This window comes from Pocillopora verrucosa, chromosome 11 (genome assembly GCF_036669915.1).
Source record: "Pocillopora verrucosa isolate sample1 chromosome 11, ASM3666991v2, whole genome shotgun sequence".
Lineage (NCBI taxonomy): Eukaryota > Metazoa > Cnidaria > Anthozoa > Scleractinia > Pocilloporidae > Pocillopora > Pocillopora verrucosa.
This window is the reverse complement of record NC_089322.1, coordinates 17492898-17777070: the sequence shown is the minus strand read 5'-3', so window position 1 is coordinate 17777070 and position 284173 is coordinate 17492898. Positions and strand designations below refer to the sequence as shown.

Genomic DNA, 284173 nt, shown 5'->3' with positions numbered 1-284173 from the left:
TCAAGAGGTGTTGCCAATCAATCAGATCGACCGAAACCAGGTTGACAACTTACGAACCAGCCAAACATTTCGTTAACAGCGCCATCAAAGTATCATTACAGTCCAACAAAGGACCTGTTTTTCTGTTCAAATCTGGCAGAAACTGGCTCAGACGCACTACGCGAACTTCCTGACACTCGAGTACACTGTGAGTACGCGTCAACAAGAAAAAGCGGAAGTCACATTGTAAACTGCGGATACTCATACAAGATGCCGCTGATATGTCGTGGGCTCATCTGGTTTAGGACGATGTTCTACAGTTCCCGGCGCCATATTGGATTAGTAACCGCTCATACACGATAACGAGGCTGGGGTTGACCCGGCGGTTCTTTCAAACAGCTGATATGCTGACATTTCACTTTCTAATGCACTTTTCAATGCGATTTCTCGCTTCAAAATGGTTCTTTAATACAACAGTATGGAAATTTCGTCGTTAGATGACATCCAGAAACTCGAAGCAAAAGATCTCAGGGAGATTTTAAAATCTAATTCAAAATCGAGAGCCGACTTAGTGTCGAAAGTTCATGTTTTGTTGATGTGACACGTCTTTCCATCAAGTAGTGGAGAAAACCGAGAACTTTTTACAGATATCCAGGACCTAGTGTGGTACTTGTTGTTGTACCATATTCTTCAGTTAAAGTTGTTCCCATTTTGTTTACCAAGATGTATTTTAGTTTGTACATTGTATCTTATGGGAAACTATACAATAGAGCCTGTACAGCCACTTGATTATAACCTTCTTTCTATCAGCCCATGAGGGAAACTGTAACTAACAGATGTCATAATATTTTGAAACCCATCTGGTCCAGGACAACTTATGCTCGTGATACATTGAAAACCATTTGAGTTCGCGACTCATGATAATTTATTAGGTGGCAAGACACCATTGAAAGAATCAGACCAAAATATTAGACAATTTAAAAACTCCCAAAAGTGACTGATTCAGGTAACTTCTCCCTATAATATCCAAAGAATATCCAGCAAACAGATAATGATATTACTGAAACTTATCAGGCAAAAGTTATCTTGATCTTACATCAAATTCTCATAACTTATTTACATGTAAGTGTGTAGCAACTAGAAGGGAGAATTAACAATCAGATCTTGGGTATTTAAGGGTTAAAGGAAGAGAGCAGAAATGCTTCCTCTCAGCTACTGATCTCAGCAATGTTAGTCCTTCACACACATTTAAGTTTCTGTCAGTGATAAACATTCAGTGAATTGATATTCCCATTCTTAGCACTCAGAGGCCTTCTGACACAAAGGTTTGCTATACTAGTTCTTATTGCCTTGTGTTAACCAATGTTATGATAATAAAATTTTGAGATACTTAAAAGATTGAGAAATATATCCAAATCAAGATATTTATTTTATACTGTTACAGTTACCATGAGATTTGTTTGAAAGAGAATCTTTCAGACCAGTATGAGAAATTATTTTTTGCAAGACTTCTATCAAACTTCTTATTATGAGGACAATTTTGTGAATTATGAAATTTAGTGTCAGTTCATCTTTGTGTTGAGAACTCTTTTAGTTGGTGAAACTCACTTTTTCTTTTTTCCAATTTGAAGCATCAAATTGATTGATACATAAAGCACACAAAATATTTTGTGAGAGTTCCATGTGGCATCCATAGTGGATTACTATGCTATCATGAAAAACAAAAACAACAACTACTGAAAACTGCTTTTGTCACAATTGCTACCAAACTTGTGTCAGTTTTCTGGGTCTGCCATAATAAGTGAAAACTCTGAAGATACAGTGTCTTGGTTATTTTATTAAAAGCAATTACTTTCCAAGAGTTTCTCTGCTAGGAGTGTTTTAGGCAAGCCATGTTGTAAACAGGTGAGCAGTACTGAACTTATTGACTTACTGCCGGAATAAAAAACACTCTATTGAACTTAAAACAATTCAGGTACCTAATTGAAAATTTGTACTAATTTTACAACAATCGTTACCCTCATCCACAATTCACAGAGAATAAGATAAGTATAGAACGATTAATACTTAGCAAAAATACATGCCTTCGTGCATAAACTTGCACCAAACATTTTGATTTGAGCAGTTCTTTAACGGCAAGCTGTGTAGCAAGATACATGATTTGTTGAGTGTGCCGATTATATTTTTCTGGATTAGTTTGCTCAGTGCTCTCTCAGGATGAATGTCGCTTTAAAATTAACTATAGACGATTCTGTGTATGTTTTCGATGCCTAGAGAAAGTGATCTTGTGGAGTCGTTTGTGTTTGGCCAAGGACGAATTCAGATACTATCGGTATCTGGAATGACTGATTTACGCAGGTAAGTTAAAATGATGTGACCTATCAACGTCGAAAATACATCAAGTCGAAGAAACAGTTTTGGTCTCGATCCTCATTTTTGTCCATAAAATAAACACCGCTTGAAATGATGATAACATGGACCACGTGCTAAGCTGTCAATTGTTTCTCGAATGTTGCGCGTGTGAAATATTCAATAGTGACATCTCGTTTACATCTACATTTTCATCTACTTTTATTACGTTGGTAAAATCTGTACAGACATCACACCAACCAACCCGCGCGCAAAGTGAGGAGACTATCTGAATGTTTGAAATTATATTACGATCGATTTTCATCAAGAAATGGGCCAGGAATATTCCACAATAGTGCAAATAATCGTGAAGGCTGATTGCGGAAAAGCGATTGCGTGACGCTCGGTAAGTTGTATGATGACATGTCATCACGAACCAGACGAAAAAACTCTTTAGATTCTCAGTCTGCATTTTATACCCTCTCTGCCGTTTGCGGTCAAAATTTTGTACCTAGTCTACAATTTTTATCCGGTCTGCAGTCTGCATTTTGTACTAACAGGCATCCGTGGCACCAATAAAGTTTATTTTTGGTTACAGTTATTCGCACGACACACCCAATCTTCTACAAAATACCTGTGTGTGAGTTAATTCGACATTTTCGTTATTTCCGCGTAAATACTCTTCTTTCCTTTTGTAAGAAGTTAGACATCACTTACAATGTTTCAAGTAATCCACCCACCCCTCAGTAGTAACTATTGCATGCAAAGTATGCCTGTGTTTGTTCTTTGGTTTGGGAGGTGTTCAAATTTTAACGAAGTAATGGGGGATTCGGAGAGGGCGGTTCGTAAAGTGAAATCATCTTTTAGAATGAGAAATGTTGGCTTTTCAATGTTTTTACCTTGTATTTTACCGCGCTTTATGAGAAATGCGATACTACTGAACAGATGGAAGATATCAGATTACTTATAGTAAACGTGTTACTCATGGTGTGAAAATGGTGGATAGTTGTTTGAGAGAAAATGGAGTTCTGTGCACTGTAGCACGATCATGGTTATTGTTCCTTCACGACGAGAGTGAGTGGAACAATTTTGAATCAAATATTGCTTGAGTTGTTGATGAGTTACGCCAAACATTTTGATTTTAGCAGTTCTTTAACGGCAAGCGGTGTTGCAAGATTCATGGTTGAGTGTGCTGATTATATTTTTCTGAATTGGTTTGCTCGGTGCTATCTCTAGATGAATGTCTGATTAAATTAACTATGGACGATTTTGTGTACGTTTTCGATGCCTGGAGAAAGTGATCTTATGGAGTCGTTTGTGTTTGGCCAGGGACGAATTTAGACACCATCGTTAGCATGTTTATTTGATTTTGTTATCTGGAATGAATGATTTAGGGAGGTAAGCTAATATGACGTGATCTACTAACGTCGAAAATATATCAAGTCGAAGGAACAGTTTTGGTCTCGGTCCGCATTTTTGTCCACAATGTAAACACATACTGTTGATGTATTAGGGAGATTACGAGTACGCCCGCATTGCATGCCTACATATACGCAATCAACCATGCAGCTTTAGTTCTACCATGTGCTCGGTGTAAGATGACGACCGTTGGTTATTAATTTATTTTTCGGTGCTCACTCGTCGCCTCCTGATTTCCCGTTTTTCGAAGCAAATCAACACGTACCGCTTAAAAAGATGATAAAACGGACCACGTGCAAAGCTATCAATTGTTTCTCGAATGTTGCGCTTGTTAAATACTCAATAGTGATATCTCATTTACATTTACATCTACATCTTCTTTTATTACTTTGCTAAAATCTATACAGACATTGTAACCATATGGATTTAATCGCCAATTCATTTCCGATCTATGTTACGTCACAAAAACCATGGTAACCGAGAGACCATGCTTTCCGGTTTTCGCGCTTTTTGACTTATGTGTGTGTGCGTTGAATAAACAACACAGTCGTAAACTGTTTCTGCCTTCTTGTTCTGCATCCGAACAACATTACATGATGTCAGAAGTGGCGAAATCCTCAACTCTACTGGTATTTCTTCCCAAAAAATCATCTTGAGTTGTCTTTCGCCGTAACCACGAACCTCGCGAAACATGCTTGACGAACTGACGGTGTCACAGCGGATATGGACCCCCCCGGTCCAAATCCGCCAGCGGATATGGACCCCCCTTCGCAGATTTGGACCCCCCCTACCAAACTTTCCTTTAAAGCATCCTTTGTATCATATTTGGTAACTAATTATATTTGCGAGCTTTTTGTCGATGTTCTTTTCAATGGCAACACAACATTTCTCAATAAAGGTAAAAAAAAACCCAGCCATTTCGTTCCAAGTCTACCGCATTTGTTATAGTGAGTCGTACCGTATACGCAAGAAATAGATGTGAACAAACTACTGCATTCGAACTTTTAAAATTGTTACAATAAATCTTTGCTTCTTCTTATGCGAATAAACATTGATACGAAACGTCATAACAATAGTGGAGACTATTGCGTCCACTCACAAGAATAACTCAGTTAGATTTTCTAAAATAATAACATTAAACAGTTTCTGAACAAGAACGAAGAAACTACTCCTACTACAAGTCGTTCGTAAAGCCTATGATAAGTAAAAATGTTTCTATTCAGAACTGTTGGAACTCTCAGCTTATTTTCAGATGCAAATCAACATTAATGTTAACGTCTTAACAAAAGTGGAGACTATTAAATCGAACTCAATCTTATTTTCTAATTTTAACGATTATTAACTGTTGAGGGATCCGAAATAACACCTTAACAATCACGAAGACGTCTAGAGTCTGGCGATCTACAGATAATGCAGAGCCACTCGCCCTCCAGGGCAGTCTAAAATCCCTCGCGGCTCATGTGTAACCATTCCTCGCACAACTCGCACTGTACCATGTCGTCCCAACACTCGGGTATTGAACAATGACAAAATAAATTAGTGTCACAAGTTTTTCTCTTATTGAATCTAGCGGTGTTCGACTATCGCGGAAAAGGTTCAAAACAACCTCTCTCCAGACATCGAAATAATTTCTTGCCCATATTCCCTTGGTCAAAAGAAACATCCGACGGGATGCCAGTTCGTATGCATTCACGATACGCATGTTTTGAATTAAAAACATACTTTAGTAAGCACTGGAACGTAAAGTATCATCCATTTTTACTAGAACGCTGAGGATGATGTTTTCACTTAGTTTTGTTGGGGGGTCCAAATCTGCTGAGACACCGGCACCACAACCTTAAATGGCAACCCCTCAAATAATTTATGTTGGCTTGAATTTACCATTGCGACAGCCTCTACAGCTTAGAGGAAACACTGCCGTCAACTGGAAACGCTTTCGGCAAGCGTGAAATAACTACGAAATCGCTTCATGTTCCAAGACTCAGGATAAAGAATTTCGCACGGCCACGCTTCTGACTTGTATTGGGCAAGACGCTCTTGAAATATATGATGGCCTGGCATTCGACAATGACGACCAAAGGAAAGACATTGACCTCGTTATTCAAAAACTCGAAGAGTTTTGCGTTGGCACCACCAATGAAATCTACCAACGCTACGTATTCAACAAACGAGATCAAGGAGTCGGCGAATCCATCGGTACGTACGTCGCTTCACTGCGTTCACTTGCGAAAACATGTAATTATGGCGCTCTTTCTGATAATCTGATTAGAGATCGTACGGTTGTGGGTATTCTGGATAAAGGAATCCGAAACAAGCTTCTTCAAGAAAGTAAGCTAACCCTTTAAAGGTGCATTGATATTTGTTGGGCAAACGAGTGTACGAAGCAGCAGTTGCAAACAATGGATGGGTGTCTGGAAAGCTAAGACCTAAGACCTAAGACCCTGGTTTTTTTAGGGGAAATCATCAAATTTCAGCTTCCTTTACCTTTAAGTGGTAAAATCAATAAAATAAATGCACTCACACTTAAAAAATAACAATTTAGTTGTGTTTCTTTTCCGGTATGGCTAGGCTATGGTTTGGCTATGGTTGCCCGAGGAAAAAACAACGGACAACCCAGCCAAAAGTAGGAAATAAATTAATCATAAACTGCACCCGACTTACATGACGATTTTGTAATGTCAATGTCCGATAGTGTGAAGTTGATAATGATTAATTTGCCACAGCTAAGCATTTCCCTGTGTTCTAGATATATGTCAATTTTACAAAACATTGCCCGGTACGAAAATGTTAGAGACAAACAAAAAGTTGTATGTCTGGTGGGGATCAAGATCAAAGACGCCATTTTGAATATGCCATAACTCAAACCCAGACTTCCGCGAAAACCAATGATCCGTTTTAACACAGATGCCACCTGTAAAATTGATATACTCAGAAGCGTCTCAACGGCATCATATGTACAACTATTTCATTCACACAAAACTATGTCCAATGAATAAAGTAGTTGAGCTGTGTTCTTTTTTTAATTATGTTCTTTAATCCGGCTTAATTTTTAAATCTTTATGCGCATTCAAATTCGGCACTTGAGTCAAGATGTCTGAAAACTCAAAAAAAGTAAAACATCACATATTAGTATCACTATCCTTAATAAACTAAGAGTAAAGTGCCTGTACAGTTCGAGCCACGCTTATTTTGTGCAGCAGAAAGTAAAGGCAAAGTTAACATATAATTAAGAGCACCATGAAGACAAAAATGGATCAGCCAGAAGAGGTCCATGTTGTTGATAGGAAGAAACCGAAAGTTGATCAGAGAAATGCTAAGGGCGATCCATGAAGAGGAGAAGGAAAAATGTCCAGCGTGGGGAAAAACGTGTGACAAATGTGGCGCAAAAAATAACTCTGCTGTAGTTTTGGTAAACAGCGACCGCCGCTGAATTGAAAGAAATCTAAAGACAAGCCTTGGGATCAACATCCAAAATCGAAAGTAAATATGGTTTGTCAGGACGAAGAAAGCGACAGTGATGACTACTGTTTAGTGGTCGAAACCATTAATTCTGTCTACCAGAAAGAGTCTCCGAAGAAGATTTTCGCTACTATGGTGTTAAAGGAAACTTCAGTAAAATTCCAACTTGATAGCGGGGCAACTGTGAACATCTTACCAGTTGAACTCTACCAACAAGTCCAAAGGGATCCGGAACTGAAGTAATTGAAGAAAACAGGAACTACCCTGGTTATGTTTAACAACTCCGAGCTGAAACCTTTGAGAACTGTCGAGTTCCAGACACGCAACCCCAAGAATGATGAATGTTACTTAATAGAGTACAAAATGGTATCAAAGGGATTCAAGGCACTTCTGGGTGCTCAAGCTGTACAGCAGTTCCGCCTTATGTCAGTCAATATTGACAACATCATGTCTGTATCTGGTGACTCTTCCGATATTTCAAGTGTACTTGTAGACTACAAAGATGTCTTCAAAGGAGAGGACAGGCTAGAATAGATGCTGCACCTGACTTTAGACAAGACTGTGTTGCCTGTGATTTTGCCTGTGAGGAAGGTAACTCTTGCTGTCAAGGAGACTCTTAAGAAAGAAATTGACTGCCTTGTAAGTCAAGGAATTCTCAAGCCAGTTGATATTGCGACGGACTGGGTGTCATCAATGGTAGTTGTAATGAAGAGTAATGGGAAAATACGCCATTGTATAGATCCCAAGCCTCTGAACCAGGCCCTCAAGCGCAACCATTATCCGCTGCCTTTTATTGACAACTTGTTACCAGAGTTGTCCAAAGCGAAAGTCTTTAGCGTAGTAGACACTAAGAACGGTTTTTGGTATGTCCAGTTGGACACTGAGAGGAGCTTCCTCACAACCTTTGGCACCCCATGGGGCCGATACCGTTGGACCAGAATGCCATTCGGTATTTCACCTGCGACAGAAGAGTTTCAACGACGCTTCGACACTGCCTTGGGAGGACTTCAGGGCATTGTACCTATCTTCGATGACATCTTGGTCTTCGGAGTTGGAGAAACCAAAGCAGAAGCCATCGAAAAGCATGGCCAGCGACTCCTAGCTCTGTTAGAACGATGCAGCAACAAAGGAATCAAACTAAACAAAGAGAAATGCAAATTCCACCTGTCTGAATTATCGTTTATGGGCCATGTCATATCTGAAGACGGCTTGAAGGCTGATCCAGCCAAGATCTAAGGAGTTCAAGAGATGCCTACCCCACAGAATAAGCATGATGTGAAGAGACTCCTTGGTATGCTAAATTATCTCCAGAAGTTTGCTCCAAATCTTTCTGAAGTCACCGTCCCGATGAGAGAGCTCCTTAGAGAGGAAAACCATTTCCTGGGGGATCAAGAATTTCAAGGTCGAAGTTTTGAGAGGGTCAAACAACTCATCTCAGAATCTCCTGTATTAAAGTACTTTGATCCCAAGGCAGTCACTGAACTCCAGCGTGATGCATCAGACATGGGTCTGGGTGCATGCCTCATTCAATAGGGTCAGCCAGTTGGATACGCATCAAGGGCCATGACCAAAGCAGAAGTTAACTACGCACAAATTGAAAAAGAACTTCTCGCTATTGTATTTGGACTTGAACGATTCGAACAGTATGTCGAAGGAAAACCAGTCAAGATCGAAACAGATCATAGGCCTCCGAAACGTCTGCAACGTATGATGCTGCGACTCCGAAAGTATGATCTCAAAGTCATGTATAAGAAGGGATCTGAGATGTATCTTGCAGATACGCTAAGCAGAGCATTTGTCCAATCGTCCAATTCAGAGGATTCTAGAGGAGATGTAGAGAAGGATACGGAGAGTATCAACATGGTTCAGTACCTTCCGGTGTCTGAGACGACACAGAGTATCATTCGCCCAGCTACAGAAGCAGACCCAGTCATGAAAGAACTGAAGACCTCCAAAAGAGAGGGTTGGCCAGAAGATAAAGACCGCCTTCCAGTAGAAGTCAGAGATTACTTCCCGTTTCGAGAAGAAATGACACACCAGAATGGATTGGTTTTTAAAGGTGAGCGGTTAGTTGTACCTGAAAGTGCCAGAGAAGAGATGAAGGCTAAGATTCATGCTAGCCATATAGGCATTCAGGGCTGTCTACGCAGAGCACGAGAAGTGCTGTACTGGCCAGGAATGAACAAAGACATCGAGAACTGCATCGCCCAACGTGTTGTCTGTAACAACCAGCCAGTGGAACAAACCAAAGAACCAATTATCTGTCATGAGATACCAAATCAGATCGTGGGAGAAGATTGCAGTAGACCTGTTTGAGCTAAATGGTAGAGACTACATGATCACTCTTGATTACTTCTCTAGCTTCTTTGAAGTCGATAGTCTCACTACCAAGACAGCTGATGAAGTCATCAGGAAGCTCAAAGCTCATCTAGCCAGACATAGCATACCAGGCCAACTTGTATCCGACAACGGATAGCCATTTGCGTTAGACCAGTGAGTTTGCTCGCACTTACAGCTTTGAACACGTGACAAGCTCCCCTACATATGCCCAGTCAAATGGGAAAGGAGAAAACACCGTCAAGACTGCTAAGTCTCTCCTCGAGAAGGCAGCCAAGTCCAGACGGGACCCATATCTAGCCCTGCTAGATAGGGGAAACACCCCAACAGAAACCCTCAACTCTTCACCAGCTCAGCGTCTGTTCGGGAGAAGAACCAAGACTCTTCTATCCACCTCTAACCAGCTACTGAAGCCAAAAATCCGAAAAATGTTGAGGAGAAGTTAGACTAACGAAGTCTTAGCAGTCTATTTATTAGAACAGAGGTTCTAAGGAACTGAATGAGTTACACCCAGGAGACAGAGTCCGCATTCAGTCGCAACGCTCTCAGCTAGGAAAGAAAAAGGAGTGGACTCCTGCAAAAGTTGAAGGAAAAGTTGACATCCGATCGTACCAGGTCCGAACAGAGGATGAACGAGTGTACAGAAGAAACAGGAGACATCTTAGGCGCACACATGAAGCCGTGTGCGACAGAAAGTCTGATGCCACCCTTACGAGCCGAGCCTGGCCGTCCAAATCACTCAAATAACGAAGTACCGAGGAAAAGTGCCACTCCCAGTGCAGGCGAGAGTCAGGAAGTACACCCCAAAGTTCCAGTGCAGAAATCACCAGTGAAACATCAAGAACCAGCTTCACTATCCCCACGGGTAGTGACGACACGGAGGGGACGAGTAGTCAAACCCCCGGCGCGTTTTGCGGACTACTAGTCATGAACAGTGTGCGGTCGAAAGTCAACGGACAGAACTAATCATAAACAGTGCGCGGTCAAGTGTAAACGAACAGTACTAGTCGCTTCTTTAGTTAATTCTATCTTTATTTTTCAGGAGAGTCGAAGCAAATAATTTTTATCGCAAGAAGGGGAGATGTGACAATATGGATGTGATCGTTTATTCATTCCGGTCTTATGTTACGTCACTAATGCCATGGTAATGCCAGGGCAATGCCATGGTAATGCCGTGGTAATGCAAACTATAGAGTCGAAGCAAATAATTTTTATCGCAAGAAGGGGAGATGTAACAATATGGATGTGATCGTTAATTCATTTCCGGTCTATGTTACGTCACTAATGCCATGGTAATGCCATGGTAATGCCATGGTAATGCAAACTATCGCATGCATAGCATGCATATGTTTGTTAACAATGTGACCAGGATTTAACTGCAATATAATTTAGGTATGAACTTGAAACCTGATTGGATATTAGGAAAATTCAGGTGCTGTTATTTTGATGACTACAGGTGTACTTGAAAAAAACTTATCTAGACAAAACATCTTGAGACTTGAATGAAAGTGAACATCGCAGTAATGTGCACTACTTAGGCAGTAGTGAAAATAAGGCTTGACAAAAAAACAAAACAAAAAAACAAAAATTCAGGCCGTACAGGCCTTATTTTCACTACTGCCTAAGTAGTGCACATTACTGCGAGGTTCACTTTCATTCACGTCTTTATCCGCAGTTCAAGTATATGACTTTCATATATTCTTAACCATTTATTCATCACTTCACGGGTTTATTTAGAACCAACTTCATGACCAGCTCCCAGTTGGCTTGTTAGCTCAGTTGGTAGAGCGCTGCACCGGTATCGCAGAGGTCATGGGTTCAAATCCCGTACAGGCCTGAATTTCACTTTCATTCACGTCTTTATCCGCAGTTCAAGTATATGACTTTCATATATTCTTAACCACATCTTAAGACTGAGACTTAAGAGTCAACACTTGTAAAAAAACACTGTAAAAATCAAGCTAATTTCACGAAAGTTTGCTGTCTCTGATAAAGTCAAACTGATGATATTCTACAATCTACAATTTGTGATCCTTTTGTCATTTTTTATGAATCTCAAAATAATTATTTCCTTTCTGATGAGGTCCAATATTTGTGGCCTAGATATGTAAAAACTATATTGTTGAGATATGTTATCTCTATCACAAAGCGATAAAATTCCTATTTAAAAACAACTTGACGTCAATGCTATTCATAATACATAGACATCGCTTTTAAATATGTCCCGGTGCAGCTTCTGGTAGACGGAAAGCATTTAAGTCATCAGATCCAGTTGATACACTTTGCAACCCACTGCAGAGACCTTCCACGGCGGCATTTCTGTATTTTTCATTTCCCAAAACTTCTTTCACTAGCTCCTTCACCTTGTTTTTGTATGTAAACTCTAAATCCTTTGCTAAAATCACAAATCCTTCCTTTTTGCTGACTTTATGTATTGAAACTGTTACTTCACCATCAGTTTGACTGACTGTGATAATGAAAACAACAGATAATTATCACTGTAATATACCTACACTTTCACTCAACAAAACGAGCACTGTGATTGGTTGATTCTTGGTCACGTACCCCTGATCAAATTCAAATGTATCCCGACTGAGATACAATTGTGCAGTTGTTGCCTTCGGGTCCTGACGTTTCTCTCTACTTCGTCTCGGGGAAACATCAGGACTCTCGGGAAAACAAAACGAACTGTTCCCCTCGGGACCATATATTAAGTGTCTTATGGTTCATATCACTCCAAAAGATCAGATGCAAAAATTAAATTAACAGCATCAACAATCATGACCTCAAGTGAGGAGAGGGACTTGAAAAATGTATTTACAAGATGTATCCCGCTTTGCACAACTTTCTGTGACAACTTTTTCCTACAACGACCTCACTCTTGTTATTATGCACTAAATCTAAAAATCATGAGCGTCGTGTCCTGATCCGCTAAAGGACTATGAGGGAACTGCCGCCTTGTGCTTTACCTCAATGTAATGTGATAGCTTACATTCGCTATAAAATTTCTCGCGCTTGGTATCTGGCGCACTGGCTTAAATAAAACTCTAGTATACTAACCAGTAGGATGCTGACTGAGAAATCCAAAACTCCTACGTAATCACAACTACCGACGGAAATTGGGTTTGATTTTTTCTGTCATTCACAGTTTCGTTCGTCACGTTTTCACATTTTTCCTAAATAAAAACGTCTTTCATCCTTGAAAGGTTTCTTTGCCTTGCTGACACAATGTCGTGAAAAAATTGACACAGTACCCTAACTGCAGAAGTCAAGATACCGAATAAGAGAAATAATACACATAACAAACTTACTTGGATTACGACCAAACAAGGTGAAAGGGTTTATTACTGTAAGTTCAACTGCTTTTTTACCAAGAAAATCAGCGAAATATGATGCAACATCATATGGCAGCGGATAAAGGAGATTAACTGTGAATTCTATCTGTTCCTAGGGGAAAAAAATGAATAAAAGAAAAAATTGAACATTAATAGACTTAACCATCATTGTTAACCATCATACACTTCATTAAAATAATACAAAATAGTAATGAGAAGGATCATAATATGATAACAATTTAAGTCTAACATTACCTCTGTGTATGCCCAAGCAGGACTCATAAACACACGAAGATGCTTATATGAATCTATACATGGCACAAAAAAATTATAGAGAAACTATTTAGATAAAGATTAATGTAAAATACATCATTTTGTGAGAACCGTTTTAGGGCAAAGAATTAATAATCATTGACCAAAGTGGAGGTATCTATCCATCATTTTCATCCACAAAGCATTTAATAATTGTTTTAGTATAAACCAAAGAGAAACCAAAAAATTAGTCTATCTCTGTCAGTATATAGAAAATGGTCGGAAAGTAAATTTTTGAGGCGCTATTTGATCTCTTCGGTTTCTCGAAAGGTTGATGCTGCTTGTCAATCATCTCCGAGCCAGTCAATCAGCACGCATGAAAAGCTCTATTTACCAATGTGGTATATACTAAGAAAGGATAACAAGTAAAGGTTTGTCACACTTAAAAGTACGTGTCAAAAAAAAAAACCAGAAAACAAATGCATAGTGTAATCTCACACCAAAGCTTGTAAATTAGCGTCAGCAAGTCAATTGTGTGAGCGAGCTACATAATCCCATTTTGCAAACTTACGGGGTGTAGTTATGTCCTTGTCAATTCTTTCTACCTCAAGAAGGTGTTCTCGGAATTGGTCACTTAATCGTCATCCTGTTTCACCAATGTATAACTTTTTGCAATAAGTGCAAGTTATGATTTAGATGACATTGGCGGAGGTGCACGTGAAGTGATTAGTAATCTTAATGGATCTCCTGGGTCTTGACATTTTCTCTACGTTATGGTTGAAAGGACACGCTTTATATCGTGCGCGAGAGCCTTTGAAAAAAAAAAAAGTTGCCTATGTTTTTGTCGCGTTTGAATCAAATTAGTGAAGGTCGGGAAGAGATATCGCCAGTCTCTGAATCATTTTGAAGTAATGTACAGTTTTTAAGAAAATGTGCCGTTTGTAGTGCTGACTGTCGGTCAATTTGTTGGGCGCGGTGATGGCCCGCTTGAACGAAAGAAACAGGATAGCCACGTTTACCGAAGACCTGACACGTTGCCTCTGATTTGTCGCAAAAATCAGATTCGTTTCTACATAAAAGACTGAGAAACTGCTAAAACAGAATGGAATTCTTGACATTTATTATCTATTAAAAAGGTAAATTGAAAGCATCCCTATCATTCTAAAAAAGCTAGCTACGACACAAAATTAATATGAGCTAATCAAAAGAGTAATCATCCTTGTATCGAGTAATTGACAATGAAGTTGCACCACGCCAACAAGCCCTACAGTGTTGCGAATAGGTTGGCGATGAGCTGCTTGTTCAATCGCGGCCTGAAACTCATCGGACAAAATTCTTGCGGCTGAGAGCACTCGTAATGACTAGTTTAGCGCTCTTGCAATACTCTCTCAGATCGTAGGTTGATTTAAATGAACATTGTCTATGTTGGTTCGATGTCTTGCTAAAAGTTTGAAACGGGTTGCATTTACAGTGACATTTCACTTTTGAAGGATTGGTAACGTAAGTAAATACACCATAATGGTGTTTCGATAGATTGGTACCTTCAGCGATTTGTAAAAATATGCTTTTTGGGTATTCTTACCAGTGATAAAAAAATCACGCGACTTGACATACTATTTTGGGCGACTTGACTTATTATTTCGGGCGACATTACTAAAATTTTGGGTGACATGACTCGGGTTCCGGGTGACTTCATCGTTTACCAAAACATCATGTTTTCTGGGAAAATGGAAGTGAACCAAGCTCTTTCATTTTCTTGTGTTAATGATATTAAAATTAAAGATTTTCATTTTGTTTCACAAATTACAGTAAGCGACATCAATTCGTGAACATTAACTTTTAATGAAAACCAAAGATAGCAAATATAATAGCTAGCTGTCTTTGTAAGGGTGCTTATACGTGTACAGTTTCCTCTGCGTTTTGCAACTTAAAAATAAGTAATTTCACCACAGATAAAACCATAGGTTCGTGGAGGTTACATCATGCTCACCTTTAGAAAATCCCCAATCATTTGCACACTCTTTGAAAAAACAGGCTGATGTACATAAGCCTTTGCAACTTTTTAAATACTTACCGTGAGACTTATACACCCTATAATTGGTCGATGAGTCAACACCCAATACGTCATCTGTACTTGAGTCAAATCCAGAGTCTGTCTACACAATTGAAGAAAGATCAATTGAACTTAAGTATGAAATAGATCAAAAAAACTTTGGAGATATCTTACTTAAAGGAGAACTGAAGTCCAAATTCATGTAATTTTTTTCACCGTGTATCGTACATTTATGTATGATGGAACAAATTTCCGTCATTTTTTTTCCCTCTAACGACAGTTTTCATCCAGAAAACGAAGGGTTTTTAGTGATAATTGGCTCGACATTTGACTGTGGTACGTCGGCTCAGAACACGAATGTCAGCGGTTCTTTTTGTAGCGTGTGACGTAGGTTATGGGGATGAAGGTAAACACAGCAAGAAACAGGCAAGTTGAATTCAGAACTGCGGCTTGCTCGTGGGAAAGAATTTGTGGTTTTCCAGGAGTAAAGATTGTGCAAGGTGAAGCAAAAAATGATTCAATCGCCTCTCATATAAGAAAATTGGTCTTCTGTCCAGGGATTGTGTAAGAGAAAAATATTTTGGCTTTCGTAACCCTGTGTCTCTGAAACGTAGTTACGTGTCCAGATCATGTGCGGCGCATCTTTTATACTTGGATTGACCTCGATGTTTTCGGAATAGGGTCTCCACTTTAATTTTTCTTACATACTGGTAATTTAAGATATTTCATCTTCCATTCTGTTTCCCATATTTTGTTATTTACCTTTTTTAACATTAGTTTGCAACGCGTTTGTAGTCTGGATTTTGCAATGGCATGTACGATAACGCACGCTGTTAACAATGTCGCAAGAAGTCCAAAACGAAATAAAATTTTGAAATTCGTGTTGAACTTTGGTTTATAAGTTTTCTATAATGGGTTAAATTCTTGGCTTACGCAAGAAAGGATGTACAAATACGGAAGCCCGAGTTGTTTGAGTTTATTCTTCTATCTGTTCTTGGCGGTTGAGTAGCCCTCGTTGCTATATTTACTTCGATTACTTTCGAGCTAAAAAATGGTATACTGCGCGGCGTTCGATTGTAACAACGACTCGAGGTACACAACTGGTATATCCTACCATTGCTTTCCGAGGGATGAAGCTCTACGATCACAGTGGCTGGCAAAGATCTCACGAGCGGATCTGGTCGTTTCGAAAAACTCCAGGCTGTGCTCAGAACATTTTACACCTGACTGCTACGAACGAGACTTGAAAGCAGAAATTCTTGGTTTGAAACCCAGATCTACGCTAAAACCAGGTGCAATACCCACGGTTTTTTCGCATCGGAGACCATCAAAAAGACCTCGACTTTCATCGGAGAAACGTTCAGAAGAGAAAGTCAGAAAAGAAGTAAGTGAATCGCGAATTACTCTCTTGTATCTGGGTTGGGTTGTTGCAAAGCTTGGGTTGTTGCAAACTCTTGAAGCTGCTCATCATTTATGCATGAAAAGTATTTCTTCTCCTTAAGCAAAACAATATCCTGCCATGGAATTCCTTCTAGTTTCATGTTTTTTTTTTCTGAGTCATCTTTGTACTTCATCTCTCCTGAAAATGTTTGACCAGTAGGTAAACAAAATTAAATTGTTTCAGAATAAAGTGATTATTCTTTAATTCTAGGAACATTATACCTGTCCCTTGTTAACTAGCAGGTGAATAAAATTAGTACAAATAGACTATATGTAAGTTGTGGATATTATTCTTTAAATAATGAATTCTTTTAACCTTCTTTACCTCTATGTGAATAAAAACTTAATACAACTGGAAATTCTAAGTTAAAACCAGTGCAGGCTTTCAACCAAAGGAGGGCAGGGTCAGGTGTTATATTTTCCAAGAAAATCCCATTGAATCATTGTGTAACCATATAGTAGCATAGTTTATCCCTCATACCCACATTTTTCATTCTCTCAAAGGGTCACTAACCCATACCATAACAGAGTTAATATTTTTTCTGTTATAGTATATAGCCTCTATCACTGCACAACCTAGTTGTGGAATCGAAGAACATGCAGCTTCAGCTTTAGAACAGCCTGCACCTGTTGATGTAGTGAATTGTGGAGCAAGTACATCAACCTCAGACAGCCCATCATATCCATTCCCACATGATTTAGGGCCTAAAAGCACGTTGGTTGAGTCACAAGCAGTGCAAGTGAATTTGCCAAACAAGGGTGTGGATTTTGGGATCCAAGTCAATCTTCGTGGTCTTCATTTAATGATGAAATCTACTGACACCCAAGTCGAGGTTGATGTTTCAGAAAGCAGCACCCAGACTGAAGAGGTATTCCTTCCTGAAATTGAAGATAACAAGGGAGAAGCAACTGAAGCTGCTGCTTCCCCAGAAGTCTCTCCAAGAAAAGATGGCATCTACCTTCCCACAAAACAGGAAGATTCAGATGATTCGAACTTGTCAGGATCAGACAACGAACACCAAGGGGAAACAAAATGCGAAAAGCCACAGGATGATACCAAATACATTGTATTTAAACAAGAGCTATTTAAATTGTTTAAGTACTGTCCTGAGTGTGGTGCAGTTGTGATTAAGAGGAACCAATCCACACAAGGAAGCCAACTATTTGTCACCCTAGAATGTATGAATAATCATAAGTACTCCTGGCAAAGCCAGCCAATGCTTGAGGGGATGGCAGCTGGAAATTTGTTGCTGTCATCATCTATTTTGCTCAGTGGCTCTACCTTTACAAAAGTAGCATCTTTGGCAGATATCTTAAATTTGAAAATTTTCAGTGAGAAAACATTTTATAATATTCAAAACAAGTACTTATTACCCGTAATCAATGAGTTCTGGCTTAAAGAACAAAATTCCACTTTTTCTGAGGTAGGGGGGCGAGATCTGTGGCTTTCAGGGGATGGGCGTTGTGACAGTCCTGGCCATAATGCAAAATATGGGACATATACCATGATTGATCAGAAAACTGATAAGATTGTTGACTTCAAGGTTGTTCAGGTCAGTGAAGTAAATAATAGCAATGCCATGGAAAGAGAGGGTTTTAAACGCTGTATGGAAAACATCTATGAAAAAGGGGGGAAAATTATGGTTGTTGCAACTGACCGTCATGTGGGCATTAGGGCTGACATGAAAAGAAATTTCCCTGAAGTTGATCATCAATTTGATGTGTGGCACCTTTCCAAGAGTATAACTAAAAAGTTAACTGAAAAAGCAAAGAAGAGAGAATGTGCTGATCTCTCTCTCTGGATCAGATCCATCTCAAACCACCTTTGGTGGTGTGCCAAAACATGTGGGGGAGACAAGGAGATGTTGAGAGAGAAGTGGATATCCATTGTCTATCACACTGCCAATATCCACTCCTGGGATTCAGCTGACCTGTATGAGGAATGTGCCCACCAACCAATCCCTCCAGCTATCGCAAGAACTAAAAGGTGGCTTAGGCCTGGCTCCTCTGCTCATAATGCATTGAAGGAGGTTGTATTCGATAAAAATCTGTTGAAGGACATTCAGCAACTAACACTAAGTTGTCATACTGGCAATTTAGAGGTGTACCATAGTGTGCAGACCAAATATGCACCCAAACGGCAGCACTTCTCTTATAATGGCATGGTTGCTCGAACTCAGTTGGCAGCCCTAGACCATAATGCCAACACTGGTAGACAACAAGCCACTGTATCCAGGGGTGCCAACCAAGGGGAGCTGCAATATAAGGTGGTGTTTCCGAAAAATACAAAAGAATGGGTGGCGAAGCCCATATTTGAGAAGACAACCAATTATCATCTCAAGCCAATGCTTAATGCCATTGTAGAGAGAAAATGCTTAAAACCACAAGAGAGGAGTGCAACAGTCACAGCACCACACATTCCTGTAAACATTGCCAGCAAACCCCGCCCTCCTAAAGCAGATGTCATTGCTAATCATACTTCGAGATTTTTGAATAATTAAATACAACAACTTTGTCAATAACACAATCAAATGAAAATAAAAGCAATCATCGTAGCAAAAAGCAATCAAAGTTAGGTTTGAGGTTTATTTCATTCAGGCCACGCAGCTATCCCTGGCAATGTGGATAATTGAATAACTGCAGTAGGGATGACATTCGTTTGGCTCTGCATGGCTTTTGACTGAATCACTATGCAGAAATGTGTTAGTAATTCATATCCTCGATAAGTAATTGTATATTTCACGCAAATTTTAGAAAGAAACCGTAACATAAGGAAAGAAGAGCCTCTGGTGTTATACACGCAAAGGATATGTTACTAATCATTATTAAAGGACATTACGGATAAAGTTCAAAGTTCCAGATCTGCTTCTCGAAACCCCACGTAATTACCACTCTCTTCTGGAAATGTTTTACGTATGGCCGTGACGACGCATGCTGGCACGATTCTCCGCCGGTTTTTTCCTAATACCCCATGTGCCCACCAAGTAAATTGTCTGTAGGCTGCCAAACGCCAAGTTCTAGAGAACAAGAGGAGATAAAGTCACAAAAGCGATTGACTTAATTACGCGTACAAAATAAGAAAGAAAAAGACAGTTTACCTGTTGACGATAGGGTCGGGAATTGGATTGAGCCGCGCATTGTGGATTGCAACCAATGCCGTGCTCAAAACATCCGTGTCCAGGCATACAATACCAAATTTCGGATGTTCTGTTATACATCTAACACCTATCAAGAAGAAAAAAGTCTTAACATTTTATTTCCCTCACTGTTTCAATAATTTTCATCCATCAGACCTTGTAATTGCAATTACAACTAAGATCGAGTTTGCAATTGTCCACCTTTTGTCACTCTTAGCAAAGAAGCGGTCGCTTCAAACAAAATACTCGTGAGAATAATCACATAATAAGTACAAACCTGAATTGTCGAACTTTTGATTAAGCTCCTCTAGTTCTTGGCAGCAGTAACATTCATTTGCCACCGGCATAAGCGCACAAGCGCCGCACAAACACCATTCGGTGTTTCCCATCCTCGAAGTATTGTCTTCTTCGTGGGCTTCTACCTCCTGTCCTACACTCTCTTCCTGAGGTGGTTCTTCTCCAGGCTGATATACTGGTTCGAACTGAAATAGTTCTATTCCGCTCATAACGAAGGGTCGACGAAGACGCAATTTGTATTAAAACTTAGCTGAACGATAACACGTTCTAAAGTGATCCCCATAACATACGTCACAGGCTCATTTGGAAGACCGCTGATTTAAAATTGGTGCCCACGGTTTGAAAGCCGAAACAGCGCGAAAATACAAACTTTAAAGAAATATTTCTCCAAGGTAAGACACATTTAGCACAAATAACGCTTGAAATCGAGAATTTCGTCACTTTGGCTATCGAAAGAAATTAACTCAATTTTTGGCTTCAGTTCTCCTTTAAGTATGTTCATGAAAACATTCCGCAAACACCTTAACCTGCTTTTTTTATTAACAGTTATAAGTTCGCTTAAGACTACACTTCAATATCAAATGCTAAGCAGGCAAGTACGGGTGTGAGCTTTTTTCAGTTTCTTTACCATTTTTCTTTATGATGATATATACTTGAAACATACATCAGGGTTTTTATAAAGATATTTGAGGAAAGTGTCCAGTTGCAAAAAGGCCACTGTGATGGCATGTGAAACAGAGGTAATTAAGTATTGAAAGAGATTTTCCCCACTATATGGGCCTGAAAGGCTCTGAATAATTTTGAAATTAAAAGGCCAAACTGGTACGTTTTAATCCCTGCTGAACATTTTGATTCCTTGTATTTCAGCTTCTATAATTCAAAATTTTTGTTACTTGAAATTTTGCACTTAGATTTATGCAAGTTATTGTAAGTTAAGTTGCTATGGACACTGAGTTTCAATTGTCATTTAAAAAGAAATGACTCTTAAAATGGGTTGCCAAATATTTCATATTCTGTGCATACAGGCATGAACTCAAAATAAATTTGCAAACTTTTTTACACATAATGGAAGAAGAATTGAAATATTGAAAGAAATGGCTATGGCCAACAAATTGCTTAGCACATTTCAGGAAATGTGTATAAACTTATACAAGACATTAAATCAAATTGTCTTTTGTTAAGAATACTCAGTATGGTATGCATACAAAGTGTTTCTTAAACAGTAGTGTACTGTGTAGGTATCGAGTACAAATAAAGTAGCAATCAATTAAGTTATGCAGGTGTGTTGGGTATTGATGATGGCACTGCAAATCATGATATGTTTAATTTGTAATTTCAGCAATAAAATCTCCTTACATCTTCAAAAGTGGAAAATTGGGCCCAGAAAATCTTATTTCCACTAAGAAGGCAGCAATTAACCCACAATTAATCTTGTCATCTTTGACACAGAGATATAGGTACATTTTGTACAGTTAATGTATTATATTGTAACAGTTATGTATCATGATACAATACCTGCCACTGAACACTTGATTCTCCTGGGGGCATCTTCAAAGGAACTCTTCCTGCTCTTTGTTCCAACACTCCCTGAGAACTTCCTGCTGTTGCCTGTGATGGAATACCTTGTGGAACCACAATTTGATACTGTCCTTGCACAGAACCTTCAGGTGGCTGACTCTGCTTCAAATGTTCTATTGTTAGTTGTGGTAGTTGGCCTGGACTCACAGTTCTTCGCATTGAGGTTTGTGTTGCTGGAAAATACACAAGCTGTATTGGAGCTGAAGCTGGAGCTGAAGCTGGAGCTGGAGCTGGAATTGTTACTTTAGTCCCTTGATTTTGAAGTGCAGCCTGATTTATTGCAAGACCATAGTTCCCCTTTTTACGCTTTACTAGGGGTGAAACAACTGGCTGTACCATAGGTAATCCCTGCTGTGCATCTTGATCATTCTTTCTTTCTTTGAGCATACTTTTTTTATTTGAACACAATGTGAACATTGGTATCTGCAAAGATGTTGATAGATGTTTGAAATCTTCCCCCTCTCTACATGAATCCAGAGATATAACCTATTGGTCTATACTATAAATTATGGAACCTAGTTTTTTCCACTTGGATTTCTGACCTGTGTACTTCACACTTGGGCTAAAAATCCAAGCAGAAAAAACTTGGTCTTTAAATTAATTTGCACTAAGGACCTCAAAATCGGATATCACCTACTTTTCAATAAAAATAACCTAATCTTTGAAAATATTCTATTTTTGCAGCTAGCTACTATTTGTAGTAATGCAAATGAATTGCTGCCTTCACCAAGGTGGAGTACCACAGTTATTATTAAGGGCAGATCTACCAGCAAACATACTTTCATTGTCACTTTTTTAAAAATTTATTACCTGCTGACTTGACCATTCATCAGTTGGCTCTTGTAATGCTTTTGACAAATCATCAGCTGTCATCTGTAAAAGATACACCCATTGTAAATAATTTAGCAGCATAAAATAATGTTGTGTCTTCTTAATGTGAAAAACAATTCCTTTGAGAGTGATCCTTAAAATTAAACATGCAAACAATCGAAGTGTATTCTTGATGACTGTGAAATAAAATCTGTGTTACTCACAATGGAGTAAAAGTAACATTACACCAGCTGCTATATTACTAAGGAGGCAATTACAATGGAAGCCTCTATAAGTGGGTTCCCGCAAGGTACAAAAAAAAGTTATTTGTAACCAGAGCTGATGGCTTCTGAGAATGGCTTTGGGTATATGTTAACCAAAAAACTGCAGGATGCATGTAATTACTAGCCTTTATAGGTCTGGGCTGATAATAAGTGATAGGAAAAGGGCTACTGATAGGAGTTATCAAGTCAACAAGAAGTAATTATTGATGGGCCGATTTAAGATATAATTATGACCCCTTTTGAGGCCGTGATGATGGTGAAACAAACAATGCAATAAGGCACTTCTCGAAGAAAAACAAAAAAAACAACACTTGTTGTAACATGATTGTAACATGATTAAACACTGTAAAAGGTTAAGTTTACTTTGATTTGAGCAAGAGTTTTGATGTTCAGATCTACTTAAGACCTTACCTTGACCACTACTATCCAAACATTTTTCATTATTGTAGTGAAAGTAATTTAAGTAATACAGGTCTACTAGTCCACTGACTTTCTCACATAAACTTTTTCCACTGTAATTTTCACCAACCCCAGTTGAGATGTATAAAACTGAATTTCCTCAAATTGTCTTTTGTTAAGAATACTCAGTATGGTATGCATACAAAGTGTTTATTAAACAGTAGTGTACTGTGTACGTGTCAAGTACTAATAGAGTAGCAATCAATTAAGTTATACAGGTGTGTTGGGTATTGATGATGGCACTGCAAGTCATGTTACGTTTAATTTGTAATTTCAGCAATAAAATCTCCTTACATCTTCAAAAGTGGAAAATTGGGCCTAGAAAATCTTATTTCCACTAAGGAGGCAGCAATTAACCCACAATTAATCTTGCCATCTTTCACACAGGGCTACAGGTACATTTTGTACAGTTAATGTATTATATTGTATCACAGTTATGTATCATGATATAATACCTGCCACTGAACACTTGATTCTCCTGGGGGCATTTCCAAAGGAACTCTTCCTGCTCTTTGTACCAACACTCCCTGGGAACTTCCTGCTGTTGCTGGAGATGGCATATCTTGTGGAACTACAATTTCATGCTGTCCTTGTGCAGGACCTTCAGGTGGTTGATTCTGCTGCAAATGTAAAAGTGTTGGAAATGGTAGTTGGCCTGGACTGACAGTTCTTTGCATTGAGGTTTGTGCTCTCAGTAATAACTTCTCCTTACATCTTCAAAAGAGGAAAATTGGGCTCTCTTAATGTGGAAAATAATTCCTTTAAGAGTGGTCTGTAAAACCTAGCAAGCAAACGCTTAATGTGTATTCTTGATGACTGTGAAATAAAATCTGTATCACTCACAATAAAGTGAAAGTAACATTAAACCAACAGCTATGTTATTGAGGAGAAAATTACAATGGAAGCCTTTATAAGTAGGTTCCTACAGGGTATAAAAGTTATTTGTAACCAGAGCTGGCAGTTTCCAATAATGCCTTTGCTCTTACAGGCCTGGGTTAATTATAAGTAATAGAAACAGGGTTACTGATTAGAGTTGTTTAGTTAACTTGACCACTTCTATCCAAAAATTTTTCATTATTGTTAGTAGTGAAAGTAATTTAGGTAATACAGGTCTACTAGTCCACTGACTTTTTTTACATAAACTTTTCCCGCTATAATTTTCTCAAACCTGGGTTAGGATGTATAAAGCTGAATTTCCTTTTATCGTTCTTTTAATAAACATTCCATTCCAAATTCTCGGCGAACCATGAAACTCAAGCCTTTGATGATTGTCAACTGCAGAAGCACACCAGAAACTGGATATAGAGATGAATAAAATTTATGGTTAAAATTGAAATTAAAATCATGTTAATTCATTAAAAATACACAAAAAACATATATTCACAGTACATGTTTACATACAGTCAGATAATATATTTTGTATTAACATTTAAACTCTTGCATAAGAGACCTCCTTTTGTCTGCTGTCAGTTAAATAGAGATCAGAACTTTATTGTTTCTTTTAAAACATTTATGAGGGGGGACATTGAAGGATCCTAAACACCATAATACTACTAAAAGAATTCAGCCAATATCACAAGGAAAAAAAACGATGAATACTGCAATACTCTGATACACTGTTGTAGCCTGATGTATAGAGCAAAATTAATGACAAGGAAATGGCAAGTAAGAATTTGTAAATGAATGCTATGTATGTTAGGTTGTTTTCAATTCAGGCAAAATCAACAAAATAAGCAACATCCATTTAGGTGTTGGCTAATAAACAACAAAAAATCATGAATGGATTAGACAACTGTCAAGTTGTTCAAAGTTGTTTTTCAGCCTATTTACAAAACAATTGGAAACAAGAAAAGGTTTGGAAAACGGTGGAGGACTTGAAGGATAATTTTTAATACCATCCATAATGCTTTTAAAAAAAACTGCACCTGCAGGCTAGAAGAAAACCGAAATTCGAGATTAAAATTACCACATATTGCAAAAAAATTGTCCAATACCATAGACCCTAATGTCTCCCTCCTTAATATGGAACAAAATATTAGTTGGATGACATGAAATATTCTTAATGTACATGTAAAAAGGAGAGACTGACATACATACATACATACAGAAGAGTGAAGCGATTCACAAAACAGGCTTGTCGGGAAAATGTAGTTGCATCCTTTTTTCCTCTTAAAATATTTATTCCGCTCTGCTTCAAGGTATTGAGCACTGTTCTACGCAAAAATCGACTTACAGACTCCCTACATATATGTATATATATATAAAGTGTTTGACTTTCATAAAACAGTGCTCAATACATAGGAGTAGAGCAATGTATATATTGTGGGAGGAAAAAGACAAATCAACTATAAGTTCATCCCTACATGCCTGTTTTGTGGTTGCCCACTCATCAGTAATATATATATTACGTAAAGACAAAATATATTTTTGTTTGATAAGAATACATTAAATTACAGTATACATGTACATGGAAAAAATGTTGTTTGAAAACTTCCCCCCTTTTTTCATAGGAACAAAAGAAAAGTCTGTTTAAATTAATTTCAACAGTGTAACACATCAAAATATTCAACAGCTAACTTATGATTAAGAAAAATCAAGTTGGTGGTGTAGGTAAATCCATAGCCCCCAATCAAACAGAAACTTTTAATCAGCTACACCTTTAAATTGTTTTTGACCTCTTTGTCTGATGAGCATCAACAGCTAGCAGAGCTCTCAACTCTCACAAACTAAGCACGACACAAACCCAAACAAATTCAATCTTATGCTCTCATGCTGTAACTATTCTTTCTTGTGGATTTAAGGTTTCTGATTACCAATAAAATGTGGATTTTAAGATAGCAAACCACTGCTTTAGTAAAGTACCTAAAAAGTATAGAATTGATTATCCTTCTAAATACAATTTACACCAATTTTTCTAGTTTCGACGAATCACAGCTTTCTCTTGTCAATCTAGGTATCTTCTATACAAACCATATCTTAGGTTAATAAAATGTTCTTTATGCAAGGTGGAGGAGAAGTTTAAGTTTGCTCTTTCTTTTTGGATTTCTGAAATCTTACTGAAGTGGTAAATTTATGTCATACTGACAATTGACTAAAGTTTGCCAATGAATGGGGGATTGCGACACCCTTCACCATCCTTTGCCTGATGAATATCAAATTAACTGAAAAGATAGTACCCTTCTATGTACCTTCACCCAAAAAGAAACCAAGCTCTTTAACCAGTCTACTCAGCTAAGAAAACATATCATCTCTGCTCCAAATCAAGCTGCTAGAATGATGCTTATTGGAGCAGTCATCAAGGGTATACTGAAATAAAAGCTAGGCTACCAACTCTCTCAATACAAATAAAAACAAACCTCACTCTTAATATGTACACCTGAGACTTGGAAAAGGCAGCCCTTTTAGCCCATGCCTTCCTGCACAGACTATTACAGGAAGAATCCTGACCCCATACTTAACCTTTTAACTCCCAGAAGTCACTAACATAACTACTCCATAAAATCTCCACACTTTCCAGCAAACAGTTAATAAGAATACTCAAACTCATCAGGTAGAAGTTGTTACCTCAATCTTTCACCAAATTCTTGTCACTAATTTACAAGGAATTGTGTGGCAGCAAGAGGAGAGAATTAACAATCAGATCCCAGGAGTTAAAGGGTTAATATCATCAATCATGCATACCTCTGATCTTTTAAGTATGGAAAATGGGAAATTATTTCTCTCCTCACATCCTCTTCTGTCATCTCCTTAGTAAATAGCACATTGTCGTTAAACTGTCCTTTCTCTTTCTTCCTTAGGGCTTTCTGCGCTGAGAAGTTTGGCAAATAAACCATCCCATGGCTTTTGTCAACATCAGAGGATAGCAGCACAACAACACTTTTCCCTTGCTTACTTCCAGAGTTTGATTGTGTCACTTTTGACAGACTGGCCTCCATACTCACACTAATTCTGGTTGAAAGATGGATATCAAAAATATGATAAAAATTTAAGGCAGTGTTAGTTTAGTGTTAATTTTAAGTATTTAATTAGCATTTGCATATATAAGAGGTTTGGTTCAACTGCTCCACTGCTGAACCAAATTAACAACAAAAGATACCTTAAAATTTATCCTTTAATTTGACTCCTTACTGACTAGCTTCTAATTTCAGAAAAAATTTCCACACAGCCTCATACTACTGTAAAACAAATCTGTTTTCCTGATGGCAATGAATTGTTTTTTTCATCATTTTCTCTATCCAAGAACTGAATGCATAATGTAGTATGGAGCTGTGTGAAAAATTTTATCCTAATTTCTCCCCACAACATCAGTCCAGAATCAAACATTAAGGTTATGAGAAAAAAAGAAAAGATCACCAACGAAAGAAGCTGTTCTGTTGAAAAAATCATCCTTGCCTCCTTCCACCTCAGGAAATGTATAGAGAACAGTATGGAGAATACGCAAACTGATGTTAAGGTGTAAAGGGTTTACACGCATATTTATTATTACGCTTTGTTTCATCCGCTGCCGAGCCTAACGATCCACTAAATGTAGAAACCTGAAACCTATAGATTATGTGTAGATTATTCCTCGTCATTTTATCCACTGCAGGGCCAAACAAGCCAAACGAGCCACTAGATATATGCTCCTTCAAAAGTGGCCATGTATTTTGTAGTTGCTTCTAAGATTACGACAGTATTAGACGAGGTTGCGAGACAAGTAACGTCAACAGAAGGAATTACAACTTAGAGAAATTTGTAGACAGAGATAGGAAGAGTACGGAGGATAGAAAATCGAACAGTCCGCACATTCGATTCTACCTCGGTGATATGTGTACATTTACAGACACGAAGCAAAAAAGAAAAAGATCCATCTCTCTCTCACTGTAACTTTCCGCAAACAACAAAAGTAACATTTTTATTTGAAAGGATATTTCAATAAGATCACAAAAAAACTATAAAAATTGGCAGCTTAAATGTTTGAGTGTGCAAGGGTTTACATACTAACCTCTTCTCAGAAACTTGAGGAACACACAACGAGGATTACGAAAATTATGCTCTTTGGTTGGAACCGTAGACGATTCACAAGCTTCTCTGCGAAATTAACCCTCCTCTATGGAAGAGACATAGCTCACGCATCCCCTCATTGGGAATGTCTAGAAGTCACGGTTGAATAAGGAACTGATAACGGAAACCCTTGTAAGGAATACAGCTAAGAACCTGCGCACACGCAAAAACGGAACTGGCTTTTCGCACAGATCATTCAGTCTGAAGATAAAAAAAGCAAGACATTGAAAGCAAAATTTTTCTCTCGAAGGTTTTTTGCTTAGCATATGTAAAAAAAAAACCATGAAAAAACAAATTGGGTAAAAACCCCACTTTTCTGGAGTCTTAAAGAGATCTTATTTTGATTTTGAAGTAGTAATTTTGTTCGTAGACTGGGAACGAGTTATCCGGTGATGACGTAGCTAAACGGAAGTTGTGGTGTAACAGAGTGTAACAGACTGTATTGTCCTCTCATTGCAGATATGTCCTCTGACGTAATGTGATAGAGTGGCCAATCATATCCTGTGATCTATCGAGCGACACGCGGCTTGGGACTGGTTAAGAGACTCCGTTGTAGTTATGTCTTCAAGCAAAAGTACTTATTCGAGGGGGTCGGGATAAGTGGAAAATTTGACCAGTATTTTCCGGTAACTGATCTCAGGAAAACATGCTGTTCGCATGATCACTGCGAACCGGATCATTGGCCTCTCACATTATTTTCTTTGAAGTTCTATCGTTCCTTCGTTAGCGCCGTGTGATCGCATCTTGTTATAGCCTAAACGTGGAAGAATAACTTGCTACGTAAATAACAAAGCGACTTTCGACCAAAGGATACCTTATTGTTCACGCTTTATTTGCAGTCTTGCTTTATTTACTGTCCTCATTGTTCGACTTGCGACTCCATTGACAACATTTTACACACAAGCTAAGACAAAAGCACAATGTGGCGTCATATCACAATTGTTTTATTTTATATATTAAAGTTCACACGGCAACCAGGTGGACAATCAGACATAGTTTGAAGCTACACTGGTTTGCAGATTTAATGAATGTAACCGAAGAAGTTACAATTCATAGACCCAACGTTTAGACAGGAGTGTCGAAACGTTGGGTCTATGAATTGTAACTTCTTCGGTTACATTCATTAAATCTGTAAACCAGTGTAGCTTCAAACTATGTCTGATTGTTTTATTTTGTTTAATAGTTGAAGATCATAGATTATGGTTCGTCGGCATGAAATTATATATTTTTGACGCTTCGCTGATCTGCTGGAGGTGAGATCGACTGAGAGGTCAAAGTTGTGATAATTTGTCTGCGTCGCGTCACGAAGTCTTCCTTGAATCACAGAAGTTTGGCCTTTGGTTGTTTGTTTTAAATATTGTAGGTTTTTGCTGTATCGCACTAAGCCCTCCGTAAAAATTTGAAGTAGTAGATTGTGATGTGATTTTATTGCGGTCCCGCTGATTTTAGCTGTTCTTTTTTTAGTACTGTTTCTAGATCATTGTTGGATTTATTGCACCTTTGGGTGGATTTGTCATAATTTACCCCGTTTATGACAAATTCACACAATGATCCAATCGAAAATCGGGGTAAAGTTGGCTATGGCAAGTCAGTAGGATATATTCCACCTAAAGAATGAATTTCACAGAATTTTCCCCGTTTTTCTAGAATTCGCTGATCAAATGGAAAATCTGAGTAAAGATGGCATATGGGAACTTAGCGTGTTGGCCACTTGCGGATGAATTCGTAGAATTTATCCCGTTTTTCTAGAATTCGTTGAAAAAAATGGAAAATCGGGTTAAAGATTGGATATGGTAACTTGGGATCCTTTTTATTTGGAGGATGAATTCTCAGATTTTACCCCGTTTTTTGCCAAATTCACTGAAAAAAAATGGAAATTCGGGGTAAAGATAGCATATGGGAACTTCGGGTATTATTCACTTGTAACATGAATGCTCAGAATTTACCCCGTTTTTCTCGAGTTCACTGATCAAATGGTAAATCGGGGTAAAGATGGCATATGGGAACTTAACGTGTTAGCCACTTGCCGATGAATTCGCAGAATTAATCCCGTTTCTCTAGAATTCATAAAAAAAAATGGAGAATCGGATTGAAGATTGAATATGGCAACTTGGGATCTATTCAATTTGGATGATGCATTCTTAGATTTTACCCTGTTTTTCTAGAATTTGTTGAAAAAAATGGAAAATCGGGGTAAAGACTTTTTTTTTAAATCTGACTGTCACAATATTTTTATTTATTTTTTTATAAATTTTTTAATTTATTTTTTAATACAAAAACAACTATATTACTTTAATTACAGCTATATTACTTATATCACGGCTACAGAAAATAACTTACAGTACAGTTACATCTATAGCTTACGTTTTTTGTTTTTTACAAATACGTACGTTACAGTGCAATACAATATTTAAAACAATACTGGTTGAAGAGCGACTAAACAAATAACTATATATTAAAAGAAAAGAAAAGAAAAAAACAAAAAAGCGTTTATAGCCAGAGTGCACTACTCACAATTTATAGAAAAGAAGGTAGTTTAAAAGAAAACAAAAAAGTGCAGGAAAAAAGGATACAAACATCAAATTATATGTAAACAGAATTAAAGAAAACACTAAGTTAATGCGTGTTGTCCTTGTTTTAAGCATGGTTTTTCTTTATAATAATGATTTATGCATTATAATGTGAGAAGAAGAGGGGGAAGTTTTTATTTCCGGAGAGATGTTGCGCATTCTGCATATCCATACAAAATATCTAGCGACCACAAAAAGGAAGTTTAGTTTCTTGTTTTTGTGTGGCTTAAGCCCTAGTACTATAAATGGCGATAGATTGAAAATTTCCGCGAAAGGTTCTCCAAGGTTAATTATCCATTGTTTAAGACTTTGCCAGAAACGGTTGGATATATCACAAGTCCGAAATAGGTGGATGAGAGTCTCTTTATCACTTTTACAAAAAGTGCACTGCTAATTGTCCCTGAGGTTTACCTTGGTAAGAAAAGAGTTGGTGGCTAATCTTCTGTGCAGTAGCTTAAATTGAAAAACAATCAATTTTGTGATTTTTGTGCACAGAAAAGGAGTTCTATAAACTGCCTTCCAGTCGACATTATCTGGTGTTTCGAGCATGCATTCTGTTGCTCGTCAGAATTTTATATGTTAGTCTTTTTGGTTTTGTCGTCTTTAGGAAGGTGTCGAAGGTAGTTTCGTATGCAGTATTACAGCTGTTGAAGTTAGCTTCATTGCTTTTTTGTAAGGCCTTAACAGCTGATGAGATGCCTTGAAAAGTAAGGAAGTTTGTTTTAATGTCGTAAAGCTCTTTAAAATCAGAGAAAGATAGGAAACTATTCGCATCATTCATCAAATGGCCCACTGTTTTAACTCCCTTTACAGACCATGAACGATAGTATACAGGTTTGTTACCGACACGTATAAGAGAGTTATGCCATAGACTTTGTGCCTTTAGCTGATCAATGGAGGAGACATTAGTTTCAAGTGAGATTTCTGACCAGATGTGGAGTATTTCTGAAGTAAAGGCCTCTGCAGTTTTTATAGTTTTTAACAGATCTTGTTTATTAAGGTTGGTACGAAAAAATTCGACACCACCTAGATTTTGTAATTCATAGTCAAACAAAAGTTTCCATTTTCCTTGATTTTCCGGATCTAGATATTTTTTTACCCAACTTGATTTAAGAGCTTTGTTGAACATTTTGATATCAATCATCCTTAACCCTCCGTTCTCGTAGTCGTTGATCATTATGTTTTGCTTTACCTTGTCTCCCTTGCCATCCCATACAAAATTGAAGAACATATTATTTATTTCTGTTAGAGCGCTGTGGTTGGACGGCAGAGGGGACAGGATGTAAACCGGTCGAGAGGCAATAATGCTTTTTAAAACTGTAATTTTTCCTAATAAGGTTAAACGGTGCAGTTCCCAGCAGCTTAAGCTGTTTCTGATTTTGGTTAGTTTTTCGTTGTAATTAGCTTCTATAGTGGTTTTGGGGTTGGTGGAGAGCCATACGCCTAGAGCCTTAACCTTATCTTTTACCTATTTAAAATCTTTGTCGGATCTGAGATGTGTTTCGTTTCGAATATTCGCACCGATCCACAAAGCTTCAGTTTTCTTGCTATTCAATCGGAGACCAGAAATCTCGCTGAAAAAGTCTAATATTTGTAAGGAGGTTGTTAGAGAGGCGGGCGATCGATCTAAAATAAGGGTAGTATCATCCGCGTATTGACTGATTTTTACTTCTTGTTCGTTTATTTTTATGCCCTTAATGTTTTTATTTTGCCGTATTGTTTTGGCTAGTATTTCTAAACAGAGAATAAAGAGATACGGAGAGAGAGGGCAGCCTTGCCTTACCCCCCTTTCAAGTTTGAAGAAGTTGCTAGACCAACCGTTGTTAAGAATGCAGCTTTCGGTGTTATGGTAAAAGAGCTTCCAGTTGATAGCAGATTGCCCAAAATTGTAACACTGTAAAGTTTTTGGAAGAAAAGACCATTCTACCGTGTCGAAGGCCTTTTCAAAGTCGAGAAAAAGTAGAATGAATCACAAATCGGGGTAAAGATAGCGTATGGGTAATTCGGCTATTATCCACTTGTAGTATGAATGCTCAGAATTTACCTCGTTTTTCTAAAATTCACCGATCAAATGGAAAATCGGGGCGAATATGGCATATGGGAACTGAGGGTATTAGCCACTTGGGGGACGAATTCTTAAAATTCATACCGTTTTTCTGGAATTCATTGAAAAAAAAAATGGAAAATCGGGTTAAAGATTGGATTTGGCACCCTAGGATCAATTCCACTTGAAGGAAGAATTCTCAGAATTTACCCCGCTTTTCTAGAATTCACTAAGAACATAAACTTTTTTTTAAAAATTTGTAATTTTTTCTATCTTTCATTTTTAACTAAGACTAGCGAGCCGCACAAAGAAACACTTTTTGTAGTTGTAAGCTTCTCGTTTATTTCGGACGCATTTCGTCTCTAATTGAGACTTCATTGGGGAATAACTACAATTAAAGAGGAAGAATATATTATATAGCACGTTGTTGTGCCTAAGTTTTGAATTTCTATGGACGTTAATAATAACTGAAAGTGGGCGTTATAAAAAACTCCTAATTACAATTAAGTTATTGCGTATCGCTTTATTTTGGGGGGCTAACGATTAGCGCTAATCGTAGAATTTCACCGCTGAAAAAAGTCATGGAAAATAGGGGTAAAGATGGCATATGGGAACTTAGGGTATTATCCAGTTCTAGCGTGAATTCTCAGAATGTACCCCGTTTTTCTAGAATTTACTGAAAAAAAAAATGGAAAATCGGGTAAAGATAGGATATGGCAAGTCAGTAGGATAAACATGATAAATTCCACTTGGTGGAAGCATTTTCAGAATGTGCCCCGTTTTTCTATAATTCATCCAAAAAAAAAAATGGAAAATCGGGGTAAAGTAAATTAGATGTGGCAGGTCAATAGAATATATTCCACTTGGAGGATGAGTTACTAGAATTCACCCCGTTTTTCTATAATTCCTTGAAAAAAAAATTGCAAAACCAGAGTAAAGATGGCATAAGGGAACTACGGGAATTATCCGCTATTAGCATAAATTCAGAGTTTACCCCGTTTTTGTATAATTAATTCATTAAAAAAAAGGAAAATCAGGGAAGATTTGACAAGACAACGTACAGGTTGCATTCCACTTGCGGGATGAACTCTAAGAATTTACCCTTGTTCTCTAGAATTCACTAAAAAAAAATGGAAAATCGGAGCAAAGATGGTATTTGGGAAGTTGTAGCATGGATTCTCAGAGTTTACCCTCTTTTTCTTGAATTAATTCATTAAAAAAAGGAAAATCGGGGTCAAGATAAGATATGACAACTTAGGATATACTCCACTTACGCTATAAATTCTTATAACTTACCCCGTTTTTCTGGAATTCATTGAAATAAAAATAGAAGACCGGGTTGAAGATTGGATATGGAAACTTAAAATGTATTCCACTTACGGGACGAATTCTCAGAATTAACCCCCTTTTTCTGGAATTAATTAGAAAAAAAAAATGGAAAATTAGGGATGTCCCGAGTTATAATTTATATCAGTTTAAAGATGAATGGACACAATTTAGCCCGTTTTCAGAATTCATTGAAAAATTCATTCGGCACGTTAGAATACATTCTTTTATGAGATGAATTGTTTTTTTAGAATTCTCTGAAAATAATGGAAAATCGGGTAAAGATTACACATAACAAGTTGGGATATGTTTCACTTGTAGGATGAATTGTCCTTTTTTTACCCCATTGTGTACAGAATTCTTGGAAAAAAAGCAAAAAACCGGGACAAAGATTGAATGTGACATGTTAGGATGTATTCCACTTAAAGGATGAATACTCAGATTTTACCCCATTTTTCCAGAATTTACTCAAGAAACGGAAAATCGGGGTGAAGATTGACTATGAAAAGCTATGATGTATCCTACATGTGGGATTAATTGTAAGATTTAACCTTATTTGTCTCTAATAAACGAAAAAAAAAATGGAAAATAAGGGTAAAGATTTGATATGGCAAAATTGGAAACTCGGAGTGAAGGATGGCATATGGGAGCTAAGGGTATTATGAACTCTCAGAGTTTACCCTGTTTTTCTAGAACTAATTCATTAAAACAAAGAAAATTGGGGTAAAGATTTGACATGACAACTAAGGTTATATTCCACTTGCGTGATGAATTGTCAGAACTTATCCCGTTTTTCTAGAATTCATTGAACAAATGGAAAATCAGGGGTAAAGATTGAATATTGCAAGTTATGATATTAACCACTCGAATTGTCGCGATTTACCCCGTTTTTCTAACGTTAATTGAACAAATCGGGGTAAAGATTGGATATAGAAAAGTTGTGATATTATCTACTTGTAGGATGAATTGTCACAATTAACCACGTGTTTCTAGAGTTGATTGAGAAAATGGAAAATTGGGGTCAAGATTGGATTTGGTATGTTAAGATATATTCTACTCGCTGGATAAATTGTCAGAATTTGTTTCATTTTTTGAGAATCTCCACATTCAATGAAAGCTTACCCTCGGGTGAGGTCAATAATTTTAGCCGGTACACTGTAGAATCCCCTGCACAAAGCCTGGGGATTATTCGACAAATATCACTGAGTCTGAGGAGATTATTTTGCTGGAAAAGAGAATGTAGCCTTCCCTATAAAATATCAGTTTATCAGTCTGCAAGTTTTGGTGTTATGTTTTACCACTGTGATGTTCTGATTGTTGAAAAGGTCTGCATATTCCTCACACCCTTGGAATTTAAGTCAGTTTAGCGTTAAAAATGTTTTCAGGCAATGAGAAATTTCCCCAGAAGTCTCTGTATACACAGATGCATGTGCATACATTGACGGCAAACTATTGATTTATCTTTGCGTTATAAGCAAAGTGAACATCTACGTAGAGGCCCACGGGTACTATTCACCGTAACAGAATAATTAAAGGGTTGAGTGCATGGTGTCTGTTTACTTGTGGAACCAATGGAGAACTTGACATGACATCAAGAGTCACTTAGTAGGGCGTAACAAAAGAAAAATCTATGTAAGCAAAGGACAAGTTTTAAGTTTCTCTTCCAAATATTTAATGTCTTTCGATCACGTAAAAATAAAAAAAGAAACAATATACATTAAATTTACAATACTGATATTGATTAATTGATTATTAGTATTAAAGTATAAAATAAACCTATTGGCAAAGTAAGATAACTGACTAAACTTAATAGTGAAATCTTACATTGTCAAGAGAGGCGTGAAAATGATAATTATTCACTATCACTTCTTTTCCTTGATCTTGATCTAGGTGGGGCACAACCGGGCCGCGTCTCGTTGGGCATTCGGCACGTACGTGGCCAAACCCTCGACACTTGTGACACCGAACTGGAATAAAAATATAAACGAGAAAATTATAGACAAGCACAATGTTGTTGCAGTCCAAATAAGAGGGAAGGGAAGTTTTCCAGAAAAATGTCCTCTAACTTTAACCTCTCTGAGTAGAGCCGGAAAAAACACAGAGTCCCAATTAAAAGTCCTGCCTCAGGTGAGCATCATCTGGCCTCACCTTAGACTCAAACGATAAAACCTTTTGGGTCAGGGTTAGACAAAAGGGAATCTTTTGGCACCAGACACACCAACAGTCGTGTATAAATTTATTATTCGTCTTCATGAAATACCTGTATCAGAATTTTGACCGTTCCTACAATGCTTTCTCCTCCTATCTTTCACAAGATTTTGATGTTGCCATAGCTATCAAATTAAAACTGTAAGATTTGTCTCCTTCAACCAAAGTGTTTCCTCTAGATATTTGAGCGCGATAGATATGATTAAACACAACACTTCATCTACACATTCACTACAATCGTGTGCTGTGTGTAATCTTATCATTTAAGGGTCACTTGGAAAGAAGCCCCAAGCGACTTGTTAGACATGCCACTGAAATGGGACCTTTTACAGTCAGTCAACACTTGCTTAATGCTTGGTTTTACACTTACCTCTTCTCTTATCTCTTCCTCTGTTAATATCATCCCGGGTCCTTTCTTTTGCCGTTACGCCCACTCTTCCTCTCTCTAACTCCGCGCCTCTCATCTCTTGACGTCTCTCTCTTTTTCTTCCTAACCTTTTTACCCTCTCCTGTTGCGCTTTCCATTCCCTTTCTCTTTTTCTTCGTTCTTCTCTTTTTCTTCGTTCTTCTCTCTTTCTTTGTTCTTCTCTCTTTATTTGTTCCTCTCTTTCCGTTTGCTCTTCACCTTTTCTTTTTTCTTCTCTTCCTCTTTCCAGTTCCTCTTCCATAACTATTTCCCTTTCAAGCCAGTCCATGTTAATGACATGCTCTTCAAACATAAGAAATGTATCACTCAGTAATATCAATATACAACAACATTTTACGAAGCTGTTTAGCCCTGGGCCTCTGTGGTTTAATCTTTCCTTCAAAACCCGTAAACATGACCGTTCAATGATGGCCTTTGTCAAAAATATCACCACCAATGTTCACACTAGAGATACAATAAAGCTCACCCTGGAATATGCACATGAACCATTAAAGAGAGTACCTCTTTCCGTGCCAATATTCTTTGATATGCATGACATATAAGTCATCGATTATTAATTTTTAAGTAATGTTAAAAGTGACAAAACAGTAGTTTGATTGCTTCTCAGGGATGAAATGCACCAGTACTTCACTACACCAGAAACCCTCATCTGGATTTGTGTGTAATTCATAACAGCCTTGTTCACTGCTTTTAATTCATGATAGGCGATAAACCTCCAAGCAATTTCAAGGACTCCCTTAGAACATTTAATTTAAAAGTGAAGATTTCCTGTTGAGTTGTTAGGGTAGCCAGAATTCTGTTCTATTCTGAAAGTATAGGAAACCTTCTCAGGACAGCAGAGAAGAAAATTAGTTTATCTCACCACGTGATCCTCCATCTCGGGCCATGGTAGCCAACTCAGCAAAAATTGATCAACAATTCTATTTTAAAGAGAACGAGAGAATATGGGTAGTTATCAGTTTGCTCGGCTCCCAGGCATATAAAGAAAAACATAAGAGGATATATCAGAGTATTCACTTCGATATATAAAAGTCATGTATAATTTTTGTGTTTAGGGCCGATATATACGGTACGACTTAATCGCATGCGACAAGCTTAAGGTTACTTCCCTTCGCGGGTGTCCTTCGGGAAAAAATTCGTTCGCGCACCAGTTTCACTACAATCCTAGCAAACGATATATCAGAAGAAAGCTTCATAAATGCAGTTTGCGATAAAAATAGACTTCAAGCAACTTTTCTTTTAAGGAAGTGTCAGGATCCGATAAGGCGTGAAACGACCGAAGGGTCTTCTATTTTTAAATTTATCGCGTATGGGATGCTGCAGCACGAACTAATTGGCTGCACAGTCCTATTCACAAGGCGTCAGTCAACAAAAGTGTAATAGCCTTTTTTGATATTCTAATTGGTTGTCTAGATATTGGCATCTAAAGTTGGAATAACTAAAAATGTGCAAGTCGTGTTGCGTAAATGGAAGCCACGGGATAAATATTTCAAATATCAAACCTTCCCATGACACTTTTGTTTGACATTATTCCTAGGATGTTTTGGCGAAATTTGACGAAAATCGGTCAAATCTGTACACCCCATAAATTCGCTCAAAGTGGTTGTACTCCTCCCAAAATCAAATGCGAGATTTTAGTTCATAAAGGTTCGCGAACAACCGCGTCACGCCAGGTGATTATCCGCTTGCCTCCTGAAACCGCAAACCAATAGGACAACGGAACCTCCTGGCGTCAATGACGATGATCAAGATTAACCAAGAAAAGTAACCCATTGCAGGCACGTTTCTTTTTTTGCTTATCTCGATCGCTGAGTGAAGCGTTGAGGAGGACGACACATTAATGTGCAAAGTTGCGAAGGGCAAAGAAAAAACCCGCGGCAAAAATGGAAAAACCGCAAAATGTGCTGAGGAGCAAGACAACGAATCGACATACAGCTTTCAAAATTGCGATTCGAGGCAATTGTTAATGTCTTTGTAACAAGGCTGGTACTTGCGTAACGAAAAGGAAACCTCGTTTTAACATCATTTATGGCAAATTTTGGGGTAAAATTTCCGCACATTATGCATTCAGTTTTTGGATAGAGAAGACAATAACAAAAACAATAGATTGCCATTGGGAAAACAGATTTACTTTACAATAGTATGGGGCTGTGCGGAAATTTTACCAATTTTAGTTTGACGGCGACTTCTTAGATCGAAATCTGGACGCCAGCGTGGAGCTCCGCCATTACCAGTCGCTTTCACGAAATCAAATATATTTCCATAAACAAAGAGCTTTCCATGAGTGAATTTTGTCAAATGCGCGCTGTAAACAAAATATGGAAATAACATTAAAATCGAACCTCAACATGAGCGGTTGCCGCGAAAATTTCCCCAGGTTCCAAGATTATGACAGCTTCCTGATTTATCAACTTTTTTTTTGAAAATGCGTTTTTCTTAATAACTCGGGTGCTTTTAAAGATTTCGGAATTTTTGTTAAAGGAAACGTTAGGTTGAAAGTTTGAATTCAGTTTAGTCTAGTAAAAGGAAAATCGATCTTTTCAGTCTCTGAAGGTGAGAAGTAACCTTAAGACAGGCTAGGACCAATTACACGCGCACGACATTTTATTTACTCCCTGCAAAAATCGCTTACAATTTCAAATGCCATTTTGTCTGGCATTCGTCTTAAAATGGTCCTCATGACGGCTATTTTAAAAAGTTGTGCTCGATTGTGTATTGTCGACATTTTGACGCAAGAAAACTTCGCCTTCCTCTCCTCCCCCTAGAAATTTGTGACAATATATTAAGTAATTTCTGTCGAATTCGGTTACGATTGTCGCAGCGTTTTAGAAAATGTTTTCAAAGCCTACGACATTTTTTGTGTCACATGTGAAAGTCGTAAGCGATCGCGAGTTTTTGGTTTGATTCACACGACACAAGTCTGTAGTTGGCCTGTCGTAAGCTTGTCGCATGCGAGAAACTCTGACGTACCGTGTAAATAGGCCCTTAAGCATCCGGAGATAGAGAATCCACAATCTGTGAAAAAGTGTTGGAACACAGTTCTCAAGATAGGACTAACCTTCCCCTCGTACCTTGCGGTGTTAGTGCGGTAAACTAACATGGAGTCTCACTTACATTGTGTTAGGCAACATTGCAAGGGGCAGGAAGCCGGAAGGGTTCGAAGTGTTTCAAAGACTTTTGTCAGAGATTGTAGCCCATTAAATGAATGACTGTTTACCACTGATTCATTTCTTTCAAGGATCCTGCAAATCATCTGAAATATCATCAGCGAGGATACCCGAACAACGCTTATACTCGTGGAAATTCAAACGGCTAATGACAACAGCGGCTAGCGGACAATGTAATAAACTGAAACTTAGATTGCCGTGCTTTCGTCGATCAAACTCTTTACCGTATTCAACAAAGGATGAGTTTTGAAAAGTTCGCGATTTAACTAGTCAGCTACAATATTATTTTCCTTATTTTAAGAATAAAAGTAATAACCTCTAGAACTAAATTGTTTTCGCAATAGTCGTTTTGTCATAAAAAGTAATAATACGATGTATCGTATTCCAGGCTGTTACAAAGTTCTCCATGGGAGAGATTTCCAGCTACAAAACCTTTAGGTTTCGTATAATGGGGTACGATCACCGTTGCGTGATCATAGAAGTTAAATAGAAAATGTTTCTTACCTGAAAAAAAAAAACAGGCGAGCAGAACAGCAGTTGTTCAATTCAATCAATCCTTTATTTAAACACGTGACACCTAGGAGTACAGAAGTTCTCGTTAAAACGTGTACGTGTATGTACAATTAGAAATAAAGCATAATTTCTGTAAGAATACAAATAGTAAGTAAATCTATTAAAAAGCTAAAAACAGGATCGAGAATCATGGACAAGAGCTATCAATTAGAAGTTACAATATTAACAACAATAACGATATTTACAATCACTACCATTAAGCCATGTGGGCTTTAAGAGAACGCTTAAATGAAGCAATATCTTGAGATTCTCTGAGTCTAGGGGGTAGCGCATTCCAAAGTTTACTAGCTAAAAATGAAAAAGACCGATGTAAAAACTCAAGATTAAAAGGAGGTAAATCTAGCCTTGTACTGAGCCCGCGTAAACTATACGGTACATTTCTAAAATGAAAAAAATCACTTATATAAGGAGCCCCCTTATCATACAAGCACTTATATAACATAACCAACGATTGGAATTGCCTACGATTCTCCAAAGACTTAATGTCGGCCAACTTGAGGAGGAAGTCGTATGACACAGACTTCGAGAAGCCTAATATAGTTCTTAATATAAAGTAATTAGTTGTCTCTATTTTTGTAGTCTCCGCGTTACCTACTCCCAGTAAAAGGGGACTGCAGTACTCCAGATGAGGGAGGACATAGGCCTTATATAAACGAACTAACACGTCCTTTGAAATAAACTTACGTATTCTCCGCAAAGCCGAAGCCTTTGCGCATCCCTTATTCAGCTGTTGCTTTATGTGCGCTTTAAATGTTAATTTGCTATCTAGGACCACCCCAAGGATTTTGAGTGTGTCCTTTGTATGGACATTAGAATCATTAAGATTTGGTTTCTACTAAAAGGCCATTTACGCTTCTTGACTTCCGATGTTTCGAGAGGAGGATGACCTACATTCCTAACAAAGGCATATGGTCTAACATCACCCACGTGAAATTTTTCAGCCTTAGATTCTGTGTCAAAGTAAGTAACTTTGCACCGTTGAAGGATATGGTCCGACTGATAAGCCTGGACATTTATTGTACGAATATAAGTGGAGAAGAACTCTGCGAATTCATTCCGATGGGACTGATCGGTATTAACCTTGGTTATTGCGAGCGACTGACATCCTCCAAACTACTCCAGGAATTTTTGCACCAGAGATGCAGTCTGGAAATGGTGAGACTTTCTGTCCTTAATCAAGCTGTTAACGATGAGGTTAGTACCAAACGGGAGTTTTGGAGCTTAGCCTATTATTGCGTTCGTTTGCGGTTGCCTGTGGTCTGAACGCTTTCCAATAATCTTTGATTACTTCTAATATATCTTGTTACTAAGATATAACAAGCTTGGAACACTGCCCATAGAAAAATATATAATTCTACCGAAAAAAGTTTTTGCCACACTGTGAATATTATCGGTAAAAAGGAAAATGTTTTGCATCATGGAAGTTTAATGTAAATAGCTTATCTGTTAAAATATATTAAAGTTCAGGTGGACAATCAGACATGGTTTGATGCTACTCTGGTTTACAGATGTAATGAATGTAACCGAAGACGTTAGAATCCATAGACCCAACGTTTCGACACTCCTGTCTAGTGCCTTCATCAAAGGTGATCTAAACGATGCAACAAGAGGTCGTTTTATATGATCACTAATTAGCGGCCTTTTTTTCTGACGAGGTGTAAATAGCCGTCAGGAAGCAAACCGCCATCGTCAGGATCCTTGGGTTTGGCGAAAATATGCCCCAAAGTCTGAAAAGGTTTTTGAGCAACTTTAACGTTGTGGCTATTCAAACTAGACAGGAGTGTCGAAACGTTAGGTCTATGAATTGTAACTTCTTCGGTTACACTCATTAAATCTCTAAACCAGAGTAGCATCAAACCATGTTAGCTTATCTGTTATTATATAAGTTATATAAATTTTACGGACATTGAAGCTGTCACGCAACAGACCCGAGACCACAGTCGAAACAGTTGCACATATAAAAATCGCTCTACTTGCTAGCAATAAACAAGGAAATTCCACGGGAAATTAATTCACGCTAGACTTAAATATCCTTATTTATAACAGCAAAAGCGCGGATATCAACAACGCGAACGCCACAAATGCAGTAAAGCAGACGTTAAAATTTGTCAATTTCAGGCATGAATATAAATGAATTGAAAAGTAATTTGAATTTGGGCATCTAACGCTCTCTCATAATCTTTGATTACTTCTATTATATCTTGTTTATTTTTGTTTCTTTTGTCTCTCGATCAGGCCACCTTATTCGCCATGAAATATAGCATAGAACATCACATCTTCCCCTCCCTCCTCCCCTTATTAACGTCTGGTCACAAGGTGACACCATCTTGTGATAATTCGAATCTCGAATTTATAAACTATCTTGGCCCTGCCTTTTGATTGCGTTGTCTGTCTTTTTTTTAGGTGTTGGAATCACTTTCATGTTACGATTTGAAATATTTGGACATCAGTGACTGTAACAATGTTACATCTGTACAAGTGGCAAAGCTCCTCGCTCGACAACCCAAAGTCGAAGAGTTATCGCTGCAAGGTACTTGCCACATGGCTGCCATTTTAAATGTCTTGGCATCAAACCGGCAATGTCTGGAGAATCTGAGATATACAATTGAACTTATTTGCTTCTATCATCCCGATTGGATAGGGGTTGAAATTTTAGATGACAAACAAAGCGTCAAGGCTAAAAATACGCGCGAAAAGTAAGAAAATACGGTAAATAATGGTACGACAAATGAATTTTAACGCCTTCAAAAGTTATACACCATCACGTCATCTTATATAAGTTCCCGTTTCGCCAATTGTTTACTGCATTGATTGAATCGAGTTTCAGGCACGTGACTGAGCGCGTGATTAAGAGAAAACAATCGCTTGAGAGTCGTAGTGCTCCCAGAAACAAAGAGTTGTTGAAAACAAAATTGTTCCTTACAGTTGATTTTGTTTATCATCCCCTAAAAATCGCTCTGGTCATCCGATGGAATAAACTTTTACACAAACGTTTACACAAACGTTTCGGCCTTTACCGGCTATATGTTATGGCGCTTTATGAATATCTTGCACATGTTTGGTTGTTTACGCGATCGGCGCAATTCGTCTGGCACTGAGTTACATTTTGTGCTTCAACATACTACAAATATCATCAAAAGTAACCACTCCACATAAAAAAAAAAAAGTAATTGAAGTGTCTGCCTTGAATCCTTGCAACTCGTTCGCGGCCAAATGTTTCAACTTTGTTTTTTATGATATAAACACCGATGGGAGGTTCGGTTTTTACCGTAAGAATGAGAGTACATTGACTGTGTAATGACTAAGCGTTAGGTTCAGTTAACATGCGTGCTGCACACCGGGTTACACGCTACTATGCTGTGCCCGCTATTACGCTAGCTTTTGTATTCGAAGGTTAACACGCTTTTCGTGTTTGCCTGCTCGCGCTTCATTGTTCAACGGCGCAAGCTTTATTTTTTGTAGAGTGTTATAAGAAATAAAAGCATGAGCAAAGTGTGTTTTAGCATGCTCAGCAAGCGTTATAGCCAGTTTCTTTTGTTTTCGATTGGAAGCGTGTTGTGAGCGTGCTATCACCTTCGTCCCTAAAATCATATGGAATGGTATAACTCTGACTCCTTAAATGATTCTCTGTCTTAAGGCCTATTTACACGGCACGACTTTGTCGCATGCGACAAGCTTACGACAGGCCTACGACATGACTTAAGAGTCGTAAGCGAGTTGTAGGTTTGATTTACACGAAACAATTCGTGTCGTAAGCCTGTCGTAAGCTTGTCGCATGCGACAAAGTCGTACCGTGTAAATAGGCCCTTAGCGAAACGAACGACTCAAACACGAGAAAACGTAGATCTTCTCTATTTACTTTCAGGGGGTTGTAATCACTTGACAATAATCTCAATGCAAGTTAATAATTTATTCATACATTTTTCCCTATGTTCTTAAGGCCTATTTACACGGCACGACTTTGTCGCATGCGACAAGCTTACGACAGGCCTACGACATGACTTAAGAGTCGTAAGCGAGTTGTAGGTTTGATTTACACGAAACAATTCGTGTCGTAAGCCTGTCGTAAGCTTGTCGCATGCGACAAAGTCGTACCGTGTAAATAGGCCCTTAGGGTTCTGGAAATTGGAGGAAATGTACATACCCTCAATCAAGAAAATGTTGATTCTGCACTGGAAGTTCTACCAGTGTGTGAGAATTTGAAGGTTCTCTCTATTTTTAATTGCAACCTTGAACGAAACTCAAAAGACTACTTTAAAAATTTTTTGAACCTAGAAAAATTGAACCTATGGCAGTGTCACCCACGTTTGTTTAAGTGTGCTAAAAATTCTTTGAATTTGGATTTCAAATGTGAATTAAACCCACTGTCCCCTTTGAGAGACATAATATATGCCTCAAAAGAAAAGCAAGGAACTGCTTTGGATTGAGCAATTTTCAATTGAGTGTCAAAAGTAATCCAAGATTGTGATGGTTTTGCCTAAGTATGCTCTGTGATTGGCCCAGAAATCTTGCGCCACCCTCTCAACCAATCAGATGCAAACCCAAAATCAATCATAACTTTGTTCCTCGCATTTTCTGCACTTCAGGTCATTTGCATGTATTTACTTTGAGTCCTGATTGGTTCCATGTGATATTTCCCTTTTTCTGACTGGCCATTGCAGTTACTTTGGTTTTGGTTTCACAGTAATCAATTGAAAAGCACTCTGAGTAATACTGCAATTAAACTGGTTCACAGAGACTTTGTCGCCTTAATATTAGACTTGGTGTGGTTTTTGTTGTTGTATTTTTTGGCCTTTCCAATTAAGATGAAAATGGAAAAAAATAAATTTCATTCCAGAGAGACATCTGCCCAAAAAGTGAGATGCCTATATGAGGAAATAAAGAAAACCAACCCTAAGTAATTCAGATTTAATCAAATTTTTAACAGATGACAATATAAACAGGTATTACTTTCTCCTCATCAATTACATGCCTCACTAAAGAAGACAATTGAGCAATATAATTCATGCTCATGCTAAGGCAAAGCTCTGTCATAATTTATTTCTCGACAAGATATTGTAGATGAACATAGAGTGATTTTATCCAACCAATGAAATTGATCATAGACTACTATGCGTTACAAAAATTTTTGGCTTATGTCATGTTTTCCACACACAACATGGGGGTGATCCAACAATCAAACATGCCGCTGGTGTCATACAGGTTTGTTTACATACTGTTTCATGGGTTAAGTAAAATAACGCTAGTTGTTCCTTTTTTAATGTTTCATACAAATTTTGGTTACCTTTTTCCTGCTATGATGTCCTTTGTTGACAAAATTCTCTTGATAAATAGGATACACTGTAAGTGTTTGCAACAAATAAACACTTGTGCACACAACATGTGCAATCCATAATTAATCTAACTAAAAATTCAAGCTGAAATTGCTCATTTAACGAACACAAATGGATAGTTAAAAAAAAAAACTGCTCCAGTTGTACTTGAACATGCAACACTTCTATGGAAATAAACATCTTCACTACAAATAATTCAAGCAAATAACTTCAGGTGAAATAGCTTTTTGGAATTTGTGAAATTTAAAGTGGACCATAGTGCACTAATATACCATAAATCCATTCTACCTTCATACTTACTTGCAACTGTTTGGCTCTAATTATTCAATATTATTTCACAGATCACAGTAAGTAACTCTCCAATTTACCCTTATATACTTTTGAATAAAATAAAGCAGTTGACACCAGATTGAGGAGTCAAGGCTATTTTATTCCCTAATTCATTCATAATTGTTGGTAAGATTTCTTTTTATGTGGGTTGCTGTAAACATAAAGGTTTTAAATAAATTCTTTGCAATTTAAATGTTTGTGTCAATTTTTTTAAATTCTACTGCTCTGGAAATGCACTAGATGTGAAACTCTGGAACTCAACAATTCCAAAGGAAGTTTTGTGGACAAATTCATAGGTCTGATGCGAACATGCTTAAGAGGTCACATTCTCTGTTGATGTTCTCTGGCCATGTCTAAGTACAATTCACAATGTGGAGCAAGGGAATTTTGGATATGACTTGAATTAAGCATGCTTCAAAACCCAATTGAAACTGTTAGAATGAACACATGACCCATTAAGTGTTTAACCCTTAAACTCCCAAGATCTCATTAGTATTTCTCCTTACTGTCTGCCATATAGTTCTTGTGATGTTAGTTTTGAGAATTTGGTATTGGATCAACTAATAATCCCCTTATCAATAATTTTCTTTATTCTCATCACTTGTCTGCTTGATATTGTATTGATAGTGTAAAGAGAAATTCTGACTTGGTCACACATGGGAGTTCAAGGGTTAATTATTAGTATTACACTGTGCCAAATAGCTTGCCTTATTGATTTTATTTAAAATTACAAAAGGTCTTTCTCCTCAAGTTGCCTCCATTTCCAGTCTCTCCACATTTCATAGTGATACTGTTTTGTGATGTTCAATAAGACCCATCCATCACTATCAACTCGCTCTAAGATACTTGCCACATCTATCAACTCTTCTGTGGTCTCCTTGGTCCAAACTTCGAAGGCTCTATCCCACCTGTAATGGAAAAATCTTTGTCTCGACTTCCCCTTCCTTACCTGCCTCCAGTAATCAAAATCTACCATTTCTTCTGTTGTCATCACTGCATGGTAACACCCTCTTGGAACATTTATCCCTTTCTCCTTCCTTAGTTTAAAAAGATATTGCTCAGTGATGGGGTTAAGGCCTTGGAATACCTTCCTTTCTTCTTTAGAATAGAGCATCTGTAGGGTTGGAAGCTGTGAAGAAAATCAGTCTCCATTAGGAAAGAAAATCTGATGACACTTGGCTTTTGAAAGACTGTCTTCACCAAATTCGTATTAAAATGCACATTTGGCTTAATTTCATCGGGTAAGTACCACTTACCAAGTATCAGTATGTTAATGATGATATGCTATAAATTAACTCAAGGGACAATGAAAACAACCGCATCGTTATGTTAACCCAACAAACAAATTTAGCAATTAAAGGACTATTAATCATTAGATGTATTTATAATAATTTAACTTAAAATTCATTGCAGACACAAGGCAATAAAAAACATCCAAAACTAGTCATCAAAGGGAAACAAAACACAAAAGTAATAGTTCTAAAATAATAATAATAATAATTTAATAATAAGAACAATAATGATATTCCCCTAAACTACTTGACATGTTAACAAGAACATCTCTGCATAATATAAAATGATTATAATAATAGTAATAATAATAAAGATATTCCCCTAAACTACTGGGCATGTTACAAGAACATCTCTGCATAGTATACAACAACAACAACAACAACAACAACAACAACAGCAGTAAAAATAATAATAATGATAATGACGATGATGATGATAATAATAATAATAATAATAATAATAATAATAATAATAATAATAATGTAAGAGAAAACCCAAGCAGAAGAAAACCACAGATCACTCACAAATTCTGCATACCTCGTGAGAAGCATCATAAGGAGGCTTGAGGAGCTCATACAAGACCAAATCTTCATCATCTGGTTCACTGGCTGTAAAAAGGCACAACAATGCTTTCTCTAGCAAATAACAAAAAAACAAGGTTTATAGAGATGAATAATTATGGAACAATATAGGAAAAAATTCATATCACAAAAACAAAGAGACAAAGAGTGAAAATGGTCAACATATTAATTACCTTGAATATTGTTTTCATTTGACAACTCTGTGTCTTTGTCCCGTAGTTGAATGTCTAATGGCAGAAGAGGAGGGGGGACAACAAATGGATCATCTTCCATATCTTCATAATCCTTCTCAAAATCCCCTAATTCATACTTACCAGGAAAAGCAACACCAAAACCAACAGAAACCTCTTCCATGGTTTTGTCAGGACTAAATGGACTCACTCCTGTTCTGCATTTTTTAATTCCATCTTCACCTATTCTTGCACTGCTGTTTTCACCAGCACAATGTATAAGTCCTGTACCACTTACTCCAGATTCTTTGTCACTGCAAATATTCTCTTGACCCCTACATCTCATAGATTCAATGGTAGAGCAACCAACTAGCCCAAGGACACTTCCATATTGACCCCTACATCTCATAGATTCAATGGTAGAGCAACCAACTAGCCCAAGGACACTTCCATGGCCACCTTCTTCACAAGCTGGATGACAACTTTCTTGGGTACTGGGACAATTTTTAATGTCACATACTGGTTGCCCATTCATGATAATTTTCGCAAATGAATTCCGCAGGAATGGCATATCCCTTAAGCTGAAATTCATTTCCAAGTTGTTGACAAATGCACTGATAAAACCCAACACAAAGACACCACAGTCAAAAACATTCTGTCCTTGAGAAGGCAACTTTTCTCTTTCCTCCTGACTTAACCTTCGAAATGAAGAAATATCAATATTTGCAGTTTTGAATTCCCTGCACAAGACCTGAAAAACATAATCACTCCTTCGATCTTTACAAAGGGAGTCAAATTCCCCATACAACTTCATTGGCCTGTCTATTAAGACACACCACCAGTGACCAGGGCAATGAACAGGAAATACAAACTTTTCATACTTGTGAAAATCACACCTAAGCATTTCCTTAAGACCCAGCTCTTGGCTGCAGTGATTTAGCCAAAAGGTGCTTGCCACATACACATCCTTTTTCTGACTCATTAAGAATGGACCAATGTAGTTGATCACGACATCATTTATTTGGTTACCTGGCTTGAGGGTACAAACATCTTTTGCTTTGACTTGTCCATGGAGTGTGGCAATGATGGTATCATCACTTATAGTACTGCTTAAATCCCACACCTCATCCAGTGTGCAATGAAAATTTGTGTGCAGCTTAACTTCTGGCAAGTCATTCACTCTCACAGGATTGCCATAAGTTCCAGGCCCTTGAAGGTTTACAGCAGCAAAATCTGGGTTCTGATATGCTTCTCTCTGAATGTAACCTAGGCCATCTTTAAGGGACAGTGGAAGAGCAGATGTCCTGCGACTATCAAGAAGTACAATTGCATCTGCTTTAAAGAGCAGAGTAACAAAGTGATATTCCTTTGTCCTCACAATGAGTGATGGTCTCTCATCTGCCTGGAACAATCCCAGAAGAAGGGAATAAAATTCCTGGAGACTGCTGGGATCAAGGGAATTAATTGCAGCACCATCCACAAGTGCCCTCAAGGGTAAATCTAGTCTTTGAAATGTACAGTTCTTCCTAATTGCTGCCTCCTCCATTGCTAAAATACTGTAGTCACCATCAAGACCCCGCATAGGCTCTAAAGGTACAGAAAATCCACAGCCAACTTCACAAACCTGTTTTAACCAAATGATGTCTGCTGCCAAATCTAGGTCAAACAAATTGAACATAGTAGGTCCTTTCCTGGAACAACCTATTGCATTGTTCATTGCACAAAGTCCACAGAATGAGCTGTACCCTTGAACTTGCATACACTCCTGACTGCCATTGTTGCTACTTAGGCGCACTTGGCTCTGTACATCTTTATTTGCATGCTTGTCAATAATCTTTAAAAAGTACCTCAAGTTACTTCTTTCTGTGGCATTATCTTGAGAAGGATTTATGGCTGCAAGAAAGCCCTTCAAGGGCATTACAAACTTGGCCAGTTCACTGCAATAAGGATCAATGTTCTCTAGATGTTGCTGACACTTTTCCTTCAACTCAGCTGGCTTCCATGGCATTCCTTGATTGCTTCCTGGCATGAACAGCAATGATGTGGATGGCTCACCAAGGGTGACTTCATGGGTTTTCAGACTTCCTTGGGGTGTACTGCATCTGTTGGATCCAACATCAACATTTACATCATTTGTATGGTCAAGCAGATCATCCTTATTGAACACTGGCTTATCAACACCGACTTGGGTGCTAGGTCTTTTGATACTGTCTTTATCATGGCATGAAGTACTAGCCTCAGTTGTATGGCTACTTTACAGAGGGGTTCCCTTTGGAGCTGTCTGAGATGTTTTCATTATACTATCATCAGATGGTAGAATGCAACCATCTATTGTTACACAGAAGAGCCCACAGTTAACAGCCATCTGAAGCACAAGATTCTGGCAGCAGGGATGAAAGCATGGAGTTTCTTTTTGCTCTCCAACGCATGACAAGCAGTCAGAGTGTTCCTCGTAACTGGTGAGATGACTTAGAATTGACTTTCCCAGGTTTTGCTTTCTGTCTCTCTCCCAAAAGATTGTACCATAGAGAAAGTACTGAAAACCCGAAGCCTGTAAAGTTTGAAGGCCAGTTACAAACTTCTGGTGAAACACAGCTTCTTCTTCCTCTCTGTCAGAAAACGACGATACCATGGCAAGGAGTCCATAATCCAGAACCTGACAATAACTCTTCAATAAATCATCAATACTTCTATGGTGAGCCACTTTCCTCAACCTTAGACTTCGATTATACATCTCCTTATGCACAGTTAGGCCAAACTCTGAAATGAAATTGTGCATATTCAGCAAAGATAACTTGGGGGGTGTTTCACAAAGGGGAAGTTCACACTGCTTTTCCTTGAACAAAACCATCTGGCCACCAAAAATGGATTTAACTACCAATTGCTCTCCACATTCTATCTCCACCTTGAACATTCCTCCAGGACGCACCTCTTTGATGACCCCCAGAACATTCAAGGGCTGAAAGGGATCTGGCTTTGAAAAATGCAATCCTTCTGAACGTGGATTTTGGAAGAGAACTTTGTCTCCCACCTTAAATTCCCGCTCTTTAGCCCTCTTAAGAGCCCGTTTGTGATTCTTTTGAATGGTGTGTTCTGTTGCTTCAAGGACATCCACCATCTTAGATTTGTATTCTTCACTCAAGTTGAAGAGGTATTTCGTGATGCTCTCTACCTGGAATTCTGCCTCTGAATCCACTGATTGAAGTGGGATGTTGTTGTGACTGTGAGAAGGTGGAGAATGTGAATTTCCTTGCACTATCTTCTCAACAGCTGCTGACAGCTGCTTAGCTGAAACACCCAATGAGGACAATAATATGGTCTCAGAAGAAATTTGCAGGATGGCCTCTGTTATCTCTTCTAATTTAGATTTATCCATGGAAGTGCTTTCCTCATGTCTCTCAAGTTCAATGAAATCTTCTGATGAAAATTCATAATCCTCAAGGCAACCATCTTCAATACTTTCTGTCCACATACTATCATCTGGGATGATGTTGTCCACCAAGCAGGAAGGCTCACGGTTCTTATATATTCGAAAAGGCACATCATTAATTGTGCTGTGCCACTTGCAATTCAAAAGGTCTGCAATAGTAGAGAGTAGTAAAGGCCAGACATTGGCCTGAAGATCTCTAGGCAACTGTTGTAAAAACCTTGCAAGTAACCTTTTGACTTGCTTGTTGAGATTTTCTATCTGGCCTTGAGACTGTGGGTTTGTGTGGCCTACCATGAACCATGCAAACTTCAAATTCTTTGCAAAGTTTTTGCACTACCTCTCCAATGAATTCACCACCATTATCTGACTGAATTACAGTAGGTGACCCTTCCTTGATGAACAAGGCCTTCAGAACGGCATACACTTCTTCTGCAGACTTCGTTTTTAACGGGAACAGCCGACAAAACTTCGAGAAACAGCACTTGACTGTTAGAATGTAACGGTAGCTCCAACAATTATTCTGCATAAAACTACGGTGCTTCTTTGGGGCCATGTCAATAAGGTCACACTATTGTCTGGAATGGGGGCGAAAAGATCTAATGGGGACAGGAGGGGGAAGCACTCGCATTGGCAAGGGGTTGTTGACCTGACATGTTGAGCATCGAGCCAAGAAGGCCCTAATAAGGTTGAAAATACCCTTAAATACATATTTTTGATTGAATAGCCTACTCAAGGCATTCACCCCTCCAGGGAGGCAAGTATCCTCTCCAAGGACACCTTTAATGTCGTGTAAACTGCTTAATACACCATCTATAGCCTCTCTGTAGAGAAGTTGCTTTGTAGTCTTAAGCTCTCCTTGAACATAACTGTTGACCAAAACAACAAGGATGCCATTTTTGTCACGGACAATCTTACCTTCTTGGTCAAGTTTTAGTGTGTAGACTGGTCTTTTCAGGCTACGTCGTTCAAAAAATCGTCTTTTATACTGATTAAAGAAAGCATTTAAGTTTTCATTCTTCTCTGAAGAAATACCATCTTTTGGGAAAGATGTATATCCTGGAGTACAATACAAAAATGTATCTGCCAGTTTTTCATAAAAATATTTCTGGCATCCATTGAAGCTACAATCTGCTAAATAAAATATAGTATTTGTGAATAAGTAATAGTTATTGAAGATTGCTACCTTTAACATACATTTATTGATTAACCCTTTACACCCTAACATCAGTATGCATATTCTCCATACTGTTCTCTATACATTTCCTGAAGCCCTGACAAAGAGAGTTTTTATAAAAATCAAGAGATTTATAAATTGTTGGTCATTTCCTTTATTCTCATGAACTCAATGTTTGATTCAGGGGAAATATTGTAAGGAGAAATTAGAAGCTGGTCACTTTTAGGGGTTAAAGGGTTAAGATTTTTTCTTCCATAACGGGTAAAACAGATCCTATTTAATGGTTCAGAGATGACCTTTCTACAAGTAACTGGAATTGAGGCAATGGAAGATATTACTGCATGCTCAGTATATTGTTGCACAAAAGTATTTAAAAGTTTCCTGTTTCTGAATTTCAGTAGTGGATAACTGTTGTATTCCAGCACTGTTATTTTCCAGCCCCTCTCAGCTGTTCTCAGTTTCTCAGCAGGAGTTAACTATTGTATTCCAGCACTGTTAATTTCCAGCCCCACACAGCTGTTCTCAGTTTATCAGCAGGATTTACTGTTGTATTCCAGCACTGTTAATTTCCAGCTCCACACAGCTGTTCTGAGATTACTAGCAAGGAATAAATATTCTTTTCCAGTCCTTACTTGTATTTTCAGTTGCATACTATTCTTCCCACATTTCTTAATAAATGAACCTATATTTGGTGGACACTTCTATATCACAGACACTGGAGAAGGTTCTCAGAGAAGTTACCTTTGATACTTTTATAACTATAAAAGTAATAGCTTTCACTGCAATTTAAAGTGATTTAATTTTTGAAATACAGTTAACTTCTCCACTAACCCCACAACACCTGTGCAAAGCATGTCAATTACAAATAACAAATATGGAGAGTTGCAAATTACTTTCAATACTTTATAGTGCAAGCAATGTATTCCTTACCGTCATTTTTCAGTGTTTTCTTTCCATTTACAGACTCAAGTGGCTGTAATGAAAAAAACAAATTCAAACAATTTTACCTCACTTCTTAAAGCAAGAAGTCACAAGACTAAACAACAAGTGTAGAAACTTAGACATACTTAGGCTAAAACTCTGATTCAAAAATAAAAAAATGACCCCCCTGCAAAAAAAAATTGTACCACTGTCTTTGATACCATCCTGTCACTCTCCTATTTTTTTTCACTTTTCTTTACTTCTAATTTGTAAACACATATAATGCTTCTTCTCAATGGGAAGTGTCTTCAAGAAAACCCACATAACGAAACAGTATTGGCAAGATAGCCAAATGAACAGTAGTATCGAATTAGAGCTTAGAGCAATTAAACGACATGAATGGCTGCTACACCCCATTCTTTTTTCCCAGGTCTACATGAACTAGATTTTGAGCACAGAATGCAATACCTCACCAAACATCTGCTATGATGACTCACTTAAAAGTGTGCATGATTATCACCTCTTGCTGAGATAGCACACTTCACTTCAATGTTTTTATTACTACACATATGGGGGCTTTGGTAAGATTGTGTAAAGGAGGGACAACGTTTGAGCAGCTGGGAGGGACCAAAATGACAGTGTGACAGCCATTTATTCCCACTTGGATGGCAAAGTCTGGGGAACCTTCCCCTGGAAATTTAAAAGTTCAGATGTCCAAAAGGGTCCATTTTAGGCCACTATTTCCCAAGTTGGCTAAAAATTATAGCTGCTACAAGGGTGAGTATTGACACTGAATTAATGAATAGAGTACCTTTTATGTAACTAACTATATAAACATTATACATAGCAATGTTGTCTCTCTGATGATGTCTGTGTGGTCTTGTTTGATTTTTACTTTTGCCTTGCTCAAAAAATGAGATTGTGCTGAGGACGACATTAGATTTTGGGGTACAGTGCTGTGATTTCTAACACAGTATCTTTAATGCAATTACTGATGGCAAAGGAGTTAATCAGTACTTCAATGATAAATGTAGAGCATGGCAATTAATGAAACGATCAATGTCTAATCATGAACTAGCTCTTTGTCAGTGACAAGTTCACAAAATTAATATTGGTGAAGGTTACTTCATACAACAATTACTGTAAACCACCATACCAAAAAACATGGTGACTGGTACATTCAACCAGAACTCTTTGTACAAGAAAATACTGAAACCACTCATAAAAACAAGCAGTAAAGGTCTGAAAAATTTAAACCTTGCATACATAATGTTGTTGTTTTGTGAAATATTGCTTTCTACGAGTGCCTTAGCCTCAGAGTAATAGTAAAATGCACAGGTGCCATATTTGTCTGTGAGTGGATTGAATCTATTGGGTGAACACCAGAAAAAATAGTAATATTGATACAAATAGGCTGAGGGTTTAGTATAGGTATGCTGTGGTTTAGTATAGGTATGCTGTGGTTTAGTTTTATCCTTAGTTTAATTCTTTTACTTTTAATAGAGGCCAAATTGATAGTGACACATCATCTCATCATAACTTAGGCTAGGAGCTAAATTTTATCTTTCTTTACACAAAATGCATTTTTCATTCATATCATTAACAAAACCAAAGGAAAATGATGTTTATACCAAGGACAAAAATTAAGCACAACATATACCTTTTTATAACTAGTGCATAATTCACCAAGAAAATGTTTAGAATACAGCTTACCACCTCATCAGCACTTTTGTTTTCTTTGCTTTGCTGCTGGTTCTCATCCATGCCTGTATGAATGATATTTAGTAAGGGTGAAAGGATTGGTATTTTCTTAGCAAAGATAGTTGCAGAGAGTTTCTCCACTAATATACAGGTCGCCAAATGCTCACAATGAATGCCAACAATACCAAGTTCTTGCTAACACATGTAGGAGCAATAATTGCTAATAGCAGGCAATAGTCTGTATTGAATTAAGTATTCATTTCTGCATGAATTAGTGTTTATTTCATTTTAATGTTTGTGACACATAGTTGAAAAAGTATGGATAATGTGGTAACATATAACATACATATTATTATCATATTCCTTATAATTTGGTACAGGGGACTTTACTCTAAATTGATCAAAATAAAGAAAGTGGCATATGTCAGCCACTGATTTAAATAGCAAAGCACTAATTATTAAGTGTAGAGTAATTTTGCTGCAATTCTGTCCCTTCTGGGTGAGCAAAGAGAATGATTTAATATATTGTAACCCAACTGTTACTTGTTGGAGAGCATTGGGAGACAGCACCCTATCCTTTATGAAAGAGACCAGATCTTCATCATACGAGTTAGCAGTTTGTGAGTTAAACTCCCAGGATATGTGATATTTGACATCAACCATACCAGAGGTTGAATTTTTGCGTAGTCCCATACATTTACAATGAATACATGTCTTCCACTGTATCCATAATAGCCATCATTGTAGGCACAATGAGATGGAGAAAATCACACATTTTTGGGCATTGAAACACCGAGATCTGCCCTGTTTTTCAATTATGTAACATCTAGTTTTACATGTCCCACGCAAAATAAAAAAATCAGCCCTCGACACTGAAGGATTCAATGAATCCAAGTTAGTAGTTACTCGCACGCTTCGCCATGCTGTCACATGAAATCTACAGTATTAAGCCCAAAACTTGAACGTGGTCTTTGAAGAATGGTTGTAATATTTGAATTTAACAAAATACTAGCATAAAATGCAACCGAAACCTTACCTTCCTTTAGTAGTTCCGACAAAAAAGCACAACTTCGATCACCAGCGCACTCCAAACCAATAAGGGAAGCTACGAGGCAATGTCAAATTCTTGTCTTCCTAACCTTTCCAACGTATCGAAGAAATTTTCACTGATACTTCGCGCTTAAAAACGCAACAAGAATATTAATCTTTCAACAATCCGAAGTGTCCCAAAAGGCATCAAGGATAAGCCCATGAAACAAGAATAGCCCATGAAATTCTCAAACTTCGAGCGCGGAAAACTTAACGATAGTCTCACAATTTTGCATTGCATCCCTCCCCTAGTTGGGAAGTGACACGCAGAAGACACGTTCACAACGCACTTTGATTGGAAGAAATAAAACCGCATTCTATTGGTTATTAGGTGTGAGGACATAACTACAACGGAAGACACAACTGCAACGCTACAGATAAGTGCAACGGTCAGGCTGACTACGGTTGGCTACGACGGTTGGATCTGTCTTCGGTAGACTGGTTCGATTACCGTTTAAACACGAAGGCGCGCTATAAAAGGAGAGGTGCCTTAGGTACCTTTGGATCATTTGTCAATCAACCGTCGTGGCACACAGAACTCCAAAACAGCTTACGCTGCAGCCAATGCAAGGCACTGACCCGAGGCGCATTTCTCGGTAAATTTCTACGTTTTCATCACAATGGAAGAATTTGTTGAGGTTTGTATTACCTTCCTCCGATCGAAACTGTCTTCATTTGTAGCGGTAAATTTGAAATTCGAAGTGATTCGCTACGCCATCGCCTAAAATTGCCATGGCGTAATTTCATGTCTATTTCTCAATACTGGATGTAGATGACTGTAAGAATAAAAAGAAAAGATGAAGAAATGTTTAAGGTGCGAAAGTTTAACGTTTGTTGTCCTTTAAGATTTCGCCGACAGACTGAAAACGGTGGTTAACTTGCCCTTCGAAGATGTCTTTTGAAGATGTCAGAAACGCGCTAGTAGTGGCTTATGCCGATGATTCCCAAGATGATGAAGAGTTTTTGATTCTTTACGATTTTTATGAGTCCGTTAATCCACTATATAAATATTGGAATTTTGATCTATTTTGTTTCGATTCATTTGAGTGTCTCTTCGTCCAGCAGCCGATCAGGTTTCTAAAATACTCCGTGTCTGGCAATTAAATTTTTTCACAAACTACCCCTGGAAAGATCTTTCAAAATTCTAAGAATAACAGATGTTTGTTTAGAAATGTCAAGCAATTTCAGAAATTATTTAAGTTTTTAGTGGACCAATTTTCTGAGCTTGTGATTACACATACGATTTTATGATTTGCACAAGCTCGGGAAAATTTGTCCACTAAAAAAGCATCGTAAATTTGGAATCGTTCGGCATTTCTAAAAAAACCATCGAGCACATTCATTAGGTTTGTATTAGGTATTTTCAGAGAATTTGGAGAATATTTCTGACTACCGGCACGGTCTTAATAGACTAGGTCAGAAATGATTTGTTAGTGTCGAAAAGCTTGCGAGTTTACGGTATGCAGAAGCTTTGAAAATTCCTCCACTTAAAATCCTAATTAAGTTTTAAAATCGCTTGACATTTAAAATGAAACATCTTATACTCTTTACATATTTGAAAGAACATTTGAGGAGTGTTTCTGTAGAAATTCACTGCCGGACACGGAGTATTTTCAAAAACCTCTTCGGCTGCTGGACATGTAGACACAGAAACGTCTGCAAATCAACATTTCCGCCATAGTATATTCACCGTGAACTTTAAATGTTACGCTTTTGAAACAAAAATTAGGAAAAAAATTACTTACTTCTCAACAGAGGTTTCTTTCGCTGCCATGATCAACAAGCTGAATGAAATGACAAGACTCATGCTTTCTGCCAACATTACTGAAAATCAAATTTCCAACCTTGCTCGGGGTTTCCTTATAATTTCAACGTCAATTACTGAAAATTACAACAAATTTTGTTTTCGTCCAATTACTACCAGTGATATCTTTACCCATCTAAATAGATTGTCAAAACCTAAAGCTACAAGACTAGATAATATCTCGGTGTGCTGATATTGTTTCAGGCCCGTTATGCGATCTATATAAAAAATTCCTGATTTCCTGACGACTGGAGATGTGCTAGAGTGACTCCGTTGTTTAAACAAGGCGAGTCATTTGACTTAAATAACTATCGACCTATCTCAGTCATTTCCGTAGTCGCCAAAGTGTTCGAGAGGATTGTTTACGATCAGTTATACAACTTCTTAAATAGTGAAGAAATCATCTTTAAATAACAATCTGGTTTGTGGTCTCTACATTCAACTGTTACTTCACTTCTAGAAGCCACTGACAGTTGGGCGTTTACTATCGATCGTGGCTACGTCAATGCCGTGGTGTTCTCGACTTAAAAAAGGCATTTGACACTGTTGATCATGAGATATTACTAACTAAAATGAATCGGTGTGGAATTCAAAGGAAAACTCCGTAATTGGTTTAAATCGTATTTGACAAATCGTACACAACGGTGCTCAGTTAACGGTTGTCTCTCTTACTTCACCACTCTTAAATGTGGTGTGCCACAGGGAACGATCCTTGGCCCTCTTTTATTTCTAATTTATATCAACGATTTGCCTAACTGTCTTTCGTTCAGTATACCTAGAATGTAAGCTGATGACACCCACATTACTCATGCTGGTTCTGATTTGCATTTGATTCAGCCTAGTCTATCTCACGACCTTGAAAAGCTTAGCAAATGGCTTGTGTCTAACAGACTTACCTTGAACGCTACAAAAACTGAATTTATGTTGATCGGCTCCAAGTATAGATTTTAAAGTACTCTGCCTGATACACTGAACTCTCCATTGATAATATTCCGATTGAACAAGTTTCTACTGTTAAATCACTTGGAATATATATCCATGAAAATTTAACGTGGCATTCCCACACTGATAAACAGTGTTAAAAGATCGCTTCTACAATTCGAGCCATTAAGCGAGTCAAGCCATTTGTGCCGCAATCCACCCTACCCAATATATACAACTCACTAGTTCAATCTCACTTTGATTACTGCAGCCTAGTCTGGGGTAATTGTGCCAAAACATTATCTAACAAGCTACAAAAACTACAAAACCTAGTAATAACTTCATCAAACTATAACGTAGATGTCGATTCTTTGTTTCACAAACTCAGCTGGAAAGACTTGAAATCTCAACGTCAAATTCAGAACGCTTTAATGGTTTTCAAGTCTTAAAACGGGCTGGTTCCCGAATATCTCACGTCTAAATTTATAAAGCGAAATTAATCAAACTATTCTCTGAGGGACTCGGAAAGCAAACTTGTTGTCCCCTTTCCAAGAACTAATTACGTGAAAAATAGTTTTAGATACAACGGCGCGACCCTTTGGAACAGCTTGTCCTGTAGCATTAGAGAGTCTGGTTCATTAAATCAATTTAAACGCCTTCTCTATAAAAAATTTTAAGCATTCATGGAAATCAGGTTTTTTGTTTAAATAGCATATTGTAAGTTAATATAACGTTAGGATTAGGATTTTTAGGTTATAGGATGTATCATTGTATTAGAATTTATTGTACCTGATGAATTTTTTACCGTGTATAAATAAACGAATAAATAAATAAATCACTGGTGTTCCCTGTAATCTGATTGGCTCTAATTGGTGCGATTTACTCACAAATCGCACCATTTTTTGCGTTCCTTGCGTAAACCGTGGAAACTGGGGATGAGAGTCCAGCAACTTGTGTTATCATGTGCTCGCTCACGTAAAACTACTGAAATTGAAAGGAAACACATCATGAGAAAACACAGAAAAAAAACATATGTATGACAGCATGGAACCCGTTGCCAGTTGGTGTATTCAGTATTGTTTTCTGTATTGCCAGCTATTCAATCTTTTTTAGCCCAGCTGCTTGGCAAAGCAGTGGCCCTAACAATAATCATTGGAGATTTATCTCAACTTGAGCATCCCGTGAACAAAATAATAGAGAAACATGTTTTATATATTTGTACAAGGCCATACAGATCAATGAGTGGGATAACATCATGATTATTAATGACTGAAGAAAATAAACAAGTTTCTGGCTGAAACAGATTTTGGCAGTTGTGTTAATGTGTATGTACTGATGCCTTCAATGTCAATTATTTTGCAAATAAAGTAAAGAGGTTTTCTGTAAGTAGTTATTCTTTGTGGATATATGGGTACGAGTTATCCATAGGTATATACAAAGATCTTCATGAGAAATGCAGGGGTGTCTGTGGGTGTACAACAGTATTTATGACTGAAAAATAGTTTTTAACCCTTTAACTTGTGAGATCTGATGGTTAATTCTCCCCTCTAGCTGCTACACATTTCCTTGTAAATTAGTTGTGAGAATTTTGTGTAAGATCAAGGCAACAAATTCTACCTAATAAGTTTGAACATTCTCATAACATGTTTGCTGAAAAATATACAGATATTTTAGGGAAAAGTTGCATGTTAATCACTTTTGGGAGTTAAAGGGATAAGAACTTACAGAGAGTATTATTTATAGGGTGCACTTTATTGCCAAATAAGCGTGAATATTGTGGGATATGTGGATGCCTATATGATACCTTGACACGAATTATATACCCTTCTCCACCCAGATATAAATTTGCCTCCACTGGGGTGGGGAGGGGGGAAGGGAGGATTAAGGAGAGAATCATTACAGATAAAGGCTAATGACAAAGTCCTTTGAGCAATCTTTATTTAGAACTTATTTGCCAAAGGCATGTGCATTTTGTTTTATTGGAAAACTACTGTTTTATAAAGAAACAATAAATCCAAGCTTCAAATACAAGTATATTTTTTACTGAAATGCTACTTAGCCCTAATGAATGACCATACAGTATAACCATTTGCATAGCAATAAGGTTGCATCAACATTTATCCATGTAATTTAATTTTGTAGTTTTCACTCAGCTGGAAAAGGGAGAAGACACTACTCATGTGAAATTAGAGTTTAGCTTCAGACCACATTCCTTCAAATTGATAAAAACATCAGACTAAGAAGACAGTTGATACAAAAAAAAAACCCAAACTGTACGCAGATTCCATATCTGGTGCATAACCTGAGGTAATAAATTGTGGAAGAATTACCAAAATTTTAAGATATCAGTCTTGGATGATCCCAACTATAATTTCTTATTAATGAAGTGTGAGGGCAGTACTGGCCCAATATTGTAGAATTACAGCCAAAGGGCAGCAAGGTCCATACAAAAATGATTGAGGGCTAATTTTTCTACAGTACAGCTTGATCAAGCAAGGTTAGCAAGTAGCTTAACATAGTGTATATGGTACTTGCACCAATTGCCAGCATTTGCAAAAATAGATACACATCTCATGACCACATAAGATGGTTTGTGTGGCAAAATCTGGACCATGTAAGAACCAATTGGAACCCTCAGATTTACCTCAGGGCTGGGTTATTTAAAAGGGGGTAAATGTAAATCTAGGATTAAAAGTAAACATTGATTTCAATTTCTTGTGTAGAAGAGTACATATAAGAGTTAGGCTTCTATTGGGTTTTATCTCATTATGACTAAAAAATGATGGGGAAAAATTCAAACAAAAAATTCTTTTGCAGTGCTATAAAACCAAATTTAAAATTTACACCAACACTTTACTTTGAACAACCCAGCCCAGGACTACCTTACCATATATCAATATAACTTATCTTACCAAAGCTAACTCATTGCTCAGTTCAAAGGAGTGAATCTGGTTTAAATGTTGTTTTATTTCTTCTTGAGGAGTGGAAATCCTGAATCAGACACTGCTTTACAACTATCTTTGAACAGCACCTACAATTTTCTCTATGACTTAGTGAACAGCATTTTTATCTTTGTGTACCCACTATTGTTACAATAAGACTAAAACTCCTGCATCAGCATTGCTTTTTTCAAAGACTTCATCCATACAGCAAGGATTGAAAATTTTGGACTGTATATATTACACTGTAGCATAATATACAGTGTTACTGATGTGGTCTGTGGGAGAATTTAACAAAGTTCATGTAACCACACTTCTGAGCTCCAGTGGACAGGTACACTGGCAATGTTTCATCTACAATTTTCTCATTACACAAACATATTAAGTAGACATTCATATACACGACAAAGACAGAATTTGTCATGAGCATTTCATGATGGGTTAATTATATTTTGGACTAAAATACACTTTCCTTCTCAGCATGCAGACTTGGCAGGGTATTTGCTTGAGGCCTGTTTTGCTGAAATAATTTGCAACATGATTGTTGACTCTCAGCATCAGATCCATAAGATGCTCCCTTTCTGCATACTCTTTAAAAATTGCCACAACTGTTGAAATGAACCAAGAACCAAGCTCTGGCTGCCTGTAGCTTTGGTGATCAGGGGCAGAGGCAAAACAGATCAGAAAATCAGCATCAGCTGGAAGAGATGAGCTTGCACATGGAACAGGCTCACTGTCGCTCTCAATAGGTACCCTATCCTGTCTATTGCCACGGCAAGCTTGGATCAGAAATATTTTTGGTTTCCCCTCAAGAGAAGGACATGCATCTCGGCGAAAATTGGAAGTGATTGCTTCAATTGTAATCACCTCCTCATCAATTCCATGAATCCCATCTTTGAGACCATGGCTGAGGATTACACACAAGAAACAATCATATCTGCTGAAGTCTTTCTCTGCAGTTTCACTGAGTATTTCCACCATCTGACTTTGAGTCAAGTTATTTACAATTCGGGTTTTGAAGTTGAAATCATCAAAGAGGCTACAAAGATTTTTCACATCTTCCTCTGACCCATGGCGTACAGCCTCCTCCCTCTTCGGGAAGCTGTAGTTATGAATTACTAACACATAACCAGACTTTACTTTTAAATCAATATCATCCCCAGACTCTTGAAAAGGTGCATGAGCTAGAAAAAAAAAATAAGTGAAATGAATAAGTGAATTCAAATGACTAAGTTTCTGTTTGGATTGAAGGACTAAGCACAGAGTGGAAACATATGAGACAATTAAAAGATCTGATCTTACTTTTTTAACTCTTCAACTCCTAGAAGTGATTAACATGTAACTTCTCTTATAACATCCATACATATTCCAGCAAACAGGTTATGAGAAGACACAAACTTATCAGGTAAAAATGGTTACTTAATCAAATACCAAATTCTTGTAACTAATTTACAAGGAGATGTGTAGCAGCTAAAGGGGACAATTAACAATCAGATCTTGGGAGTTAAAGGCTTAAGACAGTAAAATTATGGAGTAGCTCCTTTAACCTTGTTGCTACCAACCATGACCATAAAGGAAATTCTCCTTACAGTCTCAACACAATTTTAAGCAAAAGAAAGATGAGAAGTCAGAAAAATTTAACCCAGATTTTAATTTGGAGAATAGTATTAAATTTCACCTTAATTTACATTATTGTAGCTGAAATATTTAGAAATGAATGGCAGACCGCCCAGAAAACAGACATTGGAAAAGGTAAACTTGATAAATAAACTCTACTTACCACTAGTTTTAGTTCTTGCTGCTTGCTCTGGGGTGTGCTCTTGGTTTAGTACTCCTAACAAAGTTACAAAGTCAGTCAATTATCTTTGTAATAATCTGTGGTTACTATCAGGTAGGCTTCCAACAATAACTTTCTAAATTTTCAATAAGCTTGGTTGTAGATAACAGAAATCACGCAACATGTAAGGCAATGCTTCATAATCCCTACTATGTTGAAAAAAAAACACAAAACACAATTTTCTGATGTATTTCACCTTATTGATCATAAAAATGACATCAACATTATTTAAAACTTTGAGGTGAAACCTCAGACTAGGCCTTGTGGTTTTCCATGCCACTTCGCTGATCAATAAGGTTTTAAGACCAAGACAGAATCTCTCCCTATAATATCAATACAATATCAAGAGTGACTAGCATCTAATTTCTTCTTACAGGATCACCATGAATAAAACATTAAGGTCATGAGAATAAGGGAAATGATCACCAACTAAAGAAGCTCTTGAATGTTAAACAAATTCTCTTTTCCAAAGCCTTAAAATAATTGTACAAAGATTTAAGTATGGAGAATAGCTATACTGATATGAGGGTGTAAAGGGCTAACTAGACAATGGAAAATTGTGGTCAATTTGTTCAAAGTCGGTTTACCTAAGCCTGAGATTTCAAAAGAAGGCGATTCGTGACGCAAATAAATGCAAATGCAACCGTCATGATTACTCTTTTACAAAGTTGTTGCTATTTTAGGAGTTGGAAAGGGGTTTTCTCATTTCATTTTCACTTAGGAGGTTTCTCTCAGTAATCAAGGATGTAAGTAAATCTTTGACCGGTATAACAGAAACCCATATGAAAAGAAAGGGCCAAAATGCAGAATAAAATGAGGTTATCATAAATGACACCGTATTAATTAATTCCTGGAGTATAACTCTTCAAGCTCCTTCCGATTTTTTCGAGTTGAAGTGAACGAATTAAAACTGTGTACTGCATCGTCGAGTTTTTAGTTTAGATGATGTGGTTCGAGCAGGAGAACAGGAAATGAAGTAATGTTTGAAAAATAACGTAGGCGGAAAAATTATGTGGAGAAAGAGGCAATTTGCCGTGATGTGGGCCGGTAACATGGCTGACTTGGCTAACAATTGATACTCAATCGATTTTCTTTGATTTTAAACTACATCAAATCAGGTTTGATATTGTTCCCACTATAACGTATTTAAATGAAAGATTATCATCATGTTTCGAACAAGCCACAAGTTATGAATTATTCTGATTCATGTGTCGAAGCACCGATCGAAAACTTCCCTTACAAACAGAGAAAGTTGCGTACCTTCTGATATCTTACCAGTCGGCCCAATATACAGTTTCGCATGATCACCAACCACGACAGCTCCTTTACACTGTTCTACATTTACATCGAATTTGGACATGCTAGAAGGTTTTCCAGTCAAAAACGGTGCGTAAAGACCAAAGTAACGACTCTCACGATAAACGACGGAGCGAAGCGGAAGTAAACGAAAGGATGGGATTGTGAGTGGTCAGCGGAAAACACCAAGTAAGAGTTATTCATTCGAAGTCTTCACGCTGAAATTTAGCATTTAGGAGGGATCGACCCCTGTTCTATTTAATTACTAGAGACCTTAAGCAAACCACGACGGCGACAGCAACGAGGACATGGAAAAACAAAAGATATGATGGGTAGAACAATAGCTCAGCACGTGCGTTTGTACATTTCTGAGCCGTCCTATGCAAAACAACAACGTGAAATCACCACAATTTGCGTCGTCTGCGAACCGAAACCGCGACGGCAAATTATTTTAATTTCTATTTGGAACTCAACGCTTTTTTGATACGTTATGCTGAAGTTGAGGTGTGGCGCTGTATGAGACGGTAAACACATGCAGCCATTTTTGAAATTCTAATTATAGGTAGAAATTTCATTTTTTAATAGAAGTCTTCCTTGGCGTTGCCGTCCTGACTGCTTAAGGTCCCTACTGATTGGAGGGAGAGGTGGCTATGCATAAGCAACCCTTTCCACATGCTAACGGGGGAAGCGCCCAGGGGAATAAAATGGGTTCTTTTTAGAGATGGAAAAAGGGTGCTCTCTACTTTCAGTTGCCCTTATAGGCCTCTCTTTTAAAGAAAAAATTATGACTATAACAAAGCGTCATTTGTGTGGTTATTTCGATTTTTCGAGGGTGGATAGTTTCGATTTCAGACTTTGGCAATCGACGGAAACTTATCATAGAGGGAAAAATCTGCGTCGCGTTTACTATGTATTTTTTCGCCAAATCTGGCTTAACTGATACGTTCACTTGGCAAATAGTGCAAATTTTCAAATGTTCTTAGGAGTGGGGATAATTCAGCAAAACTCAATAAACAATACTGTATATGAACTTAATTAGCAACAGGCGGCTGGTTAATAAATATTCTTACCTTCATGTGGTGCAACTTGCACGGTGGCATAATCGCTAGCAACAATCTGCGAACAATTTTCTACAATTATGTTGAACTTGGACATACCAGAAATAAGCTTCACTCAAAAATACTTCTGATGTGTACGAAATTGTCGAGGATGTTTCGTGATGTTGGAAAGAAGACGGGTAGCATCCGGAAGTAGTGGCAATGTTATTGTGGTCAGCGGGCTGCACCGACTGCAATCAGGCAGGTTTTGCGTCACACTCTTGCTTTTAAAATTTCTCACAAGTCATCTTTCTGTTTTGTTTATGTTTTCGATTCAAATCGTGATTACATGCAAAATTGCCGCGCTAGTTGATATCAGGTGAGAGATGGCCGTGGAAAAGATATGGGTGGAGGCTATGGGATCTAAATATGTCTACTCCTTTAATCCCAGAAAGAGTACTAATATTTGAGAAAATGACCGTGTCCTATGCTGGTGAAGGACCACCTTCTACCTCCCCATCCCCCAACCTCCCTCATGTCAGAGGTCAGAACTGCTTAATCTTAGCCAGGTTTATGGATACTGTTGGGAATACTCAGTGATATTCACATTATACGTTTATTGTTAAACTATTGAGGGATAATCAAGTAAATGCATATTAAGTAACTGTAAACATAATAATTTGGTATTAGTAACTGAGTTGATAACATAGATTGGTCACTGTAAAGAATTTCATGGCTGATATTTTGACCGTTTACCCTTCATCATTTGCTCTGACGAAGGGCTAATGCTCCGAACGTCAGATTTGAAACTCTTCATGGTGGCCAACCTACGTTATTAACTCAGTTGATAATAACTGTAAATATATGAAAATCATATATGTGCACTGCCGTTGAAAAAAAGGCCTGAACAAAAATTTTTTCAGGCCCTTTTCAGCTACTAGTTCATTAGTGTTCATAACTGCGAGGATCACTTCTATTTCCAGTCTAGTTGATAACAACACATTACCTCATTATATTCTCCCAGTGATGCAGCACCACAGTTTCATGAGCAACTTACTCCCCTCTGACTGTAATCATAGCCATTGGGGGAAGGGGGGTTCTTAATAATTTGCTTAAAGGGATGTGCTTCTGGATGTGGTCAAATTTTCTATTGCATGATTGCCTATAATGAGGTTGCATTTTCATTTAAGTGAATAGCATATGGTGGCATAGGTGTGGGAATGGGACATGAAAAATCTGGTAACTGGGGATTTAAAAATGGGATGATTCCAGTAAAAAGTAAACAATTGGGGTCTTCAATTGAGCAGAGAATAGACTAAAATAGGGTCCAGGCTCTGAGAGGCAAGCAGCACATACCCAGCAAAAGTTGACACAAGTGCCCCTCCCCTACCACCACCACATAATATAATTTTTCTGGTAGCAAGTTTGATATTGAAACTGATAAAACATGGCATGTGTTGTAATCCAGGAAACATTAAGCTAGGAATGTGTAAAGAATCTAGGACCCCAAGACAAAATTGTATAACAACTTTAATATCTTCATTGTACCTGAAAAGCCTCTGTGTGCAGGTACCCAGTTCACAAGATTATTATAAACTATCCAGCAATTCCCATATTACTTTTATTATAACAACTACAAATCACTTCATTCAAGTGACTGATCACCTGGACAAGTCTTTTTTGTTCAATTCTTCTTTCCTTATATAAATATCTTCATCTTTTCTACTTTGGATGTTTATTTTTTATGCAATAGAAGACATTTAAATAAAAAATTCAACCTAATAATTTAATTGTATTCAGCAAGCAGACTGTGTAGATTTTACATGCTATGGTATTTAATGAGCTCTCAAATACAAAGCTGAGTGAAAACCACTATCATGCCAAAAAAATGATACTTTATAAAAACTGTTGACAAATTCTCAGGGAAAATGATTTTTATACCTGGAATGAAAGATTGAATACAATCTGCTTGAAAGGACTGGTGACAGCTCAAAATTTCCTCAGTGGTTGGTATGATCAACTATGCATGTTTAGCAAACCTGGATCATTTGAAATCAGCTCATTGCAAAGATTACAAATTTATACACTGAGTAAACACACACAAATGCAAACTGCCTACTGTATTGCAATACATTATCATTCATTTTCTTTTCTATGAAAAACCCCTTCTCCAAAACTAAATTAATGATTTCCTTCTCTCTCTACCTTTTATTCCTTAACAAAAATATAATTCAGATGGTCTCATGACAACCACACATATGCAGTACACCCTATGACCCCATGACAGGGTAGAAGGGGGGAGGCCTGATGAAACCAAACCAGTGTGGAAGTGGAAGGGATGGGACCCTGTTACCCTTCACTAAAATACCCTCCCCCCCCAACCCCTAACCCTTTCACTCCCATAAGTGACCAATACAGAATTTCTCCTTACAATATCAATACCATATCAAGCAGAAAAGTGATCAGAGTAAAGAAAAATAATATCAGTTCTAGGCAATTATAAGTTGATCCAATACCAAATTATCCAAACTAACATCACAAGAACTGTATGGCAGACAGTAAGGAGAATTACTAATGAGATCTTGGGAGTTAAAGGGTCAAATAACTCCCACACCTGCTAACTTGAATCGGTTTTCATTTCCCTTCATGAAGTCAATTTTAATGCAATTTTACCCTCCATGACTTGAACAATACAACTTTCAATTTGTGGAAAGTCAAAACAAACTGTACTGTAGTTCAAAATATTGAATTTACAGAGAAACAAGAAATGGTTCTTTTCCTCATTTCTTCCTTTCACACTGAACAAAACAACTGTGAATCCAGTTATGTTTTGCAGACATAAGATTCATTAAACTACAATGCATTGTGCTTTCACAGAGCTCTCCTGCCTAGCTTAGCTGCTACTTCTGGATGTTCTATTTTTTACTAGACTCCTCTACACTGCGAGAAAATTTGATTGACGAGTACATTGACAATTTGACAATGTATGACTCGAACCTTTTTCAATTTTCCTTGATGCATTCAGTCAACAGAAGTGGACTGCCTAGTCTACCATCACAAAGCAAGAACTAGCTTTACCAGTAGTTTAAATTCTAATGATGTACTCAGATTTTTCCTTGTTCCAAACTTGTTTCAAATATTGAACAATTTTTTTCCAAATAACCTGAAACTCATTCACATGACAACATTTATTGCAAAGAGTTCATGGAGTGTTATGAGTAGGATTGAAAAACACTTTCCTTCTCAGCATACAGACTTGGCAAGGAATTTGCTTGAGGCTTGTTTGGCCCATTTGGCCTAAAAAATTAGCAACACGGTCATTGACCCTCAGCATCATATCCATGAGGTGCTCTCTTTCTGCATACTTTTTGAAGACTTTAACAATTGCTGAAATAAACCAAGAACCAATTTCTGGCTGCCTGTAGCTTTGATGATTGGGAGCAGAGGCAAAACAGATCAGAAAATCAGCATCAGCTGGCAGAGATGAGCTTGCACGTGGAATAGGCTCGCTGTCGCTCTCAATAGTTAGTATATCCTGTTGACTGCCACGGCAAGCTTGGATCAGAAATATTTTTGGTTTCCCTTCAAGAGATGGGCACTCTTTTCGGCGAAAACAGGAAGTGATTGCCTCAATGTTGATTGAAATATCATCAGTGCCATAGATTCCATCTTTAGAACCATGACTAAGGATTACACAAACAAAACAGTCATACCTGCCAAAGTCTTTCTCTGATGTATCTTGCAGTAATCTTTTGATTTCACTTTGTTCCAAGTTGTTATGAATCTTGGTAGTGAAATTAAAATCATCAAAGAGACTCTTGAGACCTTTCACATCTTCTCCTGACCAATGGCGTTCACCATCTGGCCTCTTGGGGAAGATGTAGTTATTAATTACCAGTACATAACCAGACTTTGCCTTGTAATCGATATCATCCCCAGTCTCTTGACAAGGTGAATGAACTGCTAAAGAAACAAATATAAATTTTATTTCAAGTTATTTGAGTCTCTATTTGTTCTGGTGTTGCTTAATGTACACTCCTCTCTTAGGGGAAAAAACTTTGTGCTCTTGGGCCATTCCTTCCTCAAGATAACAACTGGTACACAATTATCTCTACACTATGATTTTTTTTTTCCTGTACCACCATAATGGCTGCTTACAGCTTCAACATGATGACCAAAATGGTCCCTGCTTGGTGCACAGTCCAAGCTAAATTTTAGTAGATGAACAAAAAGTTGAGTAGCTCCCTTAACCCTTTAACTCCCAGGAGTGATTAAAATGTAACTTCTCTCTGTAATATCCATACATTATCCAGCAAAGAGATAATGAGAATTCTCAAACTTATCAGGTACAGATTGTTGTCTTGATCTAACACCAAACTCTCATAACTAAGTTACAAGGAAATGTTTATAGCAGCTAGAGGGGAGAATTAACAATCAGATCTTGGGAGTTGAAGGGTTAACTGTTTAGCTCCAAGGTGTGACCACAAATAAAGTGCGACAATGATGAGGAGAAATTAATCAAAATGTAAAGTAGGGGTTATTGTGGGATTTAAATCCAAATCAATAGAGCTAAAATTGTTAGTAGGAAATATATGAAAGATTGAGCAATGACCTAAATAAATACTAAAATCTTGGACATGAAAGGTATTTAAAAAACTAACTGTGGAACTCTACTCACCACCAGTTGTTGTTGTCGTTGTTGTTGTTGTTGTTTCCCTTGGGACATGCTGTTCCTGTGGTATTCCTGATAAAATTAAGAGCTATTTTAGTTACTTTAACCCTTTAACCCCAAAGAGTGACTAGCATCTAATTTCTCCTTACAATATCACCTCTGAACCACACATTAATGTCACGAGAATAAAGGAATTGATCTCCAACTAAAGAAACTCTTGACTATTAGATGAATTCTCCTTGTCAGAACCTTAGTAGATGTACAGAGAACAAAATGGAGAATATGAATACTGATGTTAGGATGTAAAGGATTAAAATAATCTATTTGCAATCTAAAGTAACTTATTATAGATTCTCAGCTGCTTCATGTGCTTTGATTGGTCAATTTAGCAGGGTATATTTCTCTGTACCACCTACTGGTAAGTTTGTTTGAGTTTAGGTCTTCTCCACCCAGAAATATTATTAATATATGACTAACCTAGTTTTCTAAGTCTGTACTTTAAGTTATGGAACCTTTTTTTTTTCCACTTGGATTTATGCCTTGTGCATTTAACACTTCTTGGGCTATGAATCCAACTGGAAAAAACCTGGTCTGTCACTTAACCCTTTCACTCCCAGAAGTGACCAAGACAGAATTTCTCCTTACAATATCAATACAATGTCAAGTAGACAAGTGATAAGTAGATAGAAAAATATCAGTTAGTGGATTATCATATGATTCAATACCAAATTCTCCAAACTAAAATTATAAGCAATGTACGGGAGACAGTAAGGAGAATTACTAAAAGGATCATGGGAGTGAAAGGGTTAAACTACAGACCTCAAACTCATTTAGCAAGAGGAATATATTATTTTGCCTTCTTAGCCTAAAGTCCCTGAATATGAGTAGACCCCAGAACAAACACATTCTGATGCAATCCCAAAATCGGAGTCAAACAGCTATGCATGTGTGAAAGTTGTAATGACTAAGTGGCATGCTATCAGGCTGTCAGAACCAAGTTGTCTTGTTTAAGTTATTAACAACGTTCACTCGATCCAGTAAGTCAGGGTGTTCTAAAAGCAAATAACTGTATTGATAAATCTAAAAACAGATAGGTAAACCAACAGGATACCTCTTCTTGAAAAAGCTCTGGGCTCAAAGAGTCTCAAATTTTTCCTATTTCCTACTTTTCTTTTCCCTCACAGATTTTAATGAACATTTAAATTTTCGTTCGCTTATGTTACCAGACAGTGGTTGTTTTTTTTATGTTTTTCTAAGAAATTTTTTCTGGGAAATTGGCGTGCTGGCACCCAAGATTGATCCCCTTGCCCATGCCTCAACTTTGACCCCAACGTGTGCAATCCCTATATATGTGAAATTAGTTGCTATTTCAAGAAATGTGAAAGGGGTTTTTTTCATTTCTCTTTCATGATTCCTCTTTTTCACCTGGTTTGTACTAATTATTTCGCTTGTTTAAGATTAAAGTGAAATTAAAGAATAAAACAAGCGTGATCAACAAAATGGAATAAACTTCACGCGGATTTAATAACTCAAAATTCCTTTGAACTTCTTCGACTTGAATTTACCCTGTTAAACCTGCATCGATGCATTTGCGAGGTTTGGTTCAAGTGATCTAGCTCGAGTAAGATAAATAGGAAGAAAAGTTGCCTATGAAAAATAACGTAAGTGGGAAAATTCAGTTAAAGTAAGGGCGAAAAGAAATATTGTAACGCCCCGGCGAAACGGTATAATGATTTCGTCCTACATCCTGTTAGGAAGAGCATGTCTGACTGATAAGCCGCCTTCTTCAAGGTAGCATTTAAATGGCTTTCCCATGTTAGACTTACATCACAAATTTTCTATAAAACCTTTCCTTCACGGGGGAACGTTCGATCGCGAAGCCAAACCGTATTGTATAAGACAAACTCGATGTAGAACGAAATGTTTGAGGTGACAAACCTTACCTTGGGTCGCCCCAATTGTCAAATTCGCACTATCCCCAATTACGACAGCGCCATCACATTTGCCTATTTTTATATTGAATTTGGACATGCTGGAAGGTATTCCAACCGAAAACTGCACGTAAAACTGAAATAACAAATCTAAAGACCATTCGACAGTTACAAGCGAACAGTACTTAAGCGGAAGCGAAAGCGAAAGTGAAGGGCATTAATAACTGGTCAGCAGAAAATGCCAAATTACAAAAATAACTTCAAAGTCTCATCACTGACATGTACTATTAACCTGTTCTCTGGAGCGGTTTAGTCTTCTGAGGGAGGGACCGCCCTACAGAACGAATTGCTTACTGAGCGGAGGGGGAGCCGGTTAACCAAGAGGCAACCTTTCCACGTCCAAATTAGCGAAGTGCACTGGAGAAAAGATTATTAAAGAAATGAAAAAAAAAAGGTGCTTTACTTTCAGTTGTTTTGAAGCCTTCCCTTATCAATAAAGGTGACAAAACTCAGGTATGATAAACACCTAAAATAAATTTTAAAGAAAAATTTATGACCGTAAAAAATCGTTCATTTAACAAACCCCTGATTATTTCAAATTTTTTTTGAGGGGGGCGATGGATAGTTTCGTTTTTAGACTTTGGCATTCGGCATAAGAAGTGTCATAGAGGAAAAACTCTGCGTTGCATCTATAATGTACTTTTGAATGTGACACGTTCATCTGCCAAATACAGCAAACTTAAGAAACAGTACCGTAAATGAACTTAATCAGCAACAGGCGGCTGGTTAATAAATATTTTCTTTACCTTCATTTGGCGCAATTTGCACGTTGGCATAATCGCTAGCAACAAGAGGCCAAAAATTTCCTACACTTTTGTGGAACTTGGACATACTAGAAATAAACTTCGCCCGAAAATACTTCTGATGCGTACGAAATTGTCGAGGATGCTTCGCAATATTAATGAAAAAAAGACGGGTAGCATCCGGAAGTAGTGGAAATGTTATTGTAGTCAGCGGGCTGCACCAACTGTAATCAGGCAGTTTTATTGCGTTACACTGTTGCCTTTAAAATTTCTCACAGCGAGTCGTCTTTCTATTTTGTTTATATTTTCGATTCAAATCGTAATGACACCAGATGCGAAATGCCGCGTTAGTTGATATCAGGTGAGAAATGGGAATGGCAAAGATATGGGTAGAGGCTATTGGATATGAATGTGCATACTCCTTTAATCCCAGAAAAAGTACTAACATCTAAAGAAAATGACAATTATACGGACCTCGTTCTACATCATCCCCTCCTCCCCCCCCCCCCCCCTCAGGTCTATCAAAGAGAGAAGTATTTTAGCTGCAATGTTCTACAGAAATGATCATGCACAAAATTAAAGAAAAACAATCTTGGAACTATTCAAGTTAAATTTTAGCCCTCAAATAATTTCTGCCAATGATCTCTGTTCAAATATCTTATTTACCAACAAATTGACTTAAATGAAAAATTGGTCACACAAAACAGATGGATGAACAGGTATTGATGCTCTCGCATTCCTCTAGAAGTGACTTGGATCTTATCTCTCCTTACAATATCACCCCTAAATCAAACATCAATGTCATGAGAATAAAGGAAATGATCAACTTGAGGAGCTTGATTGATAAATAAATTCTTCTCATCAGCACCTTAACCCTCTGACTCCCATGAGTGACCAAGGCAGAATTTCTCCTAACAATATCAATACAATATCAATCAGATAAGGGATGAGAATAAAGAAAAATATAACATTACATGCATTGTAATCCAGGTCATATTAAACTAGGAATGTATAAAGAATCTAAGACCCCAGACAAAACTGTATAACAACATTTAATAATATCTTAATTGTACATGGAAAATCTCTGTATGCATGTGCCTAAGTTATAATTTTTTAAATAAATTTTTAGGCAATTCCTTATTATTTTATAACAACTGTAAATCACTTCATTGAATTGACTGATCAGCTGCATAAACTTTCTTTGTTCAATTCTTCTTCCATAATATAAATATCTTCATTTTTTACTTTGTATGTTTACCGTAATTTCCGGTCGATTACCCGCGGGTAATCTGTTGATTTTGCATTAAATCCGCGCCACTGCGGGTAATAGGGAGGTGCGGGTTATGTGACAATTTTAAATTCTTCTGGAAGTTGAATTGAAAAAATTTCTCACCTACCTGCGTTTCCACCTCTCAAATGAATTTTATTGTATCAAAAGTGCCACAAAGCGGCACGAAAACATGATGCCAACTCGAGTTTATTTCACGCATAATTAGTTGCGTGACAAACAAATTTTTATCGGCACGCGTGAAAACAAAACCTTGATGGTGACAAAAATAATCCAAGGATATCCGGCGCATCAGTAACAAATTTCCAGTTTTCACTAGCTTGAGCTAAAGAGAATTTTCCCGTTTTAAGGGACTTGTTAGGCCCAGTAGAACAGGAGATATCGATTTTTTTGAGAAATTGCCGACAGTAATTTTAAATCCCAAATGCATCACCAGAATGTTGAAAATAATAGGTGCGAAACTTAACTAATTTCGCGCTGAAAAAGTATTTTAACGACAAATGAACAATGGATATTGCTCATTACGCTCCTACATGCTATAAAAAGGTAACTGACTGAATAAGAATTATAAACCTCGATCATTCGCGATAAGTGTATCCACGAGTCACCAATTAAGTTAAAATGCCTGCTGTGAAACGCCCACGTCACAGTTTTACGTTTGATTATAAGCTTAGAGTAATAACTCTTGCCGATGAAATCGGTAATAGAGCAGCAGCAATAATCAATCAATAAAGTATAAGCTAATATTGACACAGAATTGTGCACATGTCTGAATCGAAAGACTGAAATGTATCGCCTTAATGTCACGTTTTCGCCACCGAAAAAGTTGAATAACAACGTGCGGGTTATCCACCGGTGCGGGTAATCCGTTGACTTTTTTTTTCGCCGTATGCAATAATCGGCCGGTGCGGGTAATCGGCCGTGCGGGTAATCGACCGGAAATTACGGTAATCATTTTTTTATAAAATAGAAGACATTTAAATTAAAAAAAATGTGATGTAATTGTATTCAGCAAGCAGACTGTGTAGATTTTACATGCTATAGTATTTAATGAGCACTCAAAAAACAAAGCTGAGTGAAAACCACTATCATGCAAAACAATGATACTTCTTAAAAACTATTGACAAATTTTAGGGGAAAATGATTTTATGCCTGGAATGAAAGATTGAATACAGCCTGCTTGAAAGCACTGGTGAAAACTCAAAATTTCCTTAATGGTTGGTATGATCGACTGTACATGGTTAGCAAATCAAGATTATTGCAAACATTATTAATGTAAGCTCTGCGTAAACATGCACAAATGCATATTGCCTACTTTTCCCGAAACACTGATATAAACTGTATTATATACATTATCATTAATTTTATTTTCTATAAAACCCTCTTCCCTGAAACTAAATTAATGATTTCCCACCCTCTATACCTTTTTTCCTGTAACAAAAATATAATTTAGATGGTTACATGATAATCACACATATGCATTATACCCTACCACCCCATAAAAGGGCAGAAGAGGGGAGGCCTGGTGAAAAAAAACAGTGTGTGAGTGGAAGGGTTGGGACCCCATTACCCTTCAGTAGTACACTCCTCAACCCCCCTCCCATGACCCCATGATGAAAGGGCAGAAGGAGGGAGGCCTGGTGAAAAAAAAACCAGTGTGGGAGTGAAAGGGTTTTGACCCCTTTACCCTTCACTGGTACACCCTCCCCACCCCCCACTAGAAAGTAAGCTTTTTTTTTACCCACTCCATGATTTCTTACTTTTAAATTCTGACATGGTGGCTTCAACACTTCCTCAAAAAATAAGCACTCACTTTTAAAAAAATATGCTTGCTATACAGTCAGGCTACCCTTGATAAATCACTATGAAATTCTCCCACAAGATACAAGGAGGCTCTAACCAGTTGAAAAATCAAACATAGAGATCTTGATCAGTTATTCTACTTTATATGAGCTAACTTAACAACATCCTGATCTGCTCGCATTTTCTTTAGTGATCTTGTGACTTGTGAGTTCAATAAATCCTCCTTGATCAGTACTGGTGTTGTTCTGAGCAACTTTTTCTTCATTGTTTTTATAGCTGTCTAACAGTTCTGCTAATAAGTATCTGGAAAAATAATTCAAGTAGAAATTAATGGTTACATGACCCCTTCACTACACTGTACCTGAAGTGAAAACTTGTAACATCTCCTCAAATCATCAATTTCTTATCCAGTGAGAAGATGGAATAAACATGCAAGGGTAGCAAAAGTTTTTTAGGCAAAGCACGATTGAGTCCAAAATTAATTTCTGGCACATGAATTTTTCAATAAGGCAAGGCAAGGTGAGATTTGAAGTTTTCCCTTTAAAGTTGTGAGATGAAATTTCAAAAATAGATGTAACATTTAAATTTTATCTAAGCTTAACATTCATGCATGAATCAGGATCAGAACCCCCACCTCTTCCCTTCCATTGACAACACTCATATATCAGCTGAGTGGTTTATCTAGGAAGTATCCATGCCAAGATGCATTGAAGGCAAGAAGATTTTAACATAGAAGATGAAAAAAAAAAAAAAAAGGCAAGATCTTTCTTACTCCATTGTCTCTGATACATTGACATCTTCTTTGACTGACATCTCTGTCCAACCCAAGAAGCCATTTTCTTTACATAACCTATCAATTGCTTCTTTCTCGATGGGTCTTGTGCTTGATAAATCACTCTGAAGATTAAATGAAAAGAAAAATGGTGAAATTTGAAATATAGAATTTAACCAAAGAGATGTCGACAGAAAGCAGGAATAACCATATCTATAAATCATAATGGAGCAGTTATTGAGCTTTCACATCAGGCCCTAGTGAAGACAAATATTACAACTGGAAAACCTCTTACAGCAAGATGACATGGTATTACTCTAGCATATCACTAGTTAGTAGGAAAGTCACTTGTGCCTTGTGTCCCACTCTTTGTTCTCACCACATTACTGAAAAGATGCATGGCAAAATGGGATCTATTTCCTAAATTGATTATGTTGATTAGCTTATAACTCACCTTATTTCCTACTAATATACATGGGATTGTCTTTCCATTAGGAAGTGTACATTTGCTATCCAGGTCTCTCTTCCATTTTATTGTACTATTAAATGTCTGTTGACTGGTCAAATCAAACATTATGACACAAGCTGCAGCTCCCTTGTAATAGACTCTTGTCATTGTTGAAAATCTTTCCTGCCCTGAAAATTGTTGATGTTCACTAAGTCAGAATAATAATTAGTTTTCAACTCTTTGACCCTTAATTTTGACTTACATCTAATTTCTCCTTATAATATCACCCCTGAATCACACATTAAGGTCAGGAGAATAAAGGAAACGATCAACAATTAAATAGCCCTTAACTGTTGAAACATTTTCTCCTTGTGTCCACCTTAAGAAATATATTAAGAAAAGTGTGGAGAATATGCATACTGATGTTAGGGTGTAGAGAGTAAACAGTTTATGTCAAATAAGAGTTAACAGATACCTGTTATTTACATGTGGAGACCCTTACAAAACCTGCATGACTGACAGATCGAGAAAGGGGCAGGGCAGGGCAGGGTAGGGCAGGGGTGAGGTGTATAGGTTATCTCATGGGGGAGGGATAAAGGGATATAGAGAGAGGTGAGAGGTGAGAGGTAAGATGGTGAAGGGTACTTCTCTTACTGATTGCTAAAAGTATGGCAGATGATGTGAAATTGATAATTAAATCTTGGAGGTAAAAAGTTAAGTAAATTATCCTCTGCTCAAAAGTTCACTTTCTTCTAGTTAAAATGTGGAAAAAAAATTGTCAACTTACCAGCAATATCCCACAACTGTATAACCATGTAAGGATTCACATTCATGAATCATTCAAATTTTGGAAACAAAAAAAAAGGGAAAATTAGTGTGGAATAAAGCAAAATGAAGAGCAAAATGTACTTAAAAACAAAATAGATTAGGAGCAGTGCCTCCCTTTTGGCAAGGCCTATTGTGTAAGTCTGAAAAAATTAGCAAAAACATAAATGGGGTTGGCACACTGCACCTCTCTTCCAGAGCTTCATACAACATGTCAATCATAACTTTTTCGCTTATTTTTCCAACCAAACAATGGACTTTGCCAAATGGGGGGGGGAAGCTTGTAGTAAAAAAAAATTTAAAAATTATTTTAAACTATCCTTATTAACCCTTTACATCCCACTAATGACCAAGACAGAATTTCTCCTTACACCATCAGTTTAATATCAAGCAGACAAGTAGTGAGAATAAATCCCAATTGAGGGATTATTGGTTGATCCAATTCCAAATTCTCCTAACTAATATCATATGAATTGTATGGCAGACAGTAAGGAGAATTACTAATGTAATCTTAGAAGTTAAAGGGTTAAATTTGTAAATATTTAAAAAATTATCAGTTGGATAATTTGTTGCTAATTATAAAAATACTACCCACCTGAAGTCGTATTGTAGTATCATCTGAATATTTGATGACTTTCAAAGCAAAATCAACTGCAACAAAGATACATAAAAGATAACAAAAATACTTGGCGGAGATTACAGATTGAACTCGGAAGTGTGTAATAAGTGCTTGTTCTCCGTGGAGATACTTTATTTAGGACCAAAAAGGTACCCCTTCCACTTCGCATGACAAGGAACACTGCATTTTTATGGTATATTTAAACACTGTGTATCATGGGTTATAAACACAGAAAAACAAATACAGAAACATCTTGGTACCAATAAAAATTGTGGTGCCATCATCGCGAGACCACCCCAACCACCAACTAAACGTTTTCCATGACATCAATAGCTCAACTCGAAAAATTCGGACTCTTTCTATTATTAATAGCCTGGAAAATCAACATCTCTCCAGTTAACGCATAACAGGAAATGACCAAATGACCCCTCCACCGAAATGCACACAATACCTCAAAGAAGTTTCGTGAGGGAATTTTTTGTTCTTCAATTCAAGACATGTCAAATGTACAACTTAGAAATGTTTGCTGTACTTTCACCGACTTAAGTCCTTATTTTAGCGCACCAAAGAAGGGCAAGACAATCTCAGTTTAAAGCTATCATAGAAGTTTTTGACAGACAATTAATAAATCCGGCTCGTCTCAGAAAATAAAAAATTCCCAGAAAAATTGTAGACGTGATCAAGCACAACCTACCTCCTACAGTTGGTTTATACTCCCGTCCTGGTCCTGAATGGTTATTTACATAACGTTTGACAAAGCTTGTTTTTCCTACGGTAGCATCACCTATTATGATCACCTTAAAAAGTAGTTCTGACATTGTTAAAAACTGTATTTCCCTAAATAGACCTAGACCTAACTACGAACGCCATTCCTACCGATTCACGTGACTCTAAGATTCACCGGAAGTAAGAAGTGACTGCGAAAACAGGATACATTCTAGTTCTCAAGCCCTCTCGATTTGTTAGTTAGTTGCGTAATTTGGTTTATTCCGTCCACATTAAATGGTAGAGTACTTTGTTTGTTTGATTTTTTAAAATACATATATTTTTAACAGAAGTCTGAGGTATTTCCATGAGAAAATTATTCACAAAAACAATATTTAAAACAGAAGAAAGGCCTTTGCTGCAACACCTCAATTCCACAAAAGTTATTTTCAAATGTATGCTGAAAAAGTTTGTTTCAGTGAACATGTGAATTCTTGCTCATAGAAATTTTATAGCATTTGACTTCCCATCAGGATATTTTTTGTCAACAAAACTAACCACCCAACTATCTGTCAGCACCATGCTTTTAATCAGAAAATCAAATCAAAATGAGCCTTCATGCCAAACTCTTGGAAGTAAACTTCCATGTGAAAGACTTTGTACAAAGAACTTATGGAGAATTGACAGACCTCCTGCTGAGATAACTAAGAAAAGAGTGCAGTACCCTGAGAAAGGAGGTATCCTTTCAAGAGTTACTTGACACTTAAATACTGAGTGATCAAGACAGAATTTCTCCTTACAATATCAAGCAGACAAGTGATGAGAAAGAAAAATATCAATTAGGTGATTATCAGTTGACCTGATACCAAATTCTCCCCACCAACATCATAAGAATTGTATGGCAGAGTGTAAGGTGAATTACTAATGAGATCTTAAGAGTGAAAGGGTTACGAGTCAGGGGCTCAACAAAGTATGCATTCTATGCCTGTCTGTCGAAGAAGAGGTATATTTCTTTTGACAAGAACTGGTCATAGATAGTGTATAGCTTGTTCAGACCAGAAACATTTCAGGAAGTATGAATTACAATTCATATTTATGTGGGTATTCATTACAATTGTTGCTAATTAAAATTTAGAATGCTTAAAAGATCCTTTCTGCCCTTGACCTAAACAAGGTTAAAAAACAGAGGGCTTTGTCCCACACAGGGTACTTATTTATTTTTGTCTCTCTCCATGTTCTTGGTTCCAAACAGGGTCAGAGTTTTCACAAGTCATCACAGCACTCCTTCACCTAAAAACTGATTAACTAACCTCTCCTTCCCTAACCCAAGATGCCTGCTATCTCAAATTCCCATGAAAAAATTACTAGCAAAATGAATTTGAGATATGGTAATAAGCCAACAGGATGCAAACTGCATTTGGAGGAATCTTGAGAAATCTAAAGTTTGTGTTGCTGAAAGACCTCCACTATCTTACGAGTGTATAATTAATTACATGTTCTGCTTTTTTCAGAGGTGATTTCCATTTTGTGGGTGGTATTTTATCATCACTTTGAAGCTAAATACTTCCATTGGAAAGCTACACTAAATTTCCTTGCTGCAAATTTCAGAATCATGTCTTCTTCTCTCCAAGACTGAGCACAAGTTCCTTCAATGCTTTTCTTTTCTTCCTAATGTCTTCTGGAGTTAAGGTATCACTCAGAGATATTTTCACATTGTTCATAAAGTTGGTGCAGAGTTGTTCAGTGATGCAAACCACATATAGACCACAGTCATAGCCTGTTGAAATATGAAGCCACATTAGAAAGTTTCAAACCCTAAGGGTGACTAAGAGCTAATTTCAAACAGGGTCATAAGCATTAATTAACCCTTTACACCCTTGCAACAGTATGCAAATTCTCCATACTGTTCTTTATACATTTCCTAAGGTGCTGACAAGGAGAATTTGCCTACCAATCAAAAGCTTCTTTCATTGGTGATCATCTCCGTTATTCTCACAACCTCAATATGTGATTCAGGGGTGATATTGTAGGGAGAAATTAGATGCTAGTCACTCTTGGGGTTTAAAGGGTTAAAGAAATGACCACCAACTAAAAAAGTACTTGATTGTTACACACATTATTGCTGTCAGAAAACAGTATGGAGAATATGCATACTGATGTTGTGGTGTTAAGGGTTAACAGAGAGAAACACAATGGCTCAGAGATTAGCAAACTAGAATTCGGAATGAGAACTCCATGATCGAGCTCTGGCCAAGTCATAATGTTGAGTTTTGAGCCAAACCTCATCCCTTCAACAGTGACCTAATCTGCTCATGAGAAATAAAGGGTACCACAAACTGTCAGGGATTCATGACAAACTGCATAGAAATAGATTAGCATCTTGTAGAGAGGTTATGTAAAATTTTTGCACTATCCTCTGGGAAAAAGTGGAGGTTTGACATGCCTTTACATCATGGGGAGAGTTCAATTAATCCTTTAACTCTCAGATCAAATTTGTCATTCTCCTCACTTTCAACCAGACAATTCTTGTAATGTTGGTTCAGAGAATTTAGTATTAAATCAACTAATTATCCCCAAACTTATATTTTTCTTTATTCTCATCACTTATCTTGTTGATATTGTATCGATATTGTAAGGAGAAATTCTGTCTTGGTCACTATGGGAGTTAAAGGGTTAACCAGTATTGAGGTCAGTACTAGTTATAACTCTTAATTGTTCAGAGGCTAAATGAAAAATGGTGTTATATCAAAACACAACCATTTTGTTGTTGAGGGCATCTGTCCTCCTTGAAGCTTGGGTTTTGTCCTGCTGTTTAAAAAAACAAACAGAAAAACACTGTGCATAAGTGGGAGGAGAAAGTCTATGACAGAGAGTTGCGTGAAGTCTAAAGTGATCAAAATAACACTTACATCTACAGTGTAAAAAAGGTTCCACATTTTGTGCGAGAGATCTAGCAGCTGAAGTATTAAATGAACTGGATGAGTCACAATGATGAAAACTGTTTGTTTCTCGGTAGTATGCCAGCAAGCTCCTGGTAAACACACAAGTTTCTAGTTGTCAATAGAAGCATTAGATTAATAATCAAACATTATATAATAAGCTCAGTTATGCAAGCATTCTGATTGGTTCTCACTTATGATCTATTGGCAGACAGATATATAGATGACGTCATCATTAAAACTTTTTTTAAATTGTTTATTATATAAAACAAATAGATTCCAAGTTGCCGTGCGTCTGTTCAGCAATAGATCACAGATGACGTCAAAATGTGGTAAGAACATCAGTGACACACTCGGCTGCGCCTCGTGTGCCACTTGTTTGTTTTTACCACATTTTGACGTCATCTGTGATCTATTACCGAACAGACGCACGGCAACTTGGAATCTATATGTTAATTAGACACTCATGAAATACATAAGCTGTTTATATCAAACTCTATATAAAGAAATTTAATCTAGGCTTGTACAATCAGTGTCAAAATTAGTTGACACATCATGTTTGAAGAGTTCTATTTATATCTTGAATAACACTCCTGTTCCTTCCATGCTCTAAATCTTTGACAGGACCCCCCCTTCAACGTTGCCTGTATGTAGTTAAAAGTTGAAACAACATTGTTTTTTCTGGGGGGGGAGGCAGCAAATAGGTTAACTTAACAAGGGCAAAAGAGATAAGATTGAAGTAATGGGTGGTTGAAAAGGTCAATGTGTCAACAATTTTGTCACTGATTATAGATTCCTACACTACTTTTTATAACTTAGACATAAGTATTAGACTGAGGTAAAACAATTTGGAATGTGACAAAGGACTATTTGAAAAATGATACTACGCTACTACAATGTGAGGATTTCTTATAATGCAATAAGATACTACACATTCCAAGGTGCTTTAACCTTGTAGCTATTGAATACCACCTTGTTGTTTTTTTCATCATCAGTTACTCTCAATCTGCAACAGTCTTTTGAAAAAAGTTTGATTTTATTTTAGTTGGATAACTATTTTCTTCACCCTTTAACTCTCATAAATGACCAAAGAAGAATTTCTCCTAACAATATTGATACAATATCAAGTAGTATAGTGATGAGAATAGAGAAAATATCAATTTGGGGATTATAAGTTGATCCATAACCAAACTCTCAGAGCTGACATTATAAGAGTTGTATGGTAGATAGTAAGGAAAGTCAAATTCAGCTCAAAAGCTAGTTCAATGGCTCTCCGAGATACAACAAAATTCAAAACTAGTTTTTGATCAATAAACTGTTTCAGCTGAGGAAACACATTTATTAAAGGATGCTTATTGTATACCAGTGAGATCCCCCTGCTGAATGTCTGGAATCATTGTCATTCACAGCAAAAAATATCAGCTTTCGACTCGGAAGATCAAGTGGTTCCAGAAAAATACCAATTTCAAGGCCTGCAGCAAAAAAAAAACAATAATCAATAACATAAATGCTGTATTCCCTCATCACAAGGATATTTCAATGTAGATCTATGACAAAGATACAACCTTAAGACTGATGCAAAAAAATTTCAAAACTAAACACCCTACATGTAGTTGCATTACCATCCCACTTCTTCCAATCATTCGTTATGTCTCTCAGTTCGTACATGTACCATGATTGGTCAATTTAGCGTGCCGCATTTTAGTGTGCGGCCCGCTAATTCAAAAAATCGTTTGAATTGAAATCTTACCCCTCTAATTGAACCCAGAGATATAATAAAAATATCTCACTGACTCCGTTTTCTCGGTCTCGAGAAATCGTAACTTATTGAACCTCGTTTTTCCCGCCCGCTTCGCGCTTAGACCATAAATTCAGGTGGAAAAAACTCGCAACGTAACTTTACGTTACGGATCTGGAAAACGAAGTTAGCAAGACGTATGTCTTACCTTCCCCAAGCTTCAAGAACTGCGTGACATCAGGACTGATAAAGATCGCAATATCTGATATCTGTTTAAATTTGTTATGAGTAAAGTAACTGCAATCAAACAAGTTTTCTGGAGTTAGTTCAAAGTGAAAACTTCTCCCCCGATAAAATGCAACCTTGTAGATTGCATGTTGACGCTACGCAAGCGAAAATGTACGCTGCATCTGCGATCAGATTTCCCACAACTACAAAAAACTCACTCAAATACGAATCCTATCAGTCTATCATTCAGCCAACGACCTTCCTCGAGCAAGCTAAGGTCCGATTTTTTGAGAAGACTGTCATGGAAGCTCAACACAATTTCGTCCGCCATTTTTCAAACTTTCCCTCGCTGAGCATAAGATCCATTGGTATACCGCTGATATTTTAGACGCCCACAGCGCCCTTCCGTGGTTGGACAAAATGGCGGAATCAATTTGTCAAGACAAATTTACATGATTCACAACAGTGACGCCTAATTTGTGTAATGAGTTCGATCGGAAGAACAAGATAGTATTTATTTCAAGGTATATAAGGTAATATAGTAGCTATCTAAATTGTTTTTAGTTTGCTAAGAGGAAGTGGAAAATGGCCGTCAGTACGAACAATTCGTGTTTTTCTTTTGCCACTCCACAGCACTGGAGAGTTATTTTCCCCGTAGATTGCAACATTTTTCAATTGTATGGGTAGGGATTGCAAAATATAGTATATTTAAGCCTCAAGCATACCGGTCACTTGTCGAAAAGTGGTACAATTTGAGATTTATCACATCTTATGCACTTGACATTTTCAGGTCGGAAACCGTCGGTATTCTCCGAGACCTTACGTTTCATTCCGACAGTGACGTCACGGAATTGGTAGAAAGCAACATCGGAGCGGGAATGAGGTTGTAATGGCGAAAATTCACTGTCATTCTTTACTTTCTGGGAGCTCATGGAGTTCCTTCGAAGAAAATTCGCCTTTGGACGAACCCGAAGGTAGGTGTAGCTATCATGCCGTCGATCTGTATCCTCATTTGACTCTATAAACGCAAAGGAAACTTTTTTTAGGGGATTTACCGTGTATAATTTTTCCACGATAGCAATGGAAGTGGACGAAAACAATGGTTTGGGCTCTCCAGAAGCCACGCGATTGCACCAAGAAGGTAGGTAGCGTGACTTTTAAAGGCTATATTTACTCAGAAAAATCAGATATTGTTGCACAAAATACCAAGTAGTTTGTTCCGCCCTGGGCAAAAATTACTATAAGCGAACTGTTATGCACAGGTTGAAACTAAGCTTAATTAGCATGAGACATGTCGTGCTAACTGCATGCGTGCACCCCTTAAAAGAGCGCTGTCTTAAATAGAGTTAGCTGTTCATCTGAAACTTCAACAATGGAGGAAGTGAATACTTGGGTTTTCTCTAAACAAACAGCGCCAAATCAAACGTGCTTTAATTTTTTGGAGTGGCTTACGCGTTTATTAATAATGTAAGCGGTACATGATTAACTTTTTTTATATGCTTTATGCTTTGATCCTAGATATGACCCTTTTCGGGATTTGCCCAGAGCAAGAGGAAATCGTCCTTGTCGTTTGCAAAGAGTGTGGCAGGGTTGTGAAAGCGCCGGCATTTTTACGGCATTGTGGTTAGTGCATTCATAATAATATTACACCTTTATCGAGCTTAAGTGACAAAAGCTCTACAAATGTCATAACATCTGGCAGTTCCAATGAGTAAACCATTATAAACGCTGGGTTGATTCTATATTCTGGTAACGTTTTCCATCAAACTGAAACTTGACCGTTTATAAATAGTTTTTTACTCCACTTCATTTACAAAAAATGGAGTGTGATGTTGTTTTTGAAATTGAATCTATGTAAGCTTTTAATTTGAAATTATTCTCTCTGCTAATTATATTATTTTAATTTTCCTGGCCATATCTTGTGTGACCCATGATAAATTCAAGGAAGAATTCACTGCAAGGTTGTCATTGGGAAATTGAATCTTGACAGAATTCTCCACCTATAATGCAGAATTTCTGGTGTAAATTTTTTAGCTATAAATATTTTAAATTCAGACCTAGAAAGTTGTCTACTCCACTCTTCCCTTTTGCTATTTCTTAGCAAAATCCGTATCACTGCACCTTCTGAAACATGAAAAAATTGTTTCACCATATAGTTGATACCCAATTCATATACCATTGAGTCAGCCAATAACCAGGGATATCATTTAATGGAAGACTTTGTCAGCTTTTGTTTTGAGTCTACGGGAAAGAAATTTCTGTAATGACACTCATGGCAGACAAAGCTTTCCACAGTGTTTATGATTCTTAATTGTTACCCACATTGTTATAAATTAATTGAGTATATCCTTTCCATACTTAATTTATTGTTTTAATTTCCTTAGTAATAACTATTGTGACCATTGATATATTCAAACTGGAAATTATTGTGTTGAGTTACCCAAACATACTAGGGAACTTTCTTTTTTGTGTGTAATTATGAGGTAAATATTATCAATGGGGTGTAAGACCATTATATAGGGTTTATCAGCTAGGTTTCTTAAGGGATGAGTCCTCAATTATTATTTAACAGACAGCTATCAATCTTAATCTAGTTATAACTTTCCTTGTTTCTAAGTCATACCTTTTGTTTAAGAACAGGACTAAAGAAAGCTATTTTTTTAACTTTTTCATAACTGAGCAATTTTACTTGTATTTCTTTGCTGCATGATTTTGATTTAATAGAAAATCTGGTCCTTTATCAGTTGTAAGTGTTGTGGTTAATGAAGATATCAGGTTTAAGTGATTTCAAACTAGGTGTATGTTTTCTTTGTAATCCTTGCGATTTGATAATGTCTTTGGAACAGACAGAAAATCAAATTTAACTAGTTTGAAACCTTTTCGGCCAGAAAATCTTTCAAAACTTCAACAAATACTATTTGAAACATGTGTAGAATTATTCAGACTTTTGTAATTGTAATGAAATAAAAATTCTTTAAGATCCTGTTAATTATGCATAGCACCATTGAGTAATATAGGCAAACTAGAAGTATCTTCCATTATTATTTATTATTACTCTTTTCTGATTGGCTACGCAAGTGGGGAAGAGGGTGTAAGTTGTTTGAAGCCAGCTTGCCTAGTTCAGAACGTGTTGTGAAGAAACATGATTTTTGATAATCTTACTGGTTTTTGCTGCTTCAGTGTTTAAGGGAAATACCACAGGCATGTACTGAAACAAACCAAAACGAAGAAAAAATATATTGAGTTGCATCCATTTTCTTTGAAACTGACACAGGTTCTTTAATGTTATATTTTTGCTTTATATTGTATCTTTTATTCAACCAGCTTGTTTGTCAAGAAGGCTGGATTTGTTGTCTTATTTCAGTCTTTTGATGTTGGAAATTTAACCCAAATCCAACCATGTTAACCTTGGGTTTGATTTTAAGGGACAGAAAATAGTACCTGAATCCTTTAACTCTCAAGATCACATTAGTGATTCTCCTTACTGTCTGCCATACAGTTCTTGTGATGTTAGTTTGGAGAATTTGATATTGGATCAACTTGTAGTCCCCTAATTGATATTTTTCTTTATTCTCATCACTTGTTTGCTTGATATTGCCTTGATGCTGTAAGGAGAAATTCTGTCTTGGTCATTCATAGGAGTTGAAGGGTTAAAAAAACGTTGGTGTTGTTAACTGATCTTGAAATCTAGTTACCCTTGATCATGTGGTCTCTTGAGTTCTACATTTTGTTGATTTGTTCCTATTTTCTAAAGATCTAAAATCAGAGGATGGCCAGTGTAGGTTAGAGCTATCATTGTAAGTGTCAGAAAACTTAATTTTCCAGTCTTGGATTTTCAAACACTGGTGCTGGTGTCTTGGAAAGTGGTAGATTGTAGCATTTTTTCATCCTACAAATGAATTGTCCCTCTTTTACACTGCAATAAATCAATAGGCCATTTCCAAATTACTTTAGGCCTCTTTTTCAAAACGAGGCCTGGTGCTCAACCATTCCTATGAAGATGAGTATGATTTGTATGTGAATGAAAACTTTTAATCACATGAAAGAAAGAGCACTAGGACTTGCTTTTCAAACAAGGCCAAAGGTAATTCAGAAATGGGCTATTACAATGCTGGCCATATAACAACAAAGGCCTCAAGAAATATTTTAAGAAGTTAAGACTTATCATGATAAATTACTATTTTACTCTTCCATTCTTACAGAGCTACACCATCAGAAAGTTATTCCTGTTCCCACCCCATCCTCCCCTGACTTGGTGACAACGTCAAGCTCAATGGTGGAGACAATTTTACAGACAGGATCAAGAAAAGGAAAACCTCATGACTCAGTCATTACTAACCAAAAGATTGAACTAATGGATGTCACAGTGAAGATAGAAGAAATGCCTTTGACTGTTCCATGTCTGAATCATGGCTTCTCTTCCACTGCTGTTAAGACAGAAGCTCTGAATAATGTAATAGCAAAGAGAAGTCCAAATGAAAAAGTTACTAGCAATAAAAAATCTCCCAGGAAACAGGTTCCCACAAGAGGTAAGTTCCAGTATGGAATTATGGTGCCATCTGTGTTATAGTCCAAGGTGAAATGGATTTGAATCACAATAAGTGGTAAAAGTAGTTGGCACTCTTCTCTGTAGTAGGTGGTCTACTATCACTCATTCAATATAATAAACAGAAATCTTGCAATTAATCACTAATAAGTAACTTGAAAGTCCACTCTCCCCCCTTAACCCTTTAACTCCCAAGATCTGACTGTTAAATCTCCCCTCCAGCTGCTACAAATTTCCTTGTAAATTGGTTCTGAGAATTTGGTGTTCAATCAAGATAATAATTATCTTGTACCTGATAAGTCAGGTTAATCTCACTACCTGATTGCTGGATAATGTATGGTTATTATAGGGAGAAGTTACATGTTAATCACTTCTGGGAGTTAAAGGGTTAAGTTAATCACTGTTGATAGAAATGAGTGACCATTTTGTTAAAACCAGGCAAAATTGAAATGGGAGAGATAAATGAAAGTTAAAACAAATAATCAAGTAGTAGAATGTGCCAAGACTTGGGCTACTCATTGTAATTTGATTTTTGTTTTTATTGTGAAAGGATTATGGTTATATATCTGGAACAAAAATAAAAACAAAACCCAATTGCTGATAGTTAGAAACCATTTTTCACTAGAATATAGATGTAACTACCAGTTACATGTATATTAATTAAACTACTCAAATGGTTTGAGCCCGGAAGTAACTTTTAGTCGCAAAGTAGATTCTGTAGGTGAGCAGAGTCCACACAAGATAATCATTTGTGGCTGTGACTCATGTTTTGACAACTTAAATGGAGAGCATCATTGAAGTAAAGTTTGAAGTTTTCTCTCAGTTACGGTTTAGTCTGAACAAGATAACTTTTCTTGTTGATCGGCACTGCCCATTCACAACTGATTGCAAAACCCCTGACTTGGCCAAATGATACTTTTATGATTATTATAATTTATTACTGAAACACTGGTCTGTGGCATGGAGGAAAGGAAATTATCACTTAAAAGTAGAATTTTACTCTGTACACTGTACCTCCAACCTATTAAGATTCTTTCTTAAGTCTTGATTTGCTGGTCCCTTTTAAATCTTATTTAGAGTGAAGATGCTTTGTGACCAGTGTAAACTATTTGAGCTCATTGTTGACTCTTTGTATCTATAATGTTTTGTAGAACGAGAGTTTGATGCTGACAAGCATTGTGGAGTTTGGGTAGCTGAACACCAGAAAAGATGTACTCGTTCACTAACTTGCAAGGTAAAAAAATTCACGTATTTTTGCATTTGTTAGTTTTATTAATAATTACAAAGTTTGTAATCTACCATCCCCTCCTTGTGCATCAAAGGTGAAGTAAAACACACGTTATTTATTTTCCCTGAAATGCAATAAATACAAGTGTGTTTATGAACAAAGCTTGGTCAAGCATAGTCAATGCAACCTCTCATTCCTGGCAGTAATCAGTGTTTATATTAAATATGCTTTTTAGCTGAGGGGTAATGAAAAGTGGGAAATTATGTATTTCATGGTATGTTGTCTGATATAAACACATCTTTGGAATGTTTTGTCAAGATCTGCCATAAGATATGGGATGTGTAATTGTAGCTGAAGATGGGTCAGTGCCGATAGAGTATGCTGTCACTGATCCTAGTTTACTGTTCACTACCAAACCATGAAATCACCATTAGGTAACTCTAAGATATACTCATTTCAGACACATGCCTTGTCACTGAGACGTGCAGTTCCTGGACGACGGAAACCTTTTGATGAACTTCTGGCGGAGCATAAAGCACGAGTAAATTGTGAAAAGGAACAACAACAGAATCAGGCTCTTAAGCTGCAAGAGCAGGCGGCAAATCAGAAGACACTGGATGCTACTCTTAAAAGAGCATCAAGTACCTCTGACTCATCTGTTACTTCATCTACAAGCTCAAGGTTTGTGACATTTCTTTTTGAGACACATACCACCAGTAGTTTTGCCACAGTCCTCTGGTAAGAACATCACTTAAGTATTGATTTTTTTTTTCTTTTAGTACTAAAACGCACATTGGAAGGTCTCTCTCTGTAGAAGGTAGGTTTTGATTTTGTCTTTTTCACATTTTTAGCGTTTAACATATTCATGTTGATAGTAGTTTTAGCACAAAAAATCAAATTTGATGCTTAGAAGATATTGTTTATGGTGTATATTGTTTTGCCACTTGTTTTGAAAGAACAGCTCAAATCTTTGATCTGTGCTTTAACCCTTTAACTCTCAGATTAAATTTGTAATTCTCCTTACTGTCAACCATACAATTCTTATAATGTTAGTTCAGAGAATTTAGTATTGGATCGACTAATTATCCCCAAATTGACGTTTTTCTTTATTCTTGTCACTTATCTAGTTGATATTGTATTGACATTGTAAGGAGAAATTCTGTCTTGGTCACCCATGGGGTTAAAGGGTTAAAGGAGTTAAGATTGCATCTGGACTTTGGCAAGCAGTATTAACATTATGTATCTATCAAACTTCTTTTGATAACAATATTTCAGATGAAAACAACCTTGTGAATAAAGTTGTGAAAGGTTCTTCTGATGGCAGCACTGAAAATAGTGATAGCAGCACAAAATCATCTGGTTTGACAACCCTTAGTTGTCATCCTAAACCTATGGCGGTAAGCACAGTCACATCAATCTGTTTAGGTGCTTGGAATGACACTTTTCACTCTTATAACTGTAGTTTTAATAACTGAATGTTAGAGTTACCAACTGACTGATTGGAAACTTGATCAACTGATTTTTACTGCCTTTCATGAGGTAACAGTCAGGACTGACTATCTGACCAACTGACTAATTGACTTTGCTAACTTACTGGCTGAGTCACTGCTTGACTTATTGTCTCACAGAATGATACACTGACTGACTGGACCCCCCCCCCCCCCTTTCACAGACTGACTGACTTATTTGTTGAATTGACAGACTGACTGACCTGACTGACTGATTGGCTTTACTAACTTATTGGCTGAATGACTGCTTGATCTACTGGCTGACAGAATGATAGACTCACTGTCTGACTCACCTGTTGACTGACTGACTGACTTGTGTGTTAAATTTATTGAGTGAATGAGTGACTGACTATGTGAATCACTAACTGACTCACTTGACTGACTCACTGATTAATTGACTCTAATGATCTGAAAATGGAGGACTGATATACCCACTAACTGTTTACTAACTGCTCTAAAAAATCAACTGACTGACTTTTAGCTAAAAGTTTGACTTAATGCACTACCAACTAACAACTGACAACCTACAATTGTGCAAAGTAACTATTTTTATAGGCAGAAACACACCTTTGTCTTCCCAACTAGTGTCAAGCTTCTCCCTCTACAACTTGTCTTCCTAAATTAACCTACTTCACTTTGTTACAGTCTTGTCGCTTTGGCACAAGAGCAGTAGGGAAAGGAGGTTACGTCTTTAATCGCAGAAGTGACCATCTTCGATGTGCTGTTCTTTCCATGGTAGAGAGATATCTAAATCCTTCATTGCCAAGGTAGAGTACAAATGCAAATTGAGTTTGTGGGGTTTGCTTTTAGGTTTTTTAAGTTACATATAGGGTACTTACCCCTATCCTCTTATTAAATCTGCCACATCTCAGAAGTTTCTATTTTTTCACAGACTTATTTTTTTCATGTTACACAGGCAAAAATCTAACAGAGCAAGTGCTGCTATTCTCCAAAGACCAACTATGAAAACTGTGGGACAGTCATCAAATCAAGGTAACAAGACTGCTAAAGAAGTGCAAGTATTATTAAGCTTTACAATTACTGCATGTTGTGAGAATGGTCTTCTCTAGTTCTTATTACAATTAACAATTGATCACCAAAGTGGAGGTAAATATCCATCACTTTCACTAACACTGAGGGGAATAATTGTGTAAGTATATACCACACAGACATCAGAAAAATGAGTTTATTTCTTTCAATACATTGAAAATGGTCAGAAATTAAACTCTTGACTTGCAGTTTTGTCTTGTCACTTGCTTAGAGGTGAATGGTACTTGTTATTCACTTTCGAACTAGCCAATCAGTGGATTGGGACTGGGTGTTATATGCTAATTATTATTATCATTATCATTATTGTCATTATCATCATTATTAGTGGTGTTATTATTATTTGACAATAATGGAGGTTTTCTTTGATGTAATAATAGCATTGATGACCTTGTCATTCAATATCAATGACGCAAGGATTATCTTCAAATTTTCAGTAATTGGTACAGGCTGGGATTTTTAAAAAGAGAGCTGTAGACAGAGGGTTATCATGTAATTGTAATTGATATAATTTTTTGCTCAGAAACGGTTTGTACTAAGGAGCACTCATGGTAAAATGTTGATCACCTTTATAGGTTTCTCTTCAGTTCCAGAGAGGTATAAAAGCCACTCCAACAAATCAATGAACAATTTTCTCAAAGCTCCACCCTTTCCTAGAAATAAATCATTCAAACAAGGTAATTCAGGACAAGCAGTCAATCATATGGAGAATGGTTTAAATTCCTCAAGAAGTTCTGTATTCCAAGGATCTACGTTGCAAAGCAAGAGACCCTATTTAGACTCTATTGGTTCAGCGAATTCGAATAGCTTGGCATCAACCACATACATCAAACCTGATGCTAGTAGCCAAGCGATCAGTGATATGGGAAACATTGTCGCAAGCATTGAGACTAATGTGTCAGGTGGACACCCCCTTAGTCTTGGACACCCACTTGGAGTGGTGGTTACAAAATCATCAGTAGTCCCAGGACCAAGTTTAAGTGTCAGTGGTAATGTAAACCCAGACTCAAGTTTAAATCTGTGCTCAGCACTTGGGATAAATTCAGGTGCTGCACAGGGATCTATTTCAACAACACAGACTACTTTTGTTACAAGTAATGGTCTATCCATAATGTCTGCAGCTAGTGGAGCTCAGTTGTCTGGCATAAATACGGTGACTGGTCCACTACAGCCTGGGTTGACAAATGTGAAAGAAATTTTGCCAGCCCCCCTGGTGGGAGGGAAGGTTGCAGTTGGTACAGTGTCTTCGACATCAACATCATCGCCATTGTATAAAGCGGTAATAAATATGTTTTTCTCTTTCTACTTATGCCCCATTCACACCAAAGCTTAAACATGTTTAAAAGTTGTTTTGTTAAACACAGTTTAATTTTTTTTTTTCTTCATAGAAACTATTTAACCGAATATTTTTGACTTGAATGTAGCACATCGGAAATGCAAGTTAGCAAGTACTTGAATCCTATGGAAAATCAAGTTTTTCAGTTCTCTGTTTATAATTTTCATTCAATGAAAACCAGTTTAACAAAACATGTTTTGCTGGTGTGAATGGGGTATTACATTCTCAAAGCAGGGTTGGTATTAAAGTAATTTTTAAGATGTAACTGTCATGGCAAGGTAAAGTTTTTGTTTTTAGTTTACTTAGGATGAGTATTAACCTTTTAACTCTTAAGATCTGATTGTAAATTCTTCCCTTGACCTGCAACCCATCCCCTTGTAACTAACTTATAAGAATTTGGTGTTTGATCAAGATAGCAACTTCTTCCTGAAGTTAGAATAATTTACTCTCATTACTTGTTTGCTTGATTATGTATGGGAATTGTAAGGAGAAGTAACTTGTTGATCACTTCTGGGAGTTAAAAGGTAAACTGTGTCTCAAATAAGCAAACTGAGAGCACTTATCGGATTGTTTGTGGGATTTCAAAAAAAGACACTAATTTGGAAGAGCTTCATCAATTTTTTTTATAGTTCCTGCTGGTGTTTTCTGTATCTGATTGGCTGGTTAACCCTTTGGCTCCTAAGAGTGACTAGTATCGACTGTAACTTCTCCTTACAACATCACCTGCTGAATCACAATTTAAGGTCCTGGGAATAAAGGAAATGATTGCCAACTGAGGATGCTCTTGATTGTTGGAAATATTTTCCTTGTTAGCACCTTTGGAAATGTGTAGAGAGAATTATAGAGAATCTGCATACTGATGTTGGGGTGTAAAGGGTTATAAAAAAGGAGTTTGAAAATATTGATAGAATAAGTTTTTGGGCAAACTCAAGAATAAGCATTTTCCATTCACTGCAGAAAACTGTGTGATATTCTTTGCTACTACTAAAGAGAATGAGATTGCTATGCCAAGAAGTAATTTTACCATTTAGTTGCCAGGGGTTTTTAACATGTAATTTCTCTCTACGATATCTAAATGTTATTCAACTAAAAGGTGGTGAGAATATTAAAATTTATCAGTTGAAAGTTATAACTAATTTACAAGAAATGTGTAGCAGCTAAAGGGGAGAATGAGCAATCAGATCTTGGGAGTTAAAGAGTTAAAATGCTCATCTCTGGTTTTTTTTTTTTTTTGTGATATTAAAAAATTATTTCATGGATTGCCTCTGTTTTTCTTTAGATCACAGCACAAGTGGATCCCTCAATTGGTATGAACAGTACTTCATAGCTATCATACAGTTACAGCATTTACAAGTAGCCTGTGAATCAAGCTGAAGTATCCCAGATGTGTTACAAAATTATGATTGCAGTTTTGAGGAAAAAGTAGATTTACAATTTTCAATGGAATGTAATCATACCTGGGATGAAAAACCAGAAGAAAATTGAGAGCTGTTGTGTACTATTTTTTGTTTTCCAAATTCAATTCAGCAAAAAATAAAAATGAACTGTACTTTTGGAATAGTTAATCATGGCAGCTTTGAGGAGAGATATTTGGTTACTGACAGATTTTGTTATTACACAGGGCAAGTGACATCAAGCTCTGCTGGTCAGAGTGTCAGCCCAGTGTTCTTTAAACAGGTTAGTGTCATTATAGTCAGGATGAACGATAACACACAGGGCGAGTTGGTTGACCCTTTAAGTCCCAGGAGTGAGTTACCACTTCTTTCAAGTGTCTAGTCACCAGAGAGGTTTCACATTTTTGGCAGTCACTTGATAAACCAGCTGGATACAGACATCTATCAATTGGCATATCAATTATTCTTTAACAACAAAGAACTTTAATTTTTTGTTGGAAATATTTCTTTTGCAATGCACATTACAGATTGACAAACAACATAGGAAATCCCTGTATAAGGGCAATAGGCATTGCCATATGCTGGGTCAGAAGAAGCTACACAGCCAAGCATACATTGCCACAATTTAAGAAATGCAAGAATACAGGAAGAAAGTAAAAAAGTATTTCTCACAAAGTGAAATGCTTATTGACTTAGGTTGGGTTAGACAGGAAAGTATTTGATTAGAGGTCATGACCTGTGGACCTTGACTCACACTGTCTTTGTTACATGTTATAAAGCCATCTGGCTTTCCTTCTTTGTCAGCATGTCCATAGTATTGCTGCTCTTGTCCTACCAGATGCTAGTACATCTTATTTCTTACATTGTATTTGTTAACATATCTTTTAACAAATTCTTTCAGGGTTCGGCTGCTGTGAAAGTTACTTCCATGCCTAATGGCACAGGTCTCTCCCCACCACCTCCTGGTGGAACAGTCAAAGGCTACCCCTTGAATTTTGTCATTAAGGGTAATTCTGCAACTCAGGGCACATCTACATCAGTCACAGGAGTAACTGCAACACCTGCGAATATAAACAAAGGAAAAAATCTGATATTTAATAACATGGGATCCATGCATCAGTCACAGTTTATTGTGCAGCCATCTTCACCGATGAGTCCAAATATGCATCAGAGAGGTAAGTCCTTATAGCTTACTCTAAGCACTTCTAATAGTGCTTCCTTTCGTGACTCTCTCACTCCCAAGATCTCACTAGTAATTCTCCTTACCGTCTGCCATAATGATGATGTTAGTTTGGGGAATTTGGTATGGGATCAAGTAACAATCTCCTTATTGATATTATTTCTATTTCCCCCATTTTTCTACTTGATATTGTATTGAGATTGCAAGGAGAAATTCTGTCTTGGTCAATTATGGGAGTTAAAGGTTCAGTACTACCCCCAAAAAAGCACAAAAACAAGAAATGCTGTGGTGGTAAAAAAACTCAGTAAGTGCCACAACACTATTTATGACTTCCATATATTCACAACTGTTTATTCACCACGTCACAAGTTTATTTGGAACCAACACATTGACCAGCTCCCAGTTGGCTTGTTAGCTCAGTTGGTAGAGCACTGCACTGGTATCTCAGAGGTTCATTGGTCAAATCCCATACAGGCCTGAATTTTTTTCAGGCCTTTTTTTCACTACTTCTTAAGTAGTGTTCATTACTACGAAGATCGCTTTCATATTCACACTATTTCAACTATATACAACTGTATGACAGTGTTTTCTCAAAAGAAAAATAAATAAAAAATTCTGTATCTAGACTTCAGCTCTTATTCTGAATTATAAAGTTATGGAATGACCTTTGTTTAGGCCAGTGAACAAGTATGTGCATGTATACATGTTATTGTTATCTTGAAAAAGAAGACAATTTGTTCTTTGAAGCACGGCTGTTGTCACATTTATCATGTCTAAACAACTTGTTTCTCTTAGGTAAAGTTGCAAATGCTCGCTCAGGATCTATACATAAAGGAATCCAGAAAGTGCCATCTCCTTCATCACAGGCAAAAGTTGTGCAGTCACCTCCATCTCAACAGCCAATCCAAGCACAGCAACAAAAAACGGTGGTTGTTACAAGTCCACAGGGAAACCAAACCAAAGTTTTCATCAATCATAACAATATCACAAGTTCGCAACAACCAATTGTACAACTTACCCAACAGGTTCAACAACAACACCAACAACAACAACTTCAACAGATCACACTTCAGAAAAAATTACACCATCAACAACAGCAACAACAACAACAACAGCAGCAGCATCTTCAGCAACAAAAACCACATATCAACTCGCAATTCATCAAACAACATCCTATACAACCTCGCTTAGCGCCTGCACCACCATCACAGTCATTTATCTCACAACAGCCCTTAACAGGTCAGAACATCATTGTTAAAGTTACAGAACAACTCAAGAGTCCACCGAACACAGTGTTTGCAACAACAGAACCACATCAAAATATGCAACATGCAGTTTGCCAGAAACCACAGTCAAATGTTGTGTGATAAGTTAATTTATATTATATTATCTTGAAACTTGAAAGAAATGAATGTGAAAGGGTCATAAATTAATAACTTCTATTGGTAAGTGCATTACCTTTCTTGTTTGCTACTGCAGCCTCAGCCCATACCAGGCTTTGAATGGAGATGAATAAATGATCAGGTCAGAGAAAGTTGAGGGGAGTCTGAGGAGGAGTGACAAGGACCTTCCCTCCCTCTTCTCAGTCCTCCTCATTTTCTTTTATTTTTCCATCTGTTTGCTCTTCTTTTTTGTTTATCCTCATAATCTGGCTGCAAGCTGCTACAGCAAGGGTCCAGTACCCAAGAACCTTGGATTTTTTTAAGGGTGTTCTTGAAACAAAATCAGGTTATTTTACCAGGTGTTCTTTGTGTTGTGACTGAAGAACTGAGTAGTTGTTGGAATTCTGTGGTCATTGGTATAACCCTGTGATCTTTTCTTAGAAGATTCTATCAGTTTTTGCAAAAATTAGTTGTGGTTTAATGAAAAGAAACAAAGCATACATTCCAGAGTGCCAAAAAATGATATTTATAAAGTCAAGTGTTGTAACATAGTATGTTTCTCTGGGAAATGTGTTATTTAAAGAGTTTATTACATTACATTGTCAGCTAGGTAGGGTTAAATTCAAATTCATTAAGAAACGCTAGGTCAAGGTAATTTCTGGTAACAACCTTTCAAACTTAAATGAACTTGGTTTGACGATGTAGTCTCTAAAAATGCATAATTATTTACACCTCTTTCCAAAGCCATTTTTAACCATAGTAATGTTGATGATACTGAGCAATCTTAGTACACTAAAAAATGTAGTGGTTTGATTCTTCACTGTGCTAGACCATAAAGACAACTGCTACCAGTAAATTATTAGTATGAATTAATCATTAGTGGTGGTGAAAAGTTTAGTTGCACATCTCTGTGAACTGTAAGATCTTAAAAGCTTGCCCTAATTGTCATTGCATTGTTTGTTGCAGCTACTTTTTCCTTTCATTCTTCTGGAATTTCTGTTCAGCAATCTGACTTTATTTTTGTGTTTCTTGGTTTTTAAAATTATTTTTGGGGTTTTTTTCCTAGTCAAGGAAATGCACTAGCTGTCCTAAGCCAAGTAAACTTCACTTTTGCTACAAAGTCCATTTATTCTCAATTCATGAACAGCCATTTACTGAAGTGGAGGTGGCTGGTGGTGTATACTTACTGAGTCACAAAGTGGTGAGGTAAATATCCAGTGCTAGTGGCCAACAGTTGTTTTAGTACATACCAAATAGAGAGATAATATCACGAAAAAAGATGATTTTAACTCATTTATTCCTGCAGCAACTATAATATTTTTTGGTGCAAACCCTGGACAAGGTGCTCAGAGGTGAATAGCTAGGGATATTTAGAGTTTGAGAAGCCAATCAGAGAGCGCCTTCAATGCTATCCATTGTTTTAATATATACTAACACTTATTATCTCTCATGCGCAACCATTATTTTCAAAAATAATCTTGACCTCTTGTGAACTTAAGGTGCTAACCAGCATTTTCATGACTGTTACAATCACACAAATGGCCAGAGAGTTCCTCTCTTAAACTGAACTTCAAGTTACATTTTAACTAGAAATGTTAAATTTAAAGTTGCAAATCACTCGATCTGTTTTGAGTAGTTCACCATAGGCATGATATATTTGACTCAGAGTAATGAATTTCCCTAACTATTTTCTTTATTTTTTGTGGCTGTCTATTCATCAACTTCATGGCTAACAAACAGATATCTTTTGATTAAAACAGTTGAATTTTTTGTGTTTTCTAAACACATTTCCAAGTGCACTAAAACATCAGTGATTACCAAGCAATCTATATCTGTTTCGACTGTAATGAAAACATTCCTTTATCTTGGTGATGCTTGCTATTTGTAGTCAGGAGATTAATTTATTTTAGTTCAAAATTTCCAGATCTGCATTTTATATACTGTGAATTTGTACATGGACAGTAGAAAAAGTTATAAAGCAAAACTATATTTTGTGAGGAAATAAGAAGTTGTGTAGGTTATAATGCTAACAAATCATCCTTAAACACGAGAGGTTTCCTTATATGTAAAAATCCTCTGGTTTAGGGAAGATCTGGAGAGCTTAATCTCAGGAGTAAAATAGCATGGAAGATAACTTGAATTCAAGTTCAAAAACTTTGTACTTGTCATGTACTTGCAATTGTGAAGAATTCAAATAGCTTATGGTGACAACTTCTAAATTCTCACCACTGGTGCCTTTGATATTGCATTCTATGTAAAAATATTGGGTGTCAGTATCTGAGCAGCAGTACACTTACCCCTTCCTTAACCTAACATAAACCCACACTTATTATCAGTTGACTGTTGTTGGGTAAGGGTAGGGCAAGGCATGCTGTTGCTCAAATACTGATCAATACCCCTTATTCTCTCTGTTATTAAGATACTCACTGTGTTACTTAGCAAAATATCCTACGAGATATCAGGTAAATCTGATAGACTATTTTATAGAAAATCCCTATGGAAAGGTTACATGGCTTCGCCTTCTTTATGTACATGATTGTACTCTGTAGAGTTGGTATTTAATGCAAACTGTTTTTATCCCTTAGAAATGTCAAGTTTGTCTGGTACAAGCTTGACGTAGAGCAAACACTAAAAATCCAAAACAGTGTTCACAAATGTTTGTTTGTTTGTTTGTTTTTTTGCAATGTTACCATATTTTTTGAAGAGTAAGCTGGGATTTGAATACATTTTATGGTGTTTCCTGTCCAAAAAAAAATAAAAATGAAAGGCTAAGACATGCATCAACCACTTTATACAACATCAGCTTTAACCCTTGCAGTCCCAAGATGAAAATATAAATTCTCCCAGCCCATTGTAAGCATTTGTGGCATGTTAGTTATGAGAATTCAACAAGGTATCGATAAAATTGCTGTCAATGATTTTTTTTTATTCTCAGCACTTGCCAGCTTAAGAACTCAGGGTTCTCCTCAGGAGAAGTTAGCTATTCATGTCAATTGGGATTTCAAGGGTTAAATGAAGATTTTAAATGGTTCTTTAGTGGAATGAGAGTTGAGAATATAAATATATACATTCACGTGATGGTCTGTATGCTGTTCTAATTAATTATGAATTATTATTATAATTATGTGAAGTGAATGAGGCACATTTGTCTGAGACTTACACTAAATCAATTTTGTACCTAACTTTTGTAAATAAAGTATTTATATGTTCAGAGATCTATGCAAATTGCCTAAAGAGGTCTTGAGTGTAATGTAATTAACCCTTTAACTCTCAGAAGTGATTAACACATAACTTCTCCCCATAATATCCATACATTATCCAGCAAAAAGGTAATGAGAATATTCAGACTTATCAGGTTGAAGTTGTCATCTTGATCCAGTACCACATTCTCGTAACTTATTCACAAGGAAATGTGTAGCAGCTAGAGGGGAGAATTAACAATCAGATCTTGGGAGTTAAAGGATAAAGATGTTCTGGTACCATACCTTGTGGCATGCAGTACAGCCCACTGCAACAAGACTCACTTGTGTCTCTACCTCTGAGACCCAAACTAGAGGTGTTGCCCTGTTACAAGTCCACCCCCTGAGGATTTCCCCCATATAAAAACAAACTACTCAGCCTTAAATCAACCTTTAGCTCCCAGGAGTGATTAACAAGTAACTTTTCCCTATGAATCCTAAACATTATCCAGCAAACAGTTCATGAGAATATTCAAACTTATCTCGATCTGATACCAAATTCTCGTAACTTATTTACAAAGAAATGTGTGTCAGCTAGAGGGGAGAATTAACAATCAGATCTTGGGAGTTAGAGGGTAAATATGAAAGCTTGGTATCTCAGCTGTCGTGTTCTCATCACATTTGGTTCTCAGCCAAAACATTCCTAGAAACAAGTTTCATGAGGTAATTCTCTTACAGTCAGTTGGGTGGTCCTGAAACTTCAAATGTCCTGCATGAATATTTGATTTTGCATGGTGACGACCAAGTAGTTTAGCAGGATGTTACTCACTCTTTGGTCTGGTCTTGGAAAGTGGAAGGAGGGCTCTCCCTCGTTAGGCTTAAACGGGTGAGGACTGCTAGACGGGGTGTGATTTCAGGGGTCTTCATTCTTAATAGGGTAAGCAGTCAATAATGGTTATTCCCTGTGGAGAATACAACAAAAGCGGAGCGTTGTGACCCACATCGGAAGTGGCAACATCGTTTCTCGAGTATACAGTTTTTCCATTTAGCGTAATGAACAAGTTGTTCCCACAGTCCTTTACAGTCCGGATGCCTTGGGTAGGTTGTGAACTTGGAGTTGCCATAAGCAGCAACTTTTTTTAGCATAATCCTAAAAATAGGTCCTAATTTGTCATACGTGGCTCTTTGGTGACGATCTTCTATCAATTGTGCCATTTGCTATCCAAAACAGGATTGCTAAATGAATGGTTTTTTTTAAAGAGTTCCCCTTTCCTTAGTTCTTGTTCTCGGAGAGTCATGCTCCGCCAACCTCGTCCCTTGGCTTGTCTGTGAGGATGGAACTTAAGTGACATCACAGCTTACCCGTGGGTCTAGGGTCTTATACTCCTAAGGGAAATGCTTCCTGAAGTTTTGGAGCCGGAAATGGGGTGGAATAGTCTATCATGACTGAAAACTTTTCAATCCAGTCAACAAACTAACATCTTACAGGCTCTTTTAATTATGTTTTCCCTGATCTCAGAACCCAAGGAGGTATTCTAAGTCAAATAAAAAAAATCGAGTGACAAATGGTAATTATTCCTCGTTGAATAAACAGTTCACAAGACCTCGATGTTTCCTATTTCTGTGTGCAGCAAAAGCAAACAAGCAAACTGTTCTTCAATTCGAAGCAGACACCGGAGGAAATTGATGTTTCCGTGAAGAAAAACCTATGAACGCTGAAAATAACAAACTTTTAAGTCGTACACATTGAATTCAAGTTGTTCCTGAGCCTCTATCAACTTGTTAACTGCTGCAACCTATAAGCAAAGTAACGCTCCGCATCGTAGTCATGTCCGGCTTGTCACGCAACGCTCTCCTCAATCCGAAAGTTGCAATGCTCTGAACCGCAAAATAATAACCAAGGCTTCGATTATTTGATGAGATGTTTATTCTATCATTTATTTATACCTTTACATTCGCTATCACAAAGAAGAAGAAGAAGAAGACGAAGAAAATCGTTTGTTGACTGAATTAGTGCATCAAAGAAAAAAATATGTCAATATGTAAAATAAAAAAAAACGAATAAAAACCTAACACAAAATTAAATCTAGAATTTTCCTTTTATTGACTTTAAACAATAACATAGTTTATAATATATATTAAATTCTACTTTAATAGAAATCTAACTTTTTAGAGAGATCACATGTCTCAACCATATGTAGTAACTGAATTTGAATTTACATTACTCAGCGTTTTGTACTTGCGTTTTGATCGGTTCGTACTTCCGTTCCTCTGTCAAGTCAGTCAGTCCTTTCGTTCCTTCACTCGTTCTTTCGTTGAACAATCAAGCACTTGTTCTTTTTTTCAAACGCCTGTTTTTGGCATTTGTTGTTAGTTCCTTAGCATATCATTTCACGTCTTTAAACTACCTCCACGAATAACGCTGAAGAGAAAGCAGTCTGACAAGAATTCCAACTTAGGGCGACGATATATATGTATTATGCGCGCATCACACAGCGCTGAGCTGCTTATCTATCGTTGGTCAGGTGGAGAACAAGACTGTTTCTTTACCGTCTTTCATTTTGGAGAGAAACAGTATATATTTTTTATGTTTTACTCGAATTTATGTGAGTGAGCTTTAAGTTTTGCTTTCATTTCATCAAATTTATCTATGAGTGTGTCGATGGCCTGCCCAAAAGCTTCCTTTGTTTGCGCTGAGAACCCTTTCTCAACCAAATGACCGCCAAACATTCCGATTAGAGCTCCAACGAGGCCACCAACGACTGGAACAGGAATCAAAATTTGGCCTGCAATCATCCCAGCGATACTTCCGCCGCTACGAAAAAGCGCCAAAAGCACTTTGTCAACCACTTCCGCGATAAACTCCTTTCTTGTTTTAACTAATACTCCACTTCTCCATTTCTTGTACTCTTCGCGAATGTCCACAATTGCTATAATGGTCTCGACAACCACGGTCGTTACAACCCCAATGCTGATTCCAAGTTTCGAGAAGGCATTTCCCACAGCTCTTCCTGCTGCAGCCGCTGCAATGTCGTCCCAAATTTCGGCACCCACCTTCGGTAGCTGCTGAAGCCCATGCCAAAGTGTTCTTATTGTGGCACTACCTGTCTCACAAAAAGCTTTCCGCGTTTGAGTCACCTGCAAGCTAATGTTTAGGTCACACAAACACCACATAACGAATGATTCACAGTTGTTGTTTGTCAGATGGTAGTACTTCTCGTTCATCCTTGTAAGAGCTCTTGCAATCACCTCTTCTGTCGAGTATTGTCGCAGTTCGTCCGGCCAAACAACTCTTTCCACTTCGACTCTTAACAGGTCTGTCTCTGAATCGACATCATTCTTTGCGATCAAGTCTCCGTCGGGCAAAGTCGCCTGCTGAATTTCCCCCAACTGTTCGAGACATGAACCGGAACCGAGGGAGGTCGGAAACAACTGCTTCATGGCATTTCCCGGTGTGTTATAATAGTGAATGATCGTTGGCTTTCCGCTTATCTCGTCTATTCCGCTGCAGAGAAAATGGTGCGCGTACTCCAACGAACTACCTAGGTTTCTTGTCATCAAGAGGTGGTCGCCTGGTTTCATGTCAGAGAGTCGACGGATCGGCTCCCTTGCTTGAAGTTGCCATCGAAGAAGATGCTTTTGCTCTTCAGGTTTACGTTTCCTGATATCCTTCCAGATTTCTAAGGATTCCCTTGAAACCATTTTGATATCTACCGCATCCAGTGCATAGCAAGCTTTCAACTTCTCTACTGAAATTGAAAGCGTCACAAAAGGCCTTTATATATATTTCGCTTTCCACAACAAGGGATTTTTCCCTGCTTTCATTTTCTCAAAAATAGCTCAAAGGGACTTTCCCTTCTCGTGGTTTAATAGATACTTGCATCAGCTAACCTTATTTGGGTGTTCTCATTGGCTGCAGAAAAGACGTGACGTAAAATATTTAAACCAATTGAGCAAACCACGAGTGTGAGGGAAACAGTAGCGTGGTGAAACTGAAAAACTTACGTTCACAACAATGGCTCCATATGTACGTTTCAAAACTTTGCACAACAATGCAAGATCACCAAATTTTGCGCAGACTGATCGATTCGAAGAAAATTATTTATTTTTCTGTCTGGAACTCAAAGGAGCGTTCTAATGTGACACTTGAGTAAACTTCTGGCGCCGTTAGTTAGGGTAAACACATGTGCATCGAGCCATAAGTAAAAATCTTAAGATCTGTGAAAATTCACAATTCAATCAATGTTTTCTCGGCGTTGCTATCCTAACTGATCGAGGTCCCTGTATTGCAATCAACCGACCTGTGTATCCTAGGTTTGAGAGGATATAAGGAACGAACGATAACCGGAAGTTGGGTGCAGGTTCCATAATATGTCCGCTAAGAAGCATCCGGCGCTCACTTTGATATGTAATGGTAATAGGACTTATTAGAGTCCAATTCGGTCTGTAATCATTCGAGTGATTGACAAAATCGGACGACCGCGCTGCAGGAGTACGATTTGTTAATCACTCGTATGATTACAGACCGAATTGGACGAAAAGAAGTCTTTTTACCAATTAATCATAAAAATTACAATTTCCGAGAAAAGAAGAATAACAACTTACTGTCTCATAAATATCGTCATTGTTCAGGGGAAAAATTTCTCCATTTTAAAGAAAACCCCAATTTAGGAATCTGTATAGTATTTTCATGGTGATTGAAACCAAGATTGTGATGACTACAACTTTGAATGTGATTGGCTTATTAGACTGTACGATAACAAACTGTACGATAACAACTTAGCAAGTGAATAAGTGGAAAATAGGAGTCTTTTAAACCAATCACAATCGAGGAAATTGAAATTTTTTTTAAAGATTGCAATAAGGGAGAGGTGGTAGGTGCTTGTTAGAAAAGGGTGCTTGACCGGGGTGGGGAATGTAATGAATGATGCAGTTGTGTTTGTTCTCCCTCAAACTCTGATGCTAGTGTACTAATGTAGTCTTATAAGGCAAATCGTTGCTATTAAAGCGTTACTATAAAAGTGTGAAGAGGTTGAATCGAAGGCTTTTCTTAGGCGTTTTATTCTAGATGGTGGGCGTTTTTGCTGAAGGAAGAAAGAATAAAATGGTTGAGGGGGCCGCACTTAGGTTGATAAGGGATCTTCATATGCGCTTAGACTGGTTTTTGTAAACAACTCAAACGGTTGACACTGTGGTCAAGCTCTTAGTGAACATCATTTTGACCCGTCAGGCAACGTACCCTCTTCTCAGAGTTTCTTGCGTGACCAACTGTGACCACTGTTCGAAGGCAACGTATACGACCTCTTCAGCGACAGCACATTCAAATATGAGAGTAATAAAAAATCCGTCATGATCTCCAAGGTCTGAAAGATGATCCATGACAATATTCGCACTTTGCTAACACCTCTAAACAACAATGAATGAGTTGCTAGTAATCTTATTCTTGTGTTACGTGGAGATTTCTACGATCGCCACGAGGTAAACATTGTAAGTTGCAAAGTTGCTAGTTGGAATATATGGCGGAAGGTTGTTTTGACGCTCAGATAAACAATTTAGGAGATAGATCATCGCTTTTTCGCTGCTGTTTTATCAGAAATAGATTTGAGTTACAGTGATACAAGGAGAGCGAGAGTTTTTTTTTCAATTTTTTTTTCTACCGATAACCTTTTCTCGATGCGTAAAGTTTATTGTGAAATTGACTTCTCGCTTATTTATTCCGCAGAACAGCCGGATATCGAAGAATTCTTATTTGACAGTAAGGTCAAATCCTTTGTTGAACTACAACCAGGGACTTTTACCATATACTTTCATTTTTATGAAAACAGAACCAGGGACTTTTCCTTTTTATAACATAGTTTTTCATAACATTTTTAACACATTCTTGGGAAACCATGTCACTTCCTAAAATAATCTTACGTAAAAACAATAGTACATACATGTCTAACAATTAACTTGCGAGTTGTAGTTGATATGAAAGAAGCCTTAATCAACATCCACATACAGCTGATTATCTAATTGTTTTTGTGTAAAGCTACAAGATATTCATTAAAAACAAGACAGATTCATATCTTTATTGAATAATGATGCTAATTATAAAACCGGCGGCGCTCGTAGGTGCTAGGAAACGAATCCTTTGTTCTCATTAGCTACCCAAGCAGGCAAGATGGCCCCATCTTACCCGCTCAAGATTGCCCGCATTTATCCCGCGCAAGTAAAAAGAATTCGCGGAGTGGACCCTTAAAGTTCTTAACTTTTGGACAATGTCAGTGCTTGAGTCCCCAAAAGCAGCAGAAGACAGTCAAAACAAAGAAAACATAAACGACTCTCGTAGGTTCATTGTGCTATAAACACAGTTAGCTTTCTTCTCTGGCTTTCGAAATAAACAAGTAATTCTCGATCCATATTAGAGCAAAATCTTTGCGAACTAATAAATCCTTTATTTGCCAAGCTTGTTCGCTTAAGATGGCTAGATATTAGCCTCGTTTTTCCCCCCTTTTTTAAAAGCGCAGAAAGAGAACTCGGTCAATATCCAGCCATCTTGACCTCACGCTTGGTCACTAACGCATATATATAGGTCACGCCATGTGCGGGTAATTTGGTTGGTCTCTTCAGTCGCTATCTATAACGGAACAGACAGCAAGTGGCATAGCCAATCCGATTGCAGCAAGATTTATTCTAATACAGTATGGAGACCATTCAAAGTGCTAAAGCCTGTCAGAGGTTGCAACTGGGTCCCGGCATACGAACGTATATCCCTTGAATTGGCGTTAGGCGTTTAATTACAATTCTGGGGACAAAAAAGGCGGAGGGGGGGTTTGGCTACCGTTTGAGTTTTACTTCTAATGAAATGAATCGCTTTATTGTCCCATGGAAACTAATAGACAAGGAATGTTGTGACATGAACTTAACCCTTTGATGCCTAAGAGTGACCAACATCTAATTTCTCCTTCCAATATCGTTCCTGAATCACAAATTATTGTCACAGGAAGAAAGGATATGATCAACCACTTAAAATGCTCTTGATTGTTAAACAAATTCTCCTTCTCAGTAACCCAGGAAATGTGTAGAGAGTAGTATGGAGAATATGCATACTGATGTTAGAGTGTAAAGGGTCAAACTCGATTTTGCATGAATTAAAGGCCGGGGGAAGGAAACCTCGACAGCTCTATAGTTAAGGGGAAATACTTCTTCCACGTTCTTGAGATTTGGAAACAACCTCTCGCTGAATTTCCCACTACAAATTACAGCTACTTGTAGAGCCACACAAATCTATTCTTCTGAAGTCAAGCTAGCATCGCATTTCAAAGTAATTGCCATTGTTCTAAAGAGTAAGTCCTCAGTTATCAAGATCAGCCTTATCAAACGGGTGGCGTGTTTCTCTCGCTTTAGCACCTCAAGCTCTGAGAGACTTTTATCGCGTTATTTACACTCGCTATGAAAGGCGGAGCGACATAACTTACACATGCTTGTGGAGATAAAAAAAATCTGTCACTTAGGATAAAACAGTTCAGTGTCTTTTCCTTTATTCGGATAAATGCGAGGCCAAAGCAAAAGCAAAGGCCCAGATATCCCTCAATAGCTTCTCCACAGCTTCGCTATTACTCCAACTGTTGGGTAATCCAGCCTTGGTGACAACTTCCCATCGTGTCATAACTTTACTGAAGTCAGATACGTGTTTTGTGGGTCGAGAATACTCAGTAACTTCGTTCACACTGATACGAAGGGCTTTCCTAAACTCGCTTTGCATTGCTAAGTCTTCGCTCAGCTTGTATATCCGGGACTTTTTGTGTCGAATCAAGGCCACCTCCTTCCAAACTTCCGGTTTAACTACATAAGGACATCGGGAAGCCTGTGCGGAATGTTGAGGCTGCAAGGTATCACGGTACTGTTCATAAGCAGTTCCACGTATGTCCTCTGAGCGCAGTGCATGGCGGGTCTGTAATAAGAAACGGACATCAGTCTCGACTCCGTCTAGATCAGTGATGTCATGATCTTCGGGATTTTCCCGCCAAGACCTCTTCACATCTACCGCACACCAGCGCAGCTTGGGATACATGATTTCGAGAAAATTAAAAGCTCCATCTGTGAGAACACAGAATTCGTGATCCGTGTGTATTTCAACCAGGTAGGACTCTGAGCTTTTTTCCTCTAAAAACCCGCGCTGCATCAGAAAACCCATGATTTTCTCATGCGATGTAACGATTGTAAAGAAAGAGCTTCGAGAGGGTTTCCGGTTTGGTGCCTTTTTACCATCCTCCCCGACTTCGTTGTTCTTTCGCTTCTTAACTTTTCGACTTTTTAGAGTCTTGACGTACTTTTTGTCATTTCTAGGAGTGGTGGAGAGCACACTGGGTCGAGGTTTGTAACCACGTGACAGATTTGTTTGGAACACACTAACAGTTGGCGATTCTGTGTCCTCAGTAAATGATTTCGGAATATTTAAAACATAAATGCGTCCGAAGTGAACGGCGAACTCCATTTCACCGTGAATGGAAGGCACAAAATCCCTCTCTATCACCTGGAAAAATTGAAAAAAAAAGGAAGTGAAGGGAACAGTCTTAATTCATAGCCTACGAGGGGAAGGGGAGCTTAGAGAATTTTCTCTGTGTCACGATAAAAATTACCTGAAACCCCATAGGGCTCTAGAATAATTTTATGCGTTCCCCCTCCCCCATTGGCAGTTAATTGGCAGTCAATTTACTATATTTCCCCTTTATACTCTGTTAGCAACGACTGATCTCCCCCTATGTTGCCCCTGAAAACCATGTGAATCCCCAAAAATCCTCCAACTTCCCTCCCCCCCGACATCCCGCCAAATAACAATGACTGGTGTTGAATCTTTGAATCAAGGTCTTTAGGTTCAAAAATCAAATGTTCAACAGAAGGTGATGTAATGGAAAATGAGATGAAGAAAGGCCCAAAAACATTCAGGGAAATAATTATAATTTTTTATAATTTGTTTTTTAAAACAATGGCAAATATTTTATTCGTGGAATCATGCATTCGTAAAGCTCACAAGATTCGTCTCTGGTACGGAGATCTCCGTCGTTTCCCGGTATCAACCCGAGCCCCCAAAACTTTTAGATCACTGGCTAAAGCACTGCACGAAGATCTATAAAGTCTCTCGATATCAACCAGAGCGCCTTCAAAACTTTCAGATCAGTGTCCAAAGCACTGCACGAAGATCTGCGAAGTTTCCCGATATCAACCCGAGTGCCTTCAAAACTTTCAGAGCAACGTCTACAGCACTGTAACAGTCATCGTAATTCATACCTGAACTTGAGTGAGAAACTTCTCCTTAAAGCTTTGGAACTCATATCGGGTAAAGGCGGCTCCTATACGCCTAAGGTCAGATCTCGGATTTATCAGCATGGGCACGTACAAAGCCAGACTATCATGGGTGGGGTGGTGATTTCCGTAGTACGGCACCAAAGTGATGCGGTCATCGTCACTGAGAGAACCTTCTATCACCATCAGTTTGGCTTCCTTAACGAAGCAAACTGACATGATGGCAGCCCTATTACGCAAGGCTTGCGTTGCCATGGCATTCAGTGCTCGCTCTACTGACGCCACAGCAGACTCAGTACCAATAGCTTGAAGAACAAGACCAAATCCTGATCCGGGGAGACTGGGACGAATTGTTACTCTCGCACCAGTCTTTTTCGACAACTCATACGCGTTATGCCTTTCAGAGCCCGCCATGGCATATGACAGCTCCTCTGACAAGAAAATAACACGGTCGATTTCTGATGCACTGATTGTAAGAAGCACTTCAACGTCACCGTAAAGTGCCAACAGATGAAAAGCGCGTTGCATGTGCTCCTTGAGCAGGCGCAAGTGTTCTGCGTCCAGCAGTTCTGATAGTTTGGCCACGCCTAATAGTGACGCAAATGGTTGAGGAATTTCTGCTTCGAGGGTGGAGTTGTAAGCTTGGAAAAAAGTCAGCAGGATCTCACCGACTTCTTCATCACCGAGAGTGATTGGAACACTGGCCTCGTTTTCTGAGGATTCCAATGACGGTAAAGATGCAAGAACATCTCGCCACTCCTGGATAAGAACTATGTCGCTCACTTGTCCAGTTGAAATCTGTAAGCACCTTTCCCAAACACTTTCCATGTTGAAATTTTGCACCAAATTCTTGGAAGCGCAGAACATCAGCAACAAGAAAGTTAGCTCATTTGACTTAATCCCTGCCTCAACACCATGTCCTGCGAGCCCCGTCACATGACCCCAACTGAGGAGGAGACGGAGAACTGGCAAGAGACCTGGGTATGATCTTATGTAGCTGGATAACACAATAGCTTTGAGGAGACCTTCCCATGAGGCTGAGAGATCACCTGTTACTTTAACCAAGGGACCCCCATAATTGGACGGGTTCTGGCAAGAAATCACCTGAAGTCAAATACAGACAGCGTTATTAGACACAGTTATTTTCAGGGAGAGAATCTGGCAGAAAACTCTTAGCCATAGGGAAAAATTCTTAAAAAAGCGCTCATCTCGGAGTCTTCCACTGAGTTTCCATGTCATTTTCACGTAAACAAGCATTGTGGTCAATCTTTTTGTCTCCTTTTTTGAATGGAAGGGTAGCCTCTTTCCTTCTAGTAGATTATATACCAAGTTTTGGTGCAGAAAGGGAACATAGCAAAAGAAAAAAAAAGAAAAGTGGAATATGTGAATTCATTGAGTGCTCGAGAATTTAATCATTGATGATGATTGTATCGAGAATTTCCGCATGTATACAAGGTATCGCTACTCCGAGATGAGTTTGCTAGATCCTCAGATAAACGATATAGTTATAGGATGACAGAGGTCACAGCACACGCATTATTTAAGAGAAATAATCCACCTCCCTCAACTTCAAGACAGCACTTACCGGAACCTTAGCGGACTCCACCAGACGCGCATGCTTAAACAGCTTCTTCATGATTGGGTGTAATTTCGTCAATAAGGCGATCTGTTCCTCTCGATCCAATCCTTTTCGTCGCGCGATGCGCACAGAGTTTAGCACACAAAGATCAAGATCCGAATCTGTTCTGAAGAGAAGTGTCGCTGAAGAACCGAATAAAGCAAGACTCATTCCAGGAATTTCTCTAGCAATGAGATTCTTTTTCTGAAGTCTTTCTTCAAAACACGGCAAGAGAATTCTTCTGTCTTTCTCAAAGACCTTCAAAACGCTTTCATTAATCGACTCTACGATACTTGGAGACTCCTGTTCCTCAAATGCTCTTTCTGTTCTGATTGACAGCATAACGTCATCAACCAGCCACGGAAAGCTTAAGAACTGCTTTGAAGGGGTTCCATCCGGGCCATTTTCTGCTGCGTCGGTCGATTGCTTGTTGCTGTACGCCACGTAGTACCAGGCCGAGGCCTTTCTTCGCATTTCTTCGGAAATAACATCTTCGGCTCCTCGAATATCTTCGTTCACTTCGAACTCTCTGAAGAACCTTCTCCGAAAGCTTTCGCGTATTTTAGTGAGAATTTGCCCAACTAGGTCAGCAATCTCGACTTTTTCTCTTCCAAGACGAGAGTGTACTTTAAGAAAACAGCCTGAGAGCAGCTCGGCTTCTGTCTCAATTCCGTAGAGGTTCATCAGCGTTTGAAGCTGGTTGGAGTATTCCTCATACAGCTCCTTTGCTTCGTCTTGGTACCTCTGGAAATGGGGCACTAATAAAGCGGAGTCGATGTGTGGTTTCTTTCGTGGAACCTCTCTCCCTATACTGTCTTTAAATGCTCTGCACTCCCGATATAGCTTTCCCAAAACCTTGTCTGAAGGGTAGCTGGGTTTGTCGGATTTCATCATGAAATCAGGAAACTTTAAGACTTTCGCCTCTTTGGGCATTTCGGGCCATTCCCCCGTCTTTGGAGCGTCAACTGCTAATGAATGAAGCTCAGCTAATTTAAGACATAGTGACGATTCGACCCCTCCCTCGTCACAATCGGCATGTGCTTTATGTGCGTTGTCAATCACACCAAGCTGGTCAAACCGGATATACTCGGCTACAAATTCGGTCATGTGATGTATTTGAATTGGTCCGTGGACTATTTTTTTAGGGGGTGCTTCGTAATTCATTGGTGGAAAAAGTTTTCTCTTTGGCAAAAGCTCTTTATTCCAGCAGACAAAGTACAGGTCGCCATCGAGATCTCCACCTGACAAGAAGAAAGTAATGATTACAATTTGAAGACATCCTTACCGGTGGCATTAACGCTTTCAGCCCTAAGATCTCCACAGTAATTTTCCTCACCGTCTACCAGACAATTCTTATGATGTTAGTTCGGAGAATGTGTTATTAGATCAACGGATAATCCCCTAATGAATATTGTTCTTCATTATCGTCACTTTTCTCTTGATATTGTATTGATATTGTCATGAGGAATTCCGGCTTTGGTCACTCATGCGAATTAAAGGTTAAGCATGAAAGCGTGAGCTTACAGAGTCCAGAGAAAGAGCAGAGAAAGAGCGCCTTAATAAAGATCATTAATATAAACTACACACCCAGAAGTGAATAGAGCTTTTCCCGCATGCTGATTGGTTAGTTCTGAAGTAAATAGCAGGAACTTTTCACCGAAGGGTAGCCAAAGAGACAAAATCGCAAATCAAGCGTTTAATTTCCGACCATTGACTAGTCTGCCGCCGAAAAGAAGTAGACTAATAAAAGAACTTGATTGAATCCTTATGTGTTTTTTATATTCTACCCCTGAGTGGAGGTTAAGAGTACCTATTCAACCAAAAAAATTAAAGTTCCGTTTGACCTAAATCCTTTGGGTGCACTGCTGTATATCTCCTCACGCATGCTCATATTAAGAGAAAATTTGTAAACACAAAGACATCGTCATTCCATGCTCTGTTCATGCGCAATGGCGACAGCGGTATTGGTGGTGAGTCGTGCGTAAGTCAAGAAGGAGAAAAATTGTGAATGACCAGTTTTTTTTCGTCACTCTTTTGCCTTTGATGAAACCTGGTGATCAATACTAAAGGATCAGAAATAATTACTAACATCAGTAATACCTGCCATTTCACTCGATTGAGGGCGTGGTCCATGATTAGGAAACACGACGCAGTCCACCAAATGAACGAGTGGAGCCGCGTATACTGCGGTCAGCTGTCTGACATCTCCGGGATGGAGACAAGGATTTCTTGTTATCACTACTGGTCCTCTGAGGATATGCTTTTTTGATTTACTGAATTCTCCTTCGTGATCAGGGTCATTGGAAGTCGCTGAATACTGTGCAAATACCTGGAGAGATATTAGTTTGAGAAGAAATGTTAGAGTTCGTAGACAAACGTAACTTAAGCAGTAATGGCAAAAAAGAAAAAAATGGAAAAAATCCATTGAGCATCGAAAGGGATTCGGGACTACACTCGTTTCGCTTTACTTCGCAGTGTTATAGGTTTAGATAACTTGGTCACTCGCGTTTTTTCGCGCTTCAATAAATTTGTATGTTTTTTGCCATGAGCTCTAGATAGATAGATAAATTTGTTTATACACGATAAAATCCTTCAGGACAATCTAAGGGTACAAAATGTTTCATTCTGCCGACTAAACTAACTAATAATTGATACGGTATTAATATCGTTAATTAATTGATTAATAATTAACTAATAATTAATATAGTATTATAAGAATAAAAACCAATCATATCATTAAAGCCGCTTTTCTAGGATGCCGTGTCTCATTCAAAAGTTATAATGACGCACTTTCATTTTGAATTCGCGAAAGGAAACAGTCGATCAGAATCCATGGGAAAGGCTGTTCCAACTATTCTTCAACGAATCACCCTTATACGAAAAACTTATCCTCAAATAGTTGGTTTATTTCACTTTCTTCTGAATGGCCGTTGTAATTAGGATGGTTTTGGTCTTACGACAAACAATTTATTTACACTGAACATTAACAAAAAGTAACAACAGCGGAAATAATCACAGATCAAACTATTCATCTTCTAACCTCGCCTGGCTTTAAGGTCCCCGTCTCATCCATGACACCTATCATAAGTCGAGCCTCCGCTGGTGGAAGGAGAATGCGGGCTCGACTAAGCAGATTTTGCATTCGCTCTTTGTACAGTGCTACCAACAAAGACTTAAAAAAGGGTTCAGTAGTCAGTTGTATTCCAGCTTGAGACAGGCTCGTGTAAGCGATGCCAGTTTTGGCCCCCGAAGTCATCTGCTGAGAAGCCAGCTGTTCGTTTACAAGCATTCCTTAAAATCAAATATAATCAGGTTACTCACAACAAAGAGGCTAGAACAGAGAGTCTGGTAATTAGTCTTTCCCAGGTTCTTTGCTTCTCAAGTTTCAGAGGTGATGCTACCTCGGCTCCGCAGAATTGCTTTGGTAAGTGCTGAATTAGAGGAAAACTGGGTCTAGTACACAAAGTCGAGGCTAATCATTAACTTCTTGGAGAAAAAAAAAGATAAAAAAGCGAAATATTTAATGTTCAAACATTTCTTTTGTAATTAAGTCCCATTGCACAATTAGGAACCATTTTTAGCAGGAAGAAAAGCCAAACAATGCAAGTTAAAACACAAAAGAAACTAAGTATGCTTCATGATGATTCAGATTTCGGCCTCGACCTGCTGTGCTCGACCCAGTTTCCCAAAATTTCCTCACGTTCACACATGGCGACGTCTATTGAAACAGATCGATTATTTACGTTCTCACCTGCCAATCGGTCCAACATATCACGCTGTAATTTCATGAATACATCATCCGGGATACCGAGATTCGACAAAAGAATAATCAACTGGTGATTCAAGAAAACGGCCTGGGGACGAGAGGTCTGTAGCACTTCAATCCGTCGATGGGAGCTTTCAAACTTGTGCATGCTCGGGCGGAAGACCGCTATGTTGTCTGGAAGCCTGGGATCAAGTGTTAGAACTCCTTTACATCCAGCAAAGCGAACTTGGATTGCGGAAGGCAAAAAGGTCTTGGCTATCTTCTTGGCGACCTGCCAAGGAGAAGAAGTGCAAAGGTTATCAAGCGTGGAGAGACTAAATCAATGTTAATGACGCTGAGAAAACACACAATTGATGGCAAGCTCAAGGAAAAAGGCCCTGTTAAGCGTAAAGTTGGTTCAGGCAGGAGCCCATTACTATGTAATGGTCATTCTTTAGTGTTGATTAGTGCAGCCTTACACAACATGAGTTCACTCGCGATCGACACGCGTGCGCAATACAGTGGAGTGACTTCTCGTCTACATAAACATGATGACAGTAGCAGAAATCACTGGTTCTCAAAATGATATTTCTGACATTCTTGTTATAAATCGAAATAACTATACCTAAAGCGACCGCATTAGTTTCAAGTCTTTTTACCTCTAACAACCACTGCAACTACTGATAGTGATTCTGTTCTCTGAGTTCACATCCTTACCTGGCGAGCAAGAGATTCCGAAATTCTTCCCACACCATCGGAGAAGCAGTAGCTACCATCCAGTGTTTTAATGTCGTTATCCATTTCCCAATCGGTCCCTTCACTGAGGTCGATACCAACTGCGTCCATGGATGTCGAAAAGCACTGACCCATTCGCGCCATGAATGTGGCAACACAGCTAAGGATAGATGGGAAACTTGTTGAGAATTTAAAGGTAAATGATTGGCGCTCACTCGCCACGTGAGTTATCACGCAATAGCCTATCCCGTTTTCGGATCAATGTTAGTATCTAAGCAACTGTGTACCTACCCCTCCCCTGGCACAACTACAGTCAACCAGTAACAAGTTAGGGTCAATGCTGGGTTAGGGGAAAGGCAGGTGCGCAGCTACTGAAATTGATCCCCGTTTTCCATGGCATGCACGAACTTCTCACTAGGAGTAACACTGCTATTTTTAGATCTAAATGCTCCATTACGAGTAACCTCCCCCCCCCCCCCCCAACCCTTTGGCATTAAGTCAGGTTTTCCTGATTTCGATCGTTTTTAGATGTCCATCAAAACCTCACATGTCCATAAACATTTTTTCGATCTTAGTACCTTATTCTAGAAAAGTCTCCCATCCAATTTCTTATCTCCTCTGGCTGAGGACTGGGACGAACAAACCAGCAGCCGTGATTGCGCAACTGACTATTGGAAGATCCCAAAAAAAGGAATCTATCCCCGCCTGCGATCACTCCGCTGTCCAAGATCCGCCTCAAACGTTCTAAAATGTTATCAATGGCTCCAGCTGCGGATGAGAGCCTCGAGAAGTCTTCATCACGAAAGTTCACACACAAAAACTGGTCTGTGTTGTAATTGCGAAGGACACGATTTTTGGACATGATCTCTGGTGTGTAGTAAAGGAGCCTTGTGGGTGTAATCACCATCCGTTTTATCATGGCGCACTGATCGGGTAGCAGTTGCTTTGGGAATCCCCCTAGATTCAAATTTGTTTCGTTCAGCAAGGCTTCGAGTCGGGCCTCTGGATCGCAGAATAAATTCCGATGGAGAGCCGTGCCAAGTCTTTCCAAGGCAGACAATGTTGTTTTTTCAGGTTTGCTTCCAAGCAAAGTGGCGAACTTGGTCGTGATTCTACCCCTGGCGAATGGGAAGGAACTCAGAACACATTGTGCGGCGTATTTGACGACAAAAGGTAACTCCTTGGAAATGTTCACCTCTGGTAATCGTCTCACAGATTTGCGCATAGAAACAAAGAACGACTTCTTGTCATATCTAGCAATGCTTTTAAGTACCTCTTTGACATGTTGCCATTCACTCGCCTTAAAGGTAAAGTTGTAGGCGAAGCACAAACCAAAAGCTTCCCCGCTGTCTCCGATTTCTGTAACACGCTCCCAATTCACCACGTCGTCAATTCGCGCGAGATCCGAACTCGTCAAAAGAGCTTCGGTATCATCTTCGGACTTCACTTGAGTACTTTCGGCACTACTGCGGTTGACTCCGGAAGTCGTTTGATCATCTTCGGAATCGCTCGAGTACTCGCTGGAGAAGCCACGATCGTCATCAAAATCAAAGTCGTAGTCGTTCTCATCGAAGTACCAATCTTCAAAGTCGTTTTCTTCGTCATCCTGCTCTTTCTTGATTAAATTCTTCGCTCTATAGATGCGTGGAGGATGCCTCAGGGAGATTATTACCTCTTGAGACGAAGATGAGCTCCGTTTGTCCACCAATACAAATTCTCTCAGTTCGCTGTAACGTATTTGCAGCTTGTACAGATCTGCCTTCCATTTACTGAATGGATTAGCCATTGTAAAACAGATCAACAATGTTCGCAGATCATGCTGAAACGCAACGCGAATGTTTTCCATCCGTCTGGTGGAGTTGAAAGGCCAGTGAATACAGAAATGCGCTCGATTCCAAAAGTACCCCAGATTGATGGCTTCTGCTTTGATGACAAGCACCTGTTTGGAATACTTTTGACTCTGTGAGGGCTCATCTCGACATAACCAGTGCTTCTCCGTTTCAGATCGATACGCTTTGGGACGCGAACACCACGACTGAACGATATGAGTGAAGAATTTTTCTTTTTTGCGGAAAATTTGGTCTTCACAAGGCTCTAACTGTAGGCGAAGAATGACTGAGTGACTTTGGTCCCAAGTGCTCTCCTCCTCGCCTGCTGAACTCTCAGAATCTTTAACAACTTCAGAGGTTTCTGGCGCCAAGGACTTCAAATCAAAATATCTCTCGAAGTATTCTGTCAGTTGGCTAACTTCCTTGTTGTTGTTTCTATCTGTGACAACATTGAAAATAGCGATACGTACATTTGGAACACGCTTCTTTCTTCTCTTTCTGGGTCCTCCTGATGCGAGACTTTCTCCTCGTTCATGGATGGTCATTGCTTCGACACTGTATTCATTTTCCACGTCATCATCCTCTTCCTCAGCTTGTGGTTCCTCTTCTGTGCATGCCATGCTCGGTGGTTCAACTAGATGTGACCGTTGGCTCAAGTCTGGTTTCTTCATCTCACAACCGAATGACTCTGCCTGTAATCGTGCTGTGAAATATTGTTGCAACCTCATTGCGCGTTCCATGTTGTTTTCCATTTCGATAGCATCGAACGCGTTCGTTTGCTCTTTGCAATCACTGCAGATGACGACAAACCGGCTGTCGGGTCTGCGAGATGCTCGCCCGCGACTCTGCACTATTCCCCGTACAGTCAGTGCGCTGTCAAAGCGGATGACCAGGTTACACACTGGTACGTCCAGTCCCTCCTCTAAAACGCTCGTGCTGACAAGTAATTTAACTTCCCCAGATCGTAACTTCTTGAGGATTTCCTCTTGTTCTCCTCTCCAGTCCATTCCATCGCTTCCCCGCCCATGACCGACAAGGAAGGCTGGGTTCAATTTTTCGCAAATTTCAGTTTCTTTCCGTAGCCGTTCACAGAGCTTGTGGGCAGTCCTCCTCATTTTGACAAAAATGATCCCTCTGGAAGTTTCGTCTTTTTCAACTCGAAGAATAAAATTTTCAAGTTCCTTGGTGAGGTGTTGATACCTGTCGCTGAGTGCGAAAAAGCTTGAAACTCGTCTGAGGTCTTTGATCGACGATTCTAGAACCTTTAGCGCATTTAAGGAACCAACGAGCTTCTTCTTGAGCCGTTCCAAAGGGGATGTGGCCATTCGAAGCTGTTTAATGCACTCTTCAAGACACTCCACAGCATACTCGTTCCCCAAGATGTTGTTCACTTCAATCACACTGAGCATGTGCATGGCATGTTCCCCAAGCGCCAAGCCCTTTACGCGGCTCTTGTCACCATAGCAACGTTCAATCAACTTACGCAAAGCACCGCGGTAGTTGTGTTTTAGAACTTGCAACTTGTCAAGCGCTCGCGGACATTTGGCTTCACATTCGATAAGCTCTTTCAAGGAGTTGAGGTACAACTCCACGTTTGATTCAAATACTGTTTGCTTGGTGTTAAGAGGAACCATCTGATATTCTGTATCCGGTCGGTTCCAGTACACCTCTAGGTCTGTAGACCGAGAAGGCATGCGCCCACATGCGGATAGGTTCGACAGAAGTTCCTCCAACTTTTTCGACGTAGCCTGGAGTGTATCGGCACCTGCTGGAGAGGCAGTCAGCGCCAGCACTAGAGGCTTAAACCTGTTACTTGTGACCCTGTAGAAATCTCTCATGACCTGATTGTAGCAATGATTTCCAAGGCAATGATGGGCCTCGTCGAAAACGAGAACAGAAATATCAGACATGCGCACCACCACAGGATCACTGGCCATAAGGTTTAACAAAATCTGGTGGGTCAAAACCAGGAGATCGATTTTATTCTCTGCCAGCGCCTGAACGGTGGCTATCCAACGCGACTTATCGCCCGGGAAACGTCCAACATCTCCCGCTAATATCTCCACTCTGAGATCTGGAACTTGGGACTTGATGTAGTCACTCTGTTGGTACACAAGTGGTATGCGGTCCACCAAGAACACCATCAATTTGTTTGGGTTTAGTTTCTTCATACAGCTCAGCACCATGGCTGCAATTAAAGTCTTGCCCGAGCCCGTGGGAAGGTAGACCAGCGTGTTTCCGCGCAAGGCTTTCAGAAACATTTCTTGTTGATATCCGCGCGGGATCTGCTTCGTAAAAGACAAGACTTGCTCCGTAGTTAGGCCGTTCCGTACATCGCAATAAATCAACGGCTCTGAAGGAGTTTCATTCTGTTCAATAGCATCTGGAAGTTGTAGCTGAGAAATATTAACAACCTCAAGGCCATACCGCAAAAGTTTGTCTTTAATGTGCTTCAATCTTTTCCCTCTGATTTCCTCATACCCCTTTTTGAAATATACGTTTTCAATCTTGAAACAAATCAGGGTGTTTTCGTGTACAATGCTGACTGTACCCACGTAATCATTGCACTGTTTGCAAAGAATTTTGTAAGGAGAAAAAGAGGCTTTTTTAGCGTCAGGGTTTGGAATCTTTCTAAGTGTTTTGTAGGCTTCTTCTTCCTTCTCTTTCTTAATGGCCATATGCGTCGCTGATGGAGGAACTGTAGCTAACATTAAAATATCCACGGTAGCCAGCCCTGTGTTGCAGTGACCGCAGTACAGGGTAAGGCAACCCCTGTAAGCCATTGAATAAGTGGCACACGTCAAAGAAATTTCTGCGAAAGTTTCAAAAATTGTAAATGAGTTTGACTTACTGCTAGCTTTAAAAGTCCAGTCATTATTTATTGCTGGGGAGAGGGGGGGGGGAAGATCCAAAGGAGTTTGGTTTTATTATGACAAAATTTACCCGACCCCCTTCCCCATAAGGCTCTCTTACATTCTTTTGAGTTCGGTCACTAGCAGGTACTTGGGGGTCAACTTTCTATGGTCACCTCTTCACACTCTGTTGGTGACGACTGTACTCTCCCCATTACCCCTGAATACCATGTTATCCCTCCTAAAATCTCTCAACTCCCCCCCCCCCCAATTTCTCAGGCGATGGTGGATGACTGATCCCTTATCCCAGGATAATACAAAGTAAGGCAAAACTGAGGTCAATGAGGTCTACCACCTGGGAGAGGGGTGGGTGGGGGATGGGGTGTACTTGCGTCAATTTTTGCCGGGTTCCTATTATATTCAATACAATACGGTCATGAAAATGCGACCCCATTCAGTGTCACATCCCCATTAAACTATCACTGAGAAGTACCCCCCCCATTCCCCCGCCCCCCAGTCTAACGACAAGACAAGTGGTAACCAAAAATTGACAAGGCACATTTTTTAATACCTGAAACTGAGCAGAGACCGATTTTCAAGAAGGCGTGTTTACGATGAAGATCGCAAAGGATATCGAGATCGAAGATAAATACAAAAATTAATTTTGAAATGACCAAAATTGGAAAAAATAAGAAATACCATGCTCCCTTCCTGAAGCAAACTCTAGGACAAAATTGAAATATTTTTGTTAGAATATTTTATCAAGTAGAGCTGTCTTTCAAAAAGGTCATATGAATGAGAAAAAAGGTCCTAACAAAAGAGCCAACAAGTTGTTTATTGAGTTTATGAGAGGGTTGGTACGACTAGAGAGACGAAGGTCGAGCTCTGCTAAAAAATATTCTCCTTACGTAAGCTTCACGTTTCATATCTTGCATCAGCTGCATACCTCATACCTGTCTCCAAGCTTAATTTTACCTGAGAGCTATAAAGCTTTGCTGAATCGTTTATTATTTATTCCTGATTGAAATTCGTTAATTGGCTGGCTTCCTTCGATTCGTCAAATTTACTTTAAGTGTAGGTCATGTAAGTAAGTAAGTAATTAATTAAGTAACGACTTTATTTAGAGAAGCTAACACATGACATTATAACTGATAAACTAGTGGCCCTCTGAGCTGAAATATCAACCGAGTAATCATAAAATAGCTAAGAGTAGCAAAAAGTATTAATGTCAATCGCTCTATAAAATAACTAAGAATAATCCAAAGAATGAATATTAATCACAAAAACATCTATCGTCTGCAGTTAAAAATATACACAAAAACGAATTCAAAACATCTAGATATCACTATTTACAACACTATGCTAAGAAATGTATTGTTTTGAAAACCGCAAACGGGAGGACCGCTTGTCACTTCTTATTCAAAATTTGATAATTTGTATTAGCTAAGTTTCTTCGATTCGTTAAATTTAACAAAATGTCAGGACTGCCGGTCACCCCTGACCGACTGACCATAAAGCGTATGTTAGCTCGGCGTATTTTTAAGTCTAATTCTCGGGAAGAGTAAAACAAGTCTTTGCTCGAAAACCATTTCATTTTGTCTTACTTCCTGATATATGTTTATTCTGATATTCATTGTATGAAACTCAACACCATCAAGTTTTCGATCGTCCATGCAAATGCCGTAAATAATATTCAGCTTTTAAGGAACCGAATGTTTTGCTGTACTGGGTCGTTATAGAAACGAATCTCTGATCGACTCGGTTGCTTATAACTGTGCCTGATCACGTTCTCGTTTATTAAAGTTATCGATGTGTTCCGGTGGGAAAGTGAGTTACAGTGCTCGTGCATGCATTAATATGAAACTCTAAATCCACATAATCTCTGTTGGTTACGGTTTTTGCTCCTGGAAAAGTTTATAAATTTATCCTAAAAGTTTCAAATCGTTCTTTTTAACTATTTTCATCCACCCTTAGGCATCCCTGTTCAGTATTGGGTTTACGTGGCCCATTTTGCTTTGTTTGTGTCTAAGCAAGCTATTACGCTATCGATCGTTTCCTCCGAGGCAAAACTCTCTTGATCGCGTTAATATTCCCCAACTCTAAGAAAATTTCCCCGGATTAAAATCTACTGTATTACTGATATACTTAGCTTCCACTTGCAGATTGGACAAGAAATCGAAATCAACTTTGTTGCTAACAACAACTAACTGCTTAATGATTTAAGAACGCCGAGAAATACCGAGTGTATTTCACCAAGCATGTGCAAATCCTACCTTGAATTTGCTCGCAACTTTTTGTCTTGCTTAAACACCGCGCCAGTTTCTCCCAGACATCTCGACAGTCCTTACACCAGTCCAACTTTCACATGGTGTCTTGGATCAAAGCTTGGAGAGGAATCGATGTTACAAATTTTAAAGGAAACCGATCAAATTCCTTTTAAAACTTTCCGAGAAAACGAAAATGCTCGGATTTCTCTTCCGGGAAAAATCGCATAAATTAGCATAAGGGCTTCCCGAAGGTACTGGGAAGGAAAAAAAAGCTCGAAAATTTAAGCAGAATAAAACATTATTTCAAGTTCATTTTACCAATATCTTTAAGTTGATTTTAAAAAAAAAAATTTGTCAATATTGTTTAAAAACACTATGGAACAGTCACTACTATCGTTCACTGCCTATGGGAGGAGGGGTGGGGGTTCGGCGGACAAAGCTTTTAGGATAGAACAGGGAGGGGATCAGCCATCGCTGAAAGGGGAGGGTATAGAAAATTGACTGCCAATGAGGGGGGGGGGGGGGGCTGGGGTCAGTAGAGTACTACAGCGCCGCATGGGAAGATCAGGCGAATTTCCTTCTGACACAACTAAAACACTCCGTCCCCCCCCCCCCTCAGACTTTGATAAATCTTTTCTTTTTCAATGAAAATTGTTGTATGAATTCATTAAAATTAGTGTATTTTGAATTCAGAACCAGAGGATTGCTGGTCGCCTAGAGAAGACTTATTTTTTTTTTTAAATAGATTATTAGTATAGGTAATCACATGAGGCCAAGTACTATTAAGGATTAATTGCACGAGAGTTTTCAAAATTTTCCAAAATTGGGTTTCGCGACTCGGGCAATTTGGAAAATTTTGAAAACTCAAGTGCAATTAATCCTTAATAGTGCGAGGTCTCATGGGATTACTTGTTTATCAATAAAGGGCAAAATTTATACGAAGGAAAATCACGCGCGCAGTCTATTTTTATCTGGGAAGCAACGGATTAGCAATGCAACGGATTAGCCAATCATTAACAGGTAATCAAGCCCTCTCTTGATTACTAAAAATGCCCTCGATTAAGAAAAAAATGCCCTCTCTCTCAACCAATCAGCGCTCAGTAATTTTGCCCTTTATTGATAAAGTATATAATGACGATAATAATTTTTAACCAATCTCACCGCAGACTGTAAACTTTAAATGTTTCATCATTTGTTTTCTCAAGTTGGCATAATTCTCATGATATATCTGTAGGAAATCAGATTTTATTCTTAACAGAATGAAACAGAATATGAATACTGATGAACACTGCGATGGAGAAAAAGGCTTTTTTGTTTGAAAGCTGTGCGTAGTAACTCGTGATGCATAATTAATGAATGTCTATAATTATCTGTTATAAACTGAAACTTGGAAAATAACTGTAAAAATACTGGGTGATGTAAAAGTACTGTTACCAAGTAGAATAATTGCACAAGGATATAGATAGTTGATCAACGGATAAAGTAAAATATAAGTAAAACAAAAGCAGAGCGGGTGTCATTTGTCTTAACTAGCAAATAGATCACGACCGTGTATTTGCTAAATTTTTCTTCTTATCCTAAACTGGGTGCGCCTGCTTTGATGAAGAGTTCAAAATTTTTTTCAATTTTCTGGACAGAATATTTCATGTTTCCAATTCATTTCCATTTCTGTTTTTTGGTTTTTTCGCAGTTTGTCCGCTAGATGGTGTGCGAAACTGAAACACTGACTTTATGTGCCTTGCGTCTTGTCACGTAACCTGGTCACGCGAAGGGAGATCGAAAGTTCCCTTCTATAAGAAAATCTCAAGTTAAATAATACTTTTTCGAAACATTGCCTTTCAAGAATTTGTAGGAAAGGGGTAAATTGTTTTTTTAGAATACCGCACTCTTCAGATCGTCTTGACCCGCGTCTAGTTCGAGAGGCTTTTCAGTAACCGCGCCTTTAAACAACTAAGATGGCGGCCTCAGCACCTCCAGCATACCACGATGTTGTCTCTCCCGAAGAGGCTGGCTCATTCAGAAGTTCTGTGCCAGCAACACAAGTTGAACTGCATATTTCTTGCAGGTAAAACTTCACAGAAGCTCAGTAACTTTTTACCGGACACCAAACAACATGAATTGTTAGCTTGCATGCTCTGCTGCACGAGCATTCGAAGTCAACCTTTTTCACAACACCTGGAAAATTTTCGAGTTTTTATTGTTTTTATTTTGTTCTATTCAGGAATCTCGCTGATATGGACGTTTTTTCAAAGTCGGACCCAAGTAAGTTTGTTGTATTTGTGAAGAAATAGTTCATAATCGTAGAATGATTATCACGTGCCTGGAATTCATTTTCTGATATTTACAACAATCCGTTCTGTTGCAATTCCACAAAAATTGAATTCATGTAAAACTGCCCTCATATGTCGTTGAACAGAATTTCAGGTCAAAAACACGGGTAAAATTTCCGCACAGCCCCATACTATTGTAAAACAAATCTGTTTTCCCAATGGCAATGTATTGTTTTAGTCATTGTTTTCTCTATTCAAGAACTGAATGCATGTTGTGCGGAAATTTTACCAAAACACGTTTAAATCTGTACTAGATTGGAGTAGATTTTCTCGTGTCCCAGGTGCTTTAATCCTCCAACGACAACAAAAATACGATTTAGATCGATTAATTAGGTTTGAATGTGTTCTCTTGAAGTCTCAAGGATCCACATAACTTTAAGATTAAATATAAAATATCTCTCATATGTTTGCGATTTTCATACTTATGAAAAAGCTGTTCCCTGTGCTATTGAATGTATATGTTGTGGTTCAATTTTATCCTTGGTTCAAATTTGATTTTCCTTTGTTTCAAACTCATTATCATACATTACAATACCCAAAAAACAAAAGAAAGCAAAATTTGAACCAAGGATAAAACTGAACCACAACATATGCAACGATTGTGCAATTATTTAGTCTGATCTACATTCTCCTGAGTTCCAGTTGTAATCCACCAAAAAGAAAGGAAAATTCACCTTAGAGTCGTTAGATTCATTTTTAAATGCAAACATCGCTGTATACTTGATAAGGGCTGATTGAGGAAATGTTCAATGTTCACGTCAAAAATTATATATATGAATTGAACTTTTTGAATGCCAGGGTTTAATATGATTTTCCAGCAAATTTTCTTCATAACTAGAAATTAAAACACTATGCAGATGAATAACATAAACAATTGTTTGCTTTTATATTGAACCACAGCTGAATTTTAGTAGGAAACTGAAGCAATGCAATGTTAATCTCTGACAAAAATATGGTTAAACCACCAGCTTGCTGTGGAGATGAAATTTTAATAGCTGAAATCTCTTCCTCAAATGACTACATTATATTTCAGTGTTTTTGGTTTTTAATGTGTATTTTCATGATTTTAAGTAAAGCTATATAATAGTAACAACAACTTATAGAATGTAGGTTATATTTTTTTAATATGATTGCAAAATAAAGGGATTTTCAGGGCTCTAAGGTCAAATCTTTATAGTTACCATTTGTAGACCTTAGATCATTACATGGTCACTAAAATTAGATTTTTGTCACCTGGCTTTGCTACCCCCCCTCCTTAGAAAAAAGGAAAGATGAAAACAAAACAGAAAATAGGAAATGGAAAGAGGATTCTTTAACATTGACTGGCAATGGGTTTTGGAGTTCCAAGCGACACATCTCAAGACCTCATAATTAGAAATCTGAGGAAACAGAGGCAACTTTATGATTAATAATATTAAAAACAATTCATCATCGATTATGTTGAAATAAATGGTTACCTCACTTCAACTTCAGATCATAGCATTACTTTTTTATTTAAAATTGCTTAAATAAGTGATATATTTTAGATGTAATGGTAGGCCATTCCACAGCTTTGGTGCACAAACAGATTGAAATGATATTGTCTTTTCTGCTGGGAAATTATAATTGTGAAATACCACTTGTTGAAATACTTTACATCATGTCTTTCTCACAGTGGTTGTGATGTACACGCAAGGAATGGGAAGTAAAGAATGGAGAGAGGTAAAGAGGTGTCATGTAAATCTTTTGAAGGGTTTATATCAAATGTCAATTTTCAGGAGTTGGCTTTTGTTACGTAATAAGTTGCATTAGATTTTATGGGTCCTTGTCCAAGGGTGATGATAAGACTGCACCTAAGCTTTGTGGCCTATGCCATTGGAGCATGATCTGGTTTCCTTAACATTCATAAAGAGATTATTTATTTTGGAACTCTCCCTGGACTAGACACTTGCCATAGTGGACTAACCTCTAGCATTTCCTCAGACCTCAGTGACAGATCACCTTGTACTTTTTTTACATTCCTCATTGCAAAGAGGCATTATATATAACAGTGAATTAATTGCAATGTTAGCAACTGATTATTTGCTGGATAAATTATCAAAATCTATTGAAATTTGAAGTGGAGGGTACATGTAAATCATATTATATATGACAGCTGTTTACTGTTTTTTCTAACATAAGTTGTTTCTTATCTTTCAGTTTGGGAGAACAGAGCACATAATGAATACACTTAATCCAGACTTTGTCAAGACATTTACCATCCACTATTTCTTTGAGGAAATGCAGAAGTTACGGTTTGAAGTGTAAGTTGAAGAATATACTTACTAATTGGAAGAAACTTTTATATCTATAGAGACTCTTTATCTACAATCTTTGTTTCCTCTAAATTTTGAAAACATATTTAAAGAAGTTGATTTTACAGCTTAGTAAATTGTTAAAATGTCTTGTTTTTATAGGTATGATCTGGATAAAAATTCTGCCAAGTTATCAGACCATGTGAGTATCAGGCACTTACCCCTCTATGTTATTAACCCTTTACAACCTAATATCAGTATGCATATTCTCCATACTGTTCTCTATTCATTTCCTATGGTACTGACAAAGAGAATTTGTTTAACAATCAAGAGTTTCTTTAGTTGGTGATCATTTCCTTTATTCTCATGACCTTCATGTGTGACTTAGGGGTGAAATTGTAGGGAGAAATTAGATGCAAGTTATTCTTAGGGGCTAAAGGGTTAATAGTTTTAAAGGGTTAATAGTTTTAACCCTTTAACTCTCAGATCAAATTTGTAATTCTCCTTACTGTCAACCATACAATTCTCATAATGGAAGGTCAGAGAATTTAGAATTGGATCAACTAATTATCCCCAACTTGATATATTTCTTAATTCTCATCACTTGTCTGGTTAATACTGTAATGATATTGTAAGGAGAAATTCTGTCTTGGTCACTCCTGGGAGTTAAAGGGTTAAAAGTGCATTTGGCCCTCTTAAGTCCCAGCTGAATGCACTCAACAATTCAATGCAACGTCTTGCAACACTATTGTGCACAACATGTTGCATACATTTGGCCACCTTATGGTCATTTGTTGCAATATGTTGGATGGTGTCGAGTCAAGTATGAAAATAGTCAGTTTTTGTTACAGCAGTTTTTGATGTTGCAGAAATATTAATGAACACCCCCCCTTGAATAAATGCAGCATCATCATGTAGCATTTATTTGAATGATATATTAAAAAAGCACATAGCAATTATAGCTATGATCACAGCTGGAGATTTTGAGTGAACCAGACACAAATGCTAATTTGAATGTAACAGTTCTGATGTCGGGAAAGCGTATCTGACATAATTAAGATCTTTATTAACTTTATGTATTGCAGTAGTAAATATAACATGCAAATTGTGAAATTGAGAACAATATAAAAAATATTGTTTTAGAGAAGCACTGAAACATGTTTCTGTTTTCCAAAATTAATTAAAAATGGCCAGTTACAATTACTATTGTTTGGATTTTAAATAAACAATATCAATATAATATCAAGCAGACAAGTGATATGAATAGAGAGAAATATCAATTGAGGGATTATAAGTTGATCCAATACCAAATTCTCCAAACTAACATCACAAAAACTGTATGGCAGACAGTAAGGAGAATTACTAATATGATCTTGGGAGTTAAAGGGTGAAGCCCTGATATGAAGAATCTCATGGTCTAATTATATTCACTTCTATATTTTAAGGATTTCATTGGAGCAGCTGAGTGTACACTTGGATCTATTGTGGGAGAATTTGGTGGAAGGCTTCAAAAACAATTAGTGTAAGATCTCAGTGAAATGAAATAAATAATATTTTAATCTGTGACTAACATTCAAGTATAGATATAATAATGATACTTTCAGGTAAGCTGCTAGGAAAGAAATTGCAGAAAACAAGCAGTAAAATATTCAGACTCCAGGTCAAGTTTCTTTTCTGCAGTTGCTTAAATTGTAACTCAACTGCAAAGATCATTTCTTATCTTGAATATGTGTAAATGTTCTTACTCAGCATGGTTATCAATGTGGCTAATTTATCTCAAAATAAATGCAGATTGTGAACAAGCAACAAAAGGTGTTGAATTATAGATGGCAATGACCTTATGTGGCCTAAATTATTATCAAATGTATTGTGTGACATAAGAAGTCATGCTGTCACGCTTATCAGTCTCGTATTCATGTAATTTGTGTGTAGTAGGGGGATCTTTGGGTTACACATCTGAGTTTAGATATATTGTCAGTAAATAAATTTCTGTTGAGTTTTTGTCATGTCTCACTCGTATTTTGGACATGGAATGACACCATACACTACACCAAAGATTTCACTTACTTATATCAAATGAGCTATTTTACATAATACTTTTACTTTTAAGGTTTCTCAGTTTTTTATTGTTAGTTATTATTCTGAGTACGTTCACATTTATTTTTTTTCCAGAAATCCAAAAGTGAAAAAACCTGGAACAATTATTGGTATGTAAATAAAATTGATGTACAAAATAACAACATATAAGCCTAAGGTTACAAAATGAAATACTTGATCAATTTAAAACTTCGTAATCAAAGCTGTAGTACTTAGAACAAGAAATTTCATGCCTCTTTATCCAAAATGTATTGCTATTTTCTTCCTCTTATAGTAAGTGCAGAGGAACTGAGTGACTGCAAGGTTAGTAATTTTGTAGAGTGGATAAAAGATAAATGTTTGCATCCTTCAATACCCTCTCCAATAGGCCCCCTTCTCTGATAAGTCCCCTCTCTACTGAGTCCTCCTCTCTAAAGAGCTCCATTCTCTGATAAGCCCCTAACCTAACAAACCCCCCTTTCTAATAAGCCCCCCTCTCTAAAGAGCTCCACTCTGTAATAAGTCCCTATTCTAACAAAGTCCCCTTTCTAATATTAGCACCCCTCTGCAAAGAGCTCCCCTCTGTAATAAGTCCCTATTCTAATAAACCCCCTTTCCAATAAGCCCCCCACTCTAATAAGACCCCTCTCTAATAAGTCCCTATTCTAATAAAGCCCCCTTTCTGAAAAGTACCCCTCTCTAATAAGCCCTCCTCTCCAAAGAGCTCCCCTCTCTAATAAGTGTCTACTTTATATGCCCCCCTTTCTAATAAGCCTTCCTCTCTAAAGAGCTCTCCTCTCTGATAAGCCCCTTCTCAGTCAGGTTTCCCCTTTCTAATGAGCCCCCAACTCTTGTTAAGCCTCAACCAGCTCTATTGGAGCCTCAAGTTTCTATTACAATTTTTCTTCAATACACTCCTATTCTTGATCCTATCATCCTAATACCTCCCCTGTCTAATGAGCCCCCAGAAGCCGTTAAGAGATGGTTACAATTATTGACAGTCATGGACTGAAAAGTTATGAATGAAAACTTCACTGCAAAATCATTAATTCTTACCTGGCATATTTATAGGATGTGGTAACACTTCAGTTTAAAGGACACAAGCTTGACAAGAAAGACTTCTTTGGAAAGTCGGATCCTTTCTTGGTATTTTACAGATGTAATGAGGACAACAGGTTAGTTTAACCCTTTTCACACAATTATCAGTACTTAAAGTCTTCTTAAAATATTTTAATATTGACAATGTATTAAAATACATTGTCAAACAGGTGTGTATTTAGAATTGAGAAATAGTTGCAGGAGAGAGGTTGTTTTGATGTAATGACAAACTCTCAGGAATGGCAAACATAAAAAAATCTGTATCTGTTGGAAGAATTTACCTTTTTTTTGTTGAACATTTGAAAGTGTTGACAAAAATGTTAGCTGGCACTCCCATGTGTTACAAAATAGATATCTCATGGTGACTTCAAATGCTATTAAGGGGTGTGTATTAAGTAGGAAAAAATGACGTTTAGCTATTAGAACTTGAGTGTTTTATTTTGAGAAATGACTCATTTGGGGGAGGGGGGATGGTGCAGTGGTAAGAGCACTCACCTTCCATCACTGTGGCCTGGGTTCAATTCTAGGACCTGGCATCAAATGTGGATTGAGTTTCTTTTTGGTTCTTGTCCTTGCTCCAAGGGTTTTTCTGTGGGTCCTCTGGTTTTTCTTCCTCCACAAAAACCAACATTTCAAATTCCAATTTGACCTGGAAACAGTGGACAGAAAGAGTCACCTCATGGATCGTGAACTGCTAAATTATTATTATTATCATCATCATCATTATTATTATCAGTATCATATTTAGTACTTTTTGTGTTATTTCCAGCTACACAGCAGTTCATAGGACAGAGGTTATTAAGAACACGCTGAATCCAACTTGGAAGCCATTTACTATCCATGCCAGAGCACTTTGCAATGGAGATTATGATCGGTAAATATAATGTTCTCTGACTATTTATACAGTCAAACCTTGATTATCCAGATTTATTGATTATATGGACCTGCTTCTCTGGGCTTATATTTCAAGAGTATTATTTAGTCACATTGGAGATCAGTATCAACTTTTTCCCCTTCAAACAAACATTAGACTAGTATTGATGCAATTTTAGTAATGCAGCTTCTGAGAATGATAGAATTAGAGATGTAGTAGCTTAAAACAAATTGATCTATTTCAGCATGTTAGGTCTTAAAACATTGTTATTTATAAAATAATTCAAATAGTACGCGCACTCTGATTGGCCATAAAACCATTTTACATGAGCATATGTAAACACGGTTTTTGTTCCTCTTTCATTAGTTATTTTATAAAAGAAATGTAAAATGGTTTCCGTGTTTTCATAGCCTGATGTAAACACTTGGGAGGTTGGGAGACCACTCAATAAGCTGGAAACCACGATGCGAAGCGGAGTGGTTTCCAGCTTATCGAGTGTTCTCCCAACCTCCCGCGAGTTTACATCAGACTATATTATGTAAACACGGAAACCATTAAGTACATTTCTTCAATATCGAACACTTTTACTCCCAAGAACAATATATCAATTCCTCATAACATACTTAATATATTTTGTATAACTTTGGCTCTGTAAATTTGGTGTGAATTCAACAAATATCCCCAAATATATGTTTTCCTTTCTTCTCCTCACCTTTTTAGTTAAAAGTGCATTGATATTGTAAGGAGAAATTTCCCTTTGGTCACTCCCAGGAGTGAAAGAATTTATTTAACATCTGGTTTTTTTGTATTTTGCTTCTCAGGTCCATAAGAGTTGAATGTTATGACTGGGACAGGGATGGCGGGTAAGATTTAAACAACTCTAGACCTGTAGATATTTTTCATCTCTTAACAGGCAACTTGTTTGTCCAAATAGGTGACAAGTATGTTCATCAACACTCACTATTTCTTGCCTGCATAGGGTTGCTTTTACAGATTTTTCCTGTGAGCAACAACCTCTAAAAATATTCACACACCATTTATTAATTAATATACTAAATTTACTGAGTGCAGCTGGTGAAAAAAAATTTATTATAAGTGTCTGGAAATCTTCTTGATGAGGGATTCTCTTGTTTTAGACATGATCTGATTGGAATATTTTCCACAACTATCAATGAACTTAATAGAACTCCAGGATTAAGTTTTGAGGTGAGCAAGATTTAATGCAGGAATAGTACTGAGAATGACAAGCCTTGTAATGATGATGAGGAGTCCATTATGACTGAAATACAGACAAAAGTTACACAATATTAGTCACCCAAATCACTTGTTGCTACCAAGTAGCAGAGGTCACACTCATGACCACTAACAATCTCAGGAAAAGACAACCAGTAACACCTAGGCATGTAACAACAGGAATATGTGCCCTACAAATAATAATAATAATAATAATATTTAATATATAGCACTATTTCAGGCTATATCTATCCAATAGTACTTTGCAATGACTGAAATAAACATAAAGTGCTTGAAAATCCCAATTGGCAGGAGGCAGACTAGTTGGCTATTTGCACAGCACAGCCGAGGAGTTAAACTTGGGGGGATGAGAACAAATCAAGTGAATGGCAGGGTGGAGGACTTGAACCTGGAACCACCAGATTACAAGTCCAGCACTCTAACCATTTGGCCATGCCACTTCCTGACTATCTATTACCTTTGATTAGGCATACATTGTGTAAATGCTAAAAGTAGTTAGTGGTATGTGTATATAACATTTTTGGATAGTGTGGGCTTTTGAAGCTTGCGTTTTATCCTTGTAATTCAGTTTTTTTTTCAACTGCAATGGTGATTAATAAACAGTAAAAAAGAAACTTTAGAATAATTATTGTTACTATGTGAGAGAGGTGGTGGCCTCATGGAAAGTGTGGTGGACTCTGGGTCAAGAAGTCTGGGTTTGAGATGTGGCTGTGGGTTATAGCAGTGTAATAGTGGAATTATATTCAGGGGTAATCCCACAATGGACTGATATCTTTCCCAGTAGAAGAAGGAATCTTTTTGTTGTTCCACATTGCAGAAACTGGGATATGCTCTTAAAACTATACATTACAAGTCATTCTTGTATTTAGATATGTTTTTTAATATCTTTACCCAATGTCTTTTCCAGTGCATGAATCCAAAGAAACAAGCAAAAAAAAAAGGTTACAAGAACTCTGGCACGGTTAGTGTAGTAAACTGAAAATAAATGAGAACTAAACTTAATAAGTGTAAAATTTTGCTACATGTGTTGAATAGCTAATTAATTAGAGGCTGATGTTTTATTCTTTTATTCTGGGTAATACTCTTATTGCATTTTTTTTCAACCAGATTTCCCTTATGCAGTGCAAACTAGAGCAGCAACCTTCATTCTTAGACTACATCAGAGGAGGGTAAGACACAACTCTTACTAATTAAGTTCAAAATCCATACTGTAAATTAAAGACCAGGGTTTTTTCTACTCTGATTTATGGACTAATTAAGCAAGAAGCAGAGCGTGCAGGCTGCAAATTTAGGTGGAAAAAGAGGTTCTGTAAATTACAAAAAATACTGAGAAACAAGGTTATAGCAAGATGTTTATAATATCTCTGGATTCTAATGGAGCAGGAATATTTCAATTCAAATATATAAACTTTTTAATTTTTTAGCAGGTCATACAGCGAAATATGGTGGGCTAAATTGACAAATCATAGCACAAGTTCTAAATGAGAGATGGAATCTTATTATCTGCTCATTGCTATTCATCATGTGGTCCCAACTTTCTGTTTGGAATAGTTCTCCAAAGTTTAAGGCTGTGTCCTATATACCTGCTCTGTAGTGGTCCAACTAATAAAGTATTGGTTCTCAGAATAACTACCTACTGTAAACTTGGATGTGGGTTTACTAAGTATATAATGAAATAATTTGGGCAGTGAGTTGCATGTCATTAGTTAGACATTGAACATGATCCATGATTTGAATATATAATGGAGAACTTTCCATTAGTATTATAATTTAATGCATGCTTCACTCAGACTAGTATAAACTAGATTTCAGTTTTATAGTTGGCACAGAACCTATTATTACTTATGCTGCATGTACCCTGATGTAGTTATGGGATGCATACCTGATATCGCTTTAGCATCTAGGCTGCAAGTGCGGTTGACAATTTGTGTAGAGCTTGCCATTTACCATCTACAGCAGATGGTCCAGAACTTACAGTGAAACTGTTTTAAAAATGGCTTGAAAAATTGCAGTTGACAGTGATTCTTGTCCTTGAGAAACTGTCTTTCTTTCAAAGTTGTAAGCTAGGCTGTTTCAGACACTGATCTTGTTGCTTTGCAGAACTCAGATAAGTTTCACTGTAGCCATTGACTTCACTGCATCAAATGGTAAGGTAGCCATTGTAATACTGTGATCATCATGAGTACTTGACCCTGTAACTCTTAAGATCTGGTTGTTAATTCTCCCCTCTGGCTGCTACACATTTCCTTGTAAGTTATCCACAAGAATTTGGTGTTAAATCAAGATAGCTTCTATCAGATAAGTCAGAGTATTCTCATTACCTGTTTGTGGATATTCTGGGAGAAGTTACATGTCAATCACTTCAGGGAGCTAATGGATTGAGGATTGCTCACTACAGCAATTGCAATGGCAATAGTTAGTGCACATGGTAGCTCTAGTGTGATACAACACAATGTCAGTACTTGCTTGCATTTGGCTAACTTTCTCAAAGATTAGTGACTGTTGATAAACAACTTAATTTGGTATAGTTGTTTGAATTGTGGTTGTGGTTAACCTTGTATTGAATGCAATTTTGATTGCAAGTTCATAATTGCCTTTGATTTCAATATGCCAACTTTAATTCAAAATGAAAAATGACTCATTTATTTGATTCAAGGTGATCCATGGAATGCCAACTCCCTGCACTACATTAACCCATATGAACAAAATCAGTATGTCAAGGCACTGACTGCTGTTGGTAGAATCTGCCAGGACTATGACACGTAAGTGTTGTTTGTCTGAAGTCAGACAAAGCAACTTTTTTTTGTCTTTTTACTTGGAGAATTTTTTTTACTGTGCAATAATAGTGGAGCATGCAGAGTGTAGCCCCATAATTATACAAAATAGTAGTAACCCATCAAGCAATACAATTGGATGTACAACTGTACGACCGTATGACCATATGACTGTACAACCGCACAAGGTGCTACTTTTAACATGTGTGGTCAACTGTACCGCAGGCACACCAAGGCCACAGCTTCGTCCAGTAGTCCAGTGGTCAATGCACTGGGCTCCAAGTTGGATGACCTGGGTTCTAGTCTTGGCCAGGGCAAGGCGTTGTGCATGTGTGAAGACTTGCATGAAAAAAAAATGCAAGCTCCGCCTTTAGGCTTGGCTAAATCTATATATTAGAGATGATGGTGATTTTAAGTTGACTTGCCTTGATTTCTTCTCCAGAGATAAACTCTTTCCTGCCTTTGGTTTTGGAGCTCGCCTTCCTCCAACCTGGCAAGTTTCCCATGAGTTTCCTCTGGTGAGTGCTGCCAGCGACCACACCATCCTTGTTTTAGTGCTTGGGCATGAGCATTTCTTTACCCATGCAAAAGTGTGAGGTCTTAAGTAACACAAGCTGTTGATAAGTTTGCTATGGTCTAGCAATGATAATTGTTAGTGCCAGATCCCCAGAAAACCTCTCCCTGACTCATCTTAAATATTCCTTCCAATGGGAAATTGTGCATCCTGCACGGCTTAGAATGAGGGCCTGCTCTCAGGTGAACCTTTTAACCCCTAAGGGTGACAATATCACCCCTGAATCACATATGAAGGTCATCAGAATAGATGAAACAATCACCAACTAAGGAAGCTCTTGATTGTAAAACAAATTCTCCTTGTCAGCACTTTAGGTAATGTACAAAGAACAGTGCAGAGAATGTGTGTACTGATGTAAGGGTGTAGAGATAAGAAAATTTGTTTTAAATTTGACTAAGAGTTCTATTAATCAATGCTTCATTATTACTGTTTTGAAAGAAAAAACACCATTTATTACTGGCATAATTATTTCTTTCTAGAATGGTAATCCCCAAAATCCAATGTGTGAAGGGATAGATGGAGTTTTAGCTTCCTACTACCACAGTATACAGCGAGTGCAACTCTATGGTAACCTCCTGTAGAAGTGTATTGCAGATGTTTTTTTTTTAATCTTTCTTTGCCCTTCCTATTTGATAACTTTCTGAAGAAACCACCTCATCTAGTGAAAAGCATAATTTTTTTGGAGAACCTTAATCTACTATCTATCTATTTATCTATCAGTACTTGCAAAACGAGCCTTCAAAATTTATAGGTCCTCTGTTCTTGCCATCATTAAACTGGTTGCTCTAGATCTTACAGTGCTTCCTTGAGATTCTGTTGCAGCTCTCAGCACTTTCTTGTTGAAAAAATGTACTTAAAAAACAAGCTATTCTAAACAGACAAGTTATCTGTTCTTGTCTTTATTAACCTTGTTGCTCTTGATCTTACACTCAGTGATTTACAGTGTAATGATATCCTTGTGTTTTACATTTTAGGTCCTACCAACTTTGCACCAATAATAAATCAAATCACTAGGTTAGTTGGAAATAATTTTTTCCCTCAAACACTTCCTCATCTTTGTCCAAATTGTAATAGTTAACATTTACGTGTTAATTTATTTCTGTCAATATGTCAAAAATGGTTGGAAATCTAATTGCTGACACAATATTTTGTCTCTTTGGCTGCGTGGAGGTGAATAGCACTTGCTTGTCACTCCTAACCAGCCAATTATTGTGCACAAAAAGTACTATTCACCTGTGTGGTATTTACTAATAAAAGCCATGCAGTGGATGACCAGGTTTATTGTCATTTTTCTCTTTATGTTACAGACTAACCATAGAATAAAGCAAGCACTACTTAAATTCTGATTATTTCTCATATTTAGCAGACACTAAAATGATGTTAGTTTTCTATTTTTTCTAGAATAGCAAGTGCAGCACAAAGGGAGAGTCCTGGGAATGAGTAAGAACTTATAAAAAATTCCTGTAACCTCAAAAAGGCTGTGCTCAAACATCTCATTCCCATGCTTACAAATCTAATTCTCTTTCTAGATATTTTGTGCTACTGATGTTGACAGATGGAATTATTTCAGACATGGCTCAGACAAAAGAAGCCATTGTAAATGTAAGTTTGTTTCAAATTAAACTGTATTTTGACAATCCTGCCACCAGCTTGCATTGTTAGCCATGCAGTCGTGCATGTTATTTTTATTTATATTACCTCATGGCTCTTGGCAGTGTTGTAATGCAATAAGCCAATTTTTTGATAAGAGTACAGACAATGCTGCTCATGTCAACCTGATATGATCTTGATCATGCACCGAAAGAAATATTTTACTTGATGTCAATATTGTGGATAAAAAACAAATCAAGTGGTTTACTGTGCTCCGTACTCTTATCAATAATAACATTTGTCATCACAGTGCTCAAAATTTGTTACAGACTCACTCACTGCACCTCATGAGTCCACAACATTTTGACTACTGTGATGACAAATATCATTGCAGTTAAGAGTAGAGACCACACTAAACCACAGTTGATTTGATACATTCTCTATATAGATGCACAAGATAAATGTAGTGGACATGCCCAATTATTAGCCAGTTGTAATGGGTTCCAAAAAGGTATCAGGCTCAGTCAAATACCAGCACAATTTTTTTGCTACTAATACCAACTTTGAGAAAGTTGCTAGAGATCATTTGCATTCTTTATTTGTGAATTTTAGATTAGATCTTTTACGCAATACTTCTGTTTCTTCAAACCGGGATAAAAATCTGAATCATTCTTTTTTTCAAGTTGAAAAAATCTGGTTTGCACTTGACCAGCTATGGTATGATCCTGGTAAATTGTTCAAGTGTGACCAACCCCTGCCTGATGAACTTGACTCAAGTTAAAGCTATAAATTAAATTTTCCCTTGCAGGCAGCTTCTCTTCCTATCTCTATTATTATTGTGGGTGTTGGAGCAGCAGAATTTGATGGTATGTACATAATTACAAGTTTACGTGCATATCTACTAATGGGTGATTTGATATTTGATACTTATAAGTGTGAAGGAAACATGATGTGCTATCCACTGGGTAGAGATTTTTAACTAGCCTGCAAGGCTGGCATAATTTTGGCGATTGAGTGCTCTGCATTTTCTTAATGAAACATATAATGGTCATCTTTGATTTCAATGGCAGCAGAAGGCTGGGGAGAGAAAGAAATTTGTTCCAAGGGGGTGGTTGACAGTCAAAAAATGAGGAGAGGGGTGCCATCCACTCCAACTTCAAAACAAACATGGTCAGCCAGATGAATGATCACTTACAGCATTAGTTCACCCTAATAAGATGCCAGCACTGCAGGCTAATTTTTAACCGTTGGATAGCGTTATCACCCTTGGAACAACCTGGGCCCAGTGGTCAGAGTAGGACTTAAACCCAAGACCTCAGGATTGAGTACCAAATGTGCTCTCCCCTTAACTATGCTGCCTTTGCAGCATGAAACTGAGTAACAATACTCCAAGTCACTTCATATTGTGAAGACCAGGTTAAGTTCCTGTGGTACAGCTGCATTGTTTGTGTGGGATATGTGTTCTTTCTTGAGAGAAATTGCTCCATATATGGGCCACTAGATAATTTAAACTCATTGTGAAAGTATACCATTAATTTATCATATCCTACACTTTCATTGTTTCTCATTACAGCCATGGAAGAGCTTGATGGTGATACAGTCCGTCTTTCATCACGCGGGAGAACTGCAGAGAGGGATATTGTGCAGGTAAGGACAGCGTATATATGCTGACAAAGAACAGTGTTAAACCTCTTACTCCTGTGATCTAGATCTAAATTTCAATTCTCTACACTTCCTACTATATTATTCATAGTGGTAATAGGACTGAAAGGAGTTCAATTAAGTTTGTAATCATACAATTGATGAATAAAAATGGACGTAACTGGAGTCTCAATTGTTAAGTGTGATTACAGACAGAATTGGGCAACACAAAGTCCCATTACCAGTTAATCTAAACTACATCAAAGTTTGAGAAAGAAATTAGAAATTGGTTATACATTTTCGTTAAGAAAAACCAGTTAACTTGGCAAAATGCGTGACAACAGTACATGTGCATGAGGCTACTGTCTACATACATAGGCATGACATGTCAACTGTCCTATTTCACTGTCCAATTACAAGCATGATGCATTCACTGGCCTCTTCTAATGCTTAAATTGGGCTGGTGATAACCAATCCAATCCAAGAATTTTGCTGCAGTTTTGATTAATGAAATTTAGCTCTGAGAAGTCAGAGGTAGACCAGAAAATATCTTCTAATTGATATGTTTCTTTTTTTTCAACACTCTTCTACTTGAAATTGTATCGGGCCGTAAGGAGAAATTCTGTAAGGAGAAACTCTGTTTTGTGCACAACTCTCCTCTTACAAATTTAAAAAAGTGAAGATCAAGTATTACCATTTTTTGATTTTATAGGCTGCACCACCTTGAAGTTTATCTTGAACAAAGTGGTTTCAATTATTAATAACATACCTTTAGCAGTTAGTTGTTGAACTTCTTTCCTGAGCAAATGGTGAGCTTTTTCACTCTTCTCCATGGGACTAGGTAACATCATGCCAGAGATCCGATCACTTTCAAAACATTGACCAACACAAACTCTTAATTGTGAATTTAGATGGTTGATAGTAAAGTGTTATGGTTAAATAATGTAAACATCTACGATGTACACATAGCTTTTATTCTGTAGCATTTGAGCACTGCCATTGTCTCTCTCCTCAGTCAACCCTTTTTTCTTCGGCTCCTTCCTTTTCATCCATCTCCTCATTGATCCAAATATTTCTCTCAATTCATCTATCTGATGTGTCAGTCCATTGGTTGATATGTTTGTTTGCTTTGTAGTGATGATTGTTCATTCTGTTCACCTATTCATTTCTCTGTCTTCTCTTCACGTAGTCAATATCTGCACTCATCACTTTTTTTGGAACTTTCATTCAAAAATTCTTCTTTTCTTGGGGAAAATGTAGACATTGGTCATTTGAGTGATCAAAAATAAATTTTTTTTAGCTGTGATTGGTTTGGAAAGGTTTTATGCTTTCACCTTAAAAATTTGATTCCCCTTGTTTTCACAGTTTGTCCCATTCCGAGATTTCCAAACACATGGCATACTAGCTTCAGATTTGCTCTCAAAAGAGGTGTTGGCAGAGGTGCCAGATCAACTCTTATCCTACATGACAAAAAATACCATAAGGCCGAAGCCACCTCTGCCAATTTCAGTTGACAACATCACTCCAATCCTGCCACATTCGGCAAATCAAGATGCATCATACCCAGCCAGTCAGAGTGCACCATATCCAGTGAATCCAAGCGCCCCTCCATTTCCAGCTAATCACAGCATTCTTAATGCAGCTAATCAGGGGGCTCCGTATCCAACCAATTAGGTAGTGAAGTCAGAAGTTTCTATCAATAAGTATTTATATAATTTATCTACAAAACACAATAATATTGGCAATCTGGAATATCATGATTGATAGTAATAATGCAACTCCCTGATATGTAGATCTCACTGCTAACAAGTACAACAGATACCTTGCTTCAATTCTTTTAAGTGTAATTTGTTGTGTTGGAATTACTGCTCTTGCACATATTTCTTGAATATCATTAAAATACTTCTGAAGCAGATATACCTTGATATTTTCTTCAATGTTAATATTTATGATAATTCTAATATTAAGAGCTCTTTTTTATATACTTCATAATATATATATAATATAAGTCTTTAAATTTTAATAAGTAACTTGGTATCTTCAGTCTAACTTGTATTCCATTATTACAGTTTGTTAAAATTCATGGTTTAATTGTTTACTTAAAATTATCTTTGCTAATAGTCATCCCTTGTTCTAAAAGCATAGTCTAGATTTCACATCTTGGCTCGCTTTTGTTACAAATTTCATTCAAATCCATGGTTTAATTGTTTACTCACACTTATTTATGCTAATATTCAGCCCTCATTCTAAAAGCATAGTTTAGATTTCAAATCATGGTTCGCCTTTGTTGCGAATTACATTTCACTTCTTTTTCAGTGTTCCTCGTCAAGATTTCCAAACACATGGAGTATTAGCTCAAGATTTGCTCACTAAAGGAGTTTTAGCTGAACTGCTAGATCAACTTCTCTCCTTTATGACAAAACATATGATTTAACCAAAACCTCCTCAACCTATTACAGTTGAAGACATCTCACCAATCATAACTCTATCAACCAATCAAACTATTCCACATTCATCCAATCAGCATGCCTCAAACCCTGTCAATCAAAGCACACCTCCCTATTTACTTAGTTAGAGAACCCAGGGCCCTCCCTTCCCAACCAGTTATATTTGGCTTTATTAACTTGTTAAAATAACGTTTCTTTGCAAATCTTAGTTTGTCCCTTTTCGCGACTACATTGGACAAGCTGGGAATGTCATAAGTGGTGCACGATTGGCCAAAGACGTGCTTGAAGAACTTCCAGATCAGTTTATTGAGTACATGAAAAAGCGACACTACAGACCTAGGCCTCCACAATACAACATTTCTACTTTGACAGGAATTTAAAGGGGTTACTGGAGAAGAGATGTTAGCAGGTTTTGCTGTTAAACTGCTGCTGATATCGCAACTAAGGTCTCACTAGTAACCGATCTTTTTTGCACGTGCAGAAGCGAACAAATAAGTATTATTCACCATTGGTTATACACCAAATGCAGAATGAATGAAAAAAGGTGGCTGACAATACTGTCTCAATTTCATCACAATGATACATAGAGGCATGTTTTTGAGTTTTTCTAGTTAATGTTACAGTATGTAACAGTGTATTTGTACCACTTCATTTGGAATGCCTTACATTTATGAGTAATTTCCATCTGTTTAAAATGGTTTATAAAATGCTAAATTTCATTCATATTATATTTAAAATGAGAGAGACCAGAGCGTGAGACTTGAATAGTGTGAAGTTTCGGAACCTAGCAGACATGTCAGTCTCATTTCTGACAAAAGACTGTTCATTTTTTATTAAAATATTTAACATTCTATTCATATATACAACTCTGTGTTGATAAATATTCAGTGCATCAGTCTACAATTAAACTGAGAATACTATTGTAGGTTTTATATAATTGGTGCAAAAGTAAAAATAAATTTCTAGTTAGCTTGTGGCCAACAGTGAGTAGTGAGCAAAATTAATGTCCTCTTTAATGAAAAGCTGCCAGTAATTTCATAACTTTTGCCATACATTGTAGAAGATACAAGGTACTTTTTTTGTTAAAAGTACACCTTTGATTTTCTATTTTTTAAAATCTTTTAGACTCAATGGTTGTGTAGTAACTTAATAAGTCTAAGCTAGATTCTATTACTAGGCAACTGCTCATTAAACTGATAAATGGGTAGTGTAAGAGAGAAACTTTATACCACAATTTGCCCATGGTAAAAGCAATCCTCTTACAGGCTTAAATTTGCAAAAATGTACCTTTGATATGTAACATAGTTATTAGTACCTGCTCTATCCTCAACCACATATTTAGAAATTTGTTTGATTGTAGAGTGAAAATTTAGACTGTATAGTTCTTTGTGTTAAAAATAAAGCTTGCAATTCAAGGAGTTACTAGCTAAATTTCAATTATAAATACAGCTTTTAATGACCTTCCATGGGAGATCTAAAAGTAGTCAACTTTTTTTCACCTTGAATTAGATTCTGCTTGATTGATTCCTAGAATTGTCACATAGTTCTTGGCAATGTGGTCTTACAATTTGTGGTAATTCTGTCACAGTATTTTTTGCCCATATTTAGGCTGACAGGAACACCAATAGGCGATAAACTTACAGTAATGGTTAGAAATGTTTTCCATTACTGTCTGGGCCAATAGATATTGGTAGCTGTGTTCTCTGTCGCATACTGTTGTCATTGGAGTACTTGAGAACTGCCTTTGGTATTTGCATTGCCCTTGGAACTTTTGGTTGCATCTCGGTTGCAATGTCAACATCAGCTGAATAACGAGATTTACTTCTTTTAATGAGTCCTTTAAACTTCCCTTCATCTGTTGTGCAAAAGGTTGTTGCTATGGGAATGGCCTGTGCAGCACACATGCAACCAGTTGCCCATGAACCTTCAGGTTTCCTTTTTGTTTCACCCTGACTTTTGGTGTTCAATGTCTCCAAAGCCTCACCTGAAAGATTTGCAATGACATTTCGTGCCTCTTTGGGGCGAGATAAAGTTGAAATCTTAGTATTATTGCCTTCTGGAGACGTCTGTTTGTGCTGGGAGACAATTGCAGCCTTGGTTTCTGTAGAGAGATCCTTGGTTTTGGAGATTGGTACAACTCTGGGAGATGTCAGCTCATTATGCTTCTTTACATTTGCTGTTGGCTTACGTATTCCCTGTCCTTCTACTGCCATGTTCATGCCAATGTACGGAGGAGCTGACACTTGGGGCTGATGAAAGACAAATGGATATAAAATTATGGGCAGTTCTTTGGATTTCAAGGTAAGAATAGAGAGATTAATGATGAAACGTTTCTGCAAACAGGTCTAGGCAGTAAAGGTTACTTGTTAACCTTTTTACTCCCAAGATCTGAGTGTTAATTATCCTCTCTAACTGCTACACATTTCCATGTAAATATGAAATTGTTGTTAGTTCTACCTAACAACTTCTAATTGAGTTTGACTATTCTCGTCACTTGTTTTCTGTAAAATGTAAGGATATTACAGGAAGGAGTGATATGTAAGTCACTTATGGGAGTTGAAGGGTTAAATGGTAAACTAGTGAGCAGTACTGCACCAACTGAAGTAGTAAAAACTTCTTTTAATCTTCTAAGTGTTTCCTCTGAAAATAAAAGCCTTTATCAGGGAGTTTTTTCAAATTGGGTAAATAAGTTTGCTTATGTACAAACTGTAAATACAATATGTGTATATATCTAGGACAATGTGCAATCTGTATTTAACCCAAACCTTTCACTTTTGATATACTTAACAAGCACTTTCTGTCTCTTCTATGCAGATAATGATAACAATGTATGGTTGAGTCCTAAGCATGTTTTATAGTTATGGGAGGTGAAGCTGATTTGGGAAATTTATAATTACCTGCTTAAATGCCAATTCATATCTCCCTGTGTCACAGTTCTTGTCCTCACGTCGGTCAAGTACGACTGAAAAGTTGCATATTACCAAGGTTAAAACACGGTTACAATTTTAGATACCTCCATCAATTATAAACAAATCCTACATCAGCACAAAGATGGGACCTGCATGTGCCTTGATGGATCAATAATCCAAGGACAAACTGTTGTGATGTGTTATTTCTTCTTTGTCTCACAGTGCCTTTCTCCATGGAGGCAACCTCACATGTAGCTGGTTGGAATGAGGGAAGGGAGACCAATAATGATTCAGCCTCCCATCTAGGGGGGGGGGGGGGGGGGGAGCAGTACTCTCTAGGTACAGTAGTTACTTCAAATCACAGGCCTTAAACCACAGCTACCTGCTCTGGATCTATTACCTGCTCTGGATCCAGGAAGCACACATAAAATTATTAGTCAGATGTCTCTGACTCAACAAGACAAATTATGTTACCTCTCATAGTATCTTCCAGAACCTGTGCACACAGCTTTCTTGTAACTGCTGTACTCGGTCCCATGGTAGGACTGCAGTTTATTTCCAGCTGAAGATGCAAACAGTGCCAATTAATAAAAGAAGGAATGTTTACTGAGTGAAATGTTATAGTCACACAAACAATGAGTGGGTTATTACTTATTAAGAAGAAAGCTATTCCACAGATATTTCAAAACCCTGAGTTACAACATGATCATATGAATATGATTATACTTACCAACCATGGCTTGTAGTCTTCACCAATAATGAAGTCAGCGCCATATAACTCAAATGAATTCTAAACAAAGCAAAAATCTTAAACTTATGTTGTCTAAGAGACTGGTCAAGCAAGAAGTACTATTCACCCATTACACCCTAATATTAATATTCATATTCTCCACACTGATCTCTATAAATTTCCTGTTCTAATGACAAGGAGAATTTGTGTGGCAATCAGGTGCTTCTTAAATTGGTGATCATTCTTCTATTCTTATGACTACATTTAATTCAAGGGTGAAACTGAAAGGAGTAATTAGAAGCAAAACATCATTTAAATGATGTTTTTTAGTCTTGCAGTAAGTGCAATATTTGCAAACAGAGCATTAGCAAAGTCATCATTGCTAACTTGTTGATGACCTGGGTGGTAAAGTCTCTGTTGTTACAGGCAAGGTCACAAGTGATTGCAAGTGGAATGGAATCAAAGAACCAGGGAATGTGGAAAAAGGTGTGGTCATTGTAATGGCTAGTTTACCATAGAGTTCTCTGACGTTCATGCAGTGGTGGAGCACCGGAGTAAATTCTACAAAGGTCTCAGTTATATCATGTTTAGTCCAGATTAACAGTGTTGTTGCTTACTATGTTTGTGTTATAACAAACATCACTTTACCTTTCGATATTCCACTATCTCCTGACAGGACTGCACAGCAGAAATAACAGCTTTCTTCATTCCAGGATAAATTGATTCTTCCCACATTTCACCAACACCACGCTTCCTATGATGACAGCGTGGATAAATTTGTAAGTACTCTACGACTTTTTTAGTTGGAACATCAAACAGATTATGATGGACTCTAATCAAACACAATAATAATCATAACATGGCTGGAAAATTTATTGAATCAAATTCAGTTGCATGCATATATATGCTGCCTGATGAGGCATGTGTACCAATGGAAAAGAAACAGGGAATTCCTCTGCTTGAAAATGTAATTAATCTCTAAAAGTAATTTGCTCTAACATTGGTATGTATATTCTCCATACTGTTCTCTAAACATTTCCTAAGGTGCTGACAAGGAGAATTTGTTTAGCAATCATTAGTTTCTATGGTTGCTGATCGTTTCCTAAATATTCTTGTGACCTTATTGTGATTCAGCAGTATTACTGTAAGGAGAAATTAGCTGCTGCAGGCTGTGAAATTTTGCCTAATGCAGGTGCCAATGCAACTAAATTTTTCACTTTGGTGACTAAATCCTTAAAATTAGTTGCCAAATTGGTGACTAGAATGCTTCTTCATAACCTTACCTTGAGATATAGTGAATTGAAAAGATTACCAAAGATAAATCCGAGGCAAACTTCCTCGTTAAGTTTATATCCAAAACGCAGCATACGCATCTCGATCAATAACTAGATGCAATCTTTGCTTTCTTTGCTTTAGGTGAGCTTGAACATTGTATATCATATATCATACATATATCCTAGTGTCCACTTTGTAGCACGTAAAAGATCTTTTCCCTAACTTAATTTGGAGGGTCTATCTAGAACGCTGACAGCATAACAAAAGGTTTTGTTTGTCTTTGAAAATGGCGACCAATTTTTTTTTTTAATTGGCAACCACTTTGAAGAATTTAGGAGCCAAGTGACTATCAGAAAAAAAAAATTAATTTCACGCCTTGTGCTGGTCACTCTTATGGTTTAAAAGGTTATTATGTCAATCAGTGATTGGTTCACATATCAGCTATGAAATCATTAAGATATGAAACAGCTGAGAAGTTTGAAGAGCACTCAAGAGACTGTAATTGCTCTCAGTTACACCTCAAGCAATTCCTTCTTCACCTTTCATGCTGTCAAACCTTTGCACATACACTGTACTTCATATCTCCATGAATGCAAACTAATGATTGAATCAATTATGAATTTTTACTTACTTGAGATAAGCCTTCAAGTCATCGCTGCCCCACATATTCTCATCTGGAATACGCTTGTCGCGAACTCCATTCTCAAAGTGCTTTTGGATGGAATTGTTGGCAAGGTGTATGCTTCTGATTATTTTAAAGATATGAACAGTTCAGTATTTTGATTGTTGGCAAGGTGTATGCTTCTGATTATTTAAAAGATATGAACAGTTCAGCATTTTGATCAACATATTTTTTGAGTCAAGTTGAATTATTGATTCATCTACTTACATGTGAAAGTCTTCTAGAGAAAAGTTCTGACTGCAGAATCGTATGTAGCAATCCTGAGAATAAAGAAACACCATTGTTTAGTGCAGTAACTATACATGTGGTTTGTGAACCATCTCACCCCCTTCACTCCCAAGATCTCAATAGTAATTCTCCTAACTGTCTGCCATAAAATTCTTATAATGTTAATTTGGATAATTTGTTATGCATCAACTAATTATCCCCTAATTGATATTTTCTTCTACTTTTATCACTTGTCTCCTTGATGTTGTATTGATATTGTAAAGAGAAATTCTGTCTTGGTCACTCTTGAGAGTTAAAGGGGTAAAAGTCTAAACTGAATCTGAAACACGATATAGTAGCCAACACTAAAGGCTTGAAAAATGGAGTGATTAAAAGACCCAATGTCAAACTCATCTTTTAGGACATTCCGTTACTTACATGATTTGAGTAACTGACAATTGCAGAGTTGTTACACAAGTGTAAAAAATATTGACTGTCTTAACTCTCTGTGATGTTTTTTCATGAAGAAATGTAAAATGGTTTCCATGTTTACATAGCCTGATGTAAACACTTGGGAGGTTGGGAGAACACAAGATAAGTGTAGGAAACCACGATGCAAAGTGGAGTGGTTTCCAGCTTATCAAGTGTTCTCCAAACCTCCCAAGTGTTTACATCAGGCTATGTAAACACAGAAACCATTTTACATTTCTTTTATAAAATAACTAATGAAAGAGGTTTCATGGCCAATCAGAGTGCGTGTACTATTTGAATTATTTTATAATGTACATTATTAACAAGTAATAACATGATTTCTCTTACAATTTGGTGTAATAAGCACTTGGAAAGACTACAAATTGCATTTGACCAATGGGCTTATGCAATTTTGTTGTCTTTGAAAAATTTACTTGTGCTTATTAACAACAAACTGCACTCAAAATCGTGTTATTACCTATACTAATATCTAGGAATCAAAATGAAAATTTTCTGCCCGTACCTTGTAGAACCACAAAGTCAAAGGATTCCAGTCAGTAACAAGAAACCACTGTCTGATGTCAAACTTCACTCCATAAATCAGCAGTGGCCTTTCTGTAAAAAACACAAATTACAATAGAACCATAAATATTTAAAACTTTGGAGGATTAAATTCAACTAATAGAGGCTCAACGTTATTAAAGATAAAAAAATATACATTCTGTATACGTACCACACCACAAATTTTCTTTTAAGACTCTAAAAATGTCTCTTGATACTCTGATTGCAATCTTCTGATTGCTCTGATGAAGAGCTACAACTTGAAACGTCAGCTTTGAAACTCTATACTGTAAACCAATTTACATTATCAACTCATTTGATAATACTAAATTACCCTGTTACTCTCCTCCACTGATGCAGCACTTCAGTTTCTTTTGAAACTTACCCTCTTTATTCACTGGTGTCCAAAAAGATCACCAAAAAGGTCACCAAACTCATTTTTTAGTTAAAAGTACCCCAAACTGAAATCAAGGGTGTTTGCTGGAACATGTAGGTTTACCATCAATTTCTTTGGGTCTTCTTAGGATGTCTTGTGCTTTCCTGTTTTTTTTTTTTTTATGTAAACCCAACGTTTAAGCCACACATTACCTATATATTTCTGGACAACCAAGTGACCTTCTTTCTTGCCTACAGCATTACTTCCAACAAGCTTGACAATTTCGTTGAGACGATCCATACACATAATTCCTTAAATGAGTAGAATGAAAAGAGCTCAGATGAGCTGTAAAGAGCCATTATAAAAAAACCCTTACTTAAACGGTGCTGGCCTTGGAAAAGTAAACAATTAAAAAGACAAATTTTTGGATCAAGTGTACCATTGGTAGCCTTGGTCAATATTCATGTATTGGTTGATTTATCAATCAAAATTTGATAAATATATTGGTAGATTGGTTATTAATGGGCAGCTGATAACCAGTAGATGGTCACCTGACACTTGAACAACAGTAAGCCAATGTCTCGATGGTCAACTGATACACTTATCAAGGCATCAGCTACATATATCTGTTGGTTGAGGAACAGTCATTGACACTCAAACAACAGTATAAGCCAATGTCTCGATGATAAACTGATACACTTATCAATGCATCAACCACATGTATCTATTGGTTAAGGAACAGTCAACTTTAAACAGGTTACTAGTTCCCTCTCAACAAAACATTGGCTAACTATTGACCAATTTATTGACTGCTTATTGATTGAGGTTACCTACATTAAATATGATTAAAATATTTTGGGATCCAAGTAGCCTAGCCATGCTTTACCTCTGCCTCTTGATTTTGCTCCAGGTTTGACAATCCAAATGTTCTTCGTACCATCAATGTCAATTTGAGGAAGGTATTCCTTCATCTAAACAACAGTTGATTATAAATGTTTAAAATTAACAATATCAAACTATTATTTGCTATTTGTCATGAGGGAAAAGCTGATTCACATCTGATTTATTTTCATTATCTCTGTAGACTGACAGAATGTCTTTGAATACCTTAGTCTGCAAGTCTGTGATAGTCACTCCATTTTTCTACCAGACTATCACTTTCTGTTGATGCCAATACCAACCCCTTGCCCACTACATTTTAAATGGTATCAAGCCCCTTGAGCTGTGCCCTTGAGCTGTGCCCTTGAGCTGTGCCCTTGAGCTGTGCCCTTGAGCTGTGCCCTTGAGCTGTGCCCTTGAACTGTGCCCTTGAGCTGTGCCCTTGAGCTGTGCCCTTGAGCTGTGCCCTTGAGCTGTGCACACACTGAATACATCATAAGTCTAACACAGGATAAACTTTTAGTAATTAATTTTATCATATCTATAATTATTGTTGTAATCATTTTTGCTATGATATGGGTGTGAGTAAATTCACCTGCTTCACAACATTCTGACACTCTTTGAGAAAAGGATATGCTGTTGCAATAACAGTCCCAGGACTGAAAAAAAAAAAAAAAAAAAAAAGAAAGAAAGAATTGCACTGTATGTCACAAATATAAGATTGAAAGACAAAGAACACACTGATTAGAAAAAGATGTTTTTCGTCTTGTCGTGAGTGTGGGACATAGAATCATGTTTGTAAATATGCTATTTTTAGAACATTTTTAGTTTATTCTATTCTGAATTCTGAACTTCAGCCTTTACATTTTTAGCATCATAATCACATGGTCTCAAATGAATGCACTTACCTCTTGACTTGATAATAATAGTCAACTAGTAGTTTCCACGAATCTTCTGAGATGGCTGGACCCTAAAATGATTGTCATTGAGAATAATTATTGGTACCATGTGCAAAAAATGTCTGGCCTGACAAGAGCCTGAATAAGGCCTGAAATTTGAACCAGACACGGGCCTAACATCAACTGCACAAGAGCTCAACCAAACAGCAGTAAAGAGCTTAACAAGAACCTGACACAGAGTGGGAAACAAGGAGTAATTAACCTTACAAGAGCCAGGCAAAAAAATGCTACACAATGGGACATAAGCCTGACACAAGCTAGACATTAGCCTGACACTCAGCCTGACAGTCAGCCTGACAAGAGTGGATAATTCAGCCTGACAACCATTCAGAACAGGAAAATGAGCCTGACACAAGCCAGACATTTGCCTGACAGCACAAAAATAATTAGTGATGTCAGTGATAATTGCTAAAAAATCCCATCTTACATACAGTGAAGCTTGTAAAGTTGTGGGCCACTCTAGAAGCTGGGGTGAAACTCATCAAATATACTAAAACAGAAACTAACCTTACTAAGAGGCTCATCTATGTCCAAATGCTCCTTACACTTGAGGAAATCTCGGCAAGCCTGTAGTGCAAGTGTCAGGGCCTTCACAGGTACCACATTAGATGTTGCGCTGGAAGATGCTCTGGATGTAACACCAGTTCCTGCTCTGGATGTTGCTCTGGATGTCGCTCTGGATGTTGCTCTGGGTGTGGCTGAATCTCTTGGTTTTGCACTAGAGGTTGTCTTAGGGGTAGCATGCCCCTGATCAGGAGGCAGAGGTTCTTTATTGGACGTGAGCTTATCGTCAGTGTTGCCATTTTCATACCTTTGAACTACCCACTTAACTATACTTAAAGCAGCAGTCAAACGGTAATCGTCTGAAAGGAGAGAACTCATCGTGTTAGATTGAAGGACAACCCTCTCTGTCCTACAGTATGTATGTATTTTTTTAATACTATTTTGAACCTCTCTGACAACCCTAGAATATAATGACAAATGTTGTACAGAGATCACTGGGTCACACTTTTTGGACTTGTTTGCATACAAGAGATTATTCAGAAGATTGAAGCATCTTGCAGGTGCATTTGTTGCAAATTTTAAAGTAAAGAACAGGGAAAGTGTACAATAATCACTACACAGACAAAATTTAATTAACACTTCCATTGGCATACCTATGAAATCCATTTTTTCATCATCTGAACCAAGCAAGTGTGAACGAGGGAAGAAAGTATAGTGATCTGCCTCTTCATACCACTTCAAATTCCTCAGGTTTGTGGTGAGACCAAACTGTGAACAGGAAAGATCACATTATACATAAGTTAATAGTCTTACAGAACAACTTTCATCGAAGATGGGTACTCTATGCCACAAAAGCTTGTCCTGAGTTCCATAGCATGAAACAAATAGATTGAAGTGTAGTACTGCTATGCACTTCTTCTGGAGGTTGCCCAACCAAACACATTACAGTTATCATTATACATAACACTTACTATGAAAAATCTGATTGGTCATTAAAGCACACAGTCAACATACTTTAGCATGTGAAGCTGAAATGAAAACCCAATATCTGCAGCAGATAGTGGGTTCTCATATGCATGTCAAGTTCAAAATCTGCCTAGTTTCCAAGCCCTGATCCATGCATTGTTCTCAAACTTTTGCAAACTCAGAGAGGTGTCTTCTGTTGCAAATTGTTTAAAAATGTGTAATAAAATAATTATTGAACTTATTCTTTGCATAATATTATGAATGATCAAATCTTGTGTCTGCATGATATCACATGCTCAACCTTATAATTATTCAATAACTGTTTGTCACACTTCAACTCAGGATTAAACTCAGACATGCTAACCATTTGATATTATGACATTTCCCACAGCCATGGAAAAGAAACCGATGCCATTTCATAGGTTGATAATTGTTTCTGTTGGAACAACCATCTGACTATTAATAATAAAAAATTGATGGCACTGACCTTTGTAGTGAACGAGCCAGCTTTGCTGTAATGATTCACAATTTGATCCTGAAAAAAAAAATGTACAAAATTTTGTGATTGAGACAAGTCTCAAAATATTTAGATTGTATTATACTGAGACTACCTGGCCTTCAAAAGAGAAAAGTAGTGAACCATGTACACTGTATTTCATAATTAACTATAAAAGTCTTTATTAAGCTAGTTCCTCGTGATTTTACGATACTACACAGAGACATGATTTATCACTTTATTCTCAGTTTGAAACTTAAGTCTAATTAAAATGCTCTGTTTTAATTTTCCTTAATATTTTAATTTGCATCTCAATCTTGCCTTTTTTAAAAACTTGAAATCCACGTCATCCCGTCTGGTTGTCCATATAAATGAAGCCACAGCATTTCGTACAGTTCTGGACTGTGGGAATAAAATTAAAGCTTTTTTTTAGTTACTAAATGCTAGAAAAATGCATTTTTGTTAGATAATAAATATGCTATTCAAAAGACTTCTAGGCCAAGACCCACACAGTTCATGTTACTGTGATTTGGCTAGTTATTATCGGTCTCCTTAACAACCATCCTCTCAATCACTAGGCAACTAATCATCTTTGCTGTCAATCAACCATGGATCAATCAATCAAACATTTAAAAAATCACCTCTTGCATATATTAAAATCAGTATTTCTTCACTCAGTCAAACAATCTTAACCCTTTAACTCCCAAGATCTGATTGTTAATTCTCCCCTCTAGCTGCTACACATTTCCTTTTAAATAAGTTACAAGAATTTGGTTTTAGATCAAAGTTTGAGTATTCTCATTACCTGTTTGTTGAATAGTGCACAGATATCATTGGGAGAAGTTACATGTTAATCACTTCTGGGAGTTAAAGGGTTAAAGAACTTATTTACCACAATGAGTGGTCACCTTATGTTATTTTCTACTTATTTTTTTTAATAATAAGTGTCTGTTGTGGCTCAGGTGGCCTGGCTGCACTCATTAGCTCACAGGCACAGTTTTTTCTCAGACACCCTTCATGGGCCTCCCTCACAATAAATATTAACACATATGTATATTTTGACTGATTTAATATATAAAGCTATAACTTTTACTCACCATAAGACTAAACTCACAGTCTGGGCCATTACCCTCATATCCTGCATTCCAATCTTCATTATCAGTACTGTCATTGTCGCTATCATCACAGCCACTACCATCATCATCATCATTATCATTGTTATTCTTACTAACATTAACTACTGTTCTTGTTTTAGTCTTTGATGCCCTACATGATTTAGCTGGAAGGTTACCAGAGATCTTTGTGTTTTTCCTGGGTGATGTTTCATTGTCAGAATCATCCCCACTGTCACATGAATCATCATCATCACTGCCATCACTGTCATTTTTCTTATTCTTTGATGGTAAAAGATTTCCTTTGTAATGTTTCTCTACATATCCTCGCTTTCGAAGCACAGCTCGCACTATTGGGTATGGTCCATGACATATAAATACTTTCTTTTTCTGAAAGTAACAGATTGAAGAAATGAACACTTTTAGTGATGAGAATCTTACACATGAAGTGATCTATTGTATCTAAATTTATAGAAGAATTTACAAGGTCAGTGGGAATTCAGTGGGAATCTCTAACAGTCTGAAACCCTTTAACTGCCAGATCAAATTTGTTATTCTCCTTACTGTCAACCATACAATTCTCATAGTGTTAATTCAGAGAATTTATAGTAAGGGATTAACTAATTATTGATATTTTTATTTATTCTCATCACTTATCTGGTTGATATTGTTTTGGTATTGTAAGGAGAAATTCTGTCTTGGTCACTTATGAGAGTTAAAGGGTCAAATGTGTTCAAAGGTGTCAATTAGAGAGAAAGTACCAATATAGCATCATGACATCTGCCATAAATCCTTTACACCCTAACATCAATATGCACATTCTCCATACTGTCTTCTATAAATTTCCTAAGGTGGTGATAAGGAGAATTTGTTTGTCCTGTTGGGATCATTTCCTTTATTCTTGTTGTGTATGTGTGTGATTCAGGGATGCAGATATTGAAAGGAGAAATAAGATTCTAATCTTTCTTTTGAGCATTCATTATGGGAAGGGAGGGGAGGGGAAGGGGCAAATAGAGCTTATTAAATTAGCCATTTCCTGATTGGTCTTTTTCAAGGACCTTAAAAACAAAAAAATGTTGACAAACATCCCCAATACCTTTACAACATATGTTGAAATGCAACACACGATTATAAATTACAATTCAAGGTAGCATGGTACAAATCATACATGTGTGTATTTGATAAGGTTTTAAATGCTCATCAAATACACACATGCATGATTTGTACCATGTAAACCGTTAACTAGACAAATGTCAATACCCAAAAATTTCCTATAAAAAATGATCAGATTCTTACTTACCTTCATTGCATTTTCTGCAACTTTTTTGGCATTTCTAACTTTGTCAAACAAAGGATCATCATAACTTTTTTTTCCTGGCTGTGAATTTGGTTGAGACCGACTCCTGGAGTGAGTAGTTTTTTGTTTTCCAGTAATCTCAACTTTTGTACTTTCATCCCAACCAGGGCTTTTGTTGTCACTTTCAACTGTAACTGGTTTTGCCAAGGGATGAGTCAGTGTCCTTTTGTGTGCTGCTTTCAATACTTGCTTGCCCTTTTTCAGGTACAAATTTTCAAGGGACTGATTGTAGGGACTTGATTCTTGGAATTTTTGATATGCAGCATTAGCTCTATTTACAGCATTTTCTGAAATTTTTCCAGATGATTTTGTTTTCTTTGTGAGATCATGTGAAGACATAGATTTCAAGTCAGATTCTTTGGCAGATTGGTCCTGCAAACCTGTCAAGTTAGTTCCATCATGTTTGCTTTTGGTGGGAGTTGTTAGAAAATCAGGCGCTGAAGTTGATGCCAGAACTTCTGGAGATGTTATTAAACTCTCATCAGACAACTTCTGATCATCTTCCTGCACAGTTTTGACAAAATTTATCAATTAATCAACCAGCTTATCAGTTAATGATGAGTAATTCATCTTTCTCAGCCGCAGTGAGTAGCATAATTGAATGAAATCAGAAGAAAAAGTATGTAAGTGCTGTGTAAACATAAGTAAGGAGATGTGTCTATTGCTGAATTTTTCCTTCCATTTGGGTTGGTGTCAGGCTATGTTGGTGTGGAAATAGGTGAGACAGTGCCTTATAAATTCTTAATTTCTAGCTTGGGCAGCCAACCGTCTGACAAGGAAAAGAAGACAAAATTTCTTGAACTAACCTCTGCAGTCCTTGCTTCTTTAAATTTTGAAATCTTTTTCAATCTCGTTGGAGACCTGCTGGAAACTTTATCAGGAACTGGAGTGAACTTGTCTTTGGTTTGGTTCAAATTGTTGATTGTTGCTTCAATCTGTGAATTGCAGACCAAAAAATGTTAAAAATTGTGCAGAAAATAAATGATTAGTGAGTACATTTCAACTTGGATAATATGATGACAAATTGAGCTCAGAATCATGGATGCAGTTATTAAATAATCACAATGTTATTTGGTTAATGAATATTAATTGTAATCATTTAAGTAGAATGTAATGAACTGGAGAAGACTAAGTCAATGCAGTGAGTTTCGATTGATAAAAACAATATACATAGTGGGGGGGGGGGCAGATGGTGATGGCATCTGAACCTCCCATCAACATATGGAGTAAGTGGTTAATTCCTTTGAGGGGTAGGGTTTATCTGTCAGACTGATGGTTAAATTATGTTTTTAATTCCAAGTTCCTATAATTCAACAAAATATGATCAACCCTGACAAATTTCTTTGTTTGAAACATGTATTGTGTGCATAAATATTACCTGAAATTCAAAACATATGAAAGATTGAATCAGATATAATCATACTGATATTGCATTTAGTTGAGATTAATTAAAAATATGCAAATTTTTAGCGTCTCCAAAAAGAAGACAATTTGCAAGATTTGAGTGTTTAATAATGACAAGGTTGCTTTTGGAGATGTGCACTTAACATATCAAATATTTCTTGTTTTATTAAACAACATAAACGCGACATTTAGGCAGTCATCATTCCGACCAACACTCAATCTAGTCACAGTCTGGTGCATTTCAAGTGTAAATCACGAGTCTTTAAGATTTCACACTTCAAATTGCATTCAATGATTACTACTGCCCCATATGGGGCTTTTTGGAGACATTTTATGTTCATTTTGTGTACTTGTTACAGGCTGGTTAATTAGAAGTAATCCGCTCCAAACAAAACTGAACAGTGCAAAAAATCAAATATGTACTCACATAGCGCTTCTGTCTCTCCACATGCATTTGCTGTCGGTCCATAAACGTTGTTTTTAACTGCTGTACGATTTTCACACTGTTTGAACTAACTTTAGGTTTAAAAGTAAACTCATCTGCCGCGTAATACGTCTTTTTGTCCGAGCTAGATCGGACCTTTTCGCCGCGTTCTTTCGCCAGTTTTATACTCAATGCATTCAGTTTCGGGGCAAAAGTCAGTTCACATTCAAAGTTCAGTCTTTGTTGAGTCTTTGTATTTAGCGTCGAGATCATTCCTTTTTTCCTTGCTACCTCTTTCAAAGGGCTAAGTTTCTTCTCCCCAGAATTGCTTACGTCCTTGACGATCTGTGTAGCTGGCCCATAACGGGATAAATCCCCAGGTTTTGTTGAAAAACTCTCAACAGCCTCCCCTAAGACATCGCTATCATTACTCTCGTGGTCCTTCTGCGAACTGCCGAGTTGTCGAGCTTCCTGAGAGGATAAATCGGTAGATTCTTGGTTAGCATAACTGCTCTTAACCATATTATAAGTCTTGCAGTAGTCTAACATATCCATCCTTAGGAGGAATTAGCCCTCCGTTTGTTTATCAGCCAGTATTGAACGCCATTTTGGAAACGTTTCCATGGCAACTTTGATTAAGCGGTGCTAAGTACTCCGCACTGTTTGCGGCCTCGGAGTCGTCTTTTGTGATATAAAACAATTACAAATTCACGTCGTTTTAATAATATTAACCCAAATGGCAAAGGTATCTCATCACTTCAGTATTGCTTTAAAGAATTCGGTAATTGGTCGTAAATTTCAAAGTCGGTGAATCTCGAAAGCTCAAATGATGGAGAAAACTTGTTTGCATAAAAATAACCACGTCAAGTCAACTATGTCAACTCTAATTAGACCATGTTTATCAAAAGCTTAGGAATAATGGATGTTGTTGGCTTTAAAGTGGTTTCTATGAGTGTTTGTAGTTCTTTGTGGCACATGCAAAATCTGACATTTACACATTTGTGGTTTAATTACGGTGAATTTTGGAACGATTTTTGTCGCGTTCGATCGATTCTTCTAAAAATCTTGACGCTAATTCAGCGGAGGGTTAAAATGAAGATATAAGCGATTTCTTTTTGTTTTCCTTCGCCATTAATGAAAAAGCTTTCCTCTCCATCTGAAATTAGTTGTAATGAATGTGCCTTGTGTGGTGTTGTTGTTTTTTTTTCTAATCTGGATTTAAAGTTGACATACTAATATAAACTGAACAGGTAAGTGACACCTTCTGTTTGTGATTTCACAATTTCTTTTCCTTTATTTTTTGCAAATTATGGAAATTTTGGACACAACACAGACTGTTTGTAAATTAAAGGTTCACTGTGATTGAACGAAGTCCTGCTTAGAAGGTGAATATACGTAACCCGTAATTGTATTTCCTTCATTTGGTAAATTCTCAAGATTTCCCTGAAAGTCCTGAAACCTCCAACATAAAGACAGATGTTTTCCTTATAAATTCGTGACGCGTGAAATGCTGTCTAAAGCATACGTGACGTGAGAATTGTTCTAAAGTTCGTTCTAGTCCATGGATTCCTAAGCCGTGGAACAGAAGCGAGAACCTCCGAGAAAACAGACTCCTTCCTAACACTCTAATTCGCAAGATTTCAATATCAGTTCTCCCCAGTGTCCGCCTTAAGGCCTATTTACACGGCACGACTTTGTCGCATGCGACAAGCTTACGACAGGCCTACGACATGACTTAAGAGTCGTAAGCGAGTTGTAGGTTTGATTTACACGAAACAATTAGTGTCGTAAGCTTGTCGTAAGCTTGTCGCATGCGACAAAGTCGTACCGTGTAAATAGGCCCTTATACTGCTTACAACCTTATCTCTGAGAATTTGGTGTTAGATCAGATGATGTTCACTAGTTAATGCACAACTTGCAAATTCAACCTTTTTACTTCCAAGATCGTATCAGTAATTCTCCTTACGGTCAGTCATACCTCTGAAGACTCCGTAAAGGCCTATTTACACGGCACGACTTTGTCGCATGCGACAAGCTTACGACAGGCCTACGACATGACTTAAGAGTCGTAAGCGAGTTGTAGGTTTGATTTACACGAAATAATTCGTGTCGTAAGCCTGTCGTAAGCTTGTCGCATGCGACAAAGTCGTACCGTGTAAATAGGCCCTAATAGAGTCAGATCTGAGAATTTGGTGTTACATGAAGTATTTATCCCCTAGTTGATATTTCTCACCATTCTCATCACCTTTGAATTTGAAAGTTGGTTAATATTGTAAGGAGAAATTAATTTTGAATCAAAGAGGGTTGTAATCGGGTGATGGTTTTTACGGTTAACGGTTAGAATTAAGGCCAATTTATGGTTAACAGTTAATACCTTTCCATTGTAGTCACCAAAAAAAATATTTTTTACGCTTAACTTTTTTTGCGACTATCGCTAAAGATTTGTCGATTTTTACGCCTAACGGTCAATTTTTTTGGCCGTTTTACGGCTAATGGTTAACCCCTCCGAGACCCTCATGAGGGGGTTGAAATTGGCAAACTTCACTTGAATCAAACTACTTAAGCGAAAGCTCGATTTTTCCTCTCTGTCCCATTGTTTTTTCTTTCAGTATTTCTTTTGTTTTCACTCAAATGAAACTGTAAACCGCTACTAACAAACGGCGTGACTTTTCACGAAAGGGTATTACTGTATTCCCTAGAAAAGCAGAATCAGTACAGGAGAATAACAAGGCCTTCCCCCGCGCCCCCGCGATGAGGTGCCCTCCTTCCAACAAGCACCCTTCCATTCGGCGGAAATTTTAAATATGCGCACCTGCGCTTATAACTCTTCAGTACTGATTTTACTGAAGATGAAGCTCAAAAAGTTGCAAATAAAGTGGGAATAGAAACAGCTTTTCCTCGTATCCCTATTATTAGGAAAGCGAGGGAGGAGATGGGGGGGGGGGGGCGCTTATTCGAGAGGGGCACTTATTAGAGGAAATATCTCGGTTCCAAAAAATAAATGGTACTTGCCAAACTGAGTAACCTTGCCTTGCTATCCTCTAGTGGTGGTACCCAGTGCACTCGCCTGCTTTTGAGACCGAAAGGAAATTCTACCGAAACATGTTGCATTTATGAAAGTGGATATACAGCTTCAATGTGAGAATCTGAAGAAAAAGTAAAAAATAAAATTAAGAACGCATCGCCATTTGACACCCAAATGCTATTTGTTTCAAGGACGATGTTTTATTAGTTTTTGAAAACAGTTCAAGCATAGCTTTTAGTCCTTTTTACCCGAACATCAGTATGCAAGGTCTCCCTACTGTTTCCTGTTAAGTATGGAACTTGTCTAACAATCAAAAGCTTGTTGAGTATGCGAACATTTCCTCAATTCTTATGACCTATGGGTTATGAAAATGATATTACATTTTTTTTGGTCAGGAGGCCGGCCGATCCTCACCAAAGTTCAATTCCTAAAAGGTTCCAAAGACATTTTTTTGACTACGGCTGCGGCCCTTTGGAGAGCGTAATAATAAAGATGCAGTATGTTTTCAAATCAAATTAAAATCCCTGGCTCTCCCTCTTTTTTGCTGAGATCTAGAAGGAGGCTTTTATGCCAAGGAGAAAACGCAAACTGTAAAATTTACTGGCAAAATTAAACGCAACACTCAACAGAACACACAAGTGTTTTGTATCGTAATGTATCGTATACATTTACTATTCACTCCTTGCGTTCTGTTTTCATCAAGATAAACTGACTGAACATCACGATCCCTAAATTTCACTTTGAAAGAAAAAATTTGCGTCAAAGACTTATTTTACATTCATATTTCTGGGTGTTTACAGCGTTCGAAGTCACAAAAAAAATGTACCTGTATGATTTTAGGGAAACTTAGACATAAAGTACTTCGTTACCTAGCAAAACGTTTAATTATTCTAAAATAAATTATTTTGTAACTTAAAATTAAGAAATAAATGCACTCTCTATCCAGCAAACCTTTCCAAAAAATTCCTTATGCTTAAATGACTCAACGACCGCGTAGATCTAGGTTACACCCTTATATTTTTGGCATGATGAAGTCCTTAGAACTTAGTTCGGTTTTTTAACATAAAAACCGCAGAATTTTTTTCCTGTTTCTTTTTTCGGTAACAAGAGCAGAAACTTCACTCACTGAACTTTCGTAATGCGAGGGAATTAAGTCCGTTATCCTTCAAAACGACTCCGACAATTTGACTCCGGCAAACACCCACTTTTTTTTCTCAGTGATCAAGTATGCATCCTTTATGTAAATTTTGAGTTTTGTTCATGTGCAAAATGACTGTTCAATTAAGTTTGACCATTATGATTTGGTCAAGAATAAGTCCATATGTCCTTAATTCAGTATTCATCGATATAAGCCACAAATTTTAGATTTCTATTCAACCAAATTAAGTGCTGAATTGCTTGAATAAACATCTTCGTCATGTAAATCAGAAGCATAAAAACCTTCACCTGGAAAACATGATTGGGAAAAGAAAAAAGAATCCCCAGCTTTGTTTTGATGACCAAGCTTACAAAGTATTATGCGATAGTGCATACCTTAATTCACTCGTGATTGATTTTTTTTTTTGAGTATAAAAACGTTTAGTTTAATTTCAACTTAACTTTGTGGGCATTTCAACCGTGCAAATTTTTTTATAGATAACAATCTCCTCGTCAGAGGACTGCTAGTAACCGTGACCAGGATACTTCTGAAAGCTCTTGAAGTATAGAGCACTAATTTCTTAATGCTTCATGTTCTCTGACTGATGATTGTCGAGACTGAAACCGCGGTACTACAATTATTATGGAAGATTCAAACTGGCTACTAAAAACAACTGAACGTACTTACCACTTCATAATTGCTTGTTTTTCTTTAGATCTTCAAATAGTCTTTGATCTTGCGCTTAAGCTGTTGCGTACTAAGGTCGCGCTAGAGCTTGCTCTGTAGCTTGCTAGTTAAAGATAACCTTAAAAAGGTCGCAATCTGCTTTGCAATTTTGCCGAAGTCACTCGCAATTTTGCGACAAAATGCGGCGAAACGAGAGAGTTTAACGCAAAACAAAGTCAATTTTTTTGTTTCCAAAGTACCAATAGTTTTTCTTAAAATTAAATTATCATCGAACGAAGAGAGAAAAAGACTTTCCTTCTATTAATAATGAAGAAAAGCCAAGACACAATCGACCTCAAGATTTGAAAAAAGGATGTCACTAATTGAGTCAAACTTACCTTAATTTGCGCGCTGATAATAAGCTATTTCTCGTATGAGAATATAACGTTTTCGTCAGTTTCCAATAGTTTGAAAATGATCTGTATGGAAGGATGCAAGAAATTCGTTTAGGTGCGACAAAACGATTTTAGGCACCTGAAATACACTTCAATAATTGATTTGTTGTTGTGATGTCATAAATATGTCTGTGACGTCAAGTTCCTGTAGAGGTTGTTCTAGCCCACGAGCAAGCCCTCATTAAAAGCGATTCGGCGCGTGCATTTCTTCACCCGCGGGAAAGTACGAGGCTTTGAGGAATGCAAGCCGGGAAGAGGTGTGCACAGCAATTGGTCTGCAAGGGTTGTAATATTAATAATGCCAGACCTCCGAAAAACCTCTCCCCTACCCGTCTCCAATCTTCCCGCGGGCGAAGAAACGCGCCAAGAATGAAAGCTTGCTCGCAGGCTAAGGTTGTTTACGTCGCTTTTTGGTGATGTTTCTGAGAAAACTGAGTGTAAACAAAGCGTGCTTCAAAAGTGTTGCTTGTGTCATTGTATATTCAATGGAATGATTCATCGGATGCGAGGACGTGCACACCATCGCGCACATTGCTTAAACCGGCGATCGGCGAAAATCGCAATCGCCCCACCGGGCACACCTGGCGATTTTGGCCGATCGCTACGATCGCCGAAAATCGCCAGGTCTGCCGCTGGCTTTTGACGGATAAATTCGTTCCCATCACATCTCTGCACAAACAAAAATAATAAACAAAACACACAAGTTCATCAATATCACTGCATGAATATATTTGAATACACAAATTAAGCATCTAAAAGATACAGTATTTAAAAAAAAAAATCAACTTGCTTACAAATATTGGCCTGATTTCAGTTAATGATGGTTATGAGTTGGCAATGACCCTTGACCCTTGAACGCCCAGATAAAATTTGTAATTCTCCTTACTACCAACCATACAATTCTTATCATGTGAGTTAAGGGAATTTAGTATTGGATCAACTAATTATCCCCAAATTGATATTTTCTTTATTCTCATCACTTATCTGGTTGATATTGAATTGATATTGTAAGGAGAAATTCTGTCTTGGTCACTCATAAGAGTTTAAGGGTTAACGGAAGGCTCTATGGCAACATTTATCTCATTATGAAGTAACAGAATGTTTCTCTTGAATAAAGCTGCATGATGCAGTAAATTCCATCCAGTTAGTAAAAGTGAATTTTCACCATCACGTTTTAAAACTTACAGAGCAAATGCTACTTCTCTAGTCATGAAAAAAAAATGCCAAACTTATCATATCCATGAAATTTTCAATTTACACGAAAATCAATCACTCTTTGAATTAATCCTATTTTTGACAGCTTCTCTCTTAATAACAATATCAGTCCCATTCTCTCTCACCTTTTAGGGGCGGTGAGGTGAGAGACCCTGGGAACAAAAATGTTCAAATCATAATCCAAGTTATATTTAAGTAAGGTTTGTAACTACTGCTAAATAATCAAAAGATTAAAATACAAAGAAAAGAAATAATTAGTATACTACTGCATTCTTCTCCACACTTTCTACTCAAATAAGCTAAATATATGGATAAGAGCAAAAGGATTAAGCTGGAATATGAAGAATTTCACTTTAAAAATACTCTTGCTGATGTACAGCAAAAGATCATTATAATTATTCAATTCACCCAAGTGTATTACAAAGAAAAAACTACCACCACTGAAAAATGTAACTTTGGAGATGCACACCTCATGTTACTACACCATACAGTATACACTCATTTACCGATGACATGAAGAGTTTGTAATGCAGTATTGGTGGAAGTTTTTCCCAGTTCTACTGAGGTGCTCTGGATGAAAATATTAAGGAATAAAAACTCAAGTTTTCCCTTCTCCTATTTCTAGGTATTGATTTACAGTGAGTCGTCAAAACTCTTAACATAAAAAGATACAAAAACAAAAAAAGCATAATGTTAAATTTAAGGAGTTCTGACTAAAAATACATAATTTGTCAGAAACAACTCTTCTTGATTCACTTTAACCCTTCAACTCCCAGACCAAGTTTGTTATTCTCCTTACTGTCAGCCATACAATTCTTGTAATGTTAGTTCAGAAAATTTAGTATTGGATCAGCTAATTATCCCCAAATTGATATTTTTCTTTATTCTCATTACTTATCTGCTTGATATTGTATTGATATTGTAAGGAGAAATTCCGTCTTGGTCACTCATGGGAGTTAAAGGGTAAATAAAAGAGAAAATCTTAAATAGGTGTAATTAAGGACAATTAAATTTTAACACAACCCAGTAAAATGTAAAAACCTTGCTTCAGAAGCCCATGGCAGTCGTCCAAAAAAAATGTTTTAAGATAGGTCCCAATTTTCCAGATAATAATCAAAATGCAATCTGGGTGGAAATTAATATCAAAATACCGTCAGCATTCCAGAAATAAACTGGCAATACTGACATAATATGTACTTTGAAAAGCTGCATTATCTTTTGCTCTGTTTTCTCTATGAGTTACTTTCTTGGAAAAGGCAAACAAAGCATTTTGACAAGAAACAAGTAAATAATATTTCAAATAGTAAACAAAACAAAAAAAAAATTATAGAATGAGATTTAAATGGTTGAAAACGTGATGAACATTTCACATCAAATGTAACCTGACATTAGATTCTCTCTTACAAAAAAAAGGGGAAATTGCTTGCATTTTTAAGTAAGAACCTTAGTGATGTAAAGCATTCAGTTTATGTTCAAAGTTAACATATGGATCTAAGATATATATCAAATTAATGAACAAAAGGATTCCTTTTCTCTGGGATAGGATTTTGTTACAAAGGTGTTTTGTTTATCTTAGTTCCAAAGTTACACCAATTAATTTTTTTGGCTAAAGCATCTTTGTGGGCCGGAATCTTAAATCCTCGAATTAGATTGGTTAGTCATAAGTGTTCCTGCCTTAAAGACCATAATCCAGAATTTTTTCCACTGCCAAACAGGAAAAAGAAATCCCACAGTTAAAAAAAGTTGGACTTGGTCATTCTATAGGGGGAAACAGCTGTGCTTGGTCTTGAGTATGACCCTTGGTCTTGAGTATGACCCTCTGCCATAAGCCTTGCAAGGCACTCAAAACCTTGGGCACTTTCTCCACATGAACCTCAAGCTTGGTTAATAATATAGACATATATTTATTTTTATCAGGACCTCTACCTCAGTCAATAACTGCATATTAATTGACATATAACAGCAGCTATGTCAATCACTTTACAGACCAAAATAGTCTACAAAAACCCTTTAACTTCAAAACTGACTAAGTAGTAAAGTTTCAAAAGTATTATCCAAAACATGTTTTATGACGAATGCCTGATGACAGAGTAATACACGAAGACAAATTATCTGCAATCAAAAATACAAAAACTGATTAGACAATAAAAACTGGAAACTCTTTTTTTCCAAAGTATCTCAGGAGGCCAGAATCTAAAAATGCTCAAATAAGGTGCAGGTAATTGGCCCAGCTTTTCACAATACGGACCATGGTTCCAAATTTTTGTGTCATTCCTGGCAAAGTGGATTAAAGCAAACCAGCAGAAAAATAAAAATGTTCCAGGTCTGGATTGTTTTTCTATGACCAAAAAAACTGTGCTCTGGGCCCTCAGCTCTTTTTTCCTTCTAGATCTCCTGCCCAGTAAATAACATTATATAACCATTCTTAAGGATGAGCATGTATACTGTTGTTTGAATCAGAAGTTTGGAAACTGAACCTTACATATATCTTCCAAGGCTTTCAAGTTTAACACATTTTTAAGGCGGAACAGAAAAAGTGAATTTTATGAGCACAATCAAAACTTCTAAGTGATTGTATCCAGATTTTAGATATATGAAAATTCACATATTTGCACTGTGGTGGAGAGATGAAATTAAGGGATCCTCGCAGCTAAGAACACTACTGAAACTAGTAGTTGTAAATAGGACCTGAAAAAAATTCAGGCCCGTACGGGATTTGAACCCATGACCTCTGCGATACCGGTGCAGCGCTCTACCAATTGAGCTAACAAGCCAACTGGGAGCTGGTTAATGAATTGGGTCCAAATAAACATCCAAGTGAATGAAGATTTTAAATATATCCACTTATTTATCAATATTTAACCCCTTAAACCCTACCAGTGACCAGCTTCTAAATTCTCCCTTCAGCAACACTGCTGAATCGTTCATTTAGATCATGAGAATAAAGAAAATGATCACCAACCTAAAAAGCTTTGATTGTAAAACAAATTCTCCTTGTCAGTGCCAAAGAAAATATTAAGAGAAAAGTTTGGAGAATACAGATACTGATGTAGAGTAGTAAAGGGTTAAGTAAGCTGCTCTACAGCTTACAGCTCCAACAGTATTTCAACAGAACAAAACATACCTTGCAGTGCTGAGAAAAGAGATTAAATTTCTGGAGCAGAGGGAATGTCTTGTCGTGGAGGCTCCTGAGGTATACTCTCAGCGCCTTTTCCAGAAGTGCGAGGACTATGCCATGGTGTTTCTTTAAAAAGGAACCACAGATTGCCACCCCAGACAAAAAAGTTGAGGAATCCAAAGACCTGTAATATAAAACAAAGTTTAACTAATAATTCTCTTTACTGTCTGCTACACAATTGTTATGATGTTAGTTGGGAGAATTTGGTATTGAATCAACTAGTAATTCCTTAATTGATGTTTTACAAACATCTCATATCTCCTAACAGTATCACTCCTGATTTTTAAATAAATTTTCTGTGTCATGACTATTGGAAATGTTAACCCTTTAACTCCCAAGACATCATTAGTAATACTCCTTACTGTCTGCCATATAGTTCTTCTGATATGGGTTTGGAGAATGTAGTATTGGATAAACTAATAATCCCCTCATTAAAATTTTTCTTTATTCTCATGAAGAGAATTGTATTGATATTGTGAGGAGAAATTCTATCTTAGTCACTCACAGGAGATAAAGGGTTATGAGAACTTAACAGTGAATACCTGTATAGATTTTGGAGTATAAGAGGTTAATTACTTACCACAGCCACAGTAGCAGATCCATATCGTGCTCCATCGAATGATTGACAGCCTTGAGTCTTACAAGGTGCAACTGTGTCAAATAGAGTTGTCGCACTTGTAGCATCTTTAAGCCCAGACAATGCAGCTGCCCATGCGATGGAGCTGGTAAACCAAAAGATGACCAGGACAACAGTAAAGACAAAATCCTACACACAAGGAAGAAGAACAAACCCTTTGAGCATTATCATGAATCACTTGTAAAATCCAGAGTGTCAAAAATAATTGTCCTTAACCCTATAACCCCTTGATCAAATTTGTAATTCTCCTTACTGTCAGCCATACAATTCTTATAATGTTAGTTCAGAGAATTTAATATTGGATCAACTTATTATCCCCAAATTGATATTTTTCTTTATTCTCATCTCTTATCTGGTTGAAATTGTATTGGTATTGTAAGGAGAAATTCTGTCTTGGTCACTCATGGGAGTTAAAGGGTTGTTGAAAATACCATATTTCATCAAATTAGCTTACATGCTTTAACAACCTCTTTCCTACAAGTTCATGATGTTGGTCGGACAAGCACCCCTCTTGATTAAGCATGGACACAAAGAAAACATGGCTCTATCGCCACTTTATTGATAACTCTTTAAGAGTCAACTACAATGGGATTAGACATAGTTAGAAGCTACACTGGTTTGCAGATTTAATGAATGTAACCGGAGAAGTTACAATTCATAGACCCAACGTTTCGACACTCCTGTCTAGTGCCTTCATCAGGGGTGATCTAAACGCTGCAACAAGAGGTCCTTTTATATGATCACTAATTAGCGGCCTTTTTTTCTGACGAGGTGTAAATAGGCGTCAGGAAGCAGACCGCCATCGTCACGATTTAAAGGAGCGTGGGCGGAGTTAATGTGCCAAGCCTCCAAACAAAGGCGCTGGTGGTAACGCCGATTAGTAGTGATAATTTTAGAATTATCCCACTCAATTGTATGGTTGGTTAGGCAAGTATGCTCCGATAAAGCTGAATTTTCCTTTTTGCAAAGAAAAACCGCTTTTTGATGCTCTTTTAACCGTGTACCAAACTGGCGTTTGGTCTGTCCGATGTATTCGTTATCACAGTCATTGCAAGGAATAGAATAAATGGCGTCGGTTCGTTGTTCTTTCGGGATTAGTGGGATTAGTACAAGAGAATAAGAAGCACCCCCTCTTCCAATAAGTGCCCCTCCTTTTAGCCCAAAATTTTAAATAAGCATGCAGGTGCCTATTTAAGGAAACATGATGTTACATAATCATACAAGATTAAAATCTTACCCCTAATTAAGAACCACAGTGCAAAAACACACGATGTCAACTTCATTGACTGTGAATAGTTCTAACAAAGTTTCACACTGGTCCATTGTAAGTTAGTAACAACCAGCACTTTACCCTTTCACCTCCAAGATCTTGTTAGTATTTCTCCTTACTGTCTACCATATAGCTGTCGTAATGTAAGTTTGGAGAATTTGGTATTGGATCAATTAATAATCCTCCAATTTACATTTCTCTTTATTCTCATCACTTTTCTGCTTGACATTGTAACCACTAGATTCTTGCGTCAACTCTATAGTCTTAGCTTCTGCTAAAACCTGGACTATCTAACCCAGAGTCCACCAATTCCTACACAACAAGGTTGTCATTGGAAAATGTAACAGGTTTAAGATCTGAACTGAGGAGGCACTTGAATTGAATTATGCTCATACAGCAAGCATAGCATGTTGCAAAATTTAGACCTTCTAAGCTATGATTTCTGGACATTTTTTGAGTAACTTTATTTAGCTGGACATTGATGTTAAGATTGGTTCAAAAATGCTAATTTTCTGTCTTTCAAGTTAGCTGTACTTGAAATAATCACCAACGAAAGCAGCTCTGGGCAGTAAAAAAAATTAATCCTTGTCAGGACCTCAGAAAATGTATAGAGAACAGTATCCAGAATATGCATACTGACATTAGAGCGTAGAGGATTAACCCTTTCACTCTCAGTAGTAACCAAGACAGAATTTCTCCTTACAATATCAATACAGTCTCAAGTGGACAAGTGATGAGAATATAGAAAAATATCAATTGGTGGATTATCATTTGATTCAATACCAAATTCTACAAACTAAAATTACAAGCAATGTATAGCAGACAGTAAGGAGAATTACTAAAGAGATCAGGGGAGTGAAAGGATTAAAGTGACCTAATCATGATTAAGCTTACCACAACTGGAAACGAAAAATAACCAACATCAGTTGAGGTGGCTTCTTTGGCTCGATCTTCAAAAAAGGTGTAGTAAACAAGAGCCACAATGACGAACAACATGGACACCACACCAGTGAAGACAATGTACTCAGCCTCAGACTTGTATTTCAATTTCATTGTAAGTGGCTTGATTTCGGTGTCATTTATGCAGAACTTGTTCTTTGAGACATATACTTTCATCTCACTGAACGGGTAGTAAAAATCCACAGAAACTGGTCGTGTGTCTGATACTCCTATGCAATTAAGTTTAAATTCAGCCCGACCTATAAAACCAGCCACCGTGGCAAAGGCAAATATGGTGATGACCTGGATGAAAAGAAGAGGAAAAGGTCAGAGGAAAAGGACAACTGAAGTGTGCGAAGCAGTCAGAGGGACAGAGCTTCTGGCCACAATAGGGTTGTCTTTGGAAAATGTAATGGATGCATGATCTGAACTGGGTAGACAGCTTAATTTAATTGTGCTTGCACAGCAAGCAGTGTTCACCCATGAGGCGACGCAAGAGGCCTTAACTGTAAGTACTTTTTAGAAATGCTAGGTTATTATCCAAGCATTCTTAACATTCCGAGCTGCGTGAGAGTGTCAATCCGTGCGTATGTCAGAAATGTCACTAGACCTAAAGTATGCTAGATGAGAGTGAATAAATATGAGAAGATAAATGAATTAATGCATAATATCAAAATTCATCAGCTAATGTTTTTGTTTCACACGCAATCAATAGTGCTTTTATTCCTTAGCCAGTTCCTTTGCGTTACATTGTAGATTATAAAGAGAAATATATCCACATGATTTGTTCGCCCTCATCTGGTGTACTTTAGGTCTAGTGACATTTCTGTGACATATGCACGGATTCTGACACTCTCGCACAGCTCGGAATGTTAGGAATGCTAGGATAATATCCTGGCATTTCTAAAAAGTACTTACAGTTGAGGCTGCTTACGTCCCCTCATGTTTCAGGCAGTAACCAGTAAATTTACTGCCTGTAATTAACATCTTGAAGTTCCTGAATGACTCTCTATCAAAAATGGAAAAGGAGCACCTAAGAGCAAGCTAGCTTTGAGGAACTGATGAAGTGAAATTTCGACAACTCGCAGCAACAATGCTGCTAATCGTAGGAATATACTGGAACTGAAGTATCTCTTACTACAGCCTAAAGTTGCTTAGAATTCTTGAAAATTCAACAGGTAAAAGGGTGGCTTGACTGGTTTTGAAAAATTTCCTTCACCTGTTGTGCTCAAAATAGGAAGAAAAATGAACCAGAATGGCATGTGGCTTTGCAACATGTCCTTCTAGGGGGTAGGGCAGGGGAGGGTGGGTTTCAGAAGCATGCTAGCATTCTAGGACATATTTGAGTAACTTTATCTAACCAGACATTGACATTGGAGGATGGATAGGAAGTGAACAAAGCACATATGCTGAGCTCTTGTTTTGCTCTGGAAACCGTCAGTTGTGCCATGTTCTAGTGGCTGCTGCCATCATGGTTTGCTTCAGGTCTTTAATTGTCAGTTTCTTATTGCGGATTTTCTTGATAAAAACAGTGACAGATAAACCATATCACAAAGATTTTTTAGGCCATGCTGCAATCCACTTTCATTCATGATTCAAATACTTCTTACTATTACAATAACCGTAGTTTTTCGGTTATAGGGCGCGCTGTTTTACCGAGAAATTTGGGTTTTTCAGGGTATTTTAGAATCAAACTTGACCATACCCATAAAAAGGAGAAATTGAACCCCTATCTTTACGGCTTACACTTAAATGTGTATATCGGTTTTTGTTTTCACTACGATGCTGGCTTTACTGTATAGAAGTTAAAACCTTGATCGGCTTAAATTCAATTCTACTTTACGTAAAACATATCTTCATGCAAACGTTAACAAGTACAAATTTAGCTTTTGCATCATGACTGAACTATAAAAATGTACACATTGTGGCTTGTGCCCTAAACTGATTGTCGTCGAGGTCCATAAATAAGACTCAATAGGTCACGATCACAGGCGGCGTATATATTGAAAATTAAGCTCATATCAGACATTTTTCATGAGTTTTCGACATGCATTAACCACGGATTGTGCCATACTGACTGAACATAGGACAACCGTGCACCTTTACGGCTGACAGTTCGAAAATGGAAGTACTTTAAGCTAAAATAACGCCAATTTCAGTGTAGCAATTTGCAACCAATACTAAAGAGTACAAGGTATTATCAAGGCATTATCTATTAAGCGCCACAAGGCACAATCTTGACGCAAACTCACCAGCTCAATGCCTTTAATGAACCCTTTAGGTTCCTTCAGAATCTCGATATTTGGCTTCATGTTCATTTTGGACAAGAGAAGAACAAGTGATCAAATATGTTCCAGCACACTACAGACCATGCACACCTGCCTGCAAATCCGCTCCTTCGTTCGCGCTCTGCCAAGCTAAGCAGCCTGGCCATTTTCTCTAACATGACGTCACTGCTAATTTGAGCTTCTGCACTTTCTAGGAAAATCACATGCTCTTTGGCAAGACTAAAACGATCACGTTAGCGATTTAATAATAAAACGGGAAATGCTTTAAAATTTCCCATTTCTACTTAAGTATTTGTGGAATATCTTTTATTTGGAAGGTAGGCGAATAGATTTCCTGTTTGGCCTATCATTCTATCACGCGACCATCCGGCCGGCGAATTCGAACGGTGAAGATATTCAAGAGACGTTTGGAATGGATGGCATTTAACCACTGAAAGCTCAAACAGCAGGCTTCTTGTTCTGTTCATCTTAGATTCCTTTTACTGTTCTAAAAAGCTATGTAGATAGACCATTGCCTCTATAAGACTGTTTTCACATTTTCATTTTTTTACACTCCTTAACAGGAAGGGCTCCTGCCTTTAACCATTCCCTTTACCTTGAGTAAGAAGTCTTCGGGGCCCCACTCCCCCCACTCCCCCACCTTCTTTCCCTTATATGCTTCGTTGTAGAGATAGTCTTAACCGCAGCATAAATTGGCTTGGCAAACATTGAATGTCGTAATTTATGCGCAATAATTTCATCAGGATTGCGCTGAACGAAATGACACGATGCAAGAATGTCTCTGAACATTTCTCTATTTATGCATTGTCACATATCGATTATAGACGCATTGAACACTACCGAGATTGCAAAGAAGTTTTCTTGTGGCAATGAACTACGGGAGATTCAGGCACGCTTGGCTTAGCATAATATCGAGGTTTCCTTCCCCCAACCCTCTAAACAGCACCGCCACCTCTCCGACAGAAAATGGTAAAATACCGTGATGATTCGATTTGGTGCCCTCCGTTCCAATAAGTGCCCCCTCCCCAATAAGCGCGCCCCCCCCCCTCCCACTTAAAAAAAGTTTTTGCTAATAAGCGCCCCTATTCTAACAAACACCCCAGTGGAGTAAGCACCCTCATTCCAATAAGGGCCCTTACACCAGAAAATGCCTCTATTCCAGTAAGCGTTCCTATTTTTGTTTCAGAAATGGCTCTATAAATATTAGAGTACATAGACATTGATATCGGCTGTGGTTCATCTTCCTTTAACTGTTCACAGACGGAAACTGCTACCAAGCGTGACTGACAGGTGATCCTTGTGGAGAGTGAGCATGTGGAGAGAGTGATTGTAGTTTGTGAGCGCAAGGGTTGTATACGGATTGTGATGCGTAAGTATTAGTAACAAACGGCGATAAAAGAGTTTCTTTCTGTCTGGAGATTTCCTTTATGGGTTCATTTCCAAAACTCTCCTACAGGTTCATTAAAAAACGGTGGTCTTCTTCTTAGTCTTTCAACTACTATGTTTACGTGACTACATGTTAAGGTTTTTATTGGCTATTTCCTCCGAAAATTAGATTTACAAGACTCCAAGCGGGTTCTAGCTCGTCAAAAAGAAAATATCCGTTCTCGTGGACAACAACTTCTCTCGAAGACTTAAACTCAATTCTGGTATATAAAAGCTATTCGTGTGTCAATAAACACGCCCTTTGATAAGATAAACAGTATTCGGTTTCATGCTCGGTTCTAATTAAAAAGTAACATAAATGTTCGCAGTGTTGAGTTCTTAAGGTTTGCAAGGGTCCATTCTTAAGGCTCGCAAGGTTCAGTTCTTAAGGTTCATAAGGTTCAATTCTTAAGGTTCGCATGGATCCATTCTTAAGGTTCGCAAGGTTCAGTTCTTAACGTTCGTAAGATTCACTTTTTAAGGTTCGCAAGGTTCAGTTCTTAAGGTTCGCAAGATTCAATTCTTATGGTCCGCGGGGATCCATTCTTGAGGTTCGCAAGGTTCAGTTCTTAAGGTTCGCAAGGTTCAGTTCTAAGATCCGTGTTCCGTTCCTTCACACTACACAGCTCCTTCAAACGATTGATCTTGTCCTAAAATTTTACGACGATTGCTTGGCAGGTCGTTTTAGCCAAGAATGATCCTGGTACACAAATTCCATTTTCCAATCTTTTGATCCTCTCCAAACAAACATCAAAGCTTTTTTTCGCACATTCTGCTGTTTCTCAAAAAGAGATACGTCCCATGTCTTTAATAGGCCCCTGTTTTAAATAAGCGCCCTCCATTGAGGTACCAAAAGTGAACGAGCGGTGCTTGCGGCATCCGCTTTAAGTGAGTAGAAGAATCATTTGGTTACAAAGTGAAATTGACCATAAACTAGTTCAAGTCCTCCTCTGTGCTAATTTCCCCCATGATCCTCTTCGGCTTGAAAGCGTAACATATCACGTCAACAAAGTATTTCCCACCTCAGACGAAACAACTTGATACAGAATTTTAAGAACTGTAGAGTTGGAAAAACGAAACATTGCTCAGTCATTCTGGCTGTTTTTCGGTCGGAGAAAGGAACTTTCCCAATTGGAAAGTTTCATACTATCTTATGTTTCGTTCAAAGCTAAACTTTCCGTAGCAGAACAAAACTAGAGTTAGTTCAAAAGATAGAGACGAAGTAACTTTTCATATCTTTACTGATCAACCAATCGTACCCGGCTATTTTTATGAGTTTATAATACAATTAAATCAAAACACCCATGATACAGACTGTTGACTATGTTTATGGCGTAAAATGTTAACTACAACATGTTGATGACATGTTTTTATTCCTCAGCTTCGGTGTTCAGTCCGTTCTCCAAAAAATTCTTCAGTCCAGTCCCGAGTTCGTATCCAGGTGCACCATGGAACTCAGTCTCCACGATGGGCTCCCGGCGTTTCCTCCCGGGATTACACCTACGGCGGCTATTAATGCGTTGAGCTTCACTAAAAGTTAAAGATGACAGATTTTAACTGATTTCTGCAATTCTTGGGAACGGTAGTGAAAACATTTCAAACATCACCATTTCTATCTAACATTCAGCATGTTACTCTTTTCACGTAAATTTTAGGGGGAATTTCATTCTAGAAATGAAAATTTTCCCAGATCAAGTTGAAGGAAAAAAAAAATTACGTCAAAAGCTATCTTTGTGACTGAGCTCCGAGTCGGACAACCCGGGTTCTAGTCCTAGCCGGGGCAAGGCGTTGTGCTTAAGACGTGCGGGAAAAAAAATGCGAGCTCCGCTTTTAGGCTTGGCTAAATCTATATATTAGTGAAATATCTGTTTTTCCTCTCGATCATGAAAAGTTTGTATTTTTCCCCTACAAGCTCAGACAAACATAATGTACATGCTACTTTCTTTATCAAGAACCGAAACGCAGCCGGCTATTTAACGAGGTGTGATTAATAAGTCGCATTATATTATCTGGTTTTAATGGTTTTTATTTATTCATTTTTTTATTATAATATCACTCAGTATTGCTAAAACTAAAAATCGCTCCTTATTCTGGAGACAAACCTCTTGTCAAATGAAAAGAGAACCAGGCACGTCATTAGCAGAACAATTATCTCACGTCTCATATCAATGCTCTTCTGCAAGAAAAAACAAACCAGTTATGGAATAGTCATTATTTATCCCCCTTGGGGGGTGGGGGAGCATGCGAGAAACTCTGTTGGAGACGACTGATCTCCCCCCCTTCGTCCTGAAAACCATGCGATCCCTCCACCCTTCCCTTGGCAATAGCTATTTTCTAATCCCCTGGGGAGTGGTTTTTTTTAATCTTCTCATGCTTCTTGTAACACCTCTTGCATTGGGGAGGTTAATTGAAGAAAATGCTGCTTTTTTCACCAAAGCAAAGAATATGATACCACTCCCTCCCCCTCCAGCTGAGTTTAAAAGTTAATGCATTGTTTTACACGCGATCCAACTCCAGCACGCAAGGTTGGAGACGGATACAAAACCTCGCGCGCAAGAAAGTCTCGCGTGTCTGCTCCGCTGTGCGCGGGTTTCTTGGTCTTATCGATTTGCTCCTACGTGACCTATTGTGCTTCTCGTCTCAGAAGAAAAATGAATAAAGACCAAAACGATAATCATTAGCGATTTTATTTGAGGTACATCTATCATTAGGACCTTGAACTCACACAAGCAAACAACGTGCATTTGGGTATAGTCAAGAATGCATCCCTCCGATACTTATCGATTAGAATCACGCAAGACTAATCAAAATTCGTGCACCAATTCGGAACAGGTAGCAATGTCGTTTGCGAGGCTTCAACGACATATCTAACCTCTGAAATGCACTCAACTTATACATGGACATGAGAAAAAAAGGATTGTTAGCTTTTTTTTCTCAGCTTGTTCACCTCAACTGAGAGTTAGAAGCTTCCAACAACACTAAATACGATTAATCCGACCAATCAGCACACACTTAACAGCATGAATGACCAATTAGAATTCAAAGTGAATGCATGTAACATCTCGTGGTTTAATGCAATCGGAGAAAATATCATTGTACACAACCAGTGGGTCATTAGATCTCAGTGGATTTTGTCATGAAATATTTAATCTAAATCAGAAACGACGTTACGACTGGTCGATCAATAAAGAATGTTTGAATAGCTTTTGGGTATTGATCTTCGGTTTTTCAGTTGGCAGACTTTCCAATGGTTGAAACTCCCAAATCTTGTCGTCTGAAAAATAAATCTGTAAAAGATAAATACGTGTAGATGGAAATCGAATTAAGGTTTATCAGAAAAAGAGGTCGTCACCTGGGGAGTATTTTGTTTACAACTTTAACTTCTGTAAAGCGATGTCCTGAGGTAGGAGTTACTTGCTATAATTGTAATACAATGCCTTTATATCATTTGAAAATTTCAAAAATAATAAAATAGAACACAATTCCTCATGTAATACTGTGAATTTATCACAACTACACTATTTCATATCGTATAATGCATCGAAACCTATCTGTATGTTCGAGTTAGATTCTTTTTTGCAGCATTTAACTCGGGGGGGGGGGGTGGGGTCTCCTTGGGGTACTAGACATTTAAGAATGGGAGAGACTATTGGCGGTAATAGATGGTAAGGGGTCACATGACACGGCGGTGAATTTTTAAAAAGTAGTGTAACCTACGAGCAGGCCGTCATTATTAATGCTTCAGTTCGAGCGTTTTTTTCGCCCGCTGGGGTGTATAAGGGGCCTTAAGCAACGGCGAGAGGTCTGCAAGGGGCATGAGGCCCAGCGCTGATAACACCAGATCACCAGTAAAGCTCTCCATGACTAGTAAGAACCTTCCCGTAAGCTAAATGGAGTGCGCCCTTCTGCTAAAATGAAAGTCACCAAAGATGTTGGTCTAAACTTGCACAAAACACACCCAGCGATGTGTAAATATCAGGTTTCCTGTGGTTTGTGGACACACAGAAGTTATTGCACAGGCTGAGTCGTTTCATCCAAGAGGAAAATATCTCCGGTGGTTCGCAAAGCGATAGTACTTTTACACAGCATTTCAAATCGGCAACCCTAAATCTTTAGATTCACCTCTGTCCCGCATGCAGCCGTATATATTCGTGCGAAATCGTTCATCGTACGTGAAGCGACGATATCTAATTGGTAAGAGCAGACATACCCCACTGTGTGCGTATTGCGGTGAGCAGACGGTTACATAAGCAAGAGATATTTTATCAAAAGCACTGAGAAAATTGCTCTGTGTATTTCGTGTAAATGAAAAGAAGAAAAAGAATTTGAGAGCATAATTAACTGATAAAACTGAAAACCTCCAATGATAGGCGGTCATCTCATTGCTTTTAAGAAAGTTTGTTTCCAACTCGTAACAGACACCGTTCATGCTACGTGCTCGAAATCACTCGCCGAGTGAAAATGAATATAGCTTTTCCACCACGCTTGGATCCCAGCCATTTATCAGAGGCCGTTGTTAGAATAATCCTCTAGCCCCAATAACTTATTTGTAATTGTTAATGGGTTAATAGAGTTAAGTGTTGTATCGAGATAACTTCCTCTCGCTGATAAATGCATATATCCTCATTACCATTTTGTTGAAGATTTTCACTCATATTGTGGGGAGAAGTTACATGTTAAACAGTGCCGAATGACCGTTATCGAGAGGGGGTTGGGACGCACTTCCAAAACTGTTGATGGGTAAGGAGGTATCGCAGCTTATATAACTGAAAGCTGAAGTAGAAATTTTGTACCGTAACTGGAAAATTTTTACATCTTTTTTTCTCTTTTATAGCCTCTGGGCGTAACTTACGTCGGCATATCGTCTGTTGGGGATCATGAAGTCGATAAACGAAGCCGACAGATCAGATTAATTTTATTAGTGACTTTTAATTTTCTGTCTTTATCCTCACTGTAGCTTATTACAACGGTTTTTTTCAAAATTCACTGATAAAAATTATTTTCTCCGTTACCTGATTTTAAAGCCATCTTTGCAGGGAAACAAACCGAGCAGTCAAAACCTTTACTACAGCGGTAAACCATAAACCTCACAAGAAGTTTTACCCTCCTTCTTCCCAGTCCTTTGACCTGTCTTAGCTCCGGGCTACAGATAAGGTTCACGTACATCTTCAAGCTAGTTTTTCGCCGGGCTTCCTTTGCAAAAAACGTGACGTTGACCTGACAGCAGAGCAGAAATATCACAATAATTCTCTATATTTGGTAAATCAGCGTCATTTCGTGTACCCTGCGATGCAATAATCCGCGCAGGAAAAGTTCTTATCACGAAACAGAGCCAAAACGTTTTGCAAAACTTACGTGGGGATAAGACCTACCGCAATGAATACTGCGATGAGGGAAATAGGCAAAATGAAAAAACAAAAAAACACGACCACGGACGATTTAGCGAGTAGTTTGTCCGAGTTACAGATAAAACAACATGCTAATTGTAGGCCAATCCAAGGGAATGAATTACTAACGTTACTCCAGCGAAACAAAACCATATACGGGTATGAGAGACCCGTCCCTGGACATGAAAATTTCCACTCTGCTCCCTCTTGTTCTTCTCTCCTCTCAGTCAGATCCAGTCCAAAGTTCAAAAGGGTACGACAGTCGGACGGAAGTCATTTTCTGCCCCGTGGAAATTTCAGGGTAACAGTTTACGCAGAAAAGTTCTCTTACAATACTGGGTTTCTTGTCCGCCTTCTCTGCGAAAACTATCACTCGAGATTTCGTGTTAAACGTTTTGACATGGTTCTTCGAAGGATTTTAGCTTTAAACAGGACAAGATACATCAACCTTGTGACCCGAATGATTCCCTTATTTGAGCAGGGCTGGGCTAAATTTAGCACGTACACGAGAACACGTCAATCAACGAGACGTGATCTGCCTGACGCGCGAAGTGGATCAGTCTCGCCTAAATTAAGAGCATTTCGCATTCACTCACATATCAAGCTGACAGCGATTCACTCCAACAAGACCGGGAGTTCCTTGATTTTAAAAATTGCTTGAGAAAAATACTGGTTCGAGATATAAAGATGGATACGGAGTGCGAATGCCAGCGAGTAGCAACACAAACAACACCGGTTCGACGAATTCCGACATTAGACGTTGATTTGCGTGTTCGCCGATTTCATCGGGATGATACGCGGCGAATTCACAATCTTTTCTTGGAAGAAACGAGGTGTTTGGTATGGCCGATGTTTGCGCAAGCCATTCGAAGTCCTCCAGCAGTTATTTTGCATCTTTTGTTCATGGCTGTTGGGGCAATGCTGGCTAGGTCCTTTGTTATTGCTTTGTTTGGAGTCATCCTGACCGCGGCTGCTATTTTTGTGTACACTTACCGCTGGTTTTATCAATACTTGACTAGTTCATTGAAAGGGGACTTGGCAAACATTTCCCAGGTGAGATTTTCCGTGAGTTAATTACAGTATCGATGGTTAAGGGATAAATAGCTATATTTTCAAAGCTACAAGGACATCTTGAAGTACCGCACCGCAAATAATTGGTGCCAGTCGCTATAAGGACTTCTGGTCGCACAAGGGCCCTTCAACTGTATAGGCTAACTTCCTTCTATGCCTCGCCCAAATCTCTTTGTAGTCGTAGAAAAAAAAATTAAATTAGTAGTATTTCTGCCATTAAACTTTGTATTGAAATAACTTGCTAAAAATAAAAAAATTGACACAAACAGGGGAGGGTAGCCGCGGCGTTTTCAGTTAATGTTTTCTTAGGGAACATTGTATCAGACGAACTTTGGTTCTCTGGAGAACCCGTTTTGATAACAGTTTGACTCTAAGGTGAACGAAATTTTGTAGATGTTAACTAGTTCTACAGACTGTGAACAGAATGACAATGTACATATTGTAATTGGTTCTTAGATATAAACTTTTGATTATGTAACAATGCAGAAATCTCTTAAGGCCATAAAAAACACGAATGGAACTTTTAATTTTTAGACACATTAACGAACCTCTCCAAACTACGTCATCATTTTCCAATTGTGAAGCTGGGAGAGAAAGTTAACTTTATATTCGACTGGCCATCGCTCGCTGATGTTCGAGAACAAAAGCGTTTTAATGCGTTTAGAAGGGAAGGTAATACGGTATTTCATTCTTGTCTAGACCGCGCATTCCGAAAATGTTTTCTTTGCGTGAGGCTGTTTTCTAAAGGAAAGATGTTTCCAATTTTAGATAGTTCAATGCTTTTCTTTAGTTCAGCTGTCAAGAAATTGGAGAGCGACCAGTTCAGTTGAAAATACGGAACTCTCAAAACTTTCCGATCAAAAAAATGAGAGGGAAGTCGAAATTGGCGTGTTATCGTGTCCATTTGCCATCATTTAGTACTTGGATTTCCGTTTCCTTTACATGCGCATCCCGCGCACATGACGTCGGATTACTTTACAGAAAAGGCGAGAACATTCTATCTTGTCCGCATTGTAAAGATGGTTAGAATTATTTGTAAAAGCTGCAACTTACTAACCGGCAAAATTGAAAATTTCAGCGGTAGATATTTAAACACGTGCAGAATTATTCACGTAAAAAAAAAAGATTATCTTCCGCGTTGCAAAACTCATGCGCATCGTCTTGTAATGAAGAGCGCGCTTCTCTACCGTGAAGAAATGGCCGACGAACATTGTATCGCTGTACAATATATCAATTTTCTATTTCAAATCAATCCAACATTTGTCGCGCGTCATGCTAAATGATTCACGTGTCCGATGCGTCGGTGAAAAAAAAAAGCGTTTGAATCTTTGTTTATTTCAAGGAAACTCGTGGATTGATCAAAACCTTTGGAAAAAAACGTGACGAACTAAATATAGATGAACTCACAAGAACTTGGTTCATTTCATCAATATTCACAGGAACAAAGTAGTGACTTCTCCATAAAGACACAGTGATGGCTAGGAAAGCAAAGCTCTGTATTATCTCTGAAGATGTATGTTGGATGTAGTTTGCTATGATTTCGAGCACACCAGCGGCGATAGTATGTATACAATGCTTGAAAAAACGTGCTCATCTGAAAATAATCCCTCATAATTGACCTTTGAAAACAGCTTGATTTTATATCATGTAAAGGAGTGAAGACTACATGATCACTCTTTGATCTGTGTCACGTATGATTGTCGATGTTGGTGTACTATAGTGTGCGGCCTCCTTAAAAATTACTGCTTAAACCGCTTTCCGATAAGAATGGTTATCGTACACATCTGACCATTAGTTTAATATTGGACGTAGGTTTTTTTTTCTGTTTAACAAATTTCAAATATTGTTGTTTCCACCTGTAACACGCCATCTAACTTAATTCATTAGCTCAGCTTTAAAGAATGTTGTGCGGTTTCTAATCTGTCAACTTACATCTGTTTATTTTATCGATTGCAGTATTACCTTTGCAAGGCAAAGTGTAATTTTTTGGTGGCGGAGTTCGACAGCTCTATCATTGGATTTATTGCAATCGATCAACAATCTGAAACAATAGCCTCGGTAAGAAGAATGTCTGTCGACACTTGTTTCCTAGGTAGAAGAAAATTCATCGCTACAAGACTTTTCCAAGAGGCGTTCAAATTCTGCCAGGAATGTGGGTACTCAGAGATGGTCGTGGAATTTCCTGGAACTCAAAAAACAAAGAGCTATGGATTACGTCGGTGCGACACATAACCGACAAGTCAAGACATCTCTGTTCCGCGAGAGGGTTGAATTTCACGCTCGGCCCAGGCTCCCTGACAAACACCTCCGTACCTTTTCTTCTCATCATCACGTGACGTCATAGCGTCAGTATTTGGATTAACCGGAAGTGGCTAGTTTTTATGACATCATCCGCTTGAGGCCAAGGGGAAGTCTGCACGAAAGGTCACCCTACCTTTTATGATGCTGGAGTCAATCGTTTATTTCAACGAATATCTGTGAGCAGAACTACAAAGACAGTCGTGGATATATACATTTATACATCTGTATCCCACGAGGTCAGTTGTTTACCAGTTCATAACCTAATCAAACAGCTCAAGATCTTGAAAGTTACTCCAATCAGCGCGTATCTCAACCCAATCCACAGCCCTATCGGCCATAACCTCCTACATGGATGTCAGTGCTGCCCATTGGACAATCTTTGTCAGGCAGTTGTCTCCCAAACAAAGGGAACTTCGTCGAAGCGCATTGGCTGAGGAACAATACTATAAATGTGAAAACTAAATGGGAGAGGAAAAAACATTTTAAGTCAATCTCACCCAAACTCTATCAAACTTGACATTCTTTAAATTTAGCTCTTTGACCTCTGACTAGCATCTAATTTCTCCTTACAAGTCACCCCCGAATCACACATTGAAGTCGTGAGAATAAAGGAAATGATCACCGAGAAAAGAAAGCTCTTGGTTGTTAAACGAAATTCTCCTTATCAGCACCTCAGAAAATGTCTAGAGAACAGTATGGAGAATATGCATACTGACGTTAGGGTTTTAAGGCTTACAAAGAACGATGAAATAGTTGACTGTAGTTCAGATGAATTAAAATTAGAGTTTAATATCCGTAGTTGACCTAACGGTGTAAATTAAATGTAAAAAATTCATTTCTTCCTTTATTCAGATCTATAAAGGCAAACTCTATAAGTAAGGACATAGATTATTATTAAAATAATAGACACAAAACTAACAAAACGGGAAACGATAGAGGATAACCTCTTAAAAAAATATTACCTATCAAGAAATGATAGAGGTGTGTACAAGGAAAAACGTAATACAAAATAAAAGTATGAAAATGCTCTTTTGAACGCAAGATAGTTTTGATTGAAATTTACATAACAACTGCCACCTTAATCTCTTACCCAGATACTACCGTGTATTTTTTAGGTATGCTTTACAAAACAGAGAGAAAGAAAACAAAGTCCAAATTTCATATGTATTTTGATGAGGCTTGATATCCTCTTGATCCTGGGTTACACTCTTGCTATGATAAAACACAGCTAACTGCTGTGCTTCATTCCAGACTAGAACTGATGAAAAATATGGTAGATTGAACCTTGAAAATATTTAATCCTAAAGATCAAGCAAGTCATCGCTCTGGTAGTGTTCCCCTCAGAAAAAAAAACTCAAAATATGCTGATTTTGCTAGCGGCGCTGCTTTTATAAAAAGTGCAACAATTATGTCCATTTTTCCATAATACGCCAAAAATTAAGCAAGATCATTAAGGGCCTCGTGCCGACTGCCACGCTAAGAAAAAGGGAGCAGCTTTTGTCCAGGGTTTCTCTCAGGACGAAAAACGTATGGAGAAATTTAACGTAGTGATGTTCCATCTACATGTCAATACTACCCTTCTTAAAATCCAATTAGAGAAACAGTTAATTCCCTCCAAGCATACTAAACGTGGTCAGATTCTGAACACAGCAGTCAAATGAATGCACACTGATGTGAACTATGATAGATAATTTGTTATTGCAAGCATGAAGAATCAAAGTAAGACGTAGTTTTCCGCAGTTTCTAAGGAAAATTCGAATTTTTGTAGGCCAAGACTTATACACATTGTTGTTCTGGCCTTTACCCACTGAGTTAGTTTACACTCTCGTACTCTTTTTTACACTTTGCACAGCGGCGCGATGAAGTCGCCCGTAAACTTGGCCGCGTTGGCTGTAGTTATTTTTTGTTGTGTTCATGGTGGAGTTGCCGGTAAACACCGAGGGAAATGTTAGAGAAAAGGATGAAGCAGAGCCCCACAAGATATTTGTGACGATCACAGGTCTGCGTTTATAGCGGACGGTAGACTGTGTGGTGAGGGTTGAAGAAAGGTTTTGTCATTTTCCTTTATCACCGAAACGAAGCGTCCTCGTTAAAAACAGTTGGGATATCTGATAAACAAAATAAAGCCAAGATTTATTTTTTCTTCAAAATCCTTTTTCCATTTGCCTTGAGCATTGGAATCGTTAGGAATTGAATCTTCTTTTCCTTACTTTACACTAGACGCGCGTTTGAAAATCCCACTTATTGGTTTCAAACTCTCGTGCATGCGCAGTATTTGACCGCTGTGTTCAGACTCTGTAGTATAACATCGCTGAGTGTATCGTTACCGTAAAATAACAAGGTCTGAGGTTCGAATCTTTCTGAGAAACTCTGACTTTCTCTCTTACTCACGCCTTGACAAGAGTTAAGAAGTACTTCGTTTGTAAGAAAAAAAATTCAACCTCTCAGCTCGGGCTCTTCTCGTTTGTCTAATAAACCTAATCCCAGACTCCTCTCTCTTTTGAAAACGCAACCGTCCCTGCTCTTCTAGCAGCAAGAGGTTGGTACAGAAAAACCATCAGGCATTGCGCGACGCCATATTACCCCCAGCATCGCGAAGCCCTTTCTCTTCTTCCCTCGTGTTCAAAATGAAAATCCGCGGAGAGGTAATAACGAGTTAATTTTGCCGGCTAAGCATCATGTACGGCGATTAAATTCAACCCCTGACTCTAAGATTAAACTCTATTTATTCTAAAGAATGTACAATTAGTCATTTTCAGGCGAAGCAGTAAGTTTTGGAGGTGTACGATCGCTAAGAATTTGAGGGAAATATTATGTCTGTAAATCGCGACACGTTTCAATCTTAACTATTTTCCAGCTTCTCTTTCATTTAACCATTAAGTTCTCGCGGTAGATCGAAAATCTTGATTTTAGCTAATCAATTCCTTGAACTTAGTTGAACCAAGTACAGGAAAAGTGTTCGTTCGACGAACTCTTAAACATTTAAATATCCTCTGTCATTTCTTCTGTCTCATCGCAGTTAAAGGAATTTGAGATCATCGGCAGGCGCCTGCCATCGGAGAAAAACTCCTCTCCCCCCCTCTATAAAATGAGGATATTTGCTCCTGACGATGTTGTCGCCAAATCTAAATACTGGTACTTTGTTGCCAAATTGAAGAAAATTAAGAAGTCCAATGGCGAGGTTGTGTCTTGCAGAGAGGTATGTGTACTCCTCAACTCTATACTTGGTTGGATGTTCATATGTGTTACTGCTCTAGCCTTTCCACTCTAAGAAGCCTCTGTTTCAATCAGCAAAAGTGTATATTTTAAATATGATGGTGAGCTGAATTATAAACCTTTTTTTGATTGGCTCTTATGATATATTGGTGGACAGATGCACAAATGATATCAACATTTGCAACTTTTTGCTCCTTTAATATATAAAACAAATATTTTCCATGTTGTCATAGTTCTTTTTAGTAATAGATCACAGATAGACATCAAAATGTGGCAAGAACATCACTGACACACTCGGCTGCTTCTTGTTTACCATTTTTTTGTCTTTACCACATTGGGACATAATCTGTGATCTACTATTTACTGAACAGATACCTAACATGGAATCTACTTGTTAAATGTTTGAATTATACACAGAAATAATTATTTCAGAATATAGGGGGTAAATTTCTGAATAAACCGTGGTGCTGCGTCAGTGGGAGAGTATAACAGATCATAATTTAGTATGATCAACTGTGTTGCTAATGTAAATTGGCCACTGTGAAGAGTTTCAAAGCTGATGTTTTGAGCATTTGACATTTCTGATGTTCCTTCACTCTGATGAAGGCTAATGCTTGAAACGTCAGCTTAGAAACTATTTACTGTGGCCAATTTACGTTAGCAACTCAGTTGATGATACTTAATCTAAGCTTGAAATGTCAGCTTAGAAACTGTTTACCATGGCCAATTTATATTATTAACTCAGTTGATAATACTGAATTACCCTGTTATTTCAGAATTTGTTTTTCTTCCTTACTGAATGACAGTATCATCTTTTAGTGTATAGTTTAGCAAAATGGTCATTATTCCTGTCTGTTTCTAACACAAACTCTACTGTTTACCAGTTGCTTAACCCTTTAATTCCCAGTAGTGATTAACATCTACCTTCTCCCTACAATATCCATACATTATTCAGCAAACAGGTTATGAGAATATTCAAACATATCAAGTAGAAGTTCTTGCCTTGATCTAACACCAAATTCTTGTAACTAATTTAAAAGGAAATATGTAGTAGCTGGAGGGGAGAATTGACCATCAGATCTGGGAGTTAAAGGGTTAACACTTCCAGAAGTGAATGATTAGTGTTTTCTCCAGACAAATATAAATAGATGATCATGTGGAAAGGTGACAAGAGGAAATTGTAGTATTATTCATGAAAAATCCTTTGACTTAGAGCAAATTTCTCAGAGCCTAAAAAAATAAGAAATGTAAGGCACATATCTAGGTTGTTATAGGGTTATTGACTTAATGGAGCAAGTTGCTTAAAAAACAATAGTGCTGCATCAGTGAGGGGTATTACAAGGTAATTTGGGTTTTTCAACTGAGTTGGTAACGTAGATTGGCCACAGAAAAGAGTTTATGAGGGTGATGTTTTGAATCTTAGTCCTTCATCAGAGCAAATATAGGAATTAAAAATTGTGTGGTTTATACACAGAAAGATGGAGTTACGCTATTGGATGGAAACATGAAAGTACAGGTTTAAATTAGTTGAATGAAAAGCATTTGTTGATTATGTGGGGATTAAGGGTGCTGATTTGAGAGAGAAATTTATCACAGAATTTTGTGGCTTTCGGAGCTGCTTAGATGTATGGGAAGCCCACAGACTAGAAAGGGTGTTAATAGGGTTAAGTTTCAGTTGATGAATCATAAATCTGTTTCCTTATTTGAACAGATTTTTGAGAAAAAACCTCTGAGGATCAAGAATTTTGGTGTTTGGCTGCGTTATGACTCCCGTAGTGGAACTCACAACATGTACAGGGAATACCGTGACTTGACAGTGGCTAGTGCAGTTACTTCTTGCTGTGAGTGTGAAATTTGTTGTTGTAAAATCAAATGTTGCGGGGAAATAAAAAGTGGCTGAGGCTGCTGAAATTTAGCTGGAGGATTTTAAGTATCCATTGGACAATTCTTGAATCTCTAACAAGTAATGACCTTTCTCTATCATTACTTTTCTGTAGTGAAAATTTCCAGCTCTATGAAGCTTTCCTGATAAATTACACACTAAGTGAACCTTGATGATGTAAATGTAGATGATGAATTTTAAGCTTGGGGATTATCAAGTGAATGATGATGTTGTTCAGTGACTGACAAAGTATGAATGTCAAAGTATCAATGGGAAGGTTGTAGGTTCAACTCTTATTTGGAGCACTCAGAGTTCTTTTTCTCCAAGTATACATGTACCTGTGTCCTTGAGTGAGTAACATCATCTTTCATGTAAGTTAACTTTTAACATAAATCTGATTAATTAAGGCAACCTGACTATCAGTAATGCTCCAGCAAAATATTGTGAAACTCATTAAACCATGAACACTTTGATTTGGTTCAGAGAGGTCAATTGTCTACTGAATTATCACTAATAAATTTAGGACACCCATAATAATAACCTTTACTTACTATAGTAAAATAATACCGAACCTATTTAAATGCAGATCGAGACATGGCTGCCCGTCATCGTGCACGTGGATCAAGCATTCAGATCATGAAAGTTGATGTAATCCCAGCCAGCAAGTGCCGAAGACCACATATGAAGCAGTTGCATGTAAGTGTTTGATTAGATGTCACTAGAAAAAAATAGAGTTGTGTTCTCCAGGAGTACTGGCAGCTGGTGTTTCTGCTTTGATTGTGAAGCACATACCAGGGCGTGAAATTGTGCCTAATACAGGCGCCAATGCGACTAAATTTTTCACTTTGGCGACCGAATCCTGAAAGTTAGTCGCCAAATTGGCGACTAGAACGTTTCATCATAACCTTACCAAGAGATATAGTGAATTAAAAAGATTTGCAAAGATAAATCCGTGGCAAACTTCCTCGTTAAGTTTGTTTCCAAGACATAGCACATGCATCTCGATCGATAACTAGACGCCATCTTGGTTTTAGATGAGCTTTAACGTTGTATATCATCCATCCTATTGTCCACTTTGTAGCATGTTAAAGATCTTTTCCCTAACTTAATTTTGGAGGGTCTATCTTGAACGCTGACAGCGTAAAGAAATATTTTGTTTGTCTTTGAAAATGGCGACCAACTTTTTTTGAATTGGCTACCACTTTGAAAAATTTAGGAGCGAGGGGCTATCAGAAAAAAAAATTAATTTCACGCCCTGCATACTAGTCTTGAGCTGAAATAAATTTTAACTTTTGCGAGTTAGGTTTTTCTTATGGCTTTCTACAAGAAAATATCCAGAGAACACTGAAGTTATTGATATCATGTCAGAAGAAATTTCTGGTGAGGAGAAATTGTAACAACTAATTTTACCATGGAACTTTGTTGCTCATGTTTTGTGCCTTTACAAGATCTCAGATCAAGCAGGTTTTGTATGGGACATGGAAAATGCAGGAAGTCATATCAGTGTGAATGGAGATTATAAAAGATCATAAAAATGATTATTTTAAAAGCATCAAAGCAAGAAACACTTTGATGGAATGCTTGTGTTGACATCATTATGAAAGCAACAGGTTGATTGCATAGCAAATCAGTCATGAAAACATCAAGAAAGTCTATTCAGAGGTTGTGGAAAGTCAGAAAATTGTTTGAATGTGTTTGTTTGAAATCTGGTTTCTCCTTTATTTGTCTTTTATGTTGCCTCAAGTATTGCTATTTTTTTAAAATTTATATATTATTATTTTTATTCCCCTCTGCTTTTTTTTCAGAACTCCAAGATCAAGTTTCCTCTGCCTCATCGTATCATCAAGTCTCACTACAAGTCCAAGTTTGTGGCTAAGCGACCCAACACATTCTATTGAAAGCCAGTTGAAAACGATGAAAATCCTGTTGAAACAATGAAAAGTGACACTGGGAAGTTACAATAAAATTGATAGCTATCATACAATACTTGTTTTGTGTGTGTATTTTCTTTGATACTTATGTTTCCCATCTCTTAATACCCTCTACTGTTGCACATTTCTCCCTTTTTTCTCATGGCTGATGCTGCAAATAACCCTTTAACCCTTTACACCTGACATCAGTATCCATTTTCTCCTTACTGTTCTCTATACATTTCCCAAGGTGCTGACAAGAATTTAGTTAAAAATCCAGAGTGTCAATCTTAACATTGTGATCATTTCCTTTATTCTCATGACACCAATGTTTGATTTAGGGGTGATATTCTAGGGAGAAACTGAATGCAAAGGGTGAAGTCCCATCTCTAACATGTCCACTCATTGGTAACCCCCTTTGTTTAGACATCAAGATTTTTATAATCTGCCTCAACTTCCTCCTTGTAACAAATACTCTAAAGCATTAGTGGTATATTGTTGTCCATCAGGGTCAGATGAAAGTTTAGTGCAGAATTTACTCACAAATATTTATATATTTGAAAGCCGTTGATAGTTTTCATTTTGAATATCATAGGCTCTCAGTCTTGAAATAGATATTGTAAACATTATTCTTTAAATCTGGTCTACAAATCAGAAGCAAAGGGATAGATTGAACGTTAGCCCTCCATAAGTCTGAACTAAGTACCCTGTCTTCCTCCCCATGGAGCCCCACCCCCTTCCCTCTCCGTTCTATTCACTGTCACGCACCCTTGTACAAATTTCTTTCTCTCCTCAGCTTTCTGCTGCTGCAAACATGGCAGCAGCCATAATTTTCGCTAAAAAAATACTGAGGACTTGCCCATCAAAATTATGCCTGCTCTGCAAGCTACAACACCTCCTTTCTGGAAGCCCTGAGAAATAACTAACCTCCATCTGAAGCCAGATTAGCACAGATCACAGATGATGATGTAAAGACCTTTTGCTAAATATTTTGAGGTTTAAGTTACTTCTCATGAGTAGCTTTTTGCTCAATTGCAACTTTTGGACGATTTCCTCCATAGAAGAGCGAATACTGTAGCTAGTTTGGTTCTTTAGGTGTTCAGCTTTTAAGGAAAAACGACAGAAATATCCATCCACACCTCAATCAATTAATTAATTAATTAGCTAATTATTATTTTTACGAAGTACTCTTGACTATGACTTAACAAATACTTTGTCATTTTAAGGCTGGGAACAAGTGAAATGATCCACCTTGAATTTTCTCCAAAATCTTCAAGTTTGCCTATCGAAATATTGACTCTCAACTACACTTTTGTCCGAAGAAGGGAAAGCGATTCCGACGAATCAACCCGGAACTTTAGTGCGCAGCCAGGCGGAGAAGGGAAAGACTGGGGCGGGTACAAAGGTTTTATCGAAGGCCGTTCAAGGTGACCAAAGAAGGGTATTTTAACGCGCTGAAATGACAACTTGAATATTTTTGATACAAAGTCACGATAGGAAAGGAAACTCTGGCAAGTATGATGTCGTTAAGAGCGGGGAGGCATGTTTTGAGTGCCTTTAAACCTGTAAACGTGTCATTACTCCGACGTCTTCTTCACACGTCGAAACCAACTTCAACTTTTGCCAAAGATCTGTTTCTGGGACGTTGTAATAAGGTAAAATATATAGTATGTGGTTTCATGAAGATCGTTTAATTCCTCAAGTGTTGTTTTGCTGTTGTAGATTGTAAAAGCACGCTATAGATCCAAGAAGAGACCTACATTTTGTCTCGGAAGAAACTGGTTAGATTGAGAAAAATCCTAAAATTATGTAATCGGCCGGCCCTTACTTTTCACAAATATCAACTGATTCCCACGAGATATTCCATAGATTTTCATGAATTTGAGAGAGATTCTGTATCAGCCTAGGGAAAAAAAAACAGGTTCCAAACAATGATTAAAAAAATTGAAGCAAAACTCTACTTGTTGATGTTCGTTGATTCGAGTCAGACATATACTCACGCAAGGATTTGACGTCACGAGAAAGTTCTTTCACGGTTGTTTCAAAGTCTTTGAATTGAATTGTTTTTATATGCCTGAGGTAACAAATTTTTATTTGCTTTTTTCTCTTTTTTTATGTTGAAGAAAACACATGTGGAAGACCTTTTACGATTGCATTGTTTTGTAAGAGGGAGGGATGGGTGGTAGGTGTGTTCGGGGGTGGAATGGGCTGGAGGAAATGAAGAGAAGGAAACGCATGGATGAATGAGTGAATGAAAGGAGAAATAAATCAATTAACCCTTTAACTCCCATGAGTGACCAAGACAGAATTTCTCCTTACAGTATCAATACAATATCAACCAGATAAGTGATGAGACTAAATAAAAATATCAATTTGGGATAATTACTTGATCCAATACTAACGGTAAATTCTCTGAACCAGCATTATAAGAATTGTATGGTTGATAGTAAGGAGAATTATAAATATGATCTGAGAGTTGAAGGGTTAAAGAATAGATGTAAGAAAAAAAAGTGATTGAATGAAACAAGTCTTAACCCTTTAACTCCCAAGATCTTATTGGTAATTCTCCTTACTGTCTGCCATACAGTTCTTGTGATGTTAGTTTTGAGAATTTAGTATTTGATCAACTTATAGTCCCCTTATTGATATTTTTCTTTATTCTCATCACTTGTCTGCCTGATATTGTATTGATATTGTAAGGAGAAATTCTGTCTTGTTCACTCATGGGAGTTAAAGGGTTAAGGCATTTGAGCTCATGATTACATTTTTTTGTTCTCTTTATAGGAGAAAGTTTTCCCATATCCAGATCCACTGAATGAAGAACAGCGAGAAACACTCAACATGCTTGTTGAGCCTGTTGAAAAGTATTTTGTAGAGAAAGGTAATTGTAGCAAAAAATAAGAGAATGGCTTGAATCAACTTTGAGTAAAGGTGGTCCAGTATTCAGATGCTTTGGGTCTTCCTTAAACTGAATTACATATCAATGGAGTATAGTATAGGGATTATTTTGTTGACTTGATAAATCACTGCTTATTTTTTATTTATTTACAGTTGATTCTGCTCATATTGACAAAACAGCTAAAATTCCTGAAGAAGTTATGGGAGGACTGAAAGAACTTGGTTTGTTTGGTCTTCTTATCCCTGAAGAGTATGGTAAGACTTTTTGTCATTATCATCTTAGTTAAATGATGTAGGTGAATACCAGCTGAATTTCGGCTGGTATTCCTCTGTTTGAGAATTTAGGTTGATGTGTTTCTCTCACATGTAGTTAAAATATTTTCTCTAAAAGTATTTTCAAATCCTTTCAGGTGGCCTTGGTCTTCTTAACACAAACTATGCCCGTGTTTGTGAAGCTTTCTCTGATGCAAGTATTGCTGTGACATTGATGGCACATCAGTCAATTGGTTTGAAGGTCAGTTGCTTTACTTGAGCACCCTTTCATTCTTAGGAAAGACCAAAGTATAATTTCTCTGTACAGGATCAATACACTATCAAACAGATATGTGATGAGAATTATGAAAAATCTCATCTCAGGGTAATATTTGACTAAATTCTTGCAACTGTAACACTTTGAGATGTGTATCCAGGCCGTGAGTGAGGAGAAAAACCTGTTGTGCTAACAAGTAGGAAGCTTGACTTTCTCTCAAGGAGTATATTAACTTAATGGATATGAGCAAGCTCAGTTAAAGGAAGCTGAGGAAATGGACTAGCAGAGCAAAGACCAAAGAATGATTTCTGCTTACAAGATCAATACATCAGCAAACAAACTTGTGATCAAGAATAATGCAAAAACCTCAACTCAGGGAAAATATGGACTAGCTGGTATCATCTAAAAATGTATTGATTTGTTTCTAATATTGATATGACAGGGAATTCTTCTTCTTGGGACTGAGGAGCAAAAGCAGAAATATTTACCGAGACTAGCTTCTGGTGAACACATGGCAGCATTTTGTCTCACAGAACCCTCAAGGTACATGAACAAAGCTCTCATTGCTCAGGTTTTTTTCAAACCTTTATTTTAAAGTGGGGTCCGCAGCTTAACTCCCTTGGCAGAAAATAATTTAAGTGGCACTTTGGTGTAGGAATGGTGCACTAGTAAATACCTAAATAAAGCTGTAAAATGTGTGTTAGACTCATGATTAGATTTTCAGAGGTAACTTTAGAGAAAGTGGACAATCCTGTTCTTTTGTAATAATTTATATATTATTTTTCCCATGTAGTGGAAGTGATGCAGCATCAATCCAGACCAAAGCAACTTTAAGTGAAGATGGCAAACACTTTCTTCTCAATGGTTCAAAGGTTTGTGATTTTTATAAGATCATTTAGAGGTGCCAAGTACGCCTTTCTGAATTTGACTTAACTGTAAAACTGCGACTCATAGCAACTAGCATCCAATTTTTCCTTGATAATATCACCCCTGAATCAGATACTAAAGGTCACAAGAATAAAAGAAATGATCATCGACTACAAAAGTTGTTGATTGTTAAACAAATTCTCCCATCCAGCACTTAAGGAAATGTATAGAGAACAGTATAGAGAATATGCATACTGGTGTTGGTGTGTTAAGATTAAACAAAGTTTTATTTATGGCTTGAGATACTGTTGGATTTAAACAATAAAATAAAAGCTTATTTAGGTTCCACTGAAAACATGTTCTTTTTCTTGTGCAACGCAGTGGCAAAATGCAGTAATATACTGGCATTTTTTGGGGTTTCTGAAAACACTTTTAACCAACTACCTGATGTTTCCTTTGCCTTTGCAGAGTTTTTCTGAGAAATATGGAAAAAACTAAAAATAATGTGGATCTCTTCCTATCTGACAGCACAACTAAGTAGCTTTCCATGTTTAGATGCTCTTAAAGTAAACATGCCGCTGGGCCTTTCAGACCTAGTTTTCACGTAGTTAGAGTCTAGATTGTTCTGGGCATTGGCCATTTATGAATACAGTGTATGATTCATGTGTATCATGAACTTCATAATTTTTTAATTTTTATTTTGCCTGTCCTTCTTAAATTCTAGATTTGGATCTCTAATGGAGGATGGGCTGATGTTATGACTGTGTTTGCAAGGACCACTCATACCAATGACAAGGTATAAATATTTTGTAACATATGATACCTTGCAGCTTTTGTACAGCATTTTGTCTCTTCCACTTCATCTCTTCTGACCATTAATATTAAGCATGGAAGCTTAGTGAAGAGTGGTGAGTCTTTAAATATCTGCAGCCTCCTTTCCTGAGTAAGATGCTGTTTATAAGGGAGATTTTAATCCACAGTCCAGCGCACTAAGTATTTTGCATCACATATGCAGCTTACAAATTTTAATTGTTCTAATTTCCCTAAGTATGTGCAATAACAGTCAATATATTTTGTAACATACAGGGAGAACAGCAAGACAAAATAACTGCTTTTATTGTGGAAAGGGCTTTTGGAGGTGTGACAAGTGGAAAACCAGAAGATAAACTTGGAATTAGAGGCTCAAATAGTAAGTCAACAAAAAGGTTTAGTAATAGCAATTAATATGATGAGCAAATTACAGTTAACTCTTTGACTCCCATGAGTGACCAAGACAAAATTTCTCCTTACAATATCAATACAAAATTAAGCAAACAAGTGATGAGAACAAAGAAAAATTATATTAATTAGGCGATTATCAGTTGATCCAATACAAAATTCTCCAAACTAACATTACAAGAACTATATGGCAGACAGTGAGGAGAATTACTAATGAGATCTTGGGAGTTAAAGGGTTAAAGTACTACCACCTGTTAGAGTACTGTTACAATTAATGTGAATCTTTCAGGCTAGATTTTCTAAAATATGAGTTTTATTCCATTTTTCTTTAGCATGTGAACTTCATTTTGACAACACTCCCATTCCTATTGAAAATGTTCTTGGAACTGTCGGTGGAGGATTTAAGGTAGAGTTATGAATCTTTTGTTTTGCGCATAATTTTAGAAAAACAAAATTGGAGTTTATCCTGCTTTTCTCATACTATGTGGAGGAAGAAGTGGCAGGAGTTACCTGCGTTAGTGCACTGGATTCTACACATGTAGGTTCAGATGTCCAGATTTGAGCACTGGTCAGGTGATTTTGTTGTGTGCTAATTAACCCTTTACACCCTAACATCAGTATTGATATTCTCTATACTCGACCCTACACCATTCCTTTAGTACTGGCAAGGAGAATTGGTTTAACAATCAGAGCTTGTTTGGTTGGCCATCATTTCTATTATTCTCATGATCTTAGTGAATGATTGAGCAGTCTTACTGTAAGGATAAGTTAGATTCTGGTCACTTGTAGGGTTTAAAAGGGCCAAGGCAAGACACTTAACATTCATGGTGCTAAATCTCTCCACTGTGTAGAAATTATAAATGAGTTCTGACAGATGATCAAACAAGGTTGACAAAATTTTTAGTGGAAAACCTTGCTGTAGATTGGCATCCCATCCAGGAGTTAGGGGGGGGAAAGGGATAGTTACTTCATGGTAAAGGATCTGGGATAAGCTTCAACTGGGTAGACGACTGGGCTTAAGAGCAGACTTGATCATTTTTTTGTTATTACTGTGGAAATAATCAATTTGCTGATGATCTTAGTGATGACATAATAATCAGGTGCTATAAAAGACATTATATACAACTTGCTAAAAACTCCTGCTTTTGGCAATATTGTAGTTCTAAGAACTAATTAGAATATACATTTGGTATAAAGTAAACAAAAAATACACCAATGATATTTATAGATATTGAAATAATATTATAAGATGGTCCATTTTTTGTTTCTGTGAAGGTTGCTATGAATGTCTTGAACAGTGGCAGGTTTGGTATTGGAGCATGTGCTGCAGGTGGACTGAGAGGGCTGATAGGTAATTTTAAACACTAGGGGCAGATTCAGGGGAAGGGTGTGGATCCCAACTCCACCCCCCTCCCCCTCTTGTCTATCTTCAGACTTGTGGTTCATTTTCCTACTGGCCTGAAGCAAAAGTTCTTCCAGCAACAGGGTTGGGTATCATTACTCAACTCAAAGTATTTTTAATTTACTTATCTTTTAAAAGGTTCTAATTAAAAAAAAAAAAAAAGGTTAAAAGTGTGTTTCAGAATTGAAGTTCAGGGCCCTCAACCTCATCAAAAACTCCCAAATTAACTGCCCCCCCCCCCCACATGGGATTTGTTTTGATTTCAGGTGCAGCTGCAGAACATGCCACAACAAGAAAACAATTCAACAGGACTTTGTCAGAATTTGGACAGATTCAGGTGTTTATAGAGATTCAATTATTGTAGCTCTGTGAAATCTTACTCCAACCCAAACTGGATTTCTGAAAGTCTCACCACTTGTATTCAACAATTAATTATTTATAAATTTTGCAAAAGCATGTAATGAAATAGTGTCTAATTGGACACCTGCACATTCAGTTTTAGTGCTTTGGTCCAGATCAATTGGTCATCCACTTTGATTTTATTTCTTAGGACTTAGAAATGCAAGTGTGTGAAGGAAATCAGTTATTTTTCTCTCTTTGCAATTTCAAAAGGGTGTCTAGAGTTTCCAAGAATACACAATTTTTAGTATAAGATAATAGGGGTTGAAGGTCTATTAGAGCAAGAGATTCCTTTATTATATATGGTTTTGTTAGGTTTTTGGACCTGATCTTATAGAACTTTCATTAGCATTCCAACTACTTTGAAATAACTCAATAAGAAAAACTTCCCATCAAGTTTTTCAGTCACAATTTGTGAACACAAAAATAAAAGACAGCTCAGTCAGGGAGCTCCAACATAAACTGCAAAAGCATTTTTTCATGTTTGATTTTTTCCAGCTTTCCTAACTAGTCAACTGTTCTTACTAACACAGAGTGAAGTAGATAAAAACCAATGCAGTCCCAGATTTCTTTTGTTGTATAACTGAAGGTTGTTCTTCATAAATTACTTTAATCAGGAAAAGTTTGCACGTATGGCGTTGAAACAATATACAATTGAATCCATGGCATACCTGACAACTGGGATGTTGGACAGTGGAGAGGAAGATGCGTCTGTGGAGGCTGCCATGTGCAAGGTTTGTTATAAACCCAGATTCAACAGAACCACAGTTTCTTTAGAAACTAACCCCCTTTGTTCATACTTAAGGGTTGTTGTTTAGGTTAGTCAGAGGGAAGTGAGCAGTGGTTACAGTGGTTACAGTGGTTTTCCTCTCATCTGATGATCATGACAAACAATCAGCTATATTCCCCCTGGGTCTGAACCATTTACATGTATATATCCAGGTATCTTTTTCACTCTTTTTTTGTCATCTCACTTTGCAGGTGTATGGTTCAGAGGGTCTCTGGACAGGGGTCAATGAAGCATTGCAGATCTTAGGAGGTACATATCGTATATTATAAAATAATTCAAATAGTACGCGCGCTCTGATTGGCCATAAAACCATTTTACATGAGCGTATGTAAACACGGTTTTCGTTCCTCTTTCATTAGTTATTTTATAAAAGAAATGTTACTCGATAAGCTGGAAACCACTCCGCTTCGCGTCGTGGTTTCCTACGCTTATCTCGTGTTCTCCCAACCTCCCGCGTGTTTTCATCAGGCTATGTAAACACGGAAACCATTTTACATTTCTTCATTAAGTGATTACGTGCAATTTTTACATAGTGTTGATATGATTAATAATGGTAATAGGAATGAGTGGTGTCCAATTTGGTCTGAGAGAGAATGGCTACTCATTCCCATGATGATCTTATTTTTTCCCCGCAGGCCTTGGGTATATGAAAGAATATCCCTATGAAAGAGTCATGAGGGACTCAAGAATCTTGTTGATATTTGAGGTTAGCAATATGTTATGGGTGAATTTTGAGACTCTCTGTAAAGAGGGTTTTTTTAGGGGAAGCATTTATTTTCGTTTTTATTGGTGAATGTTTGTTTATAAAACCGGACACCTCCCACTGAAAATCTTACCTGCCTTTCCATTTTTCTTATGTTTAACAGGGAACAAACGAAATCCTCCGAATGTACATAGCTCTTGCAGGAATGCAGCATGCTGGAAAACACTTGCAAGAAGTATTAAAGTGAGTTGTTACCTAAGGAACGTTAAGTGACCGTACATTGATCATTGTATTGATATTGTAAGGATAAATTATTTCTTGGTCGCTCTTGGGAGGTAAAGGGTAAAGGAATTTTCCCTTAGTTGTGCTCCTAACTATCATTTTGACTGTTTTACCAGATACCTAAAGAACCCTTTTGGAAACGTTGAATTCATGACGGACTTCTTGAAAAAGAGAGCTCTCTATGCCTTAGGACTAAAAGGAAACCTGCAGGGAATTGCCAATGTTTCACACCCACAATTGGCGGTAAGGCACAGATATTTTTTGTATTCGAGATAAGTGGAAGTGCAGTGACTAAACCAACGACAGACTCTATGTGAGCAGGTCTAGTGTTCTTGAAAACTTGAGCGCGCAGGTAGATTATAGTGGCGAAAGTAATCGGCGTTCACCATTAGACAACGGACCCAGTGGCTCTCTTTTTTGCAGCAGGATGGTAGAAGATATTTTTTAAGGGGGAGGAAGGTTTGTTTCTTTTTTCAAATGCCTAAACTTACTTGACGCTGCGTTTAGATGTTATCACTATTTGTAGTTGCTGAATTTTCTTTTTTGAATTTTCAGTGATACGTCATATTTTATTCTACTTTTTACAGGACAGCGTCAAAAAATTGGAGGAGAATATCGCTGACTTTGGAAGGATATCTGAAAACTTGCTTTCCAAATTTGGAAAGGTAATTTATATTAGGAAGAAGGTTAATCTCTCTACCCTATCATCACGATTATTGTCAATTTGTACAAAATGATTGCGCGCGCGTAACACTTAAAGTAAACCAATCATAACTCAAATCGATAAAGCGCGCGAGAAATCAAGTAAGTCAGGTGAAGGTCCGCTTCTGATTGGTTCTTTCGACTAAATCCATCAGTGCTTCCTAAAGCCATATTTTTTCATATTTTGTGACCGCATAATTTTCAAGTAAGATTTCTACATTCAGCGTACTTTCTTTAAAGATTCGCAGACTTGTTGAACACCAAGTTTCCCTTAATAATTTTTTTTCGGTTAACGGCACCTTGTTTGTTTATTTATTATATTTTTTAGAATATCATCGAGGAGCAATTTCTGCTGAAAAGAATGGCAGATGTAGCCATTAACTTGTATGGTATGACGGCTGTAATTTCCAGGGCAACTAGGTCTATCAACCGGGGCTCACCGAGCGCCAGTCACGAGGTACATAGCAGTTGTGCATTTATGTTGGACGGACAGAATTCTTACCGTCTAACGGACTGACTGACTAGCGGACTTACTACGTTTGATTGATCAGACTCTTTGATTGACTGACAGACAGACCCTTTGACTGACTGAATGACTGACTGACTTACCTACTGTCCGATCAATCGACCACCGACCGACTGACCAAACGCTCGTGTTACTAACTTACTGAATAAATTAAAGGCTGGCTTACTGATTGTGTGTGTGTGACAAACTGAGTGTTCAAATCCCTGTTTCCTCGACTGCATCAGTGTCTGTCCATTAAACTAACTGACTGACTGACTGACTTATATTACCCATTGACCGACTAATCGAGATCCCAGCTGGCTGAAAGACACAACCACCATCTTATTCAACGACTGCCTGTGCCTTGCAATGAAACGTAGTACCATGTTTAACTTCATGCCTTGTGTGTATTCCTCCGGCAGGCACTTCTCGTAGATACAATATGCAAAGAAAAATATCATGCCAACAACACTCTCCTCAAAGAAGTCAAATCAGGTGAGAAAGAGAATCTATATTTAAACTTTGGAAGACACACGACACTAATTTATATGTAGCGGATAAATTAGCGTAATCTTCATAAATTTTCTTGACAGAAATTACGGACAAATGTCATTATTACATGCCAGGGTTAATGTTGGGTTAGGGGAGGGGTAGGTGTGTAGTTGTTCAGATACTGACATCGATCCTAAATTACCATCGATCGAAGGAAGCCTCAATTGACAATTCTCCTTGGTAACTGTCCTTGAAACGCGCCCAATCTCAGTAATTCTCAGATGAAAGCAAAACAGCAAAGAAGGGAGAAGATAGTTGACCAAATGTAGCGAAGATGGTCGAAAAAGGAGATCATTCACACGGACTGAAAGCCAGGAAACTGAAAAAATTTAAGAGCACTTTTATGAGACGCCTAAAAAACCTAACGTGATATAGCAACTCAACTGATTGCCAAAAAGTGTCATTCTTCCTGCGCAAAGAATTCTTAAATTCGAGCCTTTTTTTGGTCACGGGACATTTATTTCTTTGTTTCTCGATGGAGAATGAAAGAGTCGTTGATCACGCGAGAATCAAAGTTATCCAAGGTTCCCGAACAAGATTCGAAAACAACCAACGATAGTGCAACGTCGCCGTTGCAAATATTCGCAGAGATTTTCGGAAATCCTGAGGACTTTCCAACGATTGCCGACAATCACCCGAAGTATTGATCGCATTTATATATCAAGATTTATTTGAACTCTCTTCCCTTTTAATCTTGCAGGCACGAAGAGTAATGGAGACGAACAACTTAAGAAGATTGCCGAGGAAATTTTCAATAGTGGTGGTACTGTGACACCACATGCTCTAACTGTCTGAAGACCCTATAATTTATCCGAGATGTAAATAATTATGTAAATAAATTAAATGAAAGTTTTAAACTGGAACGAAGATAAACTCGAAGACAAACGAAAGAGACCCATTGCAGGCCTATGAAAATAAATTCGAACTCGAGGGCACAGTAATAAGAAATGATCATCATTTCACTAAGGTATAAATTTCTTTTCGTTGGCCCTGCTGCCGAGCTAATATTTTTCAGGTATGATGGAGAACTCTTTGTCAATGAATTTAATGTTATTTCTGCTCCCTTAAAATACTTTTTTACATGATAACCCTTAAACTCCCAAGATCTGATTGTTAATTCTCCTCTCTAGCTGCTACACATTTCCTTGTGAATGAGTTTCGAGAATTTGGAGGTAGATCAATATTACAACTTGTACCTGATAAGTTTGAGTTTTCTCATTACCTGTTTACAGGATAATGTATGGATACTGTGCGGAGAAGTTACGTGTTAATCACTTCTGGGAGACAAAGGGTTAAGGTGTCACAGGCAAGAAATTAACGTTATGTTAAATTTTACAGCAATCGACCACGTTTTAAATTGTTTTAATTCTGCTGAGCTCTATTTTTACTTTCAGAACTTATTTTTTTTTTGTTACCAACTCTTACTATTCTTAACAACTTTACTGCATGCTATGTTCATGCAAGATAACATGAGCAATCGAAATAAAGTTGCAGACTTACTTATCGTACAGTTACCTGAATATCTCTATTATTTGAAATTAATTAATGGATTGGTGTAGATATGTATATTTGGAGAAATATTTGTCCCACATGAGAAACCATCTTTTACCTTCTTTTCCAAATAACTGAAAAACTATACCACCGCCCTACGGGAATGAGTGCACGCTCCCTTCCTGTTGTCGTGTTTTCGGAGAGGACTGGACTCGAGAGAGCGGTTTGCTAACTTTTTACCCCTTAAGATCAGTACGCGTATTCTCCTTATCGTTCTCAACACATTCCCTATGACACCGAGAAGAAGAATTTGTTGAAAAATCAGAAGCTTCCTTAGCTGGTGATCATTTCCTCTATTTTCATGACTATCATCTTTGATTCAGGGATAATACTGTAAGGAGAACTTAATTAGGTGCCAGTCACTCCAGGGGGTTAACCCTTTAACTCCCAGATCACATTTGTAATTCTCCTTAATATCGACCATACAATTCTTATAATGTTAGTTCAGAGAATTTAGTGTTGAATCAACTAATTATCCCCAAATTGATGTTTTCCTTTGTTCTCGTCACTTATCTGGTTGATATTGTATTGATATTGTAAGGAGAAATTCTGTCTTGGTCACTCATGGGAGTTAAAGGGTCAAAAGATAAACCCTTCCAAATGCACCTCCTATCTGTCTCCTAAGCATCTTTTCATGTTCTTCCTCTCACGTTACAGTATCATTTATTGAGTGATTGTTCATTCAGAAACCTCCCACTTTTCCTCACTCCACAACTTAAGTAAACATATTTTTACCACTATAATTTCTAACCCAGGCGTTCAGTTAGTAAAAAAAGACCGAATTAGTAAACGGCGCGATGGAAGCGGCAGAGTGAAAAATCGAGGGAGACTGAAGTCGGGTCTTAAGAGCCACGCCTCTTTCTCTAGCGCGACCCGACACCAGCCCCCCTCCATAACCCCTGCTTTCTGGGGATCGGTTTTTCCTCTTCCCCTAGCCCCCATTCGAATCAAATTCCATTAAGATATAAAATTTGTTTGTTAGTGATAAAAAAGGTAATCAGAAATCAAAAACGAATCGTCTCTTAGTCAAAGGTACTTCAGGACCCCTCCTAAGCCCCCTGGTGTAAAACTCTAATTCATTTACGTTTTACGGTTCTTTGCGGTTTGAACTGTTTCACTTGTAAAATCATTTCACGCGCGAGAGGAAACCCTATTACCCTCGCGTGTGCCTCACCTTTCGCGTTCGCGTCGCGCTTGTTTTCGCCTGCCTGAAAAATGCAACAAAAATTTCGCCTGCTCTAGAAGCAAGCTGGATCTGATATCATTGCACTGGGATCCTATCAAAATTGCAGTGCACTCTCTCTCACGAGATTCGAGATCTTAAATTACCATTTTGTTCAATCTATTTTTATTTTTCGCTTCTGAGTACTGAATCTAAATGCGCTTTACGGCCGGAAACGCCATCAGGAAGTATTAAATGTGTTTCTTCCTCTCTGCTCTGTATAGTGGCAGCATCCTGTATTCACTAGCTTTACATTTTCCTACAAGAATATCAGCGCATATTTTTTTTGCGTTCTTTTTACGTTCCCTGCTTAAAAAAATACAAGGTTCATTTGGTGCATTTTGCGTTCCTTGAATCTTGCCTTTCTGCATCATAACAGAAAAACGATGCGTTAGTTTTACTATGTTTTCCCTCCAAGGTTTCTCTTTGGTTTTGTTCATTTATTGATGCAATATCTAAATAAAGCTGGTTAAAGAATGATTTCAATAATGCAAATATTGTTTATTCTTGTTTTCTTAGTTCACAGGGGAATTCATCGCACACAATGCCCTTTTCTGTTCCTGATTCTTGATTAGTCAGCTAAGCGTGCATGCAGAACTCTGCGCCAAATCTCTGACGTATTAACCGCTCATTGGCTGGATTTATTAATCCATATTCATCCCAAATCGAAGATTTTTTGGCAAACCACGCTTTTCTTCGAGGAGTGAAGATGCGTCTTATCTCATAACGTAGAAAAATTAAAGATGCACTTTGGAGGAAGACAATTGACCTGCAAAGAGAAGCATCGGAGAGCAGTGTTATGTTACTACTGCACAAGGTGAGCATTCGTTTGGAGGATATTGCCTTCAACTCCTTCAGAAAACAGAGCAAGTCCCAGCATTTTGCTAAAACGAGTGAACACGTGTCAGTTGTTTGCTCCGAGCTGCTCTTCATGGACACGAAATTAGACTTGGTAAAGGTGTCGGTCTCCGTAGAAGCAAAATCATTGATTGGAGAAAACATTTGCTTAAATTCATAGTTACCCTGCGGCCGAACACTGGTTTTGAAATGCTTTATAAGAAAGGAATGAAATTTTGTAGTTTCGCGACACGTGGATTTGTCAAGTCTGTCTTCAAATCCCTTTCTCAAGGAATTGTACGGAACTTTACAAAGAAAAATGAGTACAACACCTATTACTTAACTCTCCAGATCATATGTTGTGTTCAACAGTTCCTGATCATATCGCTTCATTCCTATTTACAGGAAGAGAAATGTTGTGAGGAATATAGAAGAATAAAGAATCTGGCCAAGAGGGGACACTGGAATCGCTGGACATAAAAAGAGGACACTGCAAAGATAAGAACTTTATTATTGTAGAACAGTAGCAGAAATGGTGGCCTTCTAGAAATCTTCAGTACTGTTGCAAGATATTTCTCTTTCGCCGAATGTCTTTTGAGCTATCTTAGAGGAGATGCCTGCAATAGAACCAGTTACTCGGTTAGCGAATAGTTTTCGACCGGCCACCATTTTTGGAGTAGTTTTGTCATGATACATATTGTTAAGCAGATCTTGAGCGATCAGTGATTCATTTTAGAGCACTAGCCCTAATTTGAGCACATATATCACAAAAATTCGCTTCATCGCTTTGACAAAAGTAACAATTTGACACCGATACAAACTTGGCCACAAGACGGTGACTATGAAAATGGTGATTCCGTGAAATTGATCACTCGATTTTCTTTGCTTAACAGTTGGTATCACTGCTACATCTCACTTGATGTCGCAAGAAGGTGATATTTGATAAGGTGGCACTGTAAACAAAAGGCTTCAGACCAAAACTAATAAATAAAAAAATTCACAGCTTGAGATTAGCGGAATTAATCACAACATTAAATAGTAATGGGTTTACCCTGAACACTCATCAACATGACAACATCTGCTATTCCTGTACAAACTCGACTTCATCACATTACATGACCAGACAGAACAATCTAAAGTTACCGACAAATGGAAACTATTCAGTTGGATGACTGAAATATATTACTTGAGGTTAACAGCCGAAAAAGATCACAGATAATTTTACGACTCAAACTTTAATAATCGACCGAGAAACTAAATCATTCACCTAACTTTGACGATGACTTTTGCTTAATTTGCCAAACATCAGTCGCTGACTACGACAATAATCCTTTTTACTTGAGACAAACCTTACCCTGACGATCATACAAAACGATGGGTTAAAATGCTTCACAGAGGCAACGGAAAACGTCAGAAAATAGTTTGAAAAAAGAAATCGATTTCATTAATAATAAAAGTTTCATTCTCGATATGAACCAAAAGAAAACTCCAACTTTTGCTCACCAACAAAGTCTTTGTTTGTCATAATTTAGAGAAAAAACCAGCCCAGTGCCATCTTAATTCTTAAATACTCATCTTTGTCCCATCAAATGAGTTTAGTTTTATCTTTAGCTTGGTAGCTCTTTGTTTTAAACTCCAATGCCTGGTCAAAAGATCTTTCAAATGGCGTTCGCTTTGAAATGTATCATAATGCAAACCAGCTGCGAACAAAGTAACATTTAGATTTTCTTGTTTCGAAGATTTTTTGTTTGAAATTAGCATGGATACCTGGAACGCTGCGTAAATGATTGAAAAATATCTAACAAAATCAACAAAAAATAAAAGGTTCTTCTACTGATAAAGAATGACAAAGACCATTGCCGAAATGAACCTGTATAAGAGCAACGTTGCCTCAGTTCTCCTTCAAAAAAATTGACGAAACATTCTGATGGGTCTTTTTTGCCCACGAGCACAAATTTTTCACAAAGAAATATAGATTTTCATCTTAGTAATGCCTCCTCGTAAGAGTGTCTGACTTGACCTTTATGAAGATGATAAACGGTTTCACAAATCATAAAATAAAAAACAAAGTGGACGAGCAACAATTGAAAGAGGCAAGCTAATTTGGTGAGAACAATGAAACAAAACTATTACCAAACGTTCGTTGTGAAAAAGCGTCAGTGTGTTTAGTCAAAAGAATTTCCAACGATAGTAAGATCTTGTGAGAATTTGGCCTGTTGTAACCTTTTTAAACTCGAATATAAACATCACAATTAATGTTGCAGACGTAGTAACTTGTCGATTCACTGGTGCTTTCATTTGATCCAGAATTATTACAGCTAAATAAGGAACAAAACCCTTTGACATAATGCTCGGGCAAAATTCTAACGTTGCCTTTGAATAATTGTGCGACGGTAAATTTCGGGAGAATTCCCCTTGACAACGACGAATAAGAAAATTTTCGAAATCATGTCGAGCAATTAAGTATTGGCTCAAAGTGGACTTAAAATTTTGGCAAAGAAGACTTATTAATTCGGCAAGAAAACATGAAAAGCAGATGGGTTATTCATCAAATAGGTTACTTTTGTGTCGCTTTGTTAAAAACGTTTGTATATTTATAACGGAAAACAAAGAAATTGGAATTTCAAGCCAGAGAGTTCGTTCATCTTATCACAACACCTGAGATGCATAGTAATTATATCGAAAGTCTGTTGAGTCAATTGAGTTATATTGTGAATTTAAATTCATGTAGAAATTCTTGTTTTTTTGCTGGTTTATCTACCGTTTCATTCAATCGACAAATTAGGTTGCACTCGTGAAGAGCAAATACATTTTGATCTTTGGAACAGGCATTAGATTTTAAAATGATATTGTAGCTACTTTATTTGTACCTTAAGTAAAAAGAACTTTAGTGCTGTCAGTCGGTGTAACACAGGAATGTAAAAGAAAGGTGCCCATAAAATTTTGTGGTTTTGATCTTTAAATTCAATTTGTTCGAGGAATTAGGTGAAGAGAATTTGGAACCTAAATGTAAAGACCAACAACTGATCATTTATTTCCCAAAATGTCTTCAAGAACGAATTTTCAAAAAATTGGAGCTTAATTGTTTTATGTCTTAGCTCTTGAAGCTCAAGTCGAATTAAAAGAACATCGAAAGTAAATTGTGAAAAGCTTCTGCTGCTAAAATCAAATTCAAGCTGTATGCTCCAATAATTTGTCATCTTATGGATCAAAAAGTTTTTACAGTTCAGTTTAAATCTTTATAACGTTTGAACTCAGAGAAGAAATTTTCAATTTCGTTTAGTATTTAATATCAGGCATGATTATTTCACTACGAAAATTTATTTCAAAATCCTGAATGAATTGTTTCGGTGCTTTTCCGTCTTGCGTCCTGTGTTACATTGAAAACTGACTGCATCTAAGATCTTTTATTCTGAAAAAGTAACATGGCAAGCTGCGGGCTAAATAATTATTCGGATTTAAATACCTGCAGATTGGAAACAAATGGAAAAATGATTAAAAATTTGGACGAAAAATTTTTATTTTCTGATTGAATTGAACTATCCACAGCTTGTCATGGTGCTCTAACGTTAAAACTTTTTTCTAAGTTCATCTCGTGCAAAGAATCGAAAACGTAAAACTCCAGCGTTTAGAACAGCCCTAAGAAAAAAAAAAAACAGGTTTTAGAGAAATTGGCATTGAGATTCAATTTTTTGCACGAGATGCTGTTTAAATAGTTTTTGGCGGGAAATCTTAAAGTAAACTTTGTTCAAATTTTTGACGAAAAAGTTGCCAGGGGAAATTCTGTGCAAATTTGTCCAAATTTTCCCGCCAAAAGTCTTAGTATATATTTAAAAAATTACTGAAAATTACTAATCTAATTAACTTGTATTTTAAAGAAAATTGGAACAAATAAAATGATTTATCAAACGAAACACAAGTTGTTTATTGAGTGTTTACAGTTCTAACACATGAAAACAACAAATTGAAAATAAGATATAAACACAATATGTTAAAAAAAAAAATCGGCGCATGCGTATTTTTGAGCACCGTATTTTTCTAAGTCTTTTGGCGGGAAAATTTGCCACATCTGAACAGATGTTACTTACAGAATGAACAAACAAAAATGACGCATGCGTAATTACAGCGCCCGTATTTTTCAAAGTTTTTTGGCGGGCAAGTTGAAAATGTTTAAACTGCCCATAACACGAGTCGAGCCGACAAAAAAACCTTCCAAATAGTCCACGAGATAACATTTGCTTACGTTTGGCTTTAAGTCTGCGATTTTGGTAAATAAATCCCAGCTTCGACTTGATACAATCTTGATAGCAATTCCCTTCGTCTGGATGGTAACTCTGATTAAATCTTTTCTTGTCCAGTCTTCTGTTTCATTCGCGATTGAAGCATCAGTAATATTCCCAAGAAGTCTACAAAAAAATGAAAATAAACTATAAATCAATAGCTGAATAGATCTGGAATTTTGAATCTTGCTTTTTAAGCGAAATGATTGAGGGTGGTTCACTCGCAAAGACACCATCTTTAAACGTACTTAGTTATGTTAGACGAATATAATTCAGTATTTAAATTCTCTTTTGTCGTAACGCCCATTAACCCTTTCACTTCCAATATCCCATTTAGTAATTCTCATTACTGTCTGTTCTACAATTGTCATGACGTTGTCCATCGCTCTGACGAAGGGCTAACGCTCGAAACGTCAGCCTTTAAACTCTTTACGTTTTCAACTCAGTTGATAAGACTAAATTACCCAGTCATGAGGTTAGTTTGATATTGAATCAAACTCTTATCCCCTGGTTGATATTTTTCTTTATTCTTATCACGTCTAATTAATATTGTTTCGATATTGTAAGGAGAAATTCTTTCTTGATCGCGAGTTAAAGGGTTTAATAGAAATGTAAACGATAACGTGAACGAAGAATGGATTTACAGAGAAACTCAACACTACTTCTGATGATCTTTCTCATATGTTGTCGGAAAGGAATTTAAGTTCCGCTTATGTCTGCTCCTGCCAAACTTTTTAAATCATTAAATCATTAAATCAAGTTCCCTGGAGATTTGGATAAAGGTCGCAGGAAGCAGTTTACAGTTTCTTTGCTTTGGTGAATACGTATTACCAGAAAAAGAAATGGTAATTAACAATTTATATAAAACGTCTATACCCTTATGGATAAACATTTTCCTTCGACTACGATTTTTAACGACGTTTTTCAGGATAGGAAATCTTCAACGCAGCCAATTTTACAAACGTAACAAAGGTGTGGTAAACAGTTAATTAAATGTAATCACAAGCTCGAAATATCTTTTCATAGTAAACAGTAACACCACGAAAATACTCAAAGTTTGGACACAAAAAAAAGTCTAAATGGTGATTCAATTCAGTTCAATCATAGTGTCTCAGCGCATGCTCAATGTATTGTTCGCAAGTTAAATTTCTTGCGGGCTCATGATAACACTAAGCGGATTCCACAACAGGAAAGTAGAAAGATGGAAAGATCGAAATATATTTATAAAAGATCAAAGCCGAATTCCCAAATCAACTGATGCACTGAAATGCAACCGTCAATTGTTCTAGCTGGAAAAATTACTACTATTTCATTTTTAGCTTAACAACCTTCGCGTTTTATTGAAACTTTATCAATAATCTACCCGAGATTACAGATGAAATCTGCGAAAAATTTGAAAAAATAACAACTTTTTTTTGGCATGGCCTTTGAATTTTGGTTTTAAAAACAAACAATCTTTTTCCGTGAGATCGTCAAGAGCTAAAAAATGAATTTTTTTAATTTTTTGTTTGTTTTTTTTTTGTTTTTTTTACAACTTAACAATTAAAAAAGACTCCGAGATGAGTGAAAATACAAGAAGTTTTGAAAAAAAATCAGGGCATCATTCTTATCGGAGAGGTAATAACAAGTTCTAGTGACAAAACTGGAAAATTCTAGGCTTCAAACGTATCAAATTTGGTTTAACCCTAAAATGCCCAGGTATCTAAAAATCAGAATCCAAGGATTTAAATAAATGATTTAAATAGAAAAAAACCTTCTTTAGAATAAGATGAGAAATTCGTAAAAAATTCCAAAAAATTTAACGTTTTAAGTATATTCTCTGAGCCTCAAAAAACCAAAACATTTTAAAATTGTGCTTTAATTGCGATATTTTGAATGAATGAAATTTTAATTTTAAAACAAAAAATAGTCAGATCTATATACTTATCAGATATTTCAGTTACTGACTGTTGGAGCATACTCTTAATTTTATTCAACTCCTCAGGAGATAGGACATTCATCAAAAGGCTCAAAGTTATTCTCCTTGAATTGAGTAAAACAGTTCCTTATCTGTATCAGGTACAAATTTGTTATCATTCAAACGCCTTAAAAATTTCCATGCCCATTCACTCTCACTCTCTTCAAATTCAAAAGCTAGCTGATTTGTTGCTATGGTAACTATGTACGTCAAATAGTCGGCCACAACATGCACGATAATGTCAAGACATTCTTTCATCTCGTCTAAAATGTTAGTAATGATCTCCCAAACCAACAGAGTAGTAAACTAATGAAAACCACCTCAATAGAGAAATTCCTGTCACTTTGCATCGGGCTTTTTAAGAATTTCGCATATTAGTTAAATCCAGAGTTGTAGTAATAATTAATTCATTTAAAAAAACCAAATTAACTCACCTTAATAGAGGGCATCCTGATTTTTTTTTTCCTCCCTTGAATTTCTTGAATTCGAGACATTCCCATTCCAAGCTTGATAAGAGAGAAAATAAATCTTATAAATCCAGGAATACATATTTTTGGTTGATTACTTTCTGTGACACATAATATCATGGGGTAACTAGCATCTTCATCCCACCCCCACCCCCCTCCCGTACTATCACTCCTGAATCAAACATCAGGTCGCGAGAATGAGCGAAATGATCGCCAACCGGAGAAGCTGTGATTGTAAGACAAATTCTTCTTGTCAGGACCATAGGGAATGTATAGAGAACAGTATGGTGAATATCTACATTGATATAAGTGTGCAAAGGGTTTAGTGTTTTAACAGATCTCTCTATAAGAGGTCACTTGTACTTAGTTCAAATCTAAGATGGAGAACCCCCGTAAGATTGGGTTTTCTTTCCCAAGACTGGCAACATACTGACCCAATGAGGGTTTGAAGCCAGACCTCTCGATCTGAGGCCTGGGCCGAGATATCTAGGGTAGTAATAAAGATTTTGATTGATCAAGACGTTCTTATAATCACTTCTTACTTCGGTGGCAGATGGGGTTAGGACCGAAAAAAGAACAAGTAAAACGACTTCAACGTTTAAAATACCATCAGGATAAACAACTGTATATTGTATTTAAATAACTACAGAGACGAAAGCAGATAAACATGGTAAATAGGAGATAAAATTACTAAGAGGAAAAAGTTGTCGTTGCTGCCCTCAGTGGTTCAATAAGAATGTAATGACGTCATGTAATGGCGGCTGGCTGACATTGAGGACTGTTCTTGTACTTTCTTGTGTGTAGCATGCTCTATCTTTTAACATTCAATTCTGCAATTTTTTCGGGGGCAACAACGATAAACATAAACAATGTATTTCTATCTCAAATGTTTTTATACGAAGGTTGTTTACCTTGAAAACATCGAGGCAAAATGACATTCATTGATCCTCGACGCTGAGCTTAAACCATTTGGTTCTGCAACCCTGAAGTAACCCACGCCGGGCCTTGACAGAACAGACTATGTCTGAGGTAATCGGGTTGCAATGAAGAGTTTCTTGGCTCGAAAGTAGCTGAAAAATAAGCTGAAATTTCTGGTAGTTCGAAAGCTCCTTCCACGTGCAAGATTACTCACAAATATGAATATTGATTTAAAAAATACATTTGAATTTCAAATGAGCTTTTGGACTGAAGAGTCGCGAAAATTACCAGAAAGCTCTCGGTTTCTCTCAATCAGTTGTAAAACGAAATATATTGACTAGCTGTTGATTTAATTTTTAACTTCTGTTTCAGAAAGAGGTCAGCGAATGAGGTCTAGCGTGCTAGCATGCTCAAAAGACTAGGCAAAATCCTTTTGCTTGTAGACTGACTTGCAAGAAAGCTCCCAAGAGAGTCGTCTTCTCTTAATAAGTAACACACGGTGAACCGTTTTCTATACATGGGAACAAGAAATCTCTAGATAAGAGCTCTTCGATGACAAAGTCAGAGTAAAAACGTAATACTTCTAAAAAATTATCGTGATTTCTCTTCTAACTTTATTGCACACGACATTTTTACGAATTAAATTCATACTTATTTTTATACAACAAATATTGAAATTTTTCATGAAATGCTCCTTAAGGTATTTGACAAAAGAACATGTAAAATGAGTTGAAGGTGCTGATATAAATATAAAGCGAGTTTTAACTAAGTGTCGCCTAATAATTGGCTGACAAACTCGCGCCATCTATTGATGTCACGTGTTTGTTTAGCGTTCCTATTGGTCGGCTGTGCTGTTTTCCTTTGCTGCAATTGGCTTGTAGAATAGCAATGGTTTCTGTTTTACAACACTCGCTTCAAAACTGCTCTATAGTGAAAAGCTATTGGAATCTTTGTTTTCGTCACCTCATGAAAACATAAGTGAAAATCAGGAGGTCCAATCCTTTCACTACCAAGATCTAAATAATAATCCTCCTTATAATTTGTACATTTCTTTCCATAGGATTAGTTCTAATAACTTGGAGTAACATTGAATAGAACGCCCTGGTTAATATTCCTATAAATTATCGTAATTGAAACGGTTAAAAAAAACCTTTTATTTTTCTTCGCCAAATATGGCTTAAGATTAGGCACAATTTCCTTTTTTCATTAGCTTCAATGGCTAGAAAAACCCCACGGAAATTTAATTAAATTATGGATACCCCTGCAGTAAACAGCTTTGTTTGCTTGAGACTATAAACCAAGAGCATTGTGGGGGATTGGATGAACCCCTATAAAATATCCCAAGAAACTGTAGTTTCTCCGACTCGTTTCCAGCTCACCGTCGCGCATGAACCATCTTGGAAGTCGGCAAGACACAATACCAGAAATATCTTCTGAAATGCATATTTCCTTCATTATATGTATTTTCAATAGTCTTTGGTGGAATTCAAATCCTCTTCTTAAAATTTAATGTCAAATTATGTCCTTTACACGCTTCTTCAATCTGCGTTTTAACGTTTACCATTTACAGCTTTCGACACACGAATGGGCGGTTTTACCAGGTCAGCGTACTCCTGTAACGCCTCTCGCAAAGCTCGGCGGACGGGGGTGGAGTTACAAACGGTACATTCCACAAGACGCGGGTACAACTCAACGACTTGTTCCCAGATCTGCGCGTCCACTGAACAAAAAGAAAAAAACCATATTGGGTTTCACGAGCTTAGCTCTATCCTTAACGAAGAGTATTCACCTTAGAGGGGAAGAGAAGAATAATTGAGCTTACCAACGGTAGGATTTTCCTTCACAGCTCTTTTCAAGGATGACAGCAACGTACTTATGGCTTTCATGACAAAAGACATCTCCGCCATACGCGTTCTGATGAATAACACAAGAATTTTAGTAAGTAACATTTAAAGTCCAGGGAGAAGGAGGGAGATGGATCGGTTACGAGTTCAGAATGCCACCATCAGCTCTGCTTAGAGTCGCTCTTTGATGGACCACCGACGGCCAACGTAAAAGAGGCCCTCCCATGGAAATTTGGAGGAGAACCGTAGAAAGGGAAATGAGGAGGAGAGGCTGGAAATGGGTCCAGCTTGACCAACAGGCGACAGAAATCAATGGCGTTCCATGTTCTTCTGCTGGTGCATGGAGGCATGAAAAGGAAGAACTGACGACGTCCAAGCTGAATTCTGTGAGATCTCTCAGAGACATTTTAAACTTGAATGGAAACGGCAGTCAGGGATGTTAAAAATCAGGTCAAACATGAAAGACAAGCTGTTACCTTGGTAAAGGACATTTTCCACTCAGTTTCTCATCTTCCACGTATTTAACAACAACGTCGCTACATCGTCTCAGTAGAGCGTCCAGCGCCAATTCTGACACCTTGCCGTCTACAACACAACGTAAAATGGTCACAAAAATCTCCTTTACTTCATTAACCCTATAACTCCCATGAGTGATCAAGACAGAATTTCTCCTCACAATATTAATACAGCATCAAGCAGACAAGTGATAAGAATAAAGAAAAATATAAATTAAAGGATTGTTAGCTAATCCAATATCAAATTCTCTAAACTAACATCATAGAATTGTACAGCAGACAGTAAGGAGAATTACTTATGTGATCATAAGAGTGAAAGGGTTAAGGATCTTCCAAAAAAGGTATTGGCTCTATGAAGGAAAAACATCGAGGGAGTTTACAAGTCCACCAGCTCATTTACCTGATTTGAACGGCAATAGTCAAAGTGATAAATTTCTACTCAATTAACTTTGTAACAAAGCAGAAATTTACCCATAATTATCGCAGACCTCACACTGATGTTAATAAATTCGGAAGAAGGCCGAAGCCTTCCGAATACGGCTAGCCGAGATCACCCTAAACCTGCGAAACCTTGTTGAATATCACCGAAGAGCTAATTTAACTATTTGTCACAACAGGACGTCGCGCATTTGATTATTTTGTCACTTTCAAGATAAGATAATGATGAACAATTCCTACCCGACTGCTCTGCAAGTTGATCCACATCAGATGTTCCGTTGACGAACGAAAACTGTAGCAAAGTTTCGAAACAAGACTTGGCAAACTCTTCACGAAGAGGAAATCCGTTAGCATCCGTTCCTGTCAAGAAACAAAAAACATGAAAAAAAATTATTCATTGCATAAAATATACAGATAGAAAGACTAAAAGACGAAGGCGACCTGTTCACGAAATTCACGGCGACGGAGAACATTCTGACGTCTACACAAAATCAACATCATGTTCGAAAGAACTGCTTAGGGTTAATTTGCTTAAAACGCATCAGGAGGAAGAGGGACTGCTTCAACCAAGAGTAAAGCGAAAGGAAACGAAAACAAAGAAAGAAAAACGATAAAATAATAACGTAGTCCTTTGAAGTCTGCCATTTTGTTGGTTTACCTCATGATGTCAATTGATTTCACCACTTCATAACCCATTTCAGTGCTGCCGCTCATAAAATATAATCCCGTTGTTTCATCATAACCAATCTTAAACCGAGTTAAGTTATTTGGAAATTTTAACCAGGTTTCTATAAAAAACCAGTTAACTCGCTTAGTGCGGCCGCAGCCAATGTAACGCAATAAAGAAAATCACGGTCTTCTTGACATGCCTGACCAGTGCTTAAATACACAGGAGATGCTGCTGATAATTCTTTTTAACTATTTCCATACATTCTCTGCGTCATTCTTTGGGAGAATTCAGTTAATGAACTACGTACCGCTAAAAGTGGCATCTGCAGCTGAGTGAATCGAGCCTCTGTTCAGGAGCGCCATGACTCGTGCCATGAAGTCTTTAGGCAGAGCAGCGGAATGGGGTAGAATCTCCTCACGGATCATGCGCAAAAGCTGTCAATCAAAATAAACCATGATTAATTTCCAAGTCGTTGCTCCTGTAATATAACCCGTCCCCCCCCTTTTAACACTTTTCTTTTCACCTTGATGTCCAGTTCTTCGTCTGCCTGATGCTGTTCCAGCGACTGATTCTCAGGGGGGGTCCTGTAAAATCAAACATGCGTTTCATCAGGGGAGGTGTAGGGCTAACGTTTTATTAATTGTGATTACTAAGCTGTTCAAAGTCTTTATTTAATGTGCGTTGAATAGCTGGTTTTAGCGGTTTTGTTTCGACTCGTGGGCCATAAAATTTAATTCAAACACACCTGGAGAAATGCACGCACTCCACATACTTGTCATTACTGATATCGCACTTTTGACGTCTTACGGGATCGTCCACTCTTGTGCAAGGTTATCTGCCGTTTTGCGCTTATGTCACGTTGTATGTTTTCCCGCGTTTGTAACGATTTAAGCGCTTTTAAAGTGCTGTGTGTTTTCCTGCGCTGGCTCATTCATAAGCGTCTAACTTTCTTTCAGCTACAATGCTCTAGTTCTAAGATTACAAACAACTTCTTCAAATCTACCTTAATACAAAACTAATGGAGAAACTTACATATCTGAAAAAAGAAAGTCTTCAAACGCTGAAGCTAATTCGTACCACATGGACCTAAAAGAATCTATAAGGACAGGCGAGACAAATCAGTACTATTGAAGGATAGGATTGGAAATACAATTTACAAAGATTACGCTGAGAGCACTATATGAACGACAATAAGGTTTTATCATATCCCATGTAAGCGGGCAAAACCATTATTCTGAGAAGGGAAGGTTTTGGGGATAAAAGACGGGAGAGGGAGGGGAGGGTGAACATTGGAAAGGATTGAAGAGACAACTCACCAAGATGAGACTGATTGTAACATATGAAGACACTGTAAGGTTTTACCACCGAACGTTTTATTACATGAATGCCTCAAGTTGAGATAGCCGTTTATGTTATGAGGCCAATCCCTTTTTTTACAGGAGAGGGATGGGGGGTAAGGGGGGGGGATGCGGAGGGGTAAGAGAGAGGGCAGGGCAAATGAAACAAACGACCATAAGAGGAGGAGAGATGGGAAAAAAGTAGAAGGGGATAGTGAAAGGAGGTGCAACAAAACGGCAAACTTGAGGGGAGGAGATGGAAAGGGATAGAATGAGGGGGGATTGAGAGGGGAAGGGATGGAAGGGGAGGTGGATTTCAGTCAATTCATATCACGGTACCTTGTCGTGAGAGAGCCGCATTGAGTCCTTTACGAATGGCTGTCATCAATGAATCGTCGGCTAGGACAGGGGAAACAAGTCAGACAAACCTGACGAGGGAGAGGGAAAAGGGAAGGGGATAGCGGGGGAAGGTTAAGGATAGGGAAAACAGAATAGACAATTCTGAGAGGAGAGGGGGGCCGGGAGAAATGAGGGAGAGGGGTTGGTGGGGGAAGGGAATAGTGCAGGAAGGAGATAGTGAGGGAAGGAAATAGCGGGGGAAGGACATAGAGCAGAAAAAAATAAAGTGAGGGAAGGAGATAGAGGGGGAAGGAGACAGTTGGGGAAAGAGATGTAGGAAAAAAAAAGAGACAGCAGGGGAAGGAGATAGTGGGGGGAAAGAGATAGAGGGGGGAAGGAAAGGAGATAGTGGGGGATGGAGATAGAGGGAGAAGGAGATAGATGGGGGAAAAGGAGATAGGGGGAAGGAGATAGTTGGGAATGGGATTGAGGGGGATGGAGATAGTTGGAAATGGGATTATAGGGGAAGGAAATAGTTGGGAAGAGAATTGTGGGAGAAGGAGATAGTTGGGAAGGGGATTGAGGGGAATGGAGATAGTGGAAGAAAGAATATAGTGGGGGAAGTAAATAGTGGGGGAAGGAGATAGAGGGGAAAGGGGATAGTGGGGTAAGGGTATAGTGGGGGAAGGAGACAATGGGGGAAGTAGATATTGGGGGAAGGAGATAATAGGGAATGGTATATTGGGAGAAGGAGATAGAAAAGGAAGGGGATACACGGAGAAGAGAAGGGAGAAAAAGGGAGAAAATATTGAGAGGAGAGGTGGATGAGAGGAGAAATGAGGAGAAGGGGATATTGGGGGAAGGGGTGGAACAAAGAGAACAAAGTAGACATTCTTGAGCGGACAAGACAGATTTAACTTACTCGTTACGGAAGCCAATCCACATACACGATAAGCTTCATGAAGTGAACAGTCATTTAAGTCAATTTAAGTCACGGTACCTGGTCGTGCGAGGGCCACATTGAGTCCTTTACGAATGACAGTCATCAATGAATCGACAGCTAGCTTCCAGGTGGACTGCGACGAGCAGCTGTACTTGAGACGAAGAGGATTGCGCAAAGACTGGAAACAGGTATGATCCATTTAATATTTTTGTTTTCATCACGCAGGCAAAAGAAAAAAGGCTCCACACAAGATCAATACAAAAATTGTAAAAATCCATTAAGTGCATAGGACCTCAGAACGAAAGTAAACCTCGTTCGTTCCAACTTGCTAGCTGGCGGTTTTGTGGGCGCTTTGAAGACCAAGAATGCAAGCACCGAAGCCGCGAGAGGATTGGTACGGGAGATAGTGGCTAAGGCGCACACAGAACTGCCAGCTATGAAGGCTACATTCGTTTAGATTTGTCCAAGCGATTATTTCACGAGGAAAGTAAGCATGAAATTTACGGCTTACGGATAAAAAATTAATTCCTTGACGTCTGAATAAAATTTAAGTGCATTATTGCCGTTTGCTATTGTCATAGCTTTTAAAAGCAATGCTCAAATTCCCTCATGTTTGAAAAAGTTGCCCTTTTTTGTCACTGGCCTTTGAAAATAACTTCTCCCCAGGTTTTGTTCTATGAAATACGTTTGAAAAAAGCTTTGCTTTCTGTTTCAATCACTTTGTTGTACATCGCAAAATAACTACCTAATTCATAAATTTCCGAAGAAAATTTCATCATTTGTTCATTATTGAGTGAACCACATACTGATGATATAAAGAGATTTAAGAAGCTGATTGCCTTTCGTACCTTAATGATTTTCTCCAACACTTTTTCCTCTATAACAGCTGGCTCAGATAAACATTCCCCGTAAAGTACCACAACCATTTCCATGCATTTCTCCGAGAACGGAGTCAACGATAGAATAATCCATTCCTTTTTCTTCCTTCTCGAAGCCTCTGCATTAGACGAATCGTCAACTTTTGGAGGTTCTGTCGCATAATCAAAAAACTGCAGTAACAGTGTAAAAAGTGTCGGATACATTGGTTGTTTTGAATCGTGGAGAACCGAGTTGGAAGAATGAGGCAGTGGCTCGCCCAAAATTTCAATAGCATCCAGAATAGCGTGTTGTAACGCTGTTAACACAGTATCCTGAAATGAAGGAACTAAAAACGGCGACTGATCTATATGTACAGGAATAGTTACAGAGGTCTGTAGAATTCGCGCAAGCTTCTGTAGATCAGCCAGGCCAAAACGGCTATATATTCTCATGAATAGCGAAGGAAAAATCTGAACTAAAGCTGCCAGGAAAGCTTGCGCAGGGTAAGTTCTAGCTGTAGTGATTTTTCCAGAAGAGTCCCTGCGAGTTCTGACGATATGTGCTTCAGACATGCTTGTTATGCCGATGTTGTACCAAGCACGCCACGCGTTCGTCCATAGATTTAAATCCTCGTCTGCTGCCTCACAAAACTTAGGTTTAACTTTAAGTTTAGCAGCTCCCTTTGCTACTCTTTTGTCCTTCCCGTTGTCTCCTGTATTTGAGGAATTTGCGCCAGCACCCTCTTGACTTTCTGACGAATCTTGAACGATGTCCTGAAAACTCTTGAGAGCCGCCAGTGCAACTTCAGCGGACTTGCTCAAAGCCGCAGACTCAATAAACTCCAACAAAAGAGCCCATGCGCGCGGGAACTCATCAAGGCCCGCTAAAATTTGGCGCCGGTTGTTAAACACACGCGCCACGCCACTGAGTGTCAGAACACGAGTTTCCGCCCACTGTTTTTCAGCGGTATCACGTGAATGGTGAATTAGGATTTTATTCTTTGAGTTTACTGCATCGCTCGGAGGAGGAACATCAGCTGCTGAAGTAGACATGGTTTTCACTTGTTCAAGCAAAGGAAACAACACCTGTTGGAAAATGAATACTACATTGTATGTCATGTCTTACATTCTCCATGGGAATGAGGTGAGCTTTGAGCGGACAATCAATGGAAAAAACCTCTCTACAACCCTTTAGGCACCAAGAAGAGGTTAATGTATAACATCTCCTTACAGAACATTATCTGATATTACAGTTAAGAGAAAAGAGAAATTAATCAGCTGGCGGAAGGGGGTGTTCACTTGACCCAAAATTAAATTCTCTTTTCTAACTGACGACTAAATATAAATGAGCCAGAATGGAGAATTAGCAATTGATCAACAGATAACAAAGCAATGATTACCCTCCACAGAGCTGTGTACCACGTGATATTTTCCAGCAACGAGCCATGCGCACTTATGGTGGAGAACAGCGTTTGCCCCGCGCTTTTTCTGACGGCTGGCCTAGGGTCGACACACAGCTCACCAAGTTTGGAATACAAACACATCCACTGCCTGTCTGAGGGGGGGACGGGTTTGTCGTACTTAGCACTGTCATTTAAGGTCGTCTCAATGTCTTGCAACTCTGTGCGAATTTTTTCTCGGTGTTGTGAGAGAAAATCGGAGATATTCCACTAAACACGAAGATAAAGAATTAAAATTACAAATTTTTCTGATTTTCAACTAAACCTGGTGCTGTTACGCCCATTTCAAGGTAAGTTTTAGCAACGAAAATTGAAATGTTTCTTGTGAAAATAAAGGCAAAGGAAAAGACTCAGAAGTAACTTAAAATACATGCATAAAAGAGGGAATCGAGTTGAAAAACAGGGAGAACTAGGAAACAAAAAAACAGGCCAACAATTGGTCAATTTTGATTAACTAAAAGTCTGGCATGGCTTCGAGGCTAGGGGGAATAAAACAAAAGAAATTAATTATTCATCCCTCAATTTCGATGTGATTCCATTTGGTTTGTTCCCCCGAGCCTCGGAGCCAAGTTTGAATCATAATATATCAAAAATGGCCTATTACACTAAACAAGCAAACAAGGAAGAACGAAAAAGCTACCACACTAGCAAGACACGAACTCTACCCCCTCCCCCTGCTGTGTCGTGAAGTGTCGTGAAGTGTCGTGAAGTTATCGTGAAGTGTCGTGAAGTTTCGTGAAGTGTCGTGAAGTTTCGTGAAGTTTCGTCCGATGTGAAGAAAGGACCAATGGGAGTGAAGTGTCTTGCCAAACAACACACTACAATAAAATAACCATGGCTCTGGCCCAGACCGGTAACCTACCAACAGACCAATGGCTGTCAAGCTAATGTTCAGCTCCTGAGGCTGGAGGCCAAATTTTCCCGCCACATCTACTACCACCTTGATGCACGTGCAAGGCATCAAGGGAAGGAAATCGGTCACCACAAGCTGCAGGCTTTGGAACGCCACGCGAATAAGACCTTCCCTGTAACAACGTGGGAGAAGAATCGACGTATCAGTGCACCTAAACATAAGGTAACTGGTTCTACGCTGTTAGGGCTCCACAACCAAAAGGATACCCGATTGTTAAAGTTTTCATTTTCTCCATAATAAATCACTTAAAGATGTTCCTGTGGTCAGTACAGAACACATTATAGGCTGCGGTAATGGTGCAATTTATCTGCGTCTTTCCGGCGAGCAACGTACAAGCGCGAGTAAAGCACGAGGCGAACGTGAAGTGGGAGTGTCGTGCGAGAGAAACGGCGTCATTTTTGTCCCAGTCCTTGCATTGTACGTTACTCGCGCTTGCCTTCACTAGCTTGAAAAACACACACACACACACAAATTAGGCCCGCTCAACAGCTGCCGGTAAATTCTATAATATAGCCTATCCCTAGAATTCCAATTCTTCATCAAAGTTATCTACATGTTAACATATTCACATTGGCCAAACAAGGTCTTCAATGTTCGCAAGAAAGAACAGTAGAACGATGCAGGTTATCTACGTCAACAGGCCATGAAATATAAACACGTATCTCACCCTTGTTGGTTAGTAGCCGCTCCGATAACTCCCAACACACATAACCAACCCTGACCAAGATTTTGACCAGTGGAGTGAAGAATCTGTGGACAGTAAACAAGGCTTTTATTTAATGCATAAGAACTTTGTAAGGATTTGTATCGTCTTCTTTCGGGACAAACTTTCAAATCTTTAGTTCGAATTTTTCGGAAACTTACCCCGATACCTCAAGAAAACTGAGAGCTTTTTCGTTCCAATTTTCTGTTAATAGATAAACGCAGGTGAATTTGCCCATGTCATAAAACAATTTGCTGGCACCTCACCGAGCATTCAAATGGCTGATGGAAATTTATTGCGGCCGTTCATTTTTGAACACAAGCATGTAAAGGATATCAATAACTTTACGATTTAAGGTAAATGAATTTAATTCGTTTCTACGTTAAAATGTACCAGACAAGAAGCATTTAGCCACAAAATAAGATTGGCATTAAACGTAAACATAGAGCAATACCCTCACCTGAAGAACACATTCCAATTGTTTATAGCGAATATCAGAGAAACTTATAGTGGACATTTCTTGGAGTGGACCCAGAAGCATGGACTGTAATTGCTGTGGAAGAGGACAGAGGGAAGATGATAGCGTTAGTTTCCGTTTTCCCTATGAGAGTAACACCACAGACGCTGTACAATCATAGTTGATCTATGGCAAGAACCTGTCTGAGTGTCTACCATTGTCTATCCATGTGTTTGACTGGTTGACTAAACGATTCGTATCGACTTGCAATTTTAAACTAAGTAATCAGGAATTGCATTGGTTTTGTTTAACTTCGCCATATGATTGGTCCAGAGAGTTGCGCCACTTTCTCAACCAATCAGATTCAAACCTAAAGCCAAATGCGGTTTCCCGCGCTTCAAGCAGTTTGCTTGGTTTTTACAAAGAGTTCTCATTGGCTGCTAGTGATAATTTCTTTTCCTCTAATTAGCCATGATTATTTCGGATTTGAGAGTGTCTATCTCTGTATTAAATTTGGTTTGCTATCAACTGTAAGTTGATAAAGATTGGTAGACTGCCATAAATTTTATAGGATTCCGACCCTTAGTCCTTCTTTTTTCTTTCCCAGTGTCCATCCATCCGTTCACCATTCAGAAGAAAACGAGTTGAATGATCTAACACTGCTATACAACGAGGCTGGCCTATAATATCTACCACGTGACTTACCAAGTCTTGTTTCAATGGTGGATCGTGGTCATGCGTCAGAGCTGAGCGAACCAATGACGTCACCGCCTCGGCGCCCCATTCTCTCATTTTAGTGTGAGGATGTTGGCAAACCTTGAAAAACAAACAAAAAACAAACAAACAAACTTATATGCCATGAATGGTGGTACAGGCGAGAAGTAGCAGACAGCCACAAAGGACCTACAGAGGTAAGGGTTGGAAAGACAACTTCCGTTTTTTCGTCGCAGTGAAAAAACTTACCTCCAACAGATGTGCGGTCAGCGGTTTCCACAAAACGCGTGCGCGGTGAAGGTTATTTAGGCCTGTTTCTAATAACTTAGCAACGGCGAAGAGAGATGGTTCCTAAAATGAACGACAATAAGTATTATTTCGCTTAGATTGAACAAAACAAAGGAGACAATAATAAACTAAAAGTAAAAAGGGTGGCAAAGAATGGAGAAGACTGTCAAGCACTTGGAAACCCCGGCTGAACATTTCAAGATTGAAAATCGATCGAACTAGAGCCATGAAATTTACTCTAAACTTTTCTGTTACCTTATTGCTTTGAGCTTGTTCCATGGATGTAGACGACAATCTACAAAGTGCGTCTACAAGATGATGGAGGGCTACGTCATCCAGGTATCTAAAAACATACGAAACAATCAAAGTTCCCGAATGAATCCAGTCGAACTGTAGCGAGTTCCTGCGATTTTGAGTTTGGATACCTTACCAACTGAGCTATAGAGGACGTGTTGACGAAAAAAGGCCACGGATAGGCCTGCATAACAAATATGCGTTTTTTTTTCTCGGAAAGCCTTTTGAAATCGGAAAAAATTCAGTGAAGATGAAAGTGAACATTTCGCTATTGGTTCAAGTATCATATCTGACTGGTCGAGACGGTGGAGGGAGTTTCCTGAACCGATAAAGAAGTGAACTAAAGCAAAGCAAAGTAATGCCAGACTATGTTCATCACTCGACTAAAAATTGCTCCAATGCGAAATAAGTAATTCTTCTACGACAACGTACTTAGATGTTTCAAAGAGTCTTGATAAGATTGCAGCCAAGACTGGAAGTTCAGCCATCATTGTTTGTGTTATAACCTGGAAGAGACAAAGCCAGCCATTAACAGAGTCACAAATGACATTTTCAGCTGTGCATGAAAACTACGATGAATAAAAACTGACGAAAGCTACCTAAAAGAAGAGATAACCTTTCTATGAAGCAGCGCAAAAATTGGATTACTTGCCACAGGAAATGAATTACTTGCTTTCATATTCAAATTTGAAAATAAAAGAACCCGGTTTTCGTGCACATCAGATCCCTTTGAAAATCAGGCTACCATATTTCATTTGTTGTTTTTATTGTTGCTGTTGCTGTTTTTGTTGCAATTTTTTGTATTTTTGCGTCGTAAAATCTGACGTAAATCTTCGCATAGCGATGGAAAAATGGGAAAATACTCACTAGATACTAGATGAAAGAATCAACATCTAGAGAGATAATAATCAACGAAAAAAGGACGGAGATGGCTGTGGATTAAGGACAGCGAGGATTATCGACAAGGATTCCAAATAAAGAACTAGAGAAACTTAAATGGTGATGAGATTCCAAAGAAAATAAACATTTTAGTCGCTTGTGATCACAATCCCTTCTTTACAAAATGTACTTGTTACCAGATTAGGGGCCTCGCTCGCTGGCATGGCTTTGAGTGTTCCTCCAGTTGATGGCTTGAGACCCAAAATCCAGGTAAGATGCTATTGAGATATAAATTGTATTTCATTTTGTTCAACATCTCTTGCTTTAAAAATAAATGAGACCATAAATTTCCACTCGTGACTTCAGATGAAGTATCATACAACTTCCAATCATCTTTAAATACATTTTGTTTTCCCAACGTGGTAAGTTACCATAACAACCCTTAAGCTTCTTAGAAAAACCCTTAAGTTCAGCCGGCTATGTGAGCCAACACATAGCTTTGGGTAAAATTCAACAACAAAAAAGATTGTATCGTTGGTTCAGAGCCACCTAAATTTGCAATAATCTACGTTTCGTTTCTCACTCCTTTGACTTTCATTTTTTCATTTCTCATTCCTCCATTTCTCGTTCGCTCATCTCCCATTAATTCACTTCTCATTTTTGAATTCTCTTTCTAACACTTTCACTTCTTCCTCTCTTTTTCTTTCAAATCTCGTCCGTTATCTCTCATTCCTTTTCATCCCATTCCTTTGTCTCTCGATCCTTCATTTCTCGTTCGCTCATCTCCATTTATTAACTTCTCATTCCTCAATTCTCTTTCCCTCACTCATAAATTCTTCTTCTCTTTTTCTTTCAAATCTCGTCCGTTATCTCTCATTCCTTTTTGTCTCATTCCTTAGTCTCTCAACCCTTCATTTCTCAGTTTTTGAGTCCGAAATTCATCAATGATTCTTGTCTCACCTGAAGCGTGGTAAGAACCATGTGCCACGCTGTACCCAGAATTCCACCATGGCAGTGAGCAAGGCTCAATAACGATCGCATACATTGGATGTTCTTCGCTGTCAACTGGAAATAAATACACCATTAGTTTCAAGGTAATCACCGCCGTCTGTTCAGCCTACAGGCTCTCGTGTTTCGGTTTCACCTTGAGTTACATTCGTCTAATCCACTATCGGCAGTTGGTTATGAAAAAAGTTACTGACATCCCTCTTTGTAAATGACTGCAAATGTCAGACTTAAGAAGTTTAGGCTGTAGTTCAAATACATTATTGCCCTAAATGACTAGAATGACGTCATTAACCCAACGTTTTTACTCACCGACACTGGACCATGACTAGAGCCAAGTGGGGTCCCTGTGACCACAGCACCAAAACCAGTCTCCCCTGAGTTGGTCGGTGATTTACCCAGAGCCCGGTGATCTCCTCCTTGAGGATCCATGAGAGCCTGAGACCCACTAATTGGCATCTTGACATAAGAAACCTGTGCGGTACCAGAGTGGGGATTGACTACTGTCAGGGTGTAGTGTGGGGGCAGTGCTGCCTTGCAAAGTGATGTGATAAAAGCATCTCTCGGAGTCGTAAGATTCAAGATACCACAGACATTGGCGTAAAGCTGGTAGGATTTTAGAATGGATTCCGTGACTGTTTCATCATTGCTGCAAGACATTTTATCGCATCAGCACTGACAAAAACCTTTTACTTCCTAGACGTGATCCAATCAACGAATACATTAAATCTTTCCTGTGGCTTTTCAGTATTAGTAAAAATCGACCAGTGTTCTATTACAAATGCTGTCATGTGATTGGTAACGCTACTCCCGAATTATTCCGTGATAGATAATGAGTGAAGTGAGAAGCCTAATTTTGTGCAGTTATGGACCATAGTGAATAAAATCGCGAGTCCGTCTTGTTGTTAACGTTTGAACTTGTGGATATATACTGGAACAGTTATATTATTCGCTCTAAATTCTTATGCGGGAAGTTAATTCAGGCTAAGGGATCCCTCCAGAGAGGTTTTCTTACCGCTACGATCGGTACAAAGTTTATGCGTTTTCCAATCAAAATATTGCGCGATTCAGTACCTTGCTTCCAACAGTAAAGAAAGTGACGCCAAAATACCACACCACGAGGCCGACACCATCTCCTGAAATAAATCTGGTGCCTTTGATCCTGAAAAATAAATAAATAAAAACACATTAAAATTCAGGAAAGGTAACGTTTTTGAATCATCATTTGTCATTTTAACAGTTCACGTTTTCTTTCTTTCTTTCTTTCTTTTTTTCCCTTGGCAAATTTGTCCTTAACAAATGACAACTTTTTTTAAAAACGATTCTTAGCTATTTTCATATGCAAGCTACATGTGTACTCAAGAGTATTCTAGTATAAATAGTATTCTTCCCGGCATACATATCGGTCAAGATTCGATTGCTATCATAGAATAGTTAACAGTTGACTGTCGTAAAACCAAACCCAAAGTAATCACAACAGCCAATCATTACGAAGGTTTGCGACATCATTAGCCAATCAGGACTGAAAGTAAGAGCAAGGAGAATCGCAGTCAAGTCATGACTGGTTTTCATTTAGCGTTTGATTGCTTTAGAGCATGGCGCCAGTTTTCTAGACCAATCACAAATCGAAGTAAGTCAAAACCAAAGAACTCCCGCATCACCGTTTCGACTTTTGAAAATTACTCTAAAAACCAGCAAAGTAATCATCTCATTGATTGCTGCCCTAAATAGTAAAAACAAGCGCAGTGACTAATCGATATCATCTAATGCACACTCTAACATAGCATTCCAAGGTGTATACAAATTAGACAGAATGAATTCATAATTATTAAATACTGCTACTTTCTTTAAATGATTGAAATATAAGAATATTTCATATTAAATAAATAATAATAAAATAAAGAGCCAGGTGTCGTTTTTGGAATGAACTCCCTAAAACACTAACGCAGCAAATGATTAATTTTATTTCAAAGCTGCTCTCAACAGCCGTGCTTTAAATGGAGTCTAAGATTACTACTTATACCTAATTCCAATAACTTTGTCAAAGAAAAAGCACATACAAAAGAAGAAAAAAAACAAATATTAATTTATTAGCACATAAAACTACTATCTGGCTGTGTGCAATTCCCAAAATTAAAAAAAAAAAATTATATGCTAATGTCGTATGCTGATCATGCCATATGTTAATTAAATTAAATTTCGCTTTTCTTTTTAGTTATTTTCTTGTCAACGTTACTGCAACTTGTTTCAGTGCATATCTACGGAACTTAGATTTATTCATGCTCCATATGTTATACCTACTACGTTAATTGCAAGAGTTACTGAAAAACTCGTTGAAAAGAAGTGACCAACACAATGATGACTAATTAAAGAAAAATTCGACAGTCTGAAACTGTTGATATTAAAGGAAAAGGCCCCCCTAATACGAATATCTCCATAAGTTTTTCTATGTTTAGATTAAACATGTTATTAGCTGGAACTGAAACTGGCAGAACGAAACTGTTTAAAAGTTACTTACAACACGGACGCTATTATGTATTTCACGTGTTGTTTAATAACGCTTCGTTTACTTTTCAACCGTCATTTTGGACAAGGATATAGTTAGTGAGGGTTTTTTTTTTTCTTGATTCCATTATTTGAGTTTCGTGCGATTATGAGCGTAGAAATAAAAGTCAAGTCATAAGAGCTATTAAATTAGCTGTATGGGCTTACGGTTTTTGACGGAAAGGATTAATTTCTTCGTCATAATTATTTCATTTTGTTCACCACTATGATGACACGAAAGAAAGTTCCGATGCGATAACAGCTATGAAAAACAGTATTTAAAGTGCTAGACATCCTCAAACAACCAATTAATTTTTGATGCTATCAGTTTATATTACTTAGGCGAAAGAAGGACTTTTACCGAGTTGCATGATGAAAAATTGCTTTTTGCATTTTCAATGCAAAAAGAAAATTGTACATTACTTTAGGGAGAGCAGACGGTTTAAACAACCGCCTGCAAACAAAATAATTTGAAAAATTTGAATAAAAGTGGTAATATTATTTTCAATGCAAAGACAAAATTGTAAATAACTCTAGGGAGAGCAGATGGTTTAAAACAACCTCTTGCAAACATGACAATGCTATCTCTGTTTTAGATCATTAGCAATAGCAACAGCGAGAGCGTTTCACAGAAAATGGAAACATGGGCTTGGATTATATCTTGGATTTTCACCATCTTCACAGTTATCGGTAATGGATTTGTGATCCTCCTCGTATACTGGAATCGACATCTTCGCACCAAAACCAACGCGTTCGTTATTTCCTTAGCAGTGGCAGATTTTTTCCTAGGATTGACTACAGTTCCTTCACATCTCTTCTGCGAGTTGGCGAGTTGGTGTGAGCCAATCGACCACTTTTTACCTATAATGTTTACCAGGGTGTTCTTCCAATACTCGTCTGGGACAAATCTGTGCGGTTTGGTCATCGAACGCTACCTAGCTGTTGTGAGGCCGTTAAAATACCTATCTATCATGAGGCGCAGCCGAGTCATACAAATAATACTCTTATCCTGGGCAATTCCCGCTCTTTTTATCGCACTTGTGTCACTACTTCGATACAGATTAGAAACAACTCTTGCTCTCCATGTCACTGGATGGTTGTATATGATTTTTGAAGTAGTTTTGTGTGTATTTTTACTATTTTATTTAACATCAATGTTGTGTGTTGTTTTCAAACAAGGCCATGCCATCCGCAGGCTTGCAAAACAGCTCCGTTTTAACCATCGACTTGTGGCTAAAACTCAAGGAAAGTCTGCAGTCAAGATGATGGCTATTGCAATTGGAGTGTTTCTCATTTGTTATGGCATTTACCTGAAATGTAGCCTTGTAATGGCAATTTCAAAGGATTCCAATTGCGGTGATTTCAATTACAAGCTGCCTATTTTAATACTTAACTCTGCAGTGAATCCCTTAGCGTATGCTCTTTTCAAGCGAGACATTAAGAAGGAGTTTAAAAAAATAATTCCTTTAACCCTTTAACTCCCAAGATCTGATTGTTAATTCTCCCTTCTGGCTACCATTCATTTCCCTGTAAATTACTTACGAGAATTTGGTGTTAGATCAAGATAACATTTACTTGATAAGTTTGAGTATTTTCATGACCTATTTGCTAGATAATGCATGGATGTAATAGGGAGAAGTTACATGTTAATCACTTCTGATAGTTTAATGACCTCAAAGAAGTATAACGAAAGCAGAGAATCAAATTGTAAAATTCAGTATATAAGCGAGACACAGGTTTTTCCTTGGTGATGGAAAGAGTCTATTGTAACCAACTGTACTTGTCTTTAAAAGTCTTTTTAGCTGAATGAATTAATCGAGAGATTTGAAACGAACTTTCTCTTTTCTACATTAAAAATATGGAAAATTTGAGACACATAGCTGTAATGAAATAACAGAACTATCGCAACTTAATTTACCTCTAATCTCTACTGTAAATTTCAAAGCATATTTATGCTCTTTTAACTAATTTTACGACCATTTCAGAAACTTAAGGAAATAAAAGAATAGAGATTTCAAGAAAACGAAGCAATCTTGGATTCATTTCAGAGAGAAATCGCTCCACTTTGACCCTCTCACTCCAAAGATCTCATTCGTAATTCCCCTTTCTGTCTGCTATACAATTCTTTTGACATAAGTTCAGAGAATTTGGAGCTGGATCAAGAAATAATCCCCTAATTTTCTCTCATCACATGTCTGCTTAATATTATATCGATATTGTAAGGAAAAATTCTGTCTTGGTCATTCACAAACAAAAGCTTTTCCTTACCTTTATCATTCTCATTGATGGTGTCAGTTCCCACTCCGGTTTCAATGGCTGCTCCTGATGCATCAGGCTCAATCCAACCCATCCCTTCGGCAGCACTTGACACATCATTGTTTTCTTGTACAAGCACATCAAGACTTTTGACGATCTCCAGCAAACAAGCAAACGCAATGGAGAGTGTGTAGCCGTCGGAGATCGATGAATTTTCTTTTTCTAACTGTTCAAGGCTACGAAAAGAAAAACATGGTACCTTTTTGTAATTGGCTAAAGACTAACTAGTCTCTTGTGCGGCCCTGAAACTCGTCGTTTCAATGTCTCAATGATCTGCGAACGATAGCTAGTCCATTCATCTCCACAAATTACAGAAAAATATCGTCTGGTATTTGAACACGATTATCGCCGAAAAATCAAAGACGCCCCTTCCCGATTTTCTTTAGCAAAGCGCGCGGCTGAACACGAAGTAACGTCCACAAAACCTTAAAACCTTGATTATTTGACCGGTTAATTAGTGTCTTTTGCAGCTGTTGTTTGGCTGCGTCAAGCAACTTAGTCTCTCCCCTTCGGGAAGAGGTTCCTCTAAGGGTTCCCTTCCCCACGGGAAGAAGTTCCTCAAAGGGTTTCCTCCTCCACGGGAAGGCGTTCTACAGAGGTTTCCCACCATCTTTGGAAGGGGTTCCCCTTTGGGGTCCCTCCTGTAGCTGCAGGAGTTCCTAGAGGGTTGGCTACCTTCTGGAGAAAAAAAACAGGCATAAATCTGCAGATTTGATCGTGGAAATGTTTAAAATAATTCAAACCTCCGCCAAACAATGCATAAGTGAAAAGTTTAGAGAAGCAATCGGGGAGATTCTCATGAACACTTACTAAACAGGTTTCGCTTGTCCTAAAACGGGCAAAACAGACAGGGGTATCCATGCACCCCTATAGGAGAATCCAGGTTGCGGGGTGACCCCGCCCATTGCACTCAACGCCACAACTGATGGGGGAGGGGCACTGGAGGGTGTTTGGATCGTGTTCGCACTCGGCAGGTGAGCTGTGTTCTGTGACGAGCTGTGCAATGACAGGTTGGTGAATATTCCCTGGGTAAAACTCGTCAGAGCATTCACCATATCATGGAAGATTCTTGTAGAATGCTCTTGCATGTCGTAGAAGAGACAAAATGACCTACAGGTGAGAAAGTATTTATTGTGAAACTCACGAAACGGTAAACACGAGACATAGGTTTGGAAAATTTTTGTGTTTCAAAGAAAACTACGTGTTCGTAGCGTGTTTTGTCTAATACAAAAATTAAGGAAACGAATTCATCAGAAAATAAATTGAATGTTGAGTCAAAAATTTTTCGTCCCAAATAGAGCGCAGAGGCCATTGCTTGTATCAATGCAAATAGCGTACACGCGTGATACCTTGGGGCGATCAAACTTCTATACCCTTAAGAAAGGAGTTTTTGGGCATACGAGGCAATAGTTCTAACGGACCATTACTTAAAAATCAAAAGTTTAAATATTTGACAGGTCAGAAAAGATATGAGACTGAGCTAAAATTTGTTCGGCCAGCCAGCATAACTGCCAACTCTCCAAAAAATGAATTATTTTTAGCCCTGTTGCATACTTCTAAGACCCAAATTCCTAACTAAGAATTCTTCTTGCAGTTCAAATAGACTCAGAACAAAATGTAAAGTTTCCCTCAAAATTTAGTGCAACATTTAACTGTATTTACAGCATGACATAAGAGTTGTAAAGTGGGTAATAATTTGAATCTGATCTGATTATTAATTCTCCCCTCTAGCTGCTACACATTTCCTTGTAAATTAGTTATGAGAACTTGGTGCTAGATCAAGATAGCAGCTTCTACCTGATAAGTTTGAATATTCTCATTACCTGTTTGCTGAAGAATGTATGGATATTGTAGGGAGAAGTTTCATGTTAATCACTGCTGGGAGTTTAAGGGTTAAAGCGAGAGGATTCAACAATAACTTACCTCAGCAAGGCTGGCTGGATGGTGAGGGTATGAAGAACCTCAAGAGCCAGTGCTCTTTGCCACTGAGGTTTATCTGGCTCCAAGAACTTCACCAAGAGAGAAAGAAATATCTCGCATTCTGTTACCTGCAATATAACCAGAAATATCCAAGAAAAAGTTAATCTTGGTTCATTCACTGAACTTTTCAATAGCAAGTGCAGTAAATCCTTATGAGAAGGTACTGTACATGTATTTCAAGCAATTTAAGTTTTAAGCTGTTATCAACCATCAGCCCTGTCATTTACCACCTCTCAAGCACTTTTTTATGCAAGTTAACACCTAAATTAAAAATATTTAACCCTTTAAACACTAAGAGTGACCATCATTTAATTTCTCCTTACAGTAATAATGTTGAATCATACATTAAGATCATTAGAAAAAAAGAAATGATTGCCAACCTAAGAGGCTTTGATTATTAAACAAATTCTTCTTATCAGTACCAAAGGAAACATTTAGAGGAGAGTATGAGGAATGTAGATACTGATGTTAAGGTGTAAAGGGGGAAAGTAAATTAAGTTCCCTGCTGAATGTTGCAACCCTCCAAAAGACAACTTCATACATCGATTAGTGCAAAAACATCAGATCTGTATTTCTACATGCTGATTGTAAGAGGGTGCATGTAGGTCATGATCAAGGAATCATTCCATTACTGTTGTCTTTAAGACTAAAATGAAATCTATGAAATTAAATAAAAAAATTAAACAGCTCACCAGAAGAGTGTAAAATTTCTCGATCAAGACAGAGACAATTCTTAGAAGTCTAACAGCCACTGGATAAAGAGGCTTCTCTAATGGAGTGGAGCTTATACGATGTTTGATGCTTGGAGAGAACAACTTGATAATCAGAGGGCATACCCTTTCCTTCAGAAGAAAGCTGAACTCTGGATGCTGAAGAAAAAAAACAGAGCCAAATGATTTTAAAACTGATGAATAAGAGTTGTGCTTTCTCAGCCTGATTGATGATTACATCATGTCTTACTTAAATTGCCAAGTTTGAAGTTATAATGGTAATCAGCCCCTCATGAATGCAATAAAATACAATACAACATCTTTACTGGGACTCCCCAAGAGGGATCTTTGGGTCAAATTACAACAATGATTAAAAACTGAAAAACAAATACAGATTACTCTATATTACTTATGTCCAATCTATCATAAACAAGAAGTCAACTGCTACAGAAAACTTAAAAAATAATGATTAATTTCTACTTGGAAAACTTTCTGGAAAGTAATTTTTGCAGCACTTCGGGAGGTTTATATTGTTATCAATCCTTGCATCATAATTGTGGGTTTCAGATCTCTCATGAAACATCTTAACTTGCGATCTTGGTGCCTTATTGTTTTTAGGCCCTGGATAGCACAGAATTTAATTTACCTTGAGAAATATATTCGGGTAACCTCTGAGCACACTTTCAAGCAGCTCTAATCCAAATGTTCTTGTCATCTCAGTGATGCCATTCAACCAGTAAGGTTGTTCACCATTTGTCAGTTGGCATAAGTCCTAAAATAAAATTCACAGGGAAGTTGTTAACTATCACAGACAATGTAAATTTTCCAAGGAGGCTTTTGATATCAAAACCTTCTGAGTTTGTGTGTTCCATACTCAGTTTGTTAATACACCATGATCGGTCAATTTAGCAGGATGTATTTCACTGTGCGGCCTGCTAAATTCAAAAGTTTGTTTGAATTGATTAATTATTATTCACTCTCTATTTGAACTCAAATACATAATTAACTTCTTTTCATCATTCCATACTATAAGTTACAAAACCTCATTTTTTCTGCTCTGATTTGTGGCCTGTAGGCTTCAGGCTAGGGCCATAAATCTGAGCAAAAACTAAGTCCACAAGTTACAGTACAGACCTCAAACTCGGTTATTAAGAGGTATGTATATACCTGAAATAGAAGATAAGCATCCCTTCCACATGGGTGCAGACTGACTGGACAGTTCTTGTGTCGCACTGATCCTGCTGTTTCTTCTACATCCTGAGAAGCTGGAAAATTTACAATACAGACTATCACAACAGGCTGACGCTGAAAAAATTTAATAATTTAGATAATTTTGAAGCTCTTATCCCCTTGACTCTCTATGATAAGATGCTTCACACTTCCCTGACTGACTGCTGGTACCCATTTATAACTTCTAGGTGCCCAAGAGTACAATAGGTCTTGAACCCAGACCTCTCAATCCAGAGTTCAGCCTGCTAGCTTTTAGGGTTAATAGTATGGTAGAGTTTCTTACAACATGTATCTCACATGTATATATGTACAAACTCATTGACTAAAATTCCAGGGTGGCACTTTTCACAACCACAAGTGCTACAAGTTATTAATACCCAGTCATTTCTTGAGAAGAACAGCCCTGGATTCTTGAGGGTGTCACACGATCAGTAGTTTAATTTAAAAATTAAAGGTAAGTAAAAGTTCAGAGTTATTAAGTTATTAAGTGCATAGGTCAAAGAGCTTAGTACCCAGGCCTTGTTTATCCTCAGTAATGACTCTTTCAAATATCACTGACACCATCTGCCTCACAGTTGCTGCCGCTGTTGTACAGATTGTTGCATCTTTAATGAAGTACAACTTGAAGCACAAGACCATGGCCTAAGAAGAGGAAAAGTGAGGAGAATTTGTACTGTAACCAAATTATAAAATGGTAATTCTAATAATATGCCCATCTAACTTTTAAAGGAATAGACTTAAGAGTTTTGTGCGCTTTACACATCATACATTAAGGTAACTGCACAATGTTGTAGCACCCAAAAGTTAGAGCTAATCATAATTGCTAACTTTTTTGATGTTTAACCCTTTAATACCTGAGAGTGATTAGCATCTAATTTCTCCTTTCAATATCACCCCTGAATTAAACATTAAGGTCATGAGAATAAAGGAAATGATAATCAACCGAAAAACCTCTTGATTGTTAAACAAATTCTCCTTGCCAGCACATTAGGAAATGTATAGAGAACAGTATGGAGAATATGCATACTGATATTAGGGTGTAAAGGGTTAAGAAAGGGTTGTGGTTTATTTTATTGTCCTACACACTGTAAATATTAAACTAGCAACAATACTTCTACACTACTTTGAGAGATGAGGTTCAGGGATTTTAAAATTGATCAATTTCATGACTTCGTAGACTAAATCACAATGTTACAGCAGATTTTTTTCAGTCTTAATTAAGTAGACCAGTGGATTTTGGTGTTCCTTGGCGCTCCTTTTGGTGTTAACCCTTTACAACCTGACATCAATATGCATATTCTCCATACTGTTCTCTATACATTTCCTAAAGTGCTGACGAGGAGAATTTGTCTAACAATCAAGAGCTTCTACAGCTGAAGATCATTAACTTTACTCTCTTGACCTTAAAGTGTGATTCAGAGAGTGATATAGTAAAGAGAAATTATATGCTGATCACTCTTCAGGGTCAAAGGATTTTAAGTACACACCAATTAAGCAAAATTTACTGACCTTCCCGAGGTTTTCCCCATGAACAATATTTGAAGTTGTTATAAGAAGAATGATAGTCTGAAGAATTCGTAATTCTTCTAATCCTCCTTCCATCAACTGCCACAGTGCGCTAACAAGGTTAACAGATGACGACTGCAACAAAGAGATAAATTAACAGGTGTTAACAGGTGTTAAACTGGAGTCTTCTATATTACAAGCACAAATTGACTGGCCTGAGGGCTTTCTCAGTGTGCGTGCCTTACCTCTGGAACTTGGTTCCATTTGAGATTAAATGCAGTGCATCTGTCTCTATTTTTAAAGCTAAGCTTTAGACCTATCTTTTTCGGCAAGCATATTTTTAGACTTTAAATTTTTATTTAATTATCATAGGTTATGATAATTTGACACTGTAAAGCACATTTGGGCATTAGGAAATGAGCTATAGAAATAAATTATTATTATTATTATTATCATTATTATAATTATTATTATTATTATTATTTAGTAAAACAAATTTAGCTAAAGGAAATGCTTTCAAGTTTACGAGGGCCTCAATGGGGTAGTTGTTTGTACAGCTAACATTTAAAATAATGTCCACTTAACAGTTAATGGGTAAATTGACAATTTCAAAATAACACATTGTAGTTTCCAAAGGGTCTTAATATTAGCAGGCAAGTCACGAATTTAAAGAAAGCGACAAAACTTTTATGTCTGTACTACATGTTTTGACAGAAACTTCCGTTATCTTCAGTTAATTAATGTACAAAGCATTGGAAGTTGAATTGTAAAGCAAGTAGAACAATGCTAATGATGATAATAGTGATAACAAGAAAAGAGATAAAGCATAAAAGTGTGAGAATTAAAAGGACAGTTTTAGATTTACATGGACTGTGGTGTAATTGTTGATTCAAGGATGGTTGTTCTCTTTGAATATGAATAGCCTCTTTTATCTTAAGTTGAAAACCAGTAGAGGCGTGATCCAAAACATGGTAGTTATCTGCTGAACACAAAGCGTGATAATGTGCAGAATCTTGCAGATGCTTGAAAATGTGAGTGGCCCTGTAACTGACTAAGTGCTCTCAAACACAAGGCCTCTCAACACATTGTAGATAGGAAAAAAATTTTATGTCCAACTTTGTTTAAGATAAATGGTTAAAATTTATCAATTTTTACAACTAACAGCTAAGTTTTTTGGTGGTTTTACTGCTAAAAGTTCACCCCATTGAGACCCTGTTAGACAAATGGAACCTAATGGTATTAACGGGGTAATTTTAGGGTATGACTCTTCATGAAAAAGGAAGTAACACTGCTTTTACAAAGATTTGAACAATCTCAACAATTTAATAAATTGCTCTCAACAGATGTTGACAACTACCACCTCTACAAGTACAGCAAACAAGCTTCACAGAATTACCCTCCTTTATTGATGGGTAGAAAATGATTTATGCTTCTAAACTTTTTTAGCCCAAAACATCACGGCAAAAACTGATAGCTCAGTTTCCATGAAACAGACTTTAAGCACTTGACTGACAAATAGTTCTTTACTTGACTCTGATATTATCTTCTGCTTAGCTTGTCTAAACATCAGTCATTACTAAAAAACAATGCTTTTCAGGATTACTCTCAACTGGATGAGCTTAATAAAATTACCCAGCGTTGTAGTTATTATTATCAAATTCTTTATAACAATCAAGATGGTGTGCAAACCTCTGATAAAGCATCATTGGTTATAAGCCGCTGAAGAGCTGTCAGAGAAATTTGTACCACTCGGAGACTCTTGGTATCACAGCCAAGCAAGAAAGGTTGGACTATCTCAGTTTCTTCAGCAATCACTGTTAAAAAGGAAATAAATACATGTCATTATATGTTGATCATTATTTGGTTAATGCTGTTTTCAACCTTGTACACCCTCTGATCAGTATCTACATTCTCCATACTCTTCTCTATACATTTCTTAAGGTGCTGACAAGGAGAATTTGTTTAACAATCAAAGCTCCTCAGGTTGGCAATTATTTACTTTCCTCTCATGATCCCAAAGAATGATTCAGTAGTTATACTGTAAGGAGAAATTAGATGCTAGTTACTCTTAGGATTTAACCGTTTAATTCCCAAGATTGGATTGTTAATTCTCCCCTCCAGGCACTACGCATTTCCTTGTAATTTAATAATAAGAATTTGATGTTAGATCAAGATAACTTCTACAAGATAAGTTTGAGTATTCCCATTACCTGTTTGCTGGATAATGTATGGATACCACAGAGAGAAGTTACAATTATGTTAGTCACTTCTGGGAGTTAGGGGGTTAAAAGTTTAAGAGAGCTGCATCATACCTTTGGAAGCATTGCATTTCTGGCAGAATTTTAATGGCCTGGGCCCAGTTGCTTGAAGGCCGATTAGCTAACCCAGGGTTAAATTTTAATCTACCTAGGTTTTTATATTTCTCTGTTTAAAAGCTGTTTTAAGGACAATTTTTCTCTTTTGTTTTAAGAACATTCCATCACCAATCATCAAATTGAAGACAAACAGAGTTAAACTGAATGTTCTTTACAAACTTTCAGATCTTTAATCAAATTTTACACTAACTCTACATTATCTTAACCCAGCTTTGAACAGCCTGGCCCAAAGCTTTTTTCATTCAGATGTAGAAACAATTCTCCTGTTTCTTTCTCATTCTTATCTCTTGATCCTGTAACCACTTAGCCTGATCAGCATCTTATTTCTCCTTATAGTTCAACCCCTAAATCACACATTAATGTAACAAGAATAAAGGAAATGATCACCAACTTAGGACATTCTTGATTGTTAAACAAATTCTCCTTGTCAGCACTTTAGAAAATGTATAGAGAACAGTATGGAGAATATGCATACTGATGTTAAGGGGTGTAAAGAGTTAACCCCTTTACTCCCAAAATCTACATGTTCATATAAATGCTAAATTCTTTACATGCAACATTGTATATATTTTATATAATTTCAGCCCAGAGAATTTAGTCTTATATTGATCAGAGAATATGTCCTGATTGATATTCTTCTTTATTCTCATTACACTTCTGCTTTAAATGAATTTATATTGTAAGGAGAAACACCCTTTTGATCACTCCAGGTGTGAAGATTTTTAAAAACCCTGAGAAAATCTGTCTTTTTTTGAAGCAGCTACATATGTGTGTTGCAAGTTATCAATGCTTATATTAGACGTTTTTATTTGTAAACAGCTATTTCTCCTAAGTTATCAGTGTTTTTATTCCTTTCAACAAGGAAACTGCTATTAATTCATAGCCAATTCTATTTGTAAATAAAATTGAAATGGAGAAATAAAAATATTTTACGACTGACGCCTGACAAAAGCTGATTTCAAAGTTCATGTTGAATATCTCTATACAATGTCTACTCACCTTTCGTGATTTTCAAATTCTTCACCTTGGCAGCACCAATAGTTCTGAGGCGTAAGATTCCAGCTTCTGCCGCCTATAAAAAGAATAACAATTGTCAAACCGGGGGATGGAGGCAAGCGGATATCAAAATTTCAAGGTTAAACGATCAACAACAGTCATTAAGATTAAATATAGTTAAAATAAAATTTTGTTGATTTTAAATCGGGAATGCCAACCTTGAACACGTTATCACTCTGGTCACTAGAAAAAGCTCTCAAAGACACAAGCGAGGCTATTCTAAGACATCAAACTGGCTTCTCACCTCTTTAACCGGTTGAAATTTTCGCCTAGTCTCGTTCGACAAAGCTCTAAGGTCAGATTGGACTGCATCAATAAATTTCCGTGATCGCTCGTCCAGAGTTTTCGACATGTTCGAGATGATCAGCAGCGAGCCCTCACATAAATTAATTTTTTATCTCTGCTGGGATTTGTACTATTTCTGGCCATTTTAGGATCGTTTTTGTCCGAAGTTTTCAGCAGATTAATTTGGTGGAACAAAGGGAGGAGGCCGCCATATTGGATAGCTGATGTGGCTCGTGCCAGATCTCTATGGTAGTCATCCACAGGAAGTTTAGGGCCTGTTTACATGGAGGTGGGGGACCCCAGGTTGGGGGACCCCAGCTGTGGTCGAAAAATAAAACGCGTTTACATGCAATCTTACAACCCCGGGTGCTGGGGTGAGATTTCTTGAGGTTGTTGTTACGCTTGCAATTAAGAATATTGAGCTGAGACGTCCCAAGCTCACATCTCGAAAAAAACAAAATATTAATTTACAGACACATATGTATTTATTCATGAAAGCGTCACGCGTTGTGTTACGCGGTGTTTGGTTTGGCGAGGAACTGTTGACTTAATACGTTATACGGAATAGTTTGGGAAACCAAATATGGTCGATTTACAACGCTAAATATTCCGAAATGTGAACATTTTACACTCCTTGTGTGTCCGTTGCGGGTTACCCCACCTAGGCGGGTTACCTCACCTACCTTGGGTCCCCCACCTCCATGTAAACTGGCCTTAGTTCTATCTCTTAGATCTGTAACTCAAACCTGAAGATGTCCCTCACAGAATATACGACCACGTGTGATATTCTATGATGAGCCTGTTTTTTTGTGAACGTAGGAGGTCTGAGAAAATCCCAGCGAACACAAGTTAAAATATTGCAATCAGATCAGAAGAAGCCAGAATTATAACGGTAGGTTATCTTATTGCTGGTTTTCAGTGTCACGCCATTCAAACTAGATCAAAATAAAAAATAAAAACCGTTCAATCGATTTAGTCTAGAATCTGGAAATAGAAAGAAGCTAGATATGTAAAGACTCTCGCCAAGATTCAGGTCACAGCAATTTTTCTTACGGAAGATATGAGGAGAAACGTTTTTCCCAAATTTATAGAGATTTGTATGGAGCCGCCATGCTGGTGCCCACCTAGATGGGCACCAACATGGCGGCCGGAAACCAGCAGAAACATCTGTCACTGAGTTTTGCTACAAAAGCGTGAATTTATCTCTCTAAGAACTCATAAACGTAACAATAATACTTTATTCTAATACAAGAACTGTTCAGATAGCTGAATTTCCCTAAATAAGTCACCTTTTAAACCAACATAACAGCTCTCTCGCTCGTCATGTAAAGGCCACGTCACGCAAAAGCTTAGAAATTCAAGAGTAGTCTATCACTAAACCAAGAACCCATTTGGAGTGAAAATTTGTCTGAATATTATTTTTTAGCTGCTCTAATACATCATGAAAGTAAAATCTCAGGAGGATCAATAGTTCTGAAGTCTGAAATTTAGTGACGTCACGTGAAAACCAGCAATAACATTTGTAATGAATTAATGGCTATGACATCTCAGAGCATGAATCCCTAAGGAAACAGGAGGCTACAACTAAAGAAAATAGACAACGATTTTCCTAATTCTTATTTTCCTTGATAACGATGATAATAACAATAATGACAATGATGATAATAATAATAATAATAATAATAATAATAATAATAATAAGATCCCTGTGGTTGTTGGTGCGCTTGGTACAGTAAAGAAAGGGATGTTGGAAAGCATAAGAAAGGTATCAGAAGCAGCTACTGTGACAGAGATTCAAAAGATTTGCATGCTAGGATCTGCGCGAATCCTCAGAAACGTGCTTTGTGGTTAAACAGAATTATTGACCTAAGAGGCTGATGCCCTTGGTGCGTGGTTTGCGCATGGCTGATGCACATAAAGAACACCAGCAAAGACTTTGACAGAAGAGAAAATAATAATAACATTGATAACAATAATAATAATAGTAATAATAATATTGTTTAATGAGGGAACCCAGCTCGCTTAGACTGTTTTCAGTGGGACGGTTAACCTACAGAATTGTTTATATGATGTACTAGGATTCAGGAAATAATTATGTCTCCCCATGGGGTAACCGACATGTGTTGTGTTTACACAGCAGTTCAGAGGATAGACATAACTCGCAACTTAGTATTCTTTTCTTCTCCTTTTGTTTTTCTTTAAGCGATTAAAGGGAAGCGTTCGTCCTTCAGTTTCTATAGAAGAAGAAAAAAAGAAGAGAAATTCTGTTGGGGAGCGTGAGAGAGAAAATAGAAAAACCTACTCATGATCAGTTTCCTTTTGCTAAACCGAGAACCTTTAAATAATATTTGTCACGTTTCAAGATGATTCTCGTTTCTGTATCGACCGGAAGAGATTTTGGTACAAGATTACGAGTTGCGCAATCTTTTCTTTTCACCCTACCATCGTATAGTTTATTTTCGTTCCTATTTCGCCACTGTTACTCAAGCATCGGACGAGCGAGCTCCGTAGCTTTGTGTGAATTTAGAAATACCAAGCCTACTTTGAACTTTCAAGTTCACGGTTTGCAACTGTTCAAACATTTTCATCCTTTGTCATAATTGTTACTTCTTAGCTTATAAAACTCTTCTTTGAGTTTTTCTTTCTCGTTAAAGAAGTATAAAGAAGTCTTGATCAAGTTGAAGGCAGTTTGAACGGCCGGGCTCAAGAAAAGACGAAAAGCCAAAATGAAGTGACTTTCTCTTCTCATCTTGCGCGGCCGCGACAGATATAAATCGAACGAACTACTCCATCATCAGATCCCTTATCGTTAAATTATTGAATGGGTTTCTGGGTCACTTTGTCACTCATGATTTATGTCACATCAAACAGGTTTTCCGACGACTTCCTGTTTAGTGGCTAGTTATAATTTTCTTCCATCAACGATTTTTCTACTACGTAGCTTCAGCGGAGATTTAAAGATTCCTAAGAGGCTGTGTGATCTATTCAGGTACGTAGGGCTCACATAACACGAAAATGATGATTTTTTCCCCTAGGAATTGTTAAGCTGAGGTTCGACTGTAACTACTGATATACAAGGAAGGGTTTTTAATAACATTTACGTAACTATAAATAAACGTGTGAGAATTGAAAAAAAAGTGTTAGCAGAGTTACAAATTTATCAAAAGAAGAAAGCTACAAAAAATCAGCTCTGTATGCAATATGATCAGAAATTTATAACTTTATCAAATTACTATATTTCGACAGAGGTTTACGTTGTATTCATAATTCAGAGTTGGTTCGTGACATAATTTCTGTGAATCATGGAGATGACCTGAATCGCACTTGACCCTTTTACTGCTGTGTTCTTCGTCTATCTCTGTATAAACAATCTGTTATAAGCACACATTACGGGTGAGTTCGTCGGATCAAAACCACGATGCAAACAGGACACTCAAAGTTGTCTGCTTTTTTTATTCCTATCAAGTTATCATAGTTTTAACCAAAGACAATTTGATGAATATGGGCGCAATTATTGTAAACAAAATAATTTAACATACAGCAGAATGTATTTTTGTCACAATTTAATATTAAAGTTTACGATTTATAAAAGTGAAAAATAAGTTTCGCCAAGTCGCGCATCAGGTAGAGGGGAAGTCCGAGACGCTTTTGGTCACTGGAATATCTGCAATCGACCTTGGCTCGAACGTATTTCCCTGAATTCGGCGGGGTTTCCCATATCAAGGTTTCCTTTTCTCAACGCAAACATTTATTTTAATCCACACTTTCTAATATGAGAAAATTTGCTGTTTTAGGGCCGAAAGAGAAATGTTTTTCCTTTCTATTCGGAACCGGAAGAATTAATTCATTCTTCATTAAAATATCGTATACCTTAGAACTGAAATATTAAACTACGATTTAGGACTCAAATGCAAAAATTGAATAAGACTTATGTCAGAGCAGAAATTTCAGCGGAATATGCTTGTCACCTAGAAAAAATGGAATCTGTCAAGTTGAAAATAATTTTGTCAGTTTGAAGACAACTACACGTTATGCTCTGTGTCATCATGAAGGGTGTCTCAGTCCATTCCTAGTTTTCCAATACAGTGGGCGTCTTCCGTGCCGTCCGGAAAAATAATAGGAATTTAAAAATAACATAATTTTTTAGTAATATCTTAAAAAGAGATCTGCTCCTCAAACAAATTCCCAATGTATGCCTACACTGGCGTCTGTAAAACACTAATTAATAAATTCACTGTCACGCGCACGATTCCTTGCAACATTGACAAAGGCTCGCAATAGCCTTGCCATACTTTAAAAACGTCGCAAGAGTGAAATCACCACAACGAAGCGGGCCTATGTTTAAAATCCTGCCAGTTTCGGATGCATATGGTATTCGTCAGGAAGCAGGTTAACTTTGGGTCATGATCGAACGAGGCTTTCCCCAAAACAAACTCCTCTTTCCATTCAGTGTGAATTGCAAACGAAGTTCAATGAAAAAGGCTTCTTAAAAATTCAGCGCGGTAATAACGCTGACTGAAATAACCTGTGATCGAAAAGAGCGTGTCCCGGCGAACGGTAAGAATCTTTATAAGAGAAACATTTTGCGGGAAAATACCATTATTTATCACATATCAGATGTCGTATTATTATCAAGTCTTCTCTGTTTCCTTGAGTCCTCTTTTCCTTTTTCCTGTGATATTAATAATTAAGTTGAAAAAGAAAAGAAAAATTTCGTTGAGTGAAGGATAACTACCGGAAAGCACGTGAAGATGCAGCGTATGTTTCTAAGTTCATAAAGGAAACAGAATGCTTCCGTACCAATCCTCGAGTTAATTTTGACGGTATTAACATTCATTTTCGAGGAAGCTGAGTTGAAACGCTAATCGACTGATTTGCACGTCTTCGATTTGGCACTGTTGTAGCACAATCAGTGATGACGTTTCTTGAAAATGTTCAGTATTCACAGCACGCTCCAGTTGATTTCATATCTAAATATTCCTTTATTCAAATAACAAGGAGGAAATAATTGTGCTGCGTGACAAGCCACTTCCTGTTATATAACAACATCTACTTCCGCCCACGCTTCGGTCCAATGACAGCTTGACACAAACAGGAAGTCTTGACGCTTGTATAAAAACCTACTCAAATCGCCCACACGACATTACTAAGTTTCGATACTGGCTGAGTTACGACTGTGAAACTGCTAAAAGAACGACGATTCTAAGAGGTATGTCTAATTACCATTGGTTTCTTGATGTTTTTTGGCTCACGATGTGAGTTTAGATTTCTCAGCGAAAATTTCAACGATTTCGCATCTCGTGACAATTTCGAACGGCGTTGCAAGTGAATCATCACGTTGTGCTAACAATGCATTTTCTTATTCTGTTCGGCAGAAATCTGAATTTGCGATTAAATTATCGCGAAAGTTTGAGATGAGTTCGACGCCTTGCAAAATAATCGTAAAATTTCTCGTTCTCTTACGAAGAAAGATAGACTGCAACCGCGTTTTAGCGGCGAGCTCGGTCGTTCCATGGGTTACGTGCTCTTCTCGTTATTCAAATTTTGTAACCAGGAAACATGTGAATTGTCGAAACAAGTACATAACGTAAGTTTTGTCCAAAGCTTTAAAAAAAGCGTGAGAATAAGAACTCGATTCAATCGTATAGCGTATAAGATCGACGACAATAGTTCCACTAACTGCCAAAGCTTTATTCGATTTCTGTTATGTTAGCTTCGAAATGTTCGTAAAAGTACAGTTTGTTGTTCAAATTCGAAGAAACTTCTCTCAATTTGCACATATCTTTGAGATACCTTCGAGGTTCTACATTTGTTGGTAAGCTTTGACACGTTCAAGAGAAACACGTCTTTTCAACTCCGGAGCGGAAGTTCTAAGGACAGCAGGGGGCCAAAGATGACCTCTAAGGAGAGGAAATAACAATCCTTCGTGTGGCCGTTTCAAAGGACAAAAATATGAAATTCAAAGAAATACTTCTTAAACTGGGAAACGTAGATCGAAACAAAAAACTAAGGGCGGATGTTTATATTGGTCAAAAACGGTAACTTTCGCGCAATTTGAGAAGACGAGATAAAGGGTACACTTCTTTGATGTTATTTCAACTACATGTTTAAAACTCAATTGACTCAAAAGCGAGGCGTCCAACAGTTCCTAGTGGTTAAGATATTTTTCTTTCTCGCAGCCGTTTATTCCCAACGCAAACATTTAGATAAAAGTTTTCCATCGTGCTTTTGTGCCGTTTAAATTTGTCAAAGAAAGACAAAGCCAGCGAAAATTGCTTTCTTCCATGAATAACGTCATGTAGCTTCCTTCCGTAAATGACCAATCAAAAACAGGATTTTTCGCGGAAACAATTGGAATCACGCGAAATATGCTTTGATCCGTTTTTTATCCTTAAGAAGAAAGCAGTTGCGGTTTTAATGGCATAGACTTAAACTTCACCGAATTCCGCATCACTTATTTCTTAAATGTGCTGAAAACGTCAGTAAATATTAATTTTTTCCTTTTTGTTATAGAAGAGGGAAATTCATTAGCAGAAGAAGGGCATTCAGCGATGTCGCAATTTGGTAAGTTTGAGCGTTTCATACGTCTAGAGATAAACTAGCGGTTTTGATGATATCTCGTGCGATAAGAACTGACGAGAGCGTATAAGGAATAACTCAGCGATAAATGAAAATATAAAAATTTCAAATCAGGCAAGATAAAGAAGTAATAACTGCAGCAAAATTTGACAATTGTTTTGGCCAACGAAAACAGTTTACGACATGTTCAAATTAAGTGGTATAATTTTTCCTCCTTCGCGCTTCGAATAACAAAGGTGGCATTTTACTACGTATGGAGAAAAGAAATATTATGCTATTAAATAATATGTTAATCGGTTCCTAGCGTCGATCTATTGACAGTTGACTTCAGGTAGGTTTTTAATTGACACCGGAAATTTTCAGTTCCTACCGACGTTTCTGTTGAATAGATATTTGGTCTAAAAAAACCCTCATAATTGACATTTTCGTTTATAGAAAGCTTACGAAAACCTCCCAAAACTGCCATTCACCTTTGGGAATTTTTACTCAATCTATTATTGGATGAAAAGAGTGATCACATGATATGCTGGACCAATCGTGAAGCAGGAGAGTTTAAGCTAAAAAACCAGGAAGAGGTCGCAAGGAGGTGGGGAAATTTGAAACACAGACCTGGCATGAATTACGATAAACTAAGTCGAGCGCTGAGATACTACTACCAGAAAGGAATCATCAAGAAGGTAATGTTCTTTATTATAAATAGAAACTACCAACTCCTTGCAGTTCTAATCTCTTCCATTCTCATACAGTTTCTCAGACCTTGTTTGTTTTCCTTTTTTAAGGGAGCAAACACAAATTTTCTCGAGCAGTTGTAACCCATTTTAATGTCCTTCATCTTTTAAAACCTTTTTCTCTTTCAATTTTCAGACAAATTACTTTTGACGTGCGTAAAGGTTTTCCTGTAACAATTAAACTTTTCATTCGTGTCCCAAAAAGGTGAATAGTTCTTTGCGAAGGGGGATTTATTGTTAAGATGATCACAAAGCTGATTAATGGCAATGACGTGCAGACCGGAAAGTTCCTTCTGGTGGCCTGACAGACTTTTGAATCCTTTGCCTTTGGCAAGAGTTCACATTTTCAGCGAAAAGATAACAATATTTTCTTTATTTTTTTGTTAAGTGGGATCTCTTTTTGGTAAAGGACAATTTTCGTTTCTTCCTTTGTCAGGTAAATGGTCAGAGACTTGTTTACAAATTTGTCAAACCGCCTCTCGGAAAAGAGAGTTCTCCCTCGCGAGAAGTTCCCTCAAAACCGCAAGCACCGATTGGAGAGGATAAAGTAAAAGCTGAAGAACCAGCAGATGGGAACAGTGAATCCCCCAGCGTGCCTTGCGTACGAACCAATGCAGGAACAGTACCTCAGAATACGCTCACAACCACTTCGATGGGTTTCCGAATCATTCAAGCCCCATTAGTCGCTCCAGGTCAAATGACATATCCACTCTCTCTCTACCCATATCTTGTACCTTGCGTCATCCCAGCGTGCCGTCAGTTTGGGGTCATCAAGTCATAGACAATCATAAATAGTCCTCTTGTTATCGTGTGGTACTAGAAAAGATAAAAAAAAAAAGGAAGGAGAAGATTATTTGTGACTTGGAATTTCTTCCTCCTCCTCACTTCGCTTCGTTCTTTTCCATTTTTTTCCGAATTTAATTGTGCCTAGTTCAAGGAAGATTCGAGACACCTCTTAGGCAAACATTCGTTTAAAGTGTTATTCTCAGTTTACTGTACATAATTCTCCGTCACATTCAAAGAAAGCATCATCGTTGAACAAAAAAAAACAAAAAAAAAGAATTATCACGCTGCCTTTAGAAAGCTGCTTCATTTCTCCAATTGACATTGACGGCAGCTGTAAATATGAGTTCCAGTGTACAGTATCAATTTGATAAGAGTTTGAAATGTATTGACAGTTTTAGCTGTCGTTGCAGGATTTTTGCTTATAATTTATACTAAGGATTATATCATATTTAGATAGTCACGTTATGTTCGTGATGTTCATGGCGGGATTATGTGACGAGTGTTGCGTGATTACCCCTAGATTACTGCCAAGAATGGGATTAGCGCAGTGTTGTTTTGCTAAGGGCAAAGAGTGAATATTGTCATAGGTGTGAGTTTTTATTTTGTACATAATGATACAGGCTTTAGATAGCCTCTTATTAATTTAAATAAATTTCACGCCAACTTTGATCCGTCTGTATCTCTATATTTTCAGTCTTGGGTAAGAATGGGCTAATCCCGAAACACGCCCATCACAACTGAGCATAATGGTTCATGGTGTGACGCGTATCCAGTCGACCTTATTGTCAGAAGAAGACTGGTAGTGTATAGTCGGAACGACGCGATCCACATCGGACATAACAAAATCTCTACAATAAGTGACCAGGCTTCACTCTGAGTATATTCACTACGTTAAATAATTAGAAATGCAACCTATTTCACTAAATAAACTCTCTGGCCTGTTGACTGTAGTTGTTCTTTGCGCGGCAAACGCGTTACATCTGACATCTAGGAATAGCAACGTTCAACGTTTCTGCGTACTGAGAGAGTGTTAAAGAAACTCTTCATAAACTAGGGAGGGAAACGGAAGATTTTTTTTTATTTTAAGGTTTTCGTCTAATACCCCGATCACACTACAGGTTAAACATGTATTAAAGCTGTTTTGTTAAACATCGTTTAAAATTGTTTGCTTCATCGAAGCTTAAAAACCAATGTTTGTCGACTTCAAATTTAGCACAACGCAAAGACAAGTTGATAAGTGATTAAACCCTACGAGAGATTAAGTTTTCAATTTTCTGTTTCTGATTTTCACTCGGTCAAACCTGGTTTAACTAAACGTGTTTTGCTGGTGTGAATGGGGTATAATGTTTGATGGAAAGAGTATGGATGTGCTGTCGTGAATCTACTTCAGCCACCGATCTGCTCCGTTTTCCGCACTCGTTTTTAGACAGAGCTTCTAAAAGTTGCAAAGGGGTTTGTGAATCCGCTTCGCTTCATTGTAGCATAATCAAGCTTTGATTCGGCATTGAAATCGACAAATGATAAAAAATTTAACTGAAAATTCATTTCGAATGATGCATGTTGTACTTGCCTCTCACTGATATTCATCCGAACTCGAACAAATAAAAACTATTATACGCTGCCGCAGCTCTTACGAAAAACACACCACATTTAAGACAGGTGTATCTTCACTCAAAAGTGAAAATTAAAAACCGTTTTTAAAAAATGATTTTTCTTCGAGGCAGCATATATCTGGTTTACATAGGAGAGAAAAGGTATCCCTTCTCCTCCCCCCCCCCCCTCTCGCCCACTCATTGCAGGGATATTGGCTAGCTAACTTCGGCGTTGCGTGCCTCGAGCGAACTTCTGTGTCAGTAGACTTCCTTCCGGCGAAGATACACCTGTTCAGACACCACAATATCAAAGCGGATCTTCTCTTCACCATTAGAAAACATTCTCATCTTCTGATTAAAGATAATGAACGCTGGATATCAACATTCTGCCTGACGCAATCTTGAAAATCACGGAAGATGTAAGTTTTGAAATTGAACAACCCCATCAGACAAGAATTATTTCAAGCTCAACCCATGAATAGTTATCTACTTCATCTCAAAGAGCCACCTGTGAGGCATAATGTCAATATGCCATTTATAATTAGACGTTGTGCTGACATGAAATTAAGTGTCGACTTCTAAATTATTACTGAGTCACGTCCGAACTCATACATGAGCTAAACCCACATTGTACAGTGTATCACAGTACGAAAATAGTACCACATGAATATATTCTGCTCAGCGGCATTCACTTGATTGTTACAAGATTCTCAGCTTACTCAGGCAGAATATCAACAGCTCTTGCTATATATAGACTTGACAGTAGCCGTCAGAACTCGTCTAGGATGCCTATGAAATGTGCGGGGCTCGAATGTGAGGCAATGACCAAGTCCCAGGGGGTAACTTTAAAAACCCGGGAAACTCCCATGATTGGTCTTAACACGAAAGTGCTGCCAAACAGAGCATGTTTCCCTGGGTCTGGGGCCTTAATGTGAAACGGCAATCCACGTCATAATTTATGAAACACCTGATCCTTTGTCAACCCCTGTGCTGTTTGCAGAGCTACATGAAGCCATCCCACGAAAATCGCAGTGCTTGAAAAGTAATTCAGGAATGAGAAGGGAAGCGAGTGAATTAAAAAACTTTTGGTTCGTAGCATTGACATTGATTTGCGCTGCTTTACCATCGAAACGCTTCTTGTTATCGCCTTCTTTAGAAATAAATTGCCTGAGGTGAAACATTCGTCGAAGACAAAAAAAATATATATGCCATTTTCGTCTACCAGGCAAAGATGAGTGTTCTTAATGCACGAATCACCTCGAGCGAGCAGAGCACACTTTCAATATCCTTGTCTTATCTTCGACTGCTATAACAACACCTACGTTCCTGTCGTTAGCTACCTGGAGGCTTTGCTTGTATTTTACCATTTACCTCCCCCACGTGATCAACGTGTAACTTCTCCTCACAATATTAATACATTCTCCAGCAAGCGAATAGAAAGAAGAAACAAACTTATCAGATGTAATTTGCTGGCTGGATTTTAGTACAATTATTCTGGTGACGTATAAGGAAGCGCGCGTTCTGATTGGTCGAGACGACGTTACTCCGCGAGAGGTTACTATGATACTCTGGTGCACAACTTTTTAAAACGATTAAATTGCGATTGCTTGAAATTTCTCAGAAGAAGAAAATCAAGGAAAATGCAGTTAGTTTGAAATATTTGAGTACTTGGATTATAAAACTTTTCCTTCAGGGAACAGCTGAATATCAAAAAAAGAAAAGCATTTTAAACTAATCACTAGTTGAATAATTTTGACTTTTCTGACCCATCTTACACGGAATGCGAGAGAACCGGAAGAGTGACTCACAAGTCCGATCCGGAGGAGTCGAAAAAAAAATTATACCGAAGTTCAAATGATCTTCGTTTGTTATGAGGCTATCATGTTACCGTTACTTTTCCAGTTTGGAAAGAGCGGTTATTACTCAACTTTTTTGCTACTCACCCAGCTCAGTCATTTAAGTTTTATTTCAGTTTCGGTTGATGTTTGACACCCTGAAGTTAAATTGCTGTTGTCAACGAAACAATAACAAATCTATTAGTACATTTCATATTTCGGTCTAACTGAGGAAGGAAGTGGTAAGATTAAGTGGGAGGACACTTTATGCGGCGCCGTGAACACGAAGGGATATCTTTTAATACATGGATTGAACGCACATAACTAAAATTTTAAGACGTCTTCAAAGTTTTACCGAACACAGCATTCGGTACGTCCGTAATTTCACTCAATTTCACTCGTGGGAGATTGCGTTCGGCACGAAACCTGGGATCTAGGAAAATCTCCCACCATGTAAACTTCGTTAGATCTCTTTAGAAATACGCGTGGACAAATTGGTTTTATTTTTAAGTTAGCAAATAAGCTAAGAATAACGTAAGGCTTCCTGTTATCTGCTATTTTCATTTAGACTCCTTTTTTTATCTTTGTCAGTTTCTCCATGCTATTGTTATAACTTTCCTCTTCGATGTAATATTCTTCATAAAAACACTCAAAACTTCCGCTCGACAAAAAACAATTATACCGATGTTGTTAGATTTCATGAACTATTTACAATAGAGGTCAATAACATATTTCAAATTCCCTATTGTTCACGAGAAAAAATCCATTTCTAATCATGAAGTCTGTAAAATCAACCAACTGAAATTCCGAGTAGGCGGCGTTTGAGACAGCCTCGACACGCCATATTAACGTCAAAGAGAAACTTCTTTATATTAGTAGGAAATCTTTCAATTATTTTTTAATTGGCGGATACAAACAAAAAATGGGTAAAATGAACTAAAAAGGAAGGAAGACGGGTAATGATAGTAAAGATTGAGACGGAGAGTGAATGCCGCCGAACTTTAAACCTGTGCACTTAAATTATTTGGTTGAGTTATTCGATTCACGTTTTATAGGTCAAAGTATTCTCAGGTTTTAAGAGTTGTTTTTGGTGATATGTTCTGTCCCCATGGTATTCATTACGTTTAGTAATATCTAATTTCAGCCAACTCGAAAATAAAGAATTAAATCTGGAGTGTATCCTAGTTTCCTTTTCCTGTCCTCTCATACAACAATTCTTGATCACGTCAGGAAACGTCATAATAATTTCGCAACATCCGTTGCCACGCGACGTTATCCTAAGCCAAGATTAAAACACCGACTCTCCTTACTAAATCCATACTTAGCCTTAAATGTAAATTCTGAGAATTCGGCTTTGCATTAACAGCGAATACCAGATGATCAAGTTCTCTGTTCTCACATCATTTTTGCTTGACAGAGTATCAAAATTATAAGGAGAAATAATGTTCCGATCAGGGCTAGGTTTAAGGGTATGACGTATGTGCGACCCATGCGGTGAACCCAGGCATTTTCTGCGGCTTAAATTGTTCTGTGCTCTCGATAAGGTGTCAATTTGGTTACAAGAATTGAGTTCAGACGAAAGATCTGATCCGATCCCACTAAGGTTAGTAACGCATGAGACTTGAATTCTTTAACAATTACGTTCACGAGCCATATGTCGACATGACTCGGCGATTCAGTCTTCTGAACATTAAGTTGTAGAATCCCTTTTGATTTAATTTAAAAATCAGAGGAAATGCACCGACTAATCAATTATATTAATACCAGCAGTTCCAAAAAATCTTGATTTCTGTTACGCTAGATGTTTTGGGAGATGTTCGGAAAGTGCTGCCTTGAGTATTCCGCCTGCAAGATAGAGAGCTATCATTTAACGCGTATAACGCACTCGGCTCCAAATTACTTTGTCCTGAACTGAGAACTAACTGTGATCAGTCTGCTGCCGATTTCTGCCCCCGAATAGACTTTTTCCATTGTGAGCCGTGTATTTTCTATATCCAAAAATACAGATCTAATTCCTTGATGATTCTTTGAACTTAAAACTAGTGAATGACATTCCAGTGATTTTATATGTTGCCATATTGCTATGTATATATATAGCCTACTTCTCGATAACATTAACGGAGTTGGATTTTCTTTAAGACAGAAAAATAATGCACCTGAGAACTCAAATAGAAAACAGTTAATGCTTCATACTTCTTCATGTGCTGAATACTTGCATTCATCTGAAAATTGGAAAAAATTGCAAGACTCTTTACACTCACTTCAAAACAAGTTTCTGCATGCTCTCAAGGAATGAAACGGAACCGCTTAAGAGAAGCTTAAGAACGCACACTTGTAGATATCTTTTAGTGCACCGTGAAACATTCTACATACTGAAATTAGTGGAATAACGTAATTTTTAAAAACGCAAAACTTTTTCATCATAAGATAGACGACAAATAAATTCGTTTGTCGGGAAGGATTCTTGCTCTGAAAAAAAATTAACTCGAAGTCTGGAAGGATTTCGTGCATAACCGATGCATTATAGTGGAGAGTTTTATTTGCCCCACAAAATACATTAATTTGTTTTAAAGAACGTTTCCATTAAACTTAGCCTTACTGAAGTAATTTTAGTCTCGTTTGACAAACTGATTTTAAGGAATGACAGCAAATTGCATGCTTCATAAGGGTTTTCATAGCGTTCAGCGGCTCAGTCCTTCAGTAAACTGATATCTGTGGACTCCAGGATTCAAATAGTTTGACCCTTACTGAGATAACTTCGTAAAGCTGGCTCTTCAATGTAAAGGAAACAAGGACTGGCACTTAATAAAGGTGGCAGATCAATAGCAAACGCTAATTATATCCATAGAGACAAAAGGGATATCATGATCAAGCTAAGATCAACTAAATCACATAAGTACCGATCACTAGGAAAATGTGTAGGCGATGTCAGAGTCGTATAGCAACCTTAAATCGTGCACAAAAACACTTAATTAATTGTTGATAATCTTTGAATTTTCCACTGATTATTTTCTTATATTGCCAAAAAAAAAGGCTTAAAAACATTCTTCTTCTGTGAGGCAAAAAAATTGCTATAACAATAAGATGGTGAGCCTAACAACTTGTTCGAAGATCGGTTTTTTTTTAAATACGACACTGAAGACATTCTGGAACGTAACGGTTTGGTCATTACGCAGAGCAGATCGGAAACAACGCTCTCAGAGGAAGAGGGGCGAGGTTGATGTGTGCAATTTCCGACAACATGAAAGCATTTTATGACGCACAGTGGACATATCCTCTGTTCACGCTTTCTCGGGCCTTTATCAAGAGTGCCTCGCAGATGAAATATCGTTATACTAATTGCAGCTGAAAGTTTGGCTTAGCCAATTAAAATGCTCAAGAGATTACTCTAAGAGAGTCGGATTGGATCACTGGGGTTGCTTTCTGTTGGGCTATGTTATGAGTTTCGTTTCGATCGATTTTACATGTAATTTGCAGCATCATTTTTCTGGTTAGCATGTCTTTGACAGCTCTGTATAAATTGTTGACCAGTACTTACAGTAACAATGGCACAATGACATTGCTATAGTGAGGTAAACTCGTTTCTAATATCATTATTCCGGTCATTGTGTTTTGACCCAAACAGCTGATAGCGGTAGTTAGTTTGACAAACAAGGCTTATCTTGTTAAAGAAGCTTGATCATGATACATTGGGGCTGACTGTTTGAAGCGCGGACCTCGCTTTTTCTCAGGGTGAAGAACGCCATATAAAAGGTAATCTTGCTATAAAAGAACAAAAGTAAGGCAAAATGGAACGAAAATGGTTACCAATAGTGAAGACTGATACGGATTGCATAGGAAAAACTTGAAATATTTAGACTAGATTTTTAAAGTTGATCTACTCGCCCACCTGTGAACACAGATTGATCATCTTTCGAAGGAGAAGTCAAGCTTTTCGTGTAATGTCATTGTGAGTTATTCGATAGAAGTTAACCAGATAATCTATGCTCAAACGCGCTGTTTTCACTCAACTGAAATTGCTTGAAAAGTCACATAATTGATAAGATACAATGTATCATGTTCTCTAAAATCTCCCCTCAATTTGAAGCTTTTTTTGAAGAAGACATTTTTTCGATATTCAAAACAACATATCTGTAAATCTTTAGCTGTATGCTGGTGAACAGTTCGTCAGTATGCAGCCAGATAGTCTCTTTTGCCTATAAGTCGAATTAAGAAAAAAAAAGCAACTCACCTATATTTAAGTTTTGACTAACTGCTACGCTACATGAACTCTGCTGGTTATAAGCGTAATATTTAAAAGCGTATTATCCGATAAGCTGTGGTGAATCGTAGTCGATTATGCCCTTTGTGATTTGGCAAAGGTGTTGTTTGTAAATGAATTATATTAGTGTTTCTATGACAGTATTTTGCACCCGAGTAGAGCTGAATTGATAAGCGGAAAAGCACATTGGCAAATAAGATTAATTTGATGGCACGCTCGGCGCCTAAAAACAAGAATTCTTAAAATAGTAAATTTCACTTTCCTAGAAACGCTATAGAAACGTTACCACTATGCACTGAATTCAATGATTTCATTTCATTGAAGCTTGCATGAGCTTAACGCGTGAACGCGGAGCTCTTACACACACAGAAACACGGCTGTTTCAATAAACGCTTTTTAATCAAGCCAGGAGCTACATTTTAATAATCAGAGAAAATCAGAGACTACTTTTGCTAAGTAAGGGTAGCTGCATAACCGATAACGGATAACTATGAACAATGCCTGTTCTTGTTAAAGTACGCATAGATACATGCGTGCGAATTTCATCAGTCACGTCCACTTCGGCTAACAGACGGGATAACACTAATGTTTACGTTTCAAGCAAGTTTTAGAAATATATTTTTTAATATTGCTGCCAGTTCATAGTGAAGATGAGAGTTGAGGTAGGTAATCTCTAACTACTGTGAAACATAATTCTGAAACAGAGTTGTCAGAGACACTTTTCAAGGTAAGCCGGGATTTCACGGGAAAAATGTCCTCGAAATAGCTTAGATCAGCAGGAAGCTGAAAGACAATTTCTGCTTTGTCATTTTGTGGTTAGGATACATGCAATCCTGCATGTGTTCTGTCAGAGTTAGGACACACGACAACCTAATAGAAAATTTTTATTTGCAGTGTATTTTTATTTGGTAGACAACATTGTTTAGAAAAGTTAACAGCACCAAAAGATTAAAAAAGAGAAAGAAAGCAAGTAATTTTTAAAGTTACTTTATGCGCAAATAGATCTGACACACAGACCTCCGAGTTGAATCAAAGAATTAATAGATTTCCTGAAAAACAAGATCTTAAAATGTCCAACAGGAAAAGCTGAGTCTGAAAGCAAAATTTTGCTTTGTCATTATGGGACAGCGGAAAGGTGGGCGGTCATGAGAAAAGGCCGCACTTGGGTTTAATCCGTAAAGGACTGTTCGCCAGGCAATTAAAATGCGAGTATGTGTCGACTTCGAATGGGATCTTAGTAAGTAAAGAATTTACGACCGCGCGTGATCACTGACCATGAGATACTGCTACATGTTTGAGTACGTAACGTCGAAATGAGCAGTGAGTAAGCTTAGAAAAGAAAAAAAAAAGTAAGCTTAGAAGCTGTTTAAGTTAATCCACGATGGCGACAGCTCGTAGAATAACCATCATCTTGATCTGTTACACCATATTGTATTTCTAATAAGTCAAGAAATCTGTCTGGTAGCAGCCTAGAGTTTGCTGAGATATTTTACCTTAGATTCTGCAGGAATTTTGTTCTGTCTCTCCTTTTTAGTCATTACCGGATGTCTTCTCTCTCACCTACAGATCAAGTTGCCAGACTTTTCCTAAAGGTCTTTCTGGTACAGGTTCCGCGAAAACCATGTGTTCTCTTAAAAGGAATTTACAAAGCGACGTCGCTTGAAAGACAAATTTGAACTTGCTTGTTGACATCAGTAGCAATATCGAAAAAATCAGTTCAAAGCTTCACATCTATGCATTCATTTAGGGAGCACACAGTAGATCGTATAAAGGGGCCTTAAAATGAAACGAAACGGCAATAGCGTTACTTTGGAATTGATAAAAAAAATTTAAAGATAAAAATAGGAAAAAACAGATTGAAAAAAAAAATAAATAAAGAAAAAGAACAGAATTAACGAGCGCAGAATTCACGAAAGAAGCAAAAGATAACTTGCTCCGCTCTTTTTGGACAAAAGAAGTTTCATGTGGTGTGGCTTGATGATAAATATTAATTTCCACATTTTTAAAGTAACTGGTCCAAACAAAGAAATGCGTTCCACAAATGATTTTATATATTTAGAAAGCTATTTTAAAATGCTAGTCCATCTATAGCTTAGAGAAGGAAATTTGCCACAAGAATAACAAAGGATTATCAGCTCATTTAGTTTAAACTATCGTTAGCCACCTATCCTTGAAAAAAGTTATGTACAGGATTCATACATGTATCAGTTTCTACAGACGTTTGTGATTCTTGTTAACCAAATGTATTGATAAACATCGCTTAGGGAGGTGATGGTCATTACTGGCGCTTTAGGGGGTCTCTTCTCCTCAGCCTGAGGATTAAAAAGAAGTGTCCACACCAACAGTCTAACGGGAAATTCAAGCAGTAAAGGGCTAAGGGCTTATCTCAATCCTTCTTAGTGAACCACGGGCTGATAAGGACAGCTGTAAACATCACCTGTTTAAAAAATCACAGATAGAATTTAACAGATTACAGCCATTGTTTTCAATAGATAATGTTTACAGCCATAAATAAAACAGCCTAGATTTGTTCAGTACAACTTTTACCCTTTTACACTTATCAGCAGTTTATCGATCTCAAGATTCGGCGATCATTAACAAACCATCTGGAAGCTTAAGGCTAATTTCAATCTTAGTTACAAAAAATCCACTCGTCTGTAATGGTATTTGAGTTCTAGTTCTTTGAACATGGCAAATTTGTCTGAGAGAATTAACAGCGATAAAGACTTTAGCTTTCCTACCGTTCAATGTAAACACACAAACGAGAGCTTAACCATGAGACGGACCAGATAACTGGTTCACAAAACTTTACTCGTCTATCTATACTATAATTAGAACGAAAACCCATTAGTGAACGTAAAAGCCATTAAAATCAATTGCGATTTCTTCCTTTGTATTCTTAATGGAAAAACAAATGCACGATAAAAGGATATTAAAACACAAATGAAACAGTTACGTTTCATTTGTGAAACGGTTTTTAAGATTAAAACGATTTCCTAAGTTAAAATTTTGACGACGACGTACAAAAGTTACTTTTAAAGGAATCAGAAGATTTTTTACTGGTAGCGGTGTGCTTTCATGATTTTATTGCGTTGTCTAGAGTTTCTCCTTTTCATGAATAATGTCTTTCACGTGTATGCAAGCGAACTAAATGGCTTGGACTGAAACACAATGGTGATACTGATATTCTGTTCAGAACGACCTGCTAACCGTAAAATGGCCCATAATCTTGGCTACTGAACAATGGACGTAAAACATCAAACTGACAAATTGTAGTTCACCATGAAGTGAGAGAACTAGAGGATCCTTTTATATGACACCGCCAATGTACTTTTTAATTTTTCTTCACCTGCTGGTGGCAGCCAGTGATGGATTCTTTCAATAACCACGGTGTAAAATTTCGGCTGATAGAGTGGAAATACTAAAGACGTGAGGGCGTTTTAGTCTACTGAGCTCAATTTAAAGGTATTTAGCAATTGCCTATAATTTTCTGTTGTCGGGAAGGGCTTCAGAGATTAGCAGCTGATGATCATTTGTTAAATAGCTGTCTAGGCTGCGTCGAATTGACAATGAAAACTTTCTGTTTTTTTTCTTGTTTCATCTTTCTTGAATTTCGTAGCGATATTTTCTTGATAAATTTATAACAATGGTCTTATAATTGCATCTTTGTTTTTCTTGGCCTTTGACTCAGGGTAACAGATCTTCCATTGAAACAAAGAGACTTTGCGTTTTGACTGAGAGGACTGTTGATCACAGTAAATTACTACGTGTTATAATTTTCACGCGATCACACCTCGTTTATCATCATGTTATGTTTAGAAAGAGTGCATACCTTGCGCGAAATTTTATTGCATCATTAGACAGCTTAAGTCTCATGCAAAAGTTTGGTGGCTCACCTCACGCAGCTTTGCCCAAGTGACTTCGTATGAAAGAACCTTCAATAATTGCTACCTCTTCTGGACGCGATATTTTAAGACATCGTCGAAAGAAAATAGATTGCCTTGTTTCCTGTTTGCAGACAAAAATTTACGCTTTGGGCCAAACTTTAATATTTATATAAAAATGCTAGAATTATTTCTCATCCTGTCTTGCAAAAATAGAAAGAATTCGAGGTATCTTTATCCAAAAAAGCTGACCGAAAATTCTAAAGCGGAAACTTTAAAAATTAAATATAAAATTAAAAAAAATTGCATAAGACCCTCCACTGCAATTGGAGGGTTTGGGGCGTACGTGAAAACTTGCAAAGTCGAAGATTATAGCGGAATGAGAAAACGGAACATTGTCATGTACTCAGTTATTAGTTTCTTAACAAGATCAGTGGTGGGAGGCTTCTGAGAAATTAGGAATAAAACGGATTTAGGAACACAGCAACGTAATGATTAATTAAAAATGGCTAATTTGTAAAAAATAACTACTGTTATCTCGCCACAAAAATGCTTGTAACCCAAGAATTATAAGGAATCTACGTTCTCTTTCTGTTCAAAAATGTTCGCGTAATTACTTGAAAACAAGTTGTTAACTTTCTTATCTAACTGTTGCATTAGTATGAACACAAATGACATTAGCGTTGCAGACCGTGGCGAAAGAGAGGATTCATTTCCGAGTATTGTTTATCGCCAGCTTTGTAGCAGATTGACCCGGCGGCGACATCGAGTGAATTCAAGCGTCGTGAAGGTGGTGTCGGTAAGTTGGATTAATTAGATCATTGTAATCCGTCCTAATCTTGTTCAAATCCATCCATCTGTACGTCTCTCTGGCCCCCCACAATTTCCTTTGTGATTATTTAACAGTTTTGACTGTTATGGAGACATTTTGTTTACAATATCACCTTATACCGTTATATATCTAATAAGACTGGCAAATACGGCTTAACACGCTGATATCGATCGTCAACTGCCGACAGATAGTCAATCTATAGAGAGACACAGTTTGTTTGTGTCTGAATTCGAAAGTGAAAGAAATTTGTAGTTACTTGAAGAAAAGAGGTAAGATCGAGAGTTTCCAGTTCTTTCTTAAGAACGTCCAAACGAGTTTAAGAGGACTTTGCATTTATTTACCTAAACAGTAGGTTAATATAATACAATTTAAAATTTGTGGTATTGTTTGTTATGCTGTGAAAGATTGTTATTGGCGATGAAACCGAAGTGTGACCATTTCAGTGAAAGCTTCTGAAGAGAAAATAGGGCCTTCAGTATCTCGACATAAAGTCAAAGTTAGCCACGAGTTTTCCCGTGAACGGTGTGCAGCTGACCAAATAAATGAAGGCAGTGTGGCCATCAGACATTTAAACGCCAAATGTTTATGTTTCTTTAATTGCACAAGGAAGTTTTGACCATGTAGCTATTGAGTTTGTGGTTGATTGAAAACCAGTGTAACATTTGAAAGGAAGTCTATTGAGCGTTGCTTTGTTCAGTACCACATCGATGATATCTGAGCGGAGTAACAGACTTTAAATTGACCTCGGTGCTTTGGTCGATGTAGGTGGAATTCTATATTTAAACTTTTGCCTAGCGAACCACAAACACGTGCCTTGAAATAAGATAACAACCATCAGATACGTCCCTTGTCAATATGATATATCAGTGTAATAGCACACTCTTCGGGAACCTTTCAATACTTCCTGTAAAATTCCTTAACGTACAAGGGACATAATTAGTTCACATAACTTATATCTTTCGGAAGTTTCATTAAATAAGAAAATTCCCAGACGGTTTAATTCCTTGGTTCAATACGAAATTAGAATGGCACTCTTCAGTTTGCAAGAAACAAGAGAAAACTTCAGTCATTAGGAGTTATAAAGCAATTGATTTCAGTTGTGATAAATGACGTTATAAATATTCATGTATGAGAGATGAATTTTTATTTCCTAACAAATTTTGTACACAAACTAAAAAAGGGTTTAAAATGAAAGTGCTCTGGCACAGGTATAAGCATGGATATAAATGTGCATTTTACACATTTAGATCCTGCTCTCTTGGAGGTGAATTCTATATCGGTATGTTTAACCTCACAGCCCCTGCGGAAGTGCATTTGGTCACGTCCGAATCTTATTCATCAGTAAATAAGGAAATTATTTATCAGCCATTTAGCATACGCATTATCGGGCCATAACGTCGTTAAGCGGCATATTCAAGGCTTATCAGTGCGGCGGAAGGAATACAGAGGGTACAAGGTAACTTGAGTTTAAGTACTTTCAGGTAAATTCTAATACGATATTTTCCCAGCTGAGGTTTCTGTTTTCACAGCTCCCTTAACACAATGTACGGGTTAATGGCCGACAAAGTCGTAATTCTGTTGTTTACAACATTAACTTGAAGCACAGAAATGACGTTATGTGCAAGAGTCGCGGATCAAACCCTCAAACAAAGCTTAAAATCGCGCAAATGTCGGCACATTTGATTTAAACTTTTGTCTTCTCCGACCACTGTAACCAATTCAGTTCATATGGCTGCAATAAAGGACTGAAGACAGTAGAAACCGATGTGAAGTCACTCAACCACTTTCATCCATTGCTGATTCATCACATAATGTGTGTGTTAATGATAGCGTCTCTCTGATGAGTTACCATTGCACTGTTTGTTTGTATCTGGTCATAGAAGTAGGCCTGATCCTATAGGATCAAATATTTAAAGTGTTATGATAACTGCGTCAAGATTTCAATATTTCAATTGTTCATTTCTAGAGAAAGACTGTTTTCATAATTAAAACAAAACATTTCTTATTTCAGGTTCATCGATTTGAAGCCTGACGTTTGGAAGCGGTTTGGCTCTAAGGATCAAGAGTCATGTCAGGTATTTCTGTTTGAACACTTTGCTGCTAAATAATCTCGTGCAGGACATAATTTCTCCTTCCAATATGATACAATATCAACAAGACAACCTTTCAGTAATGAAAAATATCAATTTTTAGTTGATCAATACCGAATTCTCCAAACTTACATCATAAGAATAATATGGAAGTTAGTAAGGAGAATTACTAAGGAAGTCTTGGGTGTTGAAGGATTAAGTTTTTTCTTAATCATAATTTTGAAGAAGATAATAAGAAGAAGATAATTTGGGAAGATAATCAGTTTTGCATTACTATTAGTGTTTGTGGTGTTATCAATACAACAGAGAAGTGGATGCTACTCCAAAAACTACAATCCTCGTCCAAACGAAAATAGATCGCATATTGTGCATATATACGCTCAAGTTGGCAAAGGTGTTTGCCATCCTTTCAGTAATGAAATCCATTTTTTCTTATCATATGTAGCAATTTTACTGAATATTTCATTTATCCGACTCATCAAACAAACGTTCCGCATCTATTTCACTCACTGCTCTTGACCCAGACATGTGAAGAACGTGATTCAGAATGCAAACTTCATAAAATGTATTTGCAACAGATCAATGAGGGCTTTAAAGTCGAATCACTAATATTTTGACGTGGCTTAAGTGAAACTGATACATCTTCGACAGTCGCTGAAAATTTGGGTACGTTTTCCAACACCGAATTTTTAGTGTTAAAGCTTAGCCCCTGTTCCAGGCATCCCATATGAATAAACTGCTAAAATGAGAAAAAAAAGGATCTTTCCGGTCAGAAAACTATCTCTCACAGCCTAGAATCAATAGATCTTAACTACTCCATCAGCCTTAACATCATGGGTAATTTTCTTCTAAAGTTCAATACGGTTTTGAGGATATCAATACAATATCAAGCAGAAAAAGGATGAAAACAAAGAAAAAGTATCTATTAGGGGATGATTAGTTGATTTGATAACAAATTTTCCAACCAACGTCATAAGAATTTTACAGCAGACAGTAAAGAGAATTACTAATGAGATCTAGTGAATTCAAGGGTTAACTCTTCCGCAAATTATAACGATGGAAAATGTTACAAGAGTCGATAGCTAAAAAACTCGAAGTGAAATTGTCGCTTCACAAAAACATGTTTTTTTTTCAATTTGCAAGGATGTTTGCGTTATCCATTCCGCCTGTAACTGTCTTTACCTTATATCATTTTTCGTATATGCGTTTGAATAAGATCTTTTAGGTATAAGCTACGAACAGAATCACCACCAATTGACCGGTTGTTCTTTACTGTAAAGCCCAACATTGCAGATGACTTTACTCTGGAAATGACATAATTTGACTTTTCTAGTTACCAACAAAATCTAAAACAAAAAACAGAAAAAAAAGAGCATGGTATTCATTATTGAAGATCATTTGAAGATAGTTACAAATAATTATGTCCGATTGGTGTAACGTTACCCTGTTCTTTGTCTTCGCTATATATAGATTTCTTACTATATTTTAGCTCTTAAGCATCAGGGTGGGCCTTATTGCAAGAAAGAAAGCGCGTATGCTTGAAAATTTACGGTATCTCAGTTATCAAGGGGTTTACCTTAAGCCTATCTATTTGTAGAAATGTTTGAATGGGATTAGTAAGATAAAAGGAAAGATAACGGAATTCTTGTACCGGTAGTCGGTACTTCTGTCAGGCAATAGCTGCATCAAAGGCAAAACAATAGAATTTAGCTCCTTTGGATTCTCTATCAAAGTCAGACAAACAGAGACGTGGAGTTGAACGCCACGCCTATGGGTTAGTCAATTGTCCTCAAGTGAGGTTATCAATCAATCAATCTCACAGACCTGCCAGAGACAAACAATGCTCACGAAGGATAATTTGTAAAGAGTTTAGGCCAATTAGAAAGCCAATTAGCTTTTGTAATAAGCTCTTTTCCTGAGCACCATATCGTTGGCAACCATGGATATCTTAGCAAAGTTATCACGACTCTTCTGAAAACTGCTCTATGTTTTTTCTTCCAACAAGTATGGGAACTGGGCTCAGTTTACCCTGACTCTTGTTTGACTATTTTCGATGTAATTTGTCGCTCCGATTTAATGAAGAACGTACAACAAGTATATTTATTAGGTTGAAAGCCTATACGAGACATTAAAAGGAAAAAACTGACAAGTGCTTTTATAAGAAGACATTGTGTTGCAGCACCAGCTAAAACAAATGAATGACAAAACTACTGTCTGTAATTTTTTTTTATTAGGAAGAGTGGGCATAGGAGGGTTTATTGGAGAAGGGATCTTTGTTTATAAGAGGCGGCTTATCAGAGAGGGAGGTTATCAGAGAAAGGGGCCAATTAGAAGGACGAGTTCTCTAGAGGGGGAAGCCTTTCGGAAATGGGAGTTTACGAGAGAGGGGGACTTAACAAAGAGGGGACTTATTAAAGGGGGTATAGGGAAGGGGGCTAACTAGAAAGGGACGTTTCATAATAGGGGAGGCCCTTTAAAGTGGGGGGTTTATTAGATGGGGGGATTTAACAGACAGGGGGTGGCTTATTTAATAGGGGGCTAATTAGAGAGGGAGGTTATTAGAGAAAGAGGAAAATTAGAGAGGGAAATTTCCTAGAAGGGTAGGCGTTTTAGAGAGGGAGATTTAACAGAGAGAAGGGGCTCATTAGAAAGCGAGCCTATTGGAATGGGGAGTCTATATAGAATGAGAAGCTCGTTGCATTTTTTTATAATAAATACAATAGTTGAGTCTTGAGGACTAAAAGGCTACACCCTGACACTAAGTTTTTGGTTTTTTTTTCTCTTTCTCTTCCTAGAAATTTGATTAAATTTTCTGACTTTGTCTCACAAGGGATTAATCGATTGAAAATCTGATTGGGGTGCACGTGTGGGATGTGTTTTTATGGATTCTGTCTCTGACCTTGAAAATTAGTTGAAGTGCTATTACACAACCTCGCCTTCCTTAACGGTTTCGCTACCAACTCAGTTCTAAGAGGTTCAAATGTTTGCTATGGTGATAAAAGTGTGGAAAAATCAAATCTCTGTGATAAAAAATGCCCAGTTCCGAAACAAGGGGGCATAAAAACGAAACTTGCTCTAATCCAGATCAAAATGGATAAAACCTTTCCCCTATTTCAGACAAAGTCAGCTATTAATAAATTCAGAGAAAATCCAGTCGGCGCCGCGTATATTTTTAGACCAAAGAGAGTCTGCACATGCAGGAATCTCGGTGTGGAAGGATTAATCAAAGCTATGCTTCAAATGATCTTATTTTTTCCTGTCACCTAAAAGGGTGTCATCAAGACCCACAGAAATTATTGAACTTGTAGGCTTGTCACTTCCATCGTAATACAATTTATCACACGATGATGGTTTTGAGGGCATCTTGTAATCTTTATGCTTTGTTGAGAGAGCTGATCCCCCTGGAGAAGTCTTCATTAACAAGATAATTGCACCGAGACACCATAGGCTAATCAGCTTGTTAATGGAGACAATCCAACAAAGTAGCATTCAGGAAACACACTCTCATCTTTAAAATACACCCAAGTTGTCGAATAGTGAGAAAAAAGAGCCTCCTGACCCAGACCAGACTTCTTAACTCAATAAATGTTACATCTATTATTATCTTTCCGGTCGGAAAGTGACCTCATAAAGACTGGCTCACTAAAATTATATAAGTAACCATACGTGTCATTGATAGGTATCCGTAATATGTGATTATATAATCTTTTATCGTTCTTGAAAGTTTCATGTTCCTCGTATAAAATTTAGTTTGCACTTAGTGAATTTTGAGAGATTGTCGTAAGAACCAGAAAATTCAATCTAAGCCTCCAATAAGAATATAGGAAAATATTTCAGCGAGTCAATGAGGACTCTAAGCGCTGGAAAACGAGAGGAAACAGGTCGCTTATGATTTTAGTGTTGCATCTGATTTCTTGAGAAAGTAGCTCGAAGTTATTGAATGAATTGCGCAATGCAGTAAAGCAATGCCTAAAAAGTTGCAATCTGGCATCAGTTTCGATACGCGACCGAAGATTGCTTTGTCTGTTTGATATCCAGAATCTTCGACAGTGTACATGAACGGAGGCACATGTACTGTTAAAGAGAAGACGCTTGCACAAATTTTCTTAAAGCGTCTAAGTTTGCTGCAAAGTATTATAAGTCATGATCACTTTCCCACGTTCAATCTTCGACACTCTCTTTCCACGGTCGCTAGCAAACTTCATAACTGGCATTAAGTTTTCTGGGCGAGTTAATAATCAATATATTTATGCAATTTTTCTTCACTTGTTTTTATACAGAACGCAACAATCCCGAGAAGGAACAGAAACAAACTCGATACAAGAATACCATACACTTGTGGGAGTTTTTATTGGAACTTTTGGAAGACGAAAGATACATCCCGTTAATTTCATGGACAAAGAAGGAAGATGGAGAGTTCAAGATTAAGAGACAGGAAGAAGTAGCCAAACGATGGGGTCGCCTAAAACAACGAGCAGGAATGAATTACGATAAACTAAGCCGTGCGCTGAGGTATTATTACCAGAAAGGAATTATAAAGAAGGTTAGTGTTGGAGAATACTCAATTTTGCCTCCGCGCGAGTTACGCTGAGCAAATTGTATCTGTTACGTTACAGCGTGACATTTACGCATATGTTTAAGGTCACGCAATGATATCACGTTTATAACATTGATAACGAGTAACACTGCAGAGTTTAGTCAACACGCCCATTGGCTGCAATATCATTTCAATCTACTTCATGAAATTTAGTTTTCTCTATTATTATAGGAGCCCTGTCTGTGAAAAAAATAGGTATCGAGAGTGAAACATCGAGGAAGCCTGAAATTGTAGAGGAAGTAAACTCGTACTTCAGCACCAGCGCAGGCAATATACCTTAACAATTATAAAGCGGAGCAATGCTCTGTTTTGAGATGCAGTTATCGCCTGGTGCATTCTTCAAAACCACGAGACAGTAATTGTTTTAGCCTTAGAGCGAAAGGACTGTATACAGTGAAATGAAGGCCATCACGGAACGCGTGTAATGCGCGAGGGGACGAGCATTAAGAAAACTATTTCTATCTCTTTTTCCGGCAATGTGACACATTTTCAGGCTAAAATATAGATTTTTGCGAGCTAGAATGCATTTTATCCCGCTCACGCGACTGTTTTGTATTTTTTGTGATAGTGACCATGATACAGTTTATGTACTAGGACATGAAATGGTTTGGGCTCAGTTACCTGAACCCTCGCTCAATGGCTCGGGCTAAAATGACTCTGGGTCGGGCCAAAAAAACCTATTGATACCCGGGAAAATAAATAAACGCAGTTTAGTTATTCTAACAAGTTTTCTCTTTTTACGTTAGGTACAAGGTCAAAGACTTGTGTATAAATTCCACAAACTTCCTTACGCGTACAAACCGGTGAAGTATAACTGGCCTTGGCGACCACCCGTAGAGGACAACTCCAAACCAGAAAAACCTGATATCGTTTCCGTTCCGGTTTCGTTGACGACGCACTGGCCTCTGATGTCCATGTTTCACTCAAATAGCCAACCACAGCGTCAGCTCAGCGCACCCGCGAACCACCATTACAGTTGTCTTGAATGTACTCCGCGAACCCATGCGCCAACAGTTTGTAGAAGCCAGATAATGTTTCCACCATGTAGTTGTAGGGGGTCAGCGGTTTACGGATGCGGATTGCGCATGCTCCACGAACCAAGCTCTATGCCTGTTCAAGTGATAACGAGATTTGTTTAGTAATGCTTTAAGATGGTCGCACATGGCCGCTCTTTATTTCATTTGTACAAATTTTGATAAAATGATCAGAAAAAATTGCTTTCGCCATCGTGTGAACGTTTTCTACAAGAACTGAAGATTCAAAGCGTATCTGAGAACAAGATAATTTCTCGTGAGACCTTGCGACTCAGAGTCCACATGCATGTTATTTTACCTTCAGATAAAACGCTGCCCGAAACAATAACGACCGACAATAAAATCACTCGAGAAAAAAAGGTGAGATATTGTTTTAAGGTAAGAACGGTTAGAAACGTGAGTGTTTGAATATGTAGTTCAGCTAAATGTATTTCCTTTGTTATGTAATAAACAGCAACATTAGGTAGCTTTAACTTACATGTAGCCCATGTATACTTTGTTTGGCCTTGAAAGTAGTAGCAATAGACTTTCATCACACATCGGCAATTTCGATTACTTGGACAATAAAAACTTGTCTCTCGTATATTTGTTTTACGCTTCGAAGTTAGTCGGGCAAATTCTTTAAATTTAATGCAAATTATAACATAGCTAGTAAATTTGTCCAATTTAATTCAATGGCGCGAGCGTGCTTCATATTCCTATTGTGCAAGCTCATGACGTCAGCAAACAAATCCCTTGAGAAAAAAATTTCCATCGGGTTGAAAATGTGACAATAGGCTCATGCGTCAGCTGTGCATTCATCGAGATATGAAGCACGCGGGAAGTTTGGAGAGCACGAAAGATGCGTAAGTGTTGCTCGAGGCGTAACAACTCTACCTTCTTTCGTGCTCTCCAAACTTCCTGCGTGCTTCATATCTCGATGAACGCACGCTGACGTATGAACCAATTGATAATTTGTGGATGCGAGAGAAGGATCCTATTAAAAACCTCCAAACAATATCCCAAAGTGTTTGCCTTTTGATCTGCTCGTTGTTTCACTCAATTATGAACCCGAGGCAAATCATGGTCAACTTAACCTATGTCGGGCTTCTTCAAGGGATGTTTAAGAAATTTAGTTTTGCTGTGACGTGTTTATTAACTGGAAAAATGGCGGAGTCCTCCTTGAATTGAAACAAATTAAGAGCGAGTAGAAGTCGCAAGTCCCTTTTTTAAAAGTTTAATCAATCAGAGAAACCAGGAATGTCTGTAAACTTCAACTAAAGAACTGAGTCTGCATTTTACCCCTGGTCTGCAGTCTTCAGTCTGCGTTTTACACTGACCGATTGTTATATTCTAAGTATTGCTTAACGCTAATTTAACGACGGGTTAAAGCTCGAACGTCAGCTTTCGGAAACTATTCAAGGTGATGAATTTAAATTATCTACTAAGTTGATAAAACCAAATTATCTCGTAGAACCCTCATCAACGCAGCAAAAAAAAATTTACCCCCCTTAATACCTAATAATAGGACTTTATCATCACTACATTCAGGTCAGATTTTACTTCGTTTCATAAAAGAAGCCCGTAAATGCTAGAAATTAAGTTGGTTTTGCGAACGTGCCTTTCATTTTCATTATGAACGGTGTTTAGGTGCGTGCACGCATTGAAGCGTAGGAAATGACCTTTTTCACAATGCAAAATTTCAACAGACGCGCCGGAAATATTTTAAAACAAAGGTTTATGCTTCAGCTGGGCGTTCATTTCGGTACGAAGTACCTAATGATCTTGGAACGCAGAAAAGAAAACAAAGCTGCTTCCCGCTGGGTCTTGCTAGAAGCTTTTCCAACTTCCTGCGTGCTTCCTATTTCTATAAACACCTTGACAAATGAAACAATTATTTATTTGTTCGATGGGCATAATGATAACACCCACACAGATCATGCAAACGTTTTGACTTGTTCGCTGCTCGCAATTCGGATCATATGATGACTTTTGAAAGAGTACGTACGATAAACGTGTCACATTCAGTTAAGTACAAAGGAGTATGTACCAAACGAAACTGTTTAGACCTCGTGAGGACTCACACCTTGGGTGTGAAAAAGGATATAAACACGCTAAGGTGAGTATTCCCTTTTTCCTGCTTGTCAAAACAGGCCGTACAGATGCATTATTATTGCGTCTATTAGTTCCCGACTGGATTAGCCTTCAATTTCTTCATTAGCTTACGCCCAGTGCTAACATTGTCGGGACGCCTAATTTCACACTAAGATTCTGCCGTTCGTTGGTATAATGAAATTGAAAATATAATCCTCGAATTTTTGAAGCCGCCACAATTTTGTACTCAAGGTAATGAATTTGAATTTCAGTTTCTCATCTTTGCTTTGCGAAGGTAGTATTACCCTTGAATTAGCCAATCAGCGAGTGCAATCCGATATGGATCGGTTTCACACTCCAGCCTTGTCATAATGGACTAAAATAGTGGTAAATGTTGTGGTCACAAACTTAGCATAAATATAATTGCGTCAAATATGTCCGTCTGTGGACTAGAAATCAATCCGTTGTTGTATGCACACTAAATACATTTGAGCTCTTAGCTCAAAAGCAGATTCACGAACTCAACAGGCAAGTTTACTCAAGTATCTATAGATGTTGATTCGGACTTCCTTCCTCTGCTTTCGAAATTGAAATAAATTAGCGCATGTCGCAAAAAAGGGGCCATAACTCTTCTCAGACGGGGAAACCGCTTTCAATTAGATGATATTTCTTAAAAATATTTCCTCCCCATTCTTTTTTGTTAAGTACCCTAAAAGTCAGAATTTGATATGAAGGTCCATCGGTTTCGCAGCCAGCCTTGTCCACTTCCAAAACAGAATCATCATTTTTACTTCGTACGAGGCTCACATTTTTGTAGGAGAAATTGACGAATGGCGAAATTTACAACCGGGACCCGGGTGGTTTGCGCTCACTCCCTACTGGACGACTTGGGAGAACTAAAAGGACCTTCAATCAGCCTGTTACAGTCACCGACGGAGGCGAGTGAAAGAAAGGGCGCGAAATAATCGGCGGTTGTGGGTGTCAGGCTTGAAAAGAACCACGAATTATTTTTCTTTGCGTTATACCTGCCACCAAGTTCCGCGCGCACACTTTGTCGCTTGTTTCCTTTAAACTAAGAGTCTTCCACAAGCTTAACTCAAGCACGAGTAGATTTCTTTTGTCTTGAATGAAGAGCGTTATGGCCCCATTCATCGCGCAAAAGCTGTTTTAATCTTGGCTTTTCTTAATCATTCCTGTTTCTTCTTGATCATTTCATATCTCTTTTTGTGTTCAGTTCGTCCGCTCCGGCATTTACTGGGGAAATACTGTACTCAGCTTAAAGTGATTGAAACTGTCTTGAAGCAACTTTTTCACAACACTATCTTAAACGAGTATGGACAAAAAGCAAAGAGGAACTAGTAAACAGGAAAGAACTAAAGACTTCCTTTCCACGAAAGATCATGTAATAGTCCGGAAAATTACAAAAAAAAAATTGAAAAAATTAAGGAAACTTTAAATTAAGTTCGGCTCATGAAAAGTTTGGCGTCTCAAATAATGAGGTTAATGACAGACAAAATTACAACGAGTGGCTGAAAAAAAAAACGAACTTGAGAATTTTCCCAGATAAACAGACCGTGATGTATGTCTTGAACCATCCACGCTGTTTCGTAAAGGGCAGCTACATATAATGTAAGAAACCGTATAAAAACACGTGCTCAGTCAACTTATTAATTATTGGTGAAGTTTACAGATAGGTTAGTGTTTGAAGATTTTTCCAGACGCTGTTTTCTCATAATAATTATTTTTATGTTTGCAGTGATACAGTTACAAAGTACCTGCAGTAAGCGATGACATGGAGGTTCGGTGTCTAAGACTGTGGAGACGAGAAGACCAGCGGGGAGATATCATTGGACAACGCAAGGTCTGGTTGAAAATTCAAGGTACTTTCTTCATTAAAAACCCCATTAAGCACACGTGCCATTTTGCATGCTGCAGTTCTTAGATTTTTATTATTTCTGATACTGAGTATTAAAAAAAAATTACTACTCAGGGTAAATTTTGATTCGTCTCAAGCAATGTGTGGTTGAAACTAACTTTTAATGCATGCCAATACAAACACCTCCAAATGAAATTCCTTAAAAATGGGAAATGGTTTAGGCAAAAAAATTAGGAAAAAATATTCCATATGAAAGTTACCATCGATAATCTAAAAGCAACAGTATATTTTAACGACAAAGTAACATAGATTGGTGCATGCACACATCAGTTCTGTCATTAAGTGTACCTTCGATCAGCATGTGTATTTCAAAATCTCTGCGTGGGAAAATGATAAGACTGTGGTTGTTTCGAAACAACGATAAAGGTGATATAGACAAAAGTGGTAAAACTCAAAGAATTTTTTTAAAAATAAAATTCGCCTTTGACAAGTTCGTAATACCAACATGATCGTCATCTCCGTAACGAGGAATATTCCTATATAACATTTACAGCACTTGGTCATGTTGCGCCCAGTCACCTCGATAAGGAAGCATCATTTTTCTTCGGCAGTGCCATATTTTATTTCACCGACGGAATCTTGCCTATAGCACGATACGTCTTTTACTTTTAAAAGGAAGAAATATTTTCAATGTTTTTGCACAGTATCATTTCAACAACGAACCTCAAGTTTCGCTTCAGCACGTGTTTTCTCACAAAAGCCGCCATAGTGTTTTTGGAAGCAGTTTTCCCAAAAAGCTTTCATAAATATTTAACCAAAAATTATGCTATTGTTGCACCTGCGGTTTTCCAAGCACATGGAGCGGTCGCTCACATACAGTGGAGACGAACTGACTAGGGCTGCCAAATTAGAAACTAGCAATATCAATCAGCCCCCCCTTATAGCCATTCTTTTAAGTCATTCAAAAGATTTCTGGATCCCTTCCGTATTACAATGTCGGATCGACCGCGTGCAGCAACTTGAGTGACATGGATTTCAAAGATATTTGAGTTTTTTCTTCACACAATTAGTAGTCACGTATAACTCCGTGAGAGTATTGATAAATTTTAAAGTTGCATGTGTTTGAAGATAGAATTGTACTCTTCACTATCAAACTCAGGAAACCGTGAGCGCGAAAATATTCAGGGAATATTGTTGTCTTCCCATGGAAGAGCCAATTAGGCGTGGGAAAAATGAAATATTCTTGCAAATAAAAATTTCCTTTGAGTACCTTTGTTACATCCCTTCAACAAAAAAAAAATATACAAAAATAATTTGAGAGATCTAATAAATTGTTCATGTTGAAATCCCTCATATACGAAGAAAGTTATATTCTAAAGAGCCTTGACAAAACTTTTAACTAATTCATGATAGTGGCTATTAAATAATTTTGTTGTTTAAGTATTGTATTATTGAGTTAGTCATCGAGATCTGCGAAAGATAACGTTCTCAAAACTTAAACAAAAATATAATAAACTTGCATTTAGCAGTTCTATATGCCCTTATCGCATTTTCCAGAACGGTTTCTCTACTTCATGGAAAGACAGACCATAAGATGAAAACACACAAAACTACGTTGGTACCTAACCATCTGAGCAAGACAAAATGTTCTTTACAGCCCTATAAGTGGAAAGTAAAAAGACATATTTTTAAGATCGTTTAAATTTGATTAACGCTGTTTATCATACTCTTATGAAAATTCTTCTGGCTTGAGTAGTATTGTAGAACGCTCTTCAAACGTTTTGCTCCACAAGGCCTGTTTCTTCACCATTTCTTATACAGCCTTTTCCCAAAAAAAAAGTTCCGTTCTTGAGCCGTTAGAAACTCTTTACGGTGGCAAATTTACATTACCAACTCGGTTGATGGAAACAAATTATCTTGTTATGCATTCCCACTGACGCAGCACCAGAGTTTCTTCAGAAACGTACCCTTTTACCTAAAAAGCTGCATGAAATATTTAACTTAAAATAGTGCTATTGTTGTAATCGCAGGTTTAAAGTGTTTGGAACAACCTGCAGGTAACAGAGCCCATAAACGAAGCATTTGAAGACGGTGGAGATGAACTGACAGGATATGTCACTTATGACGACATGAACCCTCTACCAGCCACTCCTTACGTTTATTCTTTATGATCTGTTGGAAAAGTCCAACTTGATTCAGTTAAGACCGAGCATCAACTTAGGCAACACCTCCAGGAAGTCAGATACCTCTTCAATTCGCGCTGCTAAAAAGGGGACCTTGATTGGATAACTATGGCTGACAACATTTCGCTGACAAGAATGAGGAAAATGCAACAGCAGGGTAAGATTTACAATTCATTGTTATCCATCCTTGACTTCCTCTTAACAGTTTTTAATCTATAAGGAGGCCTCGCCATGACTTGTGTTGGCATCTTGAAATACCAAGCTAGTATATTCCGAGGCAACCGTGTTGCAATCCTTGTGAATTTTATTCATCCGTAAATATCGTTGCACCTTCATTTTGTACCACTCTGGAGTTTTATACTCTTGGAAACTATCATTTTACATCTTCATCTGAATTGGCCGCAATTTAAAATCCCAAACACCCAAACTAAAAAAATCCGCGTAAATCCTATTGATCCCAACACATTCCTGTTCCCTCTTTATTTTTTCTTACACGTCCGGTGTTTTTATACCCTTGGAAACCTTTATTTTCTCTTTTCGCCTCAATTAGACGCTATTTGAATGACCAAAACTTAAAAAATAATACTGATAAAAAAAAAATTCCGCGAGGTTTCTCTTTTGAAGAAATAGAAATTAGCGAACAAATTGACCGTTTAAAAACGAGTCCAAAATTAGGATCAACCTCATCAAGCCGTTTTCTTCATTCTTAAGTTATTCAATTTGCATTATCAACTCAGTTGATAAAATCAAATTATCTATTGTTTTATTTAAGTTTGTTGATGGAACTGCTGCAGTACACTTGAGTGTCCATTGCCACCACGGGAATTTCACCCTTCCTTTTTAAAACGAGAAAATTTAGCCACAGAAGGGTTTTTTTTTTTTCGTGTTTGAAACTTTTCCACCTAAAGATAGACCACCAACAGTCAAATTTTGTCAAGTTCTAATATTATCATAAGGAGAGAGTGTATATGGATTCGTTCGCAATCCCTTATGAAAACAATTGAACATAAAATCTTCTTTAAACTCTAAAATTTCCATTCTGCAGTGGCCATTGCATGAAATTGTTTTTAAGAAAGGTGTAATCTACTATGTTTTTATAACTTATAAAGGACTCCGTCATTTGAATTGTCTGAAAAAGGAAGCTTTTTGCATTTAGAAAAAATTAGATGGTTGCACGATTAGTTTTGTCTCAATAGTCCTCTCCTTGATTTATTCAGTACTCTTGACGACTAACCTATTTACAAAATTTACCTTTATCTAGTTGAAGGTCAAGTGGAAGACCGAGTCAACCCAGGCAGAGGTAAATCATCGAGCCAAAGGCAGCGTTACAGAAACATTGTACACTTGTGGGAGTTCCTATTGGAACTTCTAGCATACGGCCACCAAAGTTCATCGATAATAGCCTGGACTCGAAAGGAACGTGGAGAGTTTGTGCTGAGAAATCCAGAGGAAGTGGCAAAACTGTGGGGTGCCTATAAAAATGTACATGAAATGACTTACGCGAAACTCAGTCGAGCGTTGCGATATTATTATCAGAAGGGAATCATTAAAAAGGTAAGGAAAATTAAAATGATCCATTTTTAAAGATGCCATTTACACTTAGAGTCAAAATGCATGGCAGAACAACGTGTTTTCCTTCGCGAGCTGTTGTTACTTCAGCAACTCAAAAGACACAAAAAAGTGTGTTTAAAAACATGAATTAACATTGTCTGAAATTATGTTCACCGTCCCGAATGGCGCCAGACTTCCTCTTTTGATATCACTCAAGGACAGCGTGAGTTGGAAACAGTGTGGAATAGTTCCCACACGCCACGACTCAGCCCTCGAAAAGTTTGGTAACTTTTACCTGTTATTTTGTAAGGGAAGGTGAAAAAAAAAAAAAAAATCTCAAGTTGTGACACGCAATTAAATTAGAAAGCAATCAGTTCTATAAATTGCATCTTTTGTCGCCGCTTTTTAAATTGCTGTCGCTGTCTTTGTTCCTTCAGAGACTCTTGAAAGGGCACGAGAACATCGTTATTAGAAATCCATAGAGCAATGAGAATGACACATGCAGTCGATTACGCGGTGTTTTCTGAAGTCTCGTCAAAAGATTTCACTTGTCACCTACGGGAAATCTAAAGCTCTCGTGTTAATTAAATTTTATGGCTTTTTCTTGAAGTTAAATAAAAATTAGAATCACTGTAATATGATAATTAATTTCATTGTGAACCGGCGTAAAACCTGCCTGTAATTCTAAACGCATTCTCATTCCCGTTGACGTATATAGGTTCGTTTATTTGCTTTCCTTACAAAAGCCTTTTCAGTCGCCAGTTCAAGTAGTAAAGCTTTTGATTGAAAGAAGAAATCACTTTCAGTAATTTCATGTGGTTAATGTTGCATTTTTTTTTGTCTTTTTTCATTTCTCACAGGTTGCTGGCTTAAGACTGTGCTACCAGTTTGGAAAATTGCCTTATAACTACGAACCTGGTGTCACAAGGTCTCGCTATCATGGATACAGACTCAATGAATGTATCCAAAAAAAACTCAGAACAAAAGAGCTTGCGTCTTTCCAATCTGTAATTCACGGCTGTTACTTATCGTCATCTTGTGCTCCCATCATAAGATGCTTCTGCCAGACACCAAGACCCACGCCTCCTCGTCCAAAGATGTGGTTTCCAGATCCCCTATCTTCCCTGTTGCCTTTTCCTGAAGTCATGTTTCCGACCAGTGTCGATGCAATGAAGCCGTTCTTTTCCCCTTCTGGTCACAACCCTTTTTATAGGAACATGATGAATTCAACGTAGCCAATTTTTTGGTAGAAAAAGGTGTTCGCTTCATTTTCCCAATCGTGTTTCCTCTTTTAGCAGAACCGCTACAAACTTGCTGCGTTTTATTTGTCAACAGTGTAATAGAAATAATAATAAAAAAAAATGTGAACCTCTTTATAATTTTTTGAACCGAATTACGCTCGCGAACCATTGTCCTCTCTAACTCTCGCGAAATGTGAATCGACACAATCTTAAATTTTTTAGCAGAGGAAAGTTGGAGAGAGAGAGATATTTCACCTAATCGATAGTGCAACGGCGAGAAAAATACTAAGGAGGTAAGGGATAAGAGAAAAGATTCCAAGCGTCTTCCGTCTCACCACACGCTTTTTTTAGCCCACTGTAGCCGATTATTAAACATTTTATCTCGGCAAACGATCGACATCATAAAAACTCGCGCTCCCTAAGAAAAACACCGCTCAGACAACTTCTGTCTTTGCCCAATTCGAAACGTTTAGTTTGTCGACTGAAATATGCCAAGAGCAACAACGGGAAAAGAGACAAGTTTGGGAGAGATGTGTTATCAGTGGAGAAAGGAGAGCAACGTCACCTTTTAAGTTTTATGATTATCCGTGATAACAGTTTCAAACCGAAAAGACTTCAAAGCAAATGCTTAGACATAATAAAACTGAAAATACCATCTATTTTCGTTCAAAATTAAGTTTCCTTGAATAGGTTATATAAAAAGCCATGTTGTTCATTCCAAAAAATTCACATCCTACTCAGAAACAATTGGAGAGTTCGTTAAATTGCCTGGAAGACTATTTATAAGAAAATCGCATTTAATGGTTGTACTTTAAGCCTTTCACTCTCAAGATCTCATAAGAAATTCTCCTTAATGCCTACCATACAATCTTTTTATGGTTTTGCATCGGAGAAATTGGTATTGGATCAACTAATAATCCCCTAATTGAAATTTTTCTTTATTCTCATCACTTGTCTGCTTGATATTGTATTGATATTGTAAGGAGAAATTCTGTCTTGGTCACTCACGGGATTTCAAGGGCTAAAGCAACCTATCTCTCATCAGAAATTTTTATGGAGGAAAGGGTGAGGTAGGCGGCTTATGACGCTCGAGTAAAATTATAACGCTTCATACAAAAAAGGATTCAATTTATATCTGGTTAGTGATTATTTAGTCTTCGTTGAAAGGGAACAACGAAAGAGATTATTTGTTTATTAGCTTACGCACAAGAACCAAGAACCATATTACTTGGAGCCTGAGTGTCTCGGTGGTCAAGTTTTAGTTTGTTCAGCTTTATCTTGAATTTCATTCACAAAAAGGCAGCTATTTTGATGATAAGAAATTAATCCCTTAACGATTGTTTGAGGCAACTCGTTTTATTACTGGCACCGGAGTAGACTTGGTTGAATTCATTTGATTTTGCTTTAGACAACTTTGGGGACGGTAGCTTTCAATCTTTTTTCTACTGAAGCTTGAAATATTGCTTTCTTGAGGAGAACAATATTCAACTGTCTCTCGGCTCGCTTGTGCTGACTCTGCAAGTATGGGTACCAGACAGGGGGATGTACATCTCCCCCGGGGGGTTTCGGCAGGAGAAAGTGTTGACTGCTCAGATAAAGACGACAGTGAGGATTGTCCAGCTTTATGCAATGTAGACTTATCAGATGAAATTTTCTCTTGTTCTCTGTTGGATGAACTCGTTTTGCTTTCTTGACCACTTGACTTTGAGACTCTTGGCTCATATTTGTAAGGCAGCCTGTCGAACTTGTACGTGAAAGGTTGGCCAGGAACCTGGAGAACATGAAAAAGATAAAAAAATAAAAAATATATAGATATATCAGCCAGACGTACAATCATGTGGATCAAAAATGAATTGCCCAATGGATTCTAAGCATAAGAATTAAGCTCTCTCCTTTGCAAAGAAACTTGTAAATTTCTAACTACATAGTGATTCCCTGAACCTGTCACTCAATTATAAAACAAACACCATCAAGACATCGCAGATCCACAGATCTAGAAAAAAAAAATCATAAATTGGTTCACCTTATCCAACCTTCGAACACCATTTACCATAGAATATGACACACCATCACTTGTAATTAATCATGGAATTTAGTTGCTAACGTAGTTTCCTAGTTAAGTAACGATTCTAGTTCACTGCAAAAGTTTGTCAATTTGAAGCATCAAACAGATGCTACTACCATTACAAAATGCTACCACTATTACAAAATGTTAATCAGTATCATGTAGTCCACGTAACTGCAAGAAAAGTCATGAATTGGATCACGCCATTCAAACTTTGAACGCTATTTACCAAAGTATGCATTACATTCAACCACACCCTAGCTACAGAAAAGCAGATCACAGGGGGTCTAAAATAGACTTTCCTAATCCTGCATCCCAACGCTAGTTCTTTTTATCCCATCTCGCCATCCCGCAATCCCGCCGTAATGAACATTTTCATCCCGATCCCGCCTAGTTATATCCAAGTCGCTCCAGTTCACCACCAACTAATAAGCAAATAATAGCCTTTACAATATGGATAATGTACTCTCATTATGGAGAAAGATAAAGACTTGCATCCCGCATCCCGCATCCCGTATCCCGCCAAACCAATTATCTGGCTGGAGAAGGGCTTCTCTGGTTATTCCAAATTCCTATCCCTTAAAGTAATGATATAATAAAATGCACCATGTACCCTGTGCTACAACATAAGTAGAAATCACAAAAGGTGCAACAGGTCATAAAGTGCAAAAATCAAACATCGCATTACTCACTTGAACCATCAACAACAACAACAAAAAGCGAATCAAGGGATTATCTCGTATTGATAGCCAAATTATGTATATTATGTGGGTGAGATTGATTTTCTTGATTTTTTTAAGTTTTACTGAACTTATGGTTAAGATCAAAATGAAATTTGAAAATTTGAAATTTGAAATTTGAAACGGAAATGTAAATTTCTACGAGGAACTACAAAGGAATTAAGTTCAATAAGAAATAGGCGGCAATTTTTCCTAATAGATTATTATTATTATTATTATTATCATATTATATTAATGTTAAATATATTATTAATAGAATATGTCTTCCATGAAGAAATATTACGTAATCTCAACATGTAAGGTTGTTTATGATAAATAAATCATATGCAACTTAATTGAATGCAAGGTTGACATCTTCATTGTGCCTTTTCCAATAGGCAATGGTAGTATTATGGTTGACTCTGGTATTGGAGTTGGTGGTACTACCAATCTAGTATTGTAAGCAATGTTTTAGTATGAAAAGTAACAATTGGTATTGTGCATTTTGGACGGAAGTATTATTGATACCATATGTGGTGTGTGTCTTTGAAATAAATGTATAAATATTTCAATCATAATAAAAAAAGGTCAGTAACATCAATAAAGGATAGAAATGCTAATCACTATTACACTTTTAAAATCATCCACAAACAAGCAATGTTGTCTACAGTGGCTTGTTTTGGTATATACAGGAGACCGTTTCTCCTCAGTAGGTAAGCTTTAAGTTAATCGTTTATAGTAACAAGTTAGCACATTTATCATCTAACAATACTTGATGACTATACCAACCTTTTGAATGATTCCTTGGCTATAATAGAATCGTAATGCTCGACTGAGTTTCTCATAATTCATTCCCTTCTTTCGTTTAACCAAACCCCATCTTCTTGATACCTCCTCGGGTCTTTTCAGTTTAAATTCTTTGAATTCTCTTCGACTCCAGCATATTATAGTTCGTAAATCATCATTTGCCAGGAGATCCAGTAAAAATTCCCACAAGTGGATGGTGTTCACCCGCCGACGTTTTTTACCTTCTGAATTTCTAGTTCCACCTTTGCGAGTTGATTTCTTCGTCAGCTCGATTTCCAAAGATGATTCTGTAGCCTCTGTTCAAATACCAGTGATTTGGAGAGAAAGTGAGAGGAGTAAAAATAAAATAACGACCTCGAGTAGGGAATTTTACCAGCATTCTTTTTTTCTGTCGAATGAATACCACAACACAATCCATGTCTCTTAGCTTAAAATCATCCCCTACACGTCCATTCTTGCAAGCCAACTTTTTAAAGAAGCATCTTGTATATTGTTCTCCCAGGTATTAACTGGACCGATGTCAAAAAGCGCTAACATCATTTGAGATTCACTCGAGGTCTTTCATGTGAGACAAGAGAAGCGAAACACATCGCCCCTCATCTTTTTAGCCATGCAAGTAGATCGAAGAAATTCTTTAAAGGAAAGCCTAACAAATGAAGCATCAACATTGAAATCGAAAATGAACGAGCTGTGTTTACATGAGTCACTCTTTTAGTTTTATTTGGAGTTTTCTAAAGAATTTTCATACATCAAATGATCACTTGTCAATGAAATTAAGCCTTCTTATGATTTTTTTGGAGGCAAGAGTGAATATTCCCTTTCCTTCGTTTCTGCATCACTGATCGATAACTACAGTCTTTCTATAATATCAAATAATTTTACCGGTAGATAAAAGAAATTGTTTTATTACTGTGGAATCATAACTCGCTTTGAACCTGAAACAATCTAAAATTGACGAAAATCTACAGCTATCATGATCATTCTGATTTTTGACAACTTGTGCGGGTATAACTGTAAGCTAAAACAACGACGTTAAACGGCCAGTGGAGCATACGAACGTGGAACAACAAACAACAAAACTGTCGCCCGTTAGCCTCAAAGACCATGAACCCAATTCTTAGTATTTCTAAGGGAAGCTCTCAACCTGAAATTCAGTATAAATTCACACCTATAATACCTGAGTGTAAAATAACAACGACCTGATCTGTTTACAAGTCTAAAAACAAGTGTATTTCATGGTTGTTTATGTCACAATTTTTGGTACGAATGACTAACCAGTCATGCTCACCATCCACAAAACTTGTGGCAAGTTTTTGGAAAAGGCTATTTAAACCTTTTTTTCTCGTAAATCGTTATCCTTGATCATCACTGAAAAGGATATGAATGCAGTATTTATTCATTTTACGTTCTTATAAAAATAATTTTCGCAAGTTATTTGTAATATCTTTGGGCGTTCTGCACGATATATAGAGTCAAACACACGAAGAAAACTTGGATTCTAGAGCTAGAACGATTGATATTTTTCCATGCTATTGCTCCAAGTATTTATAAGGAATAAACAAATTTAAGCAAAATTTTACCTGCTGTTTTAGACGCCATTTCAGTTAATCCCACACAGTCCCTGAGGGTGTCGTTCCCAATTACTTTCACATGGAAAAGAAAAGGACTCAGACAGGAGTTTCAGCTTTGCGTGTTTCGTTACGTATAATGATATTTGCATCTTGCGGCTTTATTTAAACATGACTTTAAAACGGAAGTTTTATGTGCTATAAAAGAGAATATACTTCCTCTCAAAGCTAGACAGTATTAGTACCTTCCAGGGACTTCCTGTAACAAACACGTCGTGACAGCAGACGAGAACATTTTGTCACGCATTAGACTATGAAAGAAATAGGAAAAATAAGTGGCTTTTCTTCAACTATGTCGTTCAAATTCAAATGATTATTATGTAATTCTTTTTTTTTGCTATGGCATTAATATTTATTTACTAGGAAACTTTCTGAATCGAAATATCTACACAGTCTTGGAGGTCGTTATTCTCACCTCAAGGCGTTTTCAATCGTGCATTGTCCTGAGGAAAACTGAACTTTCCTCTGCTTCTTCCACCTACTTCGTCTTGTTAGACAACCCAACTCGTCATAAATGCTAAAAAGCTACATATTTTGAAGCACAAGGAAAGTGATTCTGTTTTTAGAATTTATTTCTGGGTGATCTACGAGCAGTGAAAGGGAAATTCTGAGGTTGAGAAATTATATTGCTTTTTCCCAAGTATTAACTGGCTTTAAATCCAAGGTACCTGCATTTCTTAGTGGTAAAAGGAAAAAAAAAACAGAGAAAGAGAGAGAAGATCTTGAGCCGATTGAAAGTGATGAATAGGACCGGAAGCCGGAAGCAGGTAACCGGATGTTGTTTTGTCCAAATTGCTATTGAAAGTGAATAACAACTGCGAAAGTCTTACAAAATAATTTTCAGCTGCTGTGTAAGCTTCTGGAAGTGCAAGTTTCCTGTTTATCGCAAGTTTCAAGTGAAATACAGTGTAACAGGCTCCCTTAAAACTTGGTACTGAACAGCATTTCTTTGTCTTAAAGGCTTAAAGGGTTCCTAATCCACCTTACAATGCAGAACTAAGGTTGTTAAGCCACGTTCCTCTTCAGCGGATATGAATATTCGAAAATACCGTCGCAGTTATGAAAACAATAATAATAATAATAATAATAATAATAATAAAAAAACAGGAAGGTAATTGTCAATCATTAACTATGTAAATATTGATTGGAGTTAAAATTATTTTGACTTGAATTTGATTGATGTTATATTTCTTCAAGCGGAGAGAACTTATAACCATGGTATCATATTACGAGTGGATGAAGTTAATGGTCTCTTTATTTTGTATATTGTAAAAAAGATGTGTTTCTTCTTTTACGAGAACCTGGGAATAAACGGTGAAAATCTAAGGCACCCCAAAGATTCGAAATTTACGCTCGGAGGCAGTTAGCTACAGCGACTCTACACAGATTTTGGGGATTACTTGCTTTAAATATGACAGGTACGCTATCACTACGATCAGCGATGTTGCAAACATTGTGAGGAAGGTGTGGAGTTCTTTGTTGCTCTGTGGTGGAGCATCGGAGCGCGGAATCCGAAAAACTT

The 284173-nt window shown here is 37.6% G+C and overlaps 20 protein-coding genes and 1 pseudogene across 40 annotated transcripts; 8 read left to right on the top strand and 13 right to left on the bottom strand.

The window, feature by feature from the left end:
• Positions 1–10542: 10542 nt before the first annotated feature.
• On the bottom strand, positions 10543–28466 carry LOC136284335 (uncharacterized). 2 transcript variants are annotated; one of them, XM_066174536.1, is made up of 10 exons: positions 28173–28466; positions 26870–27136; positions 24357–24483; positions 23644–23805; positions 22446–22508; positions 21573–22058; positions 15205–15286; positions 13134–13186; positions 12855–12990; positions 10543–12010 (listed from the first exon to the last, which is right to left on the bottom strand). In XM_066174536.1, exons 2-10 carry the CDS (start codon positions 27121–27123, stop codon positions 11757–11759), a joined length of 1617 nt encoding a protein of 538 aa, XP_066030633.1. In that variant the 5' UTR covers positions 27124–27136; positions 28173–28466; the 3' UTR covers positions 10543–11756. The 2 variants fall into 2 exon arrangements, with proteins under 2 accessions (XP_066030633.1, XP_066030632.1); XM_066174535.1 differs by having other exon boundaries at positions 10544–12010; positions 23644–23808; positions 28173–28465.
• LOC136277021 (uncharacterized) lies at positions 15375–19233 on the top strand. Its single transcript, XM_066158620.1, has 2 exons — positions 15375–16567; positions 17175–19233. Exons 1-2 carry the CDS (start codon positions 16235–16237, stop codon positions 19122–19124), a joined length of 2283 nt encoding a protein of 760 aa, XP_066014717.1. The 5' UTR covers positions 15375–16234; the 3' UTR covers positions 19125–19233.
• LOC131786975 (P2X purinoceptor 7-like) lies at positions 17796–20535 on the bottom strand. 2 transcript variants are annotated; one of them, XM_066158622.1, is made up of 3 exons: positions 20038–20535; positions 19722–19848; positions 17796–17935 (listed from the first exon to the last, which is right to left on the bottom strand). In XM_066158622.1, exons 1-3 carry the CDS (start codon positions 20264–20266, stop codon positions 17908–17910), a joined length of 384 nt encoding a protein of 127 aa, XP_066014719.1. In that variant the 5' UTR covers positions 20267–20535; the 3' UTR covers positions 17796–17907. The 2 variants fall into 2 exon arrangements, with proteins under 2 accessions (XP_066014719.1, XP_066014718.1); XM_066158621.1 differs by lacking the exon at positions 17796–17935 and adding an exon at positions 19260–19640.
• Positions 28467–36005: 7539 nt separating the features above from the next.
• LOC131783876 (uncharacterized) lies at positions 36006–56912 on the bottom strand. 3 transcript variants are annotated; one of them, XM_066174476.1, is made up of 10 exons: positions 56516–56912; positions 55492–55544; positions 53788–53830; positions 48257–53454; positions 48040–48137; positions 47159–47338; positions 40478–40550; positions 37669–37726; positions 36750–37088; positions 36006–36138 (listed from the first exon to the last, which is right to left on the bottom strand). In XM_066174476.1, exons 4-7 carry the CDS (start codon positions 50280–50282, stop codon positions 40536–40538), a joined length of 2319 nt encoding a protein of 772 aa, XP_066030573.1. In that variant the 5' UTR covers positions 50283–53454; positions 53788–53830; positions 55492–55544; positions 56516–56912; the 3' UTR covers positions 36006–36138; positions 36750–37088; positions 37669–37726; positions 40478–40535. The 3 variants fall into 3 exon arrangements, with proteins under 3 accessions (XP_066030573.1, XP_066030570.1, XP_066030572.1); XM_066174473.1 differs by lacking the exons at positions 36006–36138; positions 36750–37088; positions 37669–37726; positions 40478–40550 and having other exon boundaries at positions 45491–47338; XM_066174475.1 differs by lacking the exons at positions 36006–36138; positions 36750–37088; positions 37669–37726; positions 40478–40550 and having other exon boundaries at positions 45491–47338; positions 48040–48110.
• Positions 56913–61831: 4919 nt separating this feature from the next.
• Positions 61832–66588, bottom strand: LOC131781520 (caspase-3-like). 2 transcript variants are annotated; one of them, XM_059098188.2, is made up of 3 exons: positions 66436–66588; positions 64013–64066; positions 61832–63416 (listed from the first exon to the last, which is right to left on the bottom strand). In XM_059098188.2, exons 1-3 carry the CDS (start codon positions 66518–66520, stop codon positions 62674–62676), a joined length of 882 nt encoding a protein of 293 aa, XP_058954171.2. In that variant the 5' UTR covers positions 66521–66588; the 3' UTR covers positions 61832–62673. The 2 variants fall into 2 exon arrangements, with proteins under 2 accessions (XP_058954171.2, XP_058954170.2); XM_059098187.2 differs by lacking the exon at positions 66436–66588 and adding an exon at positions 65330–65444.
• Positions 66589–67915: 1327 nt separating this feature from the next.
• Positions 67916–73207, bottom strand: LOC131781502 (caspase-3). 2 transcript variants are annotated; one of them, XM_059098166.2, is made up of 3 exons: positions 73018–73207; positions 71081–71146; positions 67916–70365 (listed from the first exon to the last, which is right to left on the bottom strand). In XM_059098166.2, exons 1-3 carry the CDS (start codon positions 73103–73105, stop codon positions 69605–69607), a joined length of 915 nt encoding a protein of 304 aa, XP_058954149.2. In that variant the 5' UTR covers positions 73106–73207; the 3' UTR covers positions 67916–69604. The 2 variants fall into 2 exon arrangements, with proteins under 2 accessions (XP_058954149.2, XP_058954150.2); XM_059098167.2 differs by having other exon boundaries at positions 67916–70362.
• A 1639-nt stretch (positions 73208–74846) lies between these two features.
• LOC131781503 (ras-related protein Rab-7L1-like) lies at positions 74847–80510 on the bottom strand. Its single transcript, XM_059098168.2, has 6 exons — positions 80258–80510; positions 79540–79595; positions 78907–78922; positions 78126–78307; positions 77672–77796; positions 74847–77202 (listed from the first exon to the last, which is right to left on the bottom strand). Exons 1-6 carry the CDS (start codon positions 80379–80381, stop codon positions 77055–77057), a joined length of 651 nt encoding a protein of 216 aa, XP_058954151.2. The 5' UTR covers positions 80382–80510; the 3' UTR covers positions 74847–77054.
• Positions 80511–80628: 118 nt separating this feature from the next.
• On the bottom strand, positions 80629–85519 carry LOC131781512 (sentrin-specific protease 8-like). The gene is made up of 6 exons (XM_059098180.2): positions 85392–85519; positions 85154–85242; positions 84571–84679; positions 83178–83299; positions 83026–83076; positions 80629–82045 (listed from the first exon to the last, which is right to left on the bottom strand). The coding sequence occupies exons 1-6, from the start codon at positions 85502–85504 to the stop codon at positions 81879–81881; spliced, it is 651 nt and encodes a 216-aa protein (XP_058954163.1). The 5' UTR covers positions 85505–85519; the 3' UTR covers positions 80629–81878.
• Positions 85520–85571: 52 nt separating this feature from the next.
• On the top strand, positions 85572–102002 carry LOC131781545 (ataxin-7). Of its 2 annotated transcripts, none has more exons than XM_066174572.1 (16): positions 85572–85697; positions 85964–86147; positions 86252–86314; positions 86692–86796; positions 89376–89702; positions 90871–90953; positions 91408–91628; positions 91727–91764; positions 92223–92344; positions 93101–93222; positions 93372–93448; positions 94078–94781; positions 96118–96145; positions 96460–96515; positions 97134–97407; positions 98208–102002. In XM_066174572.1, the coding sequence occupies exons 2-16, from the start codon at positions 86063–86065 to the stop codon at positions 98777–98779; spliced, it is 2877 nt and encodes a 958-aa protein (XP_066030669.1). In that variant the 5' UTR covers positions 85572–85697; positions 85964–86062; the 3' UTR covers positions 98780–102002. The 2 variants fall into 2 exon arrangements, with proteins under 2 accessions (XP_066030669.1, XP_058954197.2); XM_059098214.2 differs by having other exon boundaries at positions 85580–85706.
• A 1911-nt stretch (positions 102003–103913) lies between these two features.
• LOC131781535 (uncharacterized) lies at positions 103914–105823 on the bottom strand. The gene has a single exon (XM_059098204.2). It carries the CDS (start codon positions 105673–105675, stop codon positions 104566–104568), a length of 1110 nt encoding a protein of 369 aa, XP_058954187.2. The 5' UTR covers positions 105676–105823; the 3' UTR covers positions 103914–104565.
• Positions 105824–108683: 2860 nt separating this feature from the next.
• On the bottom strand, positions 108684–124480 carry LOC131781513 (uncharacterized). The gene is made up of 9 exons (XM_059098181.2): positions 124314–124480; positions 117938–122000; positions 117342–117519; positions 116631–116916; positions 115920–116170; positions 114980–115208; positions 112847–114120; positions 111247–112365; positions 108684–110491 (listed from the first exon to the last, which is right to left on the bottom strand). The coding sequence occupies exons 2-9, from the start codon at positions 121969–121971 to the stop codon at positions 109496–109498; spliced, it is 8367 nt and encodes a 2788-aa protein (XP_058954164.2). The 5' UTR covers positions 121972–122000; positions 124314–124480; the 3' UTR covers positions 108684–109495.
• Positions 124481–125833: 1353 nt separating this feature from the next.
• On the top strand, positions 125834–144042 carry LOC131781531 (copine-8). 2 transcript variants are annotated; one of them, XM_059098200.2, is made up of 26 exons: positions 125834–125893; positions 125998–126372; positions 126529–126569; positions 128292–128338; positions 128816–128919; positions 129073–129112; positions 130356–130432; positions 131083–131117; positions 131282–131310; positions 132058–132161; positions 132854–132958; positions 133780–133821; positions 134095–134164; positions 135120–135173; positions 135320–135381; positions 136313–136359; positions 136869–136974; positions 137429–137504; positions 138040–138127; positions 138535–138574; positions 138962–139000; positions 139090–139162; positions 139959–140016; positions 140724–140797; positions 142157–142465; positions 143448–143583. In XM_059098200.2, exons 2-25 carry the CDS (start codon positions 126263–126265, stop codon positions 142463–142465), a joined length of 1830 nt encoding a protein of 609 aa, XP_058954183.2. In that variant the 5' UTR covers positions 125834–125893; positions 125998–126262; the 3' UTR covers positions 143448–143583. The 2 variants fall into 2 exon arrangements, with proteins under 2 accessions (XP_058954183.2, XP_058954184.2); XM_059098201.2 differs by lacking the exon at positions 142157–142465 and having other exon boundaries at positions 125837–125893; positions 143448–144042.
• Positions 144043–144650: 608 nt separating this feature from the next.
• Positions 144651–159156, bottom strand: LOC131781532 (tubulin monoglycylase TTLL3). The gene is made up of 20 exons (XM_059098202.2): positions 158554–159156; positions 157529–157657; positions 156666–157226; positions 155351–155755; positions 154575–154655; positions 154245–154292; positions 153445–153559; positions 152795–153150; positions 152237–152298; positions 151924–151987; positions 151336–151420; positions 150662–150760; positions 150036–150127; positions 149042–149094; positions 148784–148897; positions 147526–147631; positions 146878–146937; positions 146622–146709; positions 146136–146200; positions 144651–145487 (listed from the first exon to the last, which is right to left on the bottom strand). Exons 1-20 carry the CDS (start codon positions 159103–159105, stop codon positions 144888–144890), a joined length of 3735 nt encoding a protein of 1244 aa, XP_058954185.2. The 5' UTR covers positions 159106–159156; the 3' UTR covers positions 144651–144887.
• A 5382-nt stretch (positions 159157–164538) lies between these two features.
• On the bottom strand, positions 164539–173475 carry LOC131781538 (synaptophysin-like protein 1). Its single transcript, XM_059098208.2, has 5 exons — positions 173326–173475; positions 171029–171376; positions 168808–168993; positions 168174–168351; positions 164539–167161 (listed from the first exon to the last, which is right to left on the bottom strand). The coding sequence occupies exons 1-4, from the start codon at positions 173389–173391 to the stop codon at positions 168196–168198; spliced, it is 756 nt and encodes a 251-aa protein (XP_058954191.1). The 5' UTR covers positions 173392–173475; the 3' UTR covers positions 164539–167161; positions 168174–168195.
• Positions 173476–180845: 7370 nt separating this feature from the next.
• Positions 180846–190629, top strand: LOC131781498 (large ribosomal subunit protein eL20). 2 transcript variants are annotated; one of them, XM_059098162.2, is made up of 5 exons: positions 180846–181226; positions 186565–186744; positions 188473–188602; positions 189230–189339; positions 190449–190629. In XM_059098162.2, exons 1-5 carry the CDS (start codon positions 180861–180863, stop codon positions 190539–190541), a joined length of 879 nt encoding a protein of 292 aa, XP_058954145.1. In that variant the 5' UTR covers positions 180846–180860; the 3' UTR covers positions 190542–190629. The 2 variants fall into 2 exon arrangements, with proteins under 2 accessions (XP_058954145.1, XP_058954144.1); XM_059098161.2 differs by lacking the exon at positions 180846–181226 and adding an exon at positions 186143–186190.
• A 1328-nt stretch (positions 190630–191957) lies between these two features.
• LOC131781475 (complex I assembly factor ACAD9, mitochondrial-like) lies at positions 191958–202888 on the top strand. The gene is made up of 20 exons (XM_059098136.2): positions 191958–192208; positions 193338–193434; positions 193605–193706; positions 193862–193965; positions 194423–194523; positions 194774–194852; positions 195572–195643; positions 195934–196036; positions 196398–196471; positions 197341–197416; positions 197734–197804; positions 198484–198600; positions 198848–198905; positions 199292–199362; positions 199523–199602; positions 199758–199884; positions 200229–200306; positions 200672–200800; positions 201271–201343; positions 202101–202888. Exons 1-20 carry the CDS (start codon positions 192071–192073, stop codon positions 202193–202195), a joined length of 1845 nt encoding a protein of 614 aa, XP_058954119.2. The 5' UTR covers positions 191958–192070; the 3' UTR covers positions 202196–202888.
• Positions 202889–213223: 10335 nt separating this feature from the next.
• LOC131781469 (protein MON2 homolog) lies at positions 213224–240508 on the bottom strand. 2 transcript variants are annotated; one of them, XM_066174240.1, is made up of 33 exons: positions 240250–240508; positions 239949–240021; positions 238264–238388; positions 236578–236709; positions 235581–235710; positions 235006–235103; positions 234485–234610; positions 233821–233997; positions 233072–233196; positions 231959–232258; positions 231101–231324; positions 227363–227450; positions 226601–226937; positions 226244–226348; positions 225481–225561; positions 224837–224910; positions 224366–224453; positions 224072–224173; positions 223814–223924; positions 223112–223204; positions 222616–222698; positions 221898–222060; positions 220976–221245; positions 219567–220661; positions 218776–218896; positions 217776–217835; positions 217132–217195; positions 216623–216683; positions 216407–216533; positions 215670–215789; positions 214953–215061; positions 214455–214546; positions 213224–214352 (listed from the first exon to the last, which is right to left on the bottom strand). In XM_066174240.1, the coding sequence occupies exons 1-33, from the start codon at positions 240355–240357 to the stop codon at positions 214183–214185; spliced, it is 5232 nt and encodes a 1743-aa protein (XP_066030337.1). In that variant the 5' UTR covers positions 240358–240508; the 3' UTR covers positions 213224–214182. The 2 variants fall into 2 exon arrangements, with proteins under 2 accessions (XP_066030337.1, XP_058954107.2); XM_059098124.2 differs by lacking the exon at positions 217776–217835.
• Positions 240509–243200: 2692 nt separating this feature from the next.
• On the top strand, positions 243201–249053 carry LOC131781510 (ETS domain-containing protein Elk-4). 2 transcript variants are annotated; one of them, XM_059098176.2, is made up of 4 exons: positions 243201–243279; positions 246804–246854; positions 247305–247546; positions 248034–249053. In XM_059098176.2, exons 2-4 carry the CDS (start codon positions 246842–246844, stop codon positions 248376–248378), a joined length of 600 nt encoding a protein of 199 aa, XP_058954159.1. In that variant the 5' UTR covers positions 243201–243279; positions 246804–246841; the 3' UTR covers positions 248379–249053. The 2 variants fall into 2 exon arrangements, with proteins under 2 accessions (XP_058954159.1, XP_058954158.1); XM_059098175.2 differs by lacking the exon at positions 243201–243279 and adding an exon at positions 245339–245499.
• Positions 249054–253281: 4228 nt separating this feature from the next.
• Positions 253282–268985, top strand: LOC131781476 (transcriptional regulator ERG homolog). Of its 6 annotated transcripts, none has more exons than XM_059098139.2 (5): positions 253282–253413; positions 260692–260754; positions 262799–262862; positions 267158–267420; positions 268221–268985. In XM_059098139.2, the coding sequence occupies exons 3-5, from the start codon at positions 262856–262858 to the stop codon at positions 268611–268613; spliced, it is 663 nt and encodes a 220-aa protein (XP_058954122.1). In that variant the 5' UTR covers positions 253282–253413; positions 260692–260754; positions 262799–262855; the 3' UTR covers positions 268614–268985. The 6 variants fall into 6 exon arrangements, with proteins under 6 accessions (XP_058954122.1, XP_058954124.1, XP_066030482.1 ...); XM_059098141.2 differs by lacking the exon at positions 253282–253413 and adding an exon at positions 255544–255563; XM_066174385.1 differs by lacking the exon at positions 253282–253413 and adding an exon at positions 259212–259536.
• Positions 268986–270389: 1404 nt separating this feature from the next.
• LOC131781546 (ETS-related transcription factor Elf-4) lies at positions 270390–277580 on the top strand. 5 transcript variants are annotated; one of them, XM_059098218.2, is made up of 5 exons: positions 270390–270606; positions 272338–272442; positions 274515–274797; positions 275902–276194; positions 277052–277580. In XM_059098218.2, the coding sequence occupies exons 3-5, from the start codon at positions 274749–274751 to the stop codon at positions 277424–277426; spliced, it is 717 nt and encodes a 238-aa protein (XP_058954201.1). In that variant the 5' UTR covers positions 270390–270606; positions 272338–272442; positions 274515–274748; the 3' UTR covers positions 277427–277580. The 5 variants fall into 5 exon arrangements, with proteins under 5 accessions (XP_058954201.1, XP_058954200.1, XP_058954199.1 ...); XM_059098217.2 differs by having other exon boundaries at positions 274488–274797; XM_059098216.2 differs by having other exon boundaries at positions 272338–272461.
• A 1251-nt stretch (positions 277581–278831) lies between these two features.
• LOC131781548 (transcriptional regulator ERG homolog) lies at positions 278832–282721 on the bottom strand (annotated as a pseudogene).
• Between the last annotated feature and the right edge of the window lie 1452 nt (positions 282722–284173).

Bases quoted from the DNA above. Each gene is read 5' to 3' on its own strand.
- LOC131781545 (XM_066174572.1), top strand. From the start codon at position 86,063: ATGGCGAAAATTCACTGTCATTCTTTACTTTCTGGGAGCTCATGGAGT. The intron at 93,223-93,371 runs GTAGAGTACAAA...CATGTTACACAG, and splicing joins CTAAATCCTTCATTGCCAAG to GCAAAAATCTAACAGAGCAA. The intron at 97,408-98,207 runs GTAAGTCCTTAT...TGTTTCTCTTAG, and splicing joins TCCAAATATGCATCAGAGAG to GTAAAGTTGCAAATGCTCGC.
- LOC136284335 (XM_066174535.1), bottom strand. From the start codon at position 27,123: ATGGAGGCCAGTCTGTCAAAAGTGACACAATCAAACTCTGGAAGTAAG. The intron at 22,509-23,643 runs GTATTATATCAT...TATCTTTTACAG, and splicing joins AATCAAGTGTTCAGTGGCAG to ATGACAGCTGATGATTTGTC. The intron at 12,011-12,854 runs GTAAGTTTGTTA...TCATTATCACAG, and splicing joins CTTGTTTGGTCGTAATCCAA to TCAGTCAAACTGATGGTGAA.
- LOC131781510 (XM_059098176.2), top strand. The intron at 247,547-248,033 runs GTAATGTTCTTT...TTCCTTTGTCAG, and splicing joins AGAAAGGAATCATCAAGAAG to GTAAATGGTCAGAGACTTGT.
- LOC131781546 (XM_059098218.2), top strand. From the start codon at position 274,749: ATGGCTGACAACATTTCGCTGACAAGAATGAGGAAAATGCAACAGCAG. The intron at 274,798-275,901 runs GTAAGATTTACA...ACCTTTATCTAG, and splicing joins GAGGAAAATGCAACAGCAGG to TTGAAGGTCAAGTGGAAGAC. The intron at 276,195-277,051 runs GTAAGGAAAATT...CATTTCTCACAG, and splicing joins AGAAGGGAATCATTAAAAAG to GTTGCTGGCTTAAGACTGTG.
- LOC131781502 (XM_059098166.2), bottom strand. From the start codon at position 73,105: ATGTCCAAATTCAATATAAAAATAGGCAAATGTGATGGCGCTGTCGTA. The intron at 71,147-73,017 runs GTAAGGTTTGTC...TAATTTTATCAG, and splicing joins GACAATTGGGGCGACCCAAG to GAATACCACAGGAACAGCAT. The intron at 70,366-71,080 runs GTGAGTAGAGTT...TTGTTTCTTTAG, and splicing joins AACGACAACAACAACTGGTG to CAGTTCATTCACCTTGTCAA.
- LOC136277021 (XM_066158620.1), top strand. From the start codon at position 16,235: ATGGTATACTGCGCGGCGTTCGATTGTAACAACGACTCGAGGTACACA. The intron at 16,568-17,174 runs GTAAGTGAATCG...TTTCTGTTATAG, and splicing joins AAGAGAAAGTCAGAAAAGAA to TATATAGCCTCTATCACTGC.
- LOC131781513 (XM_059098181.2), bottom strand. From the start codon at position 121,971: ATGGCTTACAGGGGTTGCCTTACCCTGTACTGCGGTCACTGCAACACA. The intron at 116,171-116,630 runs GTGAGAACGTAA...TTTGATTTTAAG, and splicing joins TATGTTGGACCGATTGGCAG to GAATGCTTGTAAACGAACAG. The intron at 115,209-115,919 runs GTTAGAAGATGA...ATATCTCTCCAG, and splicing joins GGACCTTAAAGCCAGGCGAG to GTATTTGCACAGTATTCAGC.
- LOC131781498 (XM_059098162.2), top strand. From the start codon at position 180,861: ATGGATACGGAGTGCGAATGCCAGCGAGTAGCAACACAAACAACACCG. The intron at 181,227-186,564 runs GTGAGATTTTCC...GTCTCATCGCAG, and splicing joins ACTTGGCAAACATTTCCCAG to TTAAAGGAATTTGAGATCAT. The intron at 189,340-190,448 runs GTAAGTGTTTGA...CTTTTTTTTCAG, and splicing joins CACATATGAAGCAGTTGCAT to AACTCCAAGATCAAGTTTCC.
- LOC131781538 (XM_059098208.2), bottom strand. From the start codon at position 173,391: ATGAACATGAAGCCAAATATCGAGATTCTGAAGGAACCTAAAGGGTTC. The intron at 171,377-173,325 runs GTGAGTTTGCGT...CTTTTCATCCAG, and splicing joins TCATTAAAGGCATTGAGCTG to GTCATCACCATATTTGCCTT. The intron at 168,352-168,807 runs GTAAGTAATTAA...TTTATATTACAG, and splicing joins GATCTGCTACTGTGGCTGTG to GTCTTTGGATTCCTCAACTT.
- LOC131786975 (XM_066158621.1), bottom strand. From the start codon at position 20,266: ATGAGCGGAATAGAACTATTTCAGTTCGAACCAGTATATCAGCCTGGA. The intron at 19,849-20,037 runs GTTTGTACTTAT...TCTTCTTGATAG, and splicing joins TCAAAAGTTCGACAATTCAG to GTGTTAGATGTATAACAGAA. The intron at 19,641-19,721 runs GTAAACTGTCTT...CTTGTTCTCTAG, and splicing joins CCCGACCCTATCGTCAACAG to AACTTGGCGTTTGGCAGCCT.
- LOC131781475 (XM_059098136.2), top strand. From the start codon at position 192,071: ATGATGTCGTTAAGAGCGGGGAGGCATGTTTTGAGTGCCTTTAAACCT. The intron at 192,209-193,337 runs GTAAAATATATA...TTCTCTTTATAG, and splicing joins TTCTGGGACGTTGTAATAAG to GAGAAAGTTTTCCCATATCC. The intron at 198,601-198,847 runs GTTTGTTATAAA...CTCACTTTGCAG, and splicing joins TGGAGGCTGCCATGTGCAAG to GTGTATGGTTCAGAGGGTCT.
- LOC131781503 (XM_059098168.2), bottom strand. From the start codon at position 80,381: ATGTCAGAACTACTTTTTAAGGTGATCATAATAGGTGATGCTACCGTA. The intron at 79,596-80,257 runs GTAGGTTGTGCT...TCTTTGTTGCAG, and splicing joins GTATAAACCAACTGTAGGAG to TTGATTTTGCTTTGAAAGTC. The intron at 77,797-78,125 runs GTGAGTTATAAG...TTTAATCTTCAG, and splicing joins GTATATTAGTAGGAAATAAG to AGTGATTTATCAAGCACAAG.
- LOC131781512 (XM_059098180.2), bottom strand. From the start codon at position 85,504: ATGGCGGACGAAATTGTGTTGAGCTTCCATGACAGTCTTCTCAAAAAA. The intron at 85,243-85,391 runs GTGAGTTTTTTG...GTTTGATTGCAG, and splicing joins CTGATAGGATTCGTATTTGA to TTACTTTACTCATAACAAAT. The intron at 83,300-84,570 runs GTATACAATAAG...TGTGTTTACCAG, and splicing joins TCAGCAGGGGGATCTCACTG to GAGCTTGCTGGCATACTACC.
- LOC131781532 (XM_059098202.2), bottom strand. From the start codon at position 159,105: ATGGATATGTTAGACTACTGCAAGACTTATAATATGGTTAAGAGCAGT. The intron at 153,560-154,244 runs GTCAGTGCCATC...TCCTGTTCACAG, and splicing joins CTGGCTCGTTCACTACAAAG to TTTGGTCTCACCACAAACCT. The intron at 150,761-151,335 runs GTAAAGCATGGC...TACTCATTTAAG, and splicing joins AGCAAAATCAAGAGGCAGAG to GAATTATGTGTATGGATCGT.
- LOC131783876 (XM_066174473.1), bottom strand. From the start codon at position 50,282: ATGCCAGGAAGCAATCAAGGAATGCCATGGAAGCCAGCTGAGTTGAAG. The intron at 48,138-48,256 runs GTAATTAATATG...GTTATTTGCTAG, and splicing joins AAATGAAAACAATATTCAAG to AGAAAGCATTGTTGTGCCTT. The intron at 47,339-48,039 runs GTATGCAGAATT...TTTTCTTCACAG, and splicing joins CTTATGATGCTTCTCACGAG to CTTCCAACCCTACAGATGCT.
- LOC131781531 (XM_059098200.2), top strand. From the start codon at position 126,263: ATGGCGGCCTCAGCACCTCCAGCATACCACGATGTTGTCTCTCCCGAA. The intron at 129,113-130,355 runs GTGAGTATCAGG...CTATATTTTAAG, and splicing joins CTGCCAAGTTATCAGACCAT to GATTTCATTGGAGCAGCTGA. The intron at 131,311-132,057 runs GTTAGTAATTTT...GCATATTTATAG, and splicing joins AGGAACTGAGTGACTGCAAG to GATGTGGTAACACTTCAGTT.
- LOC131781476 (XM_059098139.2), top strand. The intron at 267,421-268,220 runs GTTAGTGTTGGA...TTTTTACGTTAG, and splicing joins AGAAAGGAATTATAAAGAAG to GTACAAGGTCAAAGACTTGT.
- LOC131781469 (XM_066174240.1), bottom strand. From the start codon at position 240,357: ATGTCGAAAACTCTGGACGAGCGATCACGGAAATTTATTGATGCAGTC. The intron at 235,711-236,577 runs GTCAGTAAATTT...TCCTCTTCTTAG, and splicing joins ATGGGGAAAACCTCGGGAAG to GCCATGGTCTTGTGCTTCAA. The intron at 234,611-235,005 runs GTATATACATAC...ATTTTATTTTAG, and splicing joins ATGCTTATCTTCTATTTCAG to GACTTATGCCAACTGACAAA.
- LOC131781535 (XM_059098204.2), bottom strand. From the start codon at position 105,675: ATGGTTTCAAGGGAATCCTTAGAAATCTGGAAGGATATCAGGAAACGT.
- LOC131781520 (XM_059098187.2), bottom strand. From the start codon at position 65,429: ATGTCCAAATTCGATGTAAATGTAGAACAGTGTAAAGGAGCTGTCGTG. The intron at 64,067-65,329 runs GTACGCAACTTT...TAACTTTGTTAG, and splicing joins GACTGGTAAGATATCAGAAG to GAGTACTAAACCAAGAGCAC. The intron at 63,417-64,012 runs GTAAGTAGAGTT...TTTTTTTTCTAG, and splicing joins AGCAAGAACTAAAACTAGTG to CTCATGCACCTTTTCAAGAG.